This window comes from Pagrus pagrus (assembly GCF_965226575.1).
Source record: "Pagrus pagrus genome assembly, chromosome: 10".
NCBI lineage: Eukaryota > Metazoa > Chordata > Actinopteri > Spariformes > Sparidae > Pagrus > Pagrus pagrus.
The window spans coordinates 27696834-27943225 of NC_140194.1; the positions used below are offsets into that span (position 1 = coordinate 27696834).

Sequence of the window (246392 nt, forward strand, 5' to 3'; positions counted from 1 at the left end):
ATGGCTGGTGGATCCACTCAGCTTGTTGTCAGTTTATATACTTTTAACAATAAGTTCATTTTCTGAGCGTCTCCATTGGCACACTGAGGACAGGTTATCTTTTTCAAAGGTTGTTGTTTTTTTTTGACCCTGTGCTGACTTTTATGAGGTAAATATAGATGCATTTCATTTTTTGGTTACTGTCCAAACAGATGCATTATGTATGAGCTTTTTTATTATTTTCCCAAAAAGCAGAGGCTAATTTGTTTGTAAGTACACATTTTAAAGGGTAGAGCAGAATATTTCTTTGTACATATTACCGTCATCTCTATAATACACATACAGGACACACCGATTGAGTTAAATTAAACCATAGAAATATTAAAGTGATAGTGTAGTCACAACATTTATTTAAAGGAACAGTCCACCAAAAAATTAAAATTCAGTCATTATCCACTCACCTCAAGTTGTGTGAAGTTTCATGGCCTGCAAAATATTTCTGGAGCTTCACAGCAAAACAGTGTTCTCCTCAACAACTGAAGTAGATGGGGACTTGTTTTGAAACTGCGAAAACTCCAATCCACATATCTTCATTCTCTGTCCTACAGTACCTGAGCTGGGAAGTAATTAAGTACAAATACTTTGTTACATAGTAAAGTAGATTTTTCAGGTATCTACGGAAGCACTAAAGGGCCATGCATTCCTACATCTTATTTCCTCCGTTTTCCTGTGATAACCAGTTAATTTAATTGTTTTCTCTAGATCTCGAGTTATTATCTTGAAATAACAACTGCCCTTTTCCAGAGATAACGGGATAATTTTCTCGAGATCTGGAGATAACGAAACTTTGTTTTCCTGAGATAACGATATAATTAATTCGAGATCTTGAGAAAACAAAAGGATAGTGTCATATATTAAATCATTGCAGGAAACATCATTCAGTGTAGCAATGTCAGAGGAGCAGGAGCATATCGATCACTGCGTCACATATCTTTTCAATCAAGGCCTGACACAGGCTGAAATAGCATTATGCCTTGCTATTACAGATAATATGCACATTAGTGTGAGTAATCTAAAAAGACAGTTAGCAAGGCCTCAGCTATATCAGCGGTGCAATCTAAGTGAGCCTGATGTCTTTGTTGACTACATAGCTGACCAGCTACGAGGTCCCGGGCATCTCCATAATCTCAGGTCTATCATATCACAGTCATTATCTCGAAATCTCGAATTAATTATATTGTTATCTCAGGAAAACAAAGTTTCGTTATCTCGAGATCTTGAGAAAATGATCCCGTTATCTCGGGGAAACAGCAGTTGTTATTTTGAGATAATAACCCGAGATCTCGAGAAAACAAATGAAATTAACTCGTTATCACAGGAAAATGGAGGAAATAAAATATATGAATGCATGGCCCTTTAGGGCTTCCGTAGGTATCTGTAATTTACTTGAGTATTTATTTTTACTTTTCCTCCCTACAAGTATCCGTACTTTCTACTCCTCACGTTTTCAAAAGAGACTCGTTACCTGAGTTTTGATACATTTGAGGGGTAATGATCAATCATTTTTTAAATTCATCATTGCTGGTCAAACCCTCCCAACATCACAAGACCTTTCAACCTATCAGTGCACATTACGCATGGCAGACAATGCAGGACAGAAACAAACAGAGAGGGGGGACTCAAATAGGAAGGAAGGCGTGTGACTGACAAAGGCTCAGGTTTAGTCAGCTGTGCACAGAAATACCTGTCAGAAATGTCGTTCAGAGGGATGCTTCTGACTTTTATAGTCTGAAAAGAAGTTGAAGAAGTTGATTCTGTACTTTTACTTTTATCAGTCTTATTTACACAGGTATGTGCACTCATATTTGAGTAAAGAATGTGTGTATTTTTGCCACCTCTTTTGACCCATCTCTCTTCATATACAGTCTATGCAGGATGCATCATAAGAGCTCTGATCCTCTAATGGATACACTTACATCTCTGATGCAAAGGAGGAAACTGATTTTGCTCCAAGCTGTCTTTTTTCCCTTTGGACAAATTGAGCCGGCACTGTCGATCCCCAATGTGATCCCCTCACACTCTGGATGGCTGTGGAGGAAACTGCTTTGTTAGAAAGGTTATCACAGTGAGGAAGAACACCACCTGGTTCACTGAGCTGTTACAGGTACTTGACACTTTCTGAGGTCTGACAAAGGTCCTTGAACACATCGCACCACTGTCAGTCCTCTCACATCAGATAACCAGGAAGAACTGTTACAGTTCAGTGTTGCAGAGGAAGACTGTTACCTGAAAAAAAATCATGACAATATTTCAGAAAAGATAAAATAAAATGGTATATTTAATAATAAAGCTGGATGATTAAAATAAAAAAAAACCTGTCACACCCCTTGTATGTACATAATGTACACCCCTGTATGTACAAATGTGATGGTGCTTTATTCCCCAAACATATTTCACTATCTTACCATCGTCAGGGTGGTACAGGAAACATATTTGTATGAATTTGTTTCTTGTAACTTGATATTCAATCCATCCATTAGCTTTACCTTTACTAAAAAAAAAAATTACAAATACAAAAAGCTAAATTACAACCATGAAAATACAAAAAATTATCTATCTTGAAGAAGAATTATACGATTTTTTTGTCATTTTAAAATATGGAATATAATCATCTTATTGCATTAAACCAATCATGTGATAAACAAATAATATTCCATAAATTGCTCCCATCTTTTTATATGGCAAATTTAAAGTAATACTTTTTTTTGGGAATTGGGAATCAGGAAAATGTAATTTCCTGGTTTGATATAATTTTGAGAAAGAATTATGATAAATGTATAATTATTGCTCTGACAAATTCAAAATTCAACGATTGCTCAACTGAACATTATCCTGTCTCCACTTCACAAAATCTGTTAACATCCCAGCTGTAACTGAGACTTTAATCTGTGACACCACTGTTGTGCCTGGGGACAGTGACAGTGGAAATTTGTTAGTACGGTCATATTCAAATCTTAATTTTCAAACAAACCATATGTATGTGTGGAAAAAGCTGCTGCTTTTGGCACAGCTTTATCCACATTTAGGATCATTCCCCTTTTATTAGTTCCTACCATGTGTGACTGATTAGTTACAAACCCAGTTTTAACTTGTCGGTCCAAAGGCAGTGGAATAACATGTCAGCATTCCTCAAGTCATCCTTAATTCATCTAAGACCAAGATTCAAAACCTTATTGTCTGTAAACGAGACAGAAAGATGCAGAACTTCAGTACATGTGGTGATGAATGGAGCAAATATTAATAATAATGGTGCAACAGCCACATTGCAGGACTTAAGTAAGGCAAATTAACTCACCTCTTTTACATTGTAGATGTGGTTTTTGGGATTTCAAGCTGAACGTTAACATAGCAGAACTTGATAAATATTGACAATGTTGCCTCTTAGTAGCTTCTCTGTAGTTGACTTCCGCCTACTGTAATATCACAAGCATTGTTTTTTCATATCACAATATACAGTTGTTGTCAGAAGTTTACCTACACTTGTAAAGAACATGTATAATCATGACAGTCTTCATTTCAAGTGATTTCTACAACTCTCAGTTTTCTGTTATGTAATGAGAGGAACACAAACTAGTCTGTTACAAAAACATTCATGAAGTCTGGTTTAGTAACAAATGTATTATAGGTCTTCTGAAAATGTGATCAGATCTGCTGGCTCAAAAATATACATCCTAATGATAATAATAATAATAATAATAATAATAATAATAATAATAATAATGATGATTATTTGAGGTTTTCCTGAAGTATTTGGAGATAATCCTCCTTCTTCATTATTGCATTTACTTTCTGTAAAGCAGCAGATCCACTGGCAACAAAACAGCCCCACAGCATAATACTACCAGCACCATGCTTGACAGTAGGTTTGGTGTTCTTGGGGTTAAAGGCCTCACCTTCTCTCCTCCAAACATATTGCTGCTCATTGTGGCCAACAACTCAGTTTCTGTTTCATCTGACCACAGAATTTTCCTCCAGAAGCTTTTTTCTTTGTCCGTATGATCAGAGCTTTAAGGTGCTGTGTCTGACGCAGGGGCTTCTTTCTTGCACAGTAGCCTCTCAGCCCATGGCAATGCAAGACACAACAGACCGTGGACACTGACTTCCAGCAGCTTCTAATTCAATTTGGCCTTTGCGTTTGCATTTTCTTCCTGATTGTGGCAGAGACACAACTGTAATATGCACTTTATACTTACAAACAATTGTTTATACAGTTCATCTTGGGTCCTGTAACTGCTTTGATTTGAATTATTGTTCAAATCAATAATGTGCTCTTTCAGATCAATGCTGAGCTCTTTAGACTTTCCCATTGTAGCGTCTGTGGCTGAGTCTAATGGGTGTATCAAACAAGCCCTATTAAAATGGGCCAAGAAAAGTCACCAGCTGTTATCAATCAGAATCAGTCAGAAGAAGTTAAGAGGCCATGCTGCAAAGAACATTTGATTCACACAACTTTCTATAATCACCAAAATGTTGTTCAAGTTGCTGTATGTATATTTTTGATCCGGCAGATTTGGTCACATTTTCAGAAGACCCATAATAAACTCATTATTGAAGCAAACTTCATGACTGTTTTTTGTGACAAAGTAGTTTGTGTTCCACTCATTACATCACAGAAAAAAATTAGAGTTGTATTATTAGGGCCCGAGCAGGAAACCTGCGATTGTAAATAAAAAAAAATGTAAATGCAGTAGTTTGGCTCTGATGCAGCATTCAGTATGCAAAATAACTAGTAACTGAAGTTATCAAATACGTGGAGAGGAAGTATAAAGTAGCATAAAATGAAAATACTTGAGTAAAGTACAAATACCCCAAAAATGTACTTTAGTACAGTATTTGAGTAAATGTACTTAGTTACATTCCATCACTTATTTTGGCTGTGTCACAGGGAAAGTTTCTAGGCCTGTCTTTGCTTTTTTGGTGGACAAACAAAACAAAACTAACCCCTACTATCATGTCCCTAAAGCATGCCTCGTCGTCATTTCTCATAAAAAAGCATCAACACAACTCAAGATTGAAATCTCATTTATTTTAGTTATGTACAGGAGAAAAATGCTGAATTTCACAAGTAACAGAAAAATAAAAAATAAAATCACATCTCATCTCTCTAGCCTCTGTAACAGAGGTGCACTAGTCCTTAATAACAGCTCTCTGTCTCTCGTATAGACACACTCATGCACTCATACACTGCCTGTCTTTCTTCCACACTCTCCATCTCTCTCTCTCACTCTCGTCACTTTAAAATGTTAAAAAATGTATTTCTCTCTGGTAGATATGTTATACTGCATTGTTGCTGTGCTGTTGCTGTGAGTCGTTTCTGACATTAAAACGATCCTGTGGTCGGGTTTTGGTGCGTTTCTAAGCAGTGAGTAGAGGTGTATGTGTGGGGGGTGAGACTCTAGTCAAATATAATTCTCTCTATGTGCCATCCTGTCAAACCCACATAGACATACACACCATCTATAGGCATATACACAACGGCATTAATCTGAGCAACCACACACACGTACACACAGATAAGCGTACACACTCTTCCTCTACGTTCTTGTCTCTCACTCTTCAACTTTATCGCATGATTCAGTTCACAAACACGATCCTCCCCTAGGTGAGGGGCTATAGATGACAAGGTGATTCCTCAGCCCTGTGATTAACAAATGCAAAATAATAATATTAAGAACAAAAATAATCCCATTGAATTAAGTCTTCTCCTTTATCCATCTCGTGTCCGTTTCCTGCATCACTCCTGTCCGAATCCCTCCGTCTCCTCGATGGCGAACAGGAGCTTCTCTCTGAGCTGCTCTAGGCTTCTGTAGGGCGGCAAGTCCAGACGATTGAAGCTGTGAGGAGGAGACACGTAGTTCAATATTGGTCCTTCTTCTTTGTGATCAGACTGTACACAATAATGTATTCATGTTTCTTTGCTCTTTTAATCCCCTTGGGTTTCAAGTTCTAATCCTCAAGATTTAGACTAGTTTTTTACACTTGTTTTGATACTATTCATGGTAGCAAGATTTTCTACACTAGCCTGTTAATCCTGCAATTTTTTCTTTATTTACTGGAGTAGCTTTAATTGTTAGCAGAGGAGTCTGCAGCTGCAGATTTGTGGATTGTCAGTTAAACTTAAAGATGTCTCTCCTTTCAGATGATGCAATTACCGCGGCGTTTAAGGTGCTGCGACACGGCAGAAAAGGAAGGGGGACTTCTATTTTATCCAGCTGATTTTGCATTAGCTGCACCAACAACCACCAGGTGGCACATGTGAGCAGTCCAGACTATAGTGAACACATCAGGGCCCTGAGTTTCTCTCTCCTCCCTCTGGAACCAGACATGCTGTTTTATTTCCTCATTGACTCAGTCTGTATTCATGGAGCCCCTTTAGGGTCACATGGTAGAAAAAAGACTTGATGTGGAAATCTGTGCTCTTGGATTTGTTCAAAGAAATTAAAAGATGGATCAATGAAATCAGATAAAATGTTTGTGGCAATCAAGACCTCAAAAACTCAAATTTAAGACTATTTAATGACTTTTAAGGCCTAATATTTATAACGATGAATGCAACACATTTTAAGACCTTTTAAGGTCTAAGGTCCTGCAGACAGCCTGTTCTAAGGACATCACTCAGTCAATGTTGACAACATGAACAGATGAGGCACCAGCTTACCATGTGTGGCTTCTCGGAAGCCAAGTCTCCTTCCCCACCTTGTCTATACAGAACTTCTGGGGACCGTTACTTCCTGGGGAGTAGAAAAACAATACAAAACAAGAAGTTACAGTATTTCATCAAATATCAGTTTAAATGTTTTTCATCATATCTGTCTAAGTATATAACTTGTGTTTTTATAATTTTAACCATGAATTTAAAATTATCATATAAAAGCCAGTATTAAAATAATATGTAAAAAAAATAACATAGGAAAAAAAAGGAGGTAAATTTACTTGCAGCCAACTGTAAAATTAGGGGTGTCATGATTCAATTAAATTCAATTTTAGATTTGCATTTTTTTTTCAGCAGTGACACGTATTGCCAAAGTTTGGTTTCTCCAATCCGTCCAGAATAAACCCTCTTCCCCAAACAAATCAAGATTTCTAAAAACGAAAATATACCCAACATCTCTGAAATTACTATTTTATCGACCTAGTACTCCCAGTTTTTCCTCTTTTTTCCGTTTCTCCTGACTGATATTAAGATATCAAAAACTAGAAAAAAAACAAAAAAAAAACTAGTTTAGATTTTTCACATTAAAAGCTTTCAGCATAACACCAATAATGGGAAGGCTTGGATATGTTTAATGTGAAAAAAACTACTCTAGTTCTGAGTTGTATTCATAACATGAATCAGGACTGGAACTGAGGTGAATGAAGACAGCACTTCTTTCAGAGAAGAGACACAGAGCAGCGGGGAGGTGAGTATGACACCAGTCTGGGTTTGTACTGATGGAATTAGTGCTGCTGAAAATATAATTATCAAAAATGATTGATATGGTACTTTAGGTGGTGCGACATTCTTTCCTTTTTGCCCTGTGCTGCCTTGTTTTGATGATTTAATTTGTTTCTAGCATGCTCAGAAAACAGGAATCTCAACAAATATACAAAACAAAATGATAGACGTCATTGCTGATGTCAAATATCCTGATATCTCAAAACTTGGACAATGACAATGAGAAGTCCTGGATGTTTTGTGTGGATCAGTGTTGTGTACCTATGAGCTCATTGAAGCCTCCAACAGGCAGCCGACAGGTTCCTGTTACAAACTGAAGCAGACGGATTCTCTTTTCGTTGTCCATCTCTTTCACCACCTGCAGGAACACACACAAGCACATCAGTACTCATACACACCAAAACACATGCAGTTGTGTGTTTAGATCAAGCTTTGCGCTCAATGAACCACAGAGTGTCCCGTACCTGCCAGAACCAGTGGATCTGCTTGCTGTTCTTGGTGTAATGTCTGTAGATGGTGTTCTTCTGCCAGTCAGCCAAATCGATCTCCTGCATCCCACACAGCATCAGCTGCAACACACACACACAAACATTTAAAGGCCCGTCAGTGCAGCGCTGTGTCCTTTATTGACTCATCAGCAGGCAGAGGACAACATGGGACAGGACAGCGTGAAACAGTGAGTCACAGAACGTCCCATCTGGACTCCAGACTAATTTAATACACTGTCTCTGATAGACTGGGTGTCTGCTGGGATATGGACTCATTTAGATGAAAGCTCAGCTGCAGCAGGAGTCAAGGAGAAACTGCTCATCAATCAGGATCTGGAGCTATTTACACACTTAACCACAGTCGGGACTCACTACAGCTGCGTCTCAATTCATCCATTTAACATTTAAATCTTAGAGAACCTTTTTTGTGTTACCTAACTGACAGAAACGGACAGGAACAGACAGCCATTTAGGCGATATGAGGTAGTATCAACTGATAGCTCCAATGTTCTAATTCAATGTTCTGATTTCTTGAATCTGTCTTTTTCTGAAGCACCTCATAGTGTTCATTGAATATGAGGGAAAACTCGGTTCAGTAAGATCCAGGAAATTTGAATTTACATTTATTACATTTCTTCTGACTTTAAAAAGCCTTCCTGGCCCTCCCACTCCTCCTCACCTCCAGCTCCTTTTCGTCGAAGTAGCGAAGCCACTCCAGAGGAACCACCTCATTGAAGCCGTCCAGGAAGGCTTTGGTCTGCTCCTCCACCCCGCGGGTGAACCTCCAGTCTGTCAGCAGGCTGAGGGAAGAAGGAGTGGTTGGTTTTTATGGTTTGGTCTGCATCGCTGACAGCATCTCTCTTACACTTTTGTAATTACATTTCACCATTCTTCTCTGCGGTTATCACTGCTTACGTAAACATACCTGATGTACTCCTCCTTGTTTTCCTCGGTGACCAGCTCGTTCTCTCCGTCGTCTTTCAGCTGATGAGTGGAGACCTTCCCGAGGATCTCCATGTCCTGTGCAAAATACAGCTCCACGCCACACTCCTCCAGGTTGTTCTCTCTGGACACGCACACAGAAACACAACCTTCATTTCAGGCAACAGCCTTTGCGCCATTTCTTGCAAGAAAGATAATTCCTTTACATTACAAATTTCCTGCTACTCAGCCTTTTAGGCACTGGGTTAGAGATCTCTCCTCATTAACTTTTGGTGCAGATCCGCATAGAAGGACAGATCCAGGAATTTCTTCTGACTTTAACATTGCAAGATATTTTTCCACAGTTGATGTGGATCCAGCTGATTAAAATATGTTTTTATTGTCTGATAATCCATTGTTCCTCAACCTGGGGGTTGCAAGTTGATTTCAGGGGGTTACCAGATGGTTGTGGAGAAAATAATAACATATTTTAGACCGGAGAATAGTTTTTACATTACAGTGCCTGTACCAGTGCCTTAAAATAGATTTTATCGAGTGTTTTTGTGACGGTTAAAGTGTGTGTAAGTTCTGATCTGATCTTTTTCATTTTGGCACTTGCAGGATTGTGAGTTAAATGTCTCCCTGCTGGGGGGAGGGGGGGTTTTTCTGGGGTGTTGCAACTCAAATAGGTTGAGGACCATTCCTATAATCAGTTGACCCCCAGTATATATCATATGTATACTGTTCATGTAAATATGTATAATTGACTTTTACTTGTAATTTCGATATTTATGTTCATTTATTGAGAAAAATTGAATTTTGATACAAAGGTACATTGCATATAAGATAGTTTAAGACTTTCACTTAAGTACCATTAATATGGGTGACTTTTACTCTTACTGTTGATATTATAACACGATATCTTTACTTTTACTCAAGTATGACTTTTGGATACTTTTAACAACAGTGCTTGAGAGCATAAAATGACAAAACCACACACATTCAGAGATGACCTGTCCTGTGTTACTTACTTGACCCACATGATGGAGTTATAAAACTCAGGGTCTATGGACTCCAGGTCTTTGAGTGTGGGTTTCTTGTCCAGCATTCGCTTGTAGAATGGCAGCGTGAATCCGGTGTCGATGAACTTTCCGTGGTACAAAGCCTGCAGGGAGGATTTCTTACATTAGAAACCACAATAAGGAATGTCAGCTGGTATTTACTAAACCTGATGATATGGCAGGTTTGAGTCGCTGGATCAAACACAGTAGACGAGAGGGGAGTATTTTTCCTCTGCTGTTATTTGGTGATTTTATAGTGTTATTGTATGGCCATTGGTGACATATGGTTCACATTTGTTCCTGACAAACGACACATATGTTCTTCTCCGTGGCTCAGTGTTTGTGCTGATGATTCACCAGGGATTGTTTCATGCCAATTCAAGTGTCAGAAATGCTTTAACAGCCAGTCACCTTAACAGGAAACATGAATGGGCCTTTTATTTTGCAATCATGGCAGCTTGTGAGAATTCTTTTCCTCAATCATTTACAAGCAAAAGCTTCACACCTGCTTATACAAATGAGGATTGATTATTGGGCCCAAACCACAACTCATAATTCATGTAATGTCTGTGCCAGTATCTATGTATTTCTACAGCTGCAGCAACAAAAGGTGACATATGTATTTGTCTCAATTGTAGCTGCAGTCGTGTACGTCTGACTTCAAAATGGCATTCCGGTGATTTATTCTGCACCTTCTATCGTTATTTTCATGGTGAAAACCACAAGGGGTCACTGAGATTAGATCATGATACAGAGACAAAACACTACGCTAACTGAACACATTCACACAGCTGTGAATCAAGTCATCATCTGCCCTCATTGAGTGTGTGTTCCCAGAGAGGTAGAGTGAGTAGACTCAGCCAGACAGAGCTGTTTAATGTTATAAAAACCACAGTGGGCTCAGAGCTGCAAGAGCCAAGAACAACACCGGCACCCGCTGACTGACTCAGTGACAGTCTGTTCTGTCCTGCTGTATCCTGACCATGTGTCTGTCTCACAGCCAGCGAGACACACATACAGACAGACAGGAAGATTTATAGACGGAGGAGAGGGTGTTGGTGGAAAGTGAGCTGTAAAGACGGAAAGTAGAAAAGGTAAAGAAAAGAGAAGACAGGAAGAAAAGGAGGCAGTAAGGGTGGTTTGGTAGAGACAAGCATCTTTATAAGGCAAGTCAGCAAAGTGCATTTTAGGACTAAATATAGGCAGCTGCTGGCGGGTGTGGGCTGGGTGCGGCAGTGAGGTCATGGTGTGGGTGAGGGGTGGGGTGGCAGACGGAAGGAGGGGTGGAGGGTGTCGGTTTTTGGGGCTTACAGCTTTCTGGAGTTGATCCCAGAAAGAGAGAGACATTATAGTACATACTGTAAGTCATGTTACTGAAGGTTACAAACTGTGGAACTGTACACATCTTTAAAACAATATAGTGCTAGTAGGGACCCTTGCTGCACGTTTACCTCCGTCTGTATCTCTACTGTCACTATCAAATTACGGCAAAATGCCCAAAAAGAACCACAAAAGACAGAACTATGCCATTGGAGCAACTCATCAGGAGTTAGGCTCCACAAAATATATATTCAAAAACAACTCATAAATATGTCAGCACACACATGTGGACACAATGTTTCTGTCTGTGCTGATCATTCAAGGGAAAAATCTCTGGATACAGCTGTTGTGCAACAACTGTGCTTAAAAAAGTAAAAAATTCTGCTCATATATTAGAAAGAATAAGACTGTTTCTTTCTGTGTCTGTGTGCAAAATTTAACCTCAAACCTGAACTTACTCGTTTCATGGCTTTTACGTTTTCTTCTTAAAAAGATGGACAGTTAAAATGAAAAAACTGAATTAAAAGTCAAAAAGGAATTGAACTAGTGTTTTCTTGTCAAAATGAAGAAAGCCCTGAATTATTACTTTTAGATTGAATTTACTATGAATGTTTATAAGCCACACAACAGCTCTGTGACAAGAGCAGTTTTGTTTTTTTTTATAGTTGATTAATCGTTTCAGTCATTTTATTTAAAAAAGTCAACCATTTGCTGGTTCCACCTTGTTAAATCTGATGATTTACTGCTTTTCTTTGTCATTTATGAGGGTAAATGAAGAGCTGTTTAATTATGGACTGTTGGTTGAAACAGTGAAAACAATCTGAAGACGTCACTTTGGGCTCTGGGAAATTGGGATGACAGTTTTTTGACATTTTATATCCTAAATAATTAATTAATAGTGCAAATAATCAGCAGATTAATCATTAATGAAAATGATCATCAACTGCTGCCCACTGTGAGACTCTGCAGCTTTCAGATATATGAAAAGCCTCCTCCACCAGCAGGCATCTTCGCAGGCCGTTTGGGTCAGTGGGATAGTTTTTGCATTTTGAGTTGTGTAGACAGCTCAGACAATGACCACCGATGAAAATGCAACAAGTTGAATAAGGAATAAGGTATTTGTTTGGGTTCTTACCCATCATACATGTTAGTTAGTTAGAAGGCTGTTTTCAGTGTCACTAAACATGTGCTTGAGGCAAAAACACAAAGGAGTAACAATAAAACAGCCAAACACATGTGTTGCCTTTTGCAGTACAGTGCCCAGGACAAATCAAATCTCAAGTCTGATTTTAACAAACTACTCCAAAGTGAAGCTCACCATGGCGATGAAGCGTCCGATGAAGCGGAAGTATGTGAGGTGGTCGGGGTTGATGGAGGAGGCTGGGTTGATCTGCAGACAGTAGTTGTTCTTGCCGGCATATTCGAACAGACAGTACATGGGGTTGAGAACCTCGTGGGAAAGAAGGAAGAACCACTCCCTGCAGAGCGACAGGACGGAAACATTATTACAGCAGAGGAACATGTGATGAAGTATGGTAATCATGCCAGTAGTCAGTGCACATGCTTGATCATTTTCCATTTAAAAAATGTTGTGCATAATGTTGGAACAATCATTTTTAATTAAAGACTGTAGAGTAGAGGAAGTGGAGGAGCAGAACATCAATTAATCATGGTCTGGTTGGTAAGTGGCAAATGGATGATGGAGAAAAGAAGACATCATGTCACAAATACAGACAAAACAATTATCACAGTACATTTAATGCACGGACAGAACATGATCCACAAACACATAATACAAAAATAATACAAAACAAAATAACAAAAGTGACAATAAAACACAGTTATTCCTACTGCTTCAGAGGAGTGACACGTGAGGAGATGCTGCTTCTCAGTTTGTTTCATCCCAGGGATGACTGTCAGATTCAGGCAGGTCTATCTTTAAGTAAAGTGAGCTTGGAGTTGTCAATTTCCTCTCAATTGCCTGCAGGTTTTACACCGCTGAAGATGATTTAGTGTCACTGGCACTTAATTTGGTATGTGATCATTTTTCTTTCTTCTCTGTATCTAATTAAGTATTTTGAAATATCCGTGTTGTAAATGTGATGGGAAAGTCTCAGTAAAGAAGAAAATCAACACTGAGCTCTGAGTCAAATCAAATTTGATTTGTTTAGTACAATCAAATTACATAAAAACAGTTTTAATGTGTCTAATTTTATAGTAGTATAATAGTTTTAATAATGTCTAATTTCATAAAAGTTTTGAAATCTTGTATTCAAGTACTGTGAATACTTGTTATAAATACTGAATTACATTTGGGCATATGGACTGAGTAATTATAACATTAAAATAATTGTTTAGATTGCTCTCATGTCAAGCCAGAAACTTCCTGGAGTCCAAGCTGGTTGCCTTGGCGACATGAGGAAAGTGTCATGAGATACATTTTTGTTGTGAACTGGTGCTACACAAATAAAGATTGATTGATTGATTGACTTATTGATTGATATAGTAGCCCAGAACAGACAAACTAAACACTGGCTATACAGAGGGCCTTTTGTGTTTTTAGTGGCCACCATATGAGAGGGTGAGATGAGGGGTATTCCATTGGTTGCAATCTGAAACCACACCACTAGATGCCACTAAATCCTACACACTGGATCTTCAAACAAACCAGATACGTCACGTTAATCAGTGGCCGAAAGAGGTATGTAGGCCTCATTTTACGGCTGTTGTACAGAGGAAGGCTAGCTGTGTAGCTGTCATCTAAATATTGGTAAAAGGGAATAAAGATATTTCCTAGAATGTAAAATGATTTCTTTAATTAGAACAAGACACTATTTTCTCTTAATTTGGGCTATTTTTCTACGGCGGTCTTCTGTTGTTCAGCTTTAAAAAATAAGAATGTTATCAACCTACTCTGGATAGCGTTATGAATTAGAATTTATAGTACATCAACAAAATTACACACATCCTACAACCAAACTTGACACAAAAATTATATGAAGACAAAACATACAAAGTGAAGGATAAATACACAGGGCAGAATAAAAAGACACAACAGACTGTGTAAGGATGCGTGTTAGAGAGAACGAGGGCCACCAGCAGTACCACCACCAGCTGCAGCACCAAAACCAAGCGCTCCCAAGGCCCCTGCCTCTCTGCTTGGGGTTTATGGGAGGGTATGGACTGACGGACGGACGGACGCAGACACCTCCCAACATCCCGTCCGTGGTTCTACCCTGTGGTAGAACAGCATGATGTCACCTACCATAGGGTAAAACCACTGACGTGACACCGGAGACAGAGACACAATGCAAAACCAAACAGAAAAAATGAGAACACCGCCAACAGAAAATTAACAACATATACAGGAAGGAAGACCCGGAACACAGCAGACGGAGGGGGCAGGATGAATACATGTGATGGGTGGATGGAGGGATGGGGGGTAAGGGAAGGAGGACAGACATGTTGCAAGAGGGTAGGAGGTGTTTATGGTTTCAGGAAGCAACATTTAAAAGGGGTGTTAAGCAATTTACAGTATGACCTCTGCTGGCAACCAGTGAGAATTTCATCTGCACACACACAAATCTCTGCCACACCAATCTACATTCTACCAACATTTTTTAGGATCTTTTAAACTAGTTTTTCATTTTGCCTGGAACTGCAGTAAACTGGAGGAGGAAGCTGGTGGAGAAACGGAGAAGTGGCAGTAACAGGAGAAACACACCATCACCGTCACCAACATTAAAAACAAAGGTTAATATGACATAAAAACAGTCCCTGAAAAAAACAAAACACCTGTAGTATCACTCACAAAATGACAGAATGTTAGGAGAATGTGAGGAGAAGAAGAAAGGTATGTTTTGTTGTTTCTCTCACCTGGCGATGCCACCATAGTCCAGCCCCTCCTCGCCTCTCATGATGATGTAGAGGCGGCGGCGAAGGTCGTATGGCTTCACATTCATGATCTGATGAGAGCACACATACAACATTATAAACAAATGATACATGAATAACATACAGAGAGAATGCCAACATTACCCATAATGCAATTAAACCATAAGTGACATCACTGGAGGCAATTTATCAGATTACAATCAGCTTCCTTAGCTTTTGTGTCGAATAGATATATCCATCTCTGACCTGCTGAAAGGAGTCCTCAAACAGTGTCTGTCTGGACACAGAGATCTTTACGTGGCTGGGCAAGGCATTGGACTGGACAGAGACAAAAACAAAAAAAAAGTTAGAATGACCTTAGAGTACAGAATACGCAGACATAAGTTTGAGTCAGTTTGACCTCCTGAAAAGCCTTCTGGGGCATTGACAGCTGCTGGACACCACAAGTCTCTTAATTCTCATCTCTAACTCCAACCCTAATTCAGTTATGATCCTTAAAAGGTCCAACTTGTAAGATAGTTGATTGTTGAGTCTTATTCAAAACACATCAGATAATAATGTTTTGGGTTTCCTAGATCATGAAATACGGACAAGGTCACGCCTGCCGCAGACCCAAAGCGTCATTTGACGGATTGGGAATGAAACTCAACAATCAACTATCTTACAAATTGGACCTTTAAGGCCTTTACACATTGGGGTGACTTTTTCCACAATCAATAAATGTTTTATAAATGTTTTTGTCCCGGCTATTTCGCAACGAATAGGAATAAAACGCATCGGAAAAAGCCAGGGTCAATTTTTCTGAGCTTTTGCACCATGAATCAGGACATCAAAAAAACACATTGTGCGTAATGGACATCGTGTCACAACTCCCAATAACAATGGAGGACTTGTTCATTGTTGGTGTTTCTCATCACCCTGTGTTAATAAACTTATTTAGTTTACTTTTGGATGTAGTAGAGTTTGTAACAAGGCAACGATCATAGCAGGTTACTGACTCAAACACTTATTATCCCCCTTGATCTACCGGTAGTGATATCCAGCCAGGCAGACAGTATTTGCTTTATTTGCTGCCTTCACCAAAATACAATGGAAGTGAGTGGAGGTTCGTCTATGGAAGTTAGAGCTTTGAAAAATTGAATTTCTACTATACAGGAATACATATACAAGTATAAAATGTTTTTTTTTTTTACTATTTGGGTGAACAGACCCAAACTCAAACAAGGTGAGGTGAATGGACACCAAGAGTTTGATGGTGGCTTCAAACTCCAGTTAACACTTACATGGCACAGGAAACGGAACTGGTGGTATTTCCACCTGAAGCTGCGGTCGTAAGCACCAGGTGAACCGCCCTGCCGTGATCTGTACACACACACGCACACGCGCACACACACACATTCGGGGGGAGAGAGAGGAAAGGGACACAGTTGATTTTACACTGTTTAAGCAAAATCCACGAGGCATCCCGACTGGATAATTAATCATCTAAAACAATCACACTGACTTCTTTGGTGTCTGATGTTTTCGGGTCTAAACTGAAAGCTGATCAACTGAAACATTTCTGTCTCCTTTAAGAAGCCCTGATGTTCCAGGTTTCAGGCCAGACACTCAAAGTAAATATTAAATTCACAGCAGCCATTCTGCTCTAAAAAACGACTCGGTGCGTCTGGGTCTCTCGTACAGAGGTGAGTCTGGGCCTGCAGCTGTGTTAGTATAAGCTCCACCAACCCACTGCACACACATGCTGGATATGTGCCTTGTCAGCACAGGAGAGGCCGAGACACAGAGACAAAGAGCGAGAGAGTTAGACAGATAATGGGAGGAAGGGAGGAGAGAGGGTGAAATGGAGGGAGAGAAGAAGAAGGAGGCCCCTAATGTGTCGGGTTTGTGCTCGCCGCGCTGCCAGGCACATCTTGGTTTGGGTTAGGAAATTAAGACCGCAGCGGCAGAGAGCTGGCCGCGGACACACACACACACACACACACACACACACACACAGTCCTGCAGGATCCTGTGTAAAAACAGTACAGACTCCTTCAGGAGACCACCGGCCTAAAATACTTTCAGATATCGGCAGGAAAGGCAGCTCGTAGATGCGCACACACACACACACACACACACACACACACACACACACACACACACACACACACACACACACACACACACACACACACACACACACACCATAAGCTTATACACACTTGCATGTCGAATATGAACAAAGAAAGGCACAAACACCAGCGCACACACATACACACACCCACACACATGCCAGTGCAGTCTGCAGTGGATCTGTTGTCACACATCTGCACATTCTCCTGACTTTTGTGGTAAGATTTGAGACTGCTTCAAGGCAAGGCAAACATCCACAGGCTGAGGGAAGAGGTGTGTGTGTAAGAGTGTGTGCTAGCATCAACATGTTGCTGTGATAAGATATGACTTTTTGTTAAAATATTGGTGTTAAAGCTCGGGAAAGAAATGAAAGGCAATAGGTAGAACATGGCCTCAAAGATGCAAGTAAAATAAAAAAAAGATGATGTTCTCTAAAATACAGTTTTGACCTTTCTCATGATCTTGTAAGGTTTTCACAAAACGGGGGGAATGTTTAAATTAATATTTGCAACGCAGTTATGTCAGACTTAGGCAAATTCATTGTGCAATCATTTCAAAATTGAAAAAGAAGTTGATTTAGTTCAATTAATTAGGATTTTTGATGGCGTGAAGATCATTTCCTCAGAATGTCTTTGCCTCAGTCGGTGACATACTGTGATTTTCTATAAAAGCAGGTTTGGGAGGAAGGGCTGAGAGAATATTTACCCTGACTCAAACCCAGGTCGGGGGTCTTTAAAGGTGGTGGTGCGCGAGTTGTGGTCCACAAAATATCGGACTCCCTCGGCGGTGTACTTCATCTCCCAGCCCGGGGGCAGGGGGTGCTCCTTGATCATCCTGCAACAGGGAGAGGGGCAGTGAGCACGGTCCCAGCCGTAGGGGCCCCGTCCTGGGGATGAAACTAACACACCTCCCCTGCCAACCTGTGGATCTAAAGCCCTTGACACTAAAATATAAACCCTGCCATGGTACAACATTTTTGGCCATGCTCAGGTGGAGTTTATCTCCTTTGAGGATCCCAAAGGCATCAGACTTTAAAATGTTATTTTTTTTTCATTAAGAGTGGTGACTCTGAACAGTATTTTGAATGTGGCCAAGAATTCCTTGTTCAACTCTTACTGCAGTTTGTGTCTCTCCTGTATTATCATTACAGTCGAGATCACAGTGTCAGTGTCAGTGTTTCTGAAAAATAAAACACTTCTCAAGAATCCTAAAAGACATTTCCGGAGCTTCCGGAAACAGTGTTGCAACATTCTCCTACACACCCAAGTTCAACTCTCCAAGAGGACAGAGGGTGATGTCTTTTACACCCATTTTTAAGCTGTAATCTTCACTGTAGCTGCTAAGCTAAAAGTGTTAACATGCACCTGATCTGAAGTGGATGCACAAGCTCGACCACACAAATTTCAAATCAATTTGTGATATTGGGGCTTCCAGAGGCTTGGAAGCTGTATAGAGCCATTTTATGTTTTTTTTTCCGCAGCTGTTTTTTATGTCATGTTAAAACAAATCCCAATCTACTTCACTTGTTCAGGAAAATGCTGTAACACTGTTTTGCTGTGAAGCTCAATAAATGTTTTGTTAACAACCGACTTTCTATCAGCATGGGGCTGAGTACATAATGATTGAATTTTTAATTTTTGGGTGAATTGCTCCTTTAAATAGATAAGAGGCAAAAGTAACCACATCGCCAGCTAGCCCTTATAATGGCATATAGATGCCCTGCAAGTCTGCGATGTGCAACATTTACTTCATCTTACCGACTGGCTGACAGAGGTTCGATTAGAATGATGAGGTGAGAGGAAAGTAATTTTAAGAGCTCAGGAAGGGTTTAAATGTCAAAGAAATAGGGTGATGCCAGAAAAATGGTCAAATAAAGAGGAGACAGATCATGGGATAGTTTCCAAATTCATCTCTGGATGTTTAGAGTTTGGGAAGCAGTGAGATAACCTAAAGAACAACTAGAATTCTTCTTTTCTTTTACCACTGCTTTTTTTCAGTTAAGAACCGTCAATTTGTTAAATAAATTCTGCCATGTTCCTGTATACATGGGCCTCAGAAAATGTGTCAAATGTTTGGGAACATGCCTCTTTAAATTCCCTGATCAGTGGGAAACGTACATATCATAAAGCTGATGACTCCCTCTGTCTCCCTATCTTTCTCAGTAGGAGCACACACCCAAAGCGACATGCTGTCTAACAAGCAGGCAAACACATGCACACACTAACACACATCCAAGTTAGTACTTTTTCTACAGTCTCTCAGTCTCACCCTTGGGTCCGAGGATCATCCCACTGTGTCGTTCGCGTGTTGTGATTGACAAAGTATATTCTGCCATTGTCCTGGCGCTTCTCTGTGGACACAAACAGAAGAGAAAAGTGAGAGTTTTATGGGATTTGCGATGCTTGAAGCTGGAGGATTTGGAAAAAGCTTGGGATCAACTCCACAATAAATGGTCAGGGATCAGAGGGATCACCTGAGTGTCCGGGCTCGCTCTCTCTTTTGGGCCAAAGAGGCAAAAATATCTCACCCCCGTGATAGAAAACCAGCAAGTTTGTGTGGTATTTCACTGTAGCTTGTTCTGAATACCTCACCAGGGCAATCCTTAGTCTGTGTGTGTGTGTGAGTGTGTTTGGAATTAAGGTTGTGGTTGAGGTGAGAGTCAAAGTGACCATGTCGTTGGGAATACAGTACATGGAGACAAGATTTCATTAAAAAAAGGTGACGCGTAGATAAATGACCAAATGGGAAGCACCTTAAACACAGAATACAATCTTATGGAAGAGTGTAAAATGTTCTATTTAAATTGTGTGTGTGTGTGTGTGTGTGTGTGTGTGTGTGTGTGTGTGTGTGTGTGTGTGTATACGGTAGGCCACTGGTTTCATGAGAGAGTGGCTGGTGCCCCATCCTCCTTCCTCCATCGCTCTGACATCTTTTTCTCATTAACAGGAGTGTGTGGAGGGCCCAGAAACAGTAGTGCTCACATTGCAACTCTCACTCTCGTCGTCTCACTCCACCCCCACTTTACTATCGAGTCTGAACCCCCCCTACTTTCTAGTTTCTTTAATTCGCCACTGTCTCTTTTTCTTCTCCTCCATCTTTCCCTCTTTTCTCCCATCTTTGTCTTTTTGAATCCAAGCCTTACAAAAAAAAACGAGGGAAGCGACCGCAGATGAAAATGAGCGCGCCAGAGAAGCGAATCTGAGCCAGTGATATAATTGAGGTTTTTCGTCTTGAGGTACCGCAACATGTTGAAAAGGCATCATGGGCAGGGAGTGAGGGTTTTTGGAGAGAACACGGCCGTGTGATGAAGTCTGTGAGAATGTCGGTGGGACAGGAGCTGCCAGCAGCTTATGAATGAATGAATGTGTGTGACATGATTCTGCATGGATCCGATTACATTACTCATTTGGGAAAATGTTGGATGATGAAGAGTCCCATCAATAATGTGGCCTCTGTAATTTGTGGACTTTACAGTAAAGGCAGTGCGTACAGTGATGAATTGGTATAACATGAGCAGAGTACTGAAAAGAAAACCGAGAGCCGCTTTATCCAGATTTTCTACAATGGAATAATAATTAATATCAGGAGTGGAGACATAATTTTATCAATGAACAACTGATCTTCTCAATGGGGACTACAAGCAAGAGACCCAAGAGCCACAGAATTAACGTTGGTTCTGATGTTGTGTAAAGGCTTAAAATCATCAAAAATGTTCTCAAAGTTCTGTGAGGAGAGAAAACGCTGCCATGCTACAAATGTTTTGCAACATTTCACCTAAACCTCGCTTCGTCACTGCGGCAGATGTCAACTAAATCAAGAACCCGATGTCTATATATCAACCAATTGCATGGCTCGACTCTTGACTACTGACATGAGTTGTCAAAAATACTTACACACTACTGGTAAGACTGGGGAGGGTTTCAGGGTTTGATTGAAAACAGCTCAGACTTTAGAGTCCAGTACTGACTGATCAGATTTGCTTCAACACCAGACATCACTTGCAGGTACAGAAGACAAAGTTTAACCAAAATGTAGTCTACTGACAGAAGCCAAACCTCTAAACCAGTTCAGCATCCCTCACGGAGATTATCTTTGTATGGAGTGTGTGTACAAGGAGTGTGTTAGGCAAACTTACCCCATCCAGGAGGCAGAGCGCCCAGAGGATCATTTTCTACAGGAGCTCCGGACGGCTGAGGGAGAAACAGAGAGACAAAACAAATCCGATTAGACACCTTTCTGTCTCTCTCCTCTCTGTGCAGCCTTCTCTCAGTGTTTGTCCTTGTTGTACGGGATACGTGAAATTCTTCAGTCCGTCCACTCTGTTTTTCACCACCGCATGAGGAGGAGGAAAAGGTTGGGAAAAACCATCCCAAAAATACAGAAATGAGGGAAAACCAATGAGAGTTCAGATGAGAAAGAAAAAACAAACAAAAAAAAAAAAACTCACTCAGTAAAGCTGTCCCAAGCGTGGAAAATCAAGTCTTTGCTTGACCACGCTAACTCACGAAAGCAGCGATGATACCTGTGGGTAAGTCAGGCTGGCTGGAGTGTGTGTGTGTGTGTATGTGTGTGTGTAAGTGTTGAGGGCAGAAAGGGGTGGGGGTGGCTCCTCTCTGCTGCAGCGGTAAGGGGCGACTGAGGGAGCTGGCCGGCTGGTGGCTCGTATGCCTTCCAAAAACTACACGCTCGGTAGGAGGATAAAACAACAACGCTGTTCCAATGAGCTCACTGGCTGGATGCAAGCCCCACCCCCCCGGCTTCCCGCTCACCTCCTCAAATACACCCCACCTCTTCCTCCACCTCCACCCTGGCACCCCTCCCTACCCCACCCCGAGGTCCTCCTCCTCCTCCTCCTCCTCCTCCTCCTCTTTTCTCGTGCTCTCTTCTAACACTGCTGTGAAAGTAGGCAGGGAAGTGCGATGTCTGAGGGAACTGAGGGAACATTCATGCTTGTTCCAGACTGGACACCCCCGCCCCACCCGCCCCGCCTCCTCTCCGGCCGCCCCAATCCACCTTGGGCCTGACAAAAGGCACCTTTATTCACCCTGTGCCTGGAAACCACTGTGGGGTTTACTCAGCCTGCACTCACACACACACTTTTTTCAGTGTGTGTGTGTGTGTGTGTGTGTGCCACAGTGTGGAAAGTTTGTCCGTGGCAAACAGTCAATGTGTATGTTCTTATGTTGGAACACACACACACGCACACACACACACACACACACAAACCTGCATGAATATATTAGCTTGAGTGGAAAAGTAGCTGAAAAGACGCTTGTTAGGAATTAGCTGCTGCTGCTGGATTTTCATGCTAAAAGATGTTTATCAAACAGGCGGTTTTAGGTGTGTTGCTTCAAAATCATCAAGTGTTCCACTAAGCAGAGCACAGGGCCCGCTAACACCATGTTACGCTGGTTGTACGCTAATGTTGAGTTGGTGCTATAAATAATTAAGTGGGTACACTATTTGTTGATTTTAAGATGCTTAACAACCTTAAAAATAGACGAAAATTCAAGTTCAAATTAAAAACATTGTCAAAAATGTGGGAAAATGTAGTTTTGGTGGCTTCCCTGGCTAGTTTTGGCAGCACAGGTAGCGCTTGTTGTCCTTCACTGGCTACACTGAGGTGAAAAAGACCAGAACCACCATTTTCCAAATTAAAGCTGGTGGACCTTCAAAGGGTTTTTTCACTCAGACATGCTGCACCACAAAAGTGATGATTATTTCCTAAGAAGCCATAAAGTAGAGCATTATCCATCAAACTTCAACGTCACTTTTCGCAGCATTTCCCAAAAAGAAATGTGACTGTGCCCATTTAAAACAGCTCTGTCATGGAAACTCTGAAGGAGTTGGGATGGAAAGGACGGGGCCTGCTAGAGGAGCGAGAGTGGGCACATAACAGGGTTAAAGGGTGTGTGTGTGGGTGTGTGTGTGTGTGTGTGTATGTGTGTGCATGTGCGCGTGTGTCGCTCCCATCGACAGCCAATCTATGCCCCAGCGCCCCACCCTTATGGGTTTTCTGTGACTAAAAAAGGTAAAAGGAGAATATAATGATATAAAGACATGATGACTTCATCCTGGCTCTGACCATTCAGCTCCTCAGCAGCTTCCAGACAGAGCAAGGCTGGAGGGAAAAGAAGAAAGAGAGACTGAGAAAACAAGGGAGGGAGAAGAAGAGAGGGAAAAGCAGCATGCTGACAGAAACGTGTGAAATAATGGCTGGGTGTTATGGATCTGGAAGGAATACGTTAGAAAGGCCTGTTTTAAGGCCAGGCACCACAGGTGAAAACAGCGATTTCAGCTGGTCGCTTTCAAAAGGTTAGAACACCAATGTGGCTTCAGGAGATGTACAGACCCATTAGTAAAGCTTTTCATTTACACAACTATAAAAACTTTGGTTACATTTCTGTTGCAAAAACATCTCGCCACTAGTTTCCCACATCTGCAGAGAGCAAATGCGTGTACACCAGGAGAGAAAGTGTCTAACAGGATTCCAGTAAACTCAAGGTCAGTGAGTTCATCAGCCAGTGAAATACTTTGGAAACATGGGAGCTCATCTGTGTGTTTCACACAGATTTAAACACAGATTATGTTTGAATACATCTGAAAAGGATTATTTTGTTTCTTATCTCATATTAAGTGATGCTCACTCGCCAACTGATCATACCACAGTGCATGGGGGTGAATATTTGCACCTTTCTCCTAATTCTCCTAATACTCTAACCAATATGATTGTTGGTAACAGACACAGCTGGTTTGACGATACGTTTTTCCTTGGGTCTTATAATGACACAGTGAGATGTGGATGAGCTGCAACTAAAGATTTTCAGTTAATCTGCAGATTATATTCTTGATTAACTGATTCATTGTTTGCTTTATAAAATGTCGGACATTTTTCACCAATCACAATCTCAAAGCCCCAAGGTGATGTCTCCAAATCACTTATTATAACATATAGAAAACCAACAAAACCTGAATATGCAAATAATTGCTAAACTTTATTGCTTAAGTTTTAGAAATCCTTCTGTAAATGACGATCTATCTGAATATTCACGGGGGAAAGAGAGATCCGAGGAAAAGTTACTGCATAGGTGAAAGGGAGGGGTGCATGTTCGTGTCCCAAAAACAACTAAACGGAATGGAGTACTTTTTGGCTGCTTATCAACATAATAGCAGTAGTGACACACAGCTCTTTCATGATACTTCTGCCAAAATTTACTTCGAAATTTGTCCTTTTTCTCAGAGCCCTAGCTCTATTACATCTAAGCTAGCAGCAGCAGATGTAATTATAAATGTATTTATTTATGCCTAGATAGACTGTAGAGACAAAAGCAACATTGAGTAAATAACACTCGTTATTTCGGGACACTCGGACGTTCCTTCATTCATAACATGTTAACAAAACATCAGTGCAGTTTGAATGACTTCTGTTCATTGTCTGTTCATGGTATAAACCACCTACAAATGTGCTTTATGGAAACATGATCACTGACGGCTTGTATGTAAACATAAGTGAACATGACATTCAGCCCTGTTGACGTGTGTGAGTTTTCTGTTCAGTGGTGCAAGTGATAAAACACAGGGCTGATTCAGGTGCTGCTGTTAAGGGTCCTTGTTCCAGCGAGAATGGACAGAAAGTTGGAGAGGGAGGGTGAAGAAGGAGGCAACTGAGCGAAGGTGAGGGGAGCAAAAGACTGATTTGAGGGCTGTAGAGGATGATCAGAGGTAAAAACAGAAAAAAAGAAAGAGGCAGAACATATGTGAAATGAGCCAAGATAAACATATTAAAGATACTGCGGAGTGATGCAGAAAAGGGGGATTTTGAGAGGGAACTTGAGATTGGGATTTTTTTGGTCAGGCAACAGAAAGATGGGGAGGTGGGAGGAAGTGCGGTGGGTGGGGCTAAAGGAAAGGATAGAGGTATAGGAGAGGAGGACTGGTAGAAGTGAAAAGAAGGGGGGAGAGAAAGAGGGGCGAGCCGGAAACTGCATTTAATGACTGAGGCTGCTCTCTCTGGGGTTTCTAACGAGCTGCAATTACACCCCGCCCGCACAACCCCAGGGTTGTGCACGTTACATTAAGTTCATGCAGTGTTATTGGTGCAGAGACACATCTTTAACCTGTGTGTATTAATGTGTGTATGTCTGCATGCAGGCCCCCGTTACAGCGCCACGGCCCATTTAAGAGGACGGCCGGCTCCCTGACCCTCTTTGGTTGTCATGTGCGACAGAAAAGAAATGTGGCACCTGACCTCAACATTACAGCCCTGTGAACACATCTGCTCACACACAAACATGTACGCACGCACGCACGCACGCACGCACGCACGCACGCACACACACGAGCATGTGATTTAACAGTAGGGACCTGAACATTCACAGCATCCACATAAGCGCGCACACATACATAGATACAAAATCCAGCAAGGTCACAGTAAATGAAACTGGCACGTCCTGATTGTTAATGGTATAACAGAGAAGTTTTTGAGTCATTATTTTTTATAGTGCATCCACACACAGTGAGAGTCGGGCAGTAGAACATGTGGCTGTGTTCAAACTAAAACTATGAGCTCTTTTGTGTGTGTTTCCTTGTTCACACACACTGGGGCCATAAATAGTCGCTGCTATCAGCAGTGTGGGCATTCCAAGACAGAGCAGTGTACTATCAACATGGAGGGCAGACCTGCCTGTTGGCTTTTCCCTCTCTCACACACACACACAGACACACACACAGACACACACAGACACACACACACACACAGAAGGAGAGGAGTGAGGGAACAAGGGCAGAGGAGGAAAAGGAAGGAGGCAAAGTTTCCAGTTCACACTGAACCTGAATGTTTCTGCCCTGATGTGGACGTGGTGTGTGTGTGTGCTGTCACCTTTGAACACCAATTCATCCTGATACTGTTTAGACTTTTTTTTAGAATTTTAGTATGTTCAATCATTTGAACATGACACATCAAATCTGATATCAATGGAACATTTTGCATACAGGGTAAACTGCCCATTAAATGAAATACATCTCTCCACTAAAGGCCAAGACCAAAATGTACTTAAAGGTACTTAAAAGACAGTTCTACATTCTGACATTCATACAATTATGAGTCTTATGAGGAGATGTGAGCTGTACTTTCCCTGCTAAAGGGCAGCATTAACAGAAGGCTATTTCAGTTACAGTAATAACAGTGGTGTTACAATCAATAAAGTAAACAGTGTAATACTATTACCAGGGTCCAAATGATCAGCTGCCAAGAGCTACTGTAAATGCCAGTGGACGATAAATCAGTAAAAGTTAGCAGCTACACCACCTGCTCACATTTTGTGTTTAACTTTTCACAAAGCAGTTCTGTTTCCCTGCAGCTTGCATGTTTAACTGCACAGATGTATAGGAGAGTTTATATTCAAGTTCAATTACACTGACTTCAACAGCATGAACAGTATGAACAGACAAAGTTAGTTTTGAAAACTGATTATTCTGGTTGATTTGAGTAGTAAACACTTTCAAACCTTCAACATAGAGCACAGCAGCCACAGGCAGACACAGATACGGTTTGATGATGGGAACGAGAGTAAAAGGAGGAATAATTGGGTGTGAATTGTCAATCTTTGGAAAAACAAGTAAAGGGGGGGAGCAGACTGATGGTGTGTGGATAAAAGGACAGACAGAGTGGCGGAAACAGGTTATTTCAAAGTGAAAAACACATGAAAACACACACAGAAATGCACAAAGACAAACAGAATGGTAGACTGAGACACATGCACACACAAATTTCATCAAATACGAAACGCACACAGCACAGAAACAAGCACACACAGAGTGCAGGGTGGGGTGATTTTATAGAAGCCTATAAGAGTTTTAAGGCTGGTTTTAATAACGGTCCATTGAGAAAGCTCTGTTGTTTTAGTCCCATAAGTCTTTACTGTCTGGCTGCAGTCTGACCTTGGCTGCTTCAGTGAGAGGACGACTGTCAGAGACACGGACAAACCCCAACTGACTCCACTGGAAAAATACTATAAACAAGTTTCAAATAACATCTCCAATACCCCCTATAGAAGTCGATGTCCTCTGACTGTTAGCAGACAAGTAAACCGCACTGTGACACGTACAGCGCCGATCTGACTCAAAACATGTATTGAGCACGTTCTGTCCCATGGCGCATTTGTGGTGATGACATGAAATATAAACAAAGATCCATTATGTGACAGCTTTATGAAAAGTGTTTCACTGCGTTTCCAATTGAATTGAGCTGAAGCAGAGAAACTCCCAGAACCTAACCCTGACCTGTAGGAAATAAAATAAAAAAAATGCTATCAATTTACATCAAAGGATGAACTTTCCAAAACAAAAAATGTCTGTTGACTGTTGTGTGTGTTGAGCTTTATTTCTCAAAGTGCAAATCAGCCAGGACAGTAAATATGAGTGTGTGCTATGATTTATTACCATCATTTTGGAGTGTGTCGATTTTGATTCTAAATCGAAAATCAATAAAGAATAAACTTTCAATTTCAATCATCGGGTTCAAAGGCAGAACAGGTGATACTGCCAACTTGCACGCATATTGTTGGTGAAAGAAAATACTTCAAAAACACTAAATACAACAGCTAGCTATCCTGAGTGTACAAAGACAAACAACTGACTACTAAGAAGGTAACTTTCAGAGATTCTCCCCCAATTTTACAAGTAAAAGTAAAAGTATTTACATTATTTGACAGAAGGGTGAAAGCGTACAGCACAGCACAGCACAGTAAGGAGACAAAGATAAAAAATGTCTCGAACATTACCACCTTTAGTCAGAATTGTGCAAACGAAAGGCTACTGGAGACATCAGCTAACACACATCATCTCAATTCAAGTCTGATGCCACTCACATCAGTCAGTTACAGTTAAGGTTATCTATAGGGCTGCACTACTCAATATATTAGATATTAACAAGTGATCAAATTCGTAGTAATGAAGCCACAGAGAGTAATTTCCTTAGTGCTATGGATGGTTATGGGATCTTTCAGCTCATTGTTTTGGTTGTGGCTTTTACGGCCTGAAACTTCATTGTTTTGGTTCAGTGGCACCGCTCTCATCATTTTGGCAACCCAAGAGTAGGATCGAAAATGACTCAGGAGCAATGGTTGACTGAAGAACTTCAAGATTAGCTGTTGGTTCTTTCATTCAAACATAGCTAATTTCACTCAATTCTTGAATGGCGGTGGTGCTCACTCTTCCCTGTAGTAGAAACACAAGTCTTTTGAACACATTCATTGAAAGAAATGTTTCTGCCCTTCATGTAATACATCACAGGCTGTTTGGGAATCGAATAACTAATCACTTGTTACTTTTGCCTAACGCCAGGTGTCATTACCTCCTACCTAGTATACTAGCACACTGTGCATGCATGTTTACTTGGCCACTGAAGGCTTGGAGTACCTGGTAGAGGAAGCGCTGACTGAACTGGTGCATGGCGCCCTGCAGCTGGCTGCGCTGGCTCTGCCACTGCTGGTAGTTGCGCACAGACTCGGCCGTGGGCCTCTGCCATGTGGTGGTTCTGGTGTTGTGGTCCACGTAGTAGTACCTGCCCCGCTGGTCCACTCGCTTCTCCCAGCTGTAGGGGAGGACAGAGAAGGGGAGGGGGAGAGTGAGAGGGAGCTATAGCTTTCAATAACATCTTTATTAAGCAAGTCAAGAGAGAGTCTGATAGTAACAGCACTGATTTATTGGGATATGGAAAAAGAAACAAAGGAAAGAAAACAGTCTGAGAGTGGGAGTGGGAAAGAGGAAGAGGAAAAGGGGGAAAGAGAGGGGAGGGAAGAAGGGTATAGATGAAGCTAGGTATGAAGCATGAAAGACAGGGAAGGAAATGATGGTTTAACTATTCCTGATTGAAAATACAGCATTTCATTAAAGTTGTGGATTACTAAAGTACAAATGTATTTTAACACTCTTTCCTCTTTAAATGTGACCCGTAACCACTTGCACATGATTAATGCCCCACAGTAAATGTGTCTCCTGTAAAGCAGTGTTCCAGGGACGGAAAGTCGGTGGATATGATTTTTTTTTTCTGCAGTGTTTTGAGTAGTTTGGCTCAGCCTCAGACGACATCAAGCAGTTTACTCACTTTAAATACAATGCCAGTGCTCAATTATGATGATGAGGGAAAACAATGGGAGATGTCAGGTCACAGGGTGATAGTAACCATGTGCTGTGCTTTGTGTTTGTGTGTCAGTGCCTTCCAGTGGCATTACTCAGAGTCTATGTATATCCTGTTCTCCTCTTAAGATGGGGGTTCTGCACATGGACTAAGATACAGACAGACCACAGATACACACACACAAAAACATGGCTCCCCACACACAGACCAGCAGGACCCACTACTGTTCTGCTGCTATTCTCATATCTCTGACTTCAGCGTGTCAGAATTTGGAAGAGAAAACAGTGTTGACTTCCGTATGCTAACAAAAACACACTACGCAGATAGCAACTTGCTTGAGAAATGCACTCGCACTCGCGCACACACACACACACATGCGCGCGCGAAAAAGAATAAACAATCATGGACCATGACGGCCTTTCCACTTTTCCACTCTGGGGTTTTTTCAGCCTCTCTCTGTGACCTTCTTGTTCAGTGTTTTTCTGAAGAGGTCTTACAGAATGGCTTCCACTGTAGTCACTATACAAATCACCAACCACTGCAATGAATGTGGGAGACGGGCTGTAAAATAAATTCTGCTCAAAATCTTACATATTTAAAATTCCACAAGATTAAAAAAAAAAAAAAGTGCAAATACAAACACATAAAATCATAGTCATACTCTATGACTCTACTCTATGACTATAAAGCCAACAACTTTTCATTTGCTGGGTCCTCCCAGTGGTCCAAGACCTCTGAATAGACTCACTTTTGTTGAACCAATGCTATTAATGCAGACTCACTCACACACACACACACACACACACCCACCCAGTGTGTATTCAGAGTGAATTCAGTGTGCAGGAGGAGAGCTGCATGAAAGGTTTACACAGTATGTGAAGCAGGCGAGAGCTTACAAGCTCAGTCAACTTTCAATGGATGAATACATATTTATTTAAAGTTATGATCCCTGACTTTCAAACCCCATTCTAAAAGTCTTCTAGGGGCATTTTATGCTTCGTTATCAAGTTGCCAGTACAGAGTTGACAGGAATTAAGATGAGGAACAACATGTAGATCCGGAGCTAGACTCCAACCAGGAACGTTGCAGTTCCAAGTGGAGGGTTTAACCCGAAGACGCCAGGGTGCCCCATCCTATTTCTGACGCCATTTTTTCAGCAATGACAATTCAGTCCTCCTACGAGATAAAAATGTTGTACCTGCACACTGGGGATACACAGGAAAATATACATGAAAGTGCCCAACTGTAAGCGTTTGTTAAGTCTCCCTGTTTACGATACCTCTTCTTCAGCTAATGCAAACCTAAAATTTCCTGCTGCTGGTTCTCATTAAAAGGGTCCGATTGGCAAACACAGGGTACGACAGTGTACATTTTATTGTGAAGCGGCCACAGGTAACCAGGCCTCCAGGACAAACGTTAGGCCTTAAAGCCAGATTTCATAGTGGCCAAACCATCTAATTACATCGTCACGTGATGAACTGGGGCTCAAAAATACTTTTTCCTGTGAGCCAACATTGTGAAAGAACCGCTGGATACATTTTTTTGAGTGACATAATGTGAGTCATAATTTTCATAATTTGAGCCATTAGGTCCAACAACATTTGGAAAGTCTAGAAGAGCAGCATGATTATTTAATCCCCAAAACAGCAATCATTAAAGTGATAATCATACAAATAATCAGATCATTAAAGAAATACAAAAAGAGGACAGATATACAATATATATAAAGATTTGATGCACATACTGTATACAGTACTTGTAGGATCAATTCATTGTTTGTTTGGGTCTATTCATATTTTTAACATTAAGAAAAATATAGAACATTAACTTTAACTGACCAAACTCTAACATCTCTAAAAACTCTTCACACACGCTAAGTGACTCATCTGATACTACTAATGTTTATATTATTCTGATATGTGTACTAGAGTTAGATGGTAAGTTAAGATGACAAATAAGTTTGAGCAACACTTTGATAAACCATAGACATGGACATCTTCTTGATAACTGTATTTGTATATGTGTACAATAAATATAAATATTTCAAAAGGTCTAAAACTGTTCTTTGATGAGAACCTCTTAGCATTGTGCTGACACATTCAGCATTGGTGTCCCCAGTGAGAACTGAGCCCACAGGGTCGGCAGCATCACCTTGAAGTTTCAGTTCAGATACAACAGGTAACCAGATAAGCTGATGTAAGGATTTGATAATCCTTTAAGTATAAATATACATATAAAGATACTTTGTTGTCTTCTGAAGGGAAAATCTCTTTTCTCTTATGGTCTGGCTCAGACACATGACAGCGCCCCAGGAGCTGGTGGGTTTCAATCTGTTGCTTAAGGACACTTTAGCAGTATGGATGATTGCAAACACAGGGAGTTATTTGGTTGAGGGATAGTCTCGCTGACCACTATGCCTCCAAGCTTCCTTTAAAAAGGCAGGAAAAACATTGCTCCCTCTCTGATATTAGCACTAGCTAGTTATTTACTGGAGCCAGGGAAAGTCCCAGAGTCCCACTGGCCTGCCTGAGAGTCTCTGCTTAGTTCTGCTATCTGACTTTAACTCTTTGTATCATATCATTAACTATCTACTGCACGTATTTCTAAGACACACGTAACTAGATTTGTGCAGTTCCCCAGGATTAATGGTCCAGATTGAGATTACACAATACAGTTTCTTTTGCACAGTCCATTCATTATTCAACATCATGTTGGCTAACAGCAATTACTATGAGCTCCCATCCTTTGTCTCCATGCCATCCCGTCTTCCGTCCTTGACATGTGATGACAAAATTAAACTGAGCAATCTGTATAAGACTCATCTGGGTTCCCATGGGTTCTTGAAAAATTTAGAATTCAATAATATGAATTTTAGGCCTTAAAATGTCTTAATTAAGATTTTGGCAGTTCTCAAAAATTGATTGAATTAAGCGGCAATGACACTGCTGTAAAAGCAAGAACTCTTAGCTTTAAACCTTCCGTAGAGAAAATGTTTTGTTGTTGGGTTTAGTGTAGCTGTTCCCATTCTATGCTGAGATTGTGTGAATACGAATATAAAAATAAACGTTGCTTTACAGTCTAGTTTCTATTGTTTAGCCTTGTCTATAAATCACTGTCAAAAATCATGAAAAGGACTTGGAACACTGCGGTTGACAGACATAATGTGATGCCGACATGTACGGCTGTTATGTAAACACACTATCAATTTTAATTCAAGAGGCCCTGTTAGACTTAAAGAAATAAAAGCGCGTCCTGACATCCTGCAACTTACCAGAGTGGTTGAACGTAAGATGCACCACTAGCTACAGACTCTATAGTAGATTCGATAAAGAGCTGTGTGACTCAGAACTCTCCTCAGTCTGGCTTTGGATGGCTATCATTATTTCAGCTTCCAAACCTCAATTGCTTAACTCAACCCCCCACCCCCCAACTTCTAAACAGTTCCTGGTGTGTGCATCTGGAGCACTCGCCCGGCATTAGTTTGCTAATTGATCCTCTGAAGGGTCATGGCGGCCAGCAGCCAGCACATTGGTGGATGGAAGTACATGTGGCACTAAGAAAGGACTTTTGTTCTCCAGGCCCCCACACTCTCGTTCCTTGTATGGAAAAACTGAGATGGGGGGTGGAGGTTTGAGGAGAAGGGGGGGTGACCATTTCCTAAAAGCAGCCTCTCTTTCTCTCTGTCACCCAGTCAAACACTCTGAAAATCAACAAATAAATGGTCCAAGTAAAAATGTCATAAAAGGCTGGAATCTGGCAGGGGTACTCTGCTGTCGTAAGAGAGGGAGGAAACTGTGTCCTCATTATGATGATGTAGCGCACAAACACTGAAACTGAACTAGGTGACTTACAAGCAAATTACAGCTTCTGTACTGCAGTTATAACTGAGAACATAAGACATTCTCTAAACAAACATATAGGAAACAAGAAGGCTTGGTCTGGCAGCTGACAAGTCTGGAACATTACAGTACCATTCCTCTAGACACATTTGTGTACTTCATCTGCAAGTCCAGTAATATGAACACCAAAAGGCCCGGTCACTATGGCATTTAAAATGGCAACATTTTAAGACCAATTAAATTAATTTTAGTGGAATTGATCAGAAGATTCCTGTGCAAGGGGTTAAATAAATCTGCACAACTTTCTTTCAACTTTCCAACTGGCACAGTGTTCGTTCAAAACATTCTGTTGATGATCTGATAATGTGGGAGGTTTACAGATGTGGTCTTAAGTCTCTTGAATTGCTCACAGACTCATCACAGCCACCCCGATATTATCAAACATGCTCGATATTTACAGTGTAAAATGAGTGATCTTGGATCTCTATAACGATGATGATAATTTCATCAGTAAGCAGTCCGGTCATCTCCCCACTCATCCAGACTCATTTAATGTTCTGGTCACTGCAACCTACTATAGCAAGTTGCTGCACCTTGCTAATCTATTGCATTTACATCTGCTTCCCCATGAGATCACGTGAGAGAGATCACGTGCGAGTCCAGCTTCAGTCGGCAGAGCCGTGAAGCCAGAGTACTGAAGCTTCGTCCCTTCATTGTTTACTCAAAATATATTAATATTGACATGACGATTCCTTGCTTAAAAGTTAGAATTGGATGATGAAACACAAATTGACATGACTGAACAATAACAAACTGTCTTTGCATATCTTTGCATATGTACAAACAAGGAAATGTGCAAACGCCAAAAAATATTCTGATTTATAAAACCTGTGTATGCCAGCCAGTGTGCAATTTCCTTTTATAAATCCCAATTCAACTTGGAAATGTGCGGACACGGATGAGCCCTTATTCTGACCTCTCCACACCCACATTCAACCACAAATGGTCAACAGAAAGTGCCTTATGAATGTTAATGCATAGATATGAGCCGCTGATCAATACAGTAAACCAAGTGAAAGAAACATTTTTGTGGGCGAGGTGGAGGTTAAGAAACATGTTCTTAATTCTTTCATTCATGTTGTCCTCTCGTGGTGCGAGGACAATGAAAGACTGTGCATCCATCATGCAGCACGCACGAGTGGCACTGTAGTATTTATACGTTTACAGCAATCAGGACCAACTGCTTCACTTGTCAAAATGATTGTCGATCAGTGTTGTCCCCCACTCTAAGATATCATTTGAAAATGAAAATCCGATAACTGAAAACAATGTTTTTATTACGTTTGGATCAGGTGAACGTGGCCTGAATTATGATCAGAACTCAAAATGAGAATATGAAGTGTAACAATTGTGTGAGAGCTGTTAATGGCTTTGTTTCCAGGCTTTGATAATGTATACAATCCGTATGTGCAGGAGGTTATGATGTACTGGGTGATGTTCTCAAGAAGGCAGTGTGCGTAGCGGCCACTGCGTTGTCTCCAGTGCACAGTGTGTGCCCGACAGCACACTGGAGTTCACTGCAGTGGTTTTACACACAATAGCTATGTGAAAACTAACATCATACTTTGTGATACATGCACAGTATTCATTCTTTAATGCTATTTGATGTGATCTTAGATTCCTATAATGACGATGATAATTTCATCAGTTAGCGAACAGTCCGGTCATCTCTGCTGCACTCCGGTAGTGGTGAATGTGATGATGAGGCAGCGCTGATCAAATGTTTATTGAAGATTTGAGTTGGCTTGTATCTTTTGTAATTGAAAGGTGTTTATGAAATAGTTATACTTCACGAAAACTGCATTTAGAAACAACACTGCTCGCCTGAATGTTAATGATAAAGTTTTTAACATTTTAATTAATCCCAATTTACACTTAGAAAGTTGCGTACGCACACATCCAGCTCTTTTTGTGAGTACACTAGGTTTATAAATGAGGCCCCTGAACTTTGAGGGAAGCATTGGGCTTTAAATTTCTGATCATTGACTTTTCTGCATTGAGACATAATCTTTCAAGAGATAATTAAGATGCATCTAAGAATCTTTTTTTCCCTGCCAATCCTAAGTCCTATTATGTTCCTTACTGGCTAGTGCGTTTGCCAAGGCACCCTGTGAGAAGAAACACCAAGTATATAAAACTGTGTTAACCAAAGACGTGTGAATGAACCCAGCCTCACAGTGCACATACTATATGTACAGCTGTATCTCTTTACGTACTGTCTTCTGAACAACATTAGTTCTCAATATTCTCTAGTTGCAGTGAGTTCCTATTTAACATATCGTACGTTGTATCCTTTTAATGAGACGGCTGAACCATTTGTTGATGTAGTAAGTACATTCATAATCTGTTGTTTCTCATGGGAAGGTTTACAAACTGGATGTTGAAAAGGTCATGTCATTCATGTTATTGTTTAGAGAATGAAACTGACTTCAATAGTCTTTCTGCTGCTGAAATGTCTGATTTTATTTCTCAGTTATTTGATGTGTTTAACAGACAACTACTCATTTTTGTTGAGGTTTTCATTGTATTAACTGCCTGGTGTTTCTTCAACAACCACTTCCACTAGGGCTAAAAGTCCATTCAAGTGTATTTTATTTATATGGTCCAAACATCACAAGCTTGCCTTGGCGGGCTTTAAAATCGGCACTCAAACAGAATGCATTTTATCTGAACTCTGTTTCATGGTTTGTTTGTTTGTCACGACATGGTGAAATCAAAGTCTCATACTGGGGATTAAAAAGAAAAACCGTATGAAGTTTTAGCCAATATCAATATAAGCAGTTTTGTTATTAAAATCCATCGATCTTGCATTTAAAGTGCTTCAAATGAACAGCCTGTTTATCAAGAGCATGGATAGGTTGCCGTCATGAGTAGTTCATCCCATTTTGCAAGGGGAGCCAATGATTTTGTTTGTCTTCTGTGCACATGGTCACACAATACCTTCCATAACATAAGAGGGGGAAGACATGACTGGTTGATATCGGAAATTTTAAAGCCGAATGTTGACCCAACATATTAGTTCACCTAGCCCTGCATCAAACAATCAATACATCAGCACAGAAAACACATAGAAAAAGTAACAGACATACCCTGGTGGCAGTGGTCTCTCCCAAGTTGTGGTTTTGGTGTTGTGGTCGACATAGTACACTCTGCCATGAGGCAACACCCTCTGCTCCCAGCTGCACAGAGAGAGAAAGAGACAAGTATCGCACTTGCTTAAATAATTCACATATCAAAAGATACCATATTAATTAATGTAATTACAACAAACATCCCCAATACACAACTTAAATAGAAAGGGAGTATACCACACTACCTGTTCAGTATGTAACCAACAAAGACCAACAAAGACAGAGTAGAGACAGCAGTATTGATGCCAGAGGAAATACCAGCTCTTCAAAATATGTCTTAATCACCTGCAATCACTTACTATTTGTAGCTGTCAATGCCATGTAAATATATATACCAAATATAGCTCATCTACTTTTGGAGCTACGTATTGCATCTTGCTTTGTCAGCACATTCTGGTGTATTGTTATGCCAATAGAGTGGTTTGTAGTCCTAAAACACAGAAATAATTTTTGCACATCCATTTCCCTCGTCTCAAAGTCAGTTAAATGCCTGAAAAAAGATCTGTGGTTACCACAGGCTTAAGATATTTACATGTTTTGTTCTGCAACATAAAATACATCATTAAATGTCTCGCAATTTAATTATAAAGCACTAACGTGTCAAAATGGTGGTTGCTATCAATGAGACTACAGAAGTTGTCACGGACATTAAACGTCATCACACTGAACACAAAGACTCATCTTCTCACTTTTATGTCTTTACAGTCGGATTTTACTTACTTCTAACTGACTTCACAACGTGAAGGTGATCAGTTTACAAAAAATGTGTACAGTAATTGTGTAGTTAGATGTTTAGTTCTGGTGACGTTTAAATCATGTGACAGTGATGTAGTCTGCTTATAGCCTAACATTAGCTTTTTACTTCTAGTGAATTACTTTACGTTAATACGTAATACGTAATTTACAGGGCGATTGCCAACTTCCGGGTTTGCTTATAAAAATACATCATCCCTACACCACTCTATAAAGCTAATCTTAGCTTATAGAAAATAGGACAGAGAGGACCAGTAAGGAAAGCAACAACAAATCAGTGGACCAACTTTATAGCTATTTTCCTCCCCTTAACACATCACTGGATCAGTGGCGCACTGGATCAGGGTTGAGGGCTGGGGACACCAATGACAACACATACTAAAACCTCACTAGCTCCCATGAAGTGTGTCCCACAGGTCTGAAATTTTACACAGATGTAATTAACATGATGTAAAAGATATGTGGTGATTTTCATTATAGTATAGTTATTCTCTGGGAGAAAATAATCACATTATTTTGACTGAAACTCGATATTAATACGATAGAATATCATGAACATTGAATCTTTTCTGACTTTCAAAGTGTAACAGGATGCATAGTGTTTTTTGGGGATGTACCATTAAAAAATACATGAAGAAGCAGTAAGTGAAGTCCATAATAGCTGCAAGCAGCGAGAAGGCGCCAATATATTACTGTATGAAGTCATCAGGAATGAGAAGGAAATTAAAAGTGGGAGGTTGCGTTAAGGGTGGATTCTCATATTTCTCACACTAAAAGCAAGATATTAATGACACACTGACTGAATATGTGTCTTATGACAGTTTGTGTCTACGTCAGCCTGCATGCTTGTCAAGGGTCCAAAGCTGCAGCATGTACTGCACAACAGATTGTTATGACTGTTTGGAGTGTATATGACTGATGTTACAAACATGAAAACCCACAATTTAGCATACATCACTTTGAATGACTCTTACCCTGCCGGAAGCGCTTCTGTAGTGGACTCTGTGGTGCTGTTGCTGGTCTGTTCGGTGGTGGAGGTGGTGTTGGGGCTGGGCTCTGATGGTGCTGCCAGACCCAAGGCGTCCTGACCTGGAGAGGGGCTACCACTGCTGCTGCTCGCAGCTGGGGATCGGTTCGACGGAGAGGACGGAGGAGGTGTGTGACGCGCCACGCCCCAGCGACTGTTCTCCAGCCCATTAGATGTCAACTCTACTTTGTCTGAGAGAAGACACAGGGATAAAAGAGGGATTTATAGTGTTGGCAGCATTGCTCAAAAGTAACAAACCGAAACCAGGACTTTAAGGAGACTTTACTTTGGTGGTGATATGAATCTAGGATTTTCAACATTTCAGTTTTTTGTATCTACAACTAGTCCATTGAATTCAGAGTGACACAGAGGTCTGACATCTGGGACATCCAAGCTGGCTGCTGAACATTGTTACATTGACTATTGAGCTGTAGAAATAAAACCAGAGGATAAACAGAGTCAAGTTAATCTATGCAGATGTTTGTCAGTAGAGCTCTACCAGCACTGCTGAAAAAGGTATCTAATGACTCTACATAAGTATAAGGGAAACCTGCCTGAAGAGAGAATTTAACTTTTTTTCAAGTAATCATGTAGGCACGACTACTGCAGACCCTTAAGTGGCATGATACATTTATGTTTTACTGTGTGGAAGTCAGAACGACTGTTAGTGCTCCCTGAATGGTGCAGAATATCTGGACATATTACTATCAGCAGTCAAATGTTAGTCAGCGTACATACATACTATATATGTAGAAGTCCTGTTAAAGACAGACAACAATTTTAAGGTTAGCAGACTGCGTATACCTGCGCTGCTTCCAGGGCTGCCGTGACTCTTGGAGGACCGACGGCGAGCAGACGGGCCTGATGTGGGGATCTGCTCCTCATTCAGCTCTCCGTTAGTGAGAGAGACCCCTCTGGAGCACCCTGGGGAGCTGCCCTGTGAACCCCCCACTGAGTGCCTGTTAGTCCTGAGAAACAGAAAAAAACAGAGAGAGAGAATAGGATGTGGAGCAGATGAGGGGAGAAAGTGAAAGAAAAGGAGATGAAGGGGAAAAGCAGGAGGGATGGAGGGTGGGAGGGAGGTGCAATGAGATGGAGGAGAGGGACGACAAAGAAATCTGTTTATCATTCAACGTAGGAGATAAATGTGTATGACTGTTGTTGTCATTCTTTGACAGTCTTCCATGTCCACCTCCTGTGGATCAGCTTTGTTTTGACAACTTATAATTAGACCTATTGTTTTTCCTGACTCAGGAGAATAGACCTGGCACACGAGCGTGTACACGGGCAAAGCCAGCACACAAAACACACGCACAGAGGTGTCTGTGTCTGCAACTTTTCCTCCCTGAACACCCTCAAAATGTCCTATCACTAAATATAACTTTGCTTTTCCGACAAGACCTTTTATACAAAGACAAACATGTTTCCCTCCCCAGGATGGAGGAATGCTGAGGCGGAGCCTGGACAGCCATCAACCGATTCAGGGCTGGACTCCGCCACAATAATGACAAGAAGCAGTGGAGGAAGGAAGCAACAGTTTGACATAAACGCTTGGTATGTATGAATATGAATGTTTGTGTTTGCGGACCGAGCTCCTTGTCATGGGAAGATAATAATAACCTCTCCTCTTGTTTCTGCTGCGTCTGTTCTTACACAACTGTAAGAAGATGTTGACTGCTTCTCCATGACAGCAGTGGTTTGGACTCTTGGCTAAGCTGTATTTAATGCCCCCCTGCAATGTTTGGAGGGAAATACCATCTGACCCCACGCACCCCCGCCGCAAAGCTTTGAAATAAATGCTGTCTGCTCCACTATTTATTATCCCACTACCATTCTAGCCAGTGAGAGCAGCGATTGAAACCACATCCAGGGGGGAATAACATGCTGGCCCTCTGCGTAAGTGCTTCAGTCGACCATACTGGCACAGGCTGCCTCCACTCTATCCTTTTTTTCATTCTTCCATTTATTTTGATTACAATTATGCCTCCAGTTTATGTTTTTCATATAAGCGCTTTAGAAAAATATTACGCAAGTTTATTATTGAGCTATTATTCTTATTATTATACCACAACTTCTGGAGACATTTGAAACCAGCAGTGTAGTGAACTGTGCTGGAATTAGATGCCTAAAAGCTGGTTTTCTGTTTGCCTGTGTGTGTGTGTGTGTATGTGTGTGTGTATGTGAGTATTTGTGACTGTCAGAAAAAAACATTAGAGCCCAACTGATATATCGGTTGGCTGATATACTTTTGGCCAATATTGACCTATCAGATATATTGGTATGGGCTTATATGTTGTCCGATATACGCTGATATGAATAGCTTTTTTAAGATTTTATAATGCAGAAAAAGTGATTGAGGTGATTTACAATTGTTAAATTTCCAGTGAAGTAGCTTTGTCAGAAGTGTTTAATAACCACATTTCCCATGTGTTGCCTTTAGTTCCAGTAGTATTTTATTCTTTATTTCTATTATTCTATTGTGTATTCTATTTTTGCTTTGCTTTTATTTTGTTTTGAATTTTTAAAAAGATCAAATGTTTTAAAAACACTGCAAAAACTGCGTGTACATCGGCCAATACATTGATATCTGAATCGTTTATTTCCTAATATCAGCATTGGCGCCAAAAATCGAGTACTGGTCGGGCTCTGGAAAAAAACAACCATGAACTTAGTTGAAGTTGTACGTCTCCTCCCGCCTTCTCTTATAGTCAAGCCAACGAGGTGTCTATATCACTCAACTGGTTTGTTCGGGGAGTGTTGATCTGCTTATCAATGAGGTTATGTGAAGTTTGCAAACATACGTAAGAGGACGTTAAATACTGCGATCTCTTCAATTCAACTGAAAGGATTAGATTGTGGACGTCTTCAAGATCAATCACTGTCCAAAAATTGTCAGATTACCCACCGCTAGTGGCAAACAGAAACTGACATTTTTATTGCAGGATTTTTAAATCAAAAATAACTTTTCGTCTCCTGCAGAGAGTTATATATATTCAATTACAACTTTTTGTTGCTCTAAACCAATGCTTCCTAAACCTCTAGTCTCCTCCTCTAGGCTCCTCTGGAATTTTTCCCCACACATCCCCATCTGACTGGGAGTAATGGAGGCATTTGTCTCTACTTTCCTCAACTTTTACAAACTCAACAAACCTTTTACAAACCTGATGCTCCATATAGCTTGTGTGGTGTAATCCAAATCTCTAGGAGCTGCTAGATCCAGAGTTGAAGGAAAATATGTTATTTATACCCTCAACATGTGGTCCAGCTTGTGCTTCCACTTCAGACTGGGTGATAACGCTTTCAGCTTATCTGCCATAGTGGAGATTTCAGCTTGAAAAAGGTTATAAGTAATGTCTTTTAAATACATTTGGTGCTTGAGGAGTCTTGGATTATACCGAACAAGCTGTAAAAAGCCATTTTACAGTTTTTTAATGTTCTAAAAGAAGTTCCCATCTACCTCGATTATTTAGGAGAATGCTGTGACGCTGTTTTGCTGTGAAGCTCCAGAAATGTTCTGTGGACTGCAAAATTTGACCTGATTTTCCATCAGCATAGGGGTGAATAGATAATGACAGATTTTTTTCATTATTGGGTGAAATATTCCTTGATGAGATACCAAGGAAGATGAGCACAAAAGGCATGCTATTATTTGTGCTGCACTCTCTTTTTTAGGAGACTTGTACAAACTGAAGTTTCAGCTTTGTTTTTATTTCCCACAACATTTGAAGTGAATTCTGTGTTAGAGCAATTAAATTTTGTTGTACAAGACGTGATTTGTTTTTTCTGTTGTTGCATCAGCCAATGCATTTTCTGGCCACTTGGCATGATAAAGACATCTGAAATAGAAGTCAGTGCCACGTAAGAGAATCCAGAAAAAAAGCAGACAGATCGCTGTGACTAAAACAAGCTCCTATAAAGGAAAGCTGCTGTCATAACACCCCAAACCATCAGTGTTGCCTTTGTTAGACGGAAAAAGAGGTGTGATGCACATGTGGCTTTTTCTTTGACACAAAGTGGGCATTATTTCACGCTCACATGATCTACGTGATGTGTCACGTTTCTACAGTGCTGCTCCTTAGACCACCTTAAACCATAATCAACTCTGCCTCACCTTTCAAAGAATAAAAAAATCTTATTTTATTCATCAGCAAAAGGATAAAAACACAAATGTTAACCCCAGGGAAAACTACTGTAGGCATGGGTACTGAATCTGAAAATTGAATTGTCACTGCAGGATACTACCAATACTAAACGTTTTGTTAATTATCTGATTAGATATTAGCCGATTTAAAAGGCATGCTATGTCTGTCAACACAAAGACAACACATCTGACACAAATCTGGTCCGAAATGAAGTGCATTTATGTAAGAAACGTGCTTCCTTTTTATTCAATTGGTTTGAAAATGTCATTAATGCATCCACTCCTCCATAATCCATAAATAACCTTTCCACACAGCTGGTTCAGATCCACTTTTGAGATGTTCTATTACATCTAATCTCTGTTTTATCCTTGCAGCATTAAGATGACTGCATCTGAATTTCAAACAGTGCTTAGAGAGTCTGTGAGTGTGTGTGTGTGTGTGTGTGTGTGTGTGTGTGTGTGTGTGTGTGCTGACCTGCTGTGAGATCCAGCTGTACAAGGAGTCTCCTCACTCTGTGTCCTCCTCAGGTTGGGTCTGTCTGCCTGCAGAATCTCTGCAAAGACACAGAACATCATCACTGTACAGACATAGATAACAAGGTAATAACCAGCTGTCAATCACAACATATACTGTGAGTCAATCAGGGGAAACAAAGAGAGCAAGTGACGAATTGAGAAAAGGCTAGGGTGTGTCATTTAAATTTTTTCCTGCATGAGGAGAAAAAATTGCAACTGAATGTTAAAATTCAGATATGCTGCTGTTCACGAAGCTTAAAGATTCAGTGGTGACTTGGATAGTAGAGAATGCGTAACTACTCAGAAAGTATTGCAAAAAGGAGTGACAATGTGTCAGCGGACAGAGCTTTCCTGGATCACCAAATACAGCAGTCTTCATACAAGTGTTGCATATTTTGGGACAGAAACAAGGGAGAGGCAGTTCGACACATCGCTAATAAAACAATGGAAATATAAGAAAAATACTAGCCTGTTATGCGGATGAAGGAAACTGACAAAATGCATTTTCCTTATGAAGGAGATTTATGAATTAATTGATGTATTGTCTGCTCCCAGCCCAGTTAACTGGCATTACTCTCCATATTCCCAACAGATTAAAGGCTCTATTTTACGCCTGGTGAAAAGCAGCGCAGGTGTCATTGCTAGTTTCAGACCAACGCAATTGTCATTTTCATGCCCAGCGCCCACGCTGTGTAAATAGCAAATGTACTTGTGCCCACCTGTGTGCCCCTGGGCGTGTTGGTCTTAAAATGAGGTGTGGTCAGGTGCACTGACGGCTCATTGCTATCTTGAGGCAGCAGAAACCGACAGCGGCATAGACCAACAAAAAGCTGGTCTCAAGTCAAAAGTGCAGTATTTTTCTAACTTTTTAAAAGATGCATTATTCAGATAGTAAGACGCGAAAACAGAATTAAACTTTTAGCTTCTGAAATAAATATTTTTAGACAGGATTTATCAGGAGGGCGGCAGCTTCACGCCAAACTATTTTACTGTAAAAGTCGTGACTGTGTGTGTGACCTTAGATTGTGTGTGACTGAGATTTGTGCATTACTATTACACACCAAGGAACCTCCTCAGTTAAATATCAGTGTATTTTCTCATATGCAGTCAAACAGAGTTGTTGACAGATGATTGTGAATAGAATAGAATAGAATAGAATAGATGTTTGTCATGGTTTCAAAAACAACGAAACATAGACAGCAGCTCTTAGTTTGACAAATAAATATCAAATATAAATAAGTATAAAAATAGATAAAAGTAGTAAAAAACAGCAGAGGCAGAGGAGCCAACAGCCAAGACCCACATCCCTGTCCCTCAGCAAAAACGAATGCTTCTGTTTAATAGCACTGCTTTAGGTCCTGGCACACCTGGCTCTTAATGGGAATGGGAGATGACACTTGGACTGATTTATTTTATGTTACACCTAAAACACACCCATGACTAGTCAGGAATCCAAATGAAACCCCTTTTCGTTGAGCAGCAAATTTTGCACCCGGATTACACACTGTTTGTCTAGCAAATGTCTAGAGTTGGGCATGCCCTATGGACTTTAGACCATGCGCCAAAGACTGTTTAAATAGAGACCTAAATTTTTATTCTGTGAATAATCCCAAATTAAAATAGGGCTGCACACTATGGAATGAAAAAAATGTCAGTGGATACTGAAGTTGGTCCAAAAACATTTTTAACAATGCCATCTGTAGCTGCTACACTTTTTCAGCACTAAAGCTCATTTAGGAACAACACCAGCATTAGTTCCAGTCTCTCCCTATCGTCACATTACTGTCACACTTTAAACATTGCAGAGGTTACTGGTCCTCTCTGGAGCTGTGCAGAAAATGAGAAAGTTCTCAAAGCGAGGCTTAGGCTACTTTGTGGTTAAAAAAACCCTAGAAAATAATCAAATCCATATAGATTTGAAACATGTGGCAAGGAAAGTACAGTTGGTGGTTTAAAAGAGACCATTCATCCTTGTATGTACTGTGTTGTCTGTGCTGCCGGGTGTGTGTGCGTGTGTGTGTGTGTGTGTCTGTGTGTGTAGAGTGGTATGCGGTCTTGGTGGTGTGAGGGAATGTGTGACTATATGTTCAGTCCCAACTGTGACTGAAAACCACCCGTCTATAACATGCTTTTCATTAACACTCACCTTCTCTGTAGCACACACAAGCACAGCACCTTCTTATGTGTAAGACGCTCATGCCAGAAGCATGACGGCCTCAAACAGTAACCATATTTACACACATATATATCCTGCTATCTAAAGTAACACAAACAGGTAATCTCTCACTGACTCACTCACTCAAAGACACACACACACACACACACACACACACACACACACACATACACACACAGAGTACTGCTTTGTGGCTATGAAAGGGCTTCTTGTGAGCGGGCCCGATGGACATACAGAAAAATAAACAGAGATCTTGAGGAGAAACCATTGTGTCATAGCCTGCTCACTGAGTTCATCACCCCCTCCCTCGAAATCAAGTCAAATTACTGTTCTGGTGTGTGTCTGTTCATGTGTAGGCCCACATGAGTGAGTGTGTATGTAGGTGTGTAAAATAGAATTTTCAGTTGCTGACCATCTTAGGACACAAAAACATCTCATCATCCAAAGTACACCAAGAAACAACAGGCGGCTTATTTTATTTCAGCAGCCGCTATGGCTGAAGAGGAAACCTTAGTTCACTTGTGTATTCCCAGTTCACTGTGCAGCATGAGTAAGACCTGTTAATACATTTGATGAACACATTTATACTGTCATTTAGGACGGCATGTAATGATTACTATCATATTATAACAGTTTATCTGTTAATAACCATTCCGATGCATCAATTAATCATTTTGTCTTTAAATGTGGGCAAATCTTTAATGGAAAAAACATTAAAAAGTGCAAGGTGATGTCTTCAGATTATTTGTTTAATCTGACCAACAGTCCAAAGCCTAAAAATGCAGCGTCCACACACTAACAAAGCCTAACAAAGAAAAGTGCACCAACCCTAGTGCCCAGTAGGTTGTACCAGGTTGCCACAGTCCCCCCAGGTTTGAAAACTCCCTTCTCCCTTTGTCTGAGAGCGCACCTGAATGTACAGTCAGTTCCAGCGCCACAGTACTGACAATAAAAAACGCTGCACACCCCAACTCAAGCAGTCCCATCGTAAAGTGTTGCTGGAAGCATCAGCTTTCGTCTGTGCAGCTGTTACTCAAAGGGAGCTACCAAATGTTTGGATTTTACCTCTGCCTAGGCAGTCTTTTATCTCGCTGGTCGAGCCAAGACCGCACTGTGTTTACCAAACACGTTAGCTTTGCCACCTTGTGAGCGCACAATAAGCTGCGTTCCTATCAAGGACCAGCCGAAGTTGATTCGAGCCTGAGTTCATTCATCGGCTGCTGAGTGATAAGAAGGTGAGTGATTGTCTCTCCACAGCTATTTCTCCCTTCTTGCTGCACTCCAAGCATTAGCTTTCTCTCTCTCTCTCTCTCTCTCTCTCTCTCTCTCTTTCTCTCTACTAACACACGTACACGTATACATTTGGGTGATGTGAGTCAAAGAGGTTGGTGTGTTTAAAGGGGAAAAATACTGCTGGCAATCCGCTCACCACCACTTCTGGCAATGGTGTTTAAGGTGTGTCGCTAACCCTCGCCCTGACCCACATTTTTGCTTGGGTGTTCATTTTGAAACCTAGTTTCTTATGTTTTTTTTGGGAGTACTCGGGTATTCAATAATATTTTAATGTACTTGAATATGGAAATTACATAAAATGCCCATCTTAAATGTGTGTTTGTGCTGTGGTGCATATGAGGCTTCTGTTACTGTGGGATGGGAAGTTGTGTATGCCTGGAGTGTGTATGTAATTCTCTAACCTTTACAAAGTGTGCCAACAGTTGAAATCTTTCTGCCCTGGCTTCTGTTTCTCCTCGTCTTTCAATACAAGGGTTTGCTTATTAAGCCTGCTGTGTGTGTGTGTGTGTGTGTGTGTGTGTTTGTCAGAAAAGCTGCCAGGGGAAATGAGTAAAACCTCCAAACTAACAGAGGTGCGTTCAGAGCAAGAACACAGAGTGCCTTAACACCACCAGAAGTCAACACACTTCCACCTTTATACACTTTATACATTCGGCCAGCCCACATATGCCTGCAAACACACACTACAGAATGTAAACCATATGTACATGCATACCTATGAATACACACACACAAGCTCAAAAACACACGCTTGCATCTGCCCTCAGGAGACCAGAAAACACACACATACAAAGACAAGTGCCTCAATCTAAAACTCTGGTTTTAGAGGGCATACTTCAGCCTTCTGTTCACTAACCTCTCCTCCCCCCAAAACACACACACACACACCTACACACACACACCTACACACACACACCTACACACACACACACACACACACACACACACACACACACACACACACACACACACACACACACACACACACACACACACACACACACACACACACACACACACACACACACGACCTCTGTCATCCCTGTCCAGGCAAGCCAGGAGAGGAAACCCCCCCGATACTATGCACACTGCTTCAGGATCACAGGAGGCGATTGTACTGCTGAGCTGCAAGCAATGAGGCTCAATTACGCAATTCTCTGCAACAAATTAGACAAAAGCACTCCTGATGTCTGTGATTATGCGCGCGCGTGTGTGTGTACAACAACAGGCTACATAAAGAAACTAGGGGGTGGCGGTGCACGGATCTATTCACTTGATGTTATCCTTTGTCCTTCACACACGTCAAAATTACAGATTGAAGCTTATTTAACTGCATTGTGATGACCTACTATTTATTATTTTCATTTTTTGCATCCTGACCAATATTTTACTTTAAAGGGTACTTCCATATTTCAAGAAATATAGTAATCCACCTTTTGCCCAGAGTATGATAAGATAGATATCTAGAGCTAAAGCCAGCATGGCTTAGCATAAAGCTTTGAAACTGGGGTAAACAGATAGCCTGGCTCTGACAAAAGGTAACAAAATGGGCCAACCAGCACCTTTAAAGCTCACTAATTGGCTCACTAACAAGTTATATATCTTGAGTGTTTTAACTGGTAGGAAGTCACTGCTCCTCAGGAAATAGTCTGGCTCATTAACCCCTGTAACACCATACACAATCTGATATCACCGTGTGGGAGTAGTTCCTGGAACATCATAATGAATGATGATCCAGGAACAGTTTTTACACATCAGTTTTTGCAATGGTAGGCTAACTGACTGCTAGCCATAGCATGAGAGAGTGGTATTGGTCTAATCATCAAACTCAAAGGGATCATTCCATGCCAACTCTGTGTTATTGATTTTCTTCAGAAAAATACTTTTTATTACTATTACATCAACTGGATCTTGCAAAATCCAATAGATGTACTCCACAGCATCTGGTATGCAACAAACCAAACCATTACAAGCTGTAACTTGCACATTTCCTGAACCCAATGAATCCTACAACCTCAATAGGTATCATACAGATAGAAAACCTTGAAGTGAACAAAGTACAAATATATACCTATGAAATAAATCCACTAAATGTAATATTACATCCAATAAAAAGTATGAAAAATGTGCCATTTTCCAAAAATATATAAATGGAGTAATATAAAATCTTTGAATTGTTTAAGAAAATTATCACTGTATCATAAAAAAATTCAAGGAAATTACAATAATCAAAATATCTTAAAACATGGGTTAATGAGCTCCGAAGCCATCTTGTGTGTGATCAGATTTTAATGCGGGACCAAGTAACTTCTATATGTCATAGAACTATATTAATACTACGCAGAATTTAAAAAAATGGTTGCAAAAAAACTTTTGTTTTCAATTTGATTACAGTAACCATTCTGCAAAAACTATTTAAATGAATATGCGTTGTAAATTATCCTGAGGGTTTCTCGGATGTTCAGTAAAAAAAAATTAACCAAATCCAGAGAAAAAAAGCAATTGGTGAGGCTAATAATACTAATATAAGAAAAAATGATGAAATTTAGGGCCAAACTTCCTTAATAGGAGTACAGCTTCAGGATTTTGCTGGAGGGCAAAGGTAAGAAGAAAAGTCCCTATCAAAAAGCTTGCAATACATGTGTTTCCACTGTAATTTATCCTGAAAATGAAATGACGTTCTGGTAGTGCTAGTATGCAGCAATGGGGGAAAAAAATCTGCTACAGACACACCAATAATTTTGGAGATCTGTCCAATAAAACCTCTGTGGATCTTGCCCAAACCTCAATCTATATCTAAACCCTATACTCGTCTCCTCTATAAGGGAAGACTAGCGAAATGCCCCCTTTATATACTTTTTCTCATGCCACGGTCCTTGTGAAGACATGTGGTACAACAGCATGCCCAAAAACAAAACTACCTAAAACACACCTCTTCTTAACCTCTCCACACATATTAACAGTCACACAGAGACACATTTATACAACCCATGCTGTGGCAGGGCTTGGCCTCTACTGTTGGCCCTGTGTTCATTCAGCAGAATACACTGTACACTCTGTGTGGCGCTCTATGAAAAGCCTGTGTGTGTGTGTGTGTGTGTGTGTTACACAGAGGAGAGATGGATGCATGGACCTGGCTATGGTTTTAACAGCAGCTTTATAACTGTGTGTTTGTTAAAAAGACACGTAGTATTTGCTTCCAAACCATAAAGGAAAGTAAAATGTTAGCGTAGTGCCTGGAAGTGGGGAAATACTGTTGACTGAGAGTCAATAAGTCTGTGGAGGGCTTGAAATCCTTCCTCTAAGGGCTATGAAATGGTTTTATACTGGTTGGGGAATTGTAACATATCCACATAGAGATCAAGTGCTCTCTAATGTCAGTGTTAAAGAATGAATACAAGTTGTTTTACATTTAGGGCATTTAGCAGACGCTTTTGTCCAAAGCGACTTACAATAAGTACATTTGTCACAAGAAAGAAGCCACAACATATCACCGTCTATAAAGTAAGAATGAAAAGAAAAAATTGTTAAATAGTTAAAAATAATTAATGAACACTGACATAAACAGTGAATAATGAAACATGAAAATGGTTGAATATATTAATCTTTCAATGCAACTATGAAAGGTGCAGGATTCCTATATGGCTACATGTAGTCTATCACAAGCTATAGACCTAATTTTTCTGGTATTTCACCAAGGTAATTCCCCCAGAGCCCAACACTTTTGATACTTGCCCTAAAAAACTGTCCTGTTTTTTTTAATAATAGAACGTATCGGTATAGATATCGGTGATATTGGATCATTGGATATTGGACCTTGCATTACTTGGTATCTGGCCGAAAACACATTTTGTGGTATCGCCCACCCCTACTGTGCATCTTCTACAATACAAGATGAACTGGATATAATGTTTTTGATTGCAGCACATATCTAAACAGTTTTTCCATCGTTCAGTGTTATCTCGTACTGTTGTAAACAGCTTTACACCAAGAAACTTTTAACCTCAAGATAATAATAGAAAAAGTTCTGTAGCACAAATGTATTTAAATTAAGTATATCAACCTTATTCACACACTAAATCCTGTCTCTATTTTTACTTCAATATACAATTATAAACAATATAAAATGTAACTTTAGGTAATCAAATAAAACAAATATACTGTTATACAATGGTACAATTATGTCAGCACATAAACAAGACTCTAAAATGTCTTTGAGCACACTATTAATTCAAAGCCATGTGGGGAAGAAGTGACTTTGGAAAGTTGCCAATTTCACAATGTAAAACCTCTGTTTTTTTCCAAGTGGGGAAAACACTCATTACCAGGGTGGAGAGACACACAAGCACCCTACTGTACAAACAAACGCATGTGCATGTGTGTGTTTATGTGGTTGTTGGCAATATTAAGGAACATTTTAGAGAAACAGGAAGGGAAAGAGTGAGAGGAGGAGAAAGGTTTAATATTGTGGTGTATTCTGCACTAATAAGCTGTCTGGAGTTCTGTTGGAAAACAGTGTGTGCATGTTCACTTTCATATATCTTTGTCTTTGTCTTTCCAAATGTTCAGAAAACTTCATAGTGCATTTGTGTGTTATCTTAACTTTTATACAATATATTCACAATTAAATTCCTTGTTTTAGTTCCCCCTTTTTTTTTTGGAGAATGTTGCTGGGCTGTTGAAATTGCGCCTGACATGATATGTGACACCCACATTTGCAGTACCTTGTTATATTTTTTCTGTGCTGTATCTCTTCCTAAATTCCCACTGAGATCATTTGACTTTTATCTTTTATTACTTCCTAAAGGGAATTTTTTCGTCTTCTAAATCACGAAAATTACCACACCGGAGCTGGAAAACGTTCACATGGCACATATGTATGTGTATGGCCTTAGTGCGAGTGCTTCTCTGTGCATTATGGTGTTATTAGCATCACTTCTCTGTCAATGTGTCAATGTGTCAATGTGTGTGTGTGTGTGTGTGTGTGTGTGTGTGTGGTTGTGTGGTGAAAGCGGTACTCACTGTCTGCTGCCGTGCTGCCATTGGGCAGTGAGCCCAGATCAACAACCATGCCGTCCAGACAGACGTTGAGCTCGCCTCCCGCTACAACTGAGCCTTTGTTCTCTGTCTGCAGCACTAGACTCAGCTGGACGTTCTCCACTAGAGGGGGAAGGTGGAACAACAGGGAGGGGGAGAGAGAGAGAAAGAGAGAGAGAGAGAGAGAGAGAGAGAGAGAGAGAGGGGATGAGAAGGTAGATGACACATGTGGTGGGGGTTGGAAGGAAGGGTGAGGGTGAGGGTGATGAGGGATGGAAGGGAGGAAATCGGACATCCTCAGTTATTGCTCCAAAATGAGAAAAGAGTGTGAACCCACAGTGTATTAACTCCCACATTGGATTAACTTCCACAGTGTATTAACTCCCACAGTGGAGGGCCACCCTGCTGAGACATGTGGGGCCAGAAGATGAGCAACAACAAGCTAAGAGAGCTGAGTAATATTTTATCTTGATGAATAATGCTGTCGTGCTTCACTTCATAGTAAATCAAATCACTGATGCCAGTTGCTCAGCAAAGATATTTGATTTGATATCACACCACTTTGAAAAAAATATTTTAACTCCAAGGGAAACCTGTATGAATGGGCTGCGTTTCTACAAAAGTTGAGATGGATTCAACTTTTTTGCCACAACTGCCGTTTTCTCGGAGCCCCCTGCAGCCAGCACTGCCAAAAAAACAAAATGGACTAGCCTCATTAAAATTAATGGGACAACCTGTGTTTTCGCCACACTGCCTGATTTAATGTGAAACCAACCTTAAGCCTCCTGAACTGCTCAACTCAGAATAATGAAAGTGACTCATCGGGGCAATCCCGTTAATATTAAACATGTTCAATATTAGTATATTAATATATATATACATATATATATATATATATATATTCAAAATCACAGAGGACACTCACACTCACTCACTTTCTTTTTCCTCTCTCATCCTATGCTCTGTTCCTTTCCCTAATTCTTTATATGAAATATTTTACATTTCCAGCATACAATCTATAAAATCACACTTTTTTGTTTATTGTTCTTGTTTGTTAATGTACTGCTTATAAGATAGATTTTATTTTTGCTAAACACTGAAATAAATCCTAATATTTTTTCAGTGATGCTCTTACTCTTGCCATCGTGTGTGCGCAGTGTGTCCAGCAGGTCTATGGTGGCGCTGCCCAGTAGCTCCTTCCTCAGGGTGTGGCAGCTCCACAGCTTCAGATCCAGACGACTCTGAGGCGTCACATTACTGTGAAACACACACAAACACATACTTTATAAACTGGGGGCCTGTTACCACACTGACACACATCATTAAAAATAAAAAAATTCTACACACCAGTGCATTCATCTAATCAGTTTTGCCTTAATACCAGCATGGAAAGCACACCAACTACAGACTGACAACAATTTTACAATGCTTTCATTTTATATTTTTGTTTTTATATTCCTATTATCCTTACCTATGTGCATACTGCGACTGTAATGAGGTCTGTGTGTGTGTTTTGTTTGATCTCAAGACATACTTAAATGAACTGAGTTTCACTAGAAACTAAACTAGATTGTTGCAGCAGAACCAGCTGGGCTTCAATTAAATAACTTCTGTAGTAGCTTAAATATACTATGTTCTCGAACTAAAGAAAATCAAATCTAAAATAAGAGGATGTACTGAAGTTATTTCACAAGTGACAACCTTTACATCATATTTTACAGACCTGAAGGTCCTGCTTGGACTAAGGGCTGGGTTGTTGCATTCTGTTACTTGTATGTGTACCTTTTATTCTTAATGAGCCGGGATGGGTTGTGTGAGTGTTGGTGTATTTGGAGGCTCTGCATTTTTAGTTATTTAATTCTGTTGTTTTTTGTATTTTCCCTTCTATGTGCACAATTTGAGTCTTTCTTTCCGAACTAAAACCTTTCTTCTCCATGTTCAAAAAAGTCTAACATGTACATCCACATGATCATTGTTACATAAGTAACAATGCAAAAATCTGTGCAAATAAAAAAAAGGAAAAGAAAATGTGTCCAACATTCATATGATATTAGTTAACATATAGTACTTCTAATAAAGTGTGATATTCTTGTATTTGAAACGTTCCATCATTGCCTGTATCAGCACACACATAACAGGGGGATGCTTTCATGGATTTTTATGCTCTATCCAAGGATTTGAACAAGGTTACAAACAACAGAATACAGTTATGTATAAAAGTCAGCGTGCTTGTCTGTATGTGGGTAATGGTGTTCTCACAGGGTGAGGTCTTCATTCCACTGCAGCTCCAGGTGTCCACTGCGTTTGCCTGTTTTTTTGGTTTCACTGGTCAGACCATCAGCAGTCACCTCTACGAAAGAGTTGAGCCGAGAGTGGCGGTTTGGCAGCTTGGGAGACTGAGGCTTCGCTGAAACCACTGAAACACAGAAAGAAATGAAAGAAAACAAAAAGGAATACATTAGAATTAGTAGGGAGTGAAAGGTTGTTTTGCAACACAGCATCTATTGGAGAGGCCAGAAACATGGTGCTAGAGCTGTGCAGTGTGACATGGAGAGTAGAACTGAACAGACTAGGATGCACAATGTGATACTATGGCAACAGTCCAACTACAATAAGGAAACTTTTTTTTCGTGTGTGTAAAAGGTCAAAAGTCTAGCTTTCATATTGACAACACCTCATCCACAATTTCTTTTAAATAATATGCTGTCCACCTTCGAGTCCAGCAGTGAGACGGGGCCCCTAAAATGAGGTCATCTGCAGACACTGTAATTTGAGTATCTAGCAGAGGAAGCACAACCTAGCCAGCATCCTCAGACAAACATATTACTCCAGTACTTAAATTACTTAGTGAAATACAAGTTGAGTTTTGAAATTGTCCATGTTATCTTTGAAGCACTTTATACTTGCTCATTGCACTTAACAATCTATCAATATTATATCATTATCATGATATGAGACTATGTATTATCTTAGATTTTAATCTTTTCCTGGTTTTAAAGGCTGCGTCACAGTAAAGTGATGTCATTTCCTCAACTTACCAGACTGTTTCACTTGTTCTAATACTTGTCTTTACCCACTTAGTCATCATATGCACATAACTGATGATTTTTTTTTATCAAAAATTTCACTGTGTCAATATTTTGAGAAAGTACCAATAATCATCCTTACAATATTGTCGCAACATACATAGAGGTATTTGGTCAAAAATACAGTCATATTTGATTTTGTCAGCCAGTCCTAGCATTAATGAATTTTTCAAGATTAATGAAGATTTCAAAATATTGAGATACACATTGTGTATCGCAATATAGGCGAAAAACACATGGTTTCAAGGCCATATCGCCCGGTCCTACCTGCTCCTTGACTACATTTCAGTCAGGAATCTCAAGAATAAAATTCTGGTGAAGGTGCTTTAAGATATTATGGTCCTCTGACAAACTGCCTGATGACATGAGATCTGTCACAACTGCATCCTTTCTGTAAAATGATCGAAAAAACTCACTGTTTGTGTTTCTCTATGCATGTCTGCCTATGTGTTGTTAATATCCATAGGGTGGATGCTGGCTCCTTATTGTCTTCTGGTTGGTGGGTGTGAACATCCATTTTAATGTGAAGCACATTAATGACCATCTTCAAAAATATTACACAAATAAGTGTGTTTACAGGTCTTCGGGAGCACTACTGCATACGTAAAGAAAATAGAATAAAGCCTTTTACTGCTGCATGTAATAATAAATTGCCTCCAGTGGTGTCGTTCAGTGGTTAAATTCCACTGAGGGTAATGTGGGCGTCAGGTTTTGAGAAGCAGTCCACTGGTCTAGTATTGCACTCCCATGTTATTCTTCATTATGGACAGTTAAAAACAAATGGTCAAAATCGATACAGCATAAGCAGGACCATATCAACTTTTTGATTCAACTCATTCTTCTTTCATTTCAAAACCTGGTGCCTACATTACCTACAATGCAACTTAGCCACTGAGTGACATCACTGGGGGCAATTTATTAGATTAGATGCAGCTTCATCTGAAGCCACAAAAGGCTTTATACTACTTTTTCACATATACAGTAGTACTCTGTAAACACACTTTAATGTGTAAAATTGATGGAGTTACCCTTTATGTTAACCTGTTGATATGTGCTTTATAAACAAATTGATCATGTCTAAATATTCCAGTTTTGCCAATTCATTGATACATATATTAAACAGGTTTGGACTAATAGAGAGACTTTGTTTAACAACTTTTTTTTTTAGAGGGTAGTAATTGGTTTCTGTTTTTCAGGACATTTTATGGTTTTACATACTGCATTAATTAATCATGTCCTATGTATCTCTCCACCACACTATTTTCAAAATATCAAGGAACCACCCATTATAGGAGAGCCAAAAATTGTCTGAAATCTCTAAAGCATAAAACAAATTGTTTGTTATTTATTGTAGCTGGACATGTCTGTGTCAACCATCTACCTTGGATAACATCAGTTTCAGTGCTAGAGGAGTTAATGTGTAAGGGAATAAAGAGAGGCTATGTGATGCATTATAACGCATTATAATGCATTATGACTCAGCCTCATATACCAGTATTAAACTGAGAGCAGGAAGCTCTTTCGGATCAAGGGTTAACCCACTTATTGTTTTATTAACTGTACACTTCATGACATGTTAAAACTGGTATATTTTTCAAACGCTTTCAAAAATGTAATTGTAAGACTAGTTACCACTAGCACCAAGTCGAACAGGCTTGTACTTCACATGATACTGATTAAATATATTTTAACAGTCTCACCGAGTTGTTGTTGATGTTTTTAAAAATTGATGATAGTGAGTTTTGGTTCTGGCAGAATCACTATAGCAAATTGCCTTGCAGTTTGTGTACAAGATATCAACAGAGAATTACATACTTTCATTGTCACTGCTAAATAAACGTTACAAAGAGAAAACAAATATTTTTCCGGAAAGTGTAAGCATTTGTTTTCTGAGGTGTTTCCAGAGCCATTTCATTACCATTTACAATAAGCTTTATTTTCTCCAGCTGTGGAACCCATCAAGAGTTTGGGTTTATTGTATGCATCTTGACTGATCAGTATACTTCAATTTGTCGCTTGCCCCGTGTGGCATCCCACATATTTTATATGGATTTGGGACCCAACTTGTACATTGGTGGTGGACCAAGCAAACAAACAAATATAAACATCGCCCTCTAGTGGGACAAAGACAAACATCTGCTGTATGCTTTTATTCATTTTCATGACACTGGTGCGGAGGAATAGCATTTAACGGTTGCTACAAATCCTCAATGCTAAAAAAAAAACACCGGAAACCAGTGTGTGGACTCTGGAGGGAAGTGCTCATACTGCAGGCCTGGTGGAATGTTTCAAGATTTTTCAAGGACTTTCAATAGCTAAGTCAGAGTGCTTTTGCAGCCTAAAAAAGCTTCTATTTTAATGTTTATTTATGTTGTGATTCAGTTTCCTCGCCAGTGGTGCTGTAACCTCCTCATGAAATTAGTGCATGACAACCACTGTGTCACACTCGTGTAGAATGAAACTTCCTGATATCCCTGGCTTCTTACAGAGAACTGGTGAAACTCCCTGAATATACATCCATGCATTTCATGGTATGTCACTAAATCTCAGCACTATTGGAAGCTCTGTGACTGTGGTCAAAGTCTACAGCTTGGCTTAGACAGGCTTAGTGGCTTTGAATTCTTGAAGGCCAGCTGAGAATCTTGTTACAGCATTTGTCAGTCATATGAGCCCATATGTTCGTCCCAAATCACTTCTGGATTGCAAACACAGAGCACACAGCTTGGAAGTGCTTCTCTGGGTGTGTCAGATCAGGATGAGTGGCTGGATGAATAAATGATGTCGGAGAAAAGGGCGTCTGTCTGTACTCCTGTATTCCTATCACAGACGAGACATTAGCGGATCTGTGCCAGCTGACACAAGTTGACGATCTCTGAGCTCATAAACATCTGATAAAAAAAAGGTGACTCATTGCATCACGCAAGAAGATAACATAGTTCGAGTGGAAGAAGGCCAGAGATGGAAGCATCAAACGTAGATTTCGACAGAGTGCGGGGGGTAGGGGGGCTGGGGAAACGGTAGATAGCAGTTGAGAGCAGATCAATTGAGAAATAAATGAGGAGGTGAGTCAGAGCTCAAACAATCTACAGTGAATGATACTGAGGGGAAAAAAGAAAAGGAGACACATAACAGCCATCAATGTAACCCTACTTGAATGATCATACATCATTAAAAGGAGATTAGGACAATTAAATCTACCATGTCTTTTTCTTAGATTTGGCCCTAATATCTAGCCATTATAATAACAATATAGTAACTGCTGCATTAAAGTATAGGATACCCACTACATGTATTGCATGCATGGAGGTTTCATTATACTACCTGTTGGGCCACGCATGGAGAACAGCCAAAGAACCAATACCAACAAAACCCAAGAGAAGAAAAAGAGCTCTGAATCCCACTGTACACTACCTGCTCAGCAGCTCAGCAGACACAGAGACTAGCTGGGGAACATAGCGGAGCATTAGCACAGCTAAAGAGAAAGTTATCTCCCTGAAGAGACGGTGGAGACCAGAAAGAGCTAAAAGAGAGTGAATATCAGATGTACATTTACCAGGAGAAACATGAGACACGACTCTCTGCATGACTGATAATGTTGTTTCATCCAAAACGGCTAGATGTATAAAAAAGCAAATGTTATAACAAGTCTGCCAATAGTTTAGGATTATAAATTCTGATAATTATAATTATATTTATATGTCAGAACAATATGTTTTAAAGCTTTGGCTGGTAGGTTATTCTAGAAGAAAAATCATTATTTTTCCAGAAAATGTCAGCAATCTATAAATCAAATAATTGTAAAGATATAATATATACATTTGGCTGTTGCAGCCCATCCTGTCTTTGATTCAGCTACCTGTCTGTCTACCTATGTACCTGCCTTTGCACTCATTGCCCATGACTGGAGTCTTCCACAGAGCTAGGTGGATATATCGCTAAAGATAAGTGAGATAGTCACGCAAGAATAGCAGAGAAAGTGCAGACAAAATTTCCCAATACTATAAACTAGCTTGACAGCAATGAGTACTAACAATAGTCATGTCCTTTGTTTACCTTTATAATGATAGTGTTAGGTCTCTCCTTATATCTAAATGAGTACTGATTTAGTTGAATAAGGTTAGCAATGAGAACGTTAACAATACACAGCCTCTGAGGCTGTCATTCAGTAGCACAAAGCACACAGCCCCTGAGCCAAAGAACAGAGCTGCTACGGCAGCAACAAACTCGCTCAGAAGCTAACATTAGCACAAAGCACACACCTAAAGCATTAAGGAGTCACTGCTGCTCTGGCTAACGTTAACCTTTTAGGACTACAGGTATGTTTGTGACAGCTATTTCGTTTTGGTTTATATGACTTTGGCTTTTAACAGGGCTGTAGTATATCTATCTATTAGACTTAAAAAGCAAAGAGAGCTTGTGGAACATGGCAAACTGACTAAACACATCCCCCAGCTGGTTTGGATACTGTCCAAATTTAGCTTGCTCTTTCTGGTTTCTCCAACCAACCCCAGTTTTAAGGTAATACATGTATCTTATTCAAACCTGCATTAACAGATGAGAAAAGAAATCAAAATTAATTTTTCTTTTCCTAAACTGACTTCTATCAGAAATATATTACAAGGTTTGTTATTTCTTTGTGGCGACTTGTGGTTTTATGTTAACCAGCAAAGATTTGCTGGAGATGAAGGGGAAGCATGCGAGCATGATGGAGCCTATGGTGTCATAGGCACTTGAACAGTGTTTGTGTAATACCTTTTAACAGCCAGAGTGGGAAGACAGAGGTTTCGCACAGCAGGTTTAAAATGTAAAAGTGGCCATGCCAGGATAATACGACAACATCACAATGAGCTACATTGTATGTATTTGATCTGACAAACCAAGTGGTGAACTACCTGAGATGCATTATTATTGCCACCATATGTGATATCTTAAGTCACTGTGAACCCATGTGAGCATCCTGGATGTTACATCAATGCAGGACTTATTTGGACGGGTTTTATTAATGAAAACACAAAAGAATGAACAGTCCAACAAAAATCAAGAAAACTGATCTGAAGGTAGGAAGAACAAGACAGTAGTTATGATCATAAATAATCTGACTTGTCTTCAAGCCTTTCCCATTTTAACAATGCACACTTTCTTATAAAACTGCAGTAGAAGCACATGCAATGCCATTATTAACATCAGTATGTCCCTGACAAAAATTGAGTGTTACCTTTCAAGATCAACTGAGACTTTTCAGTGGTCTGGGCACCGCCAGGTCTGCTCACGCTGGCAGTTGCCATGACCTCACAGCTCTGAAACACAACCACGCAAACACACAGCAATACACGTCAGTTCATCGCAACATAAAATCAACCCTTCTATAAGTATATTACAGGTATATTTATCAGCCCAAATAAATTTCATGAAAGGCACAGACTTGTTCCCCCCATCGGACATCAGTGAGTGCCAAGACTCTATCAACATCACCTTGAGCAAAGTCAGAGATGTAGCCTGCTGGGCTGAATGTAATGGGAAGGCAAGGACAATGCAGTAAAACTGAACTCGAGTCTGGAGCTACTGTTATTATTGATCTGTACTTTGTATATCAAGAAAAGATCCTAACCCTAACTGGCTTGTTGTGAAGTAGATCCTCATCCTGTTATCAGTGTAGCGTTACTTGCTGCAGCACCAAGGTGACTGCTGCTGGCATCTCAGTCAGAGACTGGACAAATACCAGTGATGCATGACCAGATGTGAGCTGGCCCGAATTACAAAAACTATCAAGTGCTGAATTAACCAAATGGCCACCTGAAGTCTGGTTCCGGGCTGCTGAAAAACAGATCATGGCAATCACAACAAAAGCGCACATCATCTTCCGTCAACCTTGTGAAACGAGCTGTCCGGCTGGGCAGAGTTAGCTAAATCCGCTACTCAGCGGATAGTAGCTAAAGTTCATACTGACTTAAGATGGTCTAACTGTCCCTGCTAAACAGATTTCATTGTCCCCGTATTTAAATACCCTTGGCTGCTGCGCACAAAACACAAACACGGAAGATAATCAAGGCATTTCTATGCATCACTGTCAAGCGACGCTAAGAAAACATTGACTTCCGGTCATTTTTTTTCTCCAAACTAAATCCCAACTGTCAAATATACCTGTGCAGTAACCTGTTATGACTAATGCGACGCACATAGGAGAATACGTACACTCAATTTTGAGGTGATTATGAACTGATAGATGTTCACAATACGTAGTTCTCCACAATCCCTCCCCCACTGTGCTAGGTTTTGTTCACATTTGTTTTGAAGGGGAAGTCGCGACATGCACGGTCCGCTGTGGCCAATTCTGGCTAACTTGACCTATAAGAAGCTAACCGTTAGCAAGCAAGCTTCGTAGGGTGATTTTTATAAAAGGACATGCCGATACAATCTATTCTGTTAACCTGACAACAAGTCATGTAGCATTGTTAGTTACGTGGTTCATGTCAGAAGACGATATATCGCTTGAAACACTAACATATTAGGCTTAAACGCAGTCTTTCCCGTACCTTTTTCAGCTGTGCTCCGCTGCTGTCGCTACTGAACTTTCATTTCCGCCTCAGTGACAATACCACGTGACCCAGGGTATGTATTTTCAATGCACAAAGGATTGTGGGTCATAAATAATGGTAAACACCACACTTCAAATTGAAATTACGCTTCAGTTTATCTGCAGATGAAATGAAATATACAGAAAAGGAAGTTGCTGTATTATCGGGGGAAAAAATCATAGCAAGGAAAGAAACGGACTGAATAGGTTTCTCAAAAGGAAAGTGAAATATAATTCCGAAGACACCAAGGCTCTACACCAAATCTAATGTATCAAGGCGAGCTCCAAAGTTAAAGCCACTGAGAAATTTGAATGATGATCTCAACCCAAATTTCAGCTAAATTATCACAATTGTAACTTTTTAAAGGTGCATTAATGTAATTTCTATCTCATTATCGGCCACACGATGGCAGCACAATGCAGAAAGCACAGTGTTGATATATATACTATAATTGCCTATAAAGTTGTTAAAATTAATTTTGTGTCCTTGAAACACCTGGGGTTTTTAATCAATGACCACTTGACTTTTAAGTCACATAGCCAGCATATTACAAAAAAGCTGAAACTGCTGTCAGGATCTTACAACAGAAACAAGTCTTGCTTTTCTTTCTGTGTGAAACGAATATTGGTGGAGTCTAATTTTTTACCTGTTGTTGATTATTGGAGATGTGTTGTATATGAATGCCTCTCCTCATTGTCTTCACATAATAATCACGGGACTGAGATAAGAAGAAGGAAGAAAGCTTTTAGGTTTTTGGCACCCACTGCATGGAACAATCTACAGACTGATCTTAAACTTCAGAATATTGTACCACTGAACAGCTTTAAAACTATGGTGAAATCAATTGTTGCCTGTGTGCAGATGTTTTATCTGATTACTTGCGTGTGCTTTTTCTTGTTATAACTGAGTGTTGCTGCCATTCTTGTCTTGTATTTTCTATTGGTCTTTTGGCTTTATTCGTAGGACAGGACAGGAGAGATGACAGAAAAGGGGGACAACACGCAGTAAAGGACTGCAGGTTGGACCCGAACCCTGGGCCGCTGCAGCGAGACAAGGCCTCTGTACATGGGACACCCGCTCTACCAATAGAGCTACTAGGGCGCCCTGTTACTGCCAGTCTTGGCCAGGTCTGCCTTGTAAAAGAGATCTGTGATCTAAATGGGACTAACCTGGTTAAAGAAAAGCCAAACAAAATTTTAAAAATTCCGAGGGAAATTTATCAATGGGCTCAGACCGTGGGACACAATTGGATAGACCTTTAACCAATTAGAGCAACGAAACGCGGCCTACAACCAAGCAGATTAACGTTTGTGACTTAACGTTGAGGGACAAATGCAAGTTGGGGCAGTGCACGTGTGACATGTGTCCTCTGTCAGTCATCATGTCATACCTGTCCTATATTAGATTAACGATTGTGACTCGAGTGTCACAAACCAAGATGGAAAGAAATCTGTCTGAATGGGAGGATGGCCAGACATCTGCCAGAGCGCAGAAAAGATGAGCTCATAAAACTTGTCTGGTTCCCAGGCTAAGTGGCATCACCATTAAGTTGACATTTGTGGTTTTGAGAGAACTGTCTGATCTGACAAGATTGCTGCCTATGTCATCACCATGTCATGTATCTGTTTAATATTAAAAGCCCTGATTGAAAAGTTACTATCATATACTACATTTATGTTACAACTAAACCCGGTCAATTTGTAACTTGCTCCAGCGATTGGCTGCTTCTTCAGGTGCCTCGTTCCAGGACTGATCTTGGTAAAAATGCTTTTAGTGTCAGAGCTGCACTCTCATGGAATCTCTTGCAACGTGAAATCAAAAAAATAATTCTCTTGCATCAATTGGACGGTTTAGGTCCTTACTAAACAACCATCCACTACCAGCTTGTAATTGCTTTAATTGACACTGTTGCTGTTCTATATTTGCATTTCTTTTTCTTAAACTTTGTTTGTTTTGTTTGTTTGCTTGATGTCTCTGTTCACGCTCAGCATAACTGGAAATGAGGACCTCCCTCCATTGATTCCTCAAGCATTATACTTGACTGCCAAAGGCGTTGTTCCTGGACTGTGTACAGCTATTATGTATCAGGTAACTTCTTGGTAATTTTCCTCCATTTCTCAGTGTTTCTTTGCTGTAGTGACGTTACATACCACAGTTGTCAACTGTACTTACCTGTATATGTGAGTGAGCATCAGCCCCAAAGATTAAAAACTCTGTTGTTATTTCCTACTCGGGGACTATTGTCTGTTTACAAACTGTATGATGTATGATTGACAATTGAGTATTGTCAATATTTGAATCAAGTAAAGATGAGAGGAGAGGAGAGGAGAGGAGAGGAGCCCCAATCATCAAGTTACAGACCCCATAGCACAAATATCTGATGGGCCCTGAGCATACTTTGTTGTTCCACCTCTTCCTTTTGGAGCCACATCGTCTCAAGCTTGTTCCTGTGACCCATCTCTTGCAATCTTCTCTGCCAGCTCTCCTCCTTTTTCAGTCAGCTCCCTCCTGTAGCTCTCCTCCAGAGGGTTTCCCATTTCATCTTGCTCTGACAGAACTCTGACTGGTTCTGGCCCCACTGGTTCATGATGATTCTGTGCTCCCCATGCAACTAAGCTCCTCTTTTCCCTTATCTCCTCCTCCAGCTGGCCCGCTCTCCTCTGCCATTTCTCTTCAGATCCTCCTCTCTTTGAATGCGGAAACATTCTTTAAGTGAGGTAATCTCTCTCTCCACCTGTCCTCTGCTTTCATAGAGCAGCTCTCTCTTCTATTCTCTAATCTCCTCCTCCATCCATTGGCCCTGTGACTGAGCAACCATCCACTTTTGAAAGTCCACCTCCATTTTCTTTATCCTGACCTTCATCTCTTCCTTCTCCTTCTTGGCCAGGTTGTAAAGATTCTCCAGCTCCTTCTAGAGCCTCCAGGGTGCTGAGTACCTTCAGCGTCAGCCTGGCACTCTCCTCCTTCAGGGCGACGTTGTCACAGGTCAGCCTCTTGATCGTATTCTGAGCATTGCGAAGGGCTTGCTGAAGAGGGTGCACGAGGGATTTGGGAGAAATTGGAAGGAGTTCAGCCACGTCGTGACCCTGCTCCATTTTTGTGCCAGCTTCGCTGGCTGCAGGTGGACAAAGTGACGCATGCCACAAGCCAAAAATGGGCTGAGCGCACTGGCTCTGGAAAGGCAATTTGGGAAGACAAGAAAATATAATCATCGTGAACATCATCTCCATTTGTAGAAGACAATATCTTCTCAGATAACTGCACACATTATATTAATTGATCCCTTATCAATTCACGAATGATCAGTGGTGTAGATGCAGGACATCAGTAGCTCTAGTTTTACGTGTCCAGTGGATTTCTAACATCCAGAATCATGCATCTAGTTATATATAGTTCTTATGTATATATGCTACTTGTACAATGTTTAGAGCAACAGTGTCTGTAAAAACAGTATGTGAACTCCAAAGACACCGGACAAATGCAAGGAAGTAAGAATCCCACTGGCTTGTGTAAAGCGTTTTTTACTTTGTGGAACTGGAGACTTGAAATAAAATACATAGTCTACAGTAGATAAGGAACAAATCATTATACTGTATATGTTCATGTGGCCAGCTGCTGGGAACTCTTTGCTCAGTTGTGCTGTCCTCCAGTCATACAGCAAGTAGCATGTTCTCTGGTTGATAAAACACATAAAACACTTTTATTCCTGCACCTAAATGTGAAATACTAAATGTGTGGAGCATCACTGCTTCAGGCTCCCATTTAAGTGTCGGAAGAGAATAGATGAGTCATTGTCTGAAAAAGGGGAACACATATTAAATGTGTTTCCCTTTTTCATTCATCAGACAATGACACGGAGGATACAGAGCAGACTAGATATTTACATGGCAATTTAAAGGAACAGAATATCTTGTTCCTGCAGGTCTCCACTGTTTTAACTCATCTCGCTGCAGTGATGCAGAAGTGTAGTCCTGTCTACAGATGTTAAACTTTCAACCAGAGGGCAGTGAAACACAGACTTTTAACCTCGTGTTAAGTTTCTCTTACTGTCCATAAGAGGGGCGGGTATGGTTAACATATAGCCGTTAGAAAATAGAGGACTAGTAACAACAATAAATACATACACAATAAATAAAAGACACATAATGCACAATGCCCTTTTACGTTGCCGTTACTGTTACCATCATCATCTGAGAGATATCACTGAAAACCAGGCAGCAGCCTGTTCTCACATTCACAACAGGTGAATTAGTCATTGTTTAAATGGGCTGGTAAGTCGACCCAGGCCTCTAGCACTTATGTTGCTGCACTGTTCACATCCAAACAATGACACATCCTCACTCCTGAAAGCTGCCCGGCACGACTAAAGCTGCAACCACTGCTGACCACTAAGCAGCTCTGCTAGGGAAGCTTGGTACAATTTCTCCTGAGAGGTAATTTAGTTAGTTTCCAGCATCAAGCATCAAGCTTTCTTGACTCTACCTACATTTTATGGTGTCCCTAAATTAGACTAGATTAGATTAGATTAGATGAGAGTCTTTATTGTCCCAGAAGTACAATTTGGTTTGCAACACAACCAGTACACATTATCCTAAAAAGATACAATACATAGTGACATAACATATAACATACAGGAGGTCATCATAAAAATATACAGTGAGAAAAAAAATAAATATATAATATAACTCAGTTCAGTCAATATTGAATGGTACACGTCTTTCAGAGGTAGGCCTATATAGTTCGTTATAATATAAAAGTGGAATTATGAGAACAAGCCAGAGCATTTCTACATCATTAGGGCCTGTCCAAACTTGATTTAAACCATTCCACACTTGGACTCATTGAACCAGGAGGACCAATCATTCCCCTTATTTTTCTGATTGGACCGTGTCCATGAAATTTACGGTAAACTTAGATTACCTAGGGCCCCTTAACCACATGTTGACAGAGCAGTGTGTAAGCAGCAACTTTATCTTCTGCACTGCTGACTCACATCATTATAAAAGGAATGATCAGCGGCTGAGATTATTGCAGCCATGTTGCGGTTCATTCTCCGGTCACATTCAACAAGCTTCAGATGTAAGTGCTAATTTAATTAATGAATCAACACAACAACTACAGTATAGATTACTGAACAGACCGGACAGACACAAGCAGCCTTCGATGAGCTTTAGAGCACTGTCATATACAGTACAAGAGGATAGACACTTCCTCTTGATCAATGAGGCTGCAGAAAAACTGGAAGACTGTAGTCTGACGTCTGTGGTGAGGATGATGATGATGGGAAGCTGATGTAGTGGTCGTGAAAGTACGTGGTCACAGCTAGAGGAGGGCCCAGCAGCAAGCACAGCCACACTAAACCATTACCGTAGTTTCCCTGGAAATAGTTTCCAAGGAATACTGCAACCAGGAGCTGGAAGAAGACACAGGGCAAGAAATATACCAAGATTTAATAAAACACAGGCTACTCTCTTGCCCAACATGTTTAGTGTGGGGGGGCCAGAAAGTACAAGTAAAGATGATTTAAATGTATTTTTCCCTTCAAACAACAAGGCTTTTTTAAAGAGGTCATATTATGCTAATTTTCAGGTTTCTATGTTTATTTTGGGGTCTTGGTAGAATAGGTTTAAATACTTTAATTTTCAGAAAACACATTATTTTTCTCATATGGTGCATTGCTGCAGCATGCCTTTTCACACTGGGTCTTGGCTCCATTTTAGCTACAGAGTGAGACATCTCGCCTCTGTTCAATCTTTGGTGAGAGTTGCACATGCCCATTACTTAACAGTCAGGATGTAGCCAATCAGAGGCAGAGTAAGACGGGTTAATGATGAGCAAGGTAGCGTGATCTAAAATAATGCCGCAACAGCAGTAGCTACTGTATGTCTGCTGTTTGACTGAACTGTATATATCCTATAATAAATAAATAAAAATGTATATTCATATAACGCCTGTTACATAGTGACACACATAAAATACAGAAGTAAAGGCTCGACTCCAAACCAGGCGTTTCAGGCTGTGCAGGAGCAGTGTTTTCTGTGGGAGAGAGTAATTCCCTTTGGTGTGGACTTCGGGCTTTTTCACTTTGCGGACCTTTTACATGCACAAAAATGCTTCATAACACAATAAAGGAAAGGCAAAAACCCAACAAGCATAATATGACCTCTATAAAAATCATGAAATAATATCTCTGAGGGTAAAACAACAGCGCAGACTTCTTAGTATTATTTCTGTGACTATGATGTGCTCTTTGCATGTGGTCTTTTCATGGTTTGCTCTATCTATTATTACTTTATTTTTCTATATTCGGTGAGAAAACAGACCGATGAAGTACGGAGTGTGTCTGCTTCTCTGATTCAACTGTTGCATAAATGTATCAGTCTTCCAAAGTTGGAGTCAAAGCTCAGTGCACCAAGCAAGGCAACAACATTGTGAGTGTGTAGGCTGAAGCCCTCAGTGCCTGTAGCTCAATCCAGGTATATGTATGTATATCTCACCTCAAATACCATCACGAGGAAGACCCACAGACGATAACTGTGCAGGGGCAGAGCAATCATACACTGTGTAGAAGAGAGGACAAAAACATCACTGAAGATTAGTGTTGCATTGTTTGTTTGGTCCATCTAATCTCCATACCATAAAATCCATAGGAGAAAGGTTTACTAAAAGTCCAAGATTACCATGGGGATCTGCAAACCTACCTTATTAATGATTACCAACTTTTTGCCAGTTTGACACACATCTGCTCAGAATGTTAGCTGTCAAGATTCTATGTCACAGTTTAGCATCACTGGTCACCTGCTCATTTCTGCCTGCCCTGTCACCAGCCATTCTCGCCTAATCAGCCAACTCCTCTCACCTGTTCTCACGGCTGCTCCTCATCACCAGTTGATCAGTATGTCCACCCCAGTCTCACAGACAGTCTTTGCCAGGTTGTTCTTTGCCACTCATGCAAGACTCTCCAGCACTTTTCCTCGGCCTGTTTTCCTGTTGCCGACCCTGCCTGCCTTTGACCAACCCGTCTTGTCTGATTCCTGGTAAACGCACCGGCCTTCTGTCTCAGGCTTTGAGATTTTCTGCTGCATCCTTGGTTCCTGTTTTGCCTGTGGCTGCCTGGTGTAACCTTTCCACCACAACGCTACAGAACGTTCCAGTCAGCTTCCTGTGGCTCACAGACTCTCACTGTGTTGCAACATTTGCTATTGTGTGTGTACACCGTGTGAATATCCACCTGCTGGATTTCTGATCCTCTGCCTTCACGACCATGTCACCTGCCTACTCCTACCTGTAGCCTGAAGGTGTTCTGAACTGTATGTCTGTTTGGGCTAATTCCACTGCTCACTCACCGGCCTTCCAGCCTGATGCAGCCTGGTTCAAAAGAGACTTTGTGAAGAGACTTTTCTGTATTATTACTCGTCTTGTCCTGTTCCTGCTGAGTCATCATTACCAACTATTCCTGGTATCCTGCACGCTGCAATTGGGTCCTAACACACATACAGTTTAATACAACTTCAGGTAGGCAGGCGACAAGAAGAATAGCAGATGACCAGTGATGCCAAACTGTGACATTCTACACAAAAATGCACATATTAATGCTTATCTTAAAAACTCAATTAATTCAAGATTCCAAATATCGTCTGTTCTCTGCTATCAAACAAGTGAATCACAATAAGGAATAAAATGCTTCGTGCAGTTTCAGACTGTACCTCACAAAGAGCAGCTGACATCAGGAAGACCAGTAATTCTGCTTGTGATGGGGGCACATTCTTTTCCACCAGCCGTGTGTATACATGTCTTCATATAAGAGAAGACAAGGAGTAAAATCATATAAGAGATGACAGCAAAATGTAGGGAGATTATTTGGTGTTTATATCATCTGTCAGACTACTTACCTGTGACACCAATTCTGACAGGGAATATTCCAATTCTTCCAGAAACTGATCAGAGTTGTAGCGTTCCTGTGAATGAAACAATGAACTACACTGAGCCAGTACTGAATGTGCAACAACACAATGTGCAGAAATAGTTCTGTGCAACTGACCACCAGTCTCCATAAAAATGACGATCACCGAAGCACAGCAGCTCCGCACAGAAGTTCAGGTAGGAGTGAGTCAAGAAGAAGAAGAGGAGCCAGAGGAAATGGGTTGGTGCCTGACATGAAAATATGTGTTAGCAATTCCAACATAACAATCAAATGTGTAATATTGCTTCTCTGTCACTAGGGGTCTCTCAAAAAAGAAATTTAAAAAAAGTGTGCAATGCTGTGTGGGGACAGCTGGGCAGAGCTGCCGATCAGCTGCTCAGAGCCGGCCAGCTGTGGATGAGAGAGATTGGTGCAGAGCCAGACTTTCTGGAGGAATAAGGTGGAGTCAGATCAGATTCTGCTCTGATCCAGAGCCGTTTACCAACGGAAGGTGAGCTCAGAGATGACTTTTTAACTTTTGGTATTGAAAAGTGATTATTCTTCACTCCAGGTCATCAACCTGACTACAGCAGTGATCAGCTGAGGGGATCTCCATTGTCGGGTGTTTATGTTCTGCGATGTTGACTGCTGACTGGAGCTGGAGGGGAAATGTACTTAACTTAATGAATGTATGTAAAGGTACAGAGAGAAGAGATACACACAGCCTTGGTGCCTGCAGTTGCTCACTAGCTTACGGCGAATGCACAGTTAAAGACTGGCTGTTTGTGGCGAATAAACCATTTCGCAAATAAACACAAATTATCCTGCAATCAAACTCGCAACTCAACAAAACATATGACAAAGTTCTTGTCATTTTTAGACATTTTAATATCTTTAATGTAGTGTCATGTACAACAGTGTACAAACTTTTATCTCTAATTATCGTACCCAAACATACTCCCCATCCTCATCATCACCATGATCTGGGAACACTTTCTTTACAGAGATTACATCTGTTTACATGATCATACACTGACATCTTACATTGGCTCAGGAAACCAATCAGACGTATCTATAATCAACAGAATATAATGTTAAAATATTGTTCATAAACCACTCACCACCAGTCCCACCAGATGCTCCACTCTCATAGTGATGTCCATACTCTATGTTAGAGAACGAAAATTGAAATGAGTGAAACCCACAGATGTGGAATCTGTGTTTGCTCTGGCATTCACAATCATTAAGCTTCACTCACGGAGAAGGAGTTTTCTGATCTCTGGAAGATGGGCTCAATCCACTGATAGAAAAAAAGACTCAGTCACAGTTCAGTGATAGCATTCAATGTAAATTCACATAGGTAACACATTCAGAAGCAAGACTAATAGTCTACAGCCATGCTAGTGACCCTCTGTACTTTGGCACACATTGCTCACATTGATAATGTAAACATGCTGATGTTTAGCAGATGCTGTTAACATTTGCTAATCAGCACAATTCCACAATGTACAGCTGAGGCTGACAGGAATATTAGTTTTGCAGGTACTAAGTCAAAGTCACAGTAGTAGGTCACCAAAGTTTTTAAAAATCATCCTGATGGAAACACAAATGTGTTCGTCTAATGTCATGGGCATGAATGTCTGCTCAAGATTACATGGCAATCTATTTGATAGTTGTTGAGATATTTGAGTCTGACTGACTGTCAGATCGATATTGCCATCTCTATAGCCAGTCTATCACTCATAAAATTATTAGAAACAGCATTTGTAGGTCAAAAGAAAAAAAAATAATACTATACTATCATACTGATACTGTATATCTGATACATGGCAGCTATAATGTCTTCCCTTACTTTTTAGATGCATGACAGAAACATTATCAAATGGTTGATTCTCATATTTAGATTTTGTGAAGTGGAATAAACCATGATGATCTGTGAGGCTGAGCACTCGGTACTTGCCGTTTGCTGTTTTACGGTAACCATACAGCTAGCTCAATATAACAAGCTACACATAGCAGAGCTAATTCTACTTCCTCCTTTACATTACCGTCTCTTACTCTAGCTTCCATGGCACAATATACTGGCTTTCTTTCATTTTTCTCACGATACTGAGTTTTTCTGTCTGTATATTAAGGAAATGGGTCTGCCACAGTATCTGCTACTGTAGCGGAAAAATACAGTTCCCATGACAATGTGATGAAAAAAACAACATTTTGATAATAAATATTGTCATGTCCAAAAACTTGAATAATAGATATTTAACTGTGCTATGTAAGTTCCTAGATATGTACACAATAACATATTGTACAAAACAGGAAGAACTGTAATTAGCTGCCGTACCTGCTGCACAATTCCAACCATGATCTGGATAACGATCACCTGAAAGTAGAAAATGTATGTAGTTTCCATTCTTTAAACTTAACTATACATGATTTACACATACAGACAATAATATGGGAATACTCAATTAATGTTATGTAGTGAGACAATTTTCTACCCGTATAACAGCAATCCTCCCCAGCATCCGTATAAACCAACCATTATTATTTAAAATGCATTAATAAAAATTTGCCAATAATGTAGTAAAATTAAGTACTAATTGTTTTTAAGAATGACCTTTTCACCATGCATCTGCTGTCATAATTGAATAATTGTTGTCCAGCAGAGAGCGACTAAGGTAGACCTGACAACACTAAATACAGAAGGCACTATAATTTGTTTTTCTACTTTAGTGCATCGGAGCCCCCCAGGGCTGTGTGCTCAGCCCCCTCCTGTTCACACTGTACACCCATGACTTCACTCCCAGACATCAAGAGGACTCCATTGTTGAGTATGCATACAACACCATCATCATCTGCCGTATTATTAAAAACAGGACAGGAAGGCCTTGCAGTGGATGATTATTAGTACCCAGCATCCGAGCATCAGTTATATTGGTGGCACGAGATGTCTGCATAGAGCCCAAAAGGATACTAAAAGACAACACCCACCCCAGCCACAGTCTATTCACCCTGCTGTGGTCTGGCAAAAGACCTTTTCACTCCTTAAAGTGTTGTTCAGCTCACCATTTCCAGCAGCCTGTGCAGAAGCTTGTTGATGCGGACCTTGGGAGTACATGGAAAGTCTCTCTGGTAGCACAGAGTCGGGGCAAGCAGGAAATAGTACAGATCTGAGAAATCAAAGACAGAGTCACAGAGGACCTGTATCATCATAGGTTAATGTAAAGAACAGTTTCATTTGGATGTCGTTAATGATAGCCTTAGTACTGCATTTATCTCATTATTAGAATCTATTGGCTTCTCTCAATGTGTACATAAACCAACTCACTGTTTTGACCACACCCTTGACCTTGTTCTAGCTTATGGTATCGAGATTGAAAATCTAACAGTTTCTCCACAGAATCCTCTTTTATCAGACCATCACTTAATAACTTTTGAAGTTCTATTACTGGACTACACACCATTAGGCAAAAACTCCTTCACTAGATGTCTATCTGATAGTGCTGTAGCTAAATTTAAGGAAATTATACCGCTGGCACTAAACTCAATGCCATGTCTCAATATAATAGAGGACTCCTCAACTAACCTCAGTTCCTCACAAATTGATCATCTTGCTGATAGCACTGCAGGCTCATTGCGAACAACACTGGACTCTATTGCCCCCCTGAAAAGGAAACCTATAAAGCACAGGAGGTTAGCACCCTGGTATAACTCAGATACCCGCAAATTGAAGCAAACATCACGGAAATTTGAAAGGAAATGGCGTTCCACCAACTTGGAAGAATCCCGCTTAGCCTGGAAAGATAGCCTTAAAACATATAGGAAGGCCCTCCGCAATGCCAGAGCAAGCTATTACTCGTCATTAATAGAGGAAAACAAAAACAACACCAGGTTTCTTTTCAGCACTGTAGCCAGGCTGACAGAAAGTCACAGCTCTACTGAACCATCTATTCCTACAACGCTCAGTAGTAATGACTTCATGAGCTTCTTCAATGATAAAATTTTAACTATTAGAGACAAAATCCATCATCGCTTGCCCTCAACTGGCACTATTGTATCTTTAAACACAGGAACCTCAGAAACAGTTCTAAATTCTGACTTATATTTAGACTGCTTCTCTCCCATTGACCTCCACCAACTAACTTCGATGGTTTCTTCATCTAGACCAACAACTTGTCTCCTAGACCCCATCCCAACTAGGTTGCTGAAAGAAACTCTACCTTTAATTTGCACATCTTTACTAGAAATGATCAACCTGTCTCTATTAACAGGATACGTACCACAATCCTTTAAACTAGCTGTAATTAGACCGCTCCTTAAAAAGCCTAATCTTGATCCAGAAACTTTAGCCAACTATAGACCTATATCCAACCTCCCTTTCCTCTCCAAGATCCTTGAGAAAGCAGTCGCCAACCAGCTATGTGACTTTCTTCATAAAAATAGTTTATATGAGGATTTTCAATCAGGTTTTAGAGCACATCATAGCACAGAGACGGCACTGGTGAAAGTTACAAATGACCTCCTAATCGCTTCTGACAAAGGACTTGTCTCTGTCCTGGTCTTACTAGATCTTAGTGCTGCATTTGATACCATTGATCATCACATTCTACTACAGAGACTGGAACACTTAATTGGCATTAAAGGACCCGCATTAAACTGGTTTAAGTCCTATTTATCGGATCGATTTCAGTTTGTACATGTTAATGATGAGTCATCCCTGTATACCAAGGTTAGTCATGGTGTTCCTCAAGGCTCCGTGCTTGGACCCATACTATTCACCTTATATATGCTCCCTCTAGGAAATATAATTCGGAAACACTCCATAAACTTTCATTGTTATGCAGATGATACACAGTTATACCTATCAATAAAGCCAAATGAAACTAATCAGCTTACTAAACTCCATGCATGTCTCAAGGACATTAAGACCTGGATGACCTGCAATTTTCTGCTGTTAAACTCAGATAAAACCGAAGTTATAGTACTTGGTCCTAAACACCTTAGAGATGCATTATCTAATGATATAGCGAGTTTGGATGGCATTAACTTGGCCTCTAGCACCACCGTCAGGAATCTGGGAGTTATCTTTGATCAAGATATGTCCTTCAACTCCCACATAAAACAAATTTCAAGGTCTGCATTTTTTCATCTACGTAACATTGCAAAAATCAGGCCCATCCTGTCTCAAAAAGACGCAGAAAAGCTAGTCCATGCATTTGTTACTTCCAGACTGGACTATTGTAATTCTCTATTATCAGGCTGCCCTAACAAGTCTCTAAAGAGTCTCCAGCTGGTCCAGAATGCTGCAGCACGTGTACTGACAGGAACTAAGAAAAGAGATCATATTACTCCTGTACTGGCCTCTCTGCACTGGCTCCCTGTAAAATCAAGAATAGAGTTTAAAATCCTTCTCCTAACTTACAAAGCTGTTAATGGTCAGGCACCATCATATCTCCAGGAGCTCATATTACCCTATCACCCAACTAGAGCATTACGCTCCCAGAACGCAGGATTACTTGTAGTTCCTAAAGTCTCCAAAAGTAGAATGGGAGCCAGAGCCTTCAGTTATCAAGCTCCTCTTCTGTGGAACCATCTTCCTGTTTTGGTCCGGGAGGCGGACACCCTCTCTACCTTTAAGAGTAGACTTAAGACCTTCCTCTTCGATAGAGCTTATAGTTAGGGCTGGTCCAGGACAGGCCCAGGCCTGTCCTGGACGAGCTCTTAGTTATGCTGCTATAGGCCTAGTCCGGGGGACAATGACACACTGAGCTTCTCTCTCCTCCCCTCTCCTCTCCTCTCCATCTGTATACATTATGCCTGTATACATGCCCCATCTCTGCATGTCACTGACTTGCTTCTTCCCCGGAGTCCTTGTGCTTTCTAGTCCTACAGGCTCCCTTGGATCCTGGCCGCGCCCGGGTCGTGGATCATGGATGCGCCCACTGCTATGGCCCTGCCTGATCGTGGATGCGCCCACTGCTATGGCCCTGCCTGATCGTGGATGCGCCCACTGCTATGGCCCTGCCTGATCGTGGATGCGCCTACTGCTATGGCCCTGCCTGATCGTGGATGCACCTACTGCCATGACCCTGCCTGACACCCACCACTACTGTCGCTAATATTAGTCACATCTCTGTTACATACGTTCCACTACTATTATCGTACTGCATTGCTACATACCATCCTTGCCATTGATCATTACTACTGTTATCACTAGTAATCACATTTCCATGTGCATTTCATCATTATTGCTGTAATACATCTTTGTGTACTTTCACTCCTGTCAACCATCGCTTATAATTGAATACATTGTGATCTCGTTGATCTGCTCTGTACATGCGACATCTATTGCACGTCTGTCCGTCCTGGGAGAGGGATCCCTCCTCTGTGGCTCTCCCTGAGGTTTCTTCCGCATTTTTTCCCTGTTAAAAGGGCCTTTTTTGGGGCAAGTTTTTCCTCACTCGAATCGAGGGTCGAAGGACAGAGGGTGTCGTCTCTGTACAGATTGTAAAGCCCTCTGAGGCAAACTGTGATTTGTGAATTTGGGCTATACAAATAAAATTTGATTTGATTTGATTTGATTTTATGGATGACAAACAGTTTTACCTTTGAAAGTGAGATGCTCATTGTTGTCTGTCTCTGAAAACAAACAGATAAAAAGCAGTAGTTGTTGGATCAATTTTTGTTTTTGTTCTGAAATGAAATCAGTTTAACTTCTGGTGTTGGAAATATTACCTGCATCAGTTAAATCAGCCTGTCGGTACCAGCGGTTGGTTTCCTGGTATGAATAAAGTTTCATCCCCAGGGCAGTATAGAACCAGAGAGAGAAGAATGCTCCACCTGATGGACAAACATCAGAAACATCCCACCAATGCTAACACATCATTTAAAGCACAATAAGCGACACTTTATACAAGAATTTTGAGCTTTAAACTACAATTGATTTATGTTAGGGCTTTGAAACAACCACGCCTGTAGGTTGGACAGGTCAGTTTTGTTTTTAACTCTTCAGTCCTTCATTACAAGCACAATCAAACATTGATCTAACACACATAACTTATTCAAAAGTGCACCCATAATGGTAATGTTTACTAAGATATCAAATGTCTCAGGCTAAACTATGAGGAAAGTGTATCCTGTCAAAGGATCCATCTAGTATATTTCCATTTGAGAAAATGATGCAGCTTTTATATCTTTTGTAGAATTTGCTGAAACAACCAGATAAAAGAAAAAATGCAATAACTGAAATGATGTCCATTTTGATAATATTAATAATTATAATAATAATATAATAATTGTCAGTCCTGTACTACATTTTTATTCACGTATAGGATGTAAATGAGGATTCACATATATATAACTGTTACCTGTTGATATTGTAGGCTCATTAACAATGACCGCAACAGGGAATAGCAGGAGCAACCCCAGATTTGTGAGATGTAAACGGTGAGTGTTGGTGGGGGACAGCATACCCTGGCAGAAATACATGGAATAGAAGGGTTTCAACTATTTTGAGTTGACAAATCATTTGATAGGATACTAGTACAACTGGTACAACATTTTCAGGTGTTTTGTTCTGTTCATAAGTAAAACCTGATACAGGGTTTTAAATTGTGGTATGGTCTGATGCATTGTTTTCAGCCTTGATCAACATTAAAGAGAAAAACGACATGCACCAGTCTCACCTTTTCCTGAGACCTCTCAAGGAGCAAAGCTGTAATGGCAAACATGTTGGCAGCTGAAAGAAATACAGATATTTTGTTAATTCACAAGTGTGTTGTGTTTAAAACCCAGTCCCGCCCCAGAGAAATGGGCAGTACTTCTATAGATGTGAAAAAGTTGTATTACTATATAATATAATAATATGTATATGTATAAAATCTTTTGTCGCTCTAGAGGTGATGTCACTTAAGTCAGCTGGGTCTGAAGGCTACAAGTTTAAACAATCAGAACAATCTGGGGGTCTGGAGTTAGAAAGAAGTTACTTTACCAGACCTCTGTGGGCCTGACTGAACTGTTGCTGACAAGCTGCATTGTGTGTAACCTAGTCACCAGTTATTGACAAGAAAAACGATGATATTTCTGGTTCTGCCAATACCTCAGAGTATCTTCTAACTAAAGGTTGATCTAATGTAATTATCTTTTTTCCGATGGCTGTTGGTGTTTTTGACGCAGGGTTTCTCACCCAGCAGGAGGTTGACAGATGGCCAGTTGCAGTTGTCCTCAATGAGATGCTCCAAGACCTTTTTGACATCTATCAAAAAGCCATGTCTGGTGAGAGAGGGAAAACAACGGTCACAAGTGTTATATCAATAAATATAGACAGTATATAGAACATGCTTAATTATATGGTTTGACAAATAAAATCTCATCTCACTGTCCTCATAAGCGGATGAATTTAGCCCAGTGTCTAGAAGTGTAGAAAGTGGACACTGAGCTAGAATTGTTTCCTTTGACACTACTGTTTCAAGCTGCTTATTCAAAGATTAAGACTAAACTTTCACTGTTAACACAAAGTCTACAGCCATGAGAGTGGCTTTGTGAGACAGTACTTGGGCAATTAAATGCTTTGAGCCAAACACCAATGTCAGCATGCTAACTGATACAAAAACATGTGGATGCAACACTGGAGTAATGTTTTGTGATGCACCAAACAAAGCTGATGCTAATGGGAATGTCATTTGTTTTGCAGGTGTTTGGACAAAAACCAAAATATTGGATACGTTTGATGTCATGGCCTGATGATGGTAACAGATGGGGATCACTATTCATGAGGATCCATCCTCTGGGGACCATAAATGTCTGTACAGACTTACTAACATTGTTAGCCCTAGAGCCATGCTTGACTAAAAATGGAGGTCAAAAGTATATTGGGCACACTCTTTAATTTTAATCATAGTTATGATTGACAAATAAAATAAACACTTCCTTGTGAGTCCCTTATCCGGTTAGAGGCTCATATCAAACTATTATAGTCTAATTATCACAAAGGATGTGTAAGTAAGTCTAAATTTGATATGAGTTGAATATGTATGGTAGATGTATGTGTATGTATATGCACCAGTGCCTTTATATATATTTATACTCACTGTATGAAATTCTCCAAGAACAAGTGGGCGTGAGTCAGGACCTGATATTCCAAATCATCAAAATTACAGACAGAAAAGCACCAGTCAGTTAATAATTCCTAGATCAGAGATAATCTTAAAATGGAAGTACATGTTTGCTACCTATCAGTAAAAACTAATAAATATCTGTTTATAAAATCACAAAAGAAGGTGAGAAGACTGACCAGCAGGATAATGATCCAGTTGAGGATGCCTCTGTATCTGGTGAAGCTGCTGTTGGAGCTCAGCAAAGAGTCTTGGACACGATGGCAACTGGACAAAAAGACTTGTTTTAGTCGTCGTCATATGAGTTGTATTTCTCAGGACTCAGTGCTTGAGTAATTGTCACCCTACCAATTCTGGTGTGACTGTAGCTTTATTCACTGATGATCAGATGTTCCCTGATTATTAAAGTATAACCAAAAGATAAATAAATAGAATGGCTCCATACAGTACAGCTCGTCCAACAAAGTCCAAGTCTCCGTCCTGAAATCCCATATTGTTTTGAAAGAACGATATTGTGACACATTTCGTACACCCACTTCAGACTTAGCAGCTACAGTGAAGGTTTCAGCTTCAAAACGGTCAAATCAATCTGGGATCACGGGGCTTTTGGAGACATTGATGACACCGGACGAGCTGTATGGAGCCATTTAATGTTTAAATGTTTAAATGTTTGACTACAAAACTTCACCCAACTTTCCATCAGCATGGGGGGAAGTAGATAATGACTAAATTTTAATTCTGATGGCAACTTATCCTTTAAGTAGTACTGGAAATACAACAAATCAAATTCATTGTCTAGTGTAATTAGAAGCAAGTGATAACTTTTAATTTATTAAATGATGGTAGGTTCATTGCACACTCCTCAGCCATAATTTAATTCTTTTATTCTGGAGCCTAATAATGACTGGATTTTAATTTCAGTACTTGAGTATGTCCATTTAATGCCTATACTTTAACGCCACTACATTTCACTTTACTTCATTAGTTACTTTATAAATAAAGCTTTTACGTACAAAATATATGATGAATTTATTAAACTATATAACAGTATCTAAAATGCTTAAAGTATGTCATACCTCAACCAACTACCACATTGAAATACTACTTTCACATGAATGCATCAGTAATAATCCAATAATATAATACATATATGATAGTAAGTACATATACATACATTGAGCTAACAATACAACATTTTTATATGCAATATGGAATGTTTTTAAAGCAACATTATGCAGGAATTCGTATTTTGAGCGATTTGGCGCCCCCCACAGTTTCTGGCAGCAACACCGCTGTATTAAATAGAAATCCACAAATCCAAAGTTCCACGCTGTGATCCTCCCCTCTCACTGAAGTTACATAGTGATGGGGGGCAGAGTGGCTGTGACAGAGACAACATTCACTCTATTACAAGACACTGTCACAACAAAATTATTTTGAAGTGTTATTTTAAGGTAAAAAAGTTACATAATGTTGCTTTAATGCAGGACTTTTATTGGAGTGGATTTGACAGTGTAATATTGTTATTTTTACTTCAGTAAAAGTTCTGAACACTTCCTTCACTACTGAAATGTTGTATGTTTCAGTGAACAGATGAGACTTACCAGAGTAGAGATGCATAGGGATGTTCTTGTTCATTGGTTGGATCAGTTGCAGAAATGGAAACACTATCATAAAGGCTTGCACTGTCTTCTTCAGCTGAGGAAGAGGTGCAGACAGAGGAGAACCTCTTCCTCATCCCAGCCATCTCTGAGTCTGAAGGCCCGTCCACAGGAATAAGTTCAGAGACAGCTCAATTCACTTTAAGATGAACAAATATGGGCTTAGTATATACTTTGCTCTAACATATCACATCATTAATCACGTCATAGCAAATGACACAGATGAAATATATAGATAATACCCTCTTTATCTGAGAGAAGACAACAATCCCAACATTTTAAGACATGTTTGTATTCTTTCCCTCCAACTCAGGCACATTTTCTGCTCCCAAATATCTGCCATAATGCAACATAATAGTTTACAATGCATAACGAATATATAATTAACATAATTATAATGAATATATAATTATATATAAATAATGAAACCTTTTCTAAACTGCAGAAATTCCCTTCACGGGGTGTTTTTGGGCAATGGGCATAACATGAAATGTAAATCATTACATAAGCTACATAAAACAAACAAATAAAATGTTGTCTCAACCATGCTATTCATTTATTTATCTATCTATTTATCTATCTGGCTTTTGATTAACCACAGTAACCTGGATCAGTGCCTTATATGCATTTACTGAGCCAAAAAAGTAGATCACATCACTCCAGTTCTCAGATCTTCACACTGGCTTTCTGTCAGTCAAAGAATATATTTCAAAATCTTGCTGTTGGTTTATAAAGCACTGAATGGTTTGGGGCCAAAATACATTTCTGATCTGCTGCTACGTTATGAATCATCCAGACCTCTGAGGTCGTCAGGTACAGGTCTGCTTTCAGTCCCTAGAGTCCAAACTAAACATGGAGAAGCAGTGTTCAGTTATTATGGAACAAACTCCCAGAAACCTGCAGGTCCGCTCCAACTCTCACCTCTTTTAAATCAAGACTGAAGACCTTTCTGTTTGCCACTGCCTTTCACTGAAGCAATTTCAGGGCTTTGAACTGCACTATGACTTTTATTTTTTAGTCTTGTCTCTTCTAAACCTATTCTATTTGAGCTCACTTTCCTATTTCTTCACTTGTTTTAATGTTTTGTTTCTTGATGTCTTCTTGTTTTTAATGTCTTTTAATGTAATTTTATGTCCCTGTAAAGCACTTTGAGTTGCCTTGTGTCTGAATTGTGCTATACTAATAAACTTGCCTTGCCCTACAGTATTACCCCCAGACAGCTGAGGGGGTTAAGGGGAGATGAAGGCCTGTGGTTGTTGGTATGTGATGTGTTATTATTATCTCTGTTGATACAGTGACCTGGTGTGTAGGACTGAGAGCAGATCAGAGCATCATTTACATGCAGGTTGCATCTTCTTTAACCCAGAGAGACTGTTACCAAATCGGTAAATTATCAATTTAACGCTCCCTTGCATATCTACAGAGGTACACATCTTATCAGACATGATTTCAGACTTAATCTGAAAGTCGAGACCCAATTGATAGATTCGGCATCCATGCTATCAAATAATATGGCACTGATTGAATGAAATATCATCCTTTTGTTTTGGTAGTCTATGAAAGTCATTCCGGCGACCGTCTCTCAAATACACCCAGGTGGCTGGTCTCTTCCTCTTAGAACAGGATAATTATAAAATGTAGGCTTTCTTACTGATGTTTTATTGCTGCATGGTAGACTGCGTGTATGCCGAATTACAAAGTCGCTTCCAGTATTTCCGGATCAATAACGTGTGATTTGAATATTACCTGCAAATCTTGCTGCTAATAAATTAAACTTTAAATTGTCGGAAATCTAAAAGCGGCCTGGCGCGACCTTCTCTAAAGACTGGAAACGTCTTACCTCATCCCCCGCAACAACACAGCATCCTCTCTGGGGGGTCGACACAGTTAACATCTACACCCCCACAACAACCACACAATTCACGAGCCTGCTGTCCGGACACACTGTGGACTCAGATCTGATGTGGGAATATGATCCGGTCATTGTCGCACTTGAAGCCCGCTGGAATCACAATGTCATTTCTTCTCATTCGTTCAAAATAAAAGCCTCCTCCAAGAAAATTTGCTTTTGTGCAAAACCCAAATAAAGGCGTCAGAGGTCACAACTGTAATTTTTTTAATGCATTATTTATTTTCATCCAAGTGTGTAAATGGTCTATATTTTAATCCTGTTCTGGTGGTAAATGATATTGAAGCAAATTCATGTGGATTTTCCCTGACTTTTATTTTAAAGCTGCTGTTGGTGTTTTTTTCTTTTCAGAATCAGTATTAAGCAACTCCATATTCCAACAATAATCACTGTTACAGTGTTTGCTCAGTAACCCATGTCTCTCCTCCCCCTGCTCATGCAATAAAAGAGAAAATACATGTTGTGGTATCCCTGCCTACTTTATCCAATCAGGACAGAGGAGACAGTCCTGTCTGCATTGGGAACACTGGCAGAACTGGGAAAGCTACAGATTCCAGCGTACCAGACAATGTAAAATGCTTTCTTAATAGTGTGAAGGTAAAGTAAAAACTGCCTATTAATTGTTTCATACTATATAAGAACAACAACCCTTAAGTTAATGTAAGTCGCTTTTGGGCCCACCGTCTCCAAGGTCATTTATAAAATGAGGCGGTGGTTTTATGTTTAGGATATTTCAGCAGACAACCAACTGAAATCTCTGTAGAACCCACAGCTGTGGGTTGCTGTTACATGTCTGCTTTTACTTTGAAGTCACATTACTTTCCCTCTGGTATTACTCTGGCTGTCTGCTGTCTGACTTGACAGAACCCACTGAACCTGCTGCCTTGGATGTTCCCACATCAACCCTGAAGCCTGGCTCTGTGCAGTTATCACAATCCCACGATAATTAGCAAACACAGTTTATAATGATGAATAGTATAGCTCATAAGGGTGGCTTCTCTTGTTTTCCTTTTTTTTGGCTTTCCAAGGTCGTTTTTTTGATTCCCTGAGTTTATTTTGTAGAGCCAGTCTGTATTTCCTCACATCATCAATGTGTTTGAGCTTTTGGACTTGTAAAAACAAAAAACTTCAATTCAAAAGTAATCTTTAACCCATTAAGAAATATTTAGTAAAAGTACACCACATCCTTCAAAATGGATTTATTTAAAAAGCAACATTTAACAAAATAATATAAGAGTGCAGGCATTACTCTGCCAACAACAAAACTAAGTGTGTATCAGTGTGAGACTGACTCCCTTTCAGACACTGACCTTGCATTGGATGGTTTAGCTCACACAGCTTATTTTATAATCACTGCTGACCATGAAATTATTTCAAGAATACATGTCCAAATAAATGAAAATCAATTTCATAGCATGTGTCATTTTGTACAAGGGGGTCAAATAACATTAACAATGAGGAATGATTTCTAATAATGAAACATTTAACATAACAGTTTTTATAACCGCTAGCCCAAAAGAGTCTTATTAGTTCGAACTTCCCATAGTTCAAGAATCACTGATTGGCCTTTGATAACAGAGACACAGAGATCCAAGGCCAGTACCCAGGGAGGATAGATGTAATTCCATTCCATTCCAAAGCTGTAATGCAGGTCCTGCTGTGTTAGGGGGTGGCCCTCAGTTGATGGTGAGCACGTCGCTCTGGATCTCGTGGCTCAGCTGAGTCTGCAGGTCACTCAGCTTCTTCTTGAGGACAGCCAACGCGGACATGACAATGGTCTCCGGTCGCAGAGAGCCGCACGACTCAACATTATAATAGAACCTGTGCAGGAAAAATGTTACAGATGAGCTGTTGGACTTCTGAAACTGGCACTCTGCTTCAATTAAGTAGATTATACACCAAACTCAGAGCAGAAAAATATCTGTTTTACAAAAAAAGACATTATCACATTGCAGTACCATCTTAAACCCCCTGATTCTTCTCCCCATGCAGTTTATGATATGGCGTAATGACTATAGATTAACAACAGTTAGATGCATTTACCACTGCCCTTAATAACAGTAGTTATAACAATAATAATAACAATAATAGTAATAATAATAATAATAATAATAATAATTATAATAATGTACCCTCATCGACTGAGGTATGAGAAAGATTCTCTTCTCACCTTTCTGGCTTTCCATTGGGGTCATAGGGAGCTTGAACCTCGTCCTCCTCAATCTCTGAGTATTCACTCTTTGGCCTGAGAACCAGAGAACATTATGACAACTCATCATCCAGTCAGTGTTCATTTAACATTCATCCTTTCTGATGAGCCATACTAATATGGATACGTACCACTCCTCAGGGCGTGGGTAGACCGTGTGCCTCAGTGCATTGTCTGGGTCGTACTCGAAGGACACCCCCGCTGTCGGGTTCCACTTGGCATGCTCCTTTCCAAAGCCTTTCTTGGCGTACGCCCTGAGCCGCAGTTCCTGACCTTTGCGAAGCTTCACCAGCAAAATGTCTGTGTTGTGTCAGTAAATGACCGAGGATGAAGTGGAGAGAGTAAGGAAAATGTAAATGTTTAAAATGTGGGACAAAATGATGGAAAGACAAACCACTGACAAGGAGAAGACAGGGACCAGCCAGTGATGACTCCTGCAGAAAGCTTAAAGCTTACCATCTTGTTCAACGTAGTCATTGGGATCATTGTCTCGACTCCTGGAAGTCACCTGAGAAGCAAAATAAAAAGATAGTCAGCTTTTCCTTCTGCTTCCCCTAATGAACCAGATAAAGGGGGAAAGACTCACCGGAATGACTCTGGGGTTGTTTGACAAAAGGTCACGTGATGTGACATGACGGGTCTGGTCTTCAGTGCATCGAACGTCCAGCGTCAACTCAACAGAACACTCTGGACAAAAATCATCACAGGTACAGTCCTGCAAGAGGATCAGATACACACGTCTTTTTATCTTTTAAGAACAAATCTTGTGAGTATGTAACACTCCAACTTGTATTTTATTTTTGCACCAGCAGTGGTCCATTATTAATGGTGTTGCATTCAAGGGTAACTGGGCTACAACACTGAACAGTGTACTTACCCTAGAATACTGCATTTTGTCCACGATGTCATCACTTGTAAGAGGTATGAGACCTGACGACAGGAGACAATGCTGTTACACCATCCTTTACAGATATCAGACCTCTCTGGGCACACTGCAGCACTATATAACCATAATGTGTTGCATTGAAAGCCGATCATTACACTGGAATACATACCAACTCTGTGTGCAACAAACTCATCATGAAGTACTGATGAATTGGCGTCAATCTGGATCCAGTCAATTGCTGCAAAGAAAGTAATGCAAGTTTAACTTAGTCACTTAGATTTGTGGTGTATTACAAAGTGCTACATAAACTACATCTTCCAATGCCGTTATGTTGCTGATGTAGTCACTCAACTCTCCAACACCATCGCAACGCTCTTCACCTTTATTTATTTTGTCACTGTCATTTTAATATGACACCAAATAACAGTGTAGTTCAGGGCATAAACGGAACACTGTGATACATGTAGTAACAGATGTATGTTTATATTCAATATTGCCTTTTAGACAGAGCTCCCTATAGCAATTTCACTGAAGGGAAAGCACATATGGAAAACAATGGGTCCGTGAGCCAGAAAGCACAATACTAGAGCCCTGGAAGTGGCTCCACCTACATGGAATGCCTCTCATGACAATGTTACTGGTTACACCAATGCTTTCAATGCCAAAGTGTCTGCTGTGAATGAGGTTTATTGCCCATGCTGGCTCACTGGCACAGGTTATAATAAGGGCAATAGAATAAAATTGAGCCAGTTAATATTAATAATAATAATAATAATAATAATAATAATAATAATATGTCCTACAATGACAAGTCACCATGTCTGCTGAGTGAAACATGCCCACGACAAACATTTCAGTTGTGTCTGTCAAAGTCGACTGATGCTGGCCACGTCAAACTGATTATATGGACCAAATTACTGTCTTGAGAAAGTTCAAATGACCCCACAACAAGTCTGCAACACAGGCAAACAAATAGTTACTGTACCTATAGTAGCAACTTCTGACATGAAGACACGCCGAATCGAGTTTGCAACCCTGAAAAGGAGAAAGACGACTACGTTTAGAGGTGAACTAGCATGAATGAAGCACTTCATTTGGAACCAAAAGTTACAACAACATAATAAAAAACAAACTAAACAAAAGTAACAGTGTCCGACAAAGGAGTAGGTGAGATAAAACATATATATCCCTACCCCCTTCACATGTATCTTCTTTTAACTCCTATATTATTTCAACAAATTCTCAAATTTATTTACAACTATTAAACAGACAACTATCCCCAGTTTACTTGCCACCCAATTAAATAAATGAATATCCCAGTTTATTTACAATCCAAATATCCACCCAGTGTTACAACATAAATAGGAACACCCCTAATACAACCTTTCCTTTTCTGCATATCTGCCAAAAATATCTTTAACATTTTTTTGAATGTTGACAAGAAGTTAATTATTTCTTGCTTTACACATGATTATTGCAGTTTTAAATTTGAGCAGATCTCTAAATTTAAATGCATGCGACTTTAAAAACAGTGTGTTCTTAGACTCAGAACTTAGACTCAACTAACCACTACCACTGTTGCTGACTAGGAAACACAATGGCTGAATATGAATCGACCCTATGTCCACCTCTTACGTTAGCAAGGATCAGTTTCGGCACACATACACATTTTGGTTAAGGGGATGCTCAGTTACAAATAGCATCGTTATTGGCGCAGTCATATGGGAACAAACATGAGTTTGGCTCGGTGGAAGAATAATGGCTGCTCTCTGCCTCACACACACACTGTAGTTGAACGCAAACAGAAGTGGATACTCACGCCAGGTCAGTGTTTTCAATGACAAACTTGACATTTTCGTCTGTGAGCTCTGTGATTTTCACGGTCGGTTGATTAGCATACGGCATTATTGGAGTTAAATAAGCCTAAATTTAACGTTGTAAAATCGTCGGCTCACTCCACTACCGCTGCTTCGGCTTGAGGCCTCTCCGGTATTATTTATCAATCGCTGATTGGCCAGGATATGTAATCCAGATCAATGATTGGTCTAAATGAGATATGGGGGCGGGTCTTTATTTCATATCCGGGTCATTGAAGACTGGGACGTCTCTTTCAAAATAAAAGCGCTCATTGTTATTTTTTTTTTGTGTGTGAATTTTCATTGTTGTCGGTATGATTTACATACAAGGTTTAATTTATAGATTATTAAACAATCCAAGTGAAAAAGCATTTATACTTTATTGTCACAGTATCTTTTTCTATAATAAGTCAAATGTTTGTTTAAATAATGGAGCCTATCAACTCCAAAACTACTAATGGAGCTGTCTGCTTGAGTTCAATCTTTACAGTAGATGGCTGATTTAATATTCATCAGATAAGGGGAAAAAAACCCATAAATGTTAAATACACAATAATAATAACAACTTTATTGAAGTCAAACAACAAGTCCTTTGTCCTTTTACACTGAGCAGGAGAGTGACATCTTGGACAGTGAAACAAAACAAGCCACTGGTCCTGCAGGTGAACACAAAGAAAGACTCATGGCCTCTGACAAATAATAACTTTCTCTCGTTGAATAAAAGCCATAATCCAATACTTTCAGTCTCATACAGTTAATCAGAAATGAGAGCAAAAAGAAAATTGATCTCCAGCTCATGACACAAGCCAGACGGTCAGGATCAGTGTGAATGAGAGATGTTTTTGCATCATCGCCTCTGGTTCAATCCTGTGAGGTTCTTCAGCTGTAAAACACAAGGCAAACATCAGCAACACACATTCAAATCTCAGAATCAGAATCTATGAATATGCAAATATTTTTATTTTCCAAAGTTTAATTGCTGGACACAATATGTCTATTATTAAACTGAAATGTTAGTGTATGTGCACTGGAGGCTTCAGGTCTCCACATCAAAGCTGTGTATACTGAATATTGGACCAAGACTGTCTTCCACACTATTTGTGATGTCACAAATAACGCTCGTAGGCCCGTCTCTTAAATCAGACTTTCAGTGAGCACAGATACACTTTGAGGAATGAATGTGAAAACAGACTTCTAGTGTCAAACTGAAATAGAAAAACATAGTTTTGACTGACAGTGGACTTTACCATTGTCATAAGGAGAGGTTTTATATTAACAGCATAGCTGACTGAATGGCTTGTCTATATTTAAAAAGGGAGGGAGGGTAAGAAGGGTGCATATAAATGATGAACATGAGGCAAAAACTTACTGTCACAGCAGCTCCCATGAGCCCCTGCACCACTGCTTCACCAGTCGACTGCACCTACAGAACAAAGTGGAACAAACAAAATATCAAATGCCATTTAAATACAGGTTAACATCAGAATCTGTTTCACTCTCTTCATTTTAAACTCGTTATACTGAACTTGTGAAGTATTTTTTTTAACCTGAGGTCAGTTATGTATTATTATGATAGGTTAGGTAAGAAAACATAGAGGTGAGTATTCCTACATGAGTATCAAAAGGAGTCTTAAAACCACTCCTCCGTGACTGCGCTTCATCTGTTCACCCCTTTGTTCAAGTCTAGCTGTAGAACACTCTACCTGTTTAGCGGTGCCTGCCATGTTGACTACATCCTGAATGCGGTTGTCAAGGAAGTTCCAGGTGTCCTGGAAGTCTGGAGAAGAATCCTGAAGCATTACAAGCTCTGTGGTGTTGTAGATGCCCGTCAGTGCCGCCCGTTTGGTGTACCAGTTCATCTACAAAAGAAAGGCATGATATGGTTTGGTAGATTTTAGGAAGAGGCAAGGCAGTTTAAATTTATACTTAATGTGCCTTACGTTAAAATGTAAACAAGTACAGAAGAATACACTGAATCGTATACAGGAAAGTGCAACAGTATAAAAACAAAATAAAGACAGAGGAGAATTAAAATTTAAACCAAATTATATCATACAGAAGCACAGGGCTGAATGACAAACAAGTAAAGTGTGCACTCAAAGCATCTGTATGCTGTAAGCATGTTCCAAAGTCTTTGTGAGGCACTTCTTTAGACTTTCCTTGTCTGGTACATATCAAATAAAAAAAAACATCTTTGCTTTGACTTGATTCAGGACAGGTGTGCTCTCTCACAGTTGAGTTATCATCACGTATCATTAAAACTATTGCCTATCTTAAATACAAGTTGTAGCACAGTGGCCCCAGTTTACATTTTCATTTTGCCATTTAGTGCTTTCATATTGCTCTGATGAAGGCTTGTTCACTTTGTGAATTGATAAACTCACAGCTGTGACAACACTTGTAGAAAACAACAGTTATTATCCATCCTACTGTAATTCATGCAACTTAATGTATTAACTTCTAAATGCACGGTCAAGAGTTAGTTATGTTCTCCAGTCACTCTTAGTTTTAATTAGCAATATTCATTAATCCACACCATTTTGGTAATCTTTATTATTGAGTAGTGTGTTAAGGGATGCAATAGAAAGAGAGAAAAACAGGGGAAAATTGTGCTGTGTTAAATATATGTGACTCTTTTTATATCACTTTTTCCTTCCTAAAATGAAAAACAGGGGTTATTATTTTGATTAATATATGTTGATAATATAACAATCATTCTCATACTAAAGTGGATGTCACATTGAATGTCTGAGAGGCTGTTCAGAACTGGTTTTACCATCTGTCCTGATCTGATCAGAAGTGGACAGCTTGTCTGCCAGTTCTTGTGGCCAATGTGGTGAAAACAAATGGTTTAACCCCTTGTTAGTTTAAATTCATCACTATTTTTACTCCTGATATAAATTGAGTATGGACTTGATGATGATTAAACTTTACTACAGATATACATTTTTAAAGGGCACCTGCCATTAAATCAGTAATAAGCCCTTTCTATGGACGTGATGTAAGTAGGGTCAGAGTCAGGTGTTGGTGGGGGAGTAACCTGGGAGGTGGCAGGCCTGACACTGTGAGGGTGGTGATGAAAGGGGGACAGGAAGGTATGAGCAGAAGAAGGTGGGGATCGAGGGTGATAAGATCCACTCACGTCTGTGGATCGGTCTCCAGCGTAGTACCAGATGTCGTCCACCAAGGTGGAAAGGTGCTTCAGGCTGTCGGGGATGTTGTGAGGAAGGAGCAGGAGGCTCATTGCCTGAGAACGAACACACACACACACACACACAAGGATCATATATATTTTCTGCTTTTGTCTTGATCTGTCACTAACGAGAAAAAAAATAGATGAAAAGAGACACAGAAGTCTGTTCCTTGTGCTCATCATACACACTATACCTGTGGCCATGTTTCAATGTAGGGGATATGCATCCTCAGTCTGGTCTCTACAGCATCTCTTAGAAAGTCAGCAGTCTTCTTTGGTCTGCAACACAGTTGTCAAATCAAAAAGCTGTTTTCAATTTTCCATTAAAAGGTGATGTGATTTTCCATTTCAACAGTAGAATTAGACTGCAGGTGTGTGTGTGTGTGTGTGTGTACATACTCGGCCTGGCCCAGCTGGACCTGCTTGTGTTGTTCAGCCAGGATCTCTGTCAGCTGTGAGTTGCACTGGGTGATGAATTGGAGGACCAAGTCACCAGCTCCGTTATAGAACATACCAGTGGAAGCAGAGGATAGGCCGAGCGTCTGGTACCAACACAACAATAACACAACACAATAAAATCAGGCTGAGTCAGACTGTACAATATCAATGTCAGTCATATGAGAAGCACGCAGAAAAAAAATCTATGACCTGGTTTGGCCATCAAAGAATCTCAAAAGAAGAGAGAGAATGGCAAACCTTTAGGGTGCACTTAATATACCAATCGTGTGCGCTGACTGTTAGCAGTGTTTGCCCTAAAGCTGCTCTAATTGTCATTTTAACTGTGGCTCACCTCAGCACCGGCCGCAATGGCTTCCATTGACCAGCCGTGCAGTGGGACGAACTCGAGAGCTGCAGTCAGGATTCGAGCCTGAAGCTGCTCCTCTGTCTCATATTCCTCTCCCTGCTCTCCGCCCTGGTCCTGGTAACTTTCCACAGACAAATATAAAGTCATGTTTCAGCATAAAAGAAGCACAGAGAGAGAACATGACACGAGTAAGAAGTGTAATTTGTGAGAAATGGTCAGAAATCGAAGATAGCTCCAAAACTATATGGGGCAGCATAACCACTAACTGCTGGCAACTATACTCTTTGCTGTAGTTATCTTTGGATGTAGCAACTAGCTGCTGTTAGTAAGTAGCTCAGTTAGCCATGGAGCTAAGTGGTCCCATTAGCTGACTTGAGTCTGCCCGCACCACAAACTCAGTTACAGTACAGAGGTGATTTACAGCGGCTCTAATCAGAACTATGACTCCAGGGACGAGAAGATACCGCGGGAGATGAAGCAGCAGAGGAGAATGAGAGTCAGACATCAGCAGCAGGCTAAAAGGGAGTGTAGAGTCGGAATAATTTCACATTTTGCTCTGTGAACTGAGGAGTTATTTGGACCAAACTAGAGATCATGGTGGAAAGACAAACTAAAACTGGTGAGTTTTATTTTGTTTATGTTGTCTGAATGAAGTATGCTTTGTGATGAATCAATGAGACATTAAAGCTTGTCTGAGTTCAGTAAAAGAGACGGTTGTATTTTTCTATTTAGTAAGGAAAATGGGTGTCGCTAAAGTAAGATATTTTCTTTCTTGACATTTTGTAAGTTTATTTATTAGACTAAGTCGCAAACTTGCTGCTTCTACATCTCCCAGCTGATTTCTACTTGAGGTACAAAGCAGTAGAGCAGCAGGAGAGAGGATGGACCGCGGTTAGCTGGTTAGCATGCTAACTTCAGTAGACAATTCTGCAACCCACAGACGTCATTCACATAATGTCAACACTTTGTTGATCATTTTAGGTCACTTTTTGAATGGTTTAGACTCAAATCTGTGCATATCTGTGCATCAGGGGAGACTGAATTTTAATACCCAGAAATCCTGCAAGGTGGTGTCAGTAAGCAAGACAGTGAAAAAGTGCTTGTTCATTTGTTGCAAAAGTAACTAGGAAGTCCCTTCAGTCTTATCAGCCTTCGCATTACATAATCATATGTGACATACAGCACAGGAGGCAGTTGTATATTTCTTTGCACTAATACTAACATGGGTTTTCATTTTGAATCTTTGTACCTACTGGGCACTGCAGGTCATTTCTATGTATTGTGTACTGTTTGCTGTGTGCTTTTGTATTGACCAACCTGGTGTTTGGCCTGGAAGCCTCCTCCTCAGCTGCTCGGCCAGATTTTGAGTCTTCCTGGGAAGCCTCTGCTTTGTCCTGTTCAGCAGGGGGAGCATGGTAGTGCTCATGGTAGGTTGTGGACGATGAGGAGGGAGTTTTGTCAGATTTGGATTCATCCTGAAGCCTCAGTGCTGCACGGTGGAAGCCTCGTCTCAGGCTGCTGCACTGAGGGGTCGTTGCTGTGGGTGCAGCCACCACTGGAAAGAGAAATATATTCATTTGCTTCTCAGGATTTGGTTGGAGGAAAACTAAGGAAACCTAATATTTAAAAAAGGACTCAAGCTCAACAAAACATGGACATCCATGGTAAAAAATATTGGGACTTTGCACTTTGTTTAAAGTAACTTAACAATGATGTCTTTGGTTCGTTTTGGTACACAACAGTGACATAAAACAACAGATTGAGATTCAACCCTTCCCTGTATAAAATGGCTGACTTTTATGTTGCAGTTGTGTAGAAGAGAGAACATCCCAACACTACAAACTGCACACAGGTTTTCGGTCATAAATCTCCTTCAGGCATAACAGACTAAACTATTGTGTAGTATATGTAAAGCTAGTAGAAGGTGCAGATTCTGGTGTGCAAAGTGCTTATTTATACTACTTGATAGTGCCTCAAGTGGAATATAGCACAACATTTCAGTCAGAAGAGTGGTGGAGACTTAAATCCTTTGAAATAATGCAGATACTTAAAATATCACATGTGCATACATATTACAGTGGGATCTCCTGCCTGGCATCCAGTTATTTCTTACGACTCCTCAGGGTGCCAATAATATTGACCTGTCCATTGCATGATTACCATGTGACATAAGACCAGATCTGGTTTTCTGTCAGCGGTTTTGTTCCAACATGTTCTTCAACTTTCAGGATTAAAATATTGAATATACATGCTGCCAACATTTTGTCACAACTGTATGTACGAGATTATTCACTGTTTATATTAGTGGGTTAAGATTTTTTTAGTCAAAGTGTTTATAATCCCTGAACAGTTAAAGATTCCTGCTGCAGTGAAATAAAGAAAGGGATGGTGTATAGGGGATTACACTGTCCGCGTCCTTTATCAAAATCAATCGGTAGCTTCTTCTGATTCAGTGCCAACAACGACACGTGAGCGTTCAAACAAGAAAATCTAAGCTATATATAGCCAATTTAGAAGAAACATAGCTAGCCTACTTGCATAACCAGAGAGGAGACGCCCCCCCACTCGCAGAAACGTGTTTACCATGTAATGCATGTTGAACTGTTGAGGTCTACAACACCGTAGCACCATGTCAACCCACAATTATCGGCCTATTGACTTTACTTTAAAGCTACAGCAAACATAATGTTGCCCTAATGCTGTCCTCCATGGTCACCTTCTGTGATAAGTGACTTTGGCAGGGATAGTTAACGTCAACACAACACTGGCTCGTTTCCACTTCATGCAACAGTTCACATTAAACAAATGATTTCCCAGGTTGTCCATTATTTGCACGACAACCACAACAACACGGCAGTCCTGTCTTACCGCTGCCGAGCCCCCGAAGTGCCCTTCCAGCACGTAGACCTCTCAGCAGCGCCGCCATGTTCAGCTGCACTGGGGGAATTTTTTTTTTTAGACACGTTGACGTCACATTGGTGCGACTGCTGCGAAATACAAACTAATCAAGTTAGCAAGAATGAGGCCAAAAAACCCCCCCACGATGCTGTCTACAAATTAAACTGTTTGGAACTTTCTTTAGATATGAGTACAGGGGAAACAAACAATATTAATAAATGGACTATGATTATTTTATCTGAGTTACTTAATTATACCCCTAAAATATACAACCTGTTGGTTTTTACCGGATACTTTGAATAGCCGAAATGTTACATCACATACACAAGGATCTTATTTTGAAAATTCTGACCGGTAAACAGGTTTCTTACTTTGTGGAAGTTGACAATAGACATCCGCCAAGAGGTGAACGGAGTACACTCGACTGCGCTGTTCTTTCATTTCAATAATTGACCACCAGAAGCGTTTAAGAACAAATATATAAAAACGTGAGTATAATTTTGTTAGTGTTTAGTCGTCTACCGGACTTTCCCGGTCTTAACAACCCGGTGATATAAAGTTACTGAGCACCGGCGTCTTCTGCGTCACAACAGCGTGTATCTACAGCTAGCCTGTGTTATTCCACCTGTGTCAACAAATAAGCTAATCCGTTAACGAGTAGTTATCTATGAAAACTAAAGCTGAAATAAATAATAATTTCGTGACTATATGTTAACATTATCCGAGAAACGTCTCGGTGTAAAATGAATAGACAGAAGCTTCCAGACCAGTCCACTGTTTTCACATGTTAATATTATTTTTTTGCGTTTCTTGCGTTTTCCGCGTTTCTTGCGATAACAAATATAATCTCAAGGTAATTTCTTTTCATGGGACTGACTTCTGTTTTCATGGGAGCGTTTTGAATCGTGGCTAAAACCGGCTGTCGTCATCATGGGTGCTAGAGCAAGAGAGCTTATTCATGTTCTTATAATACATCGGTGGTCGTTGACGTAACCTCAACCGTTCGGTCTGTTATTTCTCTCTGTTGGTCTGACTGGATCATCTCCAGTAATGACACGTGTCTTCACTCTCAGATGATCCACAAACAGACAGAGAGGCTGTATTTGTTTGAGTATAACTTCAGTAAATGTGTACTTTTCTCCAGGAATCCATGGCAGACCTTGGTGTCAAAGCAGGAGACAAGGTGCTGTTGGTTTGGGCTCAGCCTTCAGCACCAGCAGCCCTGAAACAGCATGCAGAGGAACTGGCGGCCATTGTTGGTGAAGACGGCAAAGTATCAGTGGAGAACACGGAGATGTTATTGATGTGTGAGTGACTGATTTTTAAGTTATACTAGGCACTTGCTTTAATAGGCTGAGTCACAAAGTATATCTGCATCTGAGAAGATGTTCTATCGTCTCATTGTGTATAACATAACGTGGTTTATCCTGTCATCATAAATACAATTATGTCAGAAATGAGAAGTGTGTTCAGCAGAGTGCATGAATTGAAAAGTCAGGAGTAAAGTGATCCTCTCTCCTCTCCTCAGCCTCCCACTCAGCGTCCACCTTTGACTGTGTGCTCTCTTGCCTTCTGGCTGATAGCTCCTCCGTCCACAGTTCAGAGACTCTGGCAGAATTAGCCAGAGTGCTCAAACCTGGTGGGAAGCTGGTTCTGGATGAAGCAGTTACAGGTGAGAATGGAAAGATTGTTCTACATTTTGATGAAGGTTCTCAGTCATCCAGGTCATGGTTATCTTAGTGCTATATTGTAGGCATTTGGACGTGTTTCAGTTTCTTGAGGACGTTTCACCTCTCATCCAAGAGGCTTCTCCAGTTCTAACTAACTGGAGGGGAGTTGCAGGCTTTTAAACTTTGTGTGGGAGTCGTTAGAGACACGTGAGCTCTGAGTTTCAGAGTTGATAGGGCGACTTGTGGGTCGTTGACCCAACTGGCCTTCATGTGGGTTGCTAGAGCTAGGTGATCCCAGGAGTGAATGGTTGTTAAGCTGTCTGGGGTGTGAACTCAGTACTGCATTGTAGGGGGGTGATAAGGAATGTCGTAGGCCACCTCCTCTGTTGAAAGGCGGTCGTTCCAGTTTGACATAGATGGATTCTTTTACTCCTCTTTCAAACCATCTGTCTTCTCTGGCCAAGATGTTTACATTGTTGTCCTCAAAGGAATGATTTTTCTCCTTCAGATGTAAGTGGACATAAATATTAATTAATTGCCACATGCATTTTATCTAATTTAATTTTTCCATCTTCAAACTACTCTGCGTCCACATTTCAGATGTTACAAATCTTTAATCGACCACTGAGCCTAACACTGTATGTTTACTTCATACTTGCACTTACCTGTTGGTAAAATGCAGATGAACCTAACTCCCTCTAATAACCATATTCCTACATAAAACCTACTTCTGCACAGGACCACATGTAGTATTTTTATACCTTTATACTTAACCTGCAATGCTCAATTAAGAACAGATGATTTGTTAAAAACTGACACTCTACAGGGCATTATGTTTAATAGTGTAATTAAAATAAATAAACTTTGCATTGCTTATCTATAAATCTTTATATAATGTATCTCACGTGTCAAGTGTCTTTATTCACAAGTAGACTGTGCTGCAGTGATGAGGATGTGGCTCTTATTGTGTCATGAAGTGTGTTTGTGTTCCTTTCTGTGCTCCAGGAGCTGAGACGCAGAGTGTGAGGACTGCTGAGAAGCTGATGTCCGCTCTGAAGTTGTCAGGCTTTATGTCAGTCCATGAGGTGAGTGAGCGTGTTCAGGCACAGAGAGCATAACAACCTTAAACATGCCATTGTGTCTATGACTATGTAGTTAATTTTCTGCAATTACAATTGCTCTATGATATATTGTTCTCTTGAAGGAGGCGTTTCACTTCACAAACCACAATGTTCAGGCTAGAATATGAGTAATGAAGGTGGTTGACCACATACAATAAATCTTGTATGAATATGGGTAAAGACCTGCATCAGTTTAATCCTTTTTGACCCTTTGACACTGTCGCTTCTTCCCATCCAGGTCACTAAAGCAGAACTGAGTCCTGAGGCGTTGAGCTCCCTCAGGACGGCCACTGGTTACCAAGGAAACACTCTGTCTAGAGTCCGCATATCTGCCTCCAAACCCAACTTTGATGTGGGATCATCCAGTCAGATTAAACTCTCATTTGGGAAAAAGACACCCAAGCCAGGTAGGTTATAAATCCAGTTTTTTGTTTTTATTCCTCTGCACCGACAATAGCCTTGGCAATACTTTTTAACTTTTCTGGCCGTCATTTGACTCCATAACTTCACATTTAGTCAGATACTGAACTGGTGCCCCAAATCTTGGGTGTCCACCTTGAAACTGTGCTGACTGTAGAGATCTACTCTGCTGCTGGGTTGAAAATTTGTGTGTGAAGCATCCCCGTCTTAGAATTTGTAACTTCTTTTTCAAAGTGCTCCAAAAGGCTTCATAACATGTATAGCTACTGAGTTGTGTATTTGTATTTATTGATGTAACTCATGAGCTGTTGTCATTTGTTTTGTTTTCAAAGTTGAGGTTAGCTAATATTTGCAAAAATCTTTGTTTTCAGCAGAGAAACCTGCTCTGGATCCCAACACTGTCAAAATGTGGACGCTGTCAGCCAATGACATAGATGATGAAGATGTGGTGAGTTATGGATTTTTGTATCTTTGTGTGTCCCGATGTAGAAGCTCGTTAGAGTTATAACTGATTGCCTGTTAAAAAACGTAGTCTGTAACATAATCCAAGTATCAAGGTATTAAAGTAATGTAATTTAATTACTCTCCATTACTTTTAGATTACCTCAATACCAAACATATGCAAATGAAGACTAGTGAAAAGAAATATCAATAAGATGACTTTTGCTTAATCTTAATGAGTGCCAATTCTGTATTACACACTTGTCTATTCGGTTTCACTCAACACCAGACTGATGTTGTGTGAGATTTGTGAAGTGTTGTCATGTGTGTGCATGGTTACAGACTAGTATATTATTCTTTATTTTAAAATTGTAGTCCAGTTAGTAATGCCATTTTCTTAATGATTGTAATCTAATCTCATCTGTTTTTCCTGTATCTTTCCCAGAATACAGCGAGCTTTTTTGGTATCCTAGTTATGTAATCCTGTTATACATTACTCCCCAAGCCTGCTTACCACCTCACATATTATAGTCATACATTTTAAGAGCCACATGAATATATTCCAGCGTTTTTCCCTTCACTGTGCTTCCAGCATTTACTTAGTCTTGCCCCCTCTGGTCCCCTTCTCTCTAGGATCTGGTGGACTCTGATGCTCTGCTGGATGAAGAGGACTTGAAGAAACCAGACCCAGCTTCTCTTAAAGCACCAGACTGTGGAGTGGGCGCAGGCAAGAAAAAAGCCTGCAAGAACTGGTGAGGTCACCACGCAAACATTTATAAACCATAAAGAGAAATATGTTTAATTGATTGCTGCTGCAACAGAAAAAAGTATTTATTTTACATGTATCTGCACTTTGGAAAGCATTTAAACATTACCTCTCACCATATGTTGTTTGTTGATGTTGTATGTTTGTGTAGCTCATGTGGTCTTGCGGAGGAGTTGGAGCAGGAGACTCAAGGAAAACAAACAAAAAGCACGCCAAAATCTGCCTGTGGAAGCGTGAGTATATTTTGACGGTCAACTTCTACCATGTTTTCTCATATTTTCTCTCTTACCAAAGTAACCTGTTAACGGTGTAAAGAAATAACAGATTTAATTTCTATTTGTGGCAGTGTTACCTGGGCGATGCATTCCGATGTGCCAGCTGTCCGTACACGGGCATGCCAGCGTTCAAACCAGGAGAGAAGATAGTGCTGGACAACAAGACACTGACGGATGCCTGAAACACTAGATTTCACACATCATTCTGCCCATGAATCAAAATATTACATTCCTTGTTTTTGCCGAGCCAGCAGTGCACAATTCTTTCTGCAAAAGCATTGCAGCGTTGAAAGCCATTTTTTCAGTGGCGTCATTGCAGAAGTGATGGGGAATTCTGCCTGTCTGCTCAGTAAGATGGCCTGTGTGTGATGGATTCACTGTTTGAAATTACAGCATACATCATGTTTATGATTTGGTGCACTCACGTATTTACTATGGCAATAGCAAGTCATCTTCGCTTAACAGTTTCTTAGATAGTTTGGCATGACAATAAGCAAAAGTGAGATTTGAATGAAATTTTAAAAAAGTGCACTGTCATTGCAAATTTCCTCCTGCTGTTGTTAATTGTGAAAATGTAGGGATTATAAGAAGTACTAAAAAGCACCAAAATGCCTTTGTTTTCTGTTATTTTCATTTGAAGTTCTATTTACACCTCACTGCTGACATTCAGAGTATAAAGTGAAAACTACCGTACATAATGTTCACCGTCCAATTTAAGCATATGGGGATCCAGAAAACAGCACACAAGCCGTCCAATCCAAGATTATTTCTATGTATATAAAGGTAAACACTTGATATGTTGCTTCTTTGTGTTTCATTAAAATAATATAGCCTTAAGCCACACTTATGCTTGTAGCCATCCCATTTATTTGTGTTCATGTGGCTTATAGTCACTTGATGGTACATTCTCACACAGTTTATATCAGAACATTACTCCCTCACTGTTGGGAAAACAGCACCTCAAAAGACAGCAGTGAACACATCCAGTATCCAACATTAACAGTCAGATTTCAACAGCTCAGCGGTAATGTCACTGCTCTGCTCATCCCTACGATCTGACTTCCTTCGGGGAAATGTGACAAGAAAGATACCAAACACTGGACAACCAATATAAAACTTTATAAAACATTCCTATAACAAGACATTTGGCTTGACTAGGTGAGTGACCCGTTAATTCTCAAAACCTGTTGGTCTCTGGTAAATAATAAATTTGAGTTCATATTTTTGGCTGTGGTGATCCTAACAGGTTACTTAAATACAAACCGTTTTGTATCCTGACTGAACATCCATCAGCCACTCCGTAACATTCACCTGTATTGTGATGGATTTGGTTGTTTGATAATTTGTTTAATTAATCGATAAATACTACACCAGTCATTGAAGTATGGAGAGCCTATTATTATGAATTATTATAATTATTAAGATTATCATTGTTAAGCTTCTGAAATGCAGCAGACAATTTTGATGTTCTACAGTCTATTCTGGTCAGAACAATAAAACCATATTGGCTGAACCACAGACGTTAAATATGAATCCAAAATGTCTGAAATGTGAACAGTGACGCAGGGTAAAAGCATCAAGAGTCAGTTCTTCAGTCACATTCACTGCACGTCACTGAGACTTGATGCTGAAGTCCATCTTAATGTCTCCTGAACCGGGTTCAAAGGTGAAGCTGTAAGACACTGCGGCCCTGCCGTCACCTGAGCTCTCCCACGGCGACCTTAGAAAATACACTCCCTGTTTCCTGTGTCGACTCCACTCACACTCCCCCTGCAAGGAAGGCACAGCAAATCTGTCAGAATCTGCTATCAACTGATGACTACTTTTCATCTGACAATAAACTCTGGAGAAACTTGGCTGTGATACCTGCTCACTGATTGGTCCAATCAGACCTGCACTGACAGTGATGTCATCGGTTAGATGATATTCCATCCACAACGCAACACCATGGCAACGACCAATCCTGAAACAGACATTTATGCAGACACACACATGTTAACAACTCTGCATGGAGAACATGTAGAGGGACAGTACAAACCCTCCTTACACACTGTCCCTCTGTGGAGGCTTATTTGTAAGGCTAGAAAACAATAAACGAAGGAGCTAGCTGCTGCTGTCTCCATCTAATCTCTCACAAAGAAAGAGAATAAGGCTGTTCACATTTCTACACACAATCAACCCGTAGAGGAAGAGATTCCTTCCTGTGTGCACTGAAACAAAGCACAGATCAGACTCTGGGCTTGTTTTTTAGCAAATATTAGTGTCGGCTAAGAAAAGACCTGCAAAGTCTATGTGAACAGATTCAACTCAGTACCACAGAGTGGCCACAAAGGGCAATCATTTAGCCACAAGCTATCCAATCTGACCATGCTACATTATCTACTCTTAAAATTATGTGTATCCTAAAAATACACTGTTTTTTTCTTTCAATTTGTTAATATGGTTCTTTTCTCATAGTCAAAATTCAGTACCTTAAGAGAGGCAGTGATCCCTGGCTGCTGATTGGCTCCTGAGGGACACTCTGTGTGAAGTCAAAGGTCATGACAGCTTTGGACTGGGTCAGAGCTCGGCATGGGTACTCCCAGAGGGGGTGGGGCTCCGCCTCACGAGACTCACGGAAATCCAGAGATTGCTGAAGGGACAGATGTAGTGAGAATAATAATTACACATCATTTTGGAAACACAGGGAAACAAATAAGACTTAAATACATAAACAGTGAGTGTAGCTGTCCATCTTCAGTTGAATTTCTTGTATGGCTTCTGGTTTCTGATGAGGACAATTCTTGTCCATTATGGAAATATCATCCAGTCAGCTGGAGACTACTCTGGATGGCTAAAAGAAATTAAAGACACATTAAGATTTTACCTGGACCATTTCATCCATGGGTGTAACATCAAAGCCCTCACAGGTTCCACACGGTGCTCGTATCCTCCACAAATCCTAATAAACACAAGAAAAGCCTTCAATAATAAAAACTATAACTAATAATAACTATATTCCATTATACTATTTTAAATGTAAATCTAGCCATGAACTTTGCATTCAAGCTGCTGTAAGTGTTAAACAGCTCTATATTCCAACAGTAATCACTGTTATAGAGTGTTTGGTCAGTAACCCATGTCTATCCTCTCCCTGCTCATGCAGTAAAAGAGAAAAGACATTTTCTGGTATCCCTGCCCACTTTATCCAATCAGGGAAACTCCATAAGACACTGTCCAGTCTGCTCATAAACATGCAGAGGGCAGGATCCTGCTGTACTGCTGTACTCATGTAGAGAGGAGGGCGGGATTGCTAACTGCACAACGGACAGGAAGTTTGCTAGAACGACGACAACGCTTTCAGCAGCTTTAAAAAATCATATCGTCATCCAATCTCCTAAAAAGTCAAGTGGACCCTGAATGAGGATTGCTGATGAAGAAGATAGCAAAACACTGTATATATCAGACCAACACAAAATGGAAACTAAATCTTTCTGAAATACAACAAAGAACAACAAATAAAACACATTTATATGGAAGAAATGTTCCCATCCGTCTAACCTGGAACTCTACGGCCATTACATGAAGTGTGGCAGAAGAGGGCAGGATGGTGGCATTCGGCCGGAGAAGGCCCGCCAGGGCAGTCCGACAGTACCAGAAGAACAGGGAGTGCCAGGGCAGGAGGCTGGTGCTGAAGTACGGTTCACCCATCAGGACTGAGATCTGGAAGAAAGATGCTTTACATTCTCCACTGACATCCACATATCTGACCTTTAGTTAGATTACCAAACAGCACTAATTACATTTTGGAGGGATTTTTGCCTTCAAATATCAGAAGGGTTGAATTCAAACACATTTTAAAAGTAGAACAGGCTGTAAACACAACACTGACTTATAGTAGCGGCAAACATGGTAGCTACTACACATCCAGCAGAAAGGAGCTAAATCAATACTTATTTGATTTAACTATCAAAGTCCTTAATTCATTTTCCTTTTTCTACCAACTCACGCCGTTTGGTGCTAGACAGTAAGTATGCAGTTGGTTTGTCAGATCTCTTTAACTAAAAACAGCTGCCTGCTGCTGCTGCAGGAAAAAATGTGGATTATAGGAGTGAACCAAAACAGTCAAGTCCTGGGCCTTAAAACTATTTAAATGAGCTAAAACATGCTGAAACACTCTAAAGAGCAGAGATGATGGGTGACAGCTTTTTCCTTTTTATATTTTCTAAAAGGATTTTATCATTTAGTGTTTGATTCAATTCAATGATGTATCAATCATGGATGTGTTAACTGTTTAAAGTAAGTGTTGATTGATTGTTACAGCCTTTGACTTTAATATAAAACATGTGTGTTTCACACTGTGAATCAGCTCCAGCTCACCGCCTCAGTGTGGAGGCCATGGAATTTCCAACTTTTCAACAAAAACACTGGCAGACAGCAATAGTCTTGTTCCAAGTACCTGTTCTGCTCCTAGATCATTACTGGTCAGCTGTTCAGGCCTCATCTCCAGCAGCTGTACACCTCCTTTCATTGAGTTGGCTTCCAACACCTGCAGAAAAAATGTGCAGCATCAGCACCTGCTTGACTGCCTCTGGAGTTCTGTGTTTTTGTGTTTATATACCCATAAAATTTAAAAGATCATCTGATGGTTCTCAGAGACGAGGTAGGACAATAAAAAAGTTCTCATTCACCTGCTCAATAACCTGTTTTGACATTCTGGAATTTTCCACACTGAAGACCTAAGCAGAGGCCAAGAAAATAAAAAGACAAGTGAATAACACAGACTGATTTTATTTGGTTTGTCAAAGGAGAGAATGTGTCACAGTACCTTTTTGGCTCCAAGCATGTGAGCAAACACAGGAAGCAGACTTCCATCACTGATGCCAAGACACACACTGTCCTCCCTCAGAACCTGGAGTTAACACAGCAGGTGATCAGAGAACAATCATATCATTAACACACTGACAGGTCCGACTCTGGTCTGCCATTACTTACACTGCGCAGTGCGCTGACGTAGCTCTCTGTACGCCGTCGGTCGTTGAGTTCACCAAAGCGTGGCCGAGTCCAAACGAGGTGAGCCTGGCAGGTACAACATGGCCGAGAGGGAGGAACAAAAGTCTGCGGGTCCTGTAGGCTGAGGACATTAACATGCAGACAGTTTAGAGCAATTAGATCTTGTGATGTCGAAATCAGTCATGACTTCTCATATTGCAGACATCTACAAAGACAGCTTTAGTTTAAAGTGTTGAGTAGAAGATGTGTGATTTGCTCAGGAATGAAATGAGGCAAACATGTACTTCCCATCAGTCCAAATACACTTAAAGAACAGCAAAATGTAAGAGTGCTGTTCTTTCTGTCAGTAACATGCGTATGTTTGGATGTAGTGAGCCACTGCAGAGGCTACTAGAATAGCATAATGCCTGGAACAGACAACACAATATTTTTCTGTCTTGAGGTGGTCACTATGATAGATTGGGTGATGAGTCATACATTCCTGCCATGATTTGGCACAGGGACATAGCAGACCACATGTTGGACCTTACAGTACTAATTTTTATTCCTGATGCCCCACCTCTGTCAGATCATGCCATCACATAGTCTGATCCCCCAGTTACACTGCTACATAAGTCTGAGTTATCTGTTAAAAGATTCAAAATAAACTGACTTTGGTGTTAAGATTGTAAGCTATTTAATAATTGCAGAAATTCAAAGGATGGCTATATTAAAGCTACTACAAGGAACTTTTTGTTTGGGTTGATTCTGGTGGCCCCCTGTGGACATAAGTGAATCAAAGTAAACTCTGCTTTAGTGCCGTATCACCAGATAACAGAGCAGCTTTTTTCCTTAGTTTGAGACTCCTCAATTCATTCTCAGCACTCCACCATTAAAAAAAATGCTTTAATTTTGAATTATCCAACTCCAATAAGTCAGAATCTGACCTGATGAGAGGCAAAAAATAACATCTATTCTATTTAGAAATAGCCAAGCCTCGTTTGTTTATGTAGGTCATAAAGAGGCATCATTATTAAATTAATACTGTTTCATAGCTAGTTAAAAGTTCATTGTAATACTTTTAAGCAGTCACAGAGAGCCAGCCATTATGTGTATTCATCATTATTTTAGGATTTTGTTTTACACAATGGTTATTGTCTGGCCCAACGATTAAAACAATTCAATGACAGGGGGACAAACTCCATCTGCCAAGGAAGAATATGTGATACCACTAAAAGCTCAACTACAGCAACTAAATGGAGTCAAACTGTGCCACACTGATGTGCATTCCCATTACCAGTTTAAGCAGTCAGAGTTGTGCCGAGCTGCACCTGTCGTACTGTGTTCCTGTTTATGTTCAGTGCTGCAGGAGACACAGGTCTTGACAGCATTTCTACAGTTAGGCAGAAAATGTACAGTATTCTGTGTGTGAGTTGTTACCTGTCAGACTGCAGACTGTACCACAGACTGTAGTCATCATGGCAGACAGTCAGACTCAGCTCCTCTCCTTCTGTCACCCTCGTCTCCGCCGACAGGAAGTACACACTTTGCATCCAGTGGTCCCGCCACTGAAACACACCACAGTGATGAGCAGGAGCTGATGGGAGCCTAACTGATGTCAGAATATTGTGTCCTGTAACTCACCGGAGCCATCTTTGACTGTGGGTATGTCCAGCTGGGAGCCATGGTGCACACAATGCTTCCACTGGGATCCATGTCGATGTCCCACCAGGACAGGACCACCTGGGCCCGACCAGCTGACTGAGCCACAAACTTGGAGGAGTGGGACTTGAACATACTGCTTACTGGCTTACTGAAATCCACACTGAGAGGGAAGGAGTGCAGAGGGAGGACAGCAAGGTGTGAAAAACTGACGCTGAGAAAAAACAATAAGTAGGAAGAGATGTCTCACTTTGATACCTGAACATGGTGCAGAGAGGACCCAGCGGGGTGAAGCTGTGCGGAGACACCTGGCTCAGCTGGATGTCACACACTGAATGAGCTCCAGCACAGCGGCCCACGTCAGGTGGTGGGAGCAGACGAGCCCCTTCCACATCCATCGGCTGCAGCTGAGCCCAGCTCCACAATAGCTCCGACTCCACCAGCTGGGCGTAGATGGTGGCCCGGTGAGGAACCGCTTCACAGCCCTTCTACAGGGTGGAGGGACACAAGGAGACAGAGCTGAACCCCAACTGGGATTGCACACTTTACCCAAACTGTCTGTATTTTAATTCAGTGTTCCCACAACTTCTTAAACATCTACTTCACAGACTTTTCAAGGACTTTTCAGGCACCTTTCCCTTGAACTTGGACCCAACACAGCATAGTTTGAGACATGGATCAAGGTTAATTACTGCTACAACACTGAGATTGTTTTTTTTATAAGAACAAACAGGCTTTACAGAAGCTCATAGTTCCTGACTGGTGAAAAACATACAGATTAATGTCACTTCATGCATCATGCGAACACATTCACATATATAAATAAATACATGTAGGCACACACACACACACACACACACACACACACACACCTGGACCAGATTTTGGTGAGCATGTTCATAGCTGGGCAGGGCTCCTTCGCCGATCAGCTCAGTATCAAACAGTTCTGTGATCAGCACATTGGCCTTCATCTGCATATCTCCCTCTGTAGTGAATCACAAACACGTCACATATCTCATCAACACAAGCACACCAACTACAAACATCATGCTCTAGTCTGAGGACCTCTTTAAGGACATAAATTCACAGTGAATCCCATTTTTTAGTTGTAGAAGATCGCAAAATGCCTGCAACTTTCGCCAATCAATTGACAGAAACAAATTGACACCAATATTCCAGTAGTGCAGCTGTGTTGTGTTGTGTTGTGTTGTGTTTGTGTGATGCTCTCTGACCTGGCCCTACGGTGACATCTGTGGAGTGTTTGTTAATAATCTTAATCTTTTCAGAGAAGCCGTTCTTCTTCACAATGCACTGAGCTGCCTCAGCCATCGGCTTAAAAACCTGCAGACACAAAGGGAACAGAGATAATTGTTTAAAACTCTGATACAGTAAATGTGGCTGTCAAAGACAGAAATGTAATGGAGGATACTTTACAGATTAACAATACACTTTATTGTCCAAAATAATATCAGTGGCATCACTGGCATGGCAAACTTCACTGGATATTTCATAATTATAATTTATCGTTTTTTTTGCATTATAATCTTCAAAAAAATATTTTTCACATCAGTACATATGAACAAACATATACCACGATACGATCTACACCCCATGACATCACCGCTGGGTGTGGTTACAGGTGCAACAGACAGACATGAATCAGGTCTGAAACTTTCAGCCAGAGAGTTCAATAAATCACTTCTTTCCAGCCTGCTGTTAAGTTACTCCTTAGTTTGTTTCTTTTTCTAGCAGATACTACACTGATAATATGTGGACATATTGCCCCCAGTGTACAGTCCTCATCCAGTAAATAGAGGAAGAGCATCTCTACCTCCACAGCATAGCAGAAGTCAGCTCCAGCAGTGACGGCCATCATAGACAGGAGGCCTGTTCCTGTCCCGATGTCCAGGACGATGACCTTCTCACCTCGAGCCTTTACTCTGGCTACAGCTGCCCGGATGCCCTGGTAGTACTTCTCATTCTGGAGGCAGAGAGTACATGAGCTGTGTCAGTGCTGGAGAAGAGCAACATACTCTGATCTAATGAAATCATTCTGGTGCCCATCAGTGTTGTTGTCTCCTTTGGATTTCAGTGGACTATCAGGAAATCAGCAGCGCACCCAGCTCTGCTATATCCAGAGGGCTTCCCACCATGCAACAGTTACACAAAGATAATAACTGAAGTATCTCATCAGAAACAAGCTCTGAAATCACTATCAGACTGTTTATGAAGGCTGAACACTCACCCTGTCATGGTCATGCAGCATATCTGCATAACAGGACCTGAAAGACAGACATGCCACACTGATCAACAGGACAACAGGTTCAGTCGCACACACACACACACACACACACACACACACACACACACTACAATAACATTCATGAATGTATGACAGCATACAACGTTCTTGCAATAACTTGAATTGAAAAAATGTCAAAATAAAGTTTGCTCGCTTGTTGCCAAACACAAACACTCAACAACTGAAGACTTTTAATGATTTTTAAGCTCCACTCTTCGCTTCAGCAAACAGAAAGCCAAGTCTTTAATCGTCTAGGGAAACTCCTCTTGTCATGTTTTCAGTCATAACGAATGTCGCTTCACAAATCGCCACCGACAACAAGTGTGCAGCTTCTCCCCATGCTGTGATGCTAAGCTCGCAGCTACCTGGCTATCTCCTGGTGGTAGTCGTACTCCTCGCTCTCCTCCACCCAGTCTAACGCTCCCGTCGTCGGGTTGGCTCTCCCACAGAAGGTCTTCATCTCCGCCACAGCTGTTACAACACTCCGCTAAGATGTGCGGCTATATATAAGCTGTTTTTAAAGGAGTATTCAACATAAATCTCACAGTAAAATGTGTTAGTGCGCCAGCGTTGCCTCTACGGAGGCGGCCATCTTTCTCATGACGTCACACGCTCCTTGGGTCACATGACTAGCTTTTTAAATCTGTGGCATTTTCTGCCTGAACACTCTTATTCACTGTTTTCAATATAATTTCACAAAACGTAAATACATGCGCTTCGATTTTATGTTCAATTTAAACTATGAAAAGTTGAACATAATCTCTAATTGGCAGGATTCTGTAAATATTTCCATTACATTAATAATGGAAAATGTTAATAATAAGAATAAGACAAACGTTTATTTCATAAAGTATTTATTCAGCACTTATGTGAGAGAGTTTACATGTGCTATAGACGTTGACATTGAGCCACAACAATAAAAATATCCTTCAAAATAACAACAGGAAACACTGTTCAAAAAGAAATATCTGAAAAATTAATACATAAATACAATAAATACATACAAAAAAATCAGATAAAAAACACCCAATATCAACAAAATACAAGATAAAAGTGGACAAAATAACAAATACATGAAGAAAAGTCAATGAAAAGTGATTTTTAAGGTAACTTTTGACTTTTGCAGCAACCTTTGTTCCTCAGGGAAGGTGGTTCAGTCCAGGAGCCTTCACTGAAAAATCATGTTTCGTCTCCAGTTCAGACTGTTAAGTGATGGTGCCTTAATAAAACTCTGTGTATAGTCTATAAGTATGCTGTCACTGATATACTGTAACTACTTTCATCTGTTACATACTGCAACACTTCTTTATAGTTTTAAATGTTGTGACCTTTGTTTGACTTCTCATAGAATAAACCAGAAGATAGGTTGTATCTGATCATATCATGAACAATCCACTCCTAGGCAATGGACATTGCATAATATGTACATATTATTTTGCCAATTAAAAATCCAATAGTTTGTTTCTTCAACTGGAACTATCAGAGGCTTTGAGGTTGAAAACATTCAGAAATAAGATATATGACCAGACCATGGATATCATACAGATTTTTTGCCCGTCTGGGTTTTTTAATTATTGGTCAGGATTCAGAAAAGTGTCACAAGTTCCTGATTTATTATGATGATATGGTAATATTGTGTTATGTGATGGATGTCACCTGACTACCTAATCACCTACATTACCCACAATGCAATTCATCAAATTACATGCCACTTTCTCTGGAGTCACAAAAGGCTTTCTACTACTTTATTCACATATGCAGTAGTACACCCAAAGACCTGTAAACACACTTTAATAATTGTAAAATTTAAAAGTGTCAGTTCACCCAAATCACAAAAAAACACAAAACCTTTCAGTAGTAATATGTTCCCATGAGGTTTTCAGACATCTGCCTCTCAAATATCTGCTGCCATCTGAATATAATGAAGGTGAAAGGAAATTCACTGATAGTGTTCAAAGCATTTGTTCAGTAGAAAGTGTTGCCAATGAAATCTGTTATACAATCTACAACAGTGAACAGTGAATTTACCCTTTAAAGCTGCATCATCCATTTGATAGCATCATGCAAGATAGCACACAAAGAGAGCTCTGTGTGCAGGTCGCTGGCGTCATGTTAACTGATTTCTGAGTGATATTAACAAGGAAAGTTGTTGCTCCTTGGATAAATAATGAGTGGCAGAGCCGATCCACCCTGAGTTTAATGTGAAAATCTGAGTGTAGGCTTCGGGTCAGTCACCGTCATGCACATTTGGCAGTGGGCAGACAGAAGGCCATGGTGGAAGGAGGCACCAGGATGTCAGTGAAGATGGGCCGGTATCCTGCAGGCAGAGGGGGGGCGCTCTGCTCCAGCAAGTCCAGTACAGCCCCTCTGATGTCCCTGGACACATCACTGCGGACGTCCAGCAGTACAGACACGTGTTCTTCACTGAGGACACAGACAACATGTACAGAACAATCACTGGCCCGGTCATATCAAGCCTGTATGATCATTTCATCAACAAAATGTGCATGTTTGCCACTTTTTATAAGTGGGATAAAACTCTTTGAAATACTATTTTTATGAACAACAAAATTGGTATTATATAATTATGCTATATCCAGCACAGATGCTACTGAATGATCATAGAAATATTATAGGAATATTGTATGAGTACTTCAGTTAGCAGTGTACATAGGCTACGATACCTTATAGAATTGAGTATTTATAGTATATACCTTAGAGAATATTAGAGATTCAAGATGAAACTGACAGAAGGGCAGAAATGAGCAGAAAAGGTGCAATAACAGGACAAAGGATCTTCAGCCTGAGGGTAATTTAACAACTACTCTACTATGAGCTGGGAGCTGAGATTACCTGATGTCGGGGTATTTGGCTGCAAGTCCAGAAACTTCCAGAGTGAGCATGCCAGGGTCTTTCAGCCGGATGAAGTCTGCCAGGACTGGTAGTAATGCCAAAGGATTCACTTCAGGTACTGACCCTTCACCCTCCTGCAGACACATGAGCTTGATTCAGATGGGACTTTAAATGCACATACTGTACATCAGTACATTTGACTGAAGCTGTTTGTGGGAATGTTTTAATTTCTAACATTTTCATGCCAAAAAATGTAATAAATGTCTGAGTATTATGTGTCTGGCACAGTTTTTTATTCTTTCAAACAGCTGTCAAACCACCATGGGACACTTAAATACTGTATCTAGAATACAGGACTGTAGTACTACCACTGCTATGACTTCTGATACTGTAGTAGCATAAGCAATGACCAATTATTAGTTTATACTTATGTGTTATCATCATTTTACCATAAAATTCAGGGCTCTCACAGAAAGCTGCTGTATGATTGATTACTTCATCAAAATCTGATACTGCATACTATCTGATATTAATGAACCTATTTTGAACCAAGCTGAACGAGGTCGTCCTCACCAGGCCGTGGAAGATCTCTCTAAACTGCTGGTCGTCCTGAACCATCTGCTGGGCGAGCTGCCTCCTCTCCTCTGCATTGCGACACACCATCCTCTTCTGCATCAGAGCCCGGACGTACTCCACCACCATCAGCCACTGGGCTTCCTCCTGCAGACGCTGTAGACACAAGAACAAGACCGAGCTGGCATTTTGACCAGACATATGAGGTTGAGAGCAATGAAAGAACAAGAAGTCCTGTTGCACCCAATAATGTAATCATTTTCTGGAAATGTAAAAGGATACACTTAACCTGATCATAAAAGTCATGAAACATATTAATATTTAAGAATAATAACATGACAAATGATGTAATAAACTGTCCTGACTGATATTGCAATAACATTTTTATAGAGAATGTAAAACCTTTCAGATGGACCATTTTTGTTTCTGAGCCAAAATGTGATACTAAAGTGTGCAAGTATACATAATTAAAATACTATAAGTGTCTTGTTAGTCGACTGAAAATGCAAATATTTGACAGTGTTTCCATGTTGGAAATGTAAGCTCCATCAGGCAAAGATGCATTAAACTAAAATCATGATCAATGACAACTGAGCACACATCTAATAACCAGGCTGATTGGTCCTTGTGCAAGGAATTCCCATTATACCATAGTGGATCTTAGATTAGATGGCTAGCATTACACAAGCAAGGAAATGAAATGTTCATTTTCATCTACAGTAAATCAGCAGTGATTCCTGTTGCATTAGGTGTCTTATTTGTCCTACCTGATTCTATTAAATGAAATGAATTTTAAACGAAGAAAAAGCTGACCTTAATTAAAATGTAAAAACATTTGATTTATGCTCAATTGCAGCCCCATAGATTATGATAATGGGATCTAATCACAGATTTTCTAGTTTAAAATGTATCAAGGTTTTACATTATCCATACAAATGTTTCATTTTCAGGTGTTTTCAGGGCGCAACATGAATATATGAAGGACTTTGAAGGATGACTGTAGATTGGACGTAAACTCAAAAGCATGAAAATAAGAAATAAGATGCAACACAAGTATTATTGTTATATGTCTGACAGAATAACTAAACTTCCATGTGCACAGCGGGGACAGAAACAGACAGAAGCTGTGACCTGTCGGCAGGGTGGTCGAACTCGGCCGTACAGCTCCAGGTGACGCTCCAGGACGGTGCAGAGTTTGGGGGTGGGGTCTCCCTGGACCAGCCAGTGCCTGGTCATCAGGCCTGGGAGGAGAGGCTGAAGGTCGAGCAGGAGCTGATCCATCACCAGGCGACACGCCCGTCTCACCGCCCGGTCCAGAGCTGCCAGAGGGTTGGGAGGAGTCCGAGAGAACTGCCCCGCCGACCGAGACGACTGCTGCTGCTGCAGGCTCTCTGTGGACTTTCTGCAAACGAAAACAGAAGGGACACAGTGGATATTATTCAGGCCTGTACTTGTTTCTTTTACTGACTTCTATTTAGTTAAAGCTTGTCATTTGTTGTGATGGTAGGACCACTAGACAGCACCACCCTGATCAGGCAGGTCATTAGCTGTTGGTGGTACTTAACTGTCAGCCAATAACTTGTATAAACATCTCCATATTTCACTGAGAACCAACTGACTGTATGGAGTCATCATATGAAGGGAAGTAAGCAGCTGCACCCAGTCTTTGACTTCTGCATGTGAAGAGGAAGTAGAAGTGGCAAAGGAGCAAAATAAAAATAAGGCCCACATTCAAATTTATTTCGCAATCCCATAATAGGCTCCGTTTCAGGTTCATACTTTTGGATTTGGTTGCCTCCTAGAAACTTTCTTACATGCATTATTGTTCCAAAAATCCACTATTTTCCTTATACTGTCCATTGCTGCAGCCCCTCTATTCACCCTGAACACTCCATTTTAGCTCCTGTCTCTTTTAGTCTGCTCTGATTGATCACTTCACAGAGGCCTGAGCAGGCACCACCCACAGGGCTGTGATGAGGGCGGTGACTGTATAGCTGTGACATCACAAACTCAAAGAAGTCCTGACGGCTCGTTCGAAGGGGCAGTTTCTGAATAGGGGCTGTGTGCATCGCTTTGTGGACTGAAGAGGTTTTGATACTTTCACTGTATTTATTTATCACCTGACCTGCTTCATAATTAAAAATCTTACTTTTTACAATATGTGTGTTTTATATACAGGAGTATTTTTACCAAAATGCACTTTGGAGTCAAACGTAAAAGTACTCATACAGTAGAATGGCTCCTTTCAGAATGTTAAACTATTAGCTAATGCATATTTAATTGCTGACATCTTAATTTCTACACTAACTGTCCATTGGCAATAAAACATGTACACTAAAAGCAACAGTACATCTCTCATTCACTTGTAACAGGCACAGTATGATTGGGGATGAGTGGGATGGTATCAGGTGTCCTTGTGATTGGCCTCTGTTGATGAAAAGCACTTGTTCAACTGTTTCCCTACAGGGGAAAAACACAGACAAGAAACTGATCCTATCTTTTTAAAGTTCTATATTATTTAGAGTATGAGCGGGTCTTTTGAAACACTATCATGCTTGCCAACATCACATTAAGCTATTTTGAGTGTCTTTTTGTCATATTCACTGTGCCGTGATCTCACTTGAGGATGATGCAGTTGCTGATGGAGGCCAGCAGATAGTGGAGGTAGAACTTGTTTTTGTTGTTGCTTGTATCCTTGCGATGTTCCTTCCCAGATTCCACCAGAGCTTCTCGAAACCTGATGTAAAGGAATGGAGGTGAACGTGAAGACTCGCCCAAACCTGTTTGACACATACTTAAAAATAAAATGGCTGACAGGCAGCCAGAAGCAAAACTTGCATGAACTGACACCTGTTAAGGAGGTTCTCCATCTCGTACAGCCCCATCTGTATAGTCTGATCTCGTAGGGATTGTCCGATCATCAGAGCCACCCGGGCATTCTCCTCCAGCATCTAACATACAAAATCCACAAATCCACACAAAATACATGTATAGGGGGAGCTTTGTTTGGAGTGTTCACTGTGTGAGTGTGTGGCTTTACTTATTATGTATTTATATGGCATGTTTACCTGTGTAATGATAGTGGGCAGGCAGGTTTGGTAGAAACCCTCATGGTCTGTATCTGGCTCCTGGTCTCTCTGCCAGTCTTGCAGCTCCACCTGCAGAGCTTTGTGCATCCACTCTGATACACTCTTCTATAACAGCAACGACAAGGTGAATGCTCTCAGTATAACAACAGGGGTACCGTACATGTCCTCCACATGTTGGAGAACATTTAACATTTACATTTACAGAACTTTTACAAAAAGATAAATGATTTTCATCACCAAAATGTTGGAATATGTAGGATGCCTAACACAAAACGTGCAATCCTATGTACATTCAGAATGAACAACCCCTTTTAAATTCTGTTTCCACACCTGTGGGGCAAAATTGTAGTGATCCTGTTTTCAAATGCTTCATTTCACTTGGATACAGAACAGGTCACATTTTGTGGAACTTTAAAAACAAAAAAAAACAAAAAAAAACAAAAAAAACTTCTGTGGTCGACTCACCCTCACACTCTGCACATATTTGTTCTGCAGCTGGTCCAGCCCCTCGGTGGAGATGAGAGGTCCGAGTTCTTCTTTCTCCATCTCAGTCACCAGCTCTGGATGACCCATCATGTCTGGGCTGCCAAATCAACACTGTCACACTCTGAGCTTTTGTAGTTCAACATCCAATGAAACAAACAATGGTTTCTTGCAGTACTTAGCCATCTGTTGCACATGTGTTTCACCAGCAGTACAACCAAAGGATGATGTTTCTTTCATTTAGAGGCCTTAAGAGAGAAATGTCAAGAATGTATTTTGAGCCTATCTTGCGACACATAAGGTGTCCTGGCACCTAGGTTGGGAACGTATGATTTAGATGAATTATGACTGGATTATTACCCAAAGCTATTGCTAAGTTTAACTTTGAACAACTGAAATTCAGATTTAGATAAAACATCTACTAGCTGTTATAGAGTACATTATTTGGATGTTTTTTTATCAGTATTGGGCTTCATCAGATGGTAATAAAGGAAAGGGACAAGTAATAATATGAGAAAGTGTGCATCAACGGTAATCAGCTGCATTTGGAATGAGATGCACAATGACCTGCTGAGTCAAACTGATGCTCAGGTTCATGTCCAACTACTGGATCAGTTCTGTGAAATGGATGTCCACTCACACAAATTAGGTGATGTTAATTTGCTTAGATGAGTTCAATGTCCTCCACTCCAGCTTAAGAGAGGTTACCTCAAATCCAAACTTATATTATCCTTAATGTAAATTCAAAATTCAAGAGTCACACAGAGACAGAAGGACAAAGAGTGAAGGACAGAGTCTGTGCATGTCATGGACCTCACCTGTTGTAGATGTGTAGCACCCAGTTGAGCACAGCAAAGATTTCCCCGCTCTCCAGGTCCCAGCTGCTAACCTAGGCACAAGCATCACTTACATGTGTATAGTGAGGTCGTGATTTACGGGCAACACTTTATTTGAAGGGGTGTGCATCAGACTGACACGATCGATCATACTGTGACATGTCACGACACCGTTGATTGTTGTCTCGAGTGTCATTTAGTCAATTAACCCTGTACCAACTGAACAATACATAACTGACTAAATGACACTTAATGAGAGTTAATGACAACTGTCATAAACATTCATAAAGATGTTCATGACATGTCAATCCTATGCATGGTGCTGTGCCCATTAAAATTATGATTAATATTCAAACCCCAGTTGGTGATTGCCATAGAGAAGATAACTGCTAGTTAAAAATACAATTAACCAAGCCAGTAAAAAGACTGTATTTAAGTCTAATGGCTCTTACTATATTACTGTATGTAAACTATTATCAAACATAGCAGAACATGATGACAGGAATAACAGTCCCTGTTGTTGGTTAGAGGGATTTATAATGAACAGTTATATGACAGCCAAACATGCTGCAGCATTGGTTTATGTCCCTTCCATCACTGACCTGTGCCAGGTGAGCATGTAAACAGTGGTGGCTGGCCCTCAGGTAGGCCCTTGTTAGCTGGTAGTGTGATGGGACACAGTGTTCCAGCAGATGGCGTACCGTGGCCAGGTCAGCCATGATGGCGTGCTGGAGAGCAGAGAGGTGGCCTGCCAGACCCGGCCCACGGGTGTGCAGGTAGGAAACACTGCGGAACCGTGCAGAAACTGCCTCTTCTAGTACCTGAAAGAGAGTACATAGTGTAACGCACCACTAGACATTTAAAAAGGAGAAACTAAAAAGTAATTTGTGCTGGTGCTGACCTGGAAGAAGCATGCCCTCCAGCAGCGAGGTCGTCCTGGGGGCAGAGGCCTGCTGCTGCCTCTGGGTCCCCCTCTCTCCTCTAGTAACGCCAGGTCCAGGGCTTCCTCTCGCTCCACTATCCTCACTGCCGATACAAACGGTGTGGGGTTTTGTCGGGCCAGGGCCAGAGCACTGCTCACCACTGCCCACAGCTCCTTACCTGGAGTAACCATAAGTCGACAAAGTAAACAACTACTGTGGCGAGCATTTAGCACTGAACATAGGATGATGATGATGATCACATAAAATGTTGATGAAGGTTCAGAAGAAGGAACAGAAGCACATCAGGGGAGCACTTAAAACCTGTGGCTACCCAAACTGGGCCTTTGTCAAAACCTCTACTAGATCCAGAGCAGACAGAGAGGAGGAGAAGGGAAAACATTGTCATTCCCTATGTCGCAGGAACATCTGAGGAACTCAGGAGGCTCTTTAATAAACATCATATCCCGGTTTACTTTAAACCTACCAACACACTGAGGCAGAAACGTGTCCATCCTAAGGACAAAACACCCAGGCATAAACAGAGTAATGTAGTTCATGCTGTTCAATGCAGCCAGGACTGCACAGATTTGTACATTGGGCAGCTGCCTACGATACACTTAGGATCTGCATAAAAGAAATATCACTGAAACATCCAGGAACAAATTTCTCTCCAAGCTGAGAAGTTGACCTGTTATATCCAAGGGTCACAGTATAACTCATCACATGACTACACAACAATATCATTTCAGTTGTTATTACTCTGTTTTGTCCAGGTATAGTAGTCCAGTACCAGTGCCAATCCAGTACCTAAGTTGCTGATACTGTTGATACCATATTTTTGTGTTTTTCTTTTATACTTTTAACCAAATCAGACAAACTTTTCTGATTTAAACCAGGGAATGTCTAAAACAATGAGTAAGCAAAGAAAACTGAGAACCAAGAATCAGTACAGGGTGTTAGTCCTTAAAAAGTCTAGTTTGTTTGATATTGGCTTTTAATACGGCCATATTGCAGCCTTATATAAACAAGAATCATGCACTTCATCATCATCATCATCATCATCATCTGTCTTGTAAATAAACACAAAATATCTTACATTTTAGAGACACAAAAATGATGGATACATAGAGATTTTTTTATTAAGATCTATATCTACATCCAAACAAAATATAGGGCATTAAAGGAAAAGTTCATCCAAGGATGAAAATTCAGTCATTATCTCTCAACAGATGGAAAGTTGGGTTAAGTTTCCAACTTCTTTAACTTTGTAAGTTACAGCATTCTCCTATAACAATTGAGTTGGACAGGGACTCGTTTTAAAACATAAGAAAACAAGTGAAAAAAGACATTTAATGGCTCCATACAGCTTGTTCGGGTTAACCCAAGTCTAAGTCATAATTGTTTTCATAAGCTGAAATCTTCACTGTAGTTAGCGTTAGCATGACCACGTCGAGGGTGCAAATAACTACCACTACTTTTCAAACCAATTTTGCATCACAGGGCTTCTGGAGACTAAGATTATTCCAAACAAGCTGTATGTAGCCATGCAGTTTTAAAAAAATGCTTTTAGTCAAGTTAAAACAAGTCTCCACCTACTTCAGTTGTGTATAAGAATGCTGCAACACTGTTTTGCTGTGAAGCTCCAGAAATGTTTTGTGTACTATGAGACTTCACCTGACTTCCCATCAGCATGGGGGCAAGAAGATAATGACTGAACTTACATTTATGGTTGAACTGTTCCTTTAAACTGCAATAGACAACAGATACAGTTGAAATATATGGTATTTTTGCTTTTGATTTCACTCATCAGATGTTCTTGACAAAGCTGTGAAGCTGTCTAAAATCTCCTTACCAAGGGCGTCCACCAGCTTCCCGACACCAGAGAAATATTTGGCCACCAGCTCCTGGTCCTCTGTGCTGAGTGCACTTCCTGCTGTCCCAGCAGCCCCGTGGAGCTGCCAGAGGATGTCGTCCTGCCATTGCTCCAGATCCATCAGCCGGGCGTGGGCTTCCAGGAGACGCCGGGACTCCACCAGACGCTCAGTCTCCAACACCATGCTACGCACTACAAAGGTCAAGGGAGGAGGGGCGGTGGGGCTTAAATTATAAAACTGTCTATTTATGCAATAGTCTCTTGCTGATACATTTGGCAGTTGAAATGACATATTTTAGTTTCCAACAAAAATATTGTTTCCAAAGGTTTGGATCACACTTTCACAACATATTAGACAAGAAACTTCTGTTCATAGTTTTATGAAACAGCTCAATATCTATTTTTGTTATCTTACTTTTAATAAATTTTATATTCACTGTTTTTATTTGATATTTCTTTTTATACATTTTATGCTTTTTATCTTAATATTGTTTTGCCATTACCGACTTGTTTTTACTGCCTGTATTATTCCGTTTAATGTGTTTTGACTTTGAGCTGGTACCACCAGTGATACACAGGACTATATGGGTGAAGGAACTCACTCAATAAATTGGAAGAACAGACACTCATTGGACTGTAAACATATTAAATGTTGGTACATTTCAACTGCACCATTGTAAGACCAAGTTGTTAAACCAAAATGAGCCGTCAGCCCACTTCCTCTCATTATAATTAAGATAAGCAAGATTTCTGATCAAACTAAATTAATAACCAGCCATGAATCAATACTTTTCTGACACAATGTCAACATTATAATTGCCAGTATATCTACCTTCAAGCATAAGCTCACCCAAAAATCGAATTTAGTTATTATCTACTCCCTCATGCTGATGGAAAGTCAGATGAGGTTTCGTAGTCCACAAAACATTTCTGGAGCTTCACAGCAAAACAGTGTTGCAGTATTCTCCTATACAACTGAAGTAGATGGGGAAATAAAGCATAAAATGGCTCCTACAGTGAAGATTTCAGCTTTCAAATTAATTTGGCAACTCAGGGCTTCTGGGGACTTGGAATAAGCTGGACAGGCTGCATGGAGCCATTTTATGCTTTATTTGTCTTTTAAAACAAGTCCCCATCTACTTCAATTGTTTAGGAGAATGCTGTAACTGTTAACTTTTTACTGTGGCATTCCAGAAATGTTTTGTGGACTACAAAACTTCACCTGAATGGATCAAAGTGGGAGCTATCTTATAATCTTTCACTGACGAACAACAGATTGAGGCAGTTGTAACTATGGTAAAATGGAAGGTGAACTGCACCCTTTGTGCCCGATCATGGCAGGACATCTGTGACATTACAAAAATGAATAATATTCTCTAAAAAGGATTAATTCTTAAAAACAAAACTGAATTAATTATGAATGAATGATTTCAGACACGTGTGTCCACAAAGCAGCATCTCACCAGAATAAAGTCGTGGCAGGTTGCTGACGGCTGCGAGGAGCTGACAGTGGTTGACTGACACTTCTCTCAGCCTCTCCAGAGATTTCACCCCGTCTGTGTTTCCATTGGACTCCAGTCCTGCTTTCTTCAAAGCGTGTGACACCTCCTTCAGCTCGGCCCTGGCCTCCCGGAGCTGCTCCAGACCCCAGCCTACCCCCTCCAGGTACGACTGGACCATGGACTGGAAGTAAAGACAGCAGCGGCACCATGCAGCAGCACAGTGGTTATTATTGATTCCCAATGACGACTAATAGCAACAATTTCCTCTTAAGTGCACAGCTGCAGCCCTTCAGGAGACCATTCAATAAGCCAAGGTTATACTGCATGTTATTTTGTCTGGAAGTGTGTGTGTGTATATGTGTGTGTTTTGATGTGTGCCTGTGATGTCACCTTGAGTCTGGTGTGTATGGAGGTGGTCCTTTGACTCTCTCTCTTTCTGTACTGGCTCAGGCGCTCCAGATGCTCAGGTCGACAGAAAACACCTGATGCCCACTTTAGAGCAGCACCGCGGGCCAAACACTCGGCTCTCTCAACCTCTGGCCACACCTCTGCCACTCGCACCATGTCTGTGAGGAAAATAGACAGAACACAAGGGAGGAATAACATTATGGAGCAATTCTGAGGGGTTGCACCAAATGTCTTTATGTTACAGACACTGAAAAGAGGAAAGTTTTCTTTGTCTTTAGTAAATTTTGAACACAGTTCCTGCCTTAATGACCAGATGTGCCAGTCAGCTGAATCCAGTGCACATCTAGCGCCTTTGAGAAAATTGTGATTGCTGATGATGATTTTTGCAGGGTCTATATAAATAAGCTTGCTGCCTTGTGTTTGGGGAACGCTATTTGGAGGCCCGGGTATCTCTGTAACACCATAATGCTTTATTTATAACAGTATGTTGTGATACACTTTACCTTTGTCGAAAAAAATTGCAGCTCCTGCAATTTGGATCTTGCACAAACCGTAATTTTGACAGCATTTTAAATTTCTGTTTCAGTCCTATTCAGTATGGCTGGAGGCCGGACACATTATGATAGTTTATCACCAAACACACACGCAAGACACATTTTGGAAAAGTACTGCAGCAGCATCACATAGCACAGAGACCACAGTCAGACTTTGGTAAATTAAACAGCCTTGTACCCCCAGAAACAAAAAAACATACACTATATATGTATCCTCCAGTGTGGGCTGAGTGCTCATTGTCTCAACTAGTGACTCTTACACACTGTAATACACAAGCCCCTCCTGGTTTCCTGCAGTGCTTTAGAGGTGGGTACTTTCACCTGAAACAAAGCCCACCTCGCTTACATCATAAAAATGCCTGTACAGTTTTATTAAATAAAGCATAAACCATCATACATTTATAGGGTACTATAAATGTCTATAGTTTAGTGCGTCATTAATTGAATTGACCATGACAGATACTTCTGAATCATGGTGGCTTACCACCTCAGCTAATGAATTTTCTGAGGGAAAACCTATATCATGTATATCATGTTTGACTGAAATTGGACAGGCTTGATCCCAAATGGATGAGATACTTTTAAAAGTCTCAGTATTAAAAACTGTGCAACCAGAGTAAGAGAACGTTGACTTTCCTTCCCTATGACAGAAAACTTAGAATTGGCCCAATTATCAGCCATATGAGGTTTCACTTTCTCACCAGTGTCATTATGTCTGTCTCCACAGCAGCTCTGGCTCCAAGAAATGTTGGAGAAATGAAATCCAATGTACAGTAATTAAGTTTGTTCCCAGATGGGATTGTTAAGAGTGGTTATGTGTTGCATTTTTTAAAAAATATTCTGTTTCTCCAGAGAAGAGCACCCTGATTTTGTTACAGCTCCAAGTACTGTTCCCACATGTCATCCCAGATCTCCAATGTTTTCACCGTTCACTGTTGAGATACCAACCACATCAGCAGTAAAAAGAGACAGTTTTGAGCGTGCTTAGCAGCAGCAGTATTGATGGCTAGGGAATGGGATATGCCTCACAGTCTGAGTCGAACATCTCTCCGCACCACAATGGAGAGGTTCTTTTTATAGCAGAGAAGTGACACGCTGTTGTCAGTCGAGCGGTCAGGTGAGCAGGATATCATTCCTCGAGTGTTAGTCAGCGAGACAGGCTGTCGTGCAACCGGCAGAGTCACATGACAATGCTCCCATTTGAATTATACAGCTTAATTGGTCTTAATTGAATAATGCACTGGTTAGTGACTCAGCAGAGAGTAATGTGCTGTGCTCGGTCACCAGCATGGAGCAGTCTTTCTGGGACTTTGGGGTTGAAAGTTTAGGTGACTGTGTCATAGATAAGGCATGTATAACCACATGTTCAGGTTTTGTCAGTGAGATGTCTCAGCAAGTGTAGTCATTCACGACTCTCTATCTTTCTGTGTGTGTGTGTGTGTGTGTGTGTGTGTGTGTGTGTGGACAGCTAAAGATTGTGTGTGGACATAAATCTGTTAACTACATAGTGGGGACCCTCTTCCTGATGGGGACAAAACACAAGTCATCATAATGCAAATCATTACATTTTAGGGTGATGACTTGGTTTAAGGTTAGGTTAGGGCTTAGGCAAGAAGTGGTTATGGTTTTGGTTATCACTGTTAGGATAAGTATCCAAGAAATGAATTGAAGTCTTTGTAATGTCCCCAAAAGTGATGGAAACAGGACTCTCTCTCTCTCTCTCTCTGTGTGTGTGTGTGTGTGTGTGTGTGTGTGTGTGTGCGGGTAGAATTTTGGACATCTCAATTACACGAACAGAGCTGTCTCCGTCTCAGAGGAGGTCATGGGACACTCTGCTGTCTCCAACTAAGGCTAAATCTGAGCACTGAAACGTCATCATCAGCAACTCTGCAAAACAATAAACCATAGAGCTCACATTCAGGAAAGTGTCATGTAAGCTGCTGCTGTAGCAGGACGGGCAAAAACACAACTGCGCAGAGCACAGTACAGCAGTTACCCACCGATTAAAAGCACTGTAATGTTGCTGTAACTGAGGGTTGTTATGGAAACCAGCAGACTCTGTAACATGATGGAGAATTACAGCCAGTCTGGTAGCAGCACAATAACAGAGCTGCGCCTGAGAGGCTTGTGTGTGAAGTTCTTTCCAGTTTTACACAGAAGGTGTGTTACATTGTTTTTACATGTTAATTTAGTAGTCACACTGAACACAAAAGATGCCACTGAGTTGCATGATGAGAGGAGTTGGATTTATGTTTTCGGGCTTTCCCAAATAAAAGTGTTATGAAACGTTAAAGAAACGTGGCAATATTTTCAGCTGTGGCTCCAAAATGATGGTCCTACATCACACTGTGAGGGAGGTTCAAAGATGGCTGTCATCACATTTTTGTGTCTGAAGACAGCCTCGGACAAAAGCTTTCCTGCATGCTTTAATCCAACAGAGTACAGCTTTTACACACCTGTGGATCAGCAGGAGGAGGAGACCAAAGCGCGACAAAATCAGGAAAAAAACTCCGCCACACTGCAATTAAGTTTAATAACAATGTTTCTCGCACCTTCATCAGGTTATCTTACAAGACAATGGGGGACACTATCTTAAGAGGGGTTGTGGGCCCATGTGGACGAATCAGGTCACATTGCAGACAGACATCCTATCACACACACCTGGACCAATACATTTATATTACTGACTGAAAACACTGCAGAATCAGAAGGTAGAAATACGTAGGCTGACTATATGGTACTATAGGCCTACAAAAACATTAAACCATTTTTTAAACCATGTTTGTCTGGTAAGAAAACCTGATGAAGGTCTGACTATCAAAATGTTGTTATTAAACTTAACTGGAAGTGAGGTGAACAGTGCGCAGGGCTCTTTGATGAGGGAACCAGGAGGATGCTAACCTCCAGGTGAGCCAGCAAAAACAGGTGAGCCCTGCAGGCTCTATAGCCGCGCAGATGGATGACTGATGCCATTTTATTCTTCACTTCCGTCATAGCCTACGATTCGGTGGCTGTTATCAACATTGTGGCGAGTACAAACATAGTAGCTGATGTTTTACTAATCCATTTTGTCTAATCCATGTGATTTAAAGATTTGTGTCTGTGGGCGCCACATGTACAGTTTTCTTCATTGTTGTCAGGGCAGAAGGTATTTCAAAATTGCTCACAATGAAAGTTAATTCTTGAACTTGAACCAGCAGTCGAGAAAACTCATCATAAAGTTCAGTCTGAAACTTTTGTGAAACTTTCAGTCATATTGCATGATCGTCAAACTCCATCAGGTGAAGGAGTTTGCCCAGTTATCATGGAATTGTGGATGTTAACATTATTATTTTTTTTTTCAAAGCAGCAAGTCCCTAAAGTAGACATGAAAAACGGACATTCGAACATCTACAGCTCCATGACAAGTGGGCAAACACCATCTGTTGATGAAGATCATATGACAGGGTTGAAAGCTCCAGAACAACTACTAAAAGGACCTTGTGACATGTGACACCTACATGTTCAGTATCTAGGGCCAGAGCTGACCCACGGATCAACATATCACTTTAAATCCAATACCTGAATGACTAAGAGTCCATTCATTTGTCTCATAGACAAGCAGCACTGTAGCCATGCACAGCTCTTGTTGGTCTCTAGCTACAGAGAATAAGTGGGTGTTGGCCTTTTAGCACTGTTGTCAGCAGGCAAACAGTGAATGTCTGTGCATGTGTGTTCAGTATGTGTCCCGTTACCTTCTGGTTTGTCACCACCATTCTTCTGATCCCCTGCTGACATCGAAGTTCAGTTTTCAGCCACCCGTCCACCCGACGAGTCTCCTTTTCCCCTAGGGCCGGCACTAAGGGTGCCCAGGGTGCAGCGCTTGCAGAGGAGGGTGAAGAAAAACAGAGATGAGACGGAGGAGAGGAAGAAGAAGAAGAAGAAGAAGTAGGAGAAGAAAGGGTGGAGGAGAGAGGGCACATATCCATTCTACTGACGGCTTTCCTCTTTTCCCTCACACACACTCTCTCTCCCAGACACATCCTCTGCTGAGAGGCCGGCAGGAAAGGGAGGGAGCTGGGGGGAGGAGAGGGAAGAGAATAATGCTGTAGGGGAGGAGGGAGGGTGAGGGGAGAAAGGGGCAGGGATAGGGAGGGTATAGGGACATAAGCTGCATTCAGGGGCCTGTAGAGAGGATGAAATAAATACTATTAGAAAAGAGTATTTACCTCAGCTTTCTGATTCCAGATAAGAGCTTTCAGACACAGTGTCTGCATCAGACAAAAACACTTCCCCATCAACAGATCCATCTCCATGACAACTGTGCAAACTCATGAAGCCCACGTGATGCAACTAACAGCTCTTAACAAAGCACTTTACAACATTTGTCACATTCACCCATTCACACACACATTCATACACTGATCGCAGTGGCTGCCATGCAAGGTGCCAACTGGAGCATCAGGAGCAATTTGGGGTTCAGTATCTTGCTCAAGGGTACTTCGACCGCTCTACCTCGTGAGCTACAGCCGTAACCAACAAAATCCTCCTGGCATCAGTTCTACAGCTCACTGTTGAACATGTTTTACTTTGCTTGTTTAAAGGTGCAATTTGTAGGGTAACAGACAACTGCTGATCTTTGCTAGCTATCCCTGGCTGTAGATAGCTACTATTAGCTGTGGAGCAAGTGGCTCTGGAGTTTGCTTGGACAGAGACCTTAGATCACAGGGGAGTCACCGAGGACAACTGGGCTCAGCAGCCTCCCAGTGAACACAGCTGGACACCAGACTGGAACTGAACACAGCCCCCCGACCGACGTAGGTCAGTTTGACGGCAGGGTATACAGTACAGAGGTGATTTACGAAAGAGGCGTGTAGAGCAGGAATACTTTTACATCTTACATGGTGAATTGAGAATTTATTTTGACCAAACCAGAGGTGATTGTCGAAAGACTACTTATGTGTCTGAATGAAGTGTGTTTTATGATGACTTATAATGAGGTTATTAAGCTTGTCATAGTTTGGTAAAAGAGAGAGACTTAAAAACAATAATAGTTAATGCAAAAGTATTTTGTTTCTTGACATTTTGGGATTTATTTTGTTCAGGTATCACAAATTCTAAGAGAGCTTGTGAAATGTAGCAGACTTGCTGTTTGCAGAAATCTCCCAGCTGAAACTGCAGGGGCTATCTGTCTATCGCCGCGGTTAGCTGGTTAGCGTGCTAACATCAGTAGACATAGACGTCTTTGACATAACGTCAACACTGCTGTTTCTTCACACTGTGTCTTCACATGCTGCTGTGTGTACACAATGAACCTGAGGCCATAAAGTCCTGGTAGTGACAGAAGGTAAAGTTAAAGTTGTTTTATTTGTTAAGTTATTTTTAAGTAATTATGTGTTTGTTTGTTTTTGGTCCCTCGTGACATTAAAAGCATGAGGAGAAAGAGGGAGGGGACCAGGAAAACAATCCAGATGGTGGCAGGAGGGGTGAGGGGTGTGGGAAGCAGTGAGCCTGGTGTTCAACAAAACCTCTTGGGGGTCTGAGAGGCTCTTTGACTCGTAAAGGGAAACCAATTATACACACAGTTACAGGAAGGAACGATGTATAATGCATAAAGTCATTAGCCTACAACCCACCGTAAAAAAGGGGGACAAAGAGGAGCCAAGAACTAATGGAGTCCATGACTATTATTCTTTCACTGGAAGGCACTTTACAGGTGATTGAAGCCAGTCATTGTTCTCATAACTTCATTAGTGGTTCATTAACCTTATTTCAGCAGCAGGTAGGTAAACGCTGTGGCTCTATTGTTGACTCTGAACAAAATGTGTTGAATTTTTCCACTGAAACAAAAACAGAGTGTGTCATTGACCCTCTCTGATCCTCTGCAGCTGTTTGACCAGCGCCAGCTACTACCACTGAGGGAAGTTTGTTTATTAAGTCCTCTGACCTCGCTGCCCTGTTTACGCCTCCAAGCTTCCCGGACCTCTTCAAAACACAGCAAGGAGCGTGCCAAGTGGCCCTGTGGCTGGAGCCAGCACAAACACACTCTCTGAAGGGAACGTGGGACCATCGTCCTTCAGTGCTTGCACTTCAGATTTCCTCATGCAATTTCAAAATGTGTGCGTGGGTGATCCGTCAGCTATCTTTGAATAACAAACAGGATCTGAATAAAAATTGCGGAAGAGCTGACTTCGAGAAAGCTCTCTTAGGATGTGATTGATATGGGTTGTTGAGTGTTAGGAATACAAAATGATTTTGGTGGGAAAAAAACAAGACCATCCGAAAGTTAAAGAGGAAGTCTATTTTTAAACCTGGGACCTATATTTACATGTTCTGCTGTGTAAATGATTCATACTTAAAGTTCTTGAAACCATCCAGTTGTTATTCTGTTCTGTCTGACAACATCACAGAATTATTCCTACAGAGAGAGACCTTTTTATTATTATTATTATTATTCAATAATAAAAAGATCTGTTTGGTAACCAGAAACACAAAAGCCAGCCATGACTTAGGAAATAAATTCTTGTTGGCAGTTCCATAAACTCTAAACTCCTCTCTCTAACTCTGACTCACGTTTCCACTGTTGTCGCCCTACAACAACTCACATGAACAAGACTTGTGTTTGCTGGTTAAAACAGATCCAACTATCTAACAAACACGTCTATCTCTTGTTTCCGTAATATTGCCAGACACTTACAATAACAACCTCAGCCTGTCAGTGACAGCAGCGAGCACTTGATGAGCTGGACGATGCTAAAATGTTCAACAGAGCTGAGGGAAAGTGACACATTTCACATTACAGTCATTTGACCCATTGTTATAATAAAATATTGAGCAAACCATCCAAAAAGTTAAACATGGTTTCCTAGATAATAAAGCTGAAATAAAATATGAATCTGGGATAAGAAAGTCTGCCGTCCTCTATCCCAGAAATAATATCACGAAAAACAAACATGTTGTTCCCCTTTTCTCGCTCTCTCTGATGCATTTGATACAGTCCCCTGTTCTCTTCATTGTGGAGGAGCATTAAATCGCAGGATGACAACTCTATTTATGTAACCCTCACTCTGTCGGGCTGGTTGCCTCTGTTATTCACCCTCCTCACTATCATCTCTCGTATCTTTGCCACACAGGAACAGTTTCCTCCAGGGCCATGTAAGGAACAGAGCAGGGGGTGGACACACCAGGATGTTGTGCAGAATGTATTCCTGTCAGGGTGGGACCGCTTCGCTAAGGACAGGGCAGCTGACCTGCTGTTCTTTAGTCTTGTCACACTGACAGTGAGGTTCACTGCAGTCAGGTTTCTTCCCCTGTCTGTGTCTGGCTGCTCAGTCACTCCCTCTGCTGTAGCTCTAACGACGATCTCATTTGTGTTCACAGCTGTCCTGCAGGATGAAATCAGAATTGAAGATGAAGTCTAGCGTCCAGATGAATGACACTTATGTTGTAACTTTTCTACCTTCAAACTGTCGGTCCATCAGTGCATTCAACACTTGATCTAGGGCATATATATTTCACAAACTACTGCTCACATCTAACTCTAGAGCAAGGAATGTCTGTCTGTCTGTATGTTATTTGCATATCTGGAAAACCATTCGTCTGATCTACTTCATACTTGGCAGCTTTGTTGCTGAGGACTCAAGGAAGCGCAGCGTTGAATTTGGTGCAATTCAATTTGGCTGGGTGACGACACTGTCCTGCAATTCCACTGATAGCAAAATTCAATTGGAATAGCCAGGTTTCAACCTGTAGAGGGCAGTCGCTATGCATATTTATAACGCAATGTGTGGAATTGAAATACTTTGCAATAAATGTCAAAATATGGACCTGAATCAATCGACAGCACTACTGAACACCCACATACAGTGTATTTCAGCTGGAAAAGTGGTTTTGTTTTTCTTTAAGTTTCTGTGAACAGTAGTATGCTAACTTATGTTAGCCTCAAAGGCTAAAGCGTTTATTGTTGTGAATGTTGTAATATGCCATGGTTCGGTTCAGAAAGCACCGATGTAGTCACCCAGATTTTTCATCTTAAGTATGAAATATTTTTATGATTATCTGGGCAACCCCCATGAGTCTGTGAGCAGTTCAGCAGGCTTAAGACTGGATCTATAACCCACCCCCCCCATATCCCCGTGTATTTGACCAAATACCTCAATATGAATATTGTGACAATGTTGTAGAGATGACTATTAGTTCTTTGATGAAATATTAACCAATGAGATTTTTAATAATTCATTATCAGTAATGTGGATCTATGACTAAGTAGAACAAGTAGAACAATCTGGTAAGTTCAGAAAATGACATCACTTTACTGTAACGCTGCCTTTAAAACCAGGAAACACTCGGGTCATATCAAAACGTAAATCTTAGACCATATTTAGTCTCATATGACAAAACTATATAATATCACTATACTGCCCAGTCCTACCAGATCTGTGTATCAGTTAAGGAAAAATGCTCAGGCTTACATTTGCATTGACCTTGTGTACTGAACTTAAATCATCACCCTGTATCTGTCAAAGCTGTTGAAGGTGACAAACCTATAGAGACTCACTTTAACAGCCAGTGTTACCGGTTCAACACAGCTGTATGTGTGTCCTGAAAGCAGAACCAAGCGTGCCTCTCCCCTTGTTGTTGTCATCACCTTGAGCAGAGTAACACCCAGCAGGACCTACACCCAGAGGAGCTATGAAACGAACAGGAAGTCTAATTCTGGACCACTTCCTGTATGACATTCCTGACCTGAGCTGCCTTCCTGCCAGACTTTCTCAGATCTATGGTTCATCCAGTGACTGTAAATGTATATACTGGACAAGAATGTGATGAGATGGGAAGTAATTCAACCCATTAAAAGTATTTGTTAGGGAGATCTGTTTGAAATAACATTGTGCACTGATTTTCAATATATAACATGTAACATCTTTGCATTAAAATATCTCCTTTGTTATATATTTTATTGAACTGTGTTCTTATATTACCCCAAATGTTTCCAACAAAGTTTAAACCAGACAAATCCACAAGTTTGCTGAAGGTAATGGTGCGTTATATGGTATATGGTTGCCTGTCGATATAACTTCTGAGTCAGAGCAAAGGATGAAGAACTTTATAAAATTATCTCATCTATAAACATTTCTGCCTGAGTCAGGGCAGAGGGATTTTCATCAGCAGTGTTGGTTGTAGTAATGTAGTATACATGTTGATGATTTAATATGAATTAAACATTTGAGCCTTTTTCTAAGAGCACCTGCATGCAAAATCACTGTCTGATTTTGTCAAGTCAATCAATTTAAACACTTCTGTAGCCGTTTCAATCCATTTATTTTATCGTTACCTTATTAAGTGCATAGAATGAGAGTTCACATGAATAACATTTATAACAAAGTGACAGACTGATAGGTGGAAACACACGGAAAAGAACAGGACAGAACAGAGTACATTCATAGTAGCAGCATCACTACAGTCCCCTCCTTTACCTCACCAGTTCTAATCCACTGTATTACATATATAGATTAAATATGTAAATATATGAGTTTATGTATGATATGTATGAGTGAACACTTCAGGCCATGGGAAGGAAGTGATTTGTGATGCCAAGAGGGACAGTAGGTTCTTTTTGTTGAAAAAAGATACATACAAAATACAAAAGAAAAAAAAAAAACAGGCACCAACTTCCACCTAGAAAGGATCAACCTGGCTCACATTGAAAAACTTATTATTTCACCAAACAAAGGCAACAACAAGACTGACAGCTCCCATTCCATCACTAGCTAGCTTTCCTTCTATATTTTAATTACTCGCAGTGTTTTCTGCCATTTCATATACATTCTCAGCCTAGATTAGTTTAGAAGACTTAAAGATTTCCTTCTCCTTCAATATTTATTAGTGTTTCTATACAAATGTATCCATTCCAGTATTCCAGTTCAAACGACACAAAAATACAATATGAATCTAAATATATGTGTAAATTATTGTCACCTCAGCAACTGAGGTGACCAAATCATATTTGCCTACAAAGGCTAAAGCATCTGATTGCCACAAAAAAACAAGTCAAAATAAAACCTGATTTCCACAAAACCAGGATAAAGACAAACTAAAAATATTCAAATGGCAACTGGAACTTAGCAAATAAAAGTGAAAACCAATAGTAATGATTGGATTCAGATTAAAAGAAATAAACAATAGTATGGAAATCAAATAGACATCTCCCAAAGATAAATCAAGATGAGATACAGAAGGTTTAGCCTTGCCAAATGTTTATAATTTGGCAGGTACATATCAGGCAGAAGCTTATCCACTACAGTTCTGAGATAAAGAAACCCAACCCTGATGTCAGTGATGGAGTTACAGTATGCTCTCCCTCAGGTTGCCACTGCTGGATGTATCCAACTGCTCACTTTTTGATGTTCGGCTCCATGTGTGAAAGTCCAAAAGAACTTGGTTGAGTTTCTCCATCCAGTCCAACCTTTCCTGTTTGGTGTCAGCTGAAAACCAGCACCTGCAAAAGAACAACATCCACCAGTTTGTGTACTGTGAACCCATGAGCACTGTAAGAACTGTTAGAGAAACCAGACCAAGTGGCAACCTCCGGGGCTGAAAAATGAGGCAGATGCATCAGTACCAAAAACTGCAAGTCCTTGTTTGGCCACTGGAGGCTGGCTCCAAAAGTGAGTTAATCCGCATAAGAGCCCATGTTAAATATCCAACTTTACAGCAGAAATAAACATGTTTACAGCCTGGTACGACAGTTCAGTTTTGGTCTCTAAAGCCAATGTTCCTGCTCATGACACCAGTACGGGGGGTGAATATTTACATAACCCACTCCTTTAAAATATATCAAGGCTTAAAGTTCTGTGTATTTAGGGGCGTGTCTGCTTTGAGTGACAGCTAGCCTTGAGCCGTCTGCTCGGCTTCACCAGAGCTAATTCCAGGAGCTGATCTTCATCTCTCTGCTGTGTTTGTGACGTTTATGTCTTTTGGATACATTTTAATGTAAATATCAGACAAATAAAATAGTTTTCTGTGCAGTTACTTGGAGTAACAGACAGTAGCGGAGGGACAGATGTCTGTGTTTTGGATTAACGAGCGACCCTGTTAATATTAACTGGCAGACAGCAGTTAGAGTTGGTGATCTCTGGAGAAGACAGCTGCAAGCAGAGCCTGGAGCTTCTGGAGGAAAACACCAGCAGTCGAGAAGAGCACAGTTTTGTTTTTTCAACTTTTGGGATAAAAGTGGATTTATCTTCACTCTTGCTTCTCAGCCTGTCCACAGCAACCAGCTGTGCAAGTGCAAAAAATCCACTGTAATGTACTGTAATTCTCTCATATTTGACTGCTGAATGGAGGGGAAATGTACTTTACTTCGTGAATGCACAAAGAAGAGATGGGGAAAAGAAAAAACACTGAAGGATAACAGAATCAAACAGAGCATCTGGTAAGTGCTAACTCTGGTCAGAACTAATGTTAAACTGAACACAAACACAGACACACACCCTTGGTGCCGGTTGTTGCTCATCATTTTGGGGCTAATGTACAGTAAGATATTTTGTCTGTATGGGGTGAATAAACAAGTGGACAAAATCACTATCTTTATGTGTGAACAAAGATAGCTTGTAAGCCTTAGCTAGCTCAGTAGCCTCCAGCTAGGTGGGTTTGTTTAACTATCGACAGCGATGGTGAACGCCAGAACCACCCACTTTGAGTTTCCTTCTGGCTCGTCAGAAAGCTATGGAGGCACATTCATTCTGTCCACCATTTTAACAGTCAATGATACAGACTTGTCTGTAACAGGTGCTACTGTAAACTGTAAATTCACAGATGACGACTATTGTTTTTTCTACTTGTTCTTCAAAATTAAGACCACATCCATTGGCACACGATGTAAAAGGTACTTGAAAAGAGTGTAAAGGCTATACGTCTTTTTCCCCAATGGTGACCTCTCTGTTTCAAAATACATTTGGGGACACATCCAAATCACTGATGTCACAGAAGGCGTTTCCCCATCAACTGTCAAAAGTAAAACACCCTCTGTGACATCACTAGTGAGCTGCACCTAGAAGAGCAACATGCTTCATTCTTACTGTAAGCAAAAGTGACAATTATACTTAAACAGGTTTTCAGAACAAATTAAGCATCATATTGGTCAAAATGTGCAACCTCAAAAATGATCAAAAGCAGTCTTGAAGGAACAGTTCACCCCCAAATAACAATTCAGTATCTACTCAGCCCCATGCTGAAGAAGTTCAGTCAAGTTATGTAGTCCACAAAACATTTCTAGAGCTTCACAGAAAAACAGTGAGCAGCAGTCTCCTTAACAACTGAAGCTGATGTGTACTTGTTAAATTATTTAAACCCTTTTTCAAGCTGAAATCTCGACTGTAGCTGCCGAGCTAAATGCATTAGCGTGCCCCCTGTCTGAGGTTGGTGCACAAGCTCGACCGCTCGCAAGGGTGTAAATATTGTCTTTTCTGATCAATTTGGGATCACAGGGCTTACAGATATTTGGATTACGCTGGATGAGCTGCATGGAGCCATTTGATGTTGTTTTTCCAGCTGTTTATTTACATTTTAAAACAAGTCCTCATCTGCTGCAGTTGTTTTTGAGAATACATCACCTCTGTTTTGCTGTGAAGCTCCAGAAATGTTTTGCGGACTATAAACTTCACCTGACTTTCCATCAACATGAGGGTGAGTAGATAATGACTGAATTTTTTTTTGGTGAACTTAGCCTTTTAAAAAGGAACAGTGGAATATGGGTTGATTATAATGCAAGGACACAAGAAACAAAGATCTGTATTGAAGCACTCAACTAAACCGAAAAGAAATTTCGTGTATTACTTTCTACTACCACATTTTCCAGGGTGTTGGAGTTTAGATGCAATCTTACTTGGACAAGGCTTCCTGGCTGTCGTCCTTCTGCTGCTGTGTGACGTTGCTCACCAGCTCAAAGGTGAAAGGTCGAGCACAGGAGTCCCTCTTCACAGGCCTGACAGACTGACTGAGGGAGCTGGACAGAGAAATGCTGCCCTCTGCCTGCTGGGAGGGTTAAACAGAAAACAGAATTTAAATCAATGAAGTGACACAGCGACTTTGTCTGCCGGTCAGTCTGTTGGTCTATTCATACCTTAGTTTCTTTGTCATTGGGATGGTTCCAGTAGTACATGTTACATTCCTCCAGAACAAAGTATCGGCGATGCCACACCCCGTATCCACTGATCAACTCAAACATCGTCTGGGAACAAGAGTAAGAGTGAATTTACTGCAGCAAATCTTCAGGCTGTTTTTTTTTACATTTAAAAAAAACTTCTGTTTTGATTATTTCTGTTATACTTAGGATTTAGCAAAAACAGGAGCTACATTCCCACCGGGGTGTGAATCTGCTTCTTCTCAGTGTGTTTAAGATACAGATTCTTGCTAAAACAATTACAACAAAATTGAATTCTCATTTTTTTTTTACGTTTAAGTAGCAGAGTATGATACTAAATTGCTTGTTAATATAGATATGGAATGTAGCCAGAGAGTCGTGGAAAAGATAAAAAAAAAAATGTCACATCACTGACCAGGAAGCCTTGGTGCTGTACATTTGAGTGACTTTCACTGTCTAGTCGCAGGTAGATGTTGCCCTCTAGAGGAGATAGAAAAGGCACCTGCAATCAGGGAGGAAGAGGGAGAGGACACACTGTAAAAACAAGTACTAAGTCAAGGATGTGTAAAGAAACAAAATACAATATTTGAAGAATTTCATTCCAACAAGCATTTGTGTAAAGAAAAATTCAACTTTCCTGATCAAACTGTGACCAGATGTGCTCAGAAGTGACTTTTAAGAGATTGAATTTATACCCATTAGAGTCATTACGAGTAGGTATCAGCAATGTGCGTACTACATGTTGGAATGAAATTCCTCTTGTACATTTCAAAAAGTTAGCACACAGACACACACACACACACACACACACACACACACATAGACCTTCTACAGAGAGAAAACTTAATGGGTGAAATGACACAGTGACTTGATTAGAAGTATACTTTCTATGCCGTCATATTCCTCCCAGTAATCGTCGATTACTTAAATAGTCTAAGTAATCCCCTTAAACTCAATCAGTTTTTTCCACAGCCCAGGATGACGTCCTCAAATGTTGTTTTGTCCACAACCTAAACATAACTACCATAGAGAAGGAAAAGAAACCAGAAAATATTCACATTGAAGAAGCTGGAATCAGAGTTTTGACTTCTGTTTTCATAGATAATTACTCAAACAGATGAATTGATTACCAAAGTTAATGGTGATGAATTTCACTGACAACTAAAGGATTAACTGCTAACTCTCACAACATGCATACAAATATATTTCACTATGAATAAATATCCAGTGTTTATGTACAATGGAGTAAATATATATATATATATATTTTTTTTCATTTTGCTCTTAAGCACTATGTCATTTCACAGTCAAAGTATCGCAACATGATGTAAATCATCAACTTCATTTACCACGAACATCCATCAATTAATTTGGAAGACTGAAATCATGAGTCAGAGGTTAGGTTTGCAGTGAGAGGTGAAAGGCTGACAGTGTTGTGAAAAGAGTGAAACCTTTTCCTGAAATTCATCTCCCAGCAGCCTCCTGATTTTGCCATCAAGTTTCATCTGAGTGGAGGAAGCAGGAGAGAGAGAGGGGAGGGAGGCAGAAAGGGAGGGGCAGACATGTTACATCACCAGTGAGCCCACCCATGTGTTGAAGCTTTTGACAGAATAATAAAAAAGACCAAAGGGATGTATAGTGGTGTCTTCTGTGGTTGATTGGTGCTGAAGGTAAAAAAAGCAAATGCACAGAGAGGTGCAAAACCTGGTGACAGTGGACATGCTCTTCCTTTCCTGAATGTTTCATTCTATGAATTATTACAACAAAAGGAAAAAGCTTCCTGAAAGTACAAATCAGTTGGAACTATCACGCTTACATTTGACGTGCTTTGAGCGGTGCATATCATCTTTTTTCTACTCTTTTCTTTTTCTTTAGTTAACTCAGTGTTGTGTCACAAGGTTTGTTGCTGGATTGGTTGTAGGTCTATATAATTGTGTCCAAAGTCATTTTTCCTGTTGATAATGCCCCTTAGAAAATAAAAAAGAACTGCGAGGTTTCAGACAAATATGCATTTGAGAATTGATGCTAGGCTCGTAGATTCTATTGGTTGGTTAGTTTCTAACCTTTTAAACTATTCAACTGACCAACAATGTTCAGTACACTTTTTATATGTAGACACAATACTCTGGTTTGAGTAAGACAGGCTTGTATTAGGCTTTAATTTCTAAAGATGCCAAAAAGTTTGAGAAGAGTCTTCCAACAATACCATGACAGATCATTACCTTATCCAGAGGGAACTTGCTGTGTCCCAGTGAGGCCAAGGTGATCTTATGGGAACCCACCAAACAAAAGTTACTGGAGCGACGAGTGTTGACAGCTGGAGGAGCGGCTGAAGGACAGAGAAGCACAGACTGAAAACTCATAATGAACATGAACTGGTCAGCAGTAATGTACAGACCATTGTGGCCACTCATAGCTTATTGGGTTTATCAGCTTTTGCATACAAAACATTTAATAGGTACCATTCTGGATTTGTTGTCGTTGACTTGAATCAAACAGTCAAAATAAATTAAGCTTCCTTGTACTATGACAAACACTGATCAATATACAAGTCAACTTACATGTCAGACTGTGACTGGATCTCTGTTGAAAACAAAGAAAGTTTAGGGAAATTATTCTGTGAGGTGAAAGAAACACACTGTAATAGCTGGCATGAAACAAAATCTGGATACTCACTGTGATGGTATTCAGGAGCTTTCTCGGTGTGACCTGAATATGTAAAAGCACCATGAATGAATCAGACCGTCACTGATATAAACACACGGCTCATTATTTGGCTCACCAACTTACCCGTGACTTGGTGGTGGTCCGGTCCGTGCTGCAGTTACTACCTGAAGTGTGGGACTAGAAGGCACAAAAACAGGCACATTAAAAAATCCACATTAGATCTAACTGTTCTGTGTATTTCACAACTTTCTATAACTGAAAAAAGAAGAAATTATGAAACAAACTGAGCAAGAAAGTAGCCAAGCTCCTGTTAGTAAAAGAACAGCTGGGCAGCTCTCTCTTGTACAGGATGGCCACAAATAAAATGTGTTTTTACAACTAGAATGGCAGTCATAATACAACTAATACACAGTCAAACAAAGAGTATTCCTACGGAAACCAAGTATTTGTGATGTTTTGACCTACAGTATCATTAGGCCCTGCAGTGGGTATCAGGTGGTGCCATCATAAAGCCACTGAGCCCATTTATAATAGAATTAGCAACTGACTGAGATGAATTAGACCTTCAATACATTACCAAGAACGACTTCAAAATGTCAAATGTTTTGTCTTACCAGGCTGTAGACTTCCACATCGATTTCAAAGGATGAGCGTATATCCTTCCTGACATATCAAGGAGACAAAGCAAGCAATGCATTAATCTATATACCACTGATATGATCACAGTGATACTGATACAGTGACAATGCAAAAAGATTTAAGTGTCAAAAAGACTCATCGTGATCATTTAATAATGAGTAATGTTTGTGAAAAAGATAGTGTCCCAGGTTTATTACAGGAGAGGACATAAGACCTGATGTGGACAAAAACTTGATGATGAAGAAGAAGACAGGGTCGACTATCACTGTCCTACCTACTGCATCTTTCCTACACATGCATGTATCGTGTATTGTGCTGTAATGCATTTATTTTATTGTAGTTACTTATCTTGCAGTATTTCTGATTCATTTCTATTTCTAATACCATATGGTAAAGAGGTGCCAGTTTTTTGTTGTGATGAAATTTTTGTTTATGCAAAAGTAAAAATAAAATATATAAACGACTTTACAAAACACAGTGATACATATCGCATCATATCTACCTGGTGTTAGTGTTTTAGTCATTGTGTAAGGGTGTTGTGTTGTTGGGAGACAAATTGGTTAAGGTTGTCTCAATGCAACCATTCATTTACAAATGTGTTGATAAAATATAAATTGGAAATCAAGAAACACATTTGATGTATCCAGTGATGTTCCTCACTGACTGAAGCTTTAAAAACATGTTTTATGTGCAGATAAAAAAACACCAATGTCAAATTAGGAAAACAAAGAAAGAAAGATGTAAATGCTGCAAATTTGTGCTAGAAGCAGAGCATAAGACTTGTCAAACAAAGTAACATGAACCACTTAATGAAGTGCAGCTTACAGAGTGACAGAAGTAGGGAAGGAGATGGTGTCTCCATTCTGAGCATCAGCAGCTGTGGCCAGTGGGGTGGCCAAGATGTTGCAGGGCCCATAGCGGATCAGGATGAAGAAGTAGTGACTTGGACGACCTTAAAGGAGGTACATAGACAATTCAGTCTTTTCAAAGTGGATGTCAACCACTTCATTTGTGTATATGAACTGAATTTTGAAATAGGTTTTTATTGAAGTCATACTACATCAGTAATGTTAAAATGCTGTGCTACCTGATCGGTTGTGCGAGGAGCAGACAAATTCAACCTTGAGAGGCAGCTGGATGTTTGTGATGGCGACAGTCCCTCTGCAGGGCTGCTGGGAAACACTGTCCCTGTCCTCTCCTGCTGCCTCTCCTGACTCAGAGTTTCTCTCCTCCCTCAGCCTGGCAACCTCTGCCAGCAGGGCCAAGCGTTTCTCACCTGACAAGGAAAAGTATTTCACAAGAATAATAACATCACAGAGAGGAAAACAAAACAAAACATCTAAACTACTCATTTCTTTGAGCGCAATTATTCAAGCTTTGGAACAAGATGAATGTAATATATTTCAGATCAACTAAATGTACAAATGTATGACTTTATTATTATTATTATTATTTTGAATACCGTTGTCATTCTGTTACTTTTACTATTTCATCAACTGTATGTTAAACGTAAAAAGTATCAAAAGAATGCAATTGCTGTTGAGGCAAGACAATACAGTGTGAACATGGCTTCCTATCAATGGCACACAAAGATGGGACAATTAAACCAAAGATCTTGATGTGTACATACAGGAGACCAGCAGAAGTTTCTCAGCTTCAGCCTCCTCCAGTGAGCCTCGTCCGTGCTCCTCATCAGTGCAGCAGCTCAGAGCCTGCAGAGTCTGGTTGATGATGGTCTGCAGCTTCCCTGCCTCTTCATTAAGAGCCTGGGAAAAACACAAGACGATATGCAATATTATGGGTTATTTAGTGTTAGTACTCGATTTAATTCAATCCAAGCAATTGGAGTGAAGTTTACAAATCAAAATTAGTTGATTTACAACAACAGTTAAAACACCAAAGGTAACTTTCTAGAGAAATATAGTTAATTGTTGAGTTTCATGCTGGCACTTTGGGTTGGTGCCTCGCATCCAACACCAGCTCAAACTGTCAGTATTTGATGACCTGGGGATGAGACTCAACAATCAACTATATTTCTCTAGAAAGATAAATGTTGCTGATATAATGGGTTAGCCTTCTTCAGTTGAAAAAGAGTTGAAAACAGAGCTGCACACCGTGATTTTCTCCTTGGCGTTGACAGAGGGTTGAGGTTGGGACTTCACAGGCGCTCGTCTTTGAACCCCAGGAGTGACACTCTGAATTGTGGGCGGCTTAATCTGTCTTTGTGTGCGGTAGGCATCAATACTGTCAATGAAAGTACAATTTACAGACATGTGAGAGTACCATTCAACTACACAGATATGTTAACAATATACCCACATAACATATGAAAGAACACTTAGAATCATTATTATTATTATTATTATTATTATTATTATTATTATTATAACAGCCTTTACAGCTCCTATATTTTAAAGAAAAATGATTTGAAGATGATTACAGTCCAATCCAACATGTTCATACAATTTGATGATTGAAATATAAAGCAGCCTTTATATAACAGAGAAACACTTATGGCAACCAAAATCCTATTTATCATATCTAAATCTATACAGTGATTTAAAATCAAAGCTTTAGTTTGGCCTCTATCACAGCTTTAATGTTCTTTTATGGCTATGACACCAGTGTGAAAACACTAAACAGTATACATCACTGGGCCTGTAACCTCCCAAATGTGTGTTGCAAGAAACAACACTGATGATTTAAGACTGACACTTCGATAGGAGGTTACTCTAAACACAAGCTGCAGCTGTGATTACCTATATAGAGGTGCAGTTTCAGCAGGAGGGGTGGAGGTCTCTTCTGGAGTCAGGAGCAGTGATGGAGGATTGGACTCCTGGCTCACCGCCAGTCGCTATTGGTGGGATGAAGAACATTAAATAAATCCATAGAGGATCTGAATTTATAAGCTTTCCCACTTAATCTAGACAGCTCCATAACTGAACTTATGTACAAACATCTCAAAGTTATGAACTAATCTTACCAGAGGAGTAACCACAGCCTCTACAGACTTGCTGAGGGGAGACAGGATGCCATTTGGAGGAAAAGTCAGCAGCTCATCTCCGCTGCTTTCAGGCTTCATGCTCTCATCACACTCTTCTTTGGCCTCCCGCTCTTCTTCACTTTTCTCCTTCTCAGACTCCATGTCCATCTTATCTTTGTCTCCAGGGCAAACGCCAATACCACTGTCATGGTCCTCAGTGTCTTCATCTTCCACCCTCTCCCCCTGCATCCTTCCGGCATATTCCAGCACTTCCTCAAACATCTGGTCGATGATTTCAGCGGTGTTGGTCTCATCGTGAGAGCTTAGTTCAACTGAGGGAAGACACATTCACAAATAAAAACAACAATTAAAACAATAGATGGATGGCTGGTGAAGTCCCAGAAAACTCATGAATAAATGTTAAAATGAAGAAAACCCACAACAGACAGATCCATCTTTTATCACATTCATTTCCCCAAGTGCAGTTTTTGTTTTCCTCTTGCCACCATGTGATTTAGAAAACATGCAGCTCGCAGACACAGTTTACTGATGAACCAGTGATCTCTGTCTGACAAATAATTGACTTCACCATAATGTTCCCCGTCTCCTAAGGTGTCCACAGGTGGCCCAGGTGCTCACACCGACGTCTTCTTACTGTTCTCACCTGACACACTTGTGTCTGCCCTGGATTCCATGGAGGTATTGGTCTCAGACAGGGTGGAGTCATTGATTAGCTCGGGCTCCAGGATAAAGGTGACTTTCTTTGAGCTCTCTCCTCCCTCGGACTTGTGAGTGTCTTTTGTCAGCCTATCTAAAACACCCTGCCTTCCATCTACTGCAGCTTGCTCCATTTCCTTAATCTCCAGAAGGTGATCTGATACCTGGACTTCTGTTAAACACTGATCACCATCACTTCCATCGCTGTCTGTTGATTTAGCCAGAGTCTCTACTTTAAGTTTAGCTACATCTTCCATATTTGTTTCAAGCTCTGTATAGTCATCTTTCAGAGCCTGAGCTACGTTTGTGAAAGGAGATACCTGTGTGTTCTTCGCAATGCTATTTGGACCTCTTCCGTCTGACTCTAGATCCATGTCCTCTTCTTTTATACTGACTGTCTGGACCTCCTTTGACTGTTGACATATATCATCCCTATGATTACTTGATTCAGTGTCTTTCTGGTCTTGTTTTATTGTAAAAATATGCATATCTCCTTTGAGTGCTCCCTCATAACACCCTTCACAAGACTGTATGTTGCCTTGGTCTTTGTTTGAAGGCGACTGGTCTTTCACAGAGTCATCTAAACAGCTGTCTTGCTCCAATTCATCCTCCTCAGGTCTAGGTTTCTCATCTACCTGCATTTCAAAGGAGCCAGCAATCTCAGCAGAGACATTAGCCAAATAACATTCACCATCCCGGATGTCAGAATCTTCACTATCGTCTGCAACACTGCCTCCCTTCTCGTTTTCCACTCTGGATGATTCCAACTGCCCTTCCTCCTCTTTATCACACATATATTCCTCCTGCTCACCCATTTTAGACTCTTCCTCAATGTACAACTCGTCTTGAGGATATCTCCAGAACTTTACCTCCTCATCTGTTGAAGGCTCAATCTCCTCTTCGCTGTGTTGATAACCACCAATTTCTTCTTCAACTTCTGCAAATGAAGACATCTCAGATGCACCCTGTTCAGTTAGTTTGGAGACCGTGCCTAGCAAGCTCTGCTCATCACCTGTAGGCAACTCTGACACATTGGGATCCTCACTAAAAGATGCTCTGGAGAAACTCTGATCCTTGCTAAAAGACAACTTCAATACAGTCGGGCTCTGTAATTGTTGGGGCCTTAGCTGGTCCTCTTCATTTCCAATGGAAGCCTTGTGCTCCATCTCCTCCCTGACTTCTCCATCCTGTACTTCTCTTTGCGCCTTCCTTTCCACTACCAGCTGCCCTTCATTAGAGTCTTCAAACTGTACAGATCCTGTCGGAGTTTCAGAGTCACAGGGTGCCCTTTTACCTGTTGGAAAAGTAGTCTCACATCTTAACACTAGGCTACCTATGCTTCGTTCTTGATACACTTGAGAATATTATACTTAGTAGTCATATCGATCTATTATAGAGAAGGTTCCAAAAGTTATTTAACATCTTCAGAGTAAAAACACAAGTTTATAAAGAAAACTAAGATAAATACTGTTACAGATGCAGAGTCTGGATTAGGAAAACAAATATTGATGGGGACACAATACTGGCCTTGCAGCTCAGTTCTACTGATACAATACTACTTCTGCTGCTACGGTCTGTCTCCTGCAATGTTTTGAATCAACTCTTCAAACTACAGAAACCAAATGTGTTCATTAGGACAGGATGGGGGAAAGTCAAAAGTCTCACCTGTGCCATCTGAAGAATGCCTCTCTGCGCCTGACGCAAGAGCTTCAGTGAAGCTGCCATCTTTCATCTCAGCATCACCATCAGCCTGCTGAGTGCAAAAATATCAGCAGCAGAAAACAAAGATAAGAGCTTTATATGGTATTTATTAATGCACTAAAAGAATAGAAAATACTGCATATGGCAGTTATGATCTTAATGTAAGCCATTTGCCCAACATCCACAGAAACAGTGTGAGGAGCTATAGCAAACAAGCAAATAGTGTATTCAAACCCCGAAAGCCAAAATATACAAAACAGCCATTGTGACCAGTAGAGAAGAGCAATTAATGACAAGGTGTGTCATGCTGATTAGTCACATATTTACAAACCTCTCCAAGGTTACTCTATGTACAGTACATTACAGGTAGTAATATAATTAAAATGTTTACACTCATCTCAGTGAAATAGTTTGTCACCTTGTCATCACCCCTACGAGAACTCAAGTGAGGCCGTTACCATTTGCTGCTGTTCATGACGTGAGAAGTGAAAAGGTAATCCTTTCTGTGAACAGCCAATATCCCCCAAACCACACCAGACATGTGTATGTGCACCATTTCAAGAGTAAACTTCCTTCCTCAAAGAGACAAACACTGGAGCCATGTGAATGGGTTATTCTGCCAATAAAGTAGTATGCTTGGATGCTGATATTTTCCTTATTGCGTTACCAAATTCAATTCTTATCCCTGCCAGAAACTAATACTGCCCATTCTATTGGCTCCAGCATTGCCTATGTGTCAAAGCACAAAAGTGGCCAGAGAGTGTTATTTGGTCACAGACTCACATCCCAGGGCTGTATGGGAGGCCAATGAACTACCCTTCTAGACATAGGAACCCAGTCAGGAGCTGAGGGGCCAGGAGGAGTCCTTCCCTGCTAATATTACATGAGCTGGTGTGTAAAACAGTCTCAAACAAACTGGTATAATTCCTTAAAAAACACAAAAAATACATCCACAAACTTAGGAGTTGTCGAATAACAAAATTGCCTGCTATTCAAACCCTATAGCCATAGCCATTTGTATTAGCATCAGAGAAATTATGAAAGCAATCGAGAAATGCATGAGATTGTTCTGGTCTATCTGTAGAGTTTTGAGCCAAATCAACCACATATTCACAAGACATTACTGATAACTGCGACTAAATCACTCTTGAGTGTTTGAATGATCACAAACCCACCTCAGTCAACGAAGGATCAGAGCTGCTCCTTTTCAGCCAGGCATTCTCACTGATTGGTTGCAACAGGCTCAACTCCTGCTTCCGCTCCTGATCAGTGAAACCATGTCAGATGTCAGACACAAAGAAAGAAAGAAATAGAAATCAGTTAATTAATTAATTCTTAAATGCATATAATTAAGTCTACTGCAGCTGCTAGTAGCTTCAGTTTATATGATTTCAATCATTTTAAAGACATTGCTGAACTCTTGGCTGACACCGTGACCCGGCCCCAAATTTTAACATTCATTGATTCACAGACACTCCTGATGGACACTCACATATTTCAACTTGTGTAAATCATTTATTTTACCGGGGTTTTCAGGTTATTGACCATCTCACTACAAGAACTTGAGAGGTGTTGATGTTGGTGCTGATCCCAGTAATGTAGGTACTACCAATGCATTTCAACAAAAGCCTCTGAACCTACATCACGCATGCGAGAAGCCTGCTTGGAGCTGGGTGTTGTAGTGTCCTGGAGTTTCTGCTGAATGTCAGATACAAAGTTGGAGCAGGTCCGAGGGCAGGGGTCGGCTGGGCTCTGTGTGGGAGCGGGGCTAGCCTGGAAGACTGGCACTTTAAACCGCTCCATTCGCTGATTAAATTCTCCCTCACCTGGAAGGAAAACATTTATAGAGATTAATTTTCAAACATAAATATAAACTGAGCCAAATTTAAATTGAACATTTCCTAATGATGTTCTCTTACAACAGTAGGTTTTTTTTTTTTTTCACCATCTTTTGTAACAGACTTTTTATACCTTGCCAACCACAGTAATGATTTAATGAAATGATTTGGATGAAATTTATTCTCTGAGCTCTTTGAATGTGTGTGTATATACGCATCCTTACTAAGGAGATGCTCTCTAAAGCCCTTTTCGTGGATGATGACGGATGGGCTGTGAGCCCCGGGATCAGACAGGCACCGCTGGGCCAGAGGAGCTGCTCCTAAAACAACAAACACAAACTGAAGTATTTATCTGACATCACTGTCACAACAGCTCCACACAGATTGCTCAACTCCTTGGCGACTGTTCTCATCTCGCAAGGAGATAATCCAGTTTGAATGTTGACCTTGGCTGCCATGACGTACCACTACCTTCAGTGGTTTCATAAATCCTATCAGGTCCAAACTAGTACAGTTTAGTGCAACAGCCATGCAGCCTTCAAGTCTTTGTTGAATCAGTTTTTTTGGGAAGGTCTTGATGAAACAATACAGCTATTTTTGAAGCTTTGGTGTGTGAACAGTAGTTAGTTATGTTGCATCATACAAAGGTGTTTCTAATATTTAATCTACACTTGGGAGAACAAATTAGTCTGCAGGGGTTACCTTCTCTTCTCTGGGTAAGTTGCTGGACTCGAGATCGGATGGAGGGAACCATTGGTGTGTCTGGCTTTGTCTCTAGCTCAGCTATGCGTCCAGAGGAGGAAGGTTTAGGACTACGGTTCTCCTGACCAGCTGCCCCCAGGCGCCGCCGCTTCTGGCCATCGTTTACCTCTGAGACATCAGACAGAACGATTGCAAAAGCACAAAATTTTATTACTGCAAAGGCCGCTGTGAAAATGCAGACATACTGAAGATATACCTGTAAACATGGACATTCTCACATCACATGCACAAACTTACCTGATGGTGAGAGGACATTATCTTCAGAATCTGACAGAGGTGCTCTCGGTCTCTTCAGGTGGATATTTCCACTATTTTCCTCGCCAGCTTCCATACTGAGCCACAAACACAGTGACATCACGGGTTAATGTAAGATGGCAGCTGATATTATACTAAAACATGTCATGCACAACAGCATTAGTGCAAACAACAGTGAAGCAATGGCATTTTCTATCGCAGTGACTGTCTCATAACACCTGCTTACTGGTAAACAACCAGATAAAGTTATCATGGGCTATGAATGGAAGGAACATATTAGGCAAAAACACTAGCAAAGGATAGCTATGCATTTGGCAGACAGCAGAAACTCTAATACTGGATTAAAAAGCTTCTGCCTTGTACCAAGTAAAACATGGCAACGCCCAGCGCTTCTGTAACAGCTCGGATCATTTTAAAAATGAAATCGCATATTCATAAAAAGAAAGGGCTCGCTAGTCAGCTAAATCGTGTGATCGTGTTAACACTGGCAACGCATAATAACCCTGTGTTACTTCTTACTACTTCTTTTTAAACATCGAGACAGCCTGTCACTTGACAACTAGCTAAAGGTACATTAGCAAGCTAATGCTAGCAACACTGTGAACTTTGACTAGCGTATTTCAAGCTAATTTAACGTAAACTGAACAGCATAACGTTAGCCTAGCTAGGAGCGAAATGCTAACTTTAGCAGGAACAGTGTCCGCGTAAACACAGTAAGCAGCGCAGCGTGTATATAATGAGCAAGTCGTCTGTTGCCTTACCTGAAAATATGTCTGAACGAATCTACAGTCTGTACTAAACAGGTCAACGCTAACTGACGTTCAAACAAGAAACAACCTTCTTGTTGTTTTCTGCTTTCAATCTCCTCCTCCAACTTTGAATTTCAGCGGGTCTTGTGACGTTAGCGTAACATTCAACTGCAGTCCCGTAAATACTGTCGAGGAGCGCTGATCTGGAACCAGTCCAAAACCAGCTGGCCTGTTCTACCACAGGGCAGGCTGAAGAGTGTAAATCTGATCCCAGGTCTGTACCTCCCAGCGAGCCTATTTTACCGTATTTAACAAAGTAAATACGCAAATCAACATTCCATTACATTATCACAACAAAACACTGATTGTTGAGACTTCGGCATGTCCCACCAACAGAAGTGCTACTTCCGTTGAAAATGAATAACATTTTCCTATTTAAAATAATCACGGTTTGTCATCTGTGCAATTTCTGTTGTTTGAACGTGTATGTCCATAATTTATATGATTATGTGTCAGCCCAGTACCCACAAAAACAGTTGTCCCAAAACAAGAGAATAACATTTGAATTTGATAAAACCGTGAAAAATCATGTAAAATGTATCATACATATTCTAGATGAAAGAGTAGAATGTAAAACATCTTTAAAACGAAAAGCAGTGAATTTTAAACAATATTTATTCTTATTCTGTGGTAAGTCAAAATGTGTCAACACTATCAGATATTTATGAAAAAGCAATAAAATCAGGCACCCACATGGTCAACCCTATTCCTGAGGACCCCCTTCCCAAACCTACATGTTTACTAAATGCAACAATGTAAACATTTTTAATTTTTTTTTCTTATTCTTTTTTTTTTTTTTACATATTTATTGATGTGTCTACTCTCACAACCATAACATGTCAACGCTCTTTTGTTTAGAAAGGGTTTTTATTTTTACATTAAGACATAAATGTATGCATTTTAGGCTAGCCAGAGAACTAGAATTAAAACTGGAGCCCATCTTGCAATGGGATCAGATGAGCCGCAACTCTGTCAACATGTTGCCATTCCAACCCATGAGTACTCAGTAGTCAATGCAACAATATTACATGAATACTCAGTAATCAGTGCAACATTATAATGTGAGTACTAGGTACTTATGGAACAAACCACGGCCATGCTCTTCTGCAACTCTCAAATTTAATTAAAGTCATATGGTGTTTATGAAAATAACAATGACTGTCCAGCTTAGGATGAAAGTCCCTGGTAACTAACTAAAGTTATTGAAAGAAATGTAGTAGAGCACAAGTACAATATTTGCCTCCAAAATGTAGTGGAGTGAAAGCATCAAGTCGTACATATACCTCATAATTGTACTTAACTACAGTACTTGAGTAAATGTACTTAGTTTCATTCCATCACTACTCACTACTCTTATGGCATACAGTATATGGACTACAAATATGGAGACAAGAGAAGACAAATGGTACACATATTTAAAGTAATAATCCTGAAGATTGTCATGTAAATAAATATGTGTTAAGTCACTATCTATCACTGAATGAGCCAACACCATGATGATTGAGCCTATGGCCCACTGATGAAAGCCCTTGCATTTGCTGTCATACCAAAGATGTACGCTGGGTGTCGGTCACCCAGCAGTGGTTGGTGGGCCGGAGAGAGTAGGTGGTTCGCATCATAATGAGCGGAATACGTTAGCTTCATGTTAGACAATGAATAAGTATATACATAATGTCACTTTTATAGCAACCATTTTTTATTCTGTAAACAGTAAATGTTATAATTAATGTCCCAGAAGACATCATTCTCTTTATGCTTTCATGTGGTGTTGTTATGGAGGTGTGGCAAAGCTGCCAACTGCCAACTGACTGACGTCACACAGATTTGGATCTCCAGGAAGCAGTGAGGTCCAAAAATACACCTGCAGTTGCTGCTTCTGGAAATCTTCGAGAATGCCACTTTAAATAAAACAAACAACTGCAATGATCTCTAAACAACAATGCCATAAATATGAAAGATTCCATCACTAATAAGTTTCTTTGTGTTTTTTTTTAATTATTATTATTGAAACGTCCTCAAAGGGAAAAATAAAACACTAAATCATGCAGACAAAAAACAAATAAGCATACAGGTTAGCAGAGTTCAGTAGAGGTTTAACGTTGGCTGATACCATGTTATGCTGTACCTTCACAGTCATCACTCACCCAGCTGGAATCATTCGGTTTCTATCCATTTTGTTAATGAAACATTTGAACCTCCACCTCCATACTGCCACCCGTCGGTCTCAGAGGCTGTGTTCAGTCACAGTTTTACATTTTCTATTATGAAGCTCATTTTGTTGTAATGAGCTGAGAATGAAACACTGAAGGCACACATCCAATATTTTCTCTTAAATCAATCACTCATAAAAACATTAGGAAAATACATACGTGGGTTTGGTGCCTACCTGTATACTAAACATATAAGGAGTAGTTAACGTTTATGATCATCAGAGAACGTTACATACGTTGTTTTTGGTACCTGTCTGTTTCCCAAATATATTCGTATGTGTGAGAATGTGTAAATGAGAGGCATTAAGTTATAGCACTTTGTAGAAGGGTGCTTTATAAAGTTCACTCCAAGGACTTGTATTAGTTCACGGGGCAGATCTGCCACACCTGATATGGCGGCGACGTTGACGTATCGCAGCAATGGGTCAACCCGCTCAGTGAGGCGTCTATGTATATGTCTATGGTTGTAACACTTTCTAAGAAAATGTTACAACCATCCCCGTAATCGCAGTTCACATATTTTCTCTCTCCTACCTGTTTTTTTCAGAAGGCTATGCCAAGACAGTGGGTGAGGAAAACAAATCGCCAAAGACTACTCTATCTGCCATGTGACACTGAGCAGGTACGGCAAGAAATTGCAAAACCTCGGAGAACAAGGTTCAAGAAAGCTGCCCAGTGTGGGCTATCACAGCAGTCAAAAAGTCTTCGATGCACAGCAAGAGGAGGTTCCTTGACACTGGTCTAAGGCGCCTAGCTCCCTTCATAAACTGACAAACGAGGGGATGCTGACCTGCCGTCTTGTCTCCAAAGCCTATGTGACATGCTGATATAGTGGCCAAGTAGACTTTGACAGTGGAGAATGCCAAATCTTTGTCCAGCAGCTCCTGCAAAAACATCAGAATTACAGAGACGGGGCTCTGGAAAGCTATCACCCCTGTTTTCACGCACCAATCCTCAAACGCGCGCCACTTGCCATCATATGCACAGCGCGTCGAGGAGGCTCTGGCACTCTGAAAAATGGCAATGACACTCTGTGGGAGCCCAGTAGTAGCCAGATTCAACCTTTCACGGGCCAGGCCCATAGAGCCATGCGCTCGGACGAGGATGAAAGATCTCTCCACGCCCTGCATCAGGAGATCCCTGCGGAGGGGCAGAGGCCACGGCTGTCCACGCAGCAGCTGAAATATCTCCGCTATCCAGTGTTTCCCCCGCCAGCAGGGAGCTATCAGGATGAGAGTCAGACTCCTCTGCCACACTCTGGTGAGAGTAGGAGTGATCAGTTCTAACAAGGGAAAAGCGTACAGAAGGACACGAGGCCACTTGTGCGCCAAGGCATCCAACCCCATCGGAGCGCTCTGGCCTGTGAGGAAGTTAAACAATGGGCACTGAGCGTTCTCTTCTGACGCAGAGATCTATCTTCGCTTGGCTGTATCTCTCCCAAACCTGAGCCTCCACCTCGCTGTGGAGTTTCCAATCCTTGTAGCGAGGGTCGCCCCTGGACAGTAAGTCCGCCCCCAGGTTCAATACTCCCAGTACATGAGTAGCTCTCAGCGATGACAGGTGTGAGCTGCTCCACATTATCAGTCTGTGTGCCAGCATGTGCAGATGACGTGAACGCAGCCCTCCCTGTCTGTTGATATTTGCCACTACTGAAGTATTGTCCGTTCTGACCAGAACATGCTGCCCTCTCAAAAAGGGCAGAAAATGTTTCAGCATCAATGACACAGCCTGAAGTTCCAGGCAGTTTATGTGAAACAACTGCATCTGTGAGCTCCATGTGCTATTTATTATCCTGCCCTCGTAAGTGGCTCCCCAGCCCGCTCGAGAGGCATCTGTAGAAATAACCTTTCACGCCATGGGGGTTGAGACCTGGCGATGTCCGTGGCGCGTCGGGCTTAGATTGAGCGGCGCCACCCACCGCTGAAAAGGTCTCATGTGCAAATGACCGAGCGGAATGACCGTCAAGGCCGATGCCTGAGTCCCAGCAGTCTGAAACATATTCTGAACTTTAGCGTCGTCCCTCTGTGAAAAAGTGTGAAAGGCTTCCACGCTCTCCGCTGACAGACGTGCTCTGAATGCGGCCGAGTCCAGAGACAGACCGATGACTGTGATGTTCTGAGTTGGGATCAAAACACTCTTTTCCCAGTTCACCATGAAACCCAGGGCGGCCAGATGTGACGTGAGCAGTCTGGTGTGAGCCTGAATTTGTTCGGAAGACTGTGAGGCTAGAAGCCAATCGTCTATGTATGTGGCTAAGCGCATTCCCCCCTCTCTTAAGGAGGCAATGGCAGCCTCTGTGAATTTTACACCCGCGGACTTAATCAAAGGCCGAACAGGAGCACCATGTACTCGTACGTTATGCCCTGGAAGGCAAATCGGAGATATTTTCTGTGTGGGGGATAAATAGGGATGTGAAAGTATTAGGGCTGCGCAATTAATCGAATTTTAATCACGATCACGATTTTGGCTGCCACGATTAAATTAAGATGACTGTGTGATATTAACATTTAAAAAGCGGGCTCTGTTGCATATCAAATCAAGCACTTTCTCAAACCAATAGTCAGCCAACCACCAGGGGGCGAACGAAAGGTTAGGGCTTCATTAAGCTGCCTAAATAGCAAGCGAGCGCATCCTGCAGCAGCGGCAGCCTCCAATTATATTCAACAGTGTGACCCCGCCCTGACAAACAGCGATGCGAGCGAGCGAGCGAGCGATGAAAAGTGATTAGAATGTGTACTTTTCAATCAGCCTGTCCTGACGTGCCGCGAGCGATATCGCTCTGTCCAGCGATGTCGCTCAACCCTGAAAAAATCGCTCCCTCTGTCTCTATCTGGACGACATTTTGCGGCGGTGTCCCGCCCCTAACACTTTTAAAACTTCTAACTTCCTAAACTCCTTCTCTTTTCAGAGTTGTGTCTGCGCCACAGGGCAACACAACTAACTTATTCAACCACCTGAAAAAACACCACAAACCCAAATATGATGAATGCATGAAGGCCAAAGCTAACGCTGGTCCACTAAATCCCCGTCCGTGTCCAGCGCCAACCCAGACAACCCAGGCACTTTATGATTGCACTCTCCAATGGCATATTTATTTTTTGCCCTTTGTCTTGGGTACATTATATTTTATTATTTATGATTTATTATTATTTTAAGTTTCAATTTGAAGCCTTGTTCACATACGGTTTGTTTAAAAAAGAAAGTGCAATAAAAAGATATGTTTTACCTAACATAATGAATAATCGTGATTAATAATCGGGATTTCAATATTGATAAAAATAATCGGGATTATCATTTTGGCCATAATCGTGCAGCCCTAGAAAGTATGTGTCCTTCAGGTCAATGGATATGAACCAATCGCCTGGGCACAGATATCGTATCAGAGCTGTGTGCGTCAACATCCTGAACTTGTACTTTCTCATGTATTTGTTCAGAGCACGCAGATCCAATATTGGTCACAGACCCCTGCCTTTCTTTGGGACCAGAAAATACCTCAAATAGAAACCGCTGTGTCTCTCTTCCGGCGGTACTATTCAGATAGCTTCTTTGTTTAGCAGAGAGTTGATTTCCTCCTGCAAAATGTGAGCTTTTTCCCCTTGCGCCCTCGATTGCAAAACCATGTTGAATCTGGGGGGACAGGACTTATACTGGAGTCTGTAACCTCTGGTTACATTTTTCAACACCCAGTCCAACGCCACGCATGCACGCCACTGTTGAGCTCGCTCTGCCAGCGGACCTTACGGTGGTCTCGCTGCTTTGCTGGGCTGGGCAGTGGGTCGTGCGCCCACAGCGCTTAGTCTGTGCTGGTCGGCAGACAGACTGGCCCGCTGCACCACAAGTGGGGTTATGTCTCCCCTTTGTGGTGTTATGTGGAGCTGTACAGCCATGTTTTCTTTCTTTTTTGTTTCTGTTTTCATTAATAAATGTGGCTACGCCCTCGGTTTCAAACCTGGATGCGCACCAGAAAACATTTTTATTAATGACTTCAGGGGGAAGGGACACTGGTGTGTGTTTATGCACTGGTGTGTGCTTTCGCGACACAGCTGGGCTCCACAGAGCTCCCTGCGGGTCTGGTCTTCCTTCTCTTCACCTGGCTGTGGACTGTGAGAGCCGGCACGGCCTCTGCACGTCTCTTGAGGGGCCCGGGAACAGGCCTTCTTTGAACATGGCAAGAACAGAACATTTTTCAGAGGGGATGAAACAGGTGTCTGACTGGGCCTGCCAGTCCCCTCCGAGGGCAGTGCTCTAGGTGGCACGTCGCTCTTCTTACCCCTGTGAGTAGCAGGGGGGCCTCTTGGTTCCCCTGCATCACATGGGCAGCAAAAGGCTTCTTAGCCCATGCACCTTTAAGTTCAGGCGGCTTGCTCTGGGCGCCCGCCTGGGCCTGGGGCTGGCGTTTGGGGATGCAGTAACCCGGCAGGGTCACAGCTGGGGACCTGGGACCTAGGACACCTGGGGAAACACAGCTGAAACGCTTCACCCTCTTTTATCTTTTCCTTGCACCGTCTCTGCATGGTGGCAACCACCGGGCCGAATAGACCTTTCAGGTCCAGGCTTTCTCCCTCTGAGAGAGACTGGAGAGGTTCAGCCACCTAGCTCTCTCTTGAGCGACCATCAGGGCCAACGGGGGGGTTGGTTACCCCCATCATCGCTGTCGACAGGCTAGCTTGGTGTCGGCGAGTCATAATGGACAGGCGTACACAGTGTTCACAAGAAACCGGGGATGCTAGCGTGGTCTGGGCATGTTGCAGCCCAAGGCACGCAGCACACACAGCGTGGATGTCTGCTCCTGAGATCTTGTTGCCGCACACACACATCCTTGCCGGTGGCTTGGCCATTTCCATGGTGAGGGAAGGTACAGGCTCCGACATTCTGTTAGCTCCACTAAGGATGGAAACAGCTACTGTTTGGAGACAGTGTAGCTGATGCACTCAGATAGCTTTGCAGCTTCAGGTAACGTAGCGTTCGGCGACCAAGTGGTAAGCCCACTCTGTGAACTGTATTGCTAGTTCAGCTACACCTGCTGTCTGAGAGGTTGCTTATGGGAGCGAGAAGAGGTTTAAGACTGAATCGATGACGTTACGCCCGGCTTTTATAAGGAGGAGGAAGTCCCTCCTCCAGGGAGCGGACGTCACGTCTGTCTGCCAGTCAGGACTGGCGTAGTGAAAAATAGCTTCTGGGGACAAGCGCAGGGGCGTGTCCCATAGTGAGATACCGAAATGAATGTTGAAAGAGAACTTCCATTTTCAAACGATATCCCAGGCTGAAGGTACGGAGCCCCTAAAATATCAGCCAACACAAATGTTACATCAATCTTTACCCATTGAGCGCTGTGCCATAATCACATTTCCTGTCCTGGAGCGCAGCGGAATCACGTTGCCCGTGATTACGGGGATGGTTGTAACATTTTCTTATAAAGTGTTACAACCATCCCCACCACTGTCAGCCATTATTTAGCTAGCTGTATCAGCATGGTGGTTTGAAATTAGCATAGATGAAATGACTCACCTTTTTACGTAAGAACCTACTCTTTAAACTAATACAAGTTACTAAATTCAAACTTCAAGAGTATCAGTACTAATCAAAATATGTACTTGTTCCAAAAATATACTTTCTTACCTGAAAATTGATGTTTTGCTGTAAAATCTGCACACTTCTTCTCACAGCAATGCAAATTCACATGCAAGGTCGGGGAGAGAGTGGTTATACATGAAATTGATCACATGACTCTTATGTTATCCCTTATTGGTGAAAGTGATGTTGTTTCTGTGAAGCGGTTAACTTAACTTCTAAGATGTTAAACAGACGAGAGAGAGGAGCATACTTTTTGGCAGCAGCCATGTCCTTTATTACGACTCCGGTTAACAACAACAAACAACAGTCAGCAGCGCCCTCTACTTAATAGTGCGCAAGTGCAGCTCAAAACATCACAATAAACTGGCTTACGCCACAGTTACAACTGTCCCTTTGTTACAACCATCCCCAGTCTCCCCTAATGGCATTCATCTTGAAGGAAAGAAGGGGCCTCTTGGTTCCCCTGCATCACATGGGCAGCAAAATGCTTCTTAGCCCATGCACCTTTAAGTTCAGGCGGCTTGCTCTGGGCGCCCGCCTGGGCCTAGGGCTGGCGTTTGGGGATGCGGTAACCCGGCGGGGTCACAGCTGGGGACCTGGGACCTAGGACACCTGGGGAAACACAGCTGAAACGCTTCACCCTCTCTTTTTTTTCCTCGCACCGTCTCTGCATGGTGGCAACCACCAGGCTGAATAGACCTTTCAGGTCCAGTCTTTCTCCCTCTGAGAGAGACTGGAGAGGTTCAGCCACCTAGCTCTCTCTTGAGCGACCATCAGGGCCATGGCTCTTCCGGAGGCTTGAACGGCGCATCTGTGCAGACGCAGGCAGAGGTCCATTACCACACACACTTCGTCCCACAGGGCTGGGGTGGGTGAGGTTGACATGTCATCCTGCAGTTCAGCCTGGTTAGCCAGCAGCAGCGACGATACGTTCAGGGACCTCACCGACATGGCCACCGCTTTGTAGCTCTTTACAGTCAGCGGCAGGAACTATTGGTGAAGGTGATGATGTTACAACCATCCCCAGTCTCCCCTAATGGCATCTTCATCTGAAGGAAAGAAGTTATGTAGTTCTTGACCACTGCTACCCTCCACTTCATCTAACCTTCTACAAATCAGGTGAGATGTAAGGTGTGATGGTTTGTGAACCTATTGTATCCTTTAAGATGAATGCTGCATGCTTTGAGATGTTCAAAGAAGCGCGGGCAGGTGAAAAAGAGGGAGCTGGTAATTTAGTCATCGCTGCTGCCCATGATGAACCACTTGAATGGCCTAGTTAGTGTTTTTTTTATGACAAAGTGTCATGTTGGGGAACCGAAGCAACTCGGAGTAAACCCCTACTAACCCAGGGATTCAAGAAACTCCACACTGCAAAGATCGTCTAGAGGTGTTTGAAGATGTGAAGGGCGTTGGATAAGGTGGAGATTCTAATTTAGTTATCACTGCAGCCCATGCTGCGCCACCTAGAGGGTTTGGTTAGAGCTTTTCCTACCCTTGAAAAGAACCTGGCAACTGCAGATCTTTTTGGATGATAGAGGTTTTCCAGATGGATTTTCAGATACTTCATAACTGCTTCATCAAAAGATGAACTGTTTGATGCCATTGCAGCCTCCACGAGCTGTTCAGCAGAGCCAAACTCGTTTTCAAGATCCCTAAGCACTGCTTTGTTGACTTTTGCCATGTTGTTATTAGTTTTTCTAACAGCAGAGTCAGCGATGTGGATGTTATCACGCGCCATTTCAGAGAGACGATCACTGATGCCGTAGACTTCCAAAAACCGAACGGACTGTCTGGTTCTCTTAGGGGCATTATTGATGAGCCTCAATACAAGGAGTGTGATGAGGTTGTTGGTTGTAACCTCTGATAACCAAGATGAGGGGAAATGTGAGGAGGTAGATGGATTCAGTGCCTTGATAGTGTTATCCATCTGGGATCTGGACTTCTCCACTGTAGACATCTCTTCCCTTTTCGAGCAAATGTAGTTTTAATCCACTTTGACATCATTTATAACATCTACATCAAAGACTCTGTGACGTCATGACTTTGGATCAAAGAACAGAACGCACATCAAAGCGCGCACCGCGCACACTAACAAACAAACACGCGCATGCGCAAACGGACACGTGCGGCACATGTTAACGCACACACATTTTGGCGGAGGTGAACCAGCAATAGTACGACTGCGCACACTGAATGTGTTTGGATTTAATTTATGAGCACAACAATCAGCCAGTGAACCAATCGATGAACCAATCATCCTCATATGATCAATAATTATGTATATTCATATTATAAATAGAAGAGGTGTGATTTCAGGTCATTCTCTTGGCGCAGCTGTCACGTCATTATTAATGCCAGCAGGGTGAATTAAACGCGCCCTTTACGCACAGCTGTAGATGAACACACACACACACACACACACACACACACACACAGCCAAGACACACAAGAAATACAGCCTGCATATTCGGGTGTGTTCTCAGTTGTTCCGCTGCCCTGGCTGGATTATCTCGACCTGATCATTGTTGCGATTTCAGTTTATTTCGGGGATGTGAATGATAGAACATGCCAAGAAAAAATCTAAACATTTCGAGCACAATATGGATATTAACTGTGCGCACAAAGTATAAGGCTTTGCACATTATGTGAACTTTTGGGACTCCAGCGGCTCTGTATTAATGTTATTTATATTCTAATCCCATTGTTGTGCATAAATGTGTTAGCCCTGTTGATGTATATGTCTTGATTAAATGTAATATAAAGCCGCTGTAACCTAATGGTATTCATTAAGGGCTGATCACTCGCAGTTAGTGATTGATCTTAAAAAGAGTCATTGACTTTCTCTGTAATGATGGTGTGTTTTTAACATGTATGACCGCTAAATGACTAAATACAAGAAGACAAGGAAAGAGACTCCAGAAATATTACAAGTGATGTCTCCGACATTCTCTGGAGAATACGGACCATTTCTGATGCATATTCACAGTTTTGTTGATATGAGCCACATCTCGTCAAATATGGAGTCATATACATCGTGAGGACATGTAGTATACCAGGAGAGCAGACACATCTGAGCTCTGTCATGTATGTGGTTCAGATCTGACCTCATGTCCTGTCTGGAAACATCTCAGCTCAGTATATTTCCAGAATACGGATTGTATCTGTGGCATATTAATCTTAGTGAAGAATGCAGATATCATTTTCTTAATTCTCTCTATATTCTGGTAATATTACATGTTTGTTAATAATATTCCAGCAAGTGGGCTGATTAGTTTTGCACACAGACATAGAGCTTCATGGAAATATGACATCAGTATACAGAGATGTACATTACTATAACAGATTATTGATTATTTAAAAATCTAAATATTTCTATAACTAATGCTTCAGTACAGATGACATCTCATAAATTCTCAAATATAAGGAGTTTTGTCTGTGTGTCTCAAATTTGATGAAATATAACTTTGGTACATCAGATATGCAGATGTCAGTCATTTCAGACACCACACAGGACACGGCTGTCTGTACTGTCTTTCTCATCTTATCCAAACAGAGGACTCACTGCTGACACCAGGTGGAGTCACACCTTAAACTGTCCTGATGGTGCCACAGAGAGGCCTGGAGGAATGAACAGCAGCAGATCTCTGACCTGACACAGTGAATCAACTATGTTGTCAGAATATGCTTTATGTTTCACCTACCCAGTAAAGTTAAACCTGTCATAAATCATGTGGTTTATTGCTTTACTGCTGTTTTTTAATTCTGAAGTGTGCCATTATGGCAAGACCAGTTAAGGCTAGCTTAGCTAATTAGCTAAGGTAACTTAGATTTGAGTTAATAAAGCTCTTTGGACGGGGTTTATTCCAGTCCGGGAGGTGGGGAGATTTTTTAAAGTTGCTCTGGTTGATCAGCATTAGTTGGCTGCACTGGTCAGTCATTTCCTGGACAGATGTGTGGTTAATAAAAGAGTAATAATTAAGGCTGTTCTCACTCATTTTAGCCCTGTTTCTAGCAGATTGTGTTTACATCTGGGCAAATGAATGCCATTTAAAGTATGCCGAGTAAGCTATTGACAGTTCCTGTTTCCAATAGCAGTGAATGTATTTAGTAGGAGTATTCTGAGGCAAGTTCTGAAGATTAATATCTTTCTTTTGTTTTTAAAGCGACTTTATGGATGTACATTTGCAATTTAAAAATCAGAAATTTCATCATACTGAAAGATGCAATGTGTTTCATGTTTTATTTCATTTCATCCAGTTTATTCCTTAGGGACAGTGCATATTAACAGATATTACTGTAAATGTGCCAAAATTAGCTTTTCAGGTCATCAACCTAAAATCCAAAAAGTTTATTAACAACAATCATGTGAGGCATCTCAACTACAGAAAAAGCAGGACGTTTCATCAACTTCACCCAGCACTCGACTGTGGAGGCTTTTGGCTTCATCCGCTACATATCCTTACAGAAACTGGTTATAATCCCATGTGACCTTCTACAAATCAGGTGAGATGTAAGGTGTGATGGTTTGTGAACCTATTGTTTCCTTCAAGATGAATGCTGCATGCTTTGAGATGTTCAAAGAAGCACGGGCAGGTGAAAAAGAGGGAGCTGGTAATTTAGTCATCGCTGCTGCCCATGATGCACCACCTGAATGGCCTGGTTAGTGTTTTTTTTTTATGATACAGTCAATCATGTCGGGGAAACTGAAGCAACTCAGACTAAACCTGTTCTAACCTAGGGATTCAAGAAACTCTGCACAGCAAAGATCATCTAGAGGTGTTTGAAGACGTGAGGGGTGTTGGATAAGGTGGAGATTGTAATTTAGTCATCCTGCTGCCCATGATGCACCACCTGAATGGGTTTGCTTAGAGCTTTTATACCCTTGAAAAGAACCTGGCAACTGGAGATCTTTTTGGATGATAGAGGCTTTCCAGATGGATTTTCAGATACTTCATAACTGCTTCATCAAAAGATGAACTGTTTGATGCCATTGCAGCCTCCAGTAGCTGTTCAGCAGAGCCAAACTCCTTTCCAAGATCCCTAAGCACTGCCTTGTTGACTTTTTTCACATTTTTACTAGTTTCTCCAACAGCAGAGCCAGCGATGTGGATGTTATCATGCGCCATTTGAGAGAGACGCTTAAAGATGGCGTCAATGTCCACCATCCGAATGGACTCTCTGGTTCTCTTAGGGACATTATCGGCGAGCCTCAAGACAAGGAATGTGATGAAGTTGTCCAATGTAGCCTCTGATATCCAAGATGAAGTGTCAGTTGACTCCTCTGACAGTCCGCTACCTGACAAGCTTGACACATTGCAGTTTTGAGATACCAAAGAACAAAGGGAAGACTCAGGTGAACTCTCAGAAGTTACTTCAGGAGTTTTGACATCATCACTATTATCATCGCTGCAGAAAGATGGAGACAGTGCATTATCGTTGAAAGGTACTACAGGAGTTGAACAATGGGGTGTTGTAGTCTGTCTGTCGCTGGCTTTAGGGGACTCTTCTGGTTGGGTCACTATTTTTGTGATTAGGTCTTCTATGTCGCATAATGCACCAGAGACTTTCTCACTCTGACCTGTCTGATTTGATTCCTCCTCCATCTGAAACATCATCTGCTGTAACATAGACCGCGGAACCGGGGGGGCCAGGGGGGCCACGGCCCGGGTAACTTTTGTACTCTGACAAACTATTTTATATGAATAAAAGCCGAGCCAAACAATACTATTCACCACACACCTCACTAACTCTCACCAACCGCTGCCGATAAAAAAACTCCCACTGACTGCTGCGTTTTAATTTGAAATGAGTGTGCGTTGTTTATCTACGTCATGTGTGAGCGTCGCAAGCTAACGGCGGGCACCTGCCAAACCGCTGGCTGCACTACCTCCGAAAATGAAGAGACAGAAGTCAATATCCGATTTTTTTTCAAATAAACAGACAAAACAAAATGAGCAAACTACTCCAGCTTCCACTGTGGCCTCAACAACAGACCCGGAGCGTCCATCTCCACCACGGACTCCGATGACCTGCCAAGCCGTGGCGAGCTGCTCTCCCCCAGCTTCAAGCCAAGCTACCGAGAGCCGCTGTACAAGTGAGTGCTGCGGGGATCTCACAAAGCCTAATCAACCTCACGACCCTGCTGTGCTGATGAAGACCAAAAAGGTACAGGGGACTGGGTCTTCACAACGAGCAAGATCAGTTCAACATCAGTGGTTCAAAGATTTTAACTGGCTGACATTGTGTGAAACGAGTGGGAAACTTTACTGCACGCAGTGTCGCTGCTGTGCAAGCAAAGGCCTGGGGATTCACAAAAAAATGGAGCCCGCTTTCACCATTGACGGTTTTCAAAACTGGAAAAATGCTATACCGACATTTAAGGAGCATACCAGCAGCAAACATCACAGAGAGTGTGTGGCTCAATTTCAGGTGTTTGTGTCACAGCAGCCCAGCGTGGCCACACAGCTGGATACCCAGTTACAAGCGAACCAGAGGATCAACAGAGAGATGCTGATAAAACAACTAACTTCTCTGAGTTTTTTGGCGGGCCAAGGATTAGCCATAGACGGTAACAACCCACAGTGCAGTAACCTGTACAAGCTGATGCAGCTGAGATCTGAGGACTGTCCCGATATCAAACGCTGGCTCAAGGAGAAGAATTACATGTGTCATGACATTGTTAATGAGATGATCCACCTGACTTCACTTGATGTTTTACGAAAGGTTTTGTCACCTATTCGGGATGGATACTATGCGATACTCGCGGATGAAACCAGAGACATTGCTAACAAAGAACAGCTTGTTACTGTACTTCGCTGGGTGGATGACACATACACGGTGCGTGAAGATTTTGTGGGACTTTTTGATTTGCCGAAAACAGATGCACACACAATTTTCACTGTGCTAAATGACATTTTGAGACGGTGCAATATATTGCCTGAGTTGTGCAGAGGGCAGGCTTACGACGGTGCTGCCAACATGTCAGGTCACTTGAGGGGAGTCGCTGCGAGCTTTAAAGTGCACAATCCCGCAGCAATATTTGTGCATTGTTTGGCACACTGCCTAAACTTATGCCTCCAAGACGCTGGGAAAAAATGCAAAGTGATTCGAGATGCATTGGATATTGTGCATGATGTGACACACCTGATTAAGCAATCCCCCAAAAGAAACCATGCATTTCAGTCACTAAAAAACGAAATGAAACCCGACACACAAAACCTGCGAACCCTTTGTCCAACACGATGGACAGTGAGAACTGGCGCTTTAAAGTCAGTTATTGACAACTACTCTGTGCTCGCCACTGCGATGGAAGAGTTTTCAGAAGAATCCCATGATGAATGCGGTCGGAAAGCTGGAGGCATTTTGGCCATGCTTGAAAAATTCAGCACCTATTTCGGTCTGCGCGTCGCTTATCTGGTTTTCTATCCGACCGAACAGCTGTCCAAGACATTACAAGCCACTGACACACTACTACAAGACGCACAGAGTGCAGTCGCTGTAACGCAAGCTTTTATTCAGCGACAGAGGTCAGATGAAGCATTTGACAGCTTCTTCAAGTCAGTGATTGAAGCCTCCAAAGATTTGACAGAAGACCCACAGCTGCCCAGGCAACGCAGGCTCCCTAAACGGCTTGGGGGCGGGGATACCGAGCACGCATTTGAGAGCCCATCAGAGTATTACAGAAAACAATACTTTGAGGTGTTGGACCTGCTGAATAATGAATTGAGTCGTCGTTTTGATCAGAGAGACTTCGGGGTTGTGATGGACATGGAAAAGCTGCTTGTCGCAGCGGCCTCTGGCAAACAGGTGACGCTCCCGTCTTCTGTAACGTCCTTATACGCAGAGGATTTTGACTTCGACAGTCTGCGTGCACAGTTGAGCATGTTGCCAGACACCATAAAGACATCAGGGATTCAAACCAAGTCTGAAAAAACAACAGTAAGGCTTATAGGTGAAGCAATGAATGCTGTCCCTGTGGCCAAAGAACTACAGTCAGAAGTGCACAAACTGTTGAAACTGTTTTTCACGATCCCAGTCACTACAGCATCAGCTGAAAGATCTTTCTCAACACTTCGCCGTATCAAAACATACCTGCGTTCAACTATGACACAGAGAAGGCTTAATGACTTGATGTGCAGCCACATACACCAGGATGTTCTGGCACAAGTGGACATGACTGCTGTTGCAAAGGAATTCATCCAGCAAAATGAGCGACGCAGACTGGTCTTCGGGAAGTTCAAGGACCACTAACGTAAGTCAGTTTTTTTTTTTTTTACATAACCTACATGTCATTTTCTGTGATATGGCTGCGCAGCTGCGCTTGTTTTGTTGCTGTGTGTGTGTGTGCGTGCGGCTCTGCACATCAGTCTGATATGAGTGTTGAATGTGATGATAATGACTATGATGTTGATTTAGATTTGAAGCAGCAAGATGAGTTTTGGTTGTGGTTGTGGACTGGTCTGGATGTACTTTGTTGTTTGCTATGGGCTATTTTCATCTGCGTTTATGTGCAAATAGGCTTGGCCTGTTGTGTGTGAATGTTAGAGTGGGATCAGAGGGGTTAATCTGAGCAAGCATGTGTGCGTGTTCAGCATGCGTGTACTGTAGATGTGACTGTGTGGTGTCGGAATAAAAAAAAGTGCTCCGCAACGTTATTTAATATTGTCTATTTCAATGCATATGCATCCCCCCCCCGTCCGCGAGACTTGAAATTCTGGCCCCCCCTTGTTCAGATGCGTTCCGCGGTCTATGTGCTGTAAGGATTTTACTGCTGAACCCTCTGTTATGGCACACACAACTCCAGGAGAACATCTCCACTTTCACATCACTTATAACATCTACATCAAAGACTCTGTGACGTCATGGCTTTGGATCGGAGAACAGAACGCACATCAAAGCCGCACCGCACACACAAACAAACACGCGCATGCGCAAACGGACACGTGCGGCACACGATAACGCACACACATTTTGGCGAAAGTGAACCAGCGACCGCTCACACTGAATGTGTTTGGAATTAATTTATGAGCACAACAATCAGCCAGTGAACCAATCGATGAACCAATCATCCTCATATGATCAATAATTATGTATATTCATATTATGAATAGAAGAGGTGTGATTTCAGGTCATTCTCTTGGCGCAGCTGTCAGGTCATTATTAATGCCAGCAGGGTGAATTAAACGATCTTAAAAAGAGTCATTGACTTTCTCTGTAATGATGGTGTGTTTTTAACATGTATGACCGCTAAATGACTAAATACAAGAAGACAAGGAAAGAGACTCCAGAAATATTACAAGTGATGTCTCCGACATTCTCTGGAGAATACGGACCATTTCTGATGCATTCTCACAGTTTTGTTGATATGAGCCACATCTCGTCAAATATGGAGTCATATACATCGTGAGGACATGTAGTATACCAGGAGAGCAGACACATCTGAGCTCTGTCATGTATGTGGTTCAGATCTGACCTCATGTCCTGTCTGGAAACATCTCTGCTCAGTATATTTCCAGAATACGGATTGTATCTGTGGCATATTAATCTTAGTGAAGAATGCAGATATCATTTTCTTAATTCTCTCTATATTCTGGTAATATTACATGTTTGCTAATAATATTCCAGCAAGTGGGCTGATTAGTTTTGCACACAGACATAGAGCTTCATGGAAATATGACATCAGTATACAGAGATGTATTTGTCCCTATTTTGACCTTTTGTCCTCTAAGTTATACTGCATTATTTATGACAGATTTTTTTATTGATCTCCTTCAGATATTTAGACTTGTACCTTGTATACATTAAAAAAAGTCTGTTTAATACGTTAATGATGGGTTAATTTCTCTGTGCTATGACATTATGTGTCACATGATTAATCAGAAACACAGTAAAATGCTGTCAAATTGTGTGAATTCAAAAATCAAGTCAAATCAAGCAATGCAGTGCAGAGACGTTAACTATTTTAACATTTGTATTTTAGTTAAACTTTATCGCTGAAGAGGACTTAATTGATGGCTGTGTTTGTGGGTAGAGTAGGTGGGACCATGTATCTCAGGTGTTTAATTTAGGCCTTTCCTGAATGATCACAGATGGATCAGTGACTGACAGCTTCAGCACAGACTGGAAGCCATTTGACCAAAATAAGTGTTCAAGTGTTTTGAAATGATCAACGTTTATGGTGAAACTGTCGTGTAGTTCAGGGAACTAAAAACAGTAATGTTAGGGAAATTTTTTTTAATGGTTAAAGAAACCAAAATGAACTGCATTAGTATCAATAATACAAGTAAATGATACGTATATTTATATGCATATATACACTGTATACTATGGGTCGGCTAATCATCGGCCCGATCAGTTATAAGATCTGATAATCAGCATTTTTCTGATTATAGTAATCATTGATTTTTAATTTTTTATCTGATTGTCAACACAATTAATTCATTTAATAATGCACAACTTCAGCTCTGATGCAGCACGCAATCTGCAAAGTAACAAACTACTAAAATTATCAAATACATGTGATGGAATAAAACTATAAAAGTAAAGTACAAGCACCCCAAAATTGCACTTAAGTACAGTACTTGATTAAATGAACTTAGTTACATTCCACCACAGTGTAGTAAATACTGTATAGAATGGGTACTGATTTGGGAAGACATTTTCCTTGTTAACTGTTCCTGTCCTCCTTTTTTTAAAAATGTCATTTTCTGTAAAATTATATCACAACTTAAAAAAATGATCTGAGTGTCTTCAGTGTAGACGTAATGTAATGCATACAGTTTGTGGAATATTAACTGGTTTGCTGTGGGTTGCTTAATCACATTATCTGAAGTAAAGCTGCGATGACCAACACTATGCAGATGACACTGTTTTAGTCTGTGATCGGACTTTTTATCTCCTATTCTGTACAATAATTCAATGATTATTATAAGTATTGTTTTGATAATTTCCCATCTGGAAAAGATTCTAAACGTTCGACTCTGTATTCATTTTATTAAGCCACGCATTATTATTTATATTACGAGAGTGTGTTAAAAAGAATACTCACACACGTTGGGAGTTAAAGCATAACCTTGTCAACTTTAATATTAACCATGTACGGTTAGAGACAGAACACATAAAACAAAGAAGAGAAGCAGAAAACAGTGTACATATAAAAAAAGAGTAAATATTACAAAAAAAAAAAAAAAAAATCCATCTTAACTTATGACTGTTTTAACTTGGTGTTACTGGAAGGGTGAGTGGTTCCCAAGCATTTCAAAGAAATCACTTCCTTTTACTTGTTGGACCACAGAACTGCTTTTCTCTGGACTTATGGAGAAAATAAAGCATAACAGAGCAGTCCTGAGAAGGTGTACTCATTGGCATAGATGCATACAGTATATATGTATGTGTGTTTGTAAATGTATGAAAATGTATTCATGGATTCTTAAGACAAGTTTTACATGATAGGTTCTGAGGTTCGAGTACAAGTTCTGTTGTTATTCCTGGCATATAATACAATGAAAAAGCAAATAAACTCAAGAAAAAAGGCCACTGAGCAGCCTCCAGTATGTACACAACATATGCATTTCCATCATGAACAAATCCATACTGGTAATATCATGTGTTGAAGATGTAAGATTTGTCCCTTTGACATTTTGCTTTAAATGCATTGTGATGGCTGTGGGCTGTGTGAAAAACTATTTAAAAAACACCCCCACAACAGATGAAACTATGAGTCATTTAAGAAAACTATGCGGGATTTAAGGATTCATTCTTCAACCGTACATATAGTATTATCAATATCATCATTATCATCATCATATGAAAATAAAACATGACAACTCTCGGAAATTTTATAATAAAGGTTTGAATGTGTCGCAACTCACTGCTTTCTGACTCTGAACTGACTCAGACTGCTCATATTCTGTTGGAGAGAACAGCATTTGTGTATACTATATTTAAGTAAGTCGGAGACAAACCTATGGCTGAATTGGAAAACTTCTCCAAACAACTGTCTTTCTAAGGAGTCCAGGAAGAAAGGAAGGTGAAAGGAATATTTCAGCTTTTTGATGAAACGTCCCTTTAAAGATTATAAACAAAAGGGAAAAATATCAGAAAAAGCTGGACATCAGGGTTTAAGTCTATGACAACATCCATCACTTACATCACAATATAAAACATCTTTGTAGTCACTGTCACCTGTAAAGTTGTACACACTAATGATGCTTTTGGATACTGTCTTCTTTTTAAATAGGAAACATACACTGCAATGACAATATCCTGGCTGCTGTTACAAGATTCTTATCTGCCTTCTTCTGTCTGTCTGCCTCAACTCAGACAGCATCTACGACCTCAAACACAGCGTCTCATAAAACACACCTGCTCAAAAACACACCACACCTGCCACTGCACTGGAAATCCTGTGTAAAGGCCCGATCACACCAACATTTAAAATGAGAAAAACTGTGATCCGCGACGGTGAACTCTAAAGCTGTTAAACAATAGCAAGCCGTCTGAACAGCATCGACCTATGAGGGAGTCCAACGTAGAGGACGCTCATGTACTTCATCTTTTTAGCTGTGTTGCACCATCCACTCCTGTTTAAACGCCTCTGTTGGAGAATTAACTTCTCCGCAATCAAGGAATGGGTTGTAAGCAGTCATGGGACAGGAGTTAAGTTTTGACGAGGACAATAAGTTAGCTAACTGGAAAATGAGTTCTGTTTTAGTGACCTTATTGTTTTAATTGAAAGACACTTTGGCCAATGGTGAAAACTTACTGTTTCATTTCCAAAGTCGTAGCCTATCTGCTAACATTGGAAACGTATCAATTTATTTTCAAAACGTACTTGCTAACAGTTAAAAAAAATTATCTTATTTCCAAAGATGTATTTGCTAATGCTGGTAACGTATTGTTTTATTCAAGACACATTAGCTAATGGTGGAAGATTATTGTTTTATTTCCAGACATACTTGCTAACAGAGGAAACATATTGTTTTATCCAAAAGACGTATTAGCAAACTGGAGACATTAATTGAGACACTAATCTAAGAGTGTTTTTCCAGCCTTCAGTAACTCTTTATTAAATAAAAAATGCACGATCCCAAGAACCACGTCGCGAGGGCGGAGTAAATGGCTCAATACTAAGAAAATAGGAAGATAAAGTTAAAAAAGCTTCTCCGACTCAATAGTGCAGGCGTGTTACCTGATGGCCTGTTAGCTTGCTGGTTACAGTAGTTCATTAACCAGTCCTACAAGCAGTCACTACGTCACCAAGCTTGTATAACCACATATATATAACCAGATAAGACTCACTGATTAATTTGGCTGTGCCACTTTCTGGTGTGACCGGGCCTCAATTCCCCCGACTTCTCCTTCCTCAGCTGCCACCTGATTCAGTTGCCTTCCCTCACATACGCTCTGCCTTCACCTGAAACACTCTCATTGAGGTCTTCATGACATGAGTGTGTTAATGTGTATACACTTGTGTTAAATCTTTGAGAACAATAAAAGAAAGAGCATCAAGGAGAGGGATAGTACGTCTATCTGCAGATCTATGGAATATGTAGAGAACATACAACTACTACTTGTGTACAAATGGCTATGCATGGTCCCTGCCATGTGGTAACTCCATACTGTAGTTCAGAGGAACTCGGGCTTCTCCTCTTTGTCAGGAAATATAGGAAAATAGAATTTCACAAAAACATGCATTCCCCGTGGAAAAAAAAGGTTTTAATAGATGCAATGACACCCTGCAGAGAGACGAGCATGTGGGCGTTTGGATGTGTTTATGTGTGTGAGTGTAAATGGCGATCATGTCACATGTGGTGCATGTTAAATGAAACACAGAGGGATGTTGTGGAATGTGACGCGCTTCATATCTGTTTATGTTTGTGTTTGTTCTGAGCACCACAGTAGATGCAGAGCTTCAGAGGGGAGGGAGAAAATATGAGTTTTTTGTAAAAGTGAAGGAACAGGACGTGTCTCTCTTCAAAAGATTTTTCCTTTCTTCTTGTTCTTCTCCATCGTCCTGTGTAAGAAATCAAAACAATCGTGTCAGTGGACATTTTGTCATATGTAGTGATAAGAAGACAAACTGCAGACTTTTTGACGGTTAAATAGCTTCTCAGTGTTACTGACTTGGAGGCGTCCAGTTTCTGCTGCTCCAGGATTCTCTGCTGAGCTTCCCAGTTGGCCTTCTCGTCCTCATAAACTCGCCTCTTCTCCTCCAGCTCTTTGTACTGCGCCTCCAAGTTCCTTTTCATCTGTTCGTGGCGTCGCTCAAGCTGAAGATCAAAACATTACATTACACTCACTCTCAAACACAAAGAGAGGAAACTCTAATAAAACACCTAATGTAAGTGTTAAAACTTGTATGGGATAATCACGTTCATTTACTCAGAATCTTGTTTTTCTGTTTTCCTTGATTATACTTCTTGTGCCATTTCACCAGGCTAAGAGACATAGCCTACTAGTTTTGAAGGTTTCTTCCATCTCACTGTCTTAATGGAGTTTGTTTTTTTAGTCGTCATTGTGTGCCTGTGGTTATTATCCATGACAACTGAGCAACTTACACTGATGAAGACTGAGATATAGTTTAAAGCTCCATAAAAGATAGCCAGTGGACCTTGCTAAATTACTATTTCAAGGTAAAGAATGGCCTTTCACACATTTGTGTTGGTTGGGTAAAGGCAAGGCATAGAGCATTTATTAGCAAGTAGATACAACTGAATTAAAATAAGAACCTATATAATTGTAACCTCCTTATATAACTGGATTAATGACATTAAGACTTAACACTGAATCGTAAGGACAACTGGAATGAAAGGCGCTGGATATCGGTAGCCTCAGGATTGTGGATTATGCAGCCCTAAACTGGGATACATACCAACATTCAATTCAATACAATTACATTCAAAGAGTTATTTATTTGTCAATTCTGCCACACATACAGGACAAACAGGATCAAAATGTTGTTCCCTCAGACCCACGGTGTGAAAAGGAAAGATATAAGTTGTGGAAAGGTACGACAGGGAGCTGCAGGTTGGGAGGTTAATTAATTGCATCACGTTGCCTAGAATGGTGACAATGCAAATACATAGAGGCACTATACCCACCCACCCACACGACCTCAAACTCACCTCAGCCTCTGAGTCCTTGAGTTTCTGCTTCTTCTCTTTAACCTTCATTTCAAACACCTGTTCCATTTCTGCCTCCATCTTCTTCATTTTCATCACATGCTCTCTGCGCTCCTCCTCCATCTGTGCCAGGGGACTCCTGTTGACCATGACAGAGGCAGAGGTTAGCTGTGTGTCAGTGCCTGATGTCTGAGTTTTTATGTCTTGATGCGTGGCATCCTCTCTTCAGTCTGGGATCTCTGGATAAAACGTTTATATTTGGATGTTAATGGATTGCTGCTGAGCTCAAAATCTGGATTGTTTGAGGCCTAGGCCCACCTGAAATACACCTGCTGGATTACAGCACCTAAGGGGGGCAGAGCATCAGGCTACAGATCCTATAAGTTGTACAGTGACAGTGATTTTTAACTATTCTGCTATTTATGTGTTGATCTGTAGCCATAGACTCATCCCGGATATTGGATTTTGGATTTTTATGGCCTAGCAGGTCTAGTGGTGTCCAAGATGTATTCAGATGTTTAAAGTGGAAATTAGATTTCTCTGTCGATTTTAACTTCAGTCACTGACTATTTCTGGGTGGATTCGTGGAGAGTCACAAGCCATGTGAAGCTTGTGAAGCACTGAAATTAATGCTGTACTGTCTGGTTTTATTGGGCCTGTTCCTGACTGATATCTAACTTTGAGTCAGCTGGGCCTCTTTTCTCAAGTGCATAAACTGTGGATCTCTGTCTGAGCTGAGGGTTATGATGTCTGTGGATATGTCAAAATGGCTGCTTATAGCTGAGGAGTCTCTTCACTCCTGTTGTCTCCTTGTGCTGAGGGAACATTTTACTATTCCTACAACATCATTTACTGGGAATGTATTGTCCTACAGTCTGGTGACTGACGTAAAAGACTGCAACACCAAGCACTATCTTTTTGTTATATTATTGCTTTTATTTTAAATCTGGTTTTGGGATTTTTCACATCAGTGTAAAGAGTTTATTCTCTAAAATGAACATGATTAAGATGTGTTGCACCAGGTGGTTTTCCAAATGATGTGAGTGATCATTGTGTGATAGCAGTTGTGTGAGAAAACAAGAATCCCTAAAAGTTACCGTTGTTTTTGTGATATATACATAATAAAACATCATATGAATTGTTGTTGTTGTGTTGATTTGTTGTTCCCACAGTCTGAACTGAGCTGGGAACGAAAGCTTTTATGTTTTTGGTACCACTGCATGGAACAATCTACAGGGTCCAGGTTGTCTGTGTGCAAATGTTTTATCTGATTATTTGAGTGAGTATTTCTGTTACTTTGTTGTTGTAACTCAGTGTCGTTAATATGTGAGAAGTAGTGGTTTAGTAACTAAGACATACTTAGTGAGCTGGCCCTTGGTCTTGGTGGTGTCCACTCCATTACAGGTGACAGCAGCAAGTTTCTTACTGCGGTAATTCTCGTAGTGGACATTGTTGGTGACATCCTTTAGATCTTGCATATGGGTCCTATGGAAGGGGAAGAAAAATGCAAATAAATCAGGCATGATGAACCAGACGGAGGGTGAGGAGGACAGCAGAGAGAAGAAAATCCCAGAAGAAAAAATAAGCTTATTAAAAGGGAGCAAGCTAAAGCTACAAATGCATTTTTAAATGTATTGAACTTCTTACATTAGCTACATTAGCATCTCAGAAAATATAATGCATGTACTGCTAACTAATTAGGCAATTAGAAAGAATCTGTCAGCCTCTAATAGCCTCAGTGAGTTAGATTTGACAGGAACTACTAAAACAGTTTAATTCATCAAAGGGTGAGACATCAACTTACTTTCATGAGATTAAAGGATAAGTACCGTTTTTTACAACCTGGACCTTATTTCTGGCAAAAGATATGGTCATTTACTCACCCAGATAACTTTGGTGTCATTCGGCGTCGTTCGGACGAAATTAGATCCAGTGTAGCGGCGATATATCCATATAATGGGAGTAACGGGGCATCGACACACAGCCTCTATATAACGCATTATCTGCCACGAAACTAGTTCATTTCATCAATATTTTGTTACGATATGCTAGCGCTATTAGCCTCTGAGTCCGGGCTCGTCCGTTATCAACATCCGGGGTCAAACTAGCAGTAGCAGCTACAGGTAAACAAGGCGCGCTGTCGCGGGTGCGCGCGCAGCTCAGAGACGACATCTTCCAGGTCAGAGGTAGTAGATCAGCCTACAGACCCCGGATGTTGACAATAGACGAGCCCGGACTCAGAGGCTAATAGCGCTAGCATTTCATAACAAAATATTGATGAAATGAACTAGTTTCGTGGCAGATAATGCATTATAAAGAGGCTGTGTGTCGATGCCCCGTTACTCCCATTATATGGATATATCGCCGCTACACTGGATCTAATTTCGTCCGAACGACGCCGAATGACACCAAAGTTATCTGGGTGAGTAAATGACCATATCTTTTGCCAGAAATAAGGTCCAGGTTGTAAAAAACGGTAGTTATCCTTTAAGTGAAGGGACATAAATGTTCTGTGTCTCACCTGATCAGCATGTTGCGTAGCACAGTGAAGTCGCAGTGTTCCCCGTTCTCCACTGAAACACACAGGGACAGGGAGGAAAACAGAGGGGAGGGGGGAGACAAACATCAAAATTACTACACAGGAACACTTCTGATGAGAATAATCATCGTCTTATCTCAAGGGAAACTGAACTAGAAATGCACTGCAAGCTTCTATAGATGTCTGCACATAAAGCCTTATAGGTGCTATAAACCTGAGTACATTTAGCTGAACTATGAGGTAAATAACTGTCATCTGCTTTAGCCTATCTCTGGCTTTGTGTTCACATTAAGAGGCAGTCCCAGCAGAAACGCACGTCATTGTCTTTGTGGTGAGTAAGAACAACACAGCTGTAGTGTGTGTTATTTACACAATTAAACATGTACAGTGTAGTGGTATTATAATAAGAAGATTAAAAAACAAACAAAACAACACAAGTTAAAATTCATGTTATCAGTCTCAATGGAGACCTAATGGCACCAACACACACATATCACAGATTGTAATATTCATTCATCAGTTATAAAAGGAGGGTTGCGTTACAAGGTGAAGTCTGTTTATGTTGAAGGAGGCATTGTAGAGTATCAGCTGTAGTGGCACATTAACAGAAAACAATTGGTGGAGGAACACGAGGCCGTGATCACATAGGATGGTTTTAATATGAGCACACGGCTTTCATTCTAGATTTTATTGGGTTGGGTTGCAACAGGTCGTGCTTACAACTAGTAATGTTTTGGAGATTCAGACACACCTACTGACACACCTAAACCTCAAAGCAGCATTAGGAAATGTTTTGCCAGTTGAGGTAAGAGCAACAAGCTGCACATAGCAGCAGTCACATATTATTATCAGCTTATACAAAAAGCTACTACTATCTTAGATTTTGGATACTGTTACATCGGGATATCATTATTTATCCAAGCCTCATTGTGTCATTATTTTGTTAAATATGGTGATACTGGATTTGTCAGCCAGTCCTAGCAGTTGTGCTTTTGAGGAGATTTCATATTTTGCAATATAGCCTACAAATACTACCTAAATATACTATTTTAAAGGCCATATCATCCAGCCCTGTATGTTTTAGCAAACAGGTGCAGGAGACATAGAAAAATAAAGTTGTGTTTCTGTCCACTTTATGAATCAACGTTTAATATTCGACCATTTTTGCTCTGTTTTAGTCTCTACCTACTCCTGACAAAAATATATGGCTCTTTAGCTGCTAGTTAGCGACTAGCTACGTTTACTAGCTAGTCGCTAACTGTGTCCGTCTGATGTTTGATTCTGGGCAGGTAGTGTTACCGTGGATTTTAAGAGGTTTTGTTGCTGAAAACAGTTGCCTGGATGCGTCTGAAAACTAATGATGAAACCAGCAAGACTAAACACGTCAACACTGAAGTTGAAGCCACAAAACCAAAAGAATGAGCTGAAAGAGGCCAAAAGGCTTCATAGCACTAATGGGACTTGCAAAATTTGGTGATAATTCTCTGTGGGTTCATCACTATAAGTGAGCCATTTAACATAATATATAGTAAAAAAGACAAAATAGGGAGAAATAAAGAGAAATGAACTACGATATGTAGCTCTGGTGCTCGCCACTTAAATGGGAACTTTGCTACTTTTCAACCAGCTTTATATAACGACAATGATGGTAGTATATGCAAATTAACAATGTTAACCTTCTCTCCATTTTGCCTGCACCCCCCACTCTGAATGTGTGTTCAAATCCTCCTATCTGATCACAGCCTTCCACTGTTGGACCCAAAGACGCCACACAGTTAGAACAAACAAGGGTTGTTGGTCAGACGACAGTAAACAGAACTGATCTCATTTCAACATGGTACAGTTAGATGACTGTGAGTTTTCATCTCGGTGACAAAGACATGGTTACACGGTCAGACGGGATTCTGGAAAAGGACTGCAGATAAACTGCTGCTGAGGATGTATGTGGTGGATCTCCAGCCTCCTCTTCATCAAATATGCTGCTCCTTATTGGCTAGCCTCCACCCCACTGGCAGTCAATCATCATCAGGGGAGCGAATAAGGAGGGACACCTTACCATTGATGAAACTTATGCGGTCCCGCAGCCCCTTGGCCTCCAAAGCCAGCCATTGACCTCCTGTCTCTTCTAGAGGAGGGAGCTCTGACGGAGGGGAGGGGTACGGTTTTTCAGTTACTGTCTGCACCCAGTGGGGGCTAAATCTGGGTCTGGAGCAGCTGGGTTTATTATGGCTCAGACTTGGCCCAGTTTGAGCCCAGAATCGGCATATGTTTGGCCCAGATTCAGCCCAGATTTGGCCCAGATCAACACCATAACCTGCATGTGTCCAAGCTGACTGGCTAAAGAGTGCAGGGCTTGTAGAGGGAGTGTGGTGGTTGGTTGGAGGGGTGTTACATGAGGCTCTATGCATGACCAGCTGGGGTTGCAGGTCTCAATGAGGGAATAAGTGGAGGAGCTAAGTGGGGTCAAGGGTCATTGGGGAAAAAAGGTTGTAACTAATAGTATACAGATCTTATTTCTTGATGAATGGCAGAAAATACCTGATGAATTTTTAAAAAACTCAAATCATATTACTTTATTTACCAATCATGGATGAATAGAAAATTGTCTCAGTCCATCAGGTGTTTTGAGCCTGAGTGCTTTATCCATTAGCAGTGTGTATTTAGGCCATGATGATGAACTGCACTGGTTAAATGAATCAAGAGCACATAACTGTTTATCTGAAACATGCATTGTGTGTGTGCATATGTGTGTCCAGGTTTTTTAGCAAAGAACATGTTTGTATGTTAAAAGTCTTACATTAAAATATGCTCCAAGTGTGCTTATGAGTGAGAATTCATGATACCAAGCCACATGTTACCTTGATGACTTAAATGAGCTGCTACATGCCCTTTTGGAAAACACTAACTCACCATTAACTGCTCATGAACCTATAAGCAATGCGTTAGGATGGTGGATCCCAGTCTTTGATCCAGCGATACAGCGAGGCCTGTAAACTGTTCTGACCCAGCACCAACACAATGACCCGAACCCAGAATGTAAAGAGCTGAATCATGCAGCGAAGCAGGGCAGTAATTATCGGTATCGCTGTATGTAATACAACTGGAGCAAAGAAGGGAACCACAGTATTAGAGTGATGTTTCTATTGCAGCTGTAGCTTCAGCAGTAAACAGCCTCTAGTTTTCTCCATGACTATTCACAGCATCAGACCTGGGACAAAACATGTGAGATGTGAAAGCTTTAAACCCACTGATAACACCAGATAAGGGAGGACTTCAAATTTTGAAAGTACATAAACCTCATCAAATGCACCTCGCAGGATAATTCCTGTTGATTAAAATAGTAATGTATTACACTAATTACGCTAATTAATGAGATCTAGGAACACAGTGACGTCACTAAAAAGAAATCTGACAGGACAAGAAGCCTGAGCAGTCAGATGATCAGACAGCCTGAAACAAACCCCCAGGTAGGGCTGGGTGTAAACAAATCTTTTTAACTTGCCTGCCAAGCACCAAATGTGGGTACATTTTCTAATTGGCGAGTTAATCTCTCAAAGCTAACTGCCACACTGGCGGGTAAATGTTTGTACCAAAACATGTGATCAGAAACTCTGCTGAGAGCACGTTTTGGTGTCATTTATGGACGCACCTCTGTCCTCTGCTGTCCGTCTGTGTCGGAGTTTCACACATGGCAAAGGAACAGGTACTTCATGGTGCATTAAGATGCACCCCATAGATGTAGAAATCTATACTGTGCACAATTGGCCACTAAGGTTGTTTAAAATTAAGTTTTTATAAACTAAACTTATAATAATTTATTATTATTATTTTCCGTGGTTGAAATGCATAGGCCTATAACTGTCTATAACTATAACTTACGTTGTTCTTTGGAAGGAGCTAAAATCAGAATCATTTCACTTCTCCTGATGCTGCATTAATAATACCTATACAATGCTATTGTGTGAATAATACAGCGCTGATGTTTGGCCTTCTGGATCTTTTGTTTCTCAGTTCATCTGTTTGGACTTCATAATAGTGACTTCACCTTGTTCCCTGGTCTCAGTAATTAATGTGGTGAGTTCAATACTGTCGGTAACTGACAGAAATGATCAAAAACATGAAAATAAGACCAAATTTGTAATAAACCCGAATTGCCCTTCAACAACACACAGTGAGGTTTTTGAAAGAATTTTTTACGGGATATCAAATTAAGTGACAGCAAAAATAATCATTCATGTGTCAACCCAGTAGATCACTGGCTCTTTTGCTCCATGGCCAGACCTTGCATTCCTAAAGCATAAGGAATATCATCTTTCCCTTTGCTGAGGGTGGACTGGTGTAGATTTTTGTGTTGGATGTACTGCACACTGTCTTAGGGTTGAAACAATCAATATCTCAAAAGAGTGAAACATTTGCCTCCTCTTTTGTTCTGAGTGTAGTCATTTAAAGAGATAGTAGTAAAGATTTACATGAGATTTTACAGGCTGACACTGATAATGGTACTTTAGGGTATAATTAAAAGTTTTCTTTTTAATATCAACACAAACATTTGTTGCTGAGGATCCCCTAAACAAGTAACTTGTCACCAAATTCCTGCACTGACTGAGACATGTTAGTATTTTAAATATTTCACAAAAACATATCAGTGCTCTCTGGTGGACAAACTATGCAACTGCAACACTGTTTCAACATTGCTCCAGCATGACGTGTCTGCACACAGCCCAAAGGATACTAAAAGACAACACCCACCCCAGCCACAGTCTGTTCACCCTGCTGCTGTCTTGCAAAAGATACAGAGTTACTGACGTACCTCAAGACTACAGAGCAGCTTCTTTCTTTGGACTGAGACTCCTAAACTCATCCTCAGCACTCCACCATCAATAGTTTTATAGGCGCAATAGAATAATTTTTCTGACTTGAAAATTATTTATTAATTAGTGTATATGATCTTGAGTCTGGGATTCCTCAACCACAGTTTCTTAGCACTTAAACTTCACAACAGTTATATAGATATTTAATCTGTAAAATGAAAGACTAAAGTGTACATTATAATAATATCAATAATTGTCTCTAGAACTTTTTTCTAGTCTTACTGTAGACAGTGCTAGCTGTACAGGTTCAGTCAGCACGGTGTATGACAAGCAAAGAATGCAGGGGCCAATAATCTACTGAGAACACATGAATCATTTTCTATTTTCTTTTGTATTTCAAAATATAACATGTTCACATTTTATTGTCAAAGTTCTTCACTGTTTTCACAGGTTTCGTAAATATGGTGTTGTTCAGTACTTTGATCGATCATCAATATTCAGCCCAAGTCTGATTAGAGCATTGGTTTGACCATCAGCCTAATGATGAGACAGCACAGCAACAGAAAAGTGAAGGGAAAAGGAGGGCTGGAGAGTTTGGGGGACACTCTGAGAGGGCAGAAGTAGGGGAGAAGATGAGGTTGAAATAAAGTGAAAGATGGTTTGGTTTACCAAAAATGCCCTCTGTCAGTCATGGAAAAGAATAGACAAAAAGAAAAAAGAAAAAAGAGAGAAAAGAAAGAATGAAAAAGTGAAAGACTGATAAACGGTCAACCACAGAGCAACAACGGTATATTACTTTATATAAAGATATAAACAGTAATCATCTTTCAGAGGAATTTAAAACAAACTTAGAGAAAACTAACACACCAGTAAGAGCAACAACAGTTCATCATGGCCAATGGCAGTCTCTGATTGGTCGATTGGGTAAGTCACTGCTCGCTGCCATACTGAAAGAAGTTATTCCATAATACACCATGTCTGTCCCTCTTTTCCAGAATCCCTACCAGGGTCAAAACCATCACTATCAAAAGGACTGTGTGCATGGGAGTTTGTTTGTGTTGAGGGGAAGGCAGGTGGGTGTACAGTACTTCATACTTACTACAACATCTAACAACATCTTTGGGAACATGTTGACCCCTTTCATTTTCCCAGTTACAAGAGAAAAGTTCTAATTTCCAACAATCCTGGTCACCGTTATCCCTCCATTCACACAGCCTCAAACACCAAAGAAGCAAGTCATGGGGAATTGATCCTCGAAAACCATCCAGAACCAAGCATTTTGGCCCAAAAAAGCTGAAAAGTTGGACCCCATGTGGAACCCAACGGGGTGTTTTATATTGTACTACAGGTCATTGAGCATTGTGCAATACTGTTGGTTGATGACACATTATTCATCACAATGGTTCAATTCAATACTGGTGTTAATGTGTGTGTGTGTGTGTGTGTGTGTGTGTGTGTGTGTGTGTGTGTGTGTGTGTCTGTTCAAGATCCAGAGCTATTTTGGTGGAAAACCCCTCAAAAAGGCATTCAGCAGGATTCTGGCACAATATGTGGAAGAAAACTTGAGAAAAAAAGAATAAAGACACGCTGACTAAACCAGTAGGAGACTAACCAGAACCAGTAAGATCCAAGAGGCTTCTACAGAACTGAAGAAGCCTCTTGGATGAGAGGTGAAACGTCTTCAAGAAACTGAAACAAGTACAGTTGCCTACGATACAGCACTTAGAATTACCATGACCTGGATGACTGAGAACCTTCATCAACACGACTCAAAATCTACTTAAATCAATATTCAATAAGACTAATCAAAGCTCCAAGAGGTGAACTATGACCATGTTGTGCTATGTGACGGTCAAACACATTTTTGACAAGTCACTGTATTACCTGGTAGTTAATACATTCAGTGGATACAGTGGGTCACTGTGGAAAACATGCACTATGTCCCACACTCTCAGGAATATCATGCTTCATTCATCAAGATAGAGATAACACTGTCACTGCTGGACATTCTCATGCACATCAACCGTCGAACGCAAACATGCGTCAGCCTCTCTCTCACAATTGTCGGTGTCTGACTAAGGTGCGAGGTGACATACAGTGTATCAAAGGTCTTTCTTAAAAAACTGTCATACTTCTTTTCTAGTTCATTTTCTAGGCACCTGCTGTCTAGCCACAAAATGGAAGCTGTATCCTTCCTTTCCGGCAATGGACCGGAATCAACCTACCTTCCGCCACGCCCCACGGGTACTGACGACCTCTGACCTTCTTGCCGTTGACTTCGATGACCACATTGCTGCCCACCACTGCCAGTGGCATCTTCTCCTGGAGAGGAAAGACAAACAATTTTCTGCAAATCTGCTGTAAAGTCTCCAGCATTTTCCTCAGTGAGAGATTTGTCTACATATTTTTAAGGCCCAGTCAGTCCAAACAGTGGCACAGCTAAATGTATCTATGTGTCCTGTGAAATAGGTGCTGCTAGAGGCTTGGTAATGTTGGGCCTTGGTGCAAGGCTAGTTAATGAACTATTGTGGCTAGAAAGCCAAGTGCTAACACACCAGTAAGCCGGAAACATGCTAGCACTCGTCAGTCACAACTACCACTGTGTTCTCAGGATTGTACATCACTTCACCAATAAGACATACAGAGGAGGGTTTAAACAACTGAATGGTGCAATGTGGCTAATAAGCTACAATAGCTGTTCCATCAAAGGTCAGCTCTGACACGATGGCTTACTCAACAGCCAAATTCACGTGTCAACGTCCACCAGAGTCACTGATGGCCAACATTAATATGATCTGGGGATATGTTATCACGTGTAGTGCCGAGCTTGACTCTTGCCTGAGGCAGCAGTTACTGGGGCAGAGCTACATGGACAACTATCATTAGTGAAAGTTCTTCAATGAGCTGGTCTATAAAGTTGCTGAAGAGTTATGCAATAATGCTGCCAGGCATGGGGGATAGGACAGCTGCAGCGGTTGGATACTGATCAGAGGACAGACTGACCTTTGGCTGTCTGTGACTCTATTTATGTCTTCCTGCTGAGATCAATCAGAAGTGCTCAAATCAAGTTTTACCAACAAGACAGCGTGGTCCATTACCTTAATCTTCCGGATGAGTTTGTTGTCCTCGTCGTCCTCCGTGTCTGGGAACTCATAAATCTTTATTTTGTGCTCCTGTATCTCTTTCATTATCTGACAAAGAAGACAGTAGAGTGGTAGAAGAAAATAATCAGAATGAAGTACACACAATTGGCCGTCACACATATGTAGCTCAAAAATGATTTACATTTCTCTTCTAGGTAAACAATCCTTGTACACTTAAAAGGAATAATTTGACATTTCATGCTTATATGAAATATGCCAATTGTTGTTTTTTCTGGGAGTTAAATTGACACTAGTTTCATGTCTATGCGTGACATATATAGCTAGAGCCAGGATGTGATTAGCTTAGCTTAGCATAGCTCTATCCATATTCTGAAAATATCCCTACCATCAATTTCAAAACTCAATATGTTGTACCAAAGTTGTATAATTCTTACACTAACAAACATAAAATGACAACTTTTAGAGAGAATGTTGCATTTATCAAGAGAGGGAGTCATGCACTGGAACTGTTTCTGCTGAACAACAGTTTATCCAATGTTCCAGTATTTCCAGGCAGCATCTATGCTGGTCAACCTCAAGGTGACACAAGACTCTGGGAGGTCACTGCATCCCGCTGTTGCTTGCCAACTTGGGGATTCATGGACTCATGGATTTACTCTGGGAAGGAAAGCTAGACAGCATATTTCCCAAAATGTTTCCAATTGCTTTACATGTCTATGTTGCATGTAGCGGGTAAAACAGATACACATATGCTACTAAGTGTTATCTGTTCACCTTAGATATACAGCAGCACGGCCTGTCCCATTAATGTGACACATGGACATAAATACCTGTTTCTTAAAGAGCTGGCACTCTTCTGGAGTCAGAGTGTCTGCTTTTGCAATGAGAGGGATGACGTTGACTTTGTCATGGAGTCTCTTCATAAACTCGATGTCCAGCGGCTTCAGACTGTAGGATAGAGAGAAGAAACCATTTAACCAAAGTCATCTACAACATCATTTGAATAAACAATTAAGCTTAAACTGCCACAGTGGCTTCCTTAGTGTTTTTCGAAGTAAATGCAGTTCAGAGGGTCACCAGCAGAGGGCCAACCAACCTGTATTTTGCATGTAGCCCACAGCAAAGACACAATGAAGCCAGCTGAGTGTGACAGACTTTTTGTCTTACGTTTCCTTCTTCTGTGTTGACAACTGTCGGTTTTGTCTTGCTGGGCTGCTGAGGGACTGTCTTTGTAATTCTCTAATAGGCTCCATCTCTGTCTAAATGACAAGTGGGATCCGTATCTGGTCCGGCATGAGGCTGGTGGGCTGTCTGCAAATGTGGGCGGTGTATGTGGAAAGTGAGTATGCACTGCATAATGAGAGAAAATTATGTAAAAATAACTGTACAGAGGCGGCTGTGGCTCAGGAGGGAGAGTGGGTTGTCCACTGATCACAGGGTTGGCGGTTCAATCCTCAGCTCCTCTCGTCCACATGTCAAAGTTTCCTTGGGCAAGACAAAGAGCCCCTGAATTCTCCCGATGGTGAGTTTAGCATCTTGCATGGTAGCTTACTGCCAGCAGTGTGGACGTTTGTGTGTGAATGGGTCAATGGGGGAATATGACATAAATGAATATTTTGGATAAAAGCTTTATATAAATCCAGCCATTTACTATTTACATGTGCATTCAAATGATTCATGCAGACAAGGTTCTGTGTCTGTGTGTTATGACTTTGAGTAGTAAAGGGCCTTTTGAGGTACTCATCCCAGGAATGCAGAGATACAGAGAGGGCAACAAAACAGCTGTTGAGTGGTTGACTAGTTCACAGAGGGACACAGACACAGAGTGGAGGAACTGCTCGGTTAGAACAGGGTCAGGTTTTTGTATAATGCAGCATCAGAACGCAGTCCCAGATAACACTGGAGTCAGAGTGTCTGCTCTCAGCAGAGGGAGATACCGACTGTCGAGACACTTAAAATGTTTTTCTTTCAATGTTATCGTAAATCATAGATTGTCTCCACATACTGACAGTGATTTATCCAGCTAGCAGCACTTACTCCTGGTTGGACTCAGCGCTGGAACTTTCCCTTCCTTCTCCCTTTGGTATCTTGGGGTATAATACATCACAGACAGGCTAAGCTTGGAAACATGACCATGCAGTTTACAACATTTCAGATTTTACAGTCGTGTGACTTGGGAAGAAGCAGTATTGAAACAGCAACTCTGCAGCTGGTGCAGCACATTTGAAGGTTAACAAATCACTTAGAAACTATATCTATCAAATTCCTGTAAAGTGACAGGAAAATCACAATTACTTGATATATTTACAGAGAGAAATGCTGAGAAATTGTCCTGACATTTAGAGTGGTCAGTGACTCAATAGTTTGCTTGCATTTATCAACAATACTGGAATAAAAGACTGGGGCTTGCCGCACCAATTACTGGAATTTATAGAGCTGTCAAAGATGGAGACGCCACTTAACTCCACTTAATTTTATTTATACAGCCCAAAATCACAATCACATTGCCTCAGCGGGCTTTTACAAGCTGTACAGTGAATGACATCCTCTGTCCTTAGACCATCTACTCGAGTGAGGAAAAACTTGCCATATTAAGAAAAATAACCCTTTTCAACAGGGGGAAAAAAAGAAACTTTCAAACTCTCTTTCATAAACTTGTTTGTTTTGCATCATAGTTCAATTTTAGGTTCCTTTCAGACATGCCTCTATTTCTGTAAATGTCATTTTTAATGTTGGTCTCATGTCTCTTGTCACGTCCTGAGTCACTTTTATGCACGATGGCAAACCAACGAGGTCGGCCTAGTAATTTTGCTATAACATTCATCAAGACACAAGTCTGAACTGAGCGCTGCTCATACTTTAACCATCTCTAAACACTTCCATTCAGATTCTCCAAAACCAGCACATTTAATTATCAGGTGTAGGTGTCAGCTTGAATGAGTCAGCAGTATGTCAGAGGGAAACTGGTAATAGAGGGTTCAGAAAGAGGCTAATTGCCTCAATTACAGAAAACAATGTGTTTACACGCTTTCTGGCTGGTGCCGTCAAAAGATTTGCACAGTAATGTCATTTTAAAAGAATCCATCTGTACATATCTGTAAGCAATCAAGGAATGATTAAGATCTATACAGATCAAATGTAGCCATCACTAAACATGAGAGGTTGGATGTTAAAACAGAGCTCCATATTTTTAGTCAGGCTGGTGCTGCTGCTATACTGAGGAACAGCGAACGTTCCAGTGATGCCAAGTGAACACACACACACACACACACACACACACACACACACACACACACACACACACACACACACACACACACACACACACACACACACACACACACACACACACACACACACACACACACACACACACACACACACACACACAGCAAGATGAGAGAAGACACAGTATGTTTGTCTGAGATCAGAGGCCTGCCTCTGTGAGCTGCACTGAGCCTCCACTCTGATTGGATAATTCAGTGATGGAGAGCAGAGCTCTACTTACTGAGCATGGGCAGAACTGGGTTATATAACCTTTGTGGGTCACACACACTGGCTGGCACGCACGCACACACACACGCACACTCAGCCTTTTGCTTCAGCCTCAGCTTGTATAGCTGGCAGGGGTTAGGAAGCTGAATTGAAAGGTAGACTCTCCCATGAAATAGGAGTTTCCAAGCCAAAGAGAGGCAATAGGTTGATCATCTCATTCTGAACACTGCATCAATTGATTTCACCGACTGGCACAGCATTGTCAGTTGGACCAGTTCAGAAGAATGTGGTTAGTGCTAGTGAATAACACCTTTGAATACAAATAGACTGGCACAGGGAGCATCTTGACCAGAGCAAATCCTTCCACTTGCCATCTGCTGCTTCTAAAACGCTGGCTTCAGAATATCTTGGCTCACCTGGTTACAACTATGATACTTTATGAAATTATAGCTTTGGAAGCAACTTAAAGCTCCTATAATCATTTTTTTTTTTTTTAGAAATTGATTAAACCACTATTTTCAAAGTGATAGGGGTTGCTTGTGGTGTCAGACCCACAGAGATTTATAACCCAACTCTCTAGGGTTTCATTAGCTCTCGAGTATGTCTTATAGCTCAAACACTGCATTTCTTTTTGGTAAAAACATGTGACACTTGTTGTAAGAACAATGACAGTACCAGTGTCATATCTCAAGTATTTTTTCTTATTATTGCCTCAGTTTGTGTCATCTTACTTAATGTAACATCTATTGAATTGTTATTACACCTTCATCTCATGCAGACCTACCCGTGTCCAGAGGGCGCTATGAAGTACAAGCAGCAGTGGACTCTGTTGTCGGGCATGGACCTGCGGTTCACCCTCGACTCTGCATTCAGGAAGTCCTCGCACTTACTGTCAATGTAGTTTATGACTGGCTGCCAACTAGGAAGATGGAGAGAGACATCAGGCGGAGAAAAGAAGAGGAAATCCGATAATAAAGAACGCATGATCATTAGGTAAGATCAAACTATGCACTCCTCACCAGTTGCTGTTGTCCACTGCATCCCCAAACCCGGGTGTATCCACAATAGTCAGTGTCAGCTGGACCCCTCCTTCCTTAATCAGCACTTTGGACTGCTCCACCTGGAACACACCAACATTCACACTATTTAGGACACTACTGAGCTGAATAAAAACCTATGCCTCACATCTAAATCTGAGTTGTTGCAGTCCTCTGATAATCTGTCTGTATATGTGTGGATTCAACACTTTGTTAATATAATTCAGGATGCCGTTTGGCAACACGATGTTCCCACACACACAAGCCTACATGTTTAATTGTTTAACACTATCCTTTCCCACTCAGGGCACAGATGATACATCACTGCACTGTAAGTGCACCCACACAGCCTGCTGGGAGATTCATAGATACCAGTATCTGCTGGCACTGGTGTGCGCAATCTTTAACTCTTTCCGTCCTCTGAGCTGCAAACATCAGAGCCGTGATGGTGTGTGTGGAAGGGATGGATGATTACCACCTCCTCACTATACAGGGTATTCCATCCTAAACTTTAACTCCTGAGTTCAGGCAGTCCTGGTGCTATCTAGAGATGCAAAAAATGACTATTTTCACTATTGATTATTTTCTTGAGTAATCGATATGTAGATTGGTCTATAAAATGTCAGAAGAAAACTGTGATAAATGCTGATCAGTGTTTCACAAAGCCCAAGATGACGTCCTCATAAAATGTTTTGCTTTGTCCACAACCCAAAGATATTCATTTTACTGTAATAGAGGAGTAAAGAAACCAGAACATATTCTTAATAATATTTAAGAGGGTGGAATCAAAGATTTTTTTCCTAAAACAATTATTCGAACAGATTAATAAATTATCACATGGTTATTTAATAATGTGATAGGTGACAACTGATCGATTAATCTAGAACTGACCCAAGGCGGCTGCAGACTGACTCTTGTAAGGAGTTAAAGGCACTGCTTTCAACAACAAAGACAACTCCTAGATTAGTCTGGGTGAAGCTACTGTACTCTTAAAACAATGTTCATGATTAATACATGAGAATACACGCTGCTACAATGATGTAATTGAGGCCAGAGTTGTTGCAGAATTGGAGTGGTGCATGAACATCTCTTAATTAACGATGTAGAAAACTTAACCACCAGTACAACTGCTGTTTTATGACATGTTATGGCACATGTTATGCCAATCGCAGTTAACATTGACTAAGTATTACGTTAACATGATGCGCTGGTTCAACACAAGTTTGTGCAAGTTATTCAGCATTATGATAATGATGACATGATATACGATGGTCTTATGTCAGAGCTGTCAGAGTTTTTTTCCCCCAGCAAATGCCAGTGCCATGGCAGAAATGTCTAATCAGTGTGCAATCATCTGTACTACCACATAACAAATACCACAATTGCAGCCTTAACTGGCTATTCCTGAGCTCTGTCATTGAATAGTGGCCAGGACATATTTTTTCAGAATATTATGATGTCACAGTGAAGTTGACCTTTGGGATTTTGGATATAACATGTCATAACTTCATCATTCAAAAATTTTTGGGAAGTTTTGAAATAATTATATGAATTGTTAAGTAGTGGCCAAAAATGTGTTTTGTGAGGTCACAGTGACATTTGACCACTAAAATCTAATCAGTTCCTTGAGTCCAATTGGATGTTTGTGCCAAATTTGAAGAAAGTCCCTAAAAGTGTTCTTGAGATATTTTGTGCTCAAAAATGGGACTGATGTATGGATGTACTTACATACGGACAACCTGAAAACAGAATGCCTCCAGGTAAGGCTATTGCCGGTATGCATGCAAACTCAATAGAATTTTGCATGTGGATGCAAATGCTTGTGAATGAAACAAGGTTAAGACTTTAGGGTTAAAACTAGCTTCATGTTCGGTCTGAACTTACTTTTGGGGCGTAGGAGTGTCATGATTGTGAGGTAACTGCTGGGTGAGGGGTGACGTGGTGTGTCTTGGTTGGAAAGCATTTTGTGCTTACATGGGAGGGATTTAATCAAGCTGGCACGGGGTGTTAAATTGCTCTTCAAAATCTCTACTAATTGGATTTTCATACTAAACTTCAGAAAAAGCAATGTCTGCATAGGAAAATGCATTTTCCTAGGGTTGAGCAAGCACTCCACTAAAACAAACCTCTGATACGGATATTCAGTATACTTTTGATGGATACGAGTACCACCTGAGTAAAACGTGACAGCATACGTGATGAAGGAAAATCCTCATAGGTGGCTGACGGAAGTATACAAAAAAAACTTGTTCTGTAAATAGTTCTTGCTCTGTGATCAAAAACATTGATTTGAAGCTCAATTCTGAGGCTGATCTGTTATTAGTTTTCTAATAAATACTAAATATAGCAACATAGAGTCAACCCATATCAATTTCAGGTTTAAATGAACTACTTCCAGTCACTTAGAGTTTATCCGAGTACAGACAGGGATGCAGATCATTTAGTTGGTTGAACAGATACAGATGCAGGCCTACTCACTCATCCCTATCAAGAACTATGGAAACTATGAAATGGTGACCACGAATGTAAACAAATGGACTAAAATGTACAACCATCTCTATATAGACTGGAAGACCAGTACTGACCTAAAAGTAGTGTTACTTAAAACCCATTCACTATATTTAACATGTTCTAAAGACATAAACCTGGTCCTGCTTGCTTCTCTCCATCTGCAGTGCCACAGTATGTTTAATGAGGAACACAAGTGCTTAATAAATACAAGATCAAGCTAATTATTGTTAACAAAATGTCTGTCTGACTGAGTTGTGTGTGTGGCTTTAGCTTGAAAGATAAAAACCAGACAAGCAAAACTCTTCCATCTCACATATATTCACATTCAGTCCCACCGATCTATCATTTCCTGCAGCTTGTATGCTGTTCCCTCACTTCGCCGCATACTTTCACAAGGCCATCTAGTTATTTTAGGATCACCCCTTTAACTAAAACTACAGCCCTCTCGCTCGAACGCATTCTTCAGCTTCCACAAACCTTCAGATAATCTGTCTAACTTTACAGCTGAGCATATATATCACACACCACACTCATTTGACATATCTGAGCTTAATTGTGCATCCAGCATGTGTGTGTTAAGATGTGTGTTTGTACTGTAAGTGTTTGTGCATGACATGTCGGCCATCTCAAAACCAAATCTGCTATTTCCACCGTTTCCGTGAAGAAAAACAGATTGGGAGAAAACCTCAAAAATGCCGTCAGTCTCAACACCATCATTTAAAAGTAATCTGATCTGGGAGAATGTGAGTGAGCGACAAAGCATGAGAGATTGTTCGGGAATATAAATACTCTGACCCTGTCTCTCCCCCTCAGCCTCAGACCACAGCACACACATTTACACACACTAACTGCTACTTGCAGGAGAGCATGTATGCCCACGTTGCGCTCATGGGGTTCACATGAGGTTCGATGTGAGCAATGGACCCAAAAGGGAGCTGGAAGCAAAAGGCTCTTAAATGTTTTCAGTCTTGCCATAACATAGTAAATTTAGCTCTGTGTTGGTGCACAGACTGGAACATAACAGAGCTGCTGTCGTGTGGGGAAGCGACATCTGATTTGTTTCTACAATCAATAATTTAGGACACAATGCGTGAGTGCAAGGATACAGCTTTTAAATTCACAAACTGAAGGTAAAAAAACAAAAACAAAAAACAGGACTTTTACTTTCCATGAGCACAAAATTTCAATGTATGAAGTGTAACAGTTGGAAAATGTACATGCCTGATCAAAATTTCAAGGATGCCAAAATTTAAATGATGAAGTATTGCCCTTTCATTGAATGATTTCATGATTTCTGTGTCTGGAAAGTTTTTAGAGCTTAGAGTCAGTTCAGAACTATTAGTACTAGTTTTGTTACTCTGTATTTGTTTCTACATTTTTTTTTTTTCATTTAAGAACTGAAGACAAAGCTGTCAAATTTTGGATTTTCTCAACACCAGTAGCTGTACAAAAACTGCAAAAATGGAATAGAATACGATTAATTATGTTTTCATTGTGTATAATTACCTGAAACTAAGTGTAGTTATGTTTTTGTAGCTTAGAACTAAGCTTTTATATCTACAGAGGAAGCAGGTCCTCTTCCATTGAGACGCCAAGTTTCTACAGTAGCCCAGAATGGACAAACCAAACACTGGCTCCAGAATCAGCCTTTCACGTTTTTCACGTTTTTAGTGAGAATGTAGAACACACATTTATTAAGATTAAATAAGAGTCACCTTATAATAAAGTCTTCCTTTCTTTAGTTGCATATGTTCGATATCGCGGCCAGCCAAAAGTAACGGAAAGCAATCAAGTTACATTACTTTAATATTGTGATACTTGGATTACATTACTGACTATATTTTTTACCAGGTGAGTGTGTAATTGTAACAAAACATTTTCAAAGTTGCCCTCCCAACCCTGACTGGTATACCCCTTTAATAAATTGAACCATGTTCTTTGTAGAAAGTAGTTCCAATGACAACTGCTGACAACAATATGGACACTTTTGAAAGATACACTGATGTTTATTTCCACTGTGTTGAGGTCGAGGCAGAAATCTCAAAAGAGGGCATCTCAAAACCAGGTAGTAGACCAAAAGTAGCGCAGGGTCGATAATTTGAATGAAACAAACTTCATGAATCCGTTCATTTCTAAGAATCTCACAGTGTAGCTTTGATTTTCTCACTCCCCTACCTACACAGAAGCACTTTTGGCTAGCTGAGCGGTAAATTGAATAGCTGGCTTCTAGGAAAAGGCAGCTGTGTGTGCTGTGGATGTGTGGGTGATACTTGTTTGTGTTAATGTGCAAAGACGACAGTGTACAGTGTTAGTGGGAGCCAAATCCTGCTGCGAAGTGATTTGCAATTTGTTGTGTGAGTGTCTGTGTGGGAGCAGTTATCATGACTAGGCAAACAATTTATTAATCAAGTGAAGAGAGGACGACTGTTTAGCTTTTTAGCAGTGTGTGTGTATGTGTGTTTGTGTGTGGGTGGGTGGGTGTTACATTTCTTGGGAACATTCTTGCCATTCTACTGACCCTCTCAGGCCCTAGGGGGCGTACAAGGACTCTCACCCAATCCCCTGTTTTTCTTTGTCTCTCCCCTGTCACCTCTTTCTCACCCATCACCGCCTCAGTCCTCAGAGACACTCTTTAGTTTGACCCTGCTTGGTCACATTCCTCCTCCTTTACTCTGCCTTTTTGTCCCCCTTCTCCTGCTACCTGAATCCCCTCTTCCTCCTGGCTAGTTCGCTACTCTGTCCCCAACCCTCCTCTTCCACCTTATTGCAGTTGTCCTCACCATCTTCTTCTTTTCCCTCCTTCCCTTTTTCCAACCCCTTCTGTCTTCTGCTCCCCACTGCTGATCCAGATGTAGCCTCCTCCTCCTCCTCCTCCTCCTCAGTTTGTCATGACCATAAAAGGATAAAACCAGGCCTTGCTGTTTCCCCTCTTAGTTCATCCATCCTTCTGTCTCACTTTCCTTTCTCCATCCTTCTTGCTTCCTCCTCTTCATATACTCCATGAAGAGACTCCAGCTATTACACCAAACTCTTTTCTTCCCTATGATTTTTAGCCTCTTACTCTTCATGGCAGCATGACAACTAGGACTGGTTCAAGCGATGTGGCTATGAAGTGTTCAAATTACCTTCAAAGCAATGAGGTTAAGTGACACATTGCCAACTTTGGTAGTCAATGCTCTCATGAAGTCATACAGAGCTTTTAGAGACAGGAGGCGACTAGCATAATATACAATTTTAGTGTTTAGTGTTTCACCATCTAATCAGTAAATGGACCAACAGGCAGGAGGACATTAGGCAGTTTCATAGATGTAGATATGAGGAGTTTCTCAAAGCAGCAGGGATGTTGAGCTTGTCTTTGACTTTTTCACCCCTCAACCTGACTCATGACCTTTTGTTATCTGTACTCGGACACTTCATGTCTAGGAATGCCTACTACTACTACGACTATTGAAATGAAAGAGTAGTCTACGGTGGGTTTATTATTTCGGCATAGAAGTGACAATAGTTGAAATAGAGGTCCTATTTACCACTGAAGAAAGCAAAAACATTTGACATTAGACACTTCATGACACAAACACTGATGTTATGAATGAAGCAATTCAAACAATTGACTAGCAGTTGTATTTTTCGGCTAGGGCTGCCCGATACTGGAAAAAAACTGACATTACAATATTTTGGATTATCTGTGATATATATTGAGAAATGAAAAAATGCAGGAATTTCCTTCAGATAACTTAAATAGCTCTATTAGGAAAGAAAGAATAATTCTAGAATAACAGGGTGATTTTCTTGGAAGCGCATTTTATCAAACAATCCAAGTCGACCCTGCTTTATTTGCTAAAATGATACAGAGGATTGTGATTGGTGGTTTGCTGAGCCCATGTAACCAAGAACCCTTAAATTGGACTAAATAAGACAAATGTCTCTTGTAGACTAGCTGTAAATTAGAAAATTAGAGGCATGTGAGTTTTGTTTTTGAATCAAGCAGAAGGAAATGTTATAACAGGACACTTTGCCTTACTTGACATTACGCATCCTGCATGTGATGAATGCGGGTGTGCATGTTCCAATGTTGATGCTGAAACGATATACAGTTCAGGCCTAATTTGGGCTATAGACCGCAGTACTGACTATAACAACACATGTCTTGTGAAAACATGCTGCTCCTAAAACACAGAATGACCCTAAGGGAGACAGTAATCTGATATTGTATAATGTATAATCTGTGTACAACTACTCCACATGCCTTTAATTGCCCCCCGGGGACAAATTAAGTTTTTTTTAACTGAACTGAATTGAATAATGTCATTTTCCAGCAACTGCACAGAAACCCATTGACTAAAAATATATATATATATATATATATATATATATATATATATATATATATATATATATATATATATATATATATATATATCTCTGCTTTCAAGTAAGTAAACCCAGTCCAATTGAAAAATAATAAACCTTGGATTGATATTGGTTTTAAATGGCTATGAAACAGTCTCAATTTAACACTGTTGCCTCCATTTGACCTACATGAGCAAACCAGACCATCAGTGTGAAAATTGGCTGTTTCTGTACAGTTATTCTTAATGCCTGCCATCAGATCAGTTTTCCAAAAGTTAAAACATTCTCCATGGCTCAGTGCTGAGGATGAATTGAGGAGTGAAGAAAGAAGCTACTGTGTAGTCTGGTGGTCGCTTTCAGTTGACACACAAGCAGCAATAGCAATTAACACTCAACAAAAGAAAGTCAGTTTATTTGAACCTGAGCAGCTGCGTGTCACCCTGATGGGTGTAATGATATGGCTGTTTATCTGGCTTTGGCACACAGACGTTCCCATTCTTAGTCTGCGGTAACATAAATGATATGCAAATGCAGGCGAATGAAAATGAAAATCCTTCCTACCAAGCTGTGATCTGTGTTAGCTCTCATTGGCTGTTTCCCAACCTGGGAAAAAGCTCTAAATTAACATAACACTAGACCTATTTGAATTGTTGTGAGGTCATCAGATCATCATCAACTATTTAGTCACTCAATCCGTGTGTGCTGTGTGTTAGTTCCTACCTCCTACTGTTACAGTTGTTGCCCAAGTGTTTATTTGGAAGAGGTGGGGGGGAGATAACAGTCCTAACATTTCTGGTATAATATCTGAACATTTGACTCCTCACAACTCAAATTTTGGTGGGGTACAAGAATTAAACTTGGAAATCAGATGTGATACCAAATGAATTTGTAATCACCTGCACAGTCTTCTTGATGCGCTGGGAGGGCCCAGGGTAATCCTTGGAGTACAAGTCAGTCAGGAACAGGGAGTTGATGAGTGTCGATTTCCCAAGACCAGATTCACCTGAGGACACACACATAAATTTCAGTTTAAGTGCTGATTTAGTGCCGTCTCTATATTATATCTTATATGAGCACAGCACATGGAAAGACAGATGACCACATGTTAACTACAAGCAGACACACATGCATTATAAACCACACACACACACACACACACACCCACACACACACACACACACACACACACACACACACACACACACACACACACACACCCTGGAGGGACGGGCTGGAGCAGAAAAATAAAGTAGATTCATTGTCTGCGAGGGAAAAGGTCAGAAGCGTGTCTGCCAGCAAGAAAAGCTTTCAGATAGAGGGGATAAAACATTTCCTCTTCACCTCCCGCTCACTCTTACCCTCACCATCCCCATTCACCCACTCTTCCTCCGTTCCTTTCACTACATGCTTCTCTTACATATCAATCGTCCTGTTTCTCTCTTTACTGTGCCAACTTTCCATTCTCTGCTCCTGTTCTGATGTTAGGGGCAGCAGTCGCACAAACACGCAGAGTTAACATTTACTTGACAAAGTGCACAGCCAGTCCAAACATACACATTGCATACGCTCTCTCACACACACAATACTGTGATTAATGGCTGAGCATCTGGCTCGTGTCCCTTGAAAAGGGTTGGAAGAGCATGTGGTTGGAGAGAAGGAGGGCTGCTTGTCCTAGCAAGACCTCTGACTGACTCCCACTGCACCATCCCGCTGCTTTTCAGGCTTTGGAATTCTAAAGCTGCCACTACCCCGGTAATTTGTGACCGAACTCCAACCCAGGGTGTATACACAGAAGCTTGAGGGGGTTACAGTGTATTATGCAGAATGCACTTCTTCATGGCTTTTCAGCATAAGTGTGTGTCCTGGGTGTGACTAGAATCCCAAAAGGTATGGCAAAAGTCCATCCACCCATTGTCTGATAAGTATATCACCACCTCCAGCGAGGTGAGCCCCAAGGACCCGTGACAGTCTGCACCCTCCACTGGTGCTCCTCCAGCACCACCTGCCTGCCGGCAGCAACTGTGGCGTGCTCACACCGGACACTGGCCCCCAAGCTGATTAACCCTAAAAAAAAAAACAGGTGTGTCCTACCTGCATGACAGACACCGTCTGACAACTGCACCCTAAACTGTGTGTTTACACTAGTGACCCCTCTCTGGAGCATCCTGATTATTGATGACTCTATTCTCAGATCTGTAAAGCTACTTGGTGTTGTTACCTACTGTCTTTAATGGAGAATTAACATTGGACTTTATAGAACTTGTTCCTACTCTCATTGACATTCATCCCTCAGTTCACTCTGTGATAGAGAACACTGGCACAAACGATACCCGACACAGAAAGTCAATCAAATTACAATTTGAGCTTTAATCCCTGGCAACTACTATTGAAAGGGAAAGAAATCGATTTTTTCTGTCTGTCTCATAGCTCTGAATGTTTCAGTTGGCTTTTCAGCCTTCACCTATGGTTGAAAAATCTTACTACGGCTAGTGGTTGTGGTTTAATCAGTAATTTTGACACCTTTTGGACCAGACATGGTCTTTTTAAGTCAGATGCTCTTCATCCAAATAAGAAGGGAACTACTGAGCTAATCTCTAATTTGATCAATTACATTGCTTTTAATAATGTTTGACTTGTTACCCAGCAGGACCACTCCCCACATTTCAGCTCTTCTAAAGCTTCTGACTATGTGGCAGCGGCTGTTTGTCACCCAGCCCAGTATCTTGCATTCCTGTCAGAATTACTATGAGACAATGTAATACTCCAAGATCTCTCCTGTCCTCTCAGCAGAAATGTTATTAATATCAGGACTACCTCAACGAACCCCCCCACTAGTACCCTACCCTCACATTTTGTCTAATCAATGTTCACTCACTAACCAATGAGTGCTTTGTCTGCCAGGGTTTTATATGACCAAGAACATTGACTTTTTTATAATTACTGACGCTTGGCTCACTCCTGGTGACTGTGTTCCTTCGTTGAGGCTCGTCCCCCTGGGTTCTTCCTCCTCCACCAACCAAGACTGACAAGTCGGGGTGGCAGGGAAGCAATTATCCTCAAAGATAATTTTCGCTGCTCATCTTTTGAGATTATTAGCTTTATTTTAAAGACAAATGGTCCTGTTTTACATGTTTTAATTTACAGGCCCCCAAATTCCACTTCTAATTGTATTCAAGAGTTTTCAGATTTTTTATCTTTCATAATGTTTAAGTTTGTGGAGCAACCCCCGCATGCTAAGGGTCACACCCTGGACCTTGTTCTTACTTATGACTTGCGTATTAAAAAAGTGAATATAGTTGATTTTGCACTGTCCGACCACATGGCCATACTTTTTCAGGCTGCTTTCTCCCGCTCTCCCTCATGGCAACCTTATCAGATCCTCTCTCGCCCTCCAAACTCTGAATCAGTTTTTGCCAAACCTTCACTTAGTGGCCAGCCCCTTAGCTCCTTCTGTTAATAATTTGCACTCTGTTGATGAAATTTTAAATGTTTTTAACAGCACCTGCTCGACCATTTTAAATTCCATAGCACCCTTTAAATATAAAAAAGCTAAACCCCCTTCTCTGCCCTGGATTAATGAGGATGTGAGGCTTTTAAAAAGGCAATGCAGACGAGCAGAGCGCCAGTGGAAGAAAAATAAACTTCCTGACTCTCTCATGCTGCGCTCAAAAATCTAATGTCATCCTACCAAGTTGCTGTCGTAAACGCTAGATTTCAGTATTTCTCACATCTCATCTCCTCCCAGGGTCACAACTCCAGTCCTTTTCAAGACAATCAATTGTTATCAGTCCTTCACCACTTAACTCTTCCATTGTTGCATGCCCTCTACTCTCTCTCCATCTCAGTTTTAATTCTCCTTGATCTGAGCTCAGCTTTTGATGCAGTCGACCACAACATTTTGTTGGCATCTGCAATGTGGCATTAGACTGGTTTATTTCTTACCTAAAAAAAAGATATTTTCTCGTTAAAATCGGTAAGTCCTCTTCCTCAAGCGCCCCCCTCACATTTGGGGTTCCTCAGGCTTCCATTTTAGGTCGCTTGCTATGTTTGATCTACTTACTCCCACTGGGTCAGATAATCAGCAAATACAACATTAATCTTGTTAGTCTTGTTTCTATCAGCTTAGACTGATCTCTGAGGTTACACCCTTTCTCTATTTTTCAGATTTAGAAAAAGTTATTCATGCGTTCATAACCTCAAGACTCGACTAATGTAATGCACTGTACTGGTATCAGTAAGGTAAACTTTCATAGGCTTCAGTTAATTCAAAATGCTGCCGCTCGGATTTTAACTGGCTCTAGCAGAAGTGACCCCAATTCTTGCTGACCTTCACTGGTTACCAGTTAGTTTTAGAATTGATTTTAAGATTTTATTCCTTGTTTTTAAAGCCCTACATGGTCAGGCGCCACCTTACATTTGTGATCTTTTAACTTTTTATAAGCCCGATTGCTGTTTGAGATCCTCTGACTGGAACCTTCTGCCTGTTCCTGAATCACGCCTTGTTACGAAGGGCGACCATGCCTTTTCTGTTCGGGCCCCTAAACTTTGGAATTCACTACCAGAGGATCTCAGATTGGCCTAAGTTGGTGTCCACCTTTAAAATCATCACTTAAAACTTTCCTTTATCTAATGGCCTTCTCCTAACTGGTGTGCTTTTTAAATTCCATTTAGATTACTAGTTTTTAAACTTGTTTATATTGTGGTTATTTTAACATCTTAATATATCTGTCTTTTATCTGCCTGTTTATCCTGTGTATTTTAATGTCTGCCTGTGAGGCACCTTGTAACTTCGGTTTTGAAAGGTGTTTCATAAATAAAGTTTATTTTTATTATTATTATTATTATTATTATTATTATTAATCATTGAAACGACAGAGAGTTCTCTCATAATTTATTCTACCTACTCGCTACATTATATTATTTCTATGGATACAACATTTATTCTCTTTTTATTCCCAATAAAAATCAGCCACCTGCTGAAGGTGAACATCTGCAGGGAGAATGCTTTCATTTTAACTTTTTGAAGGACATCTGTGTACTCCATCAGTCCATGTGGACGTGGAGTGAAGCCCTGGTGGATTCCAGTCTTTAGCCTTTCTTAACCCCTCATTCTGCCCCCTGTGTGTGTTTGCTCAGTAACGGATGATATTCTGTCCCTGTGTGAGTTATGAACACAAATCGTCTCAGTGTCTCCTCAGCCTCCAAAGCCAGACTCCGGACGACTCACCCGTTTGATGGACTGTTCGGAGGTAGAGGTCAAGAGCATGCACACACATGAATACACAAAGGCCATTTCATGACGAGATAGCACAGATGTATGAAACCCTCCTCCTCAGTGCTGGGTAAATTGCTTCCAGTCCTGCAAAGGAGGAGGGTTATCTAAACGTAGAGGGGAGCGGCTAAGTGTGTTTTCTGTATGTGTGTCTTTTGGTACATCTGTTGGTGGGTAAGTGTCACCACTGTTGCAAACTCAACAAAACAAACAGCAGGAAATGAAGTGAAAAGTTTAACCTAACAAAGGCTGCACTCACATGGAGGCTGCAGCTGGAACATCAATTTTAGTTAACCATAAAAAAATTGAACATTTCATCCAATGATGGATTAACTGGTATGACTGGAAAACCACTTCACATTTCAGATGTGGCCAGTTGAAATATCAGCAGTCATGCATAAAGGTTTCTGTCCCCGGGGTCCTATAGATAGCTTTCACAACATAAAACCCCTGGGAATCAAGTTGAAGGGTTTTTATTACAGACATAGTTCATTCCGCCAATCAGATGGCTTAATATTGTATTTGGTCAGTTAGCCATCGCCTTCTTTCTTTCTTTCAATATTAATGACGGTTACACTTCAGACTGGCTCCTTTTTGAAGTGACTATGCCAGCTAGTTAGCAAGCTAACACTTTGTTTCAGTTATCCAGGGTGACATTCAAACAATATCATTTTTTTGCAGGGGCCTCTCTAGAGCAGCAGAACACATTAACACTGACATTTTATCACTTTATAAAGTTGACATGACAAATATGTTAGTAATTAGTTTATAGCTACAAACAGTTTCTTGGAGTCCGATGGGAGTGATGACACCCAACTGAAGCAGTAACACTGTAGGCTATAGTACCAAAACAACGAGCTGAATGGCAGTAAAATGCTAAAAGAGGCAGTGACAGGTGATAATTCTGTAGGGTTATTCGTTCAAGCAAGACCTCTCACGTTGGACATTGGACAACAATAATAGCGGTGTGAATCTTTGGCAATGTCACAATTTGATTGGATTCTGATTCCTGGGTTTCCGAGTCTTCAGTATAATGTGTGCTAAACTATTCAATGGTGTCCTTAACTTTTTTTAAAATAAAAAGTTGTGTTTCATATTGTATTTCAGCAAATTAACAGCATCAATTAATGAGTTAATGAATTGGAAAGCATCTAACAGTCATGCCTGTATATCAATAACAAAATAAGGGGGTGTGCTCTGCTGTGTTATTAGCGTTGTAAGTACAGCAGTGAGAGCAGCCTCTCTGCTGCACCTTTCATCTGAGAGCAGAAGCAAGGTTTTTCAGGTAAAACTGAGCAGAGTTATTTTCTTCACCACAGTTTGTTTAATGTGTTGAATGCTGTGGTGTGAGTTTGTTAGCTTGTTACCAGTGGTCAGCTGGTCTTGTTTGTTACTGCTGACCACTGCTCCTCTCCCTTAACGTTTACATTGTAATGTCTCAGGACGGCATACAAAGTAATCACAGATATGTGGCCTGTATAACGTTCATCTTGCACAGGTAATTATCCAGTCATTAAATAAAAGAAATGCTTGCAACTGCTGCCTTATTTGAAGATGAACTTCAAGATAACTGGCGTGTGCACGCTGTAATCTTTCTGGGTGCTGCACTGTCCTCGCAGTTGATTTGATTTTGTTTCGTTCTCTCAACATCATGTTCTTAACACTTAGAAAATAAATGTTTGACATTTATGAATGGATTCTGAATTGGAGGAGATAGGAATTGACTTTCTTATGTGAACAATAATGAAGAAATGTGCTCTATGAGCTTTTGGCAACAACTAAGAGTGTTTCATACAGACCAACTATATTTAAATGCACCCACAGCACATCTTTTTTCAGTTTTTGTCGCTCCTTTGTCAAAGTGTAATACTTCTAGTGTATAGCGATCACTCAAACAGACCTCCATGGCAAGCCCAGTCATGGCTGCTGGGAGTCACAGATGGGACACAGATGTATCCTGAGTTATTTTACTTTAGATCACCGGAGCATATGAAAACACTGCACAAGTTAAAATAGACACTTCATAGATTGAAACTCCCATATGAAATATATTCACCTTGTGTCATATCATCCAATACAAAGTTAAGTAAAATGATGTAATCATTGATGTAATGACCCATCTTATTCTGCATTGCCTCAAAATACTGACTGACCTATTTAGCTACCCTTTGTTTTGATTGATTACACAAACTACACGTTTTTTTCAATGTCACACCACCTGTTCTAGGGAAGACTGCCCTACATCCTGACAGTGTTGCTCTATATCTTCCTGACATTTCTATTTATCTTCTGTGTAAATCTCACCAAAATTCTTCACCTGTGTAAAAGCAGGGTCATAGTGTCATATCAGGACAGAACATCATAAGTCAAAGGTTTCAGTTTCTGTTCTTCACAGGCTCTCTGTCCTGGTTTTGCTGAACCAGACTTGCCCAGTCTCGTCTGTGAAACAGATGTGATACTGAGATCTGTCATCACAAAAGTCCAGACAGTGGTCGAAAATAATCTAAACACTTCAACCACAAGTCCTGATCAAAAACTGGCCAGAGCTAATCCAAACGTCCCGCTGACCAAACATCTCAGTAAATCCTCAACAAACAGTATGTTGGCTGTCCTAACTGAACTGAACAGGTTTCACAAACACTGCAATGTTTGTCACAAACACAGCAGTGAGGCGTTGTTAGACAGCCTGTCTTTTTACTCAGTAACCTATCCAGAGTTTTATTACCTCCTCCAAGGAGGTCATTTACCCATGTCTGTTGGTTGGTTGGTTTGTCAGCAGAATTACAAAATAAATACAGAATGAATTTCCACAAAACTTGAATGGAGGATGGTTCTCTCTCCAGAATATATTTCCATTAACTATAGGTGCTGATCCTAGATCTGGTGAGCTTAAATTCAGTAGGTTCAGCAGTTATAGCTGGTTTTACGTTTTGAGTGATATAGGGCTATCGATTTTTATGTTGGATTAGGCTTGATTGAATTTAAAGGGGTCTCATGCTCTTTTACGACTAATTTCACTATTTCTGGATCAAACTTGCAGATAGATTTAATTTCCATTTGTAGGAGCAACAGGTATACCAATTTTAAGGTAAAGTTAAATGCTGTAAAAACAATAAGTTTGGTTATTGATGTCTGAACAGTTGTGGATTTGGAGTGAAAATAACATCTTTGTTTCTCTAACAGAGAGGCACATAGTGTGACGTATGCTATGCTCAGTCACTGCAGTAGTCTAAACCCCCTGAGGTCTGGTCCGTCCCAATTAGCCTCCCTCGTTCAGCTTTAATTAAATATTGGTTCCACATGACAAGTGGAAGCGCAGTGCCAGCTCTCTGTAAATAGACTAATGACCTGAACGTCAGTGATGGATGGCTAACCCTTCCAGCTCATCCCTGCTGTTTCTCTTCCTCTCCAACAGTGAGCCATCGGTCCATCTCTCTAAAGCTCTGTGTCACTTCGCCTCCAACCACACTCCATTTTGTCCCATTTCTCTTCTCCATTCCTACTGTCTGTTTTGTACCTCAACACTTATATTGTTAGTATGGCAATCATTATCCCATACATGGGGTAATCTTTTCATGCTTCCTCACAAGTCCTCAATCTTACAGCTGTTCTAAGTTTTCCAGGCTGCTCATAGATGGTGCAACACGTGGGCAAAAAACCCACCAAAATTGATTATCTATTGCTCCGGTGGGAGACTGAATCATTTGTGGGGCAAGATGTTTTTCCTGTCTTGTCCAATTTTGCCATTGCATTATAATTAAACCATGATGCACAATAGAAAAACCTAGAAGAACCTCTGAAAGCAATCCTTATTATCAACTTTAGTTTTCCTGCAATCATTAGGAAAAGGATACACCTCATCACATCTCCTCCTTCATCTAGCCTGAAAGTATGTATATGATCTGTATTGTTGATTTTCCATGCAGTGAGTCCTCAGGTAACCACAGGTAGTCATTTGAGTGTGTCCCAGGTCCCATTAAAACTAACAACATGTGATGGTGGTTAATTGATGAGAGAAGCTGCAATGTGGGGGCACCAAATCCTCATCTCCCCTGGGGCATCAAAATGTGTAGAGCTGGGCCTGCTCTGTCAGCAGCCGACAGGAGAGGCGGTCCGTGGTGCGCTGGGATTTTATAACTCAAATATGAGCAGGAAACATCAGTTCTGCTATGAGGGGTCTCTCAATCAAAACATTAGGTATGGTGTGGAACGGCGGAAGTTGTTGCTTTCATTGTTAAACAACCACCATTGCTGATGAAATCACTGTCACTCAGGCAGAAATGTTCACGGACGAGCTAATCTATACAAAGTTTTATTCGTGGTATGTTTAGTCACATTCTCCAACTTCCTTCCTCACTCTCTAGCCCTTTAACACTGGCTTTTCAAGGCAGGAGTATCGCGCTGTTATTCTCCCTCGCTGACAGAATGGGGGACAGTTTCTTTCCTCTTACCTGCCAGCAAAGGTAGTAACAGAGCTGTAACAGAGGCAAAACCACGTCTGTGAAAGTGTAAGCAGGACGCTATCTTATATTGTTATCGTGATATGGGACTACATATCATCTTAGTTGTGTTTTAAAGGCTGCATTGCAGTAATGTGATGTCACTTTCAAAACCAAGGCACCACCAAGGCCTGTGTCTGCGTCTTGTTCAGAGCGCCAGCATCTTTTTTCAATTGCTCTCGATGAGGAGTGAGCGTCTGTGGCAGCAGGCGGCTGCCCAGAGAAAAGGCGCAATGCCTAGCTTTTTTTCCGTGCTCCCCTCCTTTTTTGTGCGGCCACTCCGAGCGCTTCGAGTTGAAAATCTCAACTTTTCGGGAAGGCGCTGGTGATGTCACTGTTGCTCTTTTTCTTTTTCCTGGCCAAGGTGATATTCACCATATTTTTGTCTCCTATGGATCATGTCATACACCCACATCCTCCTTGCCGTAATGTCCCGATGTCAAATAAAAAGCAAATGGACAGAAAACCACAAAGGGGCAGTGTCGATCATACAGCGGTGGTTGTCAAGAATTTGTTGACATGGAGACAAGACACACATGCAGCGTTTTTTCTCTAAGACCACAAGCACTTCATCTAAGCCCTTATACATTATATCCACATACATGATGACAAAAAAAAATATCACACTGTGTCAGTATTTTTTTGAAAGTATCAATAATAATCCCTTCAATATTGTTGCAATATCTATATCATTGTAGGGCCTATTTGGTCAAGAATATTATGATGGCTAATTTTGTCGCCAGTCTTAGCATTAATGAAGTGCTTTTTAGTCGATTTAAAAATATCAAGGTATATATTGAGTATTGTGATATGGCCTTAAAATATCATGATATTATTTTAAAGCCATATTGCCAAGTGTGACGTTTTGATAGTGTTGAAAAAGATGTTCAAAATAAAAGAGCAATTTATATAGAAAGAAAATCACCACATTTAATGTGGAAAAGTCACCACAAGCCGGTCAGCCCTCTCTACTGAGTCTTTGGTGAACTTCCCCTCGGAAAACAGCATCTCCCACCGGGAGTGAGAGCCAGACAGGGTCCGCTATTTACTGATGGTGATAATGTGACGTAATTTTGAGCAACGATGCATTGTGGGTCAGGAACACGATTACAAAACAAGATGGGATTCTGACTGTCGAATATTATTTGTTTAACTCATTACAGTTATTCTAAATTCAGGATGCTGTTTATACCTTTATTTTGAACGACCTTCATGTTGGACTGTTTTAACTTGGATTAACTAAAAGTCAGGTGAAAAACTGAGCACAAACATCTATCTCAACTGGTTTACTGCACAGATCAGATAGATGAATAATTCCACATTTCAAAACAAATAAGCTTTTCACCAGATCACAGGATATCTTGGCTTTAGAAGTGACGACTACCCATACTAACTGCAACACAAACTGAAGATTAAGACAACCATTCCTCTGAGGGACTTTGAAGTTACTTGATGATATTTTACAGTGTCTGTTATTGGTGTAAAGAGCTGGGTCTCTGTATTTTGTACTTAGGATTCTCTTGCAAAAGAGATCTTGACCTCAGTGAGACTTCCTGACTGGCTTATTGATCCTTACTAATTGTTTAACAGTAACACATTGCACCGTTGTACAGAATGAAAACCCTGCATATTAAATATGAACATGTTGAAAGAACTATGGCAAGCTGGACTGTGAGAGGCAGAAAAACAAACACACAAATGACCACAGTGGGCTTCCCATGGGATTCCTGACATTCCTCCCTCTTTTTCTCCCATTCTGTCTCCCCCTCTCTCTCAACCCTCAGGCAGCAGCTGGCCCCCTCACATCCTGACAGGCCTACTAACTAGCACCCAACACTCACACACTCTCACACACACACAAACACACACACACACATACACACACAAAAAAAAACAGACACGTGTGAGACCTGAATCAGAAAGTGTGAAATGAGACATCTGGGGAACATACAGGCATGAAGGAAAGAACAGCAGAGTCACAGACAGGCGGTGAGAGAAGTTGTGTTTGTTGAACACCAGACTATTGGACAAGATAATTCTCCATTGTTGAGGCTTAATGGGACTGGCAGAAACAGGGGCCAAAGGTCAGTGTTTTGGCAAAAGATAAGGATCTGCAAGGCCAGCAGAGTCTATGGAAGAGTCAGAATCCAACCCTAAACTGTGTCAGCACTCTGCCTGACAGCGGCGGTCCACATGCACTGGTTACAGGAACCTTGGAGGGACACAGCCCACTTTCCTCAGGTTTTTTAAAATTAGATAGTGAGTGTTCTGCTGCGATCCGCCGAGCCGGAGACTAAATCTGACAGAATTGGCACGTGCTGGGTCATGGCAGACATGTGCATCTCAAAATAGAGACACAGAGAACTGGAGCAAAGCAAAAAGAAACACTGAGGAAGGAGCGAGAGAGACCTGCCTGCAGTGGTTTGACTGAGCATGCATGAACATGCACATGTGCACGACCCCATCAACACATGCACATACACAGTGGCAGAGTAGCCCGTGCCGTGTGTTGTGCCCTGAGGCGATGAGGAGTCTTTGTGAAGTAGGTTTGTAAACAGGATGCTGTCCAGCGATGATGACGAGGCCTGTCCTGCTGTAACAAGGATGACTTAATACATACTGACCACAGATCTAGGACAGAGATCAGACAGGAGAATACAGAACAACAGACTTTGACATCATTTTATAACTTTCAGCTGGCCTGCTTAGTCACCAGGAAGTAGCGTTTCTGGGTATCATGATGTATTTATAGAGCACTGAGACTTTTCTCAGTCCATTTTTCCATTAGCACTTTTGGCTACAGAGAGTCAAACTGAGCCGCATCGGTTAACTGTTCACCAGTTTTGCAGGTGGAGCCGAGCCAAGCACAGACGAACGTGTTTGTAACCAAATTAGCTGAGGCACTTTGTTAGCGGTGATTCTTTCATAGTACTGTGGGGATCGAGACAAGTGCGTCATTAGTCTAAGAGACACCTTCAAGCAGGTAGCCTGGTTGTAGTGGAAATGCAAATCCTTGCTGCACTGGGGTGCCGTGCTGAGTTGAACCGAGTAAAGCCAGGCCCGCAGTTGTATATGGAAAAAGACCATGAGTCCTAGGCAGATCCAAGATCCAAGATCCAATAAGTTTCTGGCTAATCAAGGGTGTATCTGATGATGAAAACTATGAAGAAGGCCAAAAATTAAGCAATTGTTGCATGATGTCCAAGTGCAAAAGTGGGGAAGCTGCTAGTCTTAGACTACCTCAAAGACAACTAATTTCATGACATCACCTGACTCATAGGACGTAGACTGTGGGTATAAGACTATTTCAGCCTGAATTCTACTCCGTAAGATAATTATGATTGGTTTCAACTACAATAGTTTATGATAATGAGTTAAGCCAGACCTTTTGCCAGCACTGTAACAGTGCCAAAACCTAGTGTGGAGATAAGTCTGGTTAAGCAAGACTATCTATGAGGTGACATGGGAACATTGTGCTGCAACAGGACACAAGCATCAACTTGTCGTCCTTGGATTTGACACCAGAGTTTGGCATTTGTGAACTGTGCACAGCTTGCAAGAATAACCTGGTTTTTATAGCCATAAAGCACAGCTGTGTGAACCCCATAATGCATTATACAGGGTGTCGAAACAATAAAAACAACACCTGTACAATGTAACAGTATAATAGGCAATTCAACCATCCAGTCATTTGCCCAGGAGCAAATGCAAAAAAATTACTGAAAGTTTACAGGTGATGAAACAGGGAGTGGCGAATCCCAATGACTCAGATGCCATCAGACACTGCAGTGTGTGTTGCCATTTAGGCTCAGCTTTTTCTTCACTAGATTACAATGCCTACATCACTGCCAGTGCTGTATTAAAATGCCTGTCAATCTCACACTCCGTATTTCTCTAGTATTACCGTCACTCATGCACAAGACTGCAAGATATTAATCCTTCCCCAAGGCAATTCCTCTCAAGGAATTACAGTAACTTGACAATCATTAGAAAACCCCAAAAACTTCAACTGAGTTTCATTCATATAATAGAGATTTCTGGGTCAACTCAAAAGATATTCAAGGAAAATGGTTTAGGTAACTTACATACATTTTGCCATTTTAGCTAAGAAACATTTCAGATATCTGATCAGATTTCAGGCTGTTAAAAGTTCCTCTGAATAGAGTAGATGATCCTTCAGTCTTGAATGTAACAGTGCTTCTTTAGTTGGCCTTTTTCCCAGCAGACTCGTTGGCTTGTCATAGCAGGAAAAGCAAAGGTGGAACTAATAACATGAACGATGGCTCTGTTCCATTCCATCCCGTAAACTCAATACCGCAGCACTGGTGGTGACATAACCGAATGGAATGCAGCCAGTATTAATGTTACCAAGTGCACCTGTGTCTTTCTTGTAACAAGTCAAAATGCTCCTCTGTACCTGACAAAGAGCTAATTTGGGCTCAAAATGTTAAATGTTTCCAAATGAAGTAAAGAATAAACTTAAATAAATGTAAATTTTTTAAAAACTTTTATGGGGCAGATGTTTTGAGTCCTTTGGGAGACAAAAACACATCACAATCACTACGATAAAAAATTAAACAACTACTGCGTTGCAGGGAGAGGATCCTGAGGAATACAGTCATTTAATTGAGATGTCCATTCAATTTCGTGTCAACTTACCCATCGGTCCCATTTCATTAAGTAAAATATTGCTATGTGAAAAATATTTGAACAGGGTAAATCTGTTCAGGCCTATGAGAGAGTTGAATTAAGTCTAATTGTTTAATTTGCTGAGGATACCAACTGTGGCTATGGGTGAGGGTTGTTGGTTAGTTTGTCAGCAGGTCACACAGATTTCCATAAAACTTGGACAGAGGATGGGTCTCGACCCAGAATAGACCAAATTAACTTTTGGTGCGGATCCAGGAATTTATTTCTCACTTTTTTTTTGCATGCATTAATGGAATCTGACATATTTAGGTGGCTGGTATCTATGAGGAAGTAAAAAGGGGACTTTTGGGCACTGGCCAATGGGCGTTACTGAATACCATTCTAGTTCCACATGTTTGAATCAACTACAGTAATTGCCACATTTTAAACTTTGAAACAATCCCAGCTAAGACAAAGGTTCCCCACCAAAAAAGACAAGAAAGATGACGATAAGATGAAAATATTTTAGTCTGAAATCTATTTGACTTGATTTAGTGGGAAAAACAAACGGGGGGGGGAGGAGAGTTAGCTCTTAAGACTATTTGAGACAGCAAAATATCTCTTAAAGCGAATGATTGCACCACTCCATAATTGGCAGACTGCAATTGGACTATGTCCTGAGAAAATATATATGAAGATCTGATGATTTGCATATTCTGCTATATAATTTTTCAAGACTTCACTCCTCCTCTATGAGCAGTGCTCAAAGTCAAGATGTTTAAACCCTTTTAGGGAACAGAAGGTATTCTTACGAAAATCACATATTTCTGCAGCTGCATGAAAACCACAATCCATGAACCTTAAGCATCAGAGATCAAGTTTCAAGTAAAGTACTGTTCAGCAACACAAGGACAGCTTGAAGATGTACGTGCAGTTGGAGAGAACTGAAATTCAAGATGAGGAATTGCACTTAGCCACCAATTGCCACATGCCAGCACGTTCAGACTGTGGATGGTGTGTCTGAGAGCTTCACCAGCTTCTTTGTCACGTGAACACCCACAGTTTGTTCTTTTCTTTGTTTCAGATCACACTGAATGGTGAAAGAGTGACAGTAGCTGGGTGAAGTTGAATCCTTCATTTTAAGCCTAAAAGTGAGTTGTAGAACAGTGACTAAGAGATGAAAAGAAATATGAGTGAGGTACATTTCATACACATGGGTCAACACATTGAAACAGTGTGTGTGTGTGTGTGTGTGTGTGTGTGTGTGTGTGTGTGAGTGAGAGTGAGAGTGTGAGTGTGAGTGTGAGTGTGAGTGTGAGAGAGAGAGAGAGAGAGAGAGGGAGAGAGTAAGTGAGTATGTGTGCTTGGTGTGTGTATTAACGTATCTGGTTAAGCCAGCAGATTAACTAGACCAAAGCCTTCCTTCACTCACTCCTTTCTGCAAGGTCAGTAGGCAAGGCGGTCAATCCTAAGCCTGTCAGACCATCTTATCTGGACACGCGCACACACACACATACACATACACATACACACACAAGCTTAGAGAAGTACAACAACAACCACAGGGTAGTGAGCAAGACAGACAGGCAAACAGTCTTACAATCACACATACACACAAAGCCAGTGAGGCAGATAAACAGATACTGACTTAGTATACAGACAACTACTACTGGACTGAAAGAGATTCGGGCTCATCCAGCACTTCACTGGCTGCTTAATTCACGGGCCTTGACTAGTGAATGAAAGTCCTGTTATGCCTATAAACTAGGTTAGAGATTTAATGAAAAAATGAACACACAACAGGAAACAGAAATATTTGTATAAAATCATTTTATACTGCTCTATACAGGTTGAAATTTAAAAAGGTGCTGTGTGTAGAATTTTGGCGATTTGATAAATGGAGTATTCATAATAATTTTTTCGTTAGCGTATAATCACCTGAAAGTAACAATCAGTGTGGTTTTTTTTTTGTAACCTTACAATGAGCCTTTTGTATCTACAGAGGGAGCAGGTCCTCTTTCACAGTCCACCATGTTGCACCACCATGTTTCTACAATAGCCAAGAAGGGACAAACCAAATACTGGCTCTAGATAGATACAACTAAATCCTACACACTGGACCTTTAAACATGTTGCACCAATGGGGACAACACACATCGTTTTACCATTGACAGCTGTTACAAAAACACCTGTAATGACATTAAATGAGCTGTGCCTGTGTCAGTCCAATTTTCCTAAGACTTTTATATGGTAGACTTGGATCTATAGGGATGGTGACATATGACGTAATAGATGACATTTTTATAGTTAAATATTATGTAAGCTATTACATAAAGTATTACTGTATTTACAGCTTCTTTCCTCACAGCCTGAGGAGACAGTCTGGTCTGCAGCCTGGTGGTATGTGGCATTTATTGTGAAGTGTCAAGACTAAAGGTGTATTTACAACACAGCAGAAAACTCAAGGGTGTTGTGCTGCATGTTCTGCGCTGGTTAGTGCAATATTTACCACTCTGAAATTTAAATACATACAACTAAACTTTGTTTTTTTAAATCCATCTCTCAGTTCACCAAAGTCAGTAGACTTCATTCTCTCAGGACGATGGAAGTTTGTATAAAATGTCAGGCAAATCCCTCCAAAGGTTTGTTGAGATATTTCAGTCTAAACCAAAGTGGTGGACCAGGAGACCAACGTTGCCACCCGTAAAGCCACGCCAGTGTGGAGTAAAACACCACACATGTGCCTGATCCAGCTTCTCAAATGTGTGTGCTGCTTTTCTCCCTTTTAAATCAGTTTTTGGAGCGTTTGTCAGATGAAATAAGCAGTTCTAAGACCTCACAGACCAAACTGATTCAATGAGAGTCTAAGTAGTTGCTGCTGCTGTTGTAGTCGTGAGTTATGCTACCGAAAAAAATATCTTTTTGAGTACCTTGCATTTAGAAATGCTGATAAGCCTAATGTGTAAGATGAGAGTCAAAGTTTTTAAATGTACAATGTTGTCTATACACAAGCAGCCATACAAAAACTTTGCAAAATAAACTAAAATTGGTGAACTGATCTTAATCAGTATACATTTGATTAAAAAAAAAATTAGTGAACAAGATTCATTGCCAGCATTTGACACTCACCTATTTTGATCTGTATCAAAAATAAAAGGGACTATTTTTTGATTTACCAGCAAAAAGCTGCCATCTTACCTTGATCCAAATATTGAATCAGGGGATTAAACCCCCTGACATAAACTTAAATCTTGGGGAAACTCTGAACGGTGAATGAATGGGCACGATCATTAAAAGCCAGCACAACCTTAAAAGAACTAATGCAATGTCCCACATGCAACTGGCAGCTTCAGGCTCATGGAAACCCTCTGATGTGCTCTCCTCCTGAGTTGCTCTCGGAAAGCGAAGGCAGCAGGGCTGTTAAGTACCGGCCTTGTTACACATCAGAAGCAGCATGAAGCAAGCATCGCTTCCTCTCTCCTCCCAGCTCCCCTCAGCTCTGATCTGACTCTCTGCTCTGTTCAGCTCTCTGCACTGGCGCTGGATCTTGCTAATCTTTCCAGGAGTTCCTATTCAATCTGCCAGTTGGACAAAGGGGCAGGAAGCAGCTTTTTCCCCCTCAGAGAGCGGTGGATTGAGAGGGAAGAGATTCTACAGTCCAACTCTCTGGTTGGACAGAGAGGAGGAAGAAAAGAGAGGCTAAAGAAGAAAAAAACACAAGAAGAGCAGTTTCTGGTGGCATTCCTTCTCAGGGAGTGACCAGCTGACAGCAGAACAACTAGAGCTGCTGCCTGAGCAGAGCATGATCATGGGCATGATGAGCGAAGGTTAGATTCCATATATAAAACCTAAAATGACACCACTACATCATGCCATCAAGAACACACCGGAAAACGGTAAACAGTAGAAAGATCATAAATCTTATGAGACTACATCCTGAAGATATGAAACTTGTTTTAAAAAGTGTTAACATTCTAAATCAGACAAATCATTTTTTCCAGAGCTGATGATGTGGGACATCTCGCTTCATTCTCAACTCTGTTCAGAGCACCGATCAGGTAGAACGGAAGCTACTGACGATGTCACAGTAATTACTTTTTTTACGGCAAACTCTGCTTGAACAGAGTCAGATAAAAAAAGTTTAAACAAGCCGGTGGCCTGAACTTCAAGGCTCATCATAGCAACGCACCTGACTAGGGGAAAAAATGAGCAACTGTTTTATATTTCCCCAAATGTCAGTGTTGTTTTAACAACCAGACTTCTAGTTTGGATTATTCCATTCCAAATACTTATGCCCATATGTTGTGCTTGAGCAATGAATTATAAGATAAATAGTATTCGTGTAAGCGCACCTCCTCTGTAGCTATTGGATCCATGCTTGCGAGGGATAAACAAAAACAACATGTCCGACAACGCAGCGATTAAAGACATGGCTAACAGACACTTTTCCTGCTACAACTCGACGAGGTCTAGTCTTTTTTCATTTGTGTCTACTGCAAAAAATACAATTACAATCATGATTGGCAACAGCCTGAGAGTAGAAGACGATACTGATGTGGACATTAGTGACAGGGCAACCAATCATTGTTCTCATTGCTGCTCATCTCACACTACTTTCAAAATGACATTTCTCTTCCATTTTATCCCCATGAAGTAACAATAATACTTGGGGTTCCCTGATCTGTTACGAAGTATATCAGATATACTTGTTTAAAGACCAGGGAACCCAAAGCACTGCCACTTTTATAGCAACGGCTTATTTAAATTTAGAATGGAAAATGAATGACTACATGAAACAAATGCAGCATTTCCCACACATTCATTTATTTGTGGCAATCCGCCACATATAGATTTTCTATTTTTGGAGACACGCATCCCATTCTCACTCACTCAAGACAGCGCATCCGTCAGGGAATAGCATGATGTTATATACTCCAATACAGTGAATGGCGGTGTGGTTATTAACCCGCCTGTAATACCAGCGAAGAGGAGGAGGACTATTCAATGCAGTTGGCTTGACCGTAACTTCCTCTGTAAAGAGGACGGCTGGCCTCATCGTCGAAAAAAAGCCCCCACAAAGAGCGCCATTCCAGTAAGCTGGGCGCTTAACCGGAAGTTAGCCGGCTCACGCCCTATGGCACCCCAGCTGGACAGCTACAGCCACAATTAAAGTCTGATTCTGTGGGAAACACTGAAATGTTAATAACTTTATTAGATTGGATCTAATTGCACTGAATCGTCCCCTATTAAAAATGTATCGCCCCTGAATAATAATGTAGATGTATCTAGAAATGCATACCCCTACTAAAAAGGCCTAGAATTTCAGTCATTTGCAACGATGTCTAGGTGAGATTACCAGTCACCAACACACAGCCTGCTGCACTCAAATACAACACAAGTACTGCTGGATGCCATCACAATCTGTAAATCTGAAACATCCCGTCATGAGACATATTAGCGCTCATATTTCAGCCAGTCTGACCTTGTACACACACACACACACACACACACACACACACACACACACACACACACACACACACACACACACACACACACACACACACACACACACACACACACACACACACACACACACACACACACACACACACACACACACACACACACACAAAAAATGGACTACGTCTGGTGGTGGGGGGAGCAGAATGTGGCTGACTGAAAGCAACTCCATTCTTAACTTCACATTTCAGTTAAAGTCCGAGCTCCAGAAAGTGCGAGCACTGTTGGAATGTGACCGAGTTACCTGCAGGCATCTGCCCAGCCATCTCGTACTCCAACATTTGTCTGTTCCAAAACTACAACGGAACAATACCCAGCCTCTGAGTCGAGCCAGGCATTCACACTTCACTACGATGCCAAGTACAGCAGTGCTGAATCCAGCCTTCAGTCTTCACTTTCACCGCCTGCCTTGTGCTGTAGGTCCAGCTGGCTGCTTCTCAAATCAAAACATAATCAGCTCTTTTGTCTCTCTGGTATTTTAACACTGCCATTTCTTTTCTCTGTCACTTCTCCACTACATTGGATTGTTATCATGTTCATTATCATATTTTATGGTCCTTACTTTTGGTTAATTCTGCGTTTGTTATTCGGAGTTTGTTCTAAGTCTGTGATAAATTCCTAACATTTCACCACACAAACTATATACAGAGTTCTCACGATTTCTACTGGATTGCTGAAGTTGCCAACTTCACACTTGCAGTAGTAGCTCTCCAAATTTCTTTGACCTTTAACCTTTTAACCTCCTTCTCTGGCTGGACACACACTTGCTGCAAGTTGTTGACGTTGCAAAGACAACTGGATCAATTCTGTTTTCCTCAGAGTCGCAAATAACAACAATACAGGACAAAGCCTGAGTTCATGCAATCATCTAGTCTAATAGAAATTGATCACCATTTAACCTTCATATTCCCAGCTGACTGCGTGCCTGGGGGCAGACAAAATTGCACAGTGATGGCGAGGTTTTCGTGGAACCAATATAAACGCAGATCGTTTCATTATTTGATATCTATTACATTGTGCAATCAAACATTTACTTCATGATGATACATTGAAGCAGAAAACTTGTCTATTGCCAGATTATGCCTCCTCTGTTTGAACATAAAGAAGACTATTTTGTAGACAGTTCTGACACGGGGGTCAAAGGTACCAAAATGTCTTTTGGTAAGCTAATTGTTCTGTTGGTGACGGCAGACAGTTGAGAGCTTGCTAACAAACATTAGGCAAGCTTGCTAGCTTGGAGGACTTCTTTCCCCCCGCCACTAACTCTTTAAAGCAACTTGCCAGGAAGAAGTAATGAGGCGTCTAAAACCACATTTATCGTGTAGTTGCACAGATGAATTTTGCTGTGTCACTTACTGGAGTAACTGGGCCTTAATCCTGAGAATAAAAGTCCATGTATAAACTATGTCATTTTGTCTCCAGTAGATTTGTAAACAAAAATATATGATTTTTGCTCAAAATCTTCAGTAAACTCTTTCTGGTGAAAGACATTATATGGAGGTTTTATCACTCGTCAATAAAAAATGACATTAACCAATATATTTTGTCACAGCATACAATATATCTCATCATGCTATGAGGCATGAGGCATTTATAGTTGAGGCACTGAGGCATTTAGTGTTGGGGCAAACAAACCCCAGCTGAGAAGAAGCCTCCCTCTGATCCTCTTCTTTACATGTCTGCTGTTCTGGGTGCTGAACACTCTGCTACGCCCCTCACATTCGTTATGTGTGAAATTTGGATCAGCTGGGGTATGCAGGGCTGAGAGCCAAGCAAGCTGGGAAGAGAGACAGAGGGGCCCATATGTGAGAGGGCCTGAAACAGGATCTAGTTGATTGTGGATCTCTCCAGTTCTCTCCCAGGCCATCACTCGGCTGTCTTTGTCTCCCTCCTGCTACTTGTCCACAGAGGCTGTTTACTAAACAGGAAGCTAAAACCCCAGGCTGAAATAATATGGTTGGACGCCTCTTTGTGTTAATATCTTTCTCCTTTCACTGAACTGACTGGGGTCACCACAAGATACGAGTTAGAAGCGACCTTATAAAAATATTTTAATGGTAACTGGAACAGAGGCTACGAGCAACTTAAAACCTAAAAACCTGCCAAAAAACAGCCCAATCCAGAATACTCCTGAAGGAGTACAAATGATAAGAAAAGACAGAAAGAATGAGAAGCACAACAAGAAAACAAGGTCTAACTGTCAGAAGGGAGCCAAAGCTATGGGGCTTCAGACTGAGTGCCACAAAGGATGGAAGAAAGTTAGAAAGTGAGAGAGACGGACTAACAAAGTGCTGGTTTTCAGCTTTTTGCAGGATTTGTTCACAATTAGAGGAAACTCAAACAGCAGCAAATCCAGCAGTATAACAGAACAGATAATACAGCTATCATCGCAGAGTTACAAGGTAGAAAAGTCTTGAGTCCCAATTCAATATTTAACAATATTCAAAATTATTTAGGGATATTTTAATGTTTCACCTGATTGTTTATTCTGTGACATATCTGAATTTGTATTTTGTGAATATTTTTTATGTGACAGATTTCATTTGACTTTTATTACAAATCCATGCACATGCACCCATATACCAATATCCCTAACTAATTTTGAGTAGTGTACTTTGTATTAATTGTAAAGTTGCACTGTGCACACTTTACTTCTTCCACAAAGTCTGCACTGAAAACGTGAAGATCAATTTTGACTATGATCTAACAGCTGAACAGCTGTGCCAGACTTCCACAGTACAATCCATATCTGTTCATTACTTGTTAATTATAGGCCCCATTCACACAGGACACGGTTCAATAGAATAGAATATTCTATACTGTCACTATACACATGTACATTGAAATTGTGCACGATATGTCAATAGAGAGCAGAAGTGAAACCGGATCTTCCAGGTTCTGCTCCAGAAGTAAGAAAACCTCATTCAGTTTCTGTTGACATATGCAACAACGGCAAGACCCAACAATCCAGCCTTGGAACAGTCTTTGTCAACAGTATGTCATGTGGCTGTTACATTAGTACAGACAATCTATCACTGTCTACTCTACTGGATATATCTTTGTGGGAACTGTGCGGACATAGTAATAATTGTTTAACATTTTTAAAATTCCTAATGGCAATAATAGTTGTGGATGTTGATTTTCCTAAAAAATGGACAGTAAACCGCAGGAACAGGCCTCATGTTTTCAAAAAGACCACTGAAAGCAATGCTGCAGTGAGGTACAGAAGCTGGTGAAACAGAGGCCGGCCCAGACGAGCTGTCAGTTCCTTATACAACACTACTTATGTGTGTGTTTGTGTTAACAGTGGCCTATATGACCTAAGAATAACACAATATTTTTCACTTTTTGGATGTTGACTGTGTGCTGCCAAGGTATTACACTTTCTTTGAAGTTTTTGGAGGGGTAGCCTGCCCTGTCCTTTCATGTTAGTAAATATGTCATAATAAAACAAGCAAATGGTATGTAAACTTATCATACAGAGACATGGGAGAGTAATATGCATTCTCAACAGCATTCATTTCGCAAAAAAATTCAATAAGGCCTATATTCAAGATTCAAGATACAAGAGGGTTTATGGTCATTCCAGCCATATACACAGTACACAGTGCAATGAAATAACGTCTCCCAAGAAGCATCAGTGAAAACAAACAACAAACTATATTACACTGTATAGAAGAACAGCAGTCAAAAGACTGATGTGACTTGTCTCGCTACATTATGTAGTGAATATGCTGTACTTTTTATTTGCAACAAGATATGTTCTGTAAGTACAAGTAATAAGACAACAACTGTACTTTTGAAGATGACTGTATTGCAAAATCCTTGCCGTGACACAACATCACACTTGATGACTATGACACCACTGTACCGCCCACGCATAGTTTGTGTGTGTGTGTGTCCATACAGACAGCCAAACCCACAATTCCTCCACTTCTTTGTCCACTTCCCTCCATCTGTAATGCTGTTAGCCGCATTCTGTAACCAAGTTCATTCATACTTGAACCAACATCCTGCAGCTCATTTCCAAATCAAATCATCCAGAACACACAGATGTGTTATGCTCCTCCTGGGGATACCAATAAACCTCTCCTGGGAAACTGTGGGAATCCAGCTTTAACAAGAGGTACTTTTCACATGTGCACATTCTCCGTCACTGAACAACACGGGAGATGTTTTCAGATCCAGGCCACACAGGGCACCACCGCTCTGCACAAACTGCTTTTTAAATTGTCAACTTGTCATCCTGAGCAGCTGAGTGCGCTGGATGCCAGACATGCTTTACCTCCTTTCAACCTGCGCAGATGACCCACATTCACACTCAAATGAAAACACACACAGACAAGCAGGCGCAGACAGATGGGCAGGTGTGCATACATCGGTTTGGCTTGGGCTAACACACTCACACTGTCCCACATTCACATTCACTCATGGGCCAAATGTATAAGTTCCCAACTTACCTACAACCATTAATGTAAACTCAAACCCTCTTTTGACCGACTTCCGATACACCTGGTTGGGGAGGTTGGCGAAGCCCACATAGCCCTCCAGGTTCCGCTGCTGAAAGAAAACACACACTTTCTGTTAAAGCAGGAATCATACAGCCTGAATGAATAATAAAAAACACACTTACTGTCATCTTTAATAAGATGAGCATAATATTAGAAGATGAGCTCTGAACACACAGATGCATGTGTGCAACACATACACAAATCACTCTATCACTTTGTTTTTTTGAGTGTAAAACACACAGTTGTGAGCCTACAATTAGTATTTGTGTCCTGCAGCGACAGAGCCCCTTTGAAGAGAAGCGCAGCTGGGATAAATACAAGAGGAGAAATGGCCTGTTTTAAGGGGGAAAGAGGTGAGGGGAGGCGCACTCACAGAGAGAAATATCAGGCTTTCCCTGAGGAGGGAGGAAAGAGGAAATGGAGTCAGCCCTGCCAAAGTCCATCAAACCAGTAATCTAAAACAGAAAAGTAATCGAAGCCAATACATGAAGCCAACTGGTTCCTCTTAAAAGCTGAGTGGGGAAAGACAAGGAACCACATTCACACAAATGCAATCCTACATGTTGAATAGTGTCCATCCCGTCCCTCATGTAGGACAGGCCCTGGTGAAGGCAGTGGGTCTCAGACCAGACTCTGTCACTCTTAACGGCAAGGTATCTCTTCATCCTTTGCTCCCATCCCCATCTCTCTGCCTCACAGCCTGTTGTCAGATAACAACCCCCCTCCAATCACTGCAGTGTCCTGCACGCTACGTGAGGCAAACACAATTGATTGTTGGCCAGCCTGCCTGCCTGCGAGTGGCCTCTCAGGCTCTGTCATGCATGGCGCTGATGGAAAAGTGCAACTCTGCACTGATAGGTCTGCTGAAAGAGCTGGACTCGGATCTAACTCGCACTCCCAAATGAACCTCTCCTCGGCTGTGACAACATTTTACAGGTCACTACAAGTTCAAGTCCATGCTACTGCAGGTAACTTTCACTCTGTTGATTGTCACATCCAGGTGTCTGTACTTGGACTACTTCTTCTGTCTGTCTGATATATCTTCTGTACACTGCAAGTGTCACCAGGTGCAACACTCGTATCAGTTTGTTGCACTCGTATAATTTCTGAAGAGTGCAGGTATATTGACTATGTACCACCATTACTACATCAGAATCATACATTATCATTTTGTCATGTATGTTTTTTGGCCCGCCCATGTTTTGTAGCTATTTACTGTCCATTAACAGCTAGCCTAGCCATCAAGACAACTGTATGCCCTGTCCAGAAAATCCTGTGTGAGCAGCGTGTGTGCAGAATGTCTGCCATTTCATTTTGGCACATGTGAGGGCAGTGACCTGACTTGAAAATGATCTGTGGGTAGTCATAATGATATCATACCAGAATTTCACTACACTTTTAAAGTCTGAATATGTCACAGACATGAAAAGAATATACTCAGCATTATCATAGACAAATGTCATGTAGAGAGATGGGACTGGCAGTAGCAGCACTGCAGCAGCGAGGCAGAGATAGCCACCTCTGTAAACTTCCTGTGTCAAGTTCCCAGACCAGCTTCTCCTCTCTGTTCTCAACCTTCCATACAACCCTCAGTAAAATACCAAATGCATCAAACAAGTCAAACCCCAAAATTTTGTAGGGGAGTGTAACTATAACATTACATTACAACTGTAATGTAATCCCAACCATTGCTGTTTACTGAAAAAGTTATCACATTGCGGATGTTCACATTGTTACCCAGCAATGTATTACAGTCAAGCACTGCTCAGTCTCATTATCTTAAGATATACTTGAAAAATGCTGGCGTCGAAATAGAGAAGACTATTCAAATTTAGCACATTTGTATGAACTCTAAGGGCGCATTCACACTTGCTCTGTACTGTGCCGAAGCACGATAGTCCCTCCTCCCCAGTCCTCCCCCAGCCTGCACTCACATTGCATCGGCCGCAACTGGGCCCGAGCACGATTATCTCTTGTACATGTCATCACATCGTAGCGTGGTCGCAGCACAATGGAGAACAGCACAGAGAACGTGACTTTACAGAATTTTGTGTGGCTTATTTCATGTCATTTTGGTCATAGGCCCTCTCACATTCCTGGATTTCTTGATTATTCAAGGCGGCGTAATATGCACGATTACACTTCATGTCCACATTGCGCACCTGTTCTTGTGCTCCTGCATGAGCAACCATACCGTGCCAAAATACAAAATACAACCAAGTGACACATCTCTGTAGCAGATCCTGTCATGTCAATTTCAAGAGTTGTATTTCTAAGTTGGTCTTTTATTCATATCAAATCAACAATTTATTGCTTTGGGTTATTTGTAATTAACAAATTCCCAGTAAAGTTACTTTTTCCGTGCACTGATGTCATTTTAGACAATAAAATGTTTAGTTAAACTGTAAATTATCTTGCCTCAGTTATATTTCTTTGTCACGAGCATTTGATACCACATTTGAGTGGTCATTGCAGAAAACTATGTGTACATCAGCCAATACATCAATAGCTCTAATATCAATAATGGTATCAGCTCCAACAATTTAATATTGGTTAGGTTATAGTCTACAGCTGTTATTGTAATGTGATGTATATTTATTTATACATACATACTTATACATATATTTACAAATATACGTGTCGTATTGGACTCGTATTGGCAGATATACAATATTAAAAAGGACCCAGATCGGGTCCAAAAATCTTGATCTGGACAGCCCTAACATATAGGTGATGTAACTACTGACAAAAACAACATGAGACCGTGTATGCACGGGAATGAGAAGTCATTAAACAAGAGGAAGTCGTATTCTTTAGGCTAAACAGCTTCAACAATGGGACACATGTATGAAATAGTATGTGCTTCGATTACCAGTTTCCTACCATTGCGCAATTTAATAAACTTGTTGAAACGCAATAATATGTCATGTCAGGACGTCAGAAGTGTGATGCTGAAGCTGTTATCAATGAGGAACTTCTGTCACATCACACAAGCATATATATATAAATAACACATTCCCCACTGCTGAGTGTCAAATTAAGAGAACTCTAGCTTACACACCAACATCACCAGTGGATGTTATGGACACGCCGAACGTGGAAAAAAAGGAAGCAATCCATTTGCCTCATCGATACTCTGTGATGCATGCAGCTCAACAGCAGGGATATCTACTCTGAACAAGCCTGAAGCACTTTCCACCATTTCCATGTTTGATCCACCCACATACAAGTTTTATGTGTGCCAGTATGCATGTGTTACATAAGGTGCTGCCTCTGACGGTCTGGCCACTTGAGCTGTAACTGCACTGTGGGCGGTACAGGTAATGTGACACACTGGGTCAGTCATTTCATCAGGAAGAAATTATCAGTGCAGGTTTTCATTGTTTAGCCAAAACAATGCTCTGTGAGTGTGTGTGTGTGTGGGAGTCTGTGGATCAAAGGGTCCACAACCTTTGTAAAACATTGTGTGTCTGTGTGTGTGAATGCATCAAGATACAGTGTGCATGTTCTTGTGCACATGAATGAAAAACCCCTCTGTCTGTAGCACACAATGGGGTCTGTATACAAGAGACACACATGCTTAAAACGTCACATTTCCAGCTGAATAATAATTGTTACCACCATAGTAATACTGTATCATTCCAAATGTGCACTTTCCCCTCATCCAATGCATTATGATTAATATGGTTCTTTTACATATGAAAGTGACTAACGGAGAGAAAGACAGGCAGAGCGAAGTAATGGGGAATGTGAGAGCGGAACGCTGGTCTGTTAATGTTAACCCCTCCCCCAGTCCAGCCAGTGGTGATAGTAGCTGCCTGGTTCACTGACATCATCTGTATTGCCAAGTCCTCCCCCCTCATGCATTCAGCAGCTGATGCTGAGGCCCGCTCACTGTTCCCATCAGCTGATTTAAACGTTCAGTTATTACATACTGAATATTAATTACGTATTAAATATTGCACTGCTCAACACTGCAGAAGGAGGACTGAAATCATGTGTAAACAGAGCCTGTGTCATTTCTTTCTTTTGTTATTTTTAGCACTGAGCACATTGTGCCTACTGCTCCTTCACTATGTCTCTAGGTGCACACAGTGCATGCCCACCCCATTGGTGTAATACCAAGGAAAGTCAGTGCCAGTCACATCAGATCGTATCCAAACAGATTCAGTACAAACATAATGTATGCCATGTTGTGTGATGAGTAATCAGTCACTGCTCAATGTCAGTGTCAAAAGCCCTAAACAAAGCAAGCCAGATGTGGTCAATCAGTAGGGTTCATCTTGCCAGTGCAATTGTTCCAATAGTCAAACCAAACTCCATTCAGCATCCAGGCAATTTAATGAAGACTTGCTATGTGGTATAGGTACATAAATGTAATTTGGCGAAAGGGTTTAATATGTCTAATAGTAAATGGTTCAGCCACTATCATGACATGTACAATGCAGACCACCAAGCAATGTTTTACCTCAGTTAATTCACATTGTTCTGTAATGTATATTGCTGCTGGTCCAAACTGGAGGATTTCGTAGGGGAATTTGGCACAAGGGAGCAAATCTCATTTTGGGCTCTGATACCAAAAGCACAAAATGAGGCTACCACATTTATTATGTTAAATTACATACTTTAAGTAGTTACATTGTCAAGGTCGGTGTGAACACCCGTCTGAACAATAATTTACTGTGACCCGTGTCTTTCCCCACCTCACCGAGCCATAATACAGTCCAGACCACGTACCCCTGATACGTGCTGCTCTGCTCTGGGTACCCTCAAGCCAGCCTCCATTCACATAACAGGCATTAACATTATAGTGTTTCCTTTTTGTTAGTAAGGACCAAACGGTAAATTAAGCACACACAATATCCACCACACATAACTGAACAACATTGTAAAGTATGTTGTAGTTTCGCCACCCACAACGTCGATTCAGCAGCTACACAGAGATGGGAGGCGTGATTCATTTTCAAACGATAGCCTTTACTCAAATACATGTTGTTGATGTTACACATTATGCCGAAGTCATCAGTAGACTTTAGCGATTTGTTATTAGCTGTGAGTGATTTTTTTATCCAAGTATTTCTTTTTGTAGGTGTGCAAATTCTGCTAAAACGGAGAATTTGTCAAAGGAGCTTGGTGTGCAGCTCTCTCCATAACGTTATAAGAAAGGTTGCCACCAGCAGGAAAGGAATACGGTTAAACAGGGTATTCAATGTGTATTTCAATTACTGGCCTTTTGAACACACAAGTACGGTTGACACATGTACATTGGTAAGTGATATGTCGAAGACAAATGGACTTACAGCGATGCTCGGAACCGCAGTCTCTGGTCGCTCGATCATTGTGCTATGCTGTCACCACCCAGCCTGCAACGGACAGTCACCGAGGCATAAACTGATGAACGTCCAAAGGAAAGACGGAGCGGAGAGAAACACGCAGTCTTTCAGCCCCTAAAACCTTAGCGTGGTGTTAGCAAAAAGAGGCGAGGTGCGTCTGAAAATGAATGAATGAGATTAAATTACATATGGCCGCTGTCGGATACTACTACCAGATGTAGTTCGGTGGAGAAAATGTCCCGACTGTTTTTCCTCACGAGCCCAACAAGCTGACTTTATACAGTAACACATCCGGTTTGACTTTTCACATTAAGACTTTTGAACCACAAAGCAGCTGACAAGCGCTACAACAACACCAAATGGGGAATTGTTAATAGAAAAATGTTGCTCTTTTTTCCCCTTTTGTTTCATTGTTTTTTTTAAGGGCCGAAGTTAAGTCAGCCTTTCTTAAGTAAGGTTGTCCATTAGCATAGGCCAAACATACTCAAATACAACTCCCCTTTCTTTTCTGGCTTTTCTAAAGGGCAGAAAAAAGGTTAAAAATAAAAAAAACTATTCAGAGTTCGTCAAATTCACCAAAATAAACTAATGTTTATTTAATCAGTATTTAATATCAAACTAAATTATTGTAGCATTGTTTTGAAAAAAATACTTGAAAATGTAGATGTGCTCACATCTGAAGGGTAGTAGGGTTTATATATAAGTTCAGCTTCAAATATGCACAAGTAATTCCCCCATCGTATTTCAGCTTTTCGGAAATATCAATAAAACAAAGTACAGTACCTTAAAGTGAAGTACAATGGGGGCTAACAATCATAGGGTGAGATGCAGGCTTTCGTTTTGAAAGTACGAACATCCAACATCCGGCCTGAGACTAGCTGTGTCTGACCAGCTTAATGCACCTGTAGGGGACCTGGATCCACCTTCCTATTGGTCAAACAGGACTGTGATCGGCCCCTGAGCGTGTGTGTGTGTGTGTGTGTGTGTGTGTGTGTGTGTGTGTGTGTGTGTGAGGCCTTCATGTGCTGGAGGCTAAAATTCGCTGCCTTCAAAGACTGCTGTGAACTGCGTTACTAAACAATTACCAACTATGGACAAAGTGGTAAATGTGACCTGACATTAATTTGGTGTATCAAGCGAGACAGAACTGTAATTGCTTTAACAGCCATGAAATTAAGGAATTGTCGGCCTTCTCTGAAACATAGGCTTATCACAAATATTTTAGGGGAACATTTAGGTTCAGCATTGATGAGTCTGAGCAGATCATTTCATGGCAAACAACACACAGCTATGTATTTATCACATATAACAAACATGATCTGAATGCACTTGTGGTCAGGACTTTGTGGCGGCCTGGGTAGGACACTACCCAGGCCTAGTGGTCAGTTGGCGCACTCTAGTGGCAAAAAAGCAACTACAGACTGACCAGCAAATGTCTTTACAAATCCAAAATAACCAAGAAAAGCATTCTTACCTTAGTTCAGTTATATATATGCATATCTCCTGTGCTGTAGTCCAAATGTGAAAAAAAGTATTTTATATTGTTGTGTGCTGTGTTTTTATTTGCATGAGTCTGTTTGTTCTATTGCATGGTTTTATTGTTGCAAATTGGTTTGTCTGCACTTGTCACTGCTTGATGTCTGCACTCCCCCTTAACTCATCAACTCCGCCAGGAGTGAATGTAACTCAGTCACAGGTGTTAATGCTTAACTCGCTTGATTGACAACGCTTGCAGACAGAGTGCAAATTATACAATGACAATTGGGGGGATCAACATTTTCTCCAGGGTGTAAAGGGAACCCAGTGCAGCGCAGGCGCATGCTTCAGTTAACAGAAGTCTTACAATCCTTACAGTATCTTGCTTGTTCAACTAAATGTCTGCAGTCTGTAGATGATGATAAACCAAATTTTACACCATTTTACAGTTCATGGGGCACATAATGTGCCACACAAACAACTTTTGCAGTCAGCAGTCACCAACAAAGTATTGTAGATCCAAACTGCCAGCAACTGCAAGTGGCCAACACTTTAATATAAGTCCTAGCTAATTAGTTGAGAACAATAGGGTGTGATAGTTGTGCATTTTATCAGTTTCTAAAATTAGTATATGCCTGAATATCTGATATGATGGCAATACATCTTTGTAGTCTCCTTTCCAACTCACCTTGTTACTACTTGGTCCTGCCTGCTCACTCTCATCCTGTCCTCCCTCTGCCTGCTCTCTGTCCTCCTGTCCTCTTTCTGCTTGCTTACTGTCCTCCTGTCCTCCCTCTGCCTGCTCACTCACAATATCTCCCTCTGTCTCCTTAATACGACAGCACATACGTGTAACAATCACCATTATTCATGCTTTAATGCTCAGTATTAAGCCTACATGACAACCACAGAAAATACAGGCTGCATTATTAAGTTTCAACTTAATCTTTTTTTGGCACCAAAATAGTGCCTGATATCTCCTGTATCTCCTTTCCTCTTGCTCATGTTGGCTCTGTAAATGAAATCTAATCTGAGTTCAATAAAGTAGTCATACATTTGAACTAATACAACTACTACAATTAATCAGATTTCAGTACACATGGATTTTAATTGTTGGAAAACAACCCAAATAGATTAAACTCCTGCATACCTGAGTGAAAACTACTGCAAGGGGTTGCCTATTTTAAAAGCTAATATCAAAAAGGCAAAAGACTATTAAAATGAAACAATATTATACAATAGTTTAATAGCCTATAATATGATGTGCTATGCTAATACACAAATAAATACACAAATAACACTACAAACACGCAAACATCCGTATTATATTTCTCCTGTCAATTCAAATTAATGTTGTTTCCAAAAGGGGGCAACTGTCAAACCTGGCAACGTAGCAGGCTTTAGGCACAGAGCTAACATTTAATAACATGTAAGCTAACATTCACATAATGACATTTAACATTTAAATGGAAAGCCATAGACGCATGTTTGCATTTGTCTGTAGACACCTGACACAATATAATTCTGAAACTCTGAAAGTGAGAAACTTAAGTGTGATAAACTAGTTAGATAGCTACTTACATTCATCACTGAAACGGCGGGAAGTTTTTTTTTTTTCGTGCACGCACTTACTTAGATTGTGAGCCCACAGGCAGACAGACAATGAAATGGTATAGTCCGCTTTAGGGGTGGCTGACATTTTACTACAAGCATCTTCCTGTCATGAATATGGAGTATACTGTGTATTGTAATATTTATCATGATAAGAAAGATAAATGTTTCAAAATAAATGTTTCCCCCCCAAACCCCCCTGTAATTGGCATTACGCTCACAGAGCTATTTGATCACTACAAGTGTTGAAACAACACCAAAATCAACACCCACCAACTCAAAATTATTTACACTGAAAAAACAACACTACCGATTTTGCTGTGTAGAAATACACAGCACACAGCAGAAATACACATCAGAAATACACAGTTGAAATGAACAGGAGAAATGCACAGCACACAGTGGAAATACACAGCATACAGTAGAAATACACAGTAGAAATACACAGCACACAGCAGAAATACACAGCACACAGCAGAAATATACATCAGAAATACACAGAAATACACAGTCGAAATACACAACACACAGTAGGAATGTCACACTGCGGTGAGGGGTGTCTTGTCCTGGGTTTTGTGTCTGGTGAACTTCCTGTTTTATTTTGAAAAGTAACTCTCCTCTCGTTTCAGGTCACTTGCCCTTCCTCATGTGCCACCAGTCTGACGTCTCCGCTGAACCCTAATTGTTTCCACCTGTGTTCCCTCACCTGATGTGTCTTATAGTCTGCGTCTCCCTTTGTTCTGTGCCAGAGTGTTGTAGTCGTCACGCACCCCAGCTCATCAAAGTTTGTATTTCTTTTCTTGATCCTCTTAAGTGAGTGACTTTTGTTTGTAATTTTTCTCAGTGTATTTCAAGTCTAGTTCACAGCCATTTGTTTGCCTCAGGTGGAGTGCCTCTTTTGTTTCATTCATTTTCATAGTCAGTCAAGAGAGTAATTTATGTTTATAGCCTTTTCTTCTTCCTCCGATTGGAGTGATTTTTTGTTATAAGTTTTCTTAGCCGAGTGAGCCAGAGTAGTTTAGTTCTTAGTCCTTTTCTTTGCCTCCTCAGGAGTGATTTTCTGTTTCCTTATCCTTTTTCTTTGAGGTTGTTTTGCCTCATTTTGTTGTTGTGCTGTTTCTTGTTTTCTCAGCCTGCAGATTAGATATTGTGATTTGTAGCCTATTTGTTTGTCACCTTGCTTAAGAGTTCAAGAAAACACATTTCACAATAAAAGCCTGCTCTAATTGTCCTAATTTTGCTCCTGAGTCCTCCTTCCAAGCCTAGGCCTGACAAGGAATACACAGTCTAAATGAACAGGAGAAATGCACAGCACACAGTCGAAATACACAGTAGAAATACACAGCCCACCATAGAAATGCACAGTATAAACACACAACACACAGTCGAATTACACAGTAGAAATACACAGCAAACAGTAGAAATACACAGTAGAAACACACAACACAACACACAGTAGAAATACACAGCAGAAACACACAGCACACAGTCAAAATACACAGTGGAAATACTAAACACACAGTAGAAATAGACAGCACACAGTGGAATTACACAGTAGAGATACACAGCACACTGTAGAAATACACAGCAGAAACACACAGCACACAGTCAAAATACACAGTGGAAATACTAAACACACAGTAGAAATAGACAGCACACAGTGGAATTACACAGTAGAGATACACAGCACACTGTAGAAATACATAGTAGAAACACACAACACATTGTCGAAATACACAGTAGAAACACACAGCACACAGTAGAAATACTAAGAACACAGTAGAAATATACAGCACACAATTGAAATACACAAAAGAAATACACAGCACACAGTCAAAATACAAAGCAGAAATACACAGTAGAATTACAGAGTAGACATACACAGTAGAAATACACTGTAGACAAACACAGCACACAGGAGAAATACACAGCCCACAGTAGAAATACACAGTAGAAATAACAGCACACAGTTGAAATACACAGTAGAAATAACAGCACACAGTTGAAATACACAGTAGAAATACACAGCCCACAGTAGAAATACACAGTAGAAATAAACAGCACACAGTAGAAACACACAGTACAAATATACAGTAGAAATACACTGTAGAAATACAAAGTAGCAATACACATCACACAGTCGAAATACACAGTTGAAAACAATGTAGTAAAACAGCACACAGCACACAGTAGAAACACACAGTACAAATACACAGTAGAAGTACACAGCAGAAATACACAGTAGAAATACACAGCACACAATAGAAATACACAGTAGAAATACAGAGCACACAGTAGAAATACACATCACACAGTAGAAATACACATCACACAGTAGAAATACACAGCACACAGTGGAATTACACAGTAGAAATACATAGTAGAAACACACAACACACAGTAGAAATACACAGTAGAAACACACAGCACACAGTCAAAATACACAGTGGAAATACTAAGCACACAGTAGAAAAAACAGCACACAATTGAAATACACAGAGGAAATACACTGTTTCTGCTGTGTACTTCTACTGTGTGCTGTGTTTTTCTACAGTGTATTTCTACTGTGTATGTCTACTCTGTAATTCAACTGTGTATTTCAAACACAGCACACAGTAGAAGTACACAGCAGAAATACACAGTAGAAATACACAGCACACAGTCGAAATACACAGTTCAAATACACAGTTGAAACGCACAGCACACAGTTGAAATACACAGTAGAAATACACAGTAGAAATAAACAGCACACAGTAGAAACACACGGTACAAATACACAGTAGAAATACAAAGTAGCAATACACATCACACAGTAGAAATACACAGTAGAAATAAACAGCACACAGTAGAAACACACAGTACAAATCACACAGTAGAAATACACAGCACTTTGATTGCCTGATAACCTGCACCTGGATACCTGCTTGATTTTGTAACAGGCACTGGCAACCACCAATTGGGTTTCTGAGAATGGTACGAGGTACCTATGGTGTGGTTAGACGGGTGGGACCAACCACCTGGGTGATGATGAAGAGACTGGCACAGGACAGCAGAAAAAGAGGGAAAAGAAGGCAGAGGTGTGGAGAGAGCACAGAGGAGCTGTGGAGAGACACAGAGACCTGCAGAGTGAGGACGGTGGTATACTAGGCTGGTGGCGAGGTCACCTTTTCTCTGCTACACTGGACTGCAGGTTTTAAGGGATGCTGGGATTTTAATATTTTTGGGGATCCTTTTAACTGAATTGGATTTTAACATATTTGGGACTCTTTTAATCTGGATTTTAATATAGCCGCTTTAATATAACATACTTTTAAATGTATGCATTCAAACAATTGTAAAATAAATTTAAAATTAAACTGTTTTTACCTTGAACTTTGGCTCTTTGGTCTCCTCAGTATTGCTCTCCACCTGATTAAAAAAACAGAGCCCACCTTTCCCCCTTACATTAGGCCTATTTAAATATACTGACATGTATGTTAAAAGTATTTTAAAAAAGGTTTGAAATTAAATTTCAGTTCCTCTTTTCACAACAAGGTGGCAGCACCACTCTGTAACTCTGTAACTGGAAGTAAAAAGGGGAAAGTTGGTAACGAGGGCCACCACTTCCAGGAGAGATGGACAATGCTGACTATATCGCTCAGTACTGATTTTTTTGAGAGGAGGAACAGTCAGATGGCTGTGGGGATGAATGATCTGCGGTAGCACTCCTTCTTACCCCTAGATTCCACCAGATACGTGTCCGGTCCGGCTCCGCTCCGTCACGGCTCCGCCACGGCAGCAGAGCTGATAAGTTTCACTCTAGTCTGTGTTAACTCCCACTGGCTCCGCTGTGTTGCGTATCTGCTCCGGCAGTCTGGACCCTTCCGGAGCAGATATGAAGGACTTCTATTTCTGCTGGATGCTGGAGCACAACGCAGCAATTCAGCACAGAGCAGACACGAAGTCACACACTGAAACAACAACATAACATCAGGTGGAATTTTAACATATTTGAGACTAAAATAAATAAACTGTTTTTACCTTGAACTTTGGCTCTTTGGTCGTCTCAGTATTGCTCTCCACCCGATAAAAAAAGAACCCACCTTTCCCCCTTACATTAAACGGAATGGAACAAATGGAATGTAACTAAATACATTTGTTTAAGTACTGTACAATTTTAAGGTACTTGTACTTATTTTACTCACTACATGTATTTCATAACTGAAGTTGCTAGTTACATCGTAAATTGCAGGGTTCAGAGAAAAAGGCTGAATAATTAGTGGACCCATAGTATACTGTACAGTGTATACATACATGTAAATATATGTATACTGTACTTTGCCTTGTACAATACCTTTAATTTTACTCAAGTGTGACTTTGGGGTACCTTTTACAACACTGTGTATTTTATCATCACACAAACCAATGTTAAATTGGCCTTCGAGGCAGGTGAACTGTAAATCAAGACTTTCTGCTACTGTGACTGCAAGTGGCATTTAAGGTTCAAGGTGAATTTACTAGTCATTTTACAAACCCGGTTGCAAAACTAATTAAATTTAAGCTCCTTAATGCTGAATAGGATAATCTATACAAAAAAACAAAACAATTTTATGGAGTAGAGAAGGGAGGTTAATTGAAGAGTCTCACAGCCTGAGGAAAGAAGCTGCTCTGTAGTCTGGTGGTAGGGCAGCAGATACTTCTGTATCTATTGTCAGAGGGCAGCAGGGTGAACAGACTGTGGCTGGGCGCGTGTTGTCCTTTAGTCTCCTTTGGACTCTGTGCAGACATCTCACTTCACTGATGTCACTGATGCTCTGTAGATGGTACCAGTGATGTTCTGGATGGTATTAATCACCCGCTGTAGAGCCTTCCTGTCCTGGGCCGTGATGAACCATGCCAGTTTGTGATGTTTCCAGTCAGGATGCTTTTTATTGCTCCTCTGTAAAAGTTGAAAAGAATTTACCAGGGTGGAGATGTGTGATTACGATGATAGGTCCTCAGTGATGGTTCAACTGTTCACCTGCTTCACCTCAACTCTACTGATGTAGACAGGGACGTGTCTTTGGCTCCTTTTTTCTAAAATTAACATTCAGCTCTTGGTTTTGCTGATGCTGAGCAGTAGATTGTTCTCTGTTCACCACTCTTGAGTTCTCTTGATTAATGTTAGTGTAGTCATTGGTGGCACAAATCGTGACCTAAGCCTCCATCAAGCTACTGGTCATACCAGACCCACTCAGGCTTTAATGACACAACCCCTAAGTGTATTGAATTGAGCAAGAGTGTTATTTTTATTGATCAATAATTCAGCTTTCTTATCTGTAAGAAGAGGAATATGAATGGTTAATGGAACTGCGTTTATATGGCACGTTTCTGGTCTGCACATTTATACAGTGATGGCAGAGGCTGCTGTGCAAGGTGCCAACCTGTTCATCAGTGGCAATAGGGGGCTCACATTCCTGTGCTCATCCACTCACTCACTGATGGAACAGCCGTCAGGAGCAGTTTGGGGTTCAGTATCTTGCCCAAGGACACTTCTCCGACATGGTGCCAGAGCCAAGGAACATCAATCTTCTGATTAGTGGACGAGCTGCTCTACCTCACACCTCACCACAGCCACCCTAATGTTTCATTTCTTCCTCCAAAAGTTACATAGTCAGGCTTTGAGAAAATGATTTTTTGGCTCAGAAGGTAGAACATTATTGCTTCAGTCCTGCTGAAGTGTCCAGTGTTATCAGACAGATACAGAAACCTGTTAATCTACTCAGAGTTTAGGAGTAAATTAAAAGACCTTGGCATTGAAATGAAAGGTAAAAAGACCAAAATAAATATGAAGCGTGATAAAAGTTGTGATTCAAGCTAATTTGCAGTGGCTGGTATTTATTTTTATGTCTCTACAGTGTGCTATTGAAAAGGTTATTAAATAAATACCAGGATATGTAGAAACTAGACACATGACATAAAAAAGAGAGAACCACAGAGCCAAACTTTTGTTTTTTCTTCCTCCTTTAATTCAGTAGAATCAAATTAGTAGCATAAGCATACAGAAATAAATATTTTTGTCAAGTTGTGTTACCAGTCTGTACAAGTAACAGAGTTCAGAACATGACTGATCATAGAAAAAAACATCACTTTATAAAGAACAAGACAAAGAACTCACAGTGGATTAAATAGCAAGGTTAACTAGCTTATACTTAGTGGAGTTGGGAGGCATTTTGTCTTTTTTTTGTTGAGTTAATTCAAAATGACACAGTTCACAGTGCTTACGGTCGGACAAAAATGTATTTTTCCATATGTGAAAATTAAATCAGACATGTAGAAAATGTAAAAAAACAACAACAAAAAATGGTTCAAATGTCAGTATTAAAATAAAAAAAAAAAATCATTTAAAATGTAGTGTAAGTATATGTCTTACTGGTATATATTTTGCTTATGATTGCCCCGTGCAGACCTTATGATGGCGATAGTGACATATATGTAGTCAAAGTTGCAGCATCACACCATCATTCACCAGATTTCCTCTTTTGCAGGCTCTGGAATATTGTTGCCACGGTTACAGGTTAGATGTCTCTCCTGGGAAAGCTTTGCCATCCAGGTAGCTGATGAGTCATTTGAGTCATGTTTCCGGCTATACGATGAGTCTACAGTACGTTCAATATTTCCATCTGTTTTAACTCTGTCCCACTGTGTTTTGGTGCTGGGCAGGTGTACAGTGTACAGTCAGTTAATCAGAGCTGGAAATGAAGCCGGAGTGAGTTCAGATTGGTGGTGACAAAGCATCAGGCCAGAAGTCATTTTTAATGGAGGCTGGTGATTTGCCATTTTCTGCAACTTTATACCCCACTCCTGCTCGTTTTGGAGGCAAATATTGTACTCGGGGCCAAAGGGCCATCATCCTCATAGAGCTGTGGGGTGATCTGTAACATAAGATAATACATCAAAAATGTAAAGTGATATTTTTGTATTGTGCTGTATATATTAGTACAACAACAGGAGAGAATCTAGTTTAGTACCTTAATTTTGGGTTTCTTCCCCTCCAAGTTCCATGAGATTTCGTAAGAGTCAATAGCAAATGCTTGACTTGTGTTTTCATTATTGAATTTTGTCACAAGCATCCTGATATATGCATTAATGACCTTGTGAGCCTTGGAGCTCACAGGAAGGGCAGGAAGGAGGCAACAGCGCGGGATGAAGGTGGTGACAGTTTTATTTACCAGCCAGCAGACAAGGGTGGCTCACAATCATACACAAAACGCAAAGGAACAGCCGTCGCGGCTGAGGGTAACGCCCGCCTGCCGTCTGCTGTCGTCGGTGCGGTGCTCGGTCCTCTCCCAGGACCCAGCCTACTGCAAGAGACCAGAACCAGGTTACAAGCGTGCTTATATAGGTGATTGATTACCTGATTCTGTCCAGCTGTCTGAGCACCGGCTGAGCCACTCCTCCCTCTCCTCCAGCAGCCGGCGCCTCAACCACACCCCACTGCCACATACCCCCACCGCCCGACTTAGGCCGGGATCCCGCCGGCCGCAAGCCCACTCCCCCCCCCCTCCGCCAAGCGGGAGAGGAAGTCAGCCACAACCATGCGGTTACCCGGCCTATGGATCACTTTGAACCTGAAAGGCTGTAATGCTAGATACCAGCGAGTGATCCGCGCGTTGGCATCTTTCATGCGGTGGAGCCACTGGAGCGGGGCATGGTCCGACCAGAGGGTGAATGGGCGCCCCAGGAGGTAGTAGCGGAGGGCACCGACCGCCCACCGTATGGCGAGGCACTCCTTTTCCACCGTACTGTAGTTCACCTCCCGCTGAGCCAGCTTCCGGCTAATGTACAGTACGGGGCGGTCGACCCCCTCCACCTCCTGGGACAAAACGGCCCCCAGCCCACTGTTCGAGGCATCGGTCTGCAGGATGAAAGGGAGAGAAAAGTTAGGAGTGTACAAGAGTGGCTCCCCACAGAGGGCTTGTTTTACCCTCTCAAACGCCAGCTGGCACGGCTCCGTCCACTGGACCGGATCTGAGGCACCCTTTCGGGTCAGGTCGGTTAGGGGGCTGGTCAGCTCGGAGAAGGCCGGAATAAACCTCCTATAGTAACCGGCCAGCCCCAGAAACCTCCTCACCTCTTTTTTCGTCCTGGGTATTGGGCAGGCCGCAACCGCAGCGGTCTTTTGCACCTGTGGCCGCACCTGCCCGCCGCCCAGGTGGTACCCCAAATACCGTACCTCCCTCCGTCCCACCGCACACTTCTTCGGATTGGCCGTGAGCCCCGCCCGCCTCAGAGACTCGAGCACTGCCCCCACCTGCTGCATATGCTGCTCCCAGGTCTCACTATGAATGATCACATCATCCAAGTAGGCCGCAGCATATGCAGAGTGAGGCCGCAGCACCCGGTCCATGAGGCGCTGGAAAGTGGCTGGGGCCCCGAACAATCCGAATGGAAGCGTGACGAACTGGTACAAACCGTACGGAGTGGAGAAGGCCGTTTTTTCCTTGGACTCTAGCGACAAGGGAATCTGCCAGTAGCCCTTGGTCAAATCCAGCGTCGTATAAAAGCGAGCCGTGCCCAGCCGATCCAGGAGTTCGTCGACCCGGGGCATTGGATAGGCATCGAATTTGGACACCTCGTTGACCCTGCGATAGTCCACACAGAACCGTACTGACCCATCGGACTTGCGAACCAGCACGATGGGGCAACACCAGTCACTGTTGGACTCTTCTATTACTCCCATCTCCAACATGGCCTGAAGCTCCGCCTGAACAATTTTCCTCTTGTGTTCTGGCAGCCGATAGGGTCGTGACCGGACCGTCACACCCCGGGGTGTTTCTATGTGGTGGTGTATGAGGCGGGTGCGTCCTGGCAGGGGAGAGAACACATCAGCAAAACGCTGCTGCAACGAGGCCACATCTGCTCTCTGGCTCGGCGAGAGATGGTCATCAAAGGGGACCGGCACCGGCTGGCTTGAAGTAGCCAGCTCCGGTCCCAACTCATCCCTCTCGATCACCGTGGTTGCCAGAGAAACAGGCGTCACCTCCCTCCAGGCTTTAAGGAGGTTGAGGTGGTAAATTTGTGTGGCCCCACCCCTGTCAGAACGCACCACCTCATAGTCAACATCCCCCACTCGCCGTGTGACCACAAAGGGCCCTTGCCACTTGGCGAGTAATTTGGAGCTAGAGGAGGGGAGCAATACAAGCACTTTATCTCCCGGTGCAAACTGTCTGAGTTTAGCCCCTCTGTTGTACAGCCGTTGTTGACGCTCCTGGGCCTGGAGCAAATGCTCACGTGACAACTTACCCAGTGTATGGAGCTTTGCTCGCAGGTCCAGGACGTGCTGTACCTCGTTTTTGCTGGTGCTTGGACCCGTCTCCCAGCTTTCCTTTACCAGGTCCAAGACACCCCGGGGTTTTCTGCCGAACAGGAGTTCAAAGGGGGAAAACCCCGTGGAGGCCTGGGGAACCTCCCGCACTGCAAACAACAGAGGGTCTAACCATTTATCCCAATTACGACTATCCTCGTGCACGAACTTACGAATCATGTTCTTTAGTGTCTTGTTGAACCGCTCCACCAGGCCGTCGGTCTGGGGGTGGTATACACTAGTCCGGATTGAATGGACGCCCAATAACTCGTACAGTTCGCGTAGTGTCCGTGACATAAACGACGTGCCCTGATCAGTCAGGATCTCTTTCGGGATCCCGACTCGGGAGATTACCTGAAACAGTGCCTGTGCCACACTCCTTGCGGAGATGGTGCGCAGGGGCACTGCCTCGGGATAGCGCGTTGCATAGTCCACTAGGACTAACACAAAGCGATATCCCCGTGCGCTCCGGTCTAATGGCCCGACAAGGTCCATGGCAATTCTATCAAACGGGACCTCAATTAGTGGTAAGGGGCGCAGCGGCGCTTTTGGGGTGGCCGGCGGGTTGACCAGCTGACATTCGCGGCAGGACGCACACCACCGACTTACGTCCGCCCGAATGCCCGGCCAGTAAAATCGGGCCATGACCCGGCTCAGTGTTTTATCATAGCCGAGGTGACCTGCCATGGGGTTGTGATGAGCCGCCTGGAAAATTGTTTCCCGACGGCTTTGGGGCACCAACAACTGGGTGAGCTCTTCTCCGGTCCGAGCGTCACGTGTCGCTCTGTATAATCTGTCCCTAATGACAACAAAATAGGGGTGAGTGGGTGCTGTGCCAGGGTGAACCTGGCAGCCATCAATTCTCATCACTTGGTCAAAGGCGTGACGGAGGGTCTCATCCCGAGACTGCTCGAGTGGAAAATCTTCCATGGAGGTGATCTGGGGGCCCCCCGGAGCCAGCTGGGCTGGCTCCGGTGGCCCCGCGCCCCCCCCGGCAGCGTCAGGACGGGGCACCCCCGCCTCACCACTGAGCACAGCACACCACTCACATTTCCCTGCCATACGTGACTGCACCCTCATAGTTTCCCCCGCTAAGCTAGCGAACCCCGGCCAATTCGTGCCCAAGATTAGAGGGTGCAGGAGGCGAGTGCTAACTCCAGCCCTGACCTTATGCTTCTTCCCTCTAAAATAAATTTCCAGAGTCACCACCGGATAATCGTGAATATCCCCATGCACACACCTCACCTTCACCCACGATGCCTCTAGCAACGCCCCTGGTCGAACCAAGCGCTGGTGGATCATGGTCTGTTCACAACCAGAGTCCAGCAGAGCTTGGTGTGTACCCCCCTGTATACATACCGGTATACGATACGTCCCTTCCGGACCGGGGGAGGGGGCCGGCGGTCCCGCAACCCGAACCACTTGCCCCACCTCCATGAGCGGGCACTCCGCCCGGAGATGGCCGGGCTGCCCGCACCGCCAGCACCCCTGCCCAGGCATCTGAGGAGCCCCCCGGGGCGCCGGTCGCTCAGACACGTAGGCCGGGCCCTGCGGAGCAGGAGAGAGAGAGCGATTAGTGTCCCGGAGCGGTGCATGCTCCGGGGGAGAGTGTGGGTATGTGTGTGTGTGGGTGGGTGGCGCCGCTGCCCCCGGGAATCTCCGCCTCGGGGCCGGGGTGGGACGGCCCGCCGGGATCGTCGCGGGTCTCGCCTCCTCCTTCATGCTCCGCCGGGGCAGGGAGAGGTGGTCCTCCGCGAGGACGATCGCGGCCGCGATGTCGGGGGGTCGGTGGCACTGGACCCAGTTGGAGGTGGAGGAGGGCAGCCCGGCGACGAACTGCTCCAGTGCCACCTGGCCGACGATGTCCTCTGCGGAGTTCGTCGCCGGCTGGAGCCAGCGCGTCGCGGAGTCGAGGAGCCGCTGCGCGTAGGCAAAGGGGCGGCCGGCCTCCTCAAAAGAGAGCCCCCTGAACCGCCGCCGGTGTCCCTCGGGTGTGCTGCCCAGACGGTCCAGGATGGCTCTCTTCAGCAGCGCGAAGTTTACACGGGAGGCCGCCGGCAGGCTGTGCGCGGCCAGCTGCGCTACCCCGGTGAGCAGCGGAAGAAGCCGGACCGCCCACTCCCCCTCCGGCCACCCACACGCCTCCGCCGTGCCCTCGAAGATGTCCAGATATGCCTCCGGATCATCTTCGGCGGTCATCCGTTGGAGGGCAAACGGCGGAGGCCGGCCCCGGCCGGGCTCCGCAGCCGGTTCCGGAGCGCTCAGGGTGGCCGGGCGCTGCAGCAGCTCCCGCAGGAGAGCACGATCGTCCCGCTGGGCCGCCGCGATATCCACCAGGGCCTGGGACTGCTGCTGCTGGAGCGCGGTCGTGCTCTCCTGCATCGTCGCCAGGTGCTGGAGAGCCAGCGACAGCGGCGTCTGTGCGTCCATGGTCCGGTCCCTGTTCGGGCGCCAGATGTGAGCCTTGGAGCTCACAGGAAGGGCAGGAAGGAGGCAACAGCGCGGGATGAAGGTGGTGACAGTTTTATTTACCAGCCAGCAGACAAGGGTGGCTCACAATCATACACAAAACGCAAAGGAACAGCCGTCGCGGCTGAGGGTAACGCCCGCCTGCCGTCTGCTGTCGTCGGTGCGGTGCTCGGTCCTCTCCCAGGACCCAGCCTACTGCAAGAGACCAGAACCAGGTTACAAGCGTGCTTATATAGGTGATTGATTACCTGATTCTGTCCAGCTGTCTGAGCACCGGCTGAGCCACTCCTCCCTCTCCTCCAGCAGCCGGCGCCTCAACCACACCCCACTGCCACAGACCTGTAATTTAAAAAATAAAGGTTAAAACCACTTTTTAGAGGGCAAAATATAAAAAAGAAGAGGAGGTGTGTATGTCTACCTGAAAGTATTTACAATAGGGAAACAATTGTAAAGGAAAAGAGTGTTAACAACTCACCCAGGGGCGCAACTACCTACTTTCTGAGGGGTATGCAGACATATTATAGGCGCCCCCCCCACCACCACCACCACCCCCCCTTTTTTCTATTTTCTTCAATGTTTCACACACTTTTATTTTTCATATTGCAGCAGGTGATCAGCAATAACAAAAAATAATGTAATAACATGTAGCAGTGGGTCTGTATTGCAAATATGACATTATGGCATCTAAACAACAGTTTTTATATGTTTCAGTGTTACCACTACATTGTTACATGGCGTGCCCTTGCACTCGCCCATTTATCAAGAATGGCATCAAATGAAATAGACCGTGCCACACTGTTTTCAATTGAGATCACTGCTAATTGGGTCAGGCGATCATTGCTCATATTCGAACGAAGGTATGTTTTGATAAGCTTCAGCTTACTCTTTTGAAAGGTAACACTCTGAAGTTTTTCCCCAAACTGAAATAATCACTGTAAGTGCTACTACCATTGAGTAATCTAAGTAGGAACACACTGAAGTAGAATGTTTTTATTCTCGCCTGAATTTTTTTTTTGCAATCAGATGCCTGCTCCTCCTCCTCCTCCTCCTCCTCCTTCCCATCATTATTCATACCTTTCATACATTTCCAAATGTTTTTAAATTAACTCAATAATATCTCATAAGAAACAAATCTCTATCTGTCACTAAATGAAATCATATTCCTGGCATCTAAATACTAAGTAACGTTTTGAAAGAATAAAGAACGTGTTTCAGTATCAGATCCTTCCTCCTCTCCTGTCTCCGTGCTGCTGTCCTCCTGCTGTGAGCCTGCACGTTAGAGGGAGGGGCTGCTTGTGTCAGTCAGCAGCGGTATACGAGAGTTTGCAAGGTATTAGATTTGTGACAAACTATAGGATTAACGATTAGATGACACACAGACAGCTTTCTTTTTAGCTTGTTTAACGTTAGCTGCTCTGCCCCGTGCTGCGACTGTGAATGCGGACAGACGGAGCAGATTAAAAGATCGTGCTCTACATGTTCACGTTAATGCATGTTGAACAGGTGTACTGATAAAGTTTTGGTAAAGGTTTTATTACACTTTACTAAATAGGAGCATTGACAGGAGCATCACTACAAACATGTTCCTTTATTTTTCTTGACATGATCTGTAATCAGTACACAGTTGCAACAAGACAACAGTAACCTGTCGTTTTACTAGTAGTAGCTTTAGCTAACCTGAATATTTACAAGCCTCCTCTTGATACACTGACATAACTTACCCACTGTCTTTCAACCACTTAGAAAAACTTTTTTTCATTCCCTCAAAATCTTTATCCTTCTCCCTCTTTCTGTTTTGTGCCCCCGAGAGCTTTCTCTTCTGCCTCTCCATCTCTGCCCCCCGTCTGTCATGTAAACAACACGATTCAAAACGGAAAAAAACCCAAAAAAACCGCGCTCCAGCGCGTGCTCGAGGGGGCGCGCACTGGAACGGCTATAGTGTGTTGTCTGTGGGAGGGGGCGTGAGGAGGGGAGGTGAGGGAGCGGAGGGGCGCCTAATGACATGCCTCTCTGTTACTGATCATATCATTGATTTACACATGCACAAACGGCTGTTAAATACAGAAAATGCCGACTCAAATTTTTTTTCCCCCCATCGCTTTGGCGCCCCCTCTAGTGCGGCGCCCCTATGCGCCGCATATAGTGCATACCCACTTTTTGCGCCACTGAACTCACCTCACTTTCAAACTCCCTTTGTGGAGCGGTGTTAGAGATGTCTTGGTAAAACAGCTTATAAGGGCCAACTTTTGACAGGAGGACATACACATTCTTGCCCTCCCATGCATCTTTCACATCTGGAAAAGCACATTTTAAAGTTGTATGAAATTCTGTAAGGGCATATTTGATTGATCTTCAAAATACATCTGAACGAATCAAATATGGGTTATATCAACGGGTATGTTGACCTGATGAGTCAATCAGTCAATCTATCTATCTATCAATCTATCCATCCATCCATCCATCCATCCATCATCCAACCAACCAACCAACCAACCCCCCCCCCACACACACACTTCCGCAGCCTTTTCTGCCCCACACATCACCTCAATGGGAGTGCCCTTTTTTAGGTCATCATTTTAGGTTTTCATTTCTTCGTGATTGAACATTGGGTAGTAGAGTCTAAGTTTTTGCATTCCCCCTGCTGTTATTATTTTTAATTGACTGCCCTCACTAACTCAGGAATGTAAATTTACTGTACTTGCATCTGGTGCCCTTTACTGTCACTCCTGCCCAGCCCTATTTTTTTTATTATCTTACAACAGCAGCAGCAGCAGCAGCAGCAGCAACAACACTCATGTCATGATTGTTTATTGAAAGACAAGTTGTAGCCTATGACAGAATGACAGACATAACTACTTCTTAATAGGGCGTATCTGTGCAGTTCTCTTTCCATTGTCCACTGCTGTATATCCGATACTTTAAGACTTTGACTCAAGTACTATTAGTATGAGTATGAGTCAGACTATAGTTTGTAACTAAAGTCGGCCTGTAAAGACGGACTAGTGAGTAGATGAGTCTCTGTGTTCGCTGTGATGACGTTTAATGTCCCCGACAAGCTCTGTAGTCTCATTTAGACACTTGTTAACAACCACATTTTTCTAATGAATTACTTGCACTTTTATATATTTGTTGCTGGAAAATTACTTCTCATTCTTAATAATATCAGATACTTTAAGACTTTGACTCAAGTACTATTAGCATGGTGGACTTTCAGCTTTACCAGAGTAATATTTTAACATGATCGCTTTACTTTTACTCAATTATGACTTTTTGAGTATCTTTTACAATGCTGTATCTAAAACTGTTTTACAGCTGGCCAGTTAACTCTCTATAACCATTGATCCATTTTACAAAACACTTTTTTCACCTCTCTCACACATCGATTGAATATATCATCATCAAGCTCTATCTTACCTTCAGTCACAGTGATGACAGCCAGCATCAGCACAAACACGGCCAGAGCGAGACGAGGAGCAGCCATCCTGAAGTCTTTGTGTGTAGCAGTAGGTCAAAGTTTAAGTTGAGCTGTATCAGTCTGTTCTCTCTGCTGTGTGAACTTGTTCTCCATCTGCAGACACATTTATACGGTTCGGGAGCCGCTTGGAAAACCCAGATGTCCGACGTGTAAAATGACCTATGGTAATTTTACCAGGCTCGGGGATTTCATGTGGGCTATTTGCGTGTTTGTTTGTCCCTTTCAGTTCCACTCATTCACTGACAGTGATCAGCTATCGAGATGAGGAAGTACAATCTTACAATCCAAACGTGGTTTCCTCTAAACTTCACTTTGCTCGTGTGCTTGTGATCAAAACCTCTGTACTTTCAGTTATGTCTGTGTCACCTCCTACACGTCACAGCTACTGTCTCATGAAGTATTTTTTGCCGACCCTTTTTGAATATAGGTTATTATTATTATTTTCCTTTTCTTATCCTTTCCTTGTCCTTACATGTGGGTGGGGGCAACATGCCATGATGGAGCATAATGTCTGTGAATATACAGGGGAACAGTAATAGTCATATTAGAGTTATTTCCTGGAATATAAATGGGACACAGAATCCCACTAAGTTGAAAAAGTGTCTGCTCTACCTGAAATCAAGACAGGCAGACGTGGTGCTTCTACAAGAGACTGAAGAACTTGGAGGCAATGAAACTCAAAAAGGGCTGGGTGGGCCATGTCTACCATAGCTCATTTGATAGTAAGAAAAGAGGTGTTGCTATACTTGTGCATAAGAAATTGAAGTTTGTTTTGCTAAAGGAACACAAGGATGAAGAAGGGAGGGTTGTCTGTATTGAATCAGTAATTAATGGAAAGAAAATTAACCTGTGCAATATCTCTGCCCCTAATGAGGAGGATCCTGATTTTTTTCACAAAATAAATAGGCTTCTGGGGGCACTTGAAGATGGATATACAATACTTGGAGGGGACTTTAATCAGACTCCACTAAAGTCCACCAAAATAAATATGAAGCATGATAAAAGTTGTGATTCAAGCTAATTTGCAGTGGCTGGTATTTATTTTTATGTCTCTACAGTGTGATATTGAAAAGGTTATTAAATAAATACCAGGATATGTAGAAACTATACACATGACATAAAAAAGAGAGAACCACAGAGCCAAACTTTTGTTTTTTTTCTTCCTTTAATTCAATAGAATCAAATTAGTAGCATAAGCATACAGAAATAAATATTTTTGTCAAGTTGTGTTACCAGTCTGTACAAGTAACAGAGTTCAGAACATGACTGATAATAGAAAAAAACATCACTTTATAAAGAACAAGACAAAGAACTCACAGTGGATTAAATAGCAAGGTTAACTAGCTTATACTCTACTGAAGACTGAAGAAGTGGAGTTGGGAGGCATTTTGTCTTTTTTTTTGTTGAGTTAATTCAAAATGACACAGTTCACAGTGCTTACGGTCGGACAAAAATGTATTTTTCCATATGTGAAAATTAAATCAGACATGTAGAAAATGTAAAAAAAAACAAAACAAAAAATGGTGTAAATGTCAGTATTAAAGGAATGATAACTTTTTTTAAAAAAAAATCATTAAAAATATAGTGTAAGTATATGTCTTACTGGTATATATTTTGCTTATGATTGCCCCGTGCAGACCTTATGATGGCGATAGTGACATATATGTAGTCAAAGTTGCAGCATCACACCATCATTCACCAGATTTCCTCTTTTGCAGGCTCTGGAATATTGTTGCCACGGTTACAGGTTAGATGTCTCTCCTGGGACAGCTTTGCCATCCAGGTAGCTGATGAGGTCCTTCACCCAAGTGGCAGAGGGTCTGGCGCACAGCTGACGACCTGCCACTGTCTTGAACCTGAGCACACATAAACAAGACACTCAGTGCATTCATGTATACAGATATGTTATGCTATAGCTCTCTAAGCTCTAAGTGTACTTACAAGATGGCAGGGATAGGGCAGCGCTGGCTGGTCTTGTGGTAGCTCACCACTCTGCTTTTGTGCACCGGCTTCTCATTGAAACTTTGGCAGCATTTCTTTGGTCCAGCACCACGCATGCCTGCAAACAAACATGGACGAATGAACAACCTACAACAAACACACAGACTTATAGACGCCATCTCCTTGTTCCCTTTTTTTAATTTCCTGCGGACCTGCATGAGGCGAGGTCTGATATTGTTCCATTGTGAAATGGAAACAAGCTCTCACTCTGCTGTTGAGATTGAAGGACTGGTTCAATTAAAGAAAGTAAGCTGTTCAACATTTTAAATATTTTATTGATTGGAACAATGTTAACGCTTGATGCAGGATCTATCAGTGTTTATAAATATTCAAAGATGCATTAATTATTTTTTTTATAATGTTGTGATGGCTGATTTGTTGGCAAACGGTTGGATATTTACACACCCAGTTAACAAGGAGCAACACTGGCATTCATTTGAGTCAGGTTTACGGCTATACAATGAGTCTACGTTCAATATTTCCATCTGTTTTAACTCTGTCCCACTGTGTTTTGGTGCTGGGCAGGTGTACAGTGTACAGTCAGTTTATCAGAGCTGGAAATGAAGCCAGAGTGAGTTCAGATTGGTGGTGACAAGGCATCCGGCCACAAGTCATTTTTAATGGAGGCTGGTGATTTGCCATTTTCTGCAACTTTATACTCCACTCCTGCTCGTTTTGGAGGCAAATATTGTACTCCACCACATTTATTTGACAACTTTAGTTTCTAGTGACTTTGCAGATAGCGTGCCATATCAGGGCCAAAGGGCCATCATTAATAAATGGTTATAGTTAATAAAACTTTGGTTAATAGTTATTTGACTGTTAACAAAAAATGAAATACTTTAAAAAACATTTATTAAGCAATTGTTTATTGTAAAGTTCAGACTGATGTTTCTAATACTTTGTAAATGGTTAATAAATACTGTGTAGTTCATCTATACACATTTTCTGGATGGTCATTTTAAAATTGCAACTGATCTTTATAAACCTTTACAACTGCTGAATAATTGGTTTATAAAGCATTTCATTGTTTGTTGACAGTCAAATAACTATTAACCAAAGTTTGTTAACTATAAATCAAGCATTTATTAATGATGGCTACAGAGTGATGTAGGGATGTATGGATAATTGTGTAGGTTAAGTTAGCATCACCCTGGTTGGATATTGGATTATCGCTGAAAATAAGCTCTGTGGTAAACACAAGTTTATGATACTTAGACATTTTGTTTAGCGAGGTAATCTTCACAGATGAACACCACTGTTTTGATTTTCAAAGCCTAAATTAAATCACTAGCAGTAAAAAGCTATGTTAGGCTATCAACAGACTATGCTACGGTCTTAACTTAAACGTCACCACGGCTAAGTGTCTTACGACATAATTACTAATAACGTTTTCTATAAATTGAATCTAATCTACTAATCTAAAAGTTGTTGAGTCAGACTATAGTTTGTAACTAAAGTCGGCCTGTAAAGACGGACTAGTGAGTAGATGAGTCTCTGTGCTCGCTGTGATGACATTGTCCCAATGTCCCCGACAAGCTCTGTAGTCTCATTTAGACACTTGTTAACAACCACATTTTTCTAATAAATTACTTACACTTTTATACATTTGTTGCTGGAAAATTGCTTCTCATTCTTAATAATATCCGATACTTTAAGACTTTGTCTCAAGTACTCTTAGCATGGTGGACTTTCAGCTTTACCAGAGTAATATTTTAACACGATCTCTTTACTTTTATTCAATTATGACTTTTTGAGTATCTTTTACAATGCTGTATCTAAAACTGTTGGTAACACTTTATAATAACGGCCATTAGTAAGTCCTTTATTAGACATTAGTTAATGATGAACAAAACATTAATAAACCTTTGTAAATGATTAGTTAATACTAAATTAACATATCACAACTATGCTGTTAGTCATCTGCAAATGACTTGTTAACCATTGAATATTCATGAACAAATCATTAGTAAATGATTACTTAATGATTTGTTGATATATTATGAATGACTTGTGAGTGATTATAAGAAATTATTATTAATGAATGCTGTTAACATATCACAAATATGTTGCAAGTCATCTACAACTGATTAGTTAATTATGAAATATTCATGAAATAATCATTAGTAAATGTTTACCTAATGATTTGTTATGTAATGAAAGAGGCCTGTTCTTCATCTTTTATAACTCATGTAAATGACTTACAGATGATTCAGTAATACATTTATACAAGTGCTTTTGCATCCCCCTAAAAGGACTTACTAATGATCGTTATTATAATATTATTGAATATTCCATGGTTAACAAGTCATTTGCAGATGGCTTACAACATAGTTGTGATATGTTAATTTAGTATTAACTTATCATTTGCAAAAGTTTATTAATGTTTTGTTCATGATTAACTAATGTCTTATAAAGGACTTACCAATGATCGTTATTATAAAGTGTTACCAAACTGTTTTACAGCTGGCCGGTTAACTCTCTATAACCATTGATCCATTTTACAAAACACTTTTTTCACCTCTCTCACACATCGATTGAATATATCATCATCAAGCTCTATCTTACCTTCAGTCACAGTGATGACAGCCAGCATCAGCACAAACACGGCCAGAGCGAGACGAGGAGCAGCCATCCTGAAGTCTTTGTGTGTAGCAGTAGGTCAAAGTTTAAGTTGAGCTGTATCAGTCTGTTCTCTCTGCTGTGTGAACTTGTTCTCCATCGGCAGACACATTTATACAGTTCAGGAGATGCGTGGAAAATCCAGACGTCCGACGTGTAAAATGACGTGTCATTTCTGACCTATGGGGGATTTTATGTGGGCTATTTGTGTGTTTTTTTCGTTCCTCTCAGTTCCACTTAGTCACTGACAGTGATCAGCTATCGAAATGAGGAAGTACAATCTCACAATCCTTTAAGCTCGTGTGCTTGTGATCAAAACCTCTGTACTTTCAGATGTGTCTGTGTCACCTCCTACACGTCACAGCTACTGTCTCATGAAGTATTTTTTGCCGACCCTTTTTTAATGTTAAATTCACCATTGTGAGTGAAGTAGCATTCTGCAGTAACTGAGTGCAAACCTGTGTGGTTGACCATAAATACCCTTACGAAAAGAAATATACTTGCCAGTGCTGCTTAATGTCCGGGGACTACGGATGGAAATTAGCATCTTTACTAAATCCGGTGTATTTACGTTGCATTTCATATGTAATGTTCATCAATATGCATTGTCCCGTCTAAATAAAAAAATAAATAAATTAAAAAAAAGTATACTTCAAGTTTATTTTATCAAGTAAACTTAAGTAAAGTTCAAGTATATTTCCCAAGTATACTTTATCTAGTAAGTATACTAATCAATGTACTAATAGTATACTTATAAGTGTACTATTTCAACTCAAATCACAATCAGAGGATGGAGCAGGGCTGGGGGTCCTCACAGAGGATGGAGCAGGCCTATGGATCATGCTATTTGCGCTGCCTCGGGGCTGGTCTGTTGCCTCCTCCAGCAGGCCAAACCCCAGAGCTGGCGAATGTCCTCAGTCTCACCATCCACCTCCCCTACTCCCATTGCTTTGTGGCTCTTTGGTTTAGTGCTCATCTGAAGACAACATGGAAATAATAACAGTGGTTACAACTATGAATCACAGCATAAACATAGTGTGCTGAACAAGTGTGTAGGTCCTGTGAAATTCCAGTCTCTGTGCAATTACCACATTTACAGGCTATATATTTTTATTAATGCTACACAGCATTTTATCTTTATATTACAAAGATGTGGTCACTTGTCCTGTGCAATTATCCAACCGTGATCATATCTATCAGTGAGGTGCATATCATGTATACATTTATTTATTTTGATTTTATTTATCAATTAATCAATCAATCTTTTCCTTTACTTTTGACTCTTGAGCTGCAAGTTACTGGTGTAGGATCAATGGAGGTCACGTTAACTTGTCGTTTTTGCATTCAGATACTGTACTGACATGACTATACTGTACTGTATCTGCAGACATGAACAGCGTTCATACGTAAGCTTCAGGTTGGCTGATAAGGTCCGTTATTTCATGGAAGTAGTTTAAATTAAAATAATAAACTAAGCAGCTAGACGACCGGTTAACATGTACAGTAGGCTAAATCAGTAGACTGTACAAGTGTACTAAGCAAAACAACTGAACACTGAACGTGAACAGGTAAACATGTGTTACAGTAACCTTTCCTGTTCGGCTCACAGACTGTAGTGGGAGAGCGCAGGGGAGTACGTTTTCCTCCTGGGCTGAAGCCGGTTAGCTTCAGGGCTAACACCCTTCACTTCACTTTGCTGCCAGACAGCAGGTGGTAAAACAATAGGAGAGACGTTACGTGGTCTGGAGAAGCTTGTGCGTTTATTTGGCCACATACTGAACTGTACATGCACGGCTAACCTCTTCCTCTGCTCTGCTAATGTCTGCTCCAACCTCACCTGCCGCTCGCTTTACTACACACACACTACGCACACACGCACACTGCGTCTCTTCATCATGTAATATTATTACACTGTGCTACTGAAGCACATACACACAGGCGTAACGCTGCCGCTACCAAGAGCAGTAATAATAGGTTAACTTACAGTTACAGTAGCTGTGAGACTGACGTTAGCTAACGTTAACGTTGGTTATCTGGCTAGCTACGATGACTGAAGTTGCTTAATCACGTCATGACTCGCCAACGAAATCATAAAATTAGCCGGTGTGACAAATGGAAGTATAATATGTATGACCATTCGATCAGAAAATAAAAACACTGAATGTACTTACTGTTAATCAGAAGTCGGCTTGCGCTTACTTTGCTTCGTGATGGAGACGTTAGCGAGTCAATGTCATTCAACAGCAACGTGACCAGAATGAAGCGCCGTGAATGGTGGAGATCAAAGAGGCGGAGCTGAGCGCAATGCGCTGATTGGACGGCAAAGATGAAAACGTTGCTATTTGAATTAGTATATCTCGATCAAAAGATTAAGTACAAGTATAGGCCAAATATACTTAGACTTTTCTGTATGCCTGTCAGTATAAGCCAAGTATACTTAAGTATAATTTTGTTAAGTATATCTTGGATAAGTACGTGAAAAGTATACTGAAAGCGTACTGATTATTAGTTTAAAAGAAGTATACTAATATATATACTAATATTACACTTGAATAAACTTCTTTTTCGTAAGGGTATCAGTTATTAAAGGAACGGTTCAACAAAAAACAAATTTTTTCCGCCACAAAATCAACATTGTACAGAGCCCGTAAAGGGACATGGGAAAAAAACCCAAAACATAAAGTAGGCTATCTTGTGTTCACGAGAAAATATCTAATGTAAATAAACAACAACCAATAAAGAGCACATAAAACGGCTCCGTACATAATCCAAGTCTCCAGGAACCCCTTGATCCCAAATTGATCCCAAAGACATTATTTACACCCCTGTCAAGCCCAAATCCCCACTGTGCCAAGCTAAAAGGTTATCCTGTCTGAAGTGGGTACAAGAGCTCAACCATGCGCTGAGGGTCTCTTGGAGTAAGCCAACTACCAGTACGGAGCCGTTTGATGTTTTTTTGAAAAATGTATTTTAAAAGAATTCCCCATTTACTTCGATTGTTTAGGAGGATTCTGCACCACTGTTTTTGCTGTGACACTCCAGAAATGTTTTGTGGATTTCAAACTTCAAACGATTTTCTATTTTATTTATTTGTATATTTGACAGGGACAGTGCACAGCTGCTTTGTGTACCAGAGTTAGCTATAAGCTACTTTACATCTTGAGAGACAATGTCTCTTTCAATCAGCTTTCAATCTGC

At 41.1% G+C, this 246392-nt stretch overlaps 10 protein-coding genes across 22 annotated transcripts; 1 reads left to right on the forward strand and 9 right to left on the reverse strand.

Annotated features, from left to right (window-relative positions):
* Positions 1-5044: 5044 nt before the first annotated feature.
* wwp2 (WW domain containing E3 ubiquitin protein ligase 2) lies at positions 5045-61079 on the reverse strand. 3 transcript variants are annotated; one of them, XM_084364238.1, is made up of 24 exons: positions 61005-61079; positions 59687-59768; positions 53645-53801; positions 52521-52642; positions 51371-51508; positions 42839-42917; positions 39027-39190; positions 38170-38413; positions 36401-36490; positions 28692-28866; positions 21409-21463; positions 19542-19623; positions 17979-18107; positions 16442-16520; positions 15405-15476; positions 15141-15229; positions 12583-12742; positions 9915-10048; positions 8888-9028; positions 8642-8762; positions 7939-8043; positions 7736-7832; positions 6698-6770; positions 5045-5873 (listed from the first exon to the last, which is right to left on the reverse strand). In XM_084364238.1, exons 2-24 carry the CDS (start codon positions 59754-59756, stop codon positions 5774-5776), a joined length of 2676 nt encoding a protein of 891 aa, XP_084220364.1. In that variant the 5' UTR covers positions 59757-59768; positions 61005-61079; the 3' UTR covers positions 5045-5773. The 3 variants fall into 3 exon arrangements, with proteins under 3 accessions (XP_084220364.1, XP_084220365.1, XP_084220366.1); XM_084364239.1 differs by lacking the exon at positions 61005-61079 and adding an exon at positions 60265-60415; XM_084364240.1 differs by lacking the exon at positions 17979-18107.
* Positions 61080-64569: 3490 nt separating this feature from the next.
* Positions 64570-81719, reverse strand: LOC311263597 (diacylglycerol O-acyltransferase 1-like). Of its 2 annotated transcripts, none has more exons than XM_084363786.1 (18): positions 81564-81719; positions 79667-79817; positions 78242-78329; positions 78039-78079; positions 77135-77220; positions 76635-76687; positions 76317-76422; positions 75685-75789; positions 75556-75588; positions 72016-72119; positions 71291-71329; positions 70208-70249; positions 70071-70115; positions 69088-69197; positions 68939-69004; positions 68753-68840; positions 67544-67606; positions 64570-66459 (listed from the first exon to the last, which is right to left on the reverse strand). In XM_084363786.1, the coding sequence occupies exons 2-18, from the start codon at positions 79807-79809 to the stop codon at positions 66265-66267; spliced, it is 1407 nt and encodes a 468-aa protein (XP_084219912.1). In that variant the 5' UTR covers positions 79810-79817; positions 81564-81719; the 3' UTR covers positions 64570-66264. The 2 variants fall into 2 exon arrangements, with proteins under 2 accessions (XP_084219912.1, XP_084219911.1); XM_084363785.1 differs by having other exon boundaries at positions 79667-79862.
* A 1097-nt stretch (positions 81720-82816) lies between these two features.
* polr2c (RNA polymerase II subunit C) lies at positions 82817-86719 on the reverse strand. Its single transcript, XM_084363315.1, has 9 exons — positions 86547-86719; positions 85713-85762; positions 84897-84965; positions 84719-84771; positions 84428-84556; positions 84298-84349; positions 83973-84141; positions 83803-83877; positions 82817-83453 (listed from the first exon to the last, which is right to left on the reverse strand). The coding sequence occupies exons 1-9, from the start codon at positions 86630-86632 to the stop codon at positions 83309-83311; spliced, it is 828 nt and encodes a 275-aa protein (XP_084219441.1). The 5' UTR covers positions 86633-86719; the 3' UTR covers positions 82817-83308.
* A 405-nt stretch (positions 86720-87124) lies between these two features.
* Positions 87125-93542, reverse strand: coq9 (coenzyme Q9 homolog). Its single transcript, XM_084363274.1, has 9 exons — positions 93450-93542; positions 91899-92136; positions 90567-90702; positions 90176-90318; positions 89971-90055; positions 89726-89830; positions 88287-88442; positions 87953-88006; positions 87125-87466 (listed from the first exon to the last, which is right to left on the reverse strand). Exons 1-9 carry the CDS (start codon positions 93505-93507, stop codon positions 87431-87433), a joined length of 1011 nt encoding a protein of 336 aa, XP_084219400.1. The 5' UTR covers positions 93508-93542; the 3' UTR covers positions 87125-87430.
* A 325-nt stretch (positions 93543-93867) lies between these two features.
* Positions 93868-98784, forward strand: ciapin1 (cytokine induced apoptosis inhibitor 1). Its single transcript, XM_084365338.1, has 9 exons — positions 93868-93967; positions 94624-94786; positions 95008-95151; positions 96155-96234; positions 96509-96677; positions 97062-97138; positions 97765-97883; positions 98049-98130; positions 98244-98784. Exons 2-9 carry the CDS (start codon positions 94630-94632, stop codon positions 98352-98354), a joined length of 939 nt encoding a protein of 312 aa, XP_084221464.1. The 5' UTR covers positions 93868-93967; positions 94624-94629; the 3' UTR covers positions 98355-98784.
* A 490-nt stretch (positions 98785-99274) lies between these two features.
* Positions 99275-107691, reverse strand: prmt7 (protein arginine methyltransferase 7). Its single transcript, XM_084365337.1, has 17 exons — positions 107473-107691; positions 107051-107087; positions 106637-106786; positions 106038-106146; positions 105678-105790; positions 105064-105293; positions 104788-104968; positions 104584-104711; positions 103147-103285; positions 102980-103063; positions 102843-102890; positions 102611-102700; positions 101713-101874; positions 101039-101113; positions 100644-100804; positions 100039-100135; positions 99275-99942 (listed from the first exon to the last, which is right to left on the reverse strand). The coding sequence occupies exons 1-17, from the start codon at positions 107565-107567 to the stop codon at positions 99784-99786; spliced, it is 2058 nt and encodes a 685-aa protein (XP_084221463.1). The 5' UTR covers positions 107568-107691; the 3' UTR covers positions 99275-99783.
* A 259-nt stretch (positions 107692-107950) lies between these two features.
* Positions 107951-124210, reverse strand: exoc3l1 (exocyst complex component 3-like 1). The gene is made up of 15 exons (XM_084364935.1): positions 123936-124210; positions 119630-119805; positions 119201-119420; positions 117717-117929; positions 115843-116042; positions 115544-115762; positions 114924-114994; positions 114088-114205; positions 113602-113727; positions 113384-113484; positions 113154-113270; positions 111665-111935; positions 110534-110689; positions 109961-110094; positions 107951-109531 (listed from the first exon to the last, which is right to left on the reverse strand). The coding sequence occupies exons 1-15, from the start codon at positions 123976-123978 to the stop codon at positions 109345-109347; spliced, it is 2352 nt and encodes a 783-aa protein (XP_084221061.1). The 5' UTR covers positions 123979-124210; the 3' UTR covers positions 107951-109344.
* A 5273-nt stretch (positions 124211-129483) lies between these two features.
* anln2 (anillin, actin binding protein 2) lies at positions 129484-145818 on the reverse strand. Of its 9 annotated transcripts, none has more exons than XM_084365109.1 (25): positions 145648-145817; positions 144869-144963; positions 144572-144739; positions 144094-144189; positions 143673-143857; positions 143207-143293; positions 142815-142901; positions 141996-142083; positions 140278-141624; positions 139614-139945; positions 139390-139484; positions 138745-138874; positions 138261-138396; positions 137718-137906; positions 137456-137582; positions 136606-136654; positions 136115-136168; positions 136001-136033; positions 135886-135907; positions 135547-135653; positions 134776-134829; positions 133740-133826; positions 133304-133411; positions 133067-133215; positions 129484-130678 (listed from the first exon to the last, which is right to left on the reverse strand). In XM_084365109.1, the coding sequence occupies exons 2-25, from the start codon at positions 144960-144962 to the stop codon at positions 130525-130527; spliced, it is 3978 nt and encodes a 1325-aa protein (XP_084221235.1). In that variant the 5' UTR covers position 144963; positions 145648-145817; the 3' UTR covers positions 129484-130524. The 9 variants fall into 9 exon arrangements, with proteins under 9 accessions (XP_084221235.1, XP_084221236.1, XP_084221234.1 ...); XM_084365110.1 differs by having other exon boundaries at positions 141996-142080; positions 142815-142904; XM_084365108.1 differs by having other exon boundaries at positions 142815-142904.
* Positions 145819-164538: 18720 nt separating this feature from the next.
* Positions 164539-220478, reverse strand: LOC311263763 (septin-7-like). Of its 2 annotated transcripts, none has more exons than XM_084364058.1 (13): positions 220183-220478; positions 214832-214928; positions 191345-191451; positions 183570-183670; positions 183335-183469; positions 179886-180003; positions 179050-179142; positions 178177-178273; positions 171123-171174; positions 169961-170086; positions 168605-168740; positions 167604-167749; positions 164539-167493 (listed from the first exon to the last, which is right to left on the reverse strand). In XM_084364058.1, the coding sequence occupies exons 1-13, from the start codon at positions 220219-220221 to the stop codon at positions 167454-167456; spliced, it is 1287 nt and encodes a 428-aa protein (XP_084220184.1). In that variant the 5' UTR covers positions 220222-220478; the 3' UTR covers positions 164539-167453. The 2 variants fall into 2 exon arrangements, with proteins under 2 accessions (XP_084220184.1, XP_084220183.1); XM_084364057.1 differs by having other exon boundaries at positions 214832-214931.
* Positions 220479-239723: 19245 nt separating this feature from the next.
* On the reverse strand, positions 239724-245433 carry LOC311263830 (monocyte chemotactic protein 1B-like). The gene is made up of 4 exons (XM_084364158.1): positions 245366-245433; positions 243141-244170; positions 240513-240630; positions 239724-240427 (listed from the first exon to the last, which is right to left on the reverse strand). The coding sequence occupies exons 2-4, from the start codon at positions 243205-243207 to the stop codon at positions 240313-240315; spliced, it is 300 nt and encodes a 99-aa protein (XP_084220284.1). The 5' UTR covers positions 243208-244170; positions 245366-245433; the 3' UTR covers positions 239724-240312.
* Positions 245434-246392: the final 959 nt, after the last annotated feature.

What these genes read in the sequence shown, in the direction of transcription:
- wwp2 (XM_084364238.1), bottom strand. Translation starts at nt 59,756, where the DNA reads ATGGCAACTGCCAGCGTGAGCAGACCTGGCGGTGCCCAGACCACTGAA. An exon ending in TGGCAGCACGGCAGCAGACA is followed by an intron (nt 42,918 to 51,370) that starts GTGAGTACCGCT and finishes GTGTCTTTGCAG; the next exon opens with AGATTCTGCAGGCAGACAGA. An exon ending in AGGCTTCAATGAGCTCATAG is followed by an intron (nt 6,771 to 7,735) that starts GTACACAACACT and finishes TCTACTCCCCAG; the next exon opens with GAAGTAACGGTCCCCAGAAG.
- LOC311263597 (XM_084363786.1), bottom strand. Translation starts at nt 79,809, where the DNA reads ATGGCTGGGATGAGGAAGAGGTTCTCCTCTGTCTGCACCTCTTCCTCA. An exon ending in CCCTATGCATCTCTACTCTG is followed by an intron (nt 78,330 to 79,666) that starts GTAAGTCTCATC and finishes CTTTTTGTCCAG; the next exon opens with TTGCCATCGTGTCCAAGACT. An exon ending in AGCATCTGGTGGGACTGGTG is followed by an intron (nt 69,198 to 70,070) that starts GTGAGTGGTTTA and finishes TTTTCATGTCAG; the next exon opens with GCACCAACCCATTTCCTCTG.
- polr2c (XM_084363315.1), bottom strand. Translation starts at nt 86,632, where the DNA reads ATGCCGTATGCTAATCAACCGACCGTGAAAATCACAGAGCTCACAGAC. An exon ending in ACAAAATGCAGTATTCTAGG is followed by an intron (nt 84,557 to 84,718) that starts GTAAGTACACTG and finishes ATCCTCTTGCAG; the next exon opens with GACTGTACCTGTGATGATTT. An exon ending in CCCAATGGAAAGCCAGAAAG is followed by an intron (nt 83,454 to 83,802) that starts GTGAGAAGAGAA and finishes TTTCCTGCACAG; the next exon opens with GTTCTATTATAATGTTGAGT.
- coq9 (XM_084363274.1), bottom strand. Translation starts at nt 93,507, where the DNA reads ATGGCGGCGCTGCTGAGAGGTCTACGTGCTGGAAGGGCACTTCGGGGG. An exon ending in GCTTCCAGGCCAAACACCAG is followed by an intron (nt 90,703 to 91,898) that starts GTTGGTCAATAC and finishes GTCTGTGGAAAG; the next exon opens with TTACCAGGACCAGGGCGGAG. An exon ending in CCATTGCGGCCGGTGCTGAG is followed by an intron (nt 90,319 to 90,566) that starts GTGAGCCACAGT and finishes TGTTGGTACCAG; the next exon opens with ACGCTCGGCCTATCCTCTGC.
- ciapin1 (XM_084365338.1), top strand. Translation starts at nt 94,630, where the DNA reads ATGGCAGACCTTGGTGTCAAAGCAGGAGACAAGGTGCTGTTGGTTTGG. An exon ending in GCTTTATGTCAGTCCATGAG is followed by an intron (nt 96,235 to 96,508) that starts GTGAGTGAGCGT and finishes CTTCCCATCCAG; the next exon opens with GTCACTAAAGCAGAACTGAG. An exon ending in AAAAAAGCCTGCAAGAACTG is followed by an intron (nt 97,884 to 98,048) that starts GTGAGGTCACCA and finishes ATGTTTGTGTAG; the next exon opens with CTCATGTGGTCTTGCGGAGG.
- prmt7 (XM_084365337.1), bottom strand. Translation starts at nt 107,567, where the DNA reads ATGAAGACCTTCTGTGGGAGAGCCAACCCGACGACGGGAGCGTTAGAC. An exon ending in CCTCTCTGCACCATGTTCAG is followed by an intron (nt 104,969 to 105,063) that starts GTATCAAAGTGA and finishes CTTCCCTCTCAG; the next exon opens with TGTGGATTTCAGTAAGCCAG. An exon ending in TACAGTCTGCAGTCTGACAG is followed by an intron (nt 103,286 to 104,583) that starts GTAACAACTCAC and finishes TAATGTCCTCAG; the next exon opens with CCTACAGGACCCGCAGACTT.
- exoc3l1 (XM_084364935.1), bottom strand. Translation starts at nt 123,978, where the DNA reads ATGTCAGCAGGGGATCAGAAGAATGGTGGTGACAAACCAGAAG. An exon ending in CCTGCCACGACTTTATTCTG is followed by an intron (nt 117,930 to 119,200) that starts GTGAGATGCTGC and finishes TGACCTTTGTAG; the next exon opens with TGCGTAGCATGGTGTTGGAG. An exon ending in AGCAACTGCATCATCCTCAA is followed by an intron (nt 111,936 to 113,153) that starts GTGAGATCACGG and finishes TTTCGTTTGCAG; the next exon opens with AAAGTCCACAGAGAGCCTGC.
- anln2 (XM_084365108.1), bottom strand. Translation starts at nt 144,962, where the DNA reads ATGGAAGCTGGCGAGGAAAATAGTGGAAATATCCACCTGAAGAGACCG. An exon ending in CTTTAGAGAGCATCTCCTTA is followed by an intron (nt 143,858 to 144,093) that starts GTAAGGATGCGT and finishes TTTTCCTTCCAG; the next exon opens with GTGAGGGAGAATTTAATCAG. An exon ending in CCAATGACAAAGAAACTAAG is followed by an intron (nt 133,216 to 133,303) that starts GTATGAATAGAC and finishes TAACCCTCCCAG; the next exon opens with CAGGCAGAGGGCAGCATTTC.
- LOC311263763 (XM_084364057.1), bottom strand. Translation starts at nt 220,221, where the DNA reads ATGATCGAGCGACCAGAGACTGCGGTTCCGAGCATCGCT. An exon ending in CTGCGGTTCCGAGCATCGCT is followed by an intron (nt 214,932 to 220,182) that starts GTAAGTCCATTT and finishes GTTTTCTTTCAG; the next exon opens with CAGCGGAACCTGGAGGGCTA. An exon ending in ATAGCGCCCTCTGGACACGG is followed by an intron (nt 180,004 to 183,334) that starts GTAGGTCTGCAT and finishes TCTATCCTACAG; the next exon opens with TCTGAAGCCGCTGGACATCG.
- LOC311263830 (XM_084364158.1), bottom strand. Translation starts at nt 243,207, where the DNA reads ATGGCTGCTCCTCGTCTCGCTCTGGCCGTGTTTGTGCTGATGCTGGCT. An exon ending in TGTCATCACTGTGACTGAAG is followed by an intron (nt 240,631 to 243,140) that starts GTAAGATAGAGC and finishes GTTTGTTTGCAG; the next exon opens with GCATGCGTGGTGCTGGACCA. An exon ending in TGCCCTATCCCTGCCATCTT is followed by an intron (nt 240,428 to 240,512) that starts GTAAGTACACTT and finishes ATGTGTGCTCAG; the next exon opens with GTTCAAGACAGTGGCAGGTC.